Here is a 288,358-nt window from a genome sequence, read left to right on the forward strand (position 1 = left end):
GAGCTCTTTTCCCCTCAATGATAATTACATGTTTGTTTTCATATCATGGTGCAAACTGTACAAATTATTATCAGCTCCTCCTGGAAAATGTTCAGCTGCTTCCTCTAGTACTGCCTGGTCATGATTTGGACAACAATTACAAATGTGTTGCTTTATTTACTACAATGAAATGAAAGCAACTAAAACAGTATACAGTTTACATTTAGTACAGTTTTACATGTAGTGAATATATTGTAAAACACACAACTTATTTCATATTAAAATATACAATTTATTTAGCAGCCATCCAAGTGTGTCACCTGCTGAATGAATTTGTGATTTATTTGTGATAGTAATCTAAAACCATACCAAACATTTTTTTTCTGTCTGATGGACTAGACATGATGCAAAACCACTGACAACCTTCCTCAGTATTGAGGGATCTAACAGGACCTCCATTACTTAGTCTCTTCTGCCCTCTTCTGCTACAACCTGCTCATTACATCAGGCTGCCTCTGGGTTAAGAATCATAGGGTGTTGACTATTCAACAGTAAAATGCTAAAAGAGGCAAAAGTCCGATTTTCTTTTCAGATAAGAAAGGAATGTCACACTGTTCATGAAATAAGTAACAGTTTTTCTAAAATAGACGCGAGGGGGGAATAAATTAGTTAAGGGCACTATAGGCCTCATAATGTCTTAGGTAGAGTCTCATACGTAAAGTAAAGTAAAAAAAAATTCCCCCAAATAAGCACCTATTACTTTATGACTTAATATTATGATCAATGTGGAAGCAAGTTTTGTTCTATCAGGGGCAAAGCCGTCTCAACTTTTTTTTTAGCATAGTGTGGATGGAGGTTTTCAGCTGTGATTGGTGGAGCCAGTAACTTTCTTCCTCTCTCACAGTGTACACAGCTTACACTAAATTCTACAAACAGAGAGGGATTTCATGGACACATTAGAACTAATCTTAATTGCTTCTGTATGTGCAGACTGAACATATGTACTATGATCTTTAGATAATCTCTTTTAAAGCCTTTGGCAGGTGGTCAGGTTGTTTTCTATGCTTCTAAATGAACCTATTGATGCACATGAAGAAGCAGAGCTGCACAGAGAATACACTAAATCTGATAAGCACACATTCAAAGCCACCCTCATGTGAGATGTACACGAACACAGAGGGAGATGATGTAAACCTAAAAGGTCATTCCCTAATTACATATTCATCATATTTTTAGTAACTTGTATGCTACTTTTTTATATACAGTCCTTCCAGAAAAATGCTGAGTTTTTTTGTGATTGCTGCAGGCAAAAATCTTTGATCATGTGGCACGTTTTCTTAAAGAATTAGATGGAATATGCAGGATATTTATGCAATTTTATCCAATGTAATTGCGGGAATTTGCAAAAATTGCGGGAACTTGCAAAAAAAAAAAGTGATTCCCCCAACACTCTCTCTCACCAGGCTACTACCTTAATGTAAAGAGTCATTTCTAATGACTTACTATGATAAGCAAGCATACTACAGAAAGTTCTGTGAACAATTAAGTTCTCATCTTGTTTTATTTCAAACCTTAATAAACACATGGCTCAAACTTACAAAACGTTGATGAGTCAAACAAGTTCCATAGCTTTATAAAAAAGAAAACGCTACAACTTCTGTAAAAATGAATATATTTAATTATAAAATTAAATGTGTGTTTCCTGTTTTACAGACATCCTCTGTTAAAATAAGTGCTTCCAATGCACAAAGTGCAATCTCTTACTATAACGTAAATGTATATAGGGATAATAGGGACAATAATTGTGTGAGACAATGTCCAGGAAACATTTGACAACTTTTTAACCCCCTTTTTTTCAACCAACCCATATTACTGATCATAGTGTCTCCATATTGTCTGTAAATGAATTACCGGTATGTCGCAAAAAGATAATATTTTACTTCACGTTTCGAGGTTTTGTCATCCCACCATCACTTGTTTTTTCTAATGTGGAAACTTCTGAGGCTGTAGGCACACAGAGTCAGTGTGTAAAATTACTAAATTTGACAGCAAAGGAGCATGTAAGGTGGTCAGCTAGTAGACAGTTCAACAATACAGTGATGATCTATTTACTATAGTTGAAAAATTGGTAACCCTTTAATTTACAGGCTGCTAATTATGTGATAATGTCAAGAAAAAGCCAAGAAATAACATTTAATTCCGTAGTAAGTTCAAGAAATAGCCTAGAAATAACGGTCAATTTCATAGTAATGTCATGTTTTTCATAATGGCAAAAGATTTCCCATGCTTTTCATGCTTTGAATTGTTTTGGGAAGGGCCAGAATTTTTCTCCTCCAAGTCCTTGTAATTGACCGTTATTTCTTGGCTATATTGCTCTACATTACTATGACATTGATTATTTCTAGGCTACTTCTAGACATTATGACGCAATTACTTGTTGTTTCTTGGCTATTTCTAGAAATGATCATGTAATTAACGGCCTGTAAATTAAAGGGTTACCAAACATCTCACTTACAAAATTTGCATACACACATTCATAGTTGATGTGTAGGCTTGAACTGGTAATTATGTGCACACGTGTGTGTGTGTGTGTGTGTGTGTGTATGTGTGTGTGTGTGTGTGTGTGTGTGTGTGTGTGTGTGTGTGTGTGTGTGTGTGTGTGTGTGCGCGCGTGTGTGTGAGCGGGAGAGGCCTTTTGTGCTATGTGTGTGTCTTCTGATAAGGCTCTTCAAAAAAACACACACACACGCATGCTCCACAACCTATTGTCACTGCAAAGGCCTCATAACAAATCACTCTGTGACATTTGGACACCAGTGTGGGATGATGATAGCGATAGCAATTAAGACACAATGGACCTGTTCAAACAGTAGAAATGCAGCATGTTTACTTAGAAACATTATCGCTGCACTGCTGATGTATGGATTGATGAAAAAAGTTGACGTACACCTGAGCCACCTCTGTTCTCACTGCAGTCAACATTCATAGAGCATATGTGGATGTAAAGATAATCACGGCGTGTTTGCCTTTGAGGGCCCATTGTTTGTCCAAATGGTTTATGGAATTAAAGGGAACTGATGCTCATTTTTTCTTTGCGTGTGTGTGTTTGTTTGGACTATAAAACATCAGCAGAGGGTCTACATGTGGAACAGGAGTCAGTGGAGTCACGTAGAGTCTGGAGAAATAGTCTTTGTTTTTTTTTAAATCCTAGTGAGTGGGTACATCTGACATTTTGTGGATAATAAGAGCTTTAAATATCAGTCACTGTCACTCACAGATACAGACAAGGTAAGCTTTTCAAAAGCCAAATGCTTTGCATATTTATAAATGTCATGTATTTTACATTTTCATGCAAAGATATGGCATGTAGTTATGAAATCTGAAATAGTCACGTCCGTACACCACTGACAAGAAAGTATACTACTGGAATCCCTGACGTCTTTGACAATGTAGTGATGAATTGTCATATAAAAATTGCATTTAGTGACCTAATTGGAGTCTTACAATGTCACAGAAGTCAGTTGAAAATGTGTTAAAAAAAAAAGTATACTTTTGAAATTTGATTAATTTTAAAAATTTGATTGATAGTTAAAATATCGACTTAAATTCAATGTCACTATAGAAAAATGGCTGGAGAAGGAGTGGCTGGCTCTGCACTGTGGGATCAAATGCACTCACTGACCTGATGAATATGGAGAAATGTTATTATTTGCCCATAGTAGGCTATTAGTCACATTTTGATAACTCTACTGCACCAAAGAAGTTACACTTCAAAGCAATTACTTTAATTCATCTTTTTGTTCATTTGGGATCATTTGTTTGAAAATCGTCTTTGCCCTGCTACATGGTTTCCATCCTTGTTTCTGATTGGCCTGCAGCATGTCTGCATCACCACCAGCTGAATGTCCAAACTTACCCTTCTTTCACAAATAACTTCCAGAAACTGATACATTTTCTGTCTGTCCGTGGAACTGCCCCTACACAAGAGTATTTGAATGAGTTCAAGGTGAGCAGCTTATTTTTTGGGGTCTATTTATAGCAGTTGATGCAGCCAGGTGTTGCTGTTTGATCCCTGGCATGTGGCAGGTCTTCTGTGTGTTCGCAGCCGCTGGCGTCCCTCTATTGTCAGGTTGCAGGGTAATCTGGTAGCGAAGGTTAAGACCTGAATGGGGCTTAAAGGCTTACAGGAAACCTGAGCCCATGCTCCTCATCCTCCTGTCTCACCTTCTCTGTCTGAAAAGACGCTTTCCATCTGTCACTCTGTCTCTCTCACTCTTCAGTCTGTCCATCATTTTCCTCATTATCGTTTATCTCAATCAATCAAAGAAGCTGTTTCCAGGAACGGAGCAGTGTTGCCTGTGCTGTAACTTTGACCCACATAGTGTATTGTGTCATTATTGTTGCAGTCACAGTTATTAGGCATGAAGTGTTGGTCCGTCGGTTCAGAGTGAAATATCTCAACAATGAGATATATTGTTGTGAACTTTGGTGAAAGAGTGTGTGTGCTTGTTTGTGTGTATGACTAAAGTAATCTGTGATATTCTGTGTGTCGTCAAATGTTCTGCATTTGTAGCATGTGAGTGTGGAGGCCATGTGTCACACATTCAACCCTCAGCTAATGTGTTTGTAGCTGTCAGTCCAGTGATACACTCTCCAGATTAAAACAGGTGACCGGTTTTAATAATGTGACTGAATAATTGAAATTACAAATACGTTTCAAAAGGAATGACTAATGATTTTAGAGTGAACTCTTTTACCGTACAGCCACTACAATAAAACCAGTCACCTGTAGTAGAGTTGTAGCTGACTGGTGTATATCCTGCACATGTAATCTCCATTATGAGATATATCTGCCTGTGTGCAGTGTGTGTGTACACACGCTCCGTCATTGAAGGAGCCTGTTGGCTGTGCTCTGCTCAGGTGATCTCCTTTATTAGTCTCGTGTCGCTGAGTGCGTCTGCTGAAAGAGCGTTGTCAGTGATTGGCACGCAGGTGAAGAGACTCTCCCCACTCACTCTCTTGCTCTCCATTGTCCTATATCACTCTCTCTGTATCCCACATCTCTCTTCATCTTCAGTTTCTTCTTATAACCATTTTCGCTTTTCTTTACGTTTCTTCATCCTCGTCCTTTTATCAGTTACTCTCAGTGACTCTCTGTCTTTTCCTCACCCTCTTTGTTCCCACATATTCTCAACCCCACTTTTTTCCCGTTCAACATCTCTTCAGCATTTATCAACTTTGCAGTTCATTCATCTGCAGTTCATTGATGCACCTCTCTCCTTTCCCTCCTTTCCCTTTGCCCAGCTCTCTTTCCTCTCTCGTGCTCCACCTCCTCCGTCTCTGTCATCTGTGCTCCATTCATTACCATTTCACTCAATCAACAGACCACATCAGCCAGACAGCAGATACATATCACACATATCAGATAGATCTCTTTGTTGTGTGTCTCTTTACTTGTCCGATGACCAACAACCTTCACTCTGTGTCCATCTGATGAGCAGGAAGGAACTTTTGAACTTTCCTCGGTGCCCTTATCGTTGCAGTTAGACGATACCAACGGTTGCTGTTGTTGTTATTGCTGTGCAGCCTGCAGACAGTTAGAGTTTTGTCATGGTCTCTGCCCCTGGGGATATGTGATACAGATTTCTGCTCAGATCCTATCGTAGGTCAAGCCTATTAGTCCTTCAAAGTCCAGATAGGGGAAAGAAACTTGGAGGTGTAAATGACATAAGTAATTAAGATCTTTTTCTGTCTTTCTACTACGGTAAATATGTGTTTTCATGTAGATCACTGCCTTTAAATATCCGAGTGTTTATCTTGTAAAAGTCATGTTTGTTTTTCTTTGCCTGTTACTGTCTATCTTCCATCTGCTCTGTGGTGTCTGGCTGTTAACCCCTGATTCTAACCCATATGTATAATATATTGGTTGGGGAGCAGGCCAGGGCAGGGTTGACCCTTTGTGATATATTTAGAGCAGCCAGCGATGAATGTTTTATCCATGCTGCGTAGTCAGAACACTGGGCAGGCCATTAATCATTCATATCTGCCACTGAGATGACCTCCTGGAATAACAGGCCGTCATCAAAGAATCAACATTAAACCATCAGCAATGAGCTAACATCACACCATCCTCAATGAATTTACACCAGCGTTATCATTTATGTAATACTACCACACCTCACACCTGCAACTGTGTCACACCATCCACATGTATGTAAATGTGTGTCTGTTTTCTTTGTAGCGAGGCAAGTATGACCAGCCACAGTGATGATGACAATGACAAGTTATATTACAATGGCTCTTCTAGCAGTCAAATGGCATAATGGTGAAATGTAGATACCTGAAGGCCTTTGAAGGGCCATAAAACAAATAAGGAACAAACAAGCTCAGATTTTCGCTGGAGTTTTTAATTTATTTATTTATTTAACTCCAGGCTCTAATATAGAAATTCCTGGGGTGGCTTCTGGTGAATGTGACAACTTAAATGGATTGTAGCTGTAAATTAATTACCTCAGATAGCTGGTGTGTAACTCTGTGAGTCGTCAAATTACAGTGAGTATTAAATCCTTTCTGTACTTGATTAAACCGTATGAGATCTAGACTGTGGCTTTGAGCAACAAATGTTTTAGCACCGATCACTCTCATCTGTGGTCCATGCTGCTGCTGCTACTGGTGTGTGTGTGTGTGTGTGTGTGTGTGTGTGTGTGTGTGTGTGTGTGTGTGTGTGTGTGTGTGTGTGTGTGTGTGTGCGCGTGTGTGTATTTTGGTTCTGCGTGGCTTCGCCTCTCAGACAGAGTTTAGCAACAGCTCAGCCAGTCTGCATTATTCATACAGGAGCGAGCGTGCAGATAGTGTTACCCCGAGGCAGTATAGCTGGTACATTAAGGTGCCTTTTGCAATTATAACCTGTGATACACTTGCTGTGATGCACATACACACACACACAGACATACAATACATATCCTCATATGTGTGTGTGCATGCACTGAGGATATGTCAAGGCCTCAAGCTGTGGTGGACACGGGAACGGATGAAGTCACAGTAACAGGAGAGAGATGCTGAAGGTTGCAGGAGGTCACGAAGGCAAGCTGACGTGAATGTGGGAGGATACAACCCCAAATGCAGCACACATACACTCACTCTCAGACAAAGAAGAGGACACCCCCGAAGGCCAAGACCCGCACGGACACATGCACGTTGGTTCTCCTTGTTGGGGGGACATCCTGCCAAAGTTGGCGTGGCGGCCAAGACGAGGACTCACTCCCGGACTCACAGGACGCACTAACAATGGGAGGCACACAAAGGACTACACAAGCTCTGTCACTGGGATAGCAGGGTCTTTTATTCATTGTGCGACCCTGGGAAGTGACCTACAAATCTATAAAGAGGAACAAGACAAGGGATTTGCACATTTTGCAGTGGATGGTGGATGTTATGTTTTTAAGGAAATGAAGTGGAAAAAGTCAAATGCAACAAGTGGGTAAAACTGAGGGACACAGTAACCAGTAAGATGATCTTTTTTCATACTTAACATTTAAGATTCAATAAGCACCTGCTTTAAAAAAAAAAAAAAAAAAAAAATCAACTCTGCTGGACAGGTGGCCATCTGTCTTTACTTGTGGAAATACAACAGCTCTTTTGCTGAAGATTGAAGACGTACTGTAATGCGAGCGAGCACTGATGGCTGAGATTCCGACTCCATTACTAGATCGTGTTTTGAAGGACTGTGGTTTGTGTTTGTCTCAGTGTGCATTATAGAACAACTGTCTTGGGACAAACTGTGCCACAGAGTCTTTCTAGAGTGTCACAGGGATGGATCAGATGGAGGAAAAAGGAGAGAAAACGTGAAAAAGAAGTGGGAATGACAGAATGTTGTTACTGCTTGGAATCTTTTATCACTTGTCCTTCCTCGTGTTGTTTAGAATGATCTGAAGTAGGGGACATCATGCCACCTAAAAAAGGTGACCCAAAATCAGCTGCCAAGAAAGGCAAGACAGAGGAGCCAAAGAAGGGAGGAAAGAAAGCAGAGGAGCCACCAGCTAAGGGGAAAGGGAAGGATGATGGAAAGAAAGGAAAAGGAAAGAAACCTGTCAGTGAGTCAGAGGGCACAGAGGAAGAAGAAGAGGAAGTGAGGAGTGAGGAGGAGGAGACGGAGGAAGAAGTAGTAGTTACAAAGAAGGGCGCTAAAGGTAAAGGGAAAGCTGCTCTGAAAGGTGCATCTAAGGCCATGGCTGTGAAAGGTTTTAAGGCTCCCTCTAAACAGTCTAATGAGGAAGGGAAGACACAGATGAAGAAAGGGATGGGTGCAGTAAATCTGAAAAAGATGAGTGATGTCCATATTAAAGGGGCATCCAAGGCAATGATGGGCTTTGCTGCAGAAGGACAGAAAAAGAATGTGGGTGCAGCACCGAAGACTGTAGATGTCAAGTCCCAACTTAAAGGAGCCTCCAAAGCCCTGTCAGGGATCACAGGAAAATCATCTCCTTTTAGCTTTCCCTCAAAACAACAGCAACCAGAAAAGGCAAAACCAAAGAGAAACCTTAAAAGCACCTCCCGCCTCTTCCTACGGCTCTCCAAGAAAAAGAAGCCCCCTGCTGATGGTAAACCACTTCTAGGCAACAGTAAGCTTTTTGCTGGTTTTGGGGCTAAGTCAAATACTGCTGACAAAAAGCCAGGTCTATCTGGCTTCGGTATGTTTAATAAAAAAAATGATACTGAAAAAGAAACCGCAGCTTCAAAAAAGACAATCAATCTATCCAGTTTAGAGGGGAAGGGGAAAATGGCTGCAGAGGCAAAGGGATTGGGAGGGAGGTTCAAAGGAATGTTTGGGAAAAAGAAAGCAGAACCAGATTTTAAGAGTAGAGGTTGGATGTTAGGAAGGATTGCTGCAGCAACTAACTGGTTGACAGGGAGGTTCCTAAGTACTAAGGGTCAAGGCCGACTGGGGGCACGAGCAGGAGGACGGGGGCGAAAGCATCTGTCATTTGCAAACAGGGACACTAGAGGAAGACAGACACATTATTACAATGAGGCCTATGAGTATGATGATGACGAGTATGGGTATGAGGAAGATTACCAAGACAGGCTGAGACCGAGAGGCTTCCTGAGACAACCAATAGGCTATGACCCTTACAGCCCATATGAAGAGGAAATGGATTACTATGATGATGAAGAGTGGGAAGATGAATATGGTTACTATGATGATGAGGGTAACTTTTATTATGATGATGAGTTTTACTATGAAGATGAGTTTGGTTACCCGTATGGCTATTATGAGGATGAGTATGAAGATTACTATGGGGATGAAGGGATGGAATATTACTATGGTGATGATGGAATGCTGTATGCAAAGGAACCATATGGTTACTATGGTGATGCCATGTATGGCTTCTATGACTCATATGACCCTGAACTGTATGGAGATTACTTTGACCACAGCATGGGTAATGACTATGGGATGTTAGGCCAATACAGCATGATGAGTGGTGGTTATGATGTTGTGCCAGGCCAATATAATGACCCGATGCTGGGATATACAGACGCTGCTGCTATTTACAACCCCTATCAACAACCTTTGTATCAGCAACCTTTGTATATGGATGTTGGGCTGGATCCAGCTGAGATAGGACAGTTTTATGGACAGGAGCAGCTGTCTTACCCTCTGGCTGAGCCATTTTCAGCAGAGCAGTTCAGGGTCCCCAGGCCCCAAGTTAGGCTATTTGGAAAAGACAGGCTGGAGGTGGAAACCCTGCCACCTCCTCCTGTTCAGTCTTATCCTTCCTACTCAATGTTTCCCCCTGCTTCCCCGGCGCTTGCCCTCAACAATCTACAAATGATGTCAGATATCCAACATGAGCAGCCCTTCCCCACACACCTTCCTACACAACCCCATTACCCTGGTGTCATGAATCAAGAACAAATCTCCATTCCTCCAATACAAGCCCCATCTCCAACGGCTATGATCTTTCAACAGGAACATGTCCCCGTCCCTCAGCCTACTCATTCTTCTTTCATAGGTTCTTCCAACTTGTCACCACAGCTGGGCTCCCAAGTGTACCAACCATTTCTCCCTCAAGACCCCCAAATGTTCCATATGGGGCAAATGTCACCCATGGTCACCCCAACACAACCTCCAATGTTTCAACAGGTCCCTCAACCCATGCCTCCACTGATGCATTCACCTCTGCACTCACCAATGGCCTCACCCAGACCAATGCGACGACTGAGCCCCCCTCCATCCCCACAACTCTCATTTAGGCCAGGATCAGTAAGGTCAATTGCACCTCCTTCACCCCACCTTCCACAACATCATATGGCCTTCCAAACAGGCATCCTACCAGACCCCCATCTTTCCCCTCGCTTACATAGGAAAGGATACACACACCGGGCTTCAATGGCAGGCCAAAGGTCAAGTTCCCGACTTGATCGACGTAGATCACCCAGTCCACCTGCTTCTCCAACACACCATAGGAGAGGGATGCCAATTAGGGCTCAGCCATCCCTGGGAAGGGGACGGGGGGTGACTGGATTGCGCAGGGGTCCATCAACTGTCCGAACCCAATCCCCACTTTCTAGCCCCCTAGCTTCACCCCATGGATCATTAAGGAAAAGAGTAAGCCCGCCACCTTCCCCAAGACTTTCCTTTAGACAGCATCCCCCTCCTGATGCAGTGGCTATGCCTTCCTCCAGACCACACTTATTCAAAGGTAGAAAACAAACATCCAGGATGAGACATTCCCCCTCTCCTCCCCTACCATCCGCACATAGTCGAAGCCCATCTCTACTGGAGAGATCTCAGTCACCCCCACAAACCTTCCGTCCCACCTCTCCCCATCGACCTCCTTCTCCTTCTTCATCACGTATCACCAGTCGCAACCTTCCTTCCCGATCCTCTACTCGCAGGCTAAGAGGAAGTGTAGGAGGTCGTAGTCACGTGCCCATGGGAGCTGTGAAACCCTCCCCAGCTAACCCCTATTTACAGAGACGTAGTAGACATGGACCACCTGTCACTCAGCATGTTGCTCCATTCAGGTCCTCTATCCATAGTGGTCCAGCTTCTCCTTCAGGACAGATAGGTGGCATATCTGGAACGTCCATGTTAGCCAGAACTGGGTCCCGGCCAACAGGGTTAAGGGAGTCAAAGCGAATTGGTGCTGCCCAAGGAGGCTTTCACAGGCCTGTGGGTAGGGGGCAGCCGCTAGTCCGTATGCCCAGAAACCAGCCTTCCCTTCAGTCTAGACAGTCATTCAGGGCATATCCTCCAGTGCCTCCTGTCTCACCACAGCCTTCTTTGAAACAGAGTGGTCCTATTTCTCCCCAGCCATCAGTTCGTAGATTGCAGAGTAGACCTCCATCTCCACAACCACTGCATCGTCACTCTCCTTTGCCCTCTCGTTCACCCTCTCCTATGCACTATCTGTCTCATCCACCCTCCCCTTTGCCCCATAGGGCTATGAGTCCACAGAATCTAGTACCAACATCTTTTCAACCTCCAGTACCTCATCCTAGTCCTCTTCCTGGCACTCTCCAATCATCTCACGGTATCACTCAGTATGATTATACAATGATGGAACCAGGCCCATCCCCAATGCTTACCAATGCATTACCAAACCATCAAGTGTTTGGTCCTCCATTTCATCCCTCTCCTGTTCCTTCCGCCATCCCTTACTCCAACACTACTTATCCTTTACAGAGACCTACCTCTCCCCAAACAATGTATGGAGCCTTCCCTCACAACCTCCCTCAAGCAGTACCTTCATCAGCTTATCTAGGACGCACACTCCAGAACCCGTATCTGCCGAATGCCAGCAATGTCACAACACCTTTGCAGAGAAGTGTTTCCCCCATACCTGGTGGGCAGGGAGAAATATTAACTGACATACAGGTGAGCCAGGAGGTGAGCCCAAACACTCTTGGTTTATCCAGTGCTTTGATGCAGAACTCCCGTTTGCGCAGTGCTTCCTACTCATCTCCCTTACAGCGAAATGCCAACCTCTATACAACGGTTCTCTCACCCCCAGAGACTGAAGTCCCTCTCACCTCCTCTCTACCCTCCTCTCCACATTTGTCTTCTGCCATGCTTACCTCCCAGCTACGTAATGCTTCCTTTACTTCACCCCTTCAGCGACACCTTTCTCCCATGTCTTCTGCTTCACCTGCTCCTCCTACCACCACAGCTCAACAAGGTACTATCAGAGGTACATCCCCACTCTTTTCTGGTGGTCTCCGGACTTCCCAAATCCAGGGATCCATGTTCAGGCTTCCAGGTGGCACTTTGACAATGCCTCGGAGCTCTGTTGAGCCTCCAGTTGCTACTGAAGGGGGAGCTGGTGTAAGTGGTGGTGGGAGGCTGTCACCCATGATGCTTTCCAGTGCTCTGCAGAACCCAAGCCTACGTCAGGCCACATATCGCCTGCCTGATGGCTCACTGGTCACCAGAACTGAACCTGCTGAACCATCCTCAGGACCATCACCACTCTCCTCCCCTCTGCTGTCCTCTGCCATGCTTAATCCAAGTTTGAGACAGGCCACATATCGTTTGCCCGATGGTACTCTTGTAACCAGGACAGAGCCCACACCTGCACCCTCCCCTTCTTCACCTATGCTTTCCTCTGCACTTTTGAACCCCAATGTACGTAAAGCCACATACCGTCTGCCGGATGGCACTTTGATTACGAGAAATGAGCCAGCACCTGAGCCTGTCACCCCTTCTTCTTCCATGCTCTCCTCTGCTCTTCTCAATACAAATGTTCGTAAGGCCTCTTATCGATTGCCAGACGGTTCAATTATGACACTTCCAGGACAGGAAACTCAGGATGCTGAGCCTGCAGTATCATCACCAGGGCTATCTGGCGCCCTTATGAATGTTAACATGCGTAAGGCAAAATTCCAACTACCACAAGGCTCATCACTGTTTTCACGGAACCAACCTCAAGTCTCTGCCCCTTCTGGTCCTGCCCTTTCTGGTGCCTTGTTAAATACCAACCTCCGCGGTGCCTCCTACAAACTCCCAAACACATCGTTTTTGAGGCAGCCTGGCTCCACTGATACCGCTGAACCACGCTCCCTTGACCTTTCCAATGCTCTTCGTAACCAGAACATGCGCTCCGCCACCTACCGCTTGCCAGATGGAACTCTGATGCGTTCTCAGCAATCTTCAGCACCCCAAACACTTGATCTGTCTAATGCTTTATCAAAGAACCCAAACCTACGTGGGGCAAAGTATCGTCTCCCAGATGGTAATATCATGACACGGCTTGGTGCCCCAAGGACTCCAGAACCTCGCTCTCTCAACCTATCTGGTGCCCTGCAGAACCCTAACCTCAGAGGGGCCTCTTTCCGCCTACCCTCCTCATATGCTGTAGTGTCACCCCAGGTCCAGGGATCTGGCCCTGAGCAGCACTGGGCACAAGGCTCTGGAGTTGAAGGACTGGATCTGCAGCAAGATGTGTGGGATGCAGAGAGGGTTCTACCTCATGGGACAGTGCAGAACCTCAATAAGTGGTCCATGTATAGGGATGGGGAGCTGCTGGAACCCCACAGCTTGATGGGACAGGGACAAGTGGGGCATGAACCGGGAGAGTGGAATCTCAGCAGGGAGGGGGAACCACAGGGGAACTGGTTTGACAAGGTAAAAGTTTCTAATGACTAATGTTGTAAGTGGGCACTTTCCTGTAAACCAGTGTAACCATGCAGTTGCAATTGTGATATTACGATGAAAACATAGGTATGGTGTAGATTGAGCAGAGCAAGGCTAATTTATTTGGGTAATTTATATGGGATGAATATTGGTATGCATCAACATTAGAATGTACACATTTATTTATACATGTACCAACTGACTTATGTACATGTATTTCTAACTGTTTGCATATGTATTTTAGATGTACTCCATCAGAAGCCTGCCCACGCTGGCTCACCATGAGCAAAGAGAAGAAGATGGGGTGGAGGATATGACCCAGCTAGAGTACGTAAAAAAGTATAATTGTCTGAGAGAGATCTACAAATACAAAAGTAAAACTACACTCTGTGTATTTCAGTCATATCAGATTCTAGACTGAAACAAATGTGTATTGTCTAGAGATGAGACATGACTAAAGAATGATCCAAAAGTGGTCAGGGTGCTGGTGTGATTTGCACTCTTCTGCAACATGTAATAACTATTCTTTAATGCGTCTGACCAGGGAGTTGCATGAAGGGACGGTTCTGCTAAACATGAGGAAAAGGTTTGAGCGAGAACTCATTTATGTAAGTATCTGAACAGCACTAACATCAAACACCCATATAGCCAGCTATTTAACCTTAGATTAGACTGAGTCTGTATTTGATTTTACAAATCCATCTCTTTTTTTCTTTTTTGGCTTCAGACTTACATAGGTAGTATTCTGGTGTCTGTAAACCCCTATAAGATGTACAACATCTATGGCACGGACATGGTGCTGCTGTACAAGGGTTGTTCTCTGGGAGAAAACCCCCCGTAAGTAATGTTCAATCTCAAATTTCAGAGACAGTAAACTGAAAACAAAGTGATCATTATTATTGTTATTTTTCAAAACAGAACTGAATACATCATCTTGTGTAGTTTCATGTCCTATTTTGAAGCTTCTCTTCTTTTTGCTCTTTTGTCATCAAAGAATTGAGGAAAGAAAGGGCACTTACCTATAAAGAGAGGAAAAAGAATATAATTTTAAGGTCATTTCTATGATCTCTTTAAATGTCTCAGCACTTGTTACAACTACTCAGTCTTCTTCCTTTTCTACAGGCATTTGTTTGCCATAGCAAACACTGCTTACTCCAAAATGATGGATGCCAAACACAACCAGGTGATGATAATCAGGTAAGAGGCTGAATTCACTCATGTCATCTGCCATTTTACTGATTTGATATCAAAGTTCACTAAAGTAAAATTCTGGTAACAACTATGACTACAATCTCTGTTGCATGAATTTGGTACCAATAAAATGCGTACTGGTTACTGGTAATTAAATGTAGGTAGGCTATAGTGAAGAAAACAAAACTAAGCAGAATATGAAGGAAAGCAGTGGGTTTTTAAGGTGAAGCAATTTACACAAGTAATTCACTTTTTGTAAATACTGCTATGTATGTTAACAATTTATTGACAGAAAGCTTACAATAAATTCATATATGCGCAGTGTTTTGAGTGTGCGGTTGCTATTTTGGATGAGCGGTGGCCTTTTTCACTGTTCAATCAGTTATTTAAAATAAAGACAATTATATTTTTGAAAATGCATTTTTGTGCATACAGTACATATTGTTAGCAATATATAAGTCGTGATGAGTTAAAAAAGTAGTAGGATTTTTTTTTGTATACCACTTCCTACTCCTTTGTCAAACTTGTGTGTATACTATGATTTGAGGCCACTTTTATTTATTTATTTTTACTTTTTTTTTTGAAAGAAAGAAATTCATTCAGTCATATAGAGGTAGGTGAAACAAATGAGGCTAATCCTCACTAAACTACAGATGATATAATAAATATGCTAATTCTTTTGATTATAGAGGCGTCAACTGTTGTTGTCTTACAATAGCTTCTCAGACAGTCAGGTTTCCATCTCCAGAGGGATTAGTGTTTGTAAATTCATGAGTGTCTGTCTGTGGTTTACTGGCCAGCAAACTTAAGACAGAGCCATCCCTCACTCTCGAACCTCATCTGTCTCTCTCAGTGTCATGTCAAAATTCCAATACACACTAACTTACATGTAATATATTTACATCCAACACTGATGTAAGAATGAACTCACATATACTGAGTGTTTGGACACTTGCACATAGATACTTGGTTTTTTGAAATGACTATAAATAATCATACACAATACACAAATACATCTACATTCACACACTCGCACACACCTGGAACACTCAAGCTGTGTTCGGAAGGAGACACCTGTAAGGAAAGCCCAGCCAGGTCTGGGCCAGGAACAGGTTATGTTTCAGGTCTGTGGGTGTGTGTTTGTGTGTGTGTGTCTTTCTGAGTGAAGGTGTGTGGAACCTGCAGTTGTGTGTGTGTGTGTGTGTGTGTCACTGAGTGCGTGTTATGGGGTAACCGAGGTCTGGTGTTCAGTGACCAGTAATGGCCCGGTTTTTAGCTAACCAGCCTGTGAGCTGAAACCTTATGCTGGAATGTGGTCAAGGTGCTGGTGTCCCTAAACACATGCACACACAGACACAGGCACACGCGCACACACACACACACATATCTTCACCCCCTCATTTGGCAAAGCTTACATAATGGTGGTATTTAGCATTAAGCTGTTGGCAGCTTAGCATGTGTGTGTGTGTGTGTGTGTGTGTGTGTGTGTGTGTGTGTGTGTGTGCTCTCGCATTTATTACTTGGTGGGGCCATACCACCTGTAGCCCACCAACAGTATGGGGCCATGAATTCTCGTGGGGCCATTTTGCTGGGCCCCACACCGTTTAGTGCTTTAACGTGGCTCAGGAGCCTTCCCTGATGCTCCTCATGCTTTTTTCTCACTTGGCCCACAAGGTGACAAAAAGTGGAAACGTGTGTGTGAAGTGTGTGTGCTCACTGGCCCCCTGGAGCTTGGGGGATGCAACTGCAGCCACACACACACTTCCGGAAGTGTGTGTCATTTTGCTGGGCCCCACTCCGGAAGTGTGTGTGATATTAGCCAATATTAGCTAATGTTCAAGACCATTAAGCGTCATAGTCTCGCGGGATTTTACGGGATTTGTTTGAGAGCTAATACTGTAATGATAACACATACCGATGCTGTAAAATGAAAAATAAAAAATGAAATGATCTGACTAATGTAGCGTAACAATTGTTTTAATCCTTGATGATTTAATGTATGTTTTTATTTACATTTTCTCTTCCCTTCTATATTTGATATGTGTTTGTTTTGATTTTTACTCACTTATCTTAATTTTTGTTTATTTAATGTTATTCTTTATAATTATCTCTGAAACATGATGTCTGCTCTTGTTTAATTTTGGACAGATATAATATTTGCCTGACTAATTTGTAAATGCATTTGTTTAAATAAATAAAATAAAAATCTAAAATTAAAAAAAAAGACCGATGCTGTAACAACTGAACCTCAAATTATTAAGGTATGTTTATTTTCAGTTTTATTTTATTTTTAATTAAGATTTTTTGTCTATAAAAAGTTTTGTGGGACTACAAGAAACAAACTTACAACATTAGTATTAATACAAACTGTGCCATTTGATGCTGAAATAGCTGTAGGTAGAAAGCATTGTTCCCCAGATAACAATATAAAAGATCGTTTCTGTTATCTTAGGCTAATTAGCTGCTAACCATTAACTTTGTAGAGCTAGCGCTTTTAGCGGAAGCTGGCCCGTAGCCAAGGGGGATCGGAGGGTTCGTTCGAACCCCCCCACACACACACCCCCACCACCACCACCCCACCGCTGCCGCAAATGTGGTGCTTGTCGTGTATTAGGCTCTCTAATAACTCTCTGATTGGTGTGGGATGCGTGTCCCCGTGTTAACTGGACTGCTGCTGAAGCAAACAGCCCAAAGCCTGTGAGTTCTAGCCAATCATAGCGCAGTAGGGCGCCGCGCGAGTTGACGCTCTGCAACCTGCGGTGCAGTGGTGCGGTGCGTCAGCAGCACTGACATGCTGCTCTAAAGTCCTGCACCTGGCATCAACCTGAACGGGCCTGAAAGTTAAAAGCCGAACCCGGTCTGACAACCGGTGTTGAAACCCGGACCTTGAATTAAGTTGGTCCGAACCCGGCCAAAAGAAAAGAGAGAGAGAGAGAGAAGCCGAGTAGGAGCGCGACCTGACCGAATTAATTTCTACATATTTTCGGACTGAACTGACGCGTCCGGTCCGTGAGAACTCAAATCTAAGTCCAAAAGGCCCATGCACACTTGGTAGCCCAAAAGAACAGCCAGGCAGCCCAGTCCAGAGAGCAGAGGAGAGGGAGACAGCAACAGGTGTGTGCGTGCGTGTGTGTGTGCGTGCGTGCGTTACTGTGTGTGCATGTGCATGTGTGCGTGTGTTATACCTGCAACCTCCAAATGGGAATGGGAGCCTCCTTTCATTTATTAATATCTGACAGTAGCTACAGCCATCATACAGATGAGAACAGGGCAGAAGCAGAGGAAACGGAGCCTTGAAAGGCTGGTCCAGGTCAAAAGATTGAAAAAAAAAAAAGTTTTGTTTTTTCTCACCAGCCACAGCTCCCCACTAGACCAGTGTCATACAGTCCAGCCATTCTTGCCATTACAAAGATAGAAACCTCAGTCAGTAGCCTACCAAATGTGTTTTTTTTTTTTTTTTTTTATCTGAAGCGAATGTTGTCTTCCCATTATATTCTTCTCAGAGTACACCAGAATGCTTCATTTACCTCTTAAAATCATAAAAACTTTCTGGGGTTTACTTTATCATCATTTCCAGTTTATCATCATTTCCAGTTTGCAGGTACCTATGTGTGTGTGTCTGTGTGTGTGTGTGTGTGAGTATGAGAGAGAGAGAGAGAGAGAGAGAGAGAGAGAGATACATTTTACTACATTAAACATTATTATGATTATTGTTATGAAAAAGCTAAGCCTTTTTTATATATATATATATATATAGAAAAAATGAATTACATGGTGAAAATTTTGTTGTAAATGAGAGCAACAGTAAAGGATAGTGGAGGAAGAGAAACACGTGATGTCAAAGTGAAGTTATAATGGGGAAAAAAAGAAGTGTGTGCCTTTATTATTATTATTTATTTACTTTTTTTGGGGGGGGGGGGGCGGGGGGGAGCCCCCCCTCCACAAGGCTGGCTACGGGCCTGGGAAGTAGCCTCGCATCACCGGGCTCTTTTTTTTTTTTTTTTTTTTTTCATCACCGGGCTCTTTAAGCGGAAGTATCATCCGTCCGATGACGCAATCCGGTGGAACACATGGCTAATTAACCTGGCGAATATTCATGAGACGGCGGAGCTCTGAAGTGAGGAGTTTCAACGTCTGATAAGGTATTTGATAAATGTGTTGTTGCCGCTTTCAACGGAAATGCTCGTCTCGTACTTATTTTATGGAAGCTACGATACGAAGTACGGTAGAAACTGTTTTGCTAAGGGCGAACATCCGGGTGACTTACAGCTAAGTGCTAACAGTGTTGAACGCAGGCTTTATGGGGGTATACGAGCACACGCAACGTCATGTTATAGTAGTCAAAAATGTCACATAATCATTGTAAAACAAACGTAATTGTTCGGTTACGTTATATGCCTCGCGGTAGGCACGGGCCCGGTCAGTAAAGCTAACGTTACCTGTGGTCCTAGGCCCAGGCTAAGCTAACTATGCTCTGGGTCTCAGGCCTATCGCTCTGGGCCAGGTACGCTCACTGTGGCCCGGGGCTCAGGCCTGGTCAGGGAGAGAGTTGCGGTAGGCATGGCTAGATCAGTTAAGCGTTGTGGGGTCCGGGCCACCCCCTCAAATGCAGTCGTGTTGAGAAATAGTTAAGCTAACCGATGTTATTAGTCAGGGGTTAATGATCTGTGTGAGTCACAATAATTGAAGCATGAATCCAAAACAGCTATATTCGTAGCACATGCCATATTCTCATAATTGAGAAAATAAATAATAACTTGCTAAGCTACAGTTCAGCTGATTATGATATTTTTTAAATTACAGAATGAATGAATGAATGAGCAGTCTGTTTTCTCATGCTGCACAGCTGTTTAATGTTATAAAAATATTTTCACAGAGCAATGACATCCAAAAGGAAGGCCTGGATAAAGCCTGTTGAAGATGCAATCTCATATATTCTGTCAGCTGGAGACAAGCCATGGTTTGCAGTGAGATTTATCAATAATATCAAAGGTATGATCTCTAGTGCTTTCAGTAGCTGCAAATTACAGCAGCACATTTTTAGATACTATTCATTATTAACATTCTTCATTCAGAAGATATCTTATAGAAATAAGTGGCTTCATTCGTCTGTCTTGTTTAAATCCAATGTGTTTAGGTATATAGTAGGTGTGTATAAATGAGCCTGATTTCCATAAGATAAGTTTCAGGTACACACTGGTATAATCAAATATACAAATGTAAAGTTATTTATTTTATTTCTGCTGTATGTAAAGTGTCCAGCACATTCAAGTACTATTAAAGCAGATATCATCGGCACGGCCGTTTCGGCTAATGCTGTGTTCAAGGCAGGCTTTTGAAACCGTAAGTTACAGCTTCAAGTCACAACTACGACTTGGTAGCGTTCCAGGTAACCCGTAGCTCGTGTTTTTACCGTCCTGTTGTCTGTGAAAGTTCCCTATAACGGCCACTCGTAACTTCCGACCCGTGAAGTCATACCAGTTCGATCTGGTACGAGTTCACGGGAAGGAAAAACACAAAGTACGAGTTTCCTTGAACGCACCATGAGTTAGCAGCCCCCGCCCTTGTCAGGCATCAATTGGTCCTCGTGCTACGTCACCACATTCACGCGCATCCCTTGGCTGCACACACAGCCCTTCATGCCGTTCTCTCCCCTCATTGGATAACACTTGTATCCCACAAGGAAAATTTTCTCCTCGGGTTACAGCAGAGCAGAGTGACGGAGAGACTCGTGTTTAGGCTGAAATACTTCATGTAAGTGATTGCTGACGGAAAATAGGACTATTTAGGACTTATATTAACAAAAACATTCCACTGATATCTGCTTTAAGGTAAGTGCTGGGCCAATAGAAGACTGTAAAGAAAATGTGAAACTGTTTTGCATATTCAACAGTAACATTTTAAATTAATGCATAGAAGTAGTTACACAAGCTGACTGTCTTCTTCTTTTATGTCTAAACACCAGGTGACATCCAAGCAGGCTCCAGCAGCAGAAGAAGAGATGGCTGTGCCTCCTGTTGATCTGTCCTCCAAGGTTTATGGTGAAGATGATGCTGCTGCTGCTGAATGTGATGCTCCAAAGGTAATGGAAAGAATGAATGTGATTGAGTTCTTTATAAAGTGCACTGATAACTTGACACACTAGTTTCTATTTGATCTCCATTTAGCTAACTGGTTTCACACACACAAGGTTCAGGTCATGTCTTAATGGGGCCCTGATAGATACTCTTCCTTCAAAAGGGTTTTCCAACTTTTCTCTTCCACACACACACACACCAAGTTTCAAGTTCATGTCCTTACTGGGGCCCTCCGTATGGACCCTTCTATAAGTGATTGTTAACCTACAGGACAACACTTCTCTGCATCCAAACTAAAGTATTTACAACAACAATAATGCACTTTCTGAGCTGCTGCATGATGAAGAAAATATTTTGAAGTGAGATCACTTTTTAGGCCTCTGTTGTGGTGTTAAGATAGGGAGACTTCTAACACTGACCCTCGTGGGGCCCATTGTGTGGATCCTGTGTTTTCTTTTCTCAATGGGTGACACCTTTCACTTCCAAAGTAACAAGTAACCTTTGGATTACCAGTAAAGTAACTTATTTTACACACTTTCTTAACTGCTGCATGATGAAGAAAACTTTTTAGAAAAATAACTGTTCAGCCTCTTTTCTGATGTTGGAGGTTTATGAGACTCCTCATAAAAATAGTTGTACTTGGCCAAAAGTTTTGTGCTTATCAGTAGTGCTGCACAATAAATCGCAAATTTATCGTCATTGCAATATCAACATATGCAATATCCATATCGCAAACGACTGCTTAAACCGTAATATATTGTAATATCTGTGTGATGCATTCACCCATAGGCGTCATTTACGCTGGGGACGCTGGGGACATGTCCCCACCACTTTTTGTCAAGAACTATTTTGTCTCCACCACAAAATTAACTTAAAGGTTCATGAGGCAAGAAATGCACATGCGTTTTAAGTTTTTTACTGCTAATGGGCGATGAAGCGTTCAAAACCAAAAAGAATGAGCCCACTCGCGTATCTCTCCGTTGCCTTGAACAGGCTGTGTGCTGCATAATGCGCTGCAATTCTGGGTCCGAATTTCCCGCGCTGTCCGCGGATGTGATGTCAAATGACGCTGCATGCGCGTCCTCGACAGCTTCGGCTTTCCTCCGCTTGCGACTAGCGGTCGGCGGATCTTCCAGCCTAAACAGTCATGTGAGCAGCGAGTAGAGAAATAACGTCACTTTTTAAAATTTTAATATTTTTTCATGCGAGAAAGTGACAGTTTAGATTCCCAATCTGTTGTCAGTTTATCCAAATAACGTCTGACTAATGGTACAGACACACCAACTCCGGCGGCGACGGATCCCGACGCAACGAATCGCCGAGCGCACCGGCGAGTGGGCGGGTCTGTGTGACGTGGTGTGGAGCTTGAGCTTCGCTCTGCCGTTTCCAACATGGCGGCCGGGTCACAAACGATCTCATTTTACAGTTAAACAACACACTAAAGTATGTTTCTGAAAACATTTGAGGCGGGAAATGTGTAGTGCAGTAACAGAATCTGGATTCATATTTGATCAACACCGCCTAGTTTGATAGTTTGAACGAAGTTTCTGAGCCGGCCGCATTGCGTTGGACGGACGTCATTTGCATAAAGTTCAATTTTTCCAACTTTATGCAAATTCACATACGGTGACGGGGCCGTCAACTCGACGTGCTGTGTCCATCATGCACCGCGCGGCCGGAGCTGCTGCTCTACATAGACAATGAATGGGATCCGTTGACTTGACGTCCGTTGCCGGAGTTGGTGTGTCTGTACCATAAGTAGATTTGCTCCGACATTTTTCGGAGGAGTGCAGAGCCACACACGCAGCGGCAGCAGCGGCTCGTCACAGAGGCTGCAGCCGGGGAGCTGAGCTCATCGGCCGGGCAAACTTTGTCCTCCTTACAGGGAAGAAAACGAGCCGAGTAACTTCCCCACAGGTTTTTAGACGTTTTCTGCCGGCTGGTTGAATTGTTTTTAGGAGATAAATGCATTGGTGCATTAGTTCATTTGAATGAAAAGTGGAGCTTCAGGTGTGTGTGAGCAGCGCAGCCTTGGGGCTCGATCTGCATCTGTACCTACAAAAATCACCATATTTAGGCTACTTCAATAAATAAATAAATAGTTTTACAATGAGCCGATTGATTCATCCGTGGTCAGTTTATCCAAACAACGCCTGTAAGGAAATTCTCCGACGTGTTGGGAGGAGAGCAGAGTCATGAGCAGCTGAGCGGCACCAGCAGCTCACAGAGGCGGCGGCGGCGGCCGGTGTGCTGCTGACCTGATGCCTGGGCGGTCAACCTCCCGGTGTCGCGGTAAATTGAGCACTGTACAATGAGCGCGGCACGGCGCATTTACTGTTTATTAACAGCCAAGCGCGACGTGTGTGTGCGCGTGCGTGCGTGTGTCGTGAGACAGCAGGGAGAGGGGCTGACTGGCAGAGATGAGAGATAGGCTAGTGAAAGCTGTTCTTTTTTTCTGTGAGAGACTGCTGCGGCTGACCCAAACCAAACTGTGGCGGCTGATTAATGGAAAACACTGGTATAGTAACGTTGTGCCGTTTCCAATTCAGCCACAGTGTCACTGTCACATCATCAGCTGCTGCTGTGGAGAGTTGATGCGCGCTCCCGCACCAGCTTGGCTGATGGCTGCAGTAACCCTGACGGCCGCTACGGCCGTTGTATCGCTAGTGAGTTTTATTCCTTGATCTTGCCTCAAGCTCCTTTAACATTATCCTAATGAAGAATGACGGAAAAACGTTGATAAACTATGACAGAATAGGCAGCTGAAACAGTGTGCACCGCGCAAAGCTTCTGCCTGAGCCAATAACTCGCAACAATGTAGCTTCGATGTTACAGTAGTTACAGTAATTCTCGGGCTCTTTCTGTCATCTCCCGCTTTGGAGAAAGAGGAGTTTTCAAGTCGCACCGTGGGGAGGGAGCAGGTCAGTTGTACCGGACAGCACCCAATATATGCTTAATGTTTGGGTGTAACAAAGTCACTGTTAACAAAATCAACATCTAATCTGTCCCTTCACGTGTCTGTTTGGAGCAGCTGCTGACAGATGTGCAGCTGCAGTGACAGTTTCCTCATCACTAAACCTGAGCCACCATCAGATCCTCCCTCGTTCACGTCGTGACGACGGGACTAAGTCTTTTGGACATATAGGCCTATTGTATATTATGTGTTTTTCCTCTCTTTAACCATCTCATTTCAGTTTTTGCCGGTTGGCAATCATCTGGTGCACCCGCTGTTTCTCTCGCGCTTACTCACTCACTCTCGATGGGCATATAGCCTAAATGTTATTAAAAAAATAAAAAGGAAAAAACACAGATGCGCAAATTGAATCATTGAGTGATGACAGTACAGAGGGCCCTTCAGCTCAGTCCAAGTCTGAGATGGCTTTACAAAGGGTGAGTGGAGACTGTTAGCATCCTGAAAGCCTGTCAGTAAAAGAGGTATTCAGTTTAGAAGATGTTAACCTTTTAAGAGATAATACAGAGCAATAACAAACTACTCTGTCAGACATGCATATAACTGGTCAGATGTTCAAACTTAACTTTTTTGCTCACTGGCCAACTGGCTAGTGAGCTTTAAAAATCTACTGGCCAGAAAGATTTTTTACTGGCCAAAAATTATGTATAGCTGTTTTGTATATTTTTCATTGTGTTGAACTGTTATAATACACTCATAAGCATTTTTAACACATATCATAGCTATTAGCATATTTTTGTGTGGAATAAAGGAGTCAAATTTGCCTTTTTTCCCCTAAAAGGTTTATTTTAGGGATGCACATGGTTAACCATTTAACCATTAACCTATAACAAGAACTTGACCGAATAATACTATCAGTTATTTATATATATTTATTTATTAGCTCCTTATGTTGTCAACTCATGGGGGCGTGTCGACATGTGCAGACTTCCACTGCCTTCAGTCATATTATTTAGTAACCAAAAGTTTCACAGGAGGACTGACACTGTGCACCATGAAGGAAGATCAGACAATAAATGTAGCTACACGGACATAGATGTGCATCACCTGTAATAACGGCGCTGCAATAAAAAAATATATATATATGTTGCAGTTCTCCTGCAGCTCCACAGAGGAGCTGTCAGAGGAGCTGCTGTTCCTCTCTCTTCAGTCTGGTGTTTGGCTGCAAAACATTGCTCCAATTTCTTATTTTTTATTTGCCGTTAAATAAACATGTGCGCTGCGATATCTGATCAATGCCACATCCATTGTGCTCTGTCTCAGCTGATCACGCTCATATGGAACTTCTCTTATTGAAAGTGCAGCCAAACACCAGACTGAAGAGAGAGGAATACACTCGTGCGCCGCGAGCGTTGTAATTGGTCACAAATCATTGCTATACGGCATGTTATGAGCTTTAGGATCTGCATGACACCGGCTCACAACCCAAGCGTCACAGCCGGGTCGGGAGGAACAGTAACAACAACGAAGTAGTTGGATTTTTTTCACTCGCCAGAGTGGCCGGTCAGCCGGCTTCCTTTACTCGCCAAAGCATCAAAGTTAGTCGCCACTGGCGACTGGCGACTGGCGACTGGCGACCGCTAATTTTGAACCCTGCTTATCACACAAAATTTAAAGCTTTCAAATATTCTGTGACGTTATAGACTCACAAATTTTGAAAAATTGTATCTGCTATGATTTAATCTGTCAAATTAGAACAGTATGCGCAACTTTTTCTGTCACCTTAGATCAGCGGTACTCAATAGGCGGCCCGCGGGCCGCATCCGGCCTGCCGAACCTTCCAATCAGACCGAGTTCTACTAGTTTACATATTACTGTATACTGTATTTCTCGGGCTCCGTGCGCCTGTAAGTCAAAGCGCTGGGACATGGAAACACGTGCGTAGCGTTTGTGTGTGCCTGTGAGGCGCTGCACTGGGATACAGAAACGCTGACGAACCCAAATCACCATGCGCGAGTGTTTGGGGAGCGGGCTGGACTGCAGGGTTTTCCCTGCCTGTCTGCAGAGACCGTGGGTGATTTTCACCGCCGTCTTGGTTCAACTGTGTGTGCATCATGCATGGGGGGCCGTTCAGATGAAGCGTCTTTTGCGCGCGCTCAAACCCATTCAATGTAGCCGCACGTCATGCTCACAACTCAAAGCCGTAGCCGCGCGCATTTGATGAGACGCAATTGTTTTTTCGTGCACGTCTGCGGCGCACAGCTGCACGACCTGCTTCTCCCCCGCTGTTGTGCCCCGGTGCCCTCGGCCTGTGTCTCTCCTACTGTTTCCCACTGAGCTCTGCCTCGTTTGAAAGGTGAAGGAAGCCCATGTGTGGAAAGACGTCGCCTCCGAGATGTAGAATGTGTATTATAGAAGAGAAACACACATTTCAGGACCAATGACTTGTATCCTCAGAACAGAGTCAGACGTCCTGTGATGGTCAGGTCATATTTAAGCTGAAAATCACAGGGCATGTCTGAGGATACAAGTCAGCAGTGTAAAGCTCCAGCATATGTAAATGATGAAATGTCAAGACATTTACAAAACACCGTGAAGTGTATAAATAAAAATGTGCTTACAAGTAAAATAAAAATATTTAAATTATTAGACGAAAAAAGGTGAATTTAATTTCAATCTCGGCCTATTTGAATGTGCGGCCCCCAAGGTGTCTGTTAAGAAAAATTCTGGCCCTTTGACAAATGTATTTGAGTACCCCTGCCTTAGATAGATTCACATTATATACTAAATTATCAGAAAGAAAAGGATCAAATGCAGTCAGTTTCTGGAATGCTAGGACTATCTTGTTTATTTATTCAAACTATTTTCTTTTTTCAGATGCAAGTATGGCAGAAGATCAGGGTTCAGAAGATGAGACAATCATCACATCATCACAAGAAAGCCCCTTTGCCAAAAACCAGAGGAGGAAGTTTGCTAAAAAGAGAGGTAAGCTTCTTAAATTAATTTATGAGAAACATGAGGAACTTGATTCATACAGTGTACAGACAAACACAAACCAATTATGACTAGGGTCATCTATGGAGTATGTTGTGTGTGTGTGTGTGTGTGTGTGTAAAATTCTTAAAGGACCTCTTCATTTATACATTTTAAATAAAATGCACATTTCTATGACAGCCCTCTTGGCAATAATGGTGCAAAAGTAGGTGCAGAGGTTATTGTGTTATTAGCAGGGGGGGTTAAGGGTGGAGGGAAATAACCAGTATAGACCGTTTCAGAGAGTATAAACAAATACAGGTGTTACCAAGGATACTAATTAAGGCTCCATTCAATTTAGTGTACCAGAGCGTTTTCTAATGAGCCACACCTGTCTTTGTTTATACTCTCTGAAAGGGTCTATAGTCTGAGTGACAAGTAACTACTGTATACAGTAGACACAACTTACGACTTTGTAGCGTTCCAGGCAACCCACTTGTGTTTTTCCGACCTGTTTTACCTGTGAAAGTCACTATAACGGCCACTCGTAACTTCTGACCAGTGAACTCGTACCAGATCGAACTGGTACGACTTCACAGGTCGGAAAAACACGTGTTACGGGCTGCCTTGAACGCACCATAACAGTCCTCGTCCCTACGTCACCACATTCACGGCGTTCCTTGGCTGCACACACAGCCCTGCATGCGGTTCTCTCTCCTCATTGGATAAAAACTGTAGGATACGATAAATGTTTTCTCCTGGGCTCAGAGCAGAGCAGAGTGACTGACAGACCCGTGTTTCAGACCAAACACTCTATGTAAGTGATTGCTGTCTGAAGATACAACTATTTAAGACTTATATTAACACAAATATATCACTTACTTCTGCTTTAACTGTGTTTCCTTTCCCTCGTGGCGCAGTTAACACTTGCGCTGTCTGTCCCTCTCAAACATGGCCGCCTGTCGTCTCACGTAACGATCCACGAAGCAATCACGATGTGTAAAAATGTAAACCACTACATACCCGTGAAATAATCCCAACAGACTGAGAGAGCTTCGCTGTCATTCCTCCCCCAAGCAATAACACTATACAATACCTCACCTCTGTTTGACAGACAGCACTCCAAACTCTCTGCAGTGGGTTCTTTATAGTTCTTATAGTTCTGATTAGGGATGTTCCTGCCGACTAATTTCCCTGTCGATTAAACGCAAAATTTAATTTATACTAGTCGACTAGTCTAACACTTAAGAAAACAGTCAGAAAGCAGTTAAAATTGAGTAGAATTTATTCATTTATAATGTTAAACACTGTCGGAAAGAAATACTGTGCGTATTAAGAGCCATTTGAAGCCATTAATCACAGTCAACAATCGCCAAATCGGACTTTAAATGCAGCTGAAATGTGCACTATGCATGCTAAATATGCAATACAAACCAAACACATTAATGTACAAAATATGTAGATGTGTGGGCATGCATGCAAGCGTGCGTGCGAGCATGCGTGCGAGCATGCATGCATGCATGCATGCGTGTGTGTATGCTCACTAAATGAGAGGGCTGCGAGCAGAGATGGGGACTCGAGTCACTGTGACTTGGACTCGAGTCGACTCGAATCGCTATTTTGATGCGACTTGACTCGGACTTGGAGGTTAAAGACTCGGGACTTGACTTGACTTGAGACACAATGACTTGAATGACCAGCCGCCACCGCTGAATTTCTCACCGGCACGGCACCAGCTCAGTCGGTGTTTTTTTTTTCTTCCCCGGACTTGTTATGCATTTATTTTGAAAGGACCGCTGGAGAGAGAGAGGGAGGGGGAGAGAGATTGAGAGGGGGGCGGGGGGGGGTTTGACACGGAGCAAAGGGGCCGTCAGGGTCGCTGCAGCGGGGGTGCTACATCATGGATCTATTAGACTATAATATAATACATCCATGGCGCGCTATCACGCTCGCAGCTCAGTGTTTTTAATCAGAGATTTAATCCAGAGTTTCAGTGACGGTGAGCGGCCTGACGGTGCTTCATTAACGCTGCGTCGCCGCCGCTGTTCAGAGTTGGTTCAGACGCACAGCAACCAATAGACATATGGTAACAGTCACCTGTTACTAGCGTTACCATAGCGAGAAGCTAATGTGTCCTTTTTTTTATTTTTTTTTTTAAATCTCCTCTCCTTCAGCCTCACGTTCTCACTGCTGCAGAATCTGCAGTGACTACACAGCTGTTTGCCTGTCAGTCATAGCATCCAGGAATGTTTCAATGTTACACATTCTTTGACTTTTGAATATAAAATATCAATTAATATCTACTGTAAAACTACTTGGTATGAGTGCAGGCTGAGAATGGTGTTGTCATGATAGAATAGAATAGATTTCCTATTCTATTCTATTTGTTGACCTTTTGTGATCTATGAAGAGGCTCATTAATGCATTAAGACATGATAAGACATAAGACATAATAGATTTTCTATTCTATTCTATTCTAATATTGTCTTCACTTTATTTAGATTAGATTCTGCGGGTGAAATTGCAATAATAAGGTGACTTGACTTGGACTTGACTTGACCTATGCAGGACTTGACATAACCTGTGACTTGACTTGACTTGACTTGCCCAAAGAAAAATGACTTGGGACTTACTTGAGACTTGAAGGTTAAGACTTGAGACTTACTTGAGACTTGCACATGTGTGACTTGGTCCCATCTCTGGCTGCGAGAGAGACACTGTCTGACAGTGCCGCTGCCGCAGCCCCGACTAGTGGCGGCGGCTGCATGAAATCTTAGAGGCGACAGATAACTGACATTGTGCATGGATGAAATATTGATAAATAATTTAAATGACTAGTAATTCTGGTGCCGACTAGTGAGGGAGGGGACGTTTAATCGTATAGTTGACTAATCGCGCACATCCCTACTTCTGGTCCAACCATTTTCCCTATTGCCCTGCTGGTCATGGCTAATTGCGCATTTGTTAGCTATTTTGCACATCTGTCTCAATAACACTCTACCTCATTTCTCACCACTTGGTGTATATAATTTATGTCTACTTATATTGATATTTTGCACAGTGTTACACTACTGCGACTGGCATAGTGTCTTTCTGTACATTTCAGTATAGTACTTTGTATATTTTTTAAATTTATAATCTTTATAGATACATTTTATGCTGTGTTTTACAGAAATAAGCAAACATCTTATAATATTCAAACTGCATAACAACAAACAGGGACTTACTGGTCTTGAAAATGATCAGCCCAGCTGTAGCTACTCCTCACTTCACCACGTTTCTGATGCTGTTTTCTGACGTCTTTTCCTCAGCCTGTCCATCAATACATTTGGAGACAGAAACTCTAAAGCTTCTTGTGTGTTGTAGGCAGCCCTGTTTTACTTTGGTTGCTAACTTTGTTTGGGTTTGTGGCGTGTCTGAAACATATTGTTGATCATGTAATGCAAAGAGCTCTAACAGGCATATGAACACATTGTGAAGGTCTTCAATCACGTCCCTATTTCACCACCCCATTTTTCTTTCTTTTTTTATGTCCAAGTAAATCAGTTTTGTGAGGGAAGAAAACTAACATATTATCAACCAGGCTTTTAGATTTTGACCAATCATGACACAGGTGTGACAGAGACTCTAGAAACATTGCCTGGTGGGGGAGAGAGGCAGAAATCACACAAATCTTCTTAGCTGATCCGTGCAATAAATCACGTGATGTTTCAAATGAGACATTCATGTTCATTTTGAGCATTTATTAGCACATAGTGGGCTGGATAATATCCCAAATCTGGGCTTGATTAAGCCATTGATATGCAATCTAAAAGCCCTCCATCACCCGGCCTTAAATAGATTTTAGTTATGTGGCACCTAGGGGGTTGTGTGTAAAAGTGACTGGTTGGTAAAACTATGTATTTTTCCTGACTATGGGACAGTCCTGTATGGTCTCAACCAAGTCAGTACTTCATTGGATGACCAATGGAATCAATCTGAGTTTTTCAGTTGTAGTTACAAGTTAAAGTTCTTATAACTCTGTAACTTGTCCTTTTTATGCCCATTTAGGTAAACAAACTGTTTAACCTGCAGTTAAAAGAACCTGGACAACAGAAGAATGTGCAGCAGTAGAACGTCATTTAAAGAAAAAAATTCTGATGAACCAAGTCCCAGGGAAGGAGGACCATCAGCGCTGCATCACTGCAGAACCTCAAGCCCTGAAGAATCGAGACTGGAGGGCAGTGAAATACTGTTAAAAATCGAAGTACTTCTCTGCAAAGACAATTAGAGTGAAAGTGTTTCACTTTACAAGGTAATAGACAGGCTTGTATGAGGAGGTGCTATAATATTTGTCATGTTATATGTTATTATGCTATTATGTTGTGTTCTTATCAACACAAGGAGCTGCTTTCCTGATATCAAAGCTCACTGTAATAATCAGCAGTTGATTCATTTTAAGCAGGTGATTGTTTTTTGATTATCACTGCTCTGTCTACCTAATGTGAGGAGAGGAGATGCAGGATGTAAACCTCTGATGCAGCCTTGCAGTTTTTTTTGTTAATAAAAAAACTATAGAAACAACTAATAACTCTTTGGTCCCCGCTAAGGTAGAAAGACTTGACATATCTGTGTGTGTGTGTAAGTGGACCCCCCCAAGTAACAAATGCTAGAAACGTGTCCCATAAGTGACCAAAAAAACTAGCATAGAGAAAAAACTTTAGAAAATGGCTAATCTAAAGTGACTGAAAATTTTGTTAATTTTTTTTAAGCTTGCCTGATTTTTTACAGAGGTCTGGGACCATTGGAAAGGGTGGGCCCCACAATTGGGTTAAAAACGCGTGACCCCATGAAGGGACAAATGCGAGTATGTGTGTGTGTGTGTGTGTGAGTGTGTGTGCATGTGTGTGCAATAGAGCGTTTCAGGTGGTTTAACGCAAAAGTGGAATCGAGGCCTTACCTAATGCAAGATTAGCCTGGTCTCACATCACTTAGTCAATTAAAGCAAACACTCCACAAGCGGCAGTGAGAAGGATCATGCACGCTCTAAGTGATTAATAAAAGCCGAGTGTAGTGCTGCTCAAAGTGCGGATAATGTTCACACTTATGCTTTTAGTGAGCTGCGACTTTGCCATTGAAATAGCTTCATTTTACCTATTAGCAAATGGGTTCTCACACTTCTGCTGCCCAGTATGCAAATTGATCCTCACCCTGGGCGTGCACACCATTAAACAACACTAAATACTGACACTAGATTTGGTAGAGGGAATCCAAAAATAGTATGTGTAGATAGATATTAGAGGTCTGCCATTGTTATTTCTTAAAAAACTGTCTGAATAAAGCAAAAACAGAAAGTTGTCAAGATCGCCTGAAGCTGTTTTGTTTGTCTGCTCCACAATCAATTTAGTAACCACACATACAGTGAAAGGCTTTTATTCACCCTACATTCAGTGGTTACTTTAATAGATAATAAATTTAATAATTTGTTTATTGCTACAGTAGAAGTTAGAGGTTTAGGAACTATGTACCCGATTTGAAAACATATAATTTTATTAACTCTTATCATATTTTATGCATCATAAAATTAATAATTGTGGCTGAATAGTTGTATTTGAATGCACTAGATTCTACAGATTTACTTAATAAAATGACATTTGAGTATTTTTTGGATTTTATCATTGTTGTGTGAATCAGAAATGTCATGAAACTTCTTAATTTTCCTCAGAATTCAAACTTTAAGTTTAACTTTAATTATGTGATTTTGATGTTTTCAGACAGACTGACAGAGACAGACAGACAGACAAGAGAAATTATTACGCTTGAAAAAAATATGAAAACTAGCTTGATTAGTGGAAAAATGCAGTGTCACGAGGACAGTTTCTTTTTGATGGATTTTCCATTGCTTCTAATTTTACGTCTTCTTTGCTGTCTGACATGCAAAGAAAAGAGTTGTCACCGTTTGAGCAGAGCCCATGGACAATTTTTTTTTTACTATACTGTATAAAGTCACTGAGTCATATGGCTGTTACTGTGTTTCAGTGGGGAGAGCGGTTCGGGGAAAACCGAGGCCACCAAGCTAGTCCTTCGCTACTTAGCGGCAATACACCACAAATCCAATCTTGTGCAACAGGTACACACACTGCCAGCAGATTTGTAGACAAACACACATACATACAGTACACACATGCAAACATGCATTCCTACTGTACCTTGAGGCATGACTAATACATGTTTGTTTGTTTTTGCAATGTGTCTGTTTTCTCTAATTCTTTCCCTGGGAGCAGATTGAGGTAGTGGGGTTCCCTGCATGACTTGTGCTTTACATTTCACTGTTCATCTTCACTTATGGTCATATAGAAGTTTGCTGTGTTTTGCTGTGGTGTGTGACAATATTCATTAGAGATCTTTTGTTTGTTTTGTGCATTTTCTTTGACCTATAAAATCTGTCAACATAATTAGTCCTTGAGTTGAGTTTTTCTTCTGTACTCCTTTTAGCAAAAGCTAGGCCCGTGTGCTCTGAATAAACAGCTGTTTCTGTTGTAGTAGACATTTTTCTTGGCCTTCCTGGTTGCTGATTTACTGTTTGCTTGAATACCTGGTAGATACTTGAGGCAGCTCCTCTGCTGGAATCTTTTGGAAATGCCAAAACTGTGCGGAACGATAATTCAAGTCGCTTTGGGAAATATATAGAGGTCTTTCTGGAGGAGTGAGTATGGAATAAGAACACATAAATAAACACACACTATAAAAAATCTTCTTTAATGTAATCCTGCTGTTGTTTTTGTCTTTTTTCTTTTCCATGTTCCACACGTTCTCTATCCAGTGGTGTGATCAGTGGTGCCATAACCTCTCAGTATCTGTTGGAAAAGTCCCGTATTGTCTTCCAGGTGAATCAGGCTGACACATAAACACAAGATGACACGTTATATGTTACTTGTCTTTCTGTACATTGAGCTGAAGTGTTAGTGCGGTTGTGTGTGTGTTTTCACTTCAGGCCAAAGATGAGAGAAACTATCACATCTTCTACGAGATGCTGGCAGGTCTACCTTCTCAGCAGAAGCAGGCTTTCTATCTGCAAGAGGCTGAGACCTACTATTACCTCAACCAGGTGGAAATCTTTGTTTTCTGTGTCATGTTGAGCCACTCAGATCCGCACGTTCATCGTGTTTACGTTTTGTAACTAAATCTCATTTCCAACTCTCTCAGGGAGGCAATTGTGGGATAACAGGAAAGAGCGATGGGGAAGACTTCCTGCGTCTACTTGCTGCCATGGAGATCCTTCATTTTACTCCTGATGACCAGTCGGCCATCTTTAGAGTTCTTTCTTCGATATTACACCTGGGCAATGTCTACTTTCAGAGACATGAGGTAGTATTTTATTCAGGATTTTTCCTTCATACAGTGAGAAACAATATGAAACATAAAACTAAAGGAAGAAAGAGACATTGTGGTGAAGAACAATAAAGACAAAATAAGGAAATAAATAAATGAATAATAAAATGTTTTAAAAGAGCTGAGTCTTAGCAAATATCAAGTATTCAGAAAACTTGTTCCATGGATGGGGAGCACTGAATCTAAAAGTTCAGACCTGTTGAATCTGGATACTTGATTGATTGATTTATTCGTCCATTCCACAAAACAACAAACAAGTCAACATTTCATAAGAAGCAAAGCTTATTAATGCCTACCCTATTTACAGGAAGAAAAATTACAATAACTAAACAAAACTAAATTTGTACTTCATGTCATACAAGTAATGGCTGTTTAAGTTTAAGTCTGTAGGTCTTTAATGTCACCAAGACTTGTGGCTTGGTTTGTATTTTAGTTTTGAGGCTTTTTGCATTTCTTTATCATGCATTACTTTATTAGACAAGAAATCAAGTCATTTCTCTGTTTTAGTCTCTTTCATTTTCTGCACTACAGGCTGATGGTCAGGAGGTGGCATCAGTGGTTAGCGCTCAGGAGATCAGAGTGGTGGCAGAGCTGCTGCAGATCTCACCAGAAGGACTTCAGAAAGCCATCACCTACAAAGTCACGGTCAGTATTAAACTGTATTTTATGTGCACACATATAAAATATTTTGGTGTTTGAATGGATACATTAAGACTGTGTCCATCCATGTAATTCCTGGACTGGGTGGGTTCTTGTTGTCTTGTCACTCTCTGTGAATTCACAGTCAAGCTTGATCTAACAGTTGACAGGCAGGTAACATGACAGTACACCTGTGTCACTCCCTCTTACTTACACAAATGCACACGCATACAGTATGTAGTGACGTTAAAGGCATTGTATGGCCCTCAGTGTCGTTTACTCAGGCACAATGGAGACACACTTGTTGATCCCACACACAGAGCAAAAGAAAGAAAGAGGAACTGCTGTCACTGATCTCCTTGTGTGCTTGTCTTGTTCTGCTGACTTCCTCTGGTAGATTATCCTCTATTCAAGCTGGCTACTTATATACACTGAAGGTTTGTGGGATATCGATCTATTCGCTGCTTTCCTTTTTATAAGGAACCCGCGATATATCCCAGATTGATTATTCTCTGTTGCACTTCATACTCCTGCCTTGTCCACTGGAGACTGATACTCAGAGCAAGAGAGATAGCGAAGTCCATAGATGCTTTGTTTCTGCACAGAATTGGAAGGTGGTGAATTGGTGCCTTAGCCTAGCTAACATTAGTTTTAGGATATAGTTTGGAAGAGAAAAATAGGGCAATGGGAGCGGCTGGAATGACTGAAATGCCATGTGACTGAGTTGGAGTTTCTCTGTAGGCCATTTCTTTTTCAAAATAAAGAGGCAAAAACTGTTTCTAACAGCAGGTTTACAGCCTTCAGTGCTGACAACTTAGTACAGTTGTAGTCATATTTAGAGACTGCATATAAACCTAGTCATGATATCATGATCATGTACAGTATAGATGTCTGTTGCTACATCAGTCACTTTGCCACCCTGTCTCCTGACCGGTCCGGAGCTACAGGGAAATGGAGAAGCACCTCAAATTCACTGAGCTTCTCCCCTATTGCAGCAAATAAACTATGTTTATTACAAGCATCATTACTACTAAAGAAGGGAGAGTAATAGCAAAACATAAGACACACTGAGCAGCTTCACAGATTTTCAATGAAAGGCTTATTTTGGGTTCTTATTTCTTTAATCTGAAACTGTGGATAGTGAGTGTTAGCTGCATGCGCTCTCATTAATACTGATATATTAACAGCTGTCATTCTACATTACACATCACTCTGTCTTTGTGTCTCAGATTTCAGTTTCCTGTATGTGCCAGATGTCTTAACTCTGATCTTCTGCTCATCAAATCTTAAATCAAACCTGACCTCATGTAGAGCAGAGAGTCTGTGATCCATGGCCTAGTTCAGGTTTCCGTGTGGTAATAGAATCATTTATGCTCATACTCACACATCTACAGCATGAATGCACACAGGTACAATCCTGTATAGCTACAGTGCATAAATAGACACTCACACATTTACTATAGACTATTCTGTTGCTTTATGCTTCTGGCCATGTTGACTCCTTTTGTTTGCACTCTGTCAAGTGGACAGTAGCCACGCTTCACAGTAGTGAGTGCACTTTGCCTATGGGCATGGGTGGTGGTGGTTCAGTGGTGCTTACAATGAAAAGGAATCAAGGTTACAGGAGACATCATTATTTCCACATGAAGAGCAGTTTTAATCCGTGTAGCTGAAGTGTGGGACTTTCTTACATAAATGAACGTAATTTGAATCCAAATGCTCGACAAAGCACCTCTGTATTTTTCAGATTACAGAAGTTTTAAATTAGAGCTGTTGTCCGTGGCGACATTACGTCACTGGAGAACCTGTAGTAATGCATCTTATGCAAACTAGCAGTAATTGTTGTGAAGAGAGGAGCAACCATAGCAACGAGAGTGAGCAAGAGCAACTGTATGGTGTAAAAATCTGGGGAAAATGTCTGATGCTCCAGACAAAAACCAACAAAATACTTCATGAATGTGTTGAAAGGAATGATTACAGACTAAAAAAGAAAGTGACAAACAGAAAAGACAAACACAAATTACCGCTGGTGTGGCTTTTCCGTCTTAGGGGATGTTTATGTAATTAGTCTCACTGCCAAAATATAGAGACAGAAATTCCACACTGCAGTGGGGGTGGGGACTGAGGGGACATGTTTCTTTATATAACAACACACTGAAAAACAACACTGACTTAAAGTCTCAACAAGTAGTACAGTTGTTAAATAAAGTGAAAAGTCTATCAGATACAACATTTGACCTCCACAGGGGTGAGACAGAGAGCTGACATGAACAACACCAGCTAAATGGAATTCAGCCATTCATTCATTTTATTATTTACTATTCACAAATGTTTTCTGTCCAGAATGTTTGTATCAGTGATAATGGTCCTGAGAAAAGGTCTGATTAGGCGAACACACAGCAAGGATGAAGGGATGAAGGATGAAGGGTCTGTCTGGTACTTCAGTGACTGCTGTGTGATTAAATCTTCCTCTCCACAGGAGACGATGAGAGACAAGATCTACACCCCACTGACTGTGGAAAATGCTGTTGATGCCAGGTGAGAGACACCGCCCGTACAACACAAACACACAACATGGTTGTAATAACATTATTTCCACTGTATGTTCCAATGTATTTCACGTGTTATACAATTTTAGAAAGGGAAATACCACTAAATCAGTTTTTTAAGCTGAAGCTTCAGCTAACACCTTTTCAGTCAAGGTACATTTGGGAGTGGTTGTTTATTTATGTTTAAATGACACAATGTGTATATATTGCTGTTTATCTACGTGTGCACTTGATTCTACAAGTTAAAAAAAGACTGAAATAAACTCACTAATCAATATTTTCTTGTCACTCCAGAGATGCTGTTGCCAAGATCCTGTACTCGCTGCTCTTCCACTGGTTAACAGACAGGATCAATGCTCAGGTGTACCCTCGCCAACACACCCTCTCCATCTCCATACTGGACATATATGGATTTGAGGTGAGTGACATTTTGTCATGAGTGAACATCTCAGGACACAGATAGACAGATCAATCACCCTTTACACATAATGATAGAATATGATCAATCACCAGCTACATGTGTTTATGTTTGTTTGTGTGTGTGTGTGTTTGTGTGTGTGGTACAACAGGATCTGGCCTTCAACAGCTTTGAGCAGCTTTGCATCAATTATGCAAACGAGTACCTGCAGTTCTTCTTCAACAGGATCATATTCAGGGAGGAGCAGGTGAGTCCACATCACACCTGTTTATTATTGATTGACAGAAATAATGATAAGACACACAAAGTCTTTATTCAGTCAATGGAGCAGTGCTTTGTACATGACACTGTGTTGTATGTGATCAATCATGCAGGAGGAGTACAGCAGGGAACAGATCCCCTGGCAGGACATCCCCTTCAGTGACAACCAGCCCTGCATCGACCTCATCGCCGCTAAGCCTCATGGGATACTGAGGATTCTGGACGACCAGAGTTGTTTCCCACAAGTGAGCAAAGGGGCAACACATTTAGACATCTGTCACAGACTCATAGTAAATTATCACACCTGACACTTTGATTCTTGTGACCTGTTGCCAGGCGACGGACCACACGTTCCTCCAAAAGTGTCACTATCACCACGGCAACGATCCCTTGTATTTGAAGCCAAAGATGCCACTCCCAGAGTTTACCATCAAACACTTTGCTGGTCGGGTGACCTACCAGGTAAAAAGCTCCTCGATGGATCATCTCCAGTGATAAAACCTGCTATTGGCTGGCCAGTCGGCAGTCGATGCATTTGATTGGCTGACAGCTGTTGTGCCACTGACAAGACTTTATCCAGGTGCCCCTGTTTTAGCCATGTTACGTAGCAGCATTGACACTGAAATATCTCAATTGAATGCATTAATATCAAATACACACTCCCACCTCCCTAGGGAAGAATTGTAATAACTTTAATGACCCATCCCACTTTGTTTATGACCAAATATTTGCAAAACACTCTACCTTACTATGTTATTTTACTTGTGCCAGTATTTACAGCAATTTTACACAGCATTAAAGATTAACCTTCCAAATATACTATATACAAAAATTGTATGTAATACATAAAGAACAATTAGATAAATAAAAACAGAGGGGATAGGGGTACATAAAAACAAAGATAGAGAATCCTTCTCCGTACCTCGACAGATGCTCCTTTAATCTGTGATGCAGGTTTACAAGTTCCTCGATAAGAACTACGACCAGGTCCGTCAGGATGTGCTGGATCTGTTCATCCAGAGCAAGAACAAGGTGAGTGGAGAGAAGCACCAAAGGTCAATTTATCTTTCAGTTCATATTCACATTAACAACTGCAGGAAAATCTGGTAACTCTGTGTGCAATCATGTGTGTGTGTGTTTGCGTGCGCACACAGATGGTATCAAACCTGTTCGTGGCTCACGCTGAGGTCTTGGGTCAGCAGAGAGGAGGCCACATGAGGAAGAGCAGCACAGTCACCAGGAAATACCAAGCTCCCACCGTCAGCAACAAGTTCCAACAGTCCCTGCTCGAACTAGTGGAGAAGATGGAGAGGTGAACAAGACAGTGTTATGTTTTGTCTAATGAGCAGTTATTTTTATTATTTGGGTTCATCATTAGTAATTCAAGACAAAAAAATGATTATGTTGTTATTGATGTAATTTAATCCTTCCATTTCAGGTGCAATCCTTTTTTTGTTCGCTGCATTAAGCCAAACAATATGAAGGTACAGTAGATCATCAGATATTTTGTATTTCTGCTGAACATTTACATATGTAGGTTGCAAACATGTGTTTTTTTTATAGTCTGTCTCCACATGTATGTATACCTCTGTGTTCAGCAACCAGGTGTGTTTGAAGACGACCTGGTGAGCAGCCAGCTGCGACACTCTGGTGTCCTAGAGACCATCAGGATCCGTAGGGAGGGATATCCTGTCAGAATGCCATTTTACGTCTTCCTGTTCAGGTAACACGGCTATCACCGACACCTGCTGCTCCTCTTGTCCCTTACCCTGGATCACCCTGATGAAGGTTTAAGACACACCAGTAAAAGAGAGTTTCCACAGGGCGAGCTGTGTGATTCGTGGTTTTCTGCACAAGATAATCATCATTAAAATTACTTTACATGAAATTAACCATCAAAATAAATGTTGGAATATCTAGCGATGAAACTGTTCAGGAGCTTGCAGTGATCTCCACATTTGATGAAAAATCTGTTGTTCAGCATTTAAGCGCGGAAGCACCACCTTCGCCCGAAAATATATACCAAAAATTTAAAATGAAATAATAATGTAGATTTCCAGGACAGCTTGTTCTAACCTAAACATCAAGATAGGCTTTTTCTAAGCCCATGTTATCTTTTATAGGTGTGTGTGTTACCGTTTACCAGTATGTGAATGTGTGTCATCCCCAGATATAAATCCCTGGTGGGGATTAGAGAGCTCCCACCTGCAAATGGAGAGAACTGTGTGATAATGCTCAGTAAACTGTGTCCACTCAGACCAGGAGCCTACCATGTTGGAGTCACGAAGGTGAGAGTCTCCACCAGGTTGTTCATTCTGGACGTTTTACAAGACAGAACCTGTACTGGTGTCATAGTGCTGAGTAAAAAATAGAAACTGTGACTTTCAGCTTTTAATGAACATCATAGTTTGATTTATGCTTTGTATACTTCATAATTGTGCATGTTTTAATCATGCACGTGTGTGTGAATGGCAGATATTTTTCAAGGAGGACATCTACCAGTTGCTGGAGTGTAAACGGGAGCGCTCCCGTCAGCTGGCTGCTCTCACCCTGCAGCGTTACACCCGCATGTTCTTTGTGAGGAAGCGCTTTGTGGCCTTTCGCAAAAAGATCATCGGGCTGCAGGCGCGGTGCCGAGGTTTCCTCATGAGGTCAGTGTGACACTCCTTTCCACTGTCACTTTAATAACCGTCAAGTAACCTGATGGAATGGAGGTTAACAAGTTGTGTGGTGTTTACAATAAAACTCACTTTTGCTGTCTTTATTATATGCTGTAGTGGTGAGAAAGTCTAAATAAGGGTGACATGAATATACTGAAAATTTGCATTATTAGAATTATATTAGCAGTGCACATATTCGTACATTATGGTACTGTTAGAGACAGTATGTGATTTCAAGCTGTGGTACACAAACAATCTTTCTGTCCATATTTCCTCAAACAACACCTTCAAATGTTGTGTGTGTTTGTGTGTCCCAGCCACAGTGCTGTGGTTGAGATCCAATCAAAATCAACAGTCAGCAAAGACAAAGTACTCCCGTTTTCATTCTGTCCCCCAGGAAGAACTACGTGAAGATGAGGGAGTGTCTGGTCAGATTTCGCTCCCTCGTCCACATGTACGTCAACCGCAAGCAATTCATCAAGGTACATGTGGTGTGCCTTAAAATCACATCATGTTTTCTTTCATATTTAGAGGACGAAGCAACCTGAGCTTACCTACATGCTCATTTATGTGTGCGCTAGGAAATATGTAAATAGATATGGTTTAGAAAACTTTACTTTCACACTGACTGTTGTGATTTGTCTCCAGATGAAGTTTGAAGCCCAGAGGAAGGCTGAGGAGGAAAGGAGGAAGAGAGAGATGGTAAGATGGAAGTATGAGATGATTTACACAGGACGAATGTTAGAAACTTAATTAGAGAAGTAGCATGTTCTAGTCTGGAGGGGTTTTGGCAGAGGAGGAGAGCCACAGATGGTTTCTCTAACGGGTCTCTTATGGCCACTTTCCAGAATTATTCAAAACAATAACTCTTCCAGGAGCTGACCAAGAGGGAGGTGGTGAACGTCACACACCTAGTGATCCCTGCAGAGCTGGGCGCTTTACTACAGACAGCAGGAAGTGAGTAGATGTCTGTCTATCTGTCTGTCTGTCTGTCTGTCTGTCTGTCTGTCTGTCTGTCTGTCTGTCTGTCTGTCTGTCTGTCTGTCTGTCTGTCTGTCTGTCTGTCTGTCTGTCTGTCTGTCTGTCTGTCTGTCTGTCTCTGTCTGTCTGTCTGTGATCATTTTTCAAACACTTTCCTTTTAAAGGTTTTACAACAGATTTATGTCCTGATATTTGATAATGTCACGCCAGCTTCAGCAGCAATAACAAAGAGCCATGTAACATAATGTCATGTAACATTTAATGTAATGTGCAAAATACATGTAATAGTATACTCTGGATACAGAGCGGTTTCAGCGATGATAAATCCACTGCATCTGGATAAAAATAACATCAATTACACGATGTGGTAGTTTATAGTTTCACAGATTTTTTTTATTCCGTAGAACTTTGAGATTTGTTTTTAGTGAAAATTATTATTTTTATTATTAAAAGACTCTGTGCTCCAGTATGTGACCTGCTGTTCTCACCTCTGTCTGTAGTCAGGAGGGAGCTGCACTCAGACTGTTTGGCTCTGCTTCAGGCTCCTCACATCCAGGAAGAGGCTCAACTCACTCTGCCTCTGGACATCAACAATTACCCATTCTACCGCTATGTACAGATCTACTTCAGGGTGAGAAGAGCGTCAGTGGAATGAGAACATTACATTCACCTTCAGGACTGCAGATAAGCTTTAAGTTTAGACTATAAGATTGTGTGATATTTATTGTCTAAAAGTCCTGTAAAAAAGGGATCATGATGCAAGGGACGTATATTGTAAAATCACAGAATATTTGCCAGAAACAGCAACGTCAAAGGACAAAGGACACCAAGGATCTGATTGTTTCTGCTTTCTACTCTCTGTTTCTGTAGGATCCAAAGTTTGGGATGTTGATGGCACCTCTGGAGTCACCCCTGACCCGTGTAGAGGACGATCTCAGAGGGGAAGCTCTGGAGCTCTTCATCATGGTACGCTGACCTCAGTTTTTGGCACTTCCGTCTTTGCTCCTTTTTCAGTCCTAGTAGTTGCCACTTGATATTGCAAATCAGATCAGGAACTGATTAGCTGGAACTGTGCCTGTAATTTGTTTCCTTCAGGTGTTGCGTTTCATGGGGGACCCTCACCTGAACGGCGCACAGGAAAACATGTTTGGGAATTACATCATCCAAAGGGCCCTAACGTCTCCTGGTTTACGGGATGAGATCCTCTCTCAGGTTGTCAACCAGGTTTGGAGGAACGTAAACGCTGAAAATGCAGAGAGAGGCTGGCTCCTGCTGCTGGCGTGTGTCTGCACCTTCACTCCGTCGCTCAAGATGGACAAATATCTGCTGAAGTAAGAAAAGAAAAAAAAAGTTTATATAAATATATATGTGTGTGTTTGTGTGTGTCGACAGCTCCTATCTATGGAGTACTTTTGAATGAATACTTAAAAAGGCTCTGTGGAGGAATTTGGGGAAAGTTCCTCAATATTTTAATTTTACTTTCTCACAGTTTAAAAAAAAAGGTGAAAATGAATGATACTGGAAATGACAGTTTTTCTTCCAACATGTAAAATAAGTTGACCTTTCATGTCCAGGTTTGTATCAGACCACGCCCCCGTTGGTTGCCAGGCCCTGCTGCAACACAGACTCATCCAAGCCAATCAGAAGACACAATTAGGCTCAGGATCCTCCCCCGAGACTGCACGGACCTATCCGTTGTCACTGCTGGAGTGGACGGCTAACAGGAAGAAGGCTAATATGGTCTTGCATGTTCACTGTTTTGATGGTGAGCTACATCTTTCCTATGAATAAACAGAATTGTGTGGCTAAGGCTGGTGGCATTGCTGAGTGGGATCAGTTACAGTTATTATTAATTCATTGTCAGTTAGTGCCAGATGATGGATCTCTAGGTCTTTCTGTCATTGATTTTCAGACATTTCTTGTGTTCTGCTTAACAATCTGTTAATGGAAGGAAACAGCTGCAGATGTAGTTTCAGTTTGGTTTCATTATTCCGTCATTTCCCTCTGCAGGAGGGTCGTTCCTGTGTCCAGTCCATTCATGGACTAGTGGAGAAGATTTAGCAGGAGACATCCTGCGCCACAGGTGCTAATATTAGTCACTCATTCATTCATTATCTGTCCTGCTCATACCTACATGTCTGATCTAATTTCAAATTGCAAAATGTCCAAACATGTAACACTGTGAAGTACAAACTGCTATGATTGCAGCATTAACAGGGATTTTGTTATGTTGCAGGGGAGTGTCTGACTGGTGGAGGGGGAGTTCAATTCTTATGAAGGAGCGTGGCCAGTGGGTGGAGTTAGCAGGTCACGACTATGTTATGGACCTGGTTGCAGACCTGGAGCTTCCACCTGACTTCCCAAAGCAGAAGAGCTACTTCGTCATCAGCACTGACGACCCAGCCCGAGTCAGAGCTAACGCCAGCCTGTCAGTGCACAAAACTCACACAAAAACACATACACATACAAAGAAATTAATCTATGTCCAATTAACCTCTCCTCTCCTCTCCTCTCCTCTCCTCTCCTCTCCTCTCCTCTCCTCTCCTCTCCTCTCCTCTCCTCTCCTCTCCTCTCCTCTCCTCTCCTCTCCTCTTAGTGCTTTGGTTGGCAGTGGCTTTGACTCAGATGAGGAGCTTGTTCCATCCTTTCCTCTGAACAGCAGCAGCAGACCAGCCTACAGTCTGCCTGACTCTGATGGCTACTACAGTCATGGTACACACCAAATATTACCAAGACCTTACTGCTGTGGACATATATTCATATATATACAGTATATACGTATATATCTACAGACATATCAAATGTCTGGTGTTTAAAGTTACCTGTTGATGTAAAGCTAGTAAACAATAATCACACCTTAGTCATGATTATAGTCTGTGATTACCAAGGACACTGATTGTTCAGTGTAAACTATATGTTTAAAGTCACTGCTCTCTGTGTGTATCCAGTAGAGTCAGATGCGTTCAGTGACGGTCAGACTCAGAGAGGAATGGATCGCTATCTGGACAGTCTGTTTGACCCTGTACTATCAGACAGCAGCATAGTGAGTACTCACACACAAAACATAACATTAGTTTAAAAGTCAGTTCTGGAGTCGTGAAAATTTAAAACCAGCTGAAGTGATTGTAACGTATCATATCATTTAGTCTGGTATGGTACTGTATGGTATGGTACTATGGTATGGTATGGTATGGTTCGGTAAGGTACGGTACGGTATGGTACGGTATGGTATGGTACGGTACAGTACGGTACAGTATGGTATGATATGGTACGGTGGTATGGTATGGTTCGGTACGGTACGGTATAGTATGGTATGATATGGTATGGTATGGTATGGTATGGTATGGTATGGTATGGTATGGTTATGATATGATATGATATGGTATGGTATGGTATGGTATGGTATGGTATGGTATGGTATGGTTATGGTATGGTATGGTATGGTATGGTATGGTATGGTTATGGTATGGTATGGTATGGTATGGTATGGTTATGGTATGGTATGGTATGGTATGGTATGGTATGGTATGGTTATGGTATGGTATGGTATGGTATGGTATGGTTATGATATGATATGATATGGTATGGTATGGTATGGTATGGTATGGTTATGGTATGGTATGGTATGGTATGGTATGGTTATGATATGATATGATATGGTATGGTATGGTATGGTATGGTATGGTATGGTATGGTGTGGTATGGTTATGGTATGGTATGGTACGGTACGGTACGGTACGGTACGGTACGGTACGGTACGATACGGTATGGGTATGGTATGGTATGGTTATGGTTATGGTATGGTATGGTATGGTTATGGTATGGTATGGTATGGTATGGTTATGGTATGGTACTGTATGGTACTGTATGGCATGGTATGATATGATATGGTACCAACATTTGGTTCATTTTTATAGACTAATCAAGTAATTAATAACACTGGAAAAAGATCAATAATGAAGGGTCCAAAAAAACAAAAACTGTCACATCATACTCTCCCTCCACCTGATCCGGCCTCTGAGTGAGTGTGAATGGGAGTGGGGTGTTGATGGATGGATGGAACATGTGATCCACTGCCTCTGTTTGTGTATCAATGGAGCAGACAGGAGGGCTGATTAGGTTACTGAGAGTGCTACCGTATTTGCCTGTAACAGCAGGCAGCAGACATGCAGAGCTCTCAGGGCGTCTCAGGGGCCGACCGTCTAACCAGCAACTTCACGGTTTGCTTGTTGGTAAAATAAGGGGGAAGAAGTCCTGTCCTTGGGAGGAAACAGGGAGATAGTCGATGCAGGTACTGTGTGTGTAGGGTGTTAACCAGGAGGTCTCAAAGACACTATTTCAAATTAAAACAACATACTGTAAATATTTAAACTAGTGCATAAATATTGTTGTCAAATGTGGTGTTATCAGACCACTTCACTTGGATTTTCTGCTGATGTATGCGAAAAAGAGCTGAAAATGAAAATCGCTTAATTCATTGTGCAGTATCTGGGGTTTTTATGTTGCAGATGTTGCCTTCAGACTTTTTTGCCCATGCATATATTAAATGGAGCCTCTCTAACAAAGTATACGGTACTTCCTGGGGCATATTCAGTTCCCCCAGCTCTGCTGACTCATGCAGCGGGGGTCTGAATCAACCAATTCAATACACTCCATCTCTCCTGTTCCCTTAGTCTCTCTCCCTCTCTCTCCCTCTAACAGAGAAACTTTTTTGTCATACTCTTCATGTCTCTAAAATACCACTTCCTCTCCATCTGCATTCATCTTTTCCCTGCTGTTGAATTTCTGTTACCTGTTTCGCTCTGCCCCCTAGGACATGGAAAAGACTGGAAGTTTGTCAGCAAGGATGAAGGGAGGAGGAGGTATTGGCATCACGGGAGGAGGAAGAGAAGAGGGGGAGAGTCACACAGCCCCCAACCGGCCTTATCCACCAGGAATACATCCTGGAGGTAAGACACGATACTGTTTGTGTAAATGGGCGATTAGTTTTTCTTTGGAAAAGGAATTTGTGACATCTAGTTTTTTTTTGTCACTTTTTCATTTCTAGTCTAGCTCAGTTTCTTTCCATTCGTTTGTGCCACCATTCATCCTTTTTCCTAACTCTTCTCTCTCTGCCTTGTTTCAAACATGTGAATTTATTTTGCTTAAACCTGCACTTCCAAAGCAGTTATTATCGCTAGGTCAACAGTAAAAAAGTGAAGCAATAAGCAAATGGGAAATAACACGATCAAACGGCTTATTATGTGAGGCAGATCATTAGTAATGTTTTTATTATTGTAATTGCTGTCATAATGTTTCAGAGTGAGCGTTGAAGCAGTTCAATGACACTGAACTGCCTCAAGTGTAAAGGTTCAGGTGTTCAGTTCACCTTAATCTGTCGTTTAGAGGCTGTAATGAGCAGCCCGGGCTCATAGATAATGCATGAACAGCCATTCACTGTAACCACAGATGACTCCTCTACTCCCCGTCCATAGGTATCTATGTATGGTGCATGTGCACACCCGCCACCCAGTTTCACACTATGCATGACAAAGTATATAATTTAAAATATTCTTAAATAATCTGTAGAATAACGTCATTTGCACATTGCCCAGACTCACACATATGTTAAAGCAGAAGTAAGTGATATATTTGTGTTAATATAAGTCTTAAATAGTTATATCTTCCGACAGCAATCACTTACATAGAGTGTTTGGACCGAAACACGGGTCTGTCAGTCACTCTGCTCTGCTCTGAGCCGAGGAGAAAACATTTATCGTATCCTACAGTTTTTATCCAATGAGGAGAGAGAACGGCATGCAGGGCTGTGTGTGCAGCCAAGGGATGCCGTGAATGTGGCGACGTAGGGACGAGGACTGTTATGGTGCGTTCAAGGAAACTCGTAACTCGTGTTTTTCCGACCTATGAAGTCATACCAGTTCAATCTGGTACGAGTTCACGGGTCGGAAGTTACGAGTGGCCGTTATAGTGACTTTCACAGGTAAAACAGGTCGGAAAAACACGAGTGGGTTGCCTGGAACGCTACAAAGTCATAAGTCGGGACTTGAAGCTGTAACTTAAGGTTTCAAAAGGCTGCCTGGAACGCAGCATTAGCCAAAACAACCGGATCGCTTACTTCTGCTTTAAGTTACGTAACTATTCGGTTGTGTATTTTGAGTAGCTTTAAAAAAAAGGAAAAAAAGTACCTAAAATTTCTCTTATTATTTTCTATTTTTATTTGCTTGATTGTGTGCTGTTTGTTAACACTCGAGGGTCTGTGAGAAACAGCATCTCAACTGATTTTTCAGGTGACAGGATTTTGACAGTAAAGTTGACTTTGAACTTACGTAATGTAAAATAAATGTATATACAATAAAAAAAATATATGTGCGTACACACAGAATGTTCAGATCAGAATTGATCATTAAATGTATTTACAACACATCTTCTCAAAGTTACTGTTGGTAATGATTTCTAACCAATACTCTATTGGTATAGCCACTGGTTACTGTGAAATCCAGGTTTGGCCTTTAAGCTCATGTAAAACAGAGGCAGACACTGGGGGGAGACGCAGTTTCTAACTCTCACCCTGTCCCGTGCTCGCCGCTCCTCAAGCTGTGCCAGTGCTTCCAGTAGCAGGAGGAATGATGCCGCCCATCCCCGCTATGCCAATCCCCTCCCACCACCATCACCACGAACAGCACCAGCAACAGCAGCAGCAGCAGCAGCAACAACAGCAACAGTATCACCAATACAACCGTCCCCAACATCCCTACCACCAGCAGACCTCTCCTACCACCGCCACTCCTGCCACACCTTCAGCACCCACCCCCTCACCCTCTCGTGCACCCGCTGCTGCCCCCCCTACTGACAGAGATGCTGATGTAGCATCCCATATCACTGGGGTCCCCGGTCTGGCAGGGGTGCCCTCGCTCCCCGCCTCACCTGTAGTCTCAGGTCTGCCTGGGATGACAGGTGTGCTAGGTACAATGAACCAGTGTGCGTTAAGTTTTCCAGCATGTTTGGCCTGAAGCGTGTGGGCATGGTTACAATTAATTACTATATCAATATCTATTATGTTATTGGATGCAAGTGTGCTTTGTTTGCAATGGAGGAGTACACAAGGTATTTTGCAGTTTTGTTTGTGTATTAGACTTGACTTTTCATCCTTACTACATCAAATGTATTTTAATGTCTCTCTAGGGACGGAGCAGGCGGTGCTGACTCAACAGCAGCAGGCCATCATTAACCAACAGGCTATCATTCTGGTTCGTTCCTTTCTCCCCACATCCCGGACAATAAAGCTGTTGACTTTGTTTTTTTTGTCAGTTTCATGACAATATTCAGTAACACTTAACTTGGCCTGTGTGTATGTGTTTGTATGTGTGTGTGTGTGTGTGTGTGTGTGTGTGTGTGTCATAGGCCCAGCAGATGACCATGCAGGCCATTGCCATCCAGCAGCAGATGTTGTCCTCCTTCCCCCCTGTGGCTCCGGCCCCTCAGTCACCTCCCGCACAGCATCACACACACTTACAGCAACGCTCCCACACACCCAGTCTCGTGAGTAAACACACAGAGACACTAGTACTTTCCAAAATTAGTTTTAGGATTTCATCATGTTTGTATGAACACACACACGTGGCTTCAACTGCAAATGAATACATATCCTGCTCTATCTGACTGTTTTTCTGCAGAGCAAAGAGAGTGAGCAGTCCCCATACAAGACGTCACCCCCTGCTGTGGAACGGAAAATGAGTATGTTTAGCATTAAAGTTAAATGTATAAAAGAGATTAGCAGATACTAGTGTCTGATAACAAATTTGAATTTCAGTCACCCTGTACATTTCATTTTTTGAGCAGAACAACTGTATTCAAACTGAATGAATTAAAAGGCATTTCCAGTTGTAATCAATGTTAACCTCAGATATCAGGTCACCTATGATCAGTTTATATTTGTTTTTGTTCAAGAATCTATCGTTTTTTTTAAAGTTCATTAATGGGCTCTGGACTCATTTTAAAATTGTTCCGTGGTCACAAGTAACGTCCTTTTGACCATCATTTAAAATTTTAAAATTCGCTTTACAATTAAATCAAAATTCGGACTTACCGCGGCTTCCACATTGTTCCTTTCCGGGTCAGAGAACAAAACAGTAGAGGGACCCTCAGATATCTATGAGGGACTCTCAGGCGTTATAATATAAACGTCCACACGCTGCAGTTGGGAGTATGGATGGTATGAAATGAACTGATCATAGGTGACCTGATATCTGATGTAAACATTGATTACTATTGGAAATGCCTTTGAATGTGTTGAATTTAACTGTTGCACGGCTGCACTTGATCCTAATAGGGAGTTGTGTTGCAGGCCCCACACGTGGCCCCCCTCCCGACGATGTGGTCCGAGCTAGTGTGAACAACACTGAGCGCATGGAGCCCAGCCACGATATCAAAGACATCATCAAACAGCACCAACCTGCCGGCACAACAACTTCTACTGGACCTGCCACCCAAAAGTAACACACACATACACACACATACATACAGTACACATGAGATTGTTATCACACTGCTGCTGTGGTGTTTAATCTGCTACTCTGCCTGTGTAGAAAAGGTGATGGAAAGATGTTTACAAAGAAGTCAGACCCTCACGATGAAGCTATGGAGATCCTTAAAGACCAGATGGCAAACCCACCACAACCGGTACCTTCCCTTATATATACACAAATACACACACATACACACTACGGTACTATCTGACAGTCTCTATTGTCTCAGACCCAGAGGAAGCCCCAGTCTTCTCTACGCAAAGAAGAGGGAGGTGTAAAGGTTACCAAGGCAGCCAAGTCTCGTCCTGCAGGGCCGACCAGCTCCAGCACAGGCCCCGCCCCTCCTCCAGGTTAACTTTACACATACTACGAAGTAGCAGAATGATAGAGATGATTTGTGATGTGTGAGCATTTTTGTTCTCAAAAATCATTGTGCGTCCATGTTTGTGTGTGTTTTCAGTCTCTAGAGAGTTGCCGGTGGAGGAGGAGATCATTCAGACTCAACTCCACAGCAGAACCAGTGATGAACATTTCACATACTCCAACGTTCCCTGGAAGCTCTACATGAGGAAAGAGGTGTGTTTTATGAGCACAGTAGGAGAAATATATTTTATAAATATATATAATTTATTTTACATTCAAGATGTATCTTCATTCACAGGATGTGAAGTCAGGGTCTTGAAGTTTGGTGGATGAGCCCTAAAAGCCTATTGAAATTTCTGACAACTTCTTGTTTTGTAATTCATTGATAATCTATTGGATATTATTCCACTAATCTTTAACATCATCGCCATGTTCTTGCAGACTTTAATTTCATCCTGAAATTTAACAGCATTACAACAAAGTGCAGTGAAGCTACCACTCACATACTGTAAAATGTGTCTAGTCTTCACAGAAATGCTTCCATTGAACGCCTGACAACATCATTATTAGTAAATGTCAGCATATTTACTTCAATAATTAGCCTACCTCCAATATTCATCTTTTTCTGTGTGCAGGTTTTCTATCCTAGAGAGACCTTCAACAATCCACTCATTCTGGACCTGATCTTCAAACAGGTTGATTTACATATTCTATATTTATTTACATTTACTTAGCCTATTTCTCTGTTTATTTCATTTCCTAAGTTTTTTTTTTCATTTATAATTTCATCAAAAGGCATAAGCCCGGTGAGGTTTAGATGGGAATTATTAATCGACATTCAGAGTGATGTTTTAATCTAGAAGTTAACACTATGACAATTTTGACATTTGATTTTATACTAATATTAATTGTCAACATTTATAATGCAAATTCTTATTTCCTTTGAATTTACATCTGCTCTGCAGGTTGTACATGACACTTTCTCTGAAGCTTGCATCCGAATCACTCAGGAGGAGAGACAGAAGATGAAAGCTCTCTTAGGTATGAAAAACTACTTCCTTTGCTCATAGACCCCCAGACAGTCCACTTTCTCACTCTTAATGCTAAAACCTTTCTGTAACACAAGGTATCCAGCTTCATAGGGTGCCACTTCACCTGTTAGATCATTTAAACTCTTCCTTCGTTAAACAGCGGAGAACAAGGTGGATCAGGTTTCAGGAACACCTGATGAGAACGTGAAAAAGAAGGTGGTCACCATGGCAAGAGACTTATGGGAGATCTACTTTTCCCGCCTTTTCCCAGCCTCTGTGAGTTCTTGTCTCTTACATTATGACAGCTGGCGATCAGTGCTTGTACTCAGTTTCATGTGTCTGTGTGTGTGTGTCTGTGTGTGTGTTCCAGGGCAGTGTGGGGACAGGGGTGCAGGTGTTGTCTGTGTCCCATAAAGGCATCAAACTGCTGAAGATGGTGAGGAGCAGCTCTAATGCATCAGACTACTTCAGAGTGCTGAGGCCTTACAGGTGAAAAACACAGAGACTTCTCATCTCATTATTAATAAAATGCAGAAACACGGTTAGTTTTTATGCAACACTCTCTGACGTTCTGTGTCAAATGACCATGAAGTGTTGTGACCCGAGTTCCCCCCTCTGTGTGACTTCACATTGACATCATGTCCTTTGCGTGTGACTTTCCTGTGCAGCTACTCGGACATCCTGTTTGTGTCGATTCCATCTAAGAACATGCTGGAGTTCAACCTGACCAATGAGAAGCTGATCCTGTTCTCCGCCAAGGCTCCGCAAGTCAAACACATGATTGACCACTTCCTCACAGAGCTCAAGAAGGTGTGTGAGTGTTTTGTTGGTTTGTTTGAGGATGGTTTTTGAGTATAACTTTAAAATAAAATAACAACAAGACGAATAGCAGAACCAATACAGTCACATTCACATATTAATAGGTCGTCCATTGTTTTGAACCTTGTGCAGGAAGTTCTGTAACATCCAGTCTTTGACATCAGCTGTGCAGGTGTGCGGTGTGGCCATCTTGTTGAATTTGGATGATTTGATGGAAATCTTTTGTAAAGGAGCACTCCGGTGATTTAACATGGTAGTTTCATAAAACTGAGCGACTCACAAAAGTGTCAGATTTCAGATTCTCAACAATTAGTCAAAACTGAAGTGACACAGTTCGGGATGTCGCATGAGTAAAGTCCAAACGACCTATATAGAAATTGGATGGTATATTTCCCATAATGCAACTCAACGAATACCCCACATGTGACAACTTTGTAGTCTCACACCTCCACTCACTGTCAGTCAGTCAGTCAGTCATTGTTTACAGTAGATGTCAGCATCAGCATGTCGTGTCTGTGTCAGGACTCGGAGTACGTGGTGGCGGTGAGGAACTACATCACAGAGGACAGGAGTCTCCTCAGCTTCCACAAAGGAGACATCATCAGACTGCAGCACATGGACGGACTGGAGGCTGGTGAGACACAAAAACACACAGGAACCCACACGTTTCTTTCTGCCTCTGTGAACCTTGTACTGTATATCTCTTGTTTGTGATTCACACTCACATGTGTCCGTGTGTGTGTGCTTATGTGCAGGCAAACATTACGGCTGCATAGTAAGGAAGAAGGTGATGCTTCTGGAGGAGCTAAAAAGAGACACCGCTGAGTTTGGTGGGTTCGGCGGAGCTGCTTTTCTGCTCTGTGTGTGTGTATGTGTGTGTGTGTGTGCATTTGGTTTGTTGGTTGTTTCTGTTTCTTTTAAAACGTTATTAAATGTCACCGTTCTCACTGAGGTTTCATTTGCTTGTGATGATTTGGGGTTTTCTGTGTGGTGAATGCGATCGATTTAGTTTTGTGGGTTACACTTGATGCATTTCTGTTTACACTTGGACCTCTCAGTGACAGTAAATTATTGTGTTGTGTGTGTGTGTGTGTGTGTATCTATAGGCTGGCGGTTTGGGGCTGTGTATGGAAAGTCTGGAGTGTTTCCCAGTGAGTTTGTCCGTCCTGTGGCTGCTCCAGACTTTTTGGTCCTACCCGCCGAGCGCTTGGAGCCTCGAGACAGACAGGGACGAGTCGCCGCCTCTGCTGCTGTTGCCGTAGCGATGGGCTCCGCAGTAGCTGCCCATGAGCTCGACCTTTCCACAGAGGTGCACATTACGTTGTTATGTTGTTGTTTACTCCCTCTTTCAGCAGCACTTCTCAAACTGGAGTAAAACAAATCATCATGATTATTACATATACAGTGAAACACTCTGAATAACAGGCTTCAAGCCAGAACAAGTTGAGCGGGAATAATAACCCCACATTATGGTATCAGCTGGTGTTTATACAGCATGCGTTGGAATGTTTTGGTTTTGCAGAAATGGAAATATCTCATAGATAATTACATCTTTGGCGTTGCTTTGAGTGGCACTGTTGCTGAGCTTTTTATTCTGCGGGTGTCTGGTGTGTGCGTGCATCAGGTAGTAAATGAGATGTATGGGGACGGTCTGAGCACCGAACTGGACGACCTACCTCTGCAGGGCAGCCAGTACCACATGGCAGAGTTTGCCAAGAAGTACTTCAGAGAGGCACAGCGGAACAGGAGGTCAGACACACACACACACACACACACACACACACACACACACACATGAAACCCACCCACATGCACACATGCTGTATGATGTGACAGATGTGTTTCGTTTAAAAACTTTACCTAAAGGTCTTACATAGATAGACATGTATACACATACACTGCTGCCTGTGTTTCTCCACAGTGATCAGAAAGCCAAAAAGGGGAAGGAGGGCAGGGACCCTTTTGACATGGTCAAATTCTCCAAGGTAAAATATATGCATTCAATTGTTTGCACAACATTCATATATTTTTCATACTTTTTTGCTGACCTAATTTCTTTTCTTTCTCACTTTGTATTTGTGTCTTCAGTCTCCGATGCAGGAGTCTCTCATCGACTTCTCAGACAGTGGGATGAACAGAGTCGCCACTGACATCTTCTTAGGTGAAAGAAGAGTAAATGTGTGAAGAATGGATAGAAATAGGAGGCAAAGAAGAGAAGAGCTACAGATATTTTTATATCAGACTTTATATTAGGCAGCTGTAGAAATGCAATACAGGTCTAAAGATCAGATCAAGCCTTTGAGAGAGGAAAGGGTGAAAGGAAGCAAGTAAAGGTGCTTCAGATGACGTGTTTTTTTAATGTTAAATTGATTTGTGTGCTTGTTGCCCATGCTCTCTGACTCTCTGATCTTTTTTCCAGCCATAATGAAGTTCATGGGAGACTTCCCTTTGAAAGGCCAGACTGAACAGGACCTGGTCACCAACATACTGAAGGTACACACACAGTCACACGCTCTTTCTTACATACATAACATATTAGGGCAGTGTTTTTCAACCTTGGGTTCAGGGCCCCATTTGGGGTCGTCTGGAATTCAAATGGGGTCGCCTGAAATGTCTAGTAATTGAAAAAAAAAAGAAATTACTGAAAAATATTTTTTTAACTAATTATTCTTTTTAAAATTATGATTAAAAACACCACACACAATCTTAAACAACTGTATTCTATACTTTCACTTTCTCGAATATAAATCGAGTTCAAATAAAATGCAGCATATAAAAATATCTGAGCTTACGCATCTTGATTGACGGCCGTGTATGTGATCACGTGACTACACGTCGCCAGAAATTTGTGATGTCAAAATGGGGTCACGAGCCAAAAAAGGTTAGAAACCACTGTATTTAAGGGTGATAAAGAGAGAAGATTGACCTGTACATTTGTATGTGTGTGTTCATAAGATTTATTTGAACACAAACATGTGTTCTTATGTGTAGATGTGTATCCTCGCATGTCTCATCCTTCCTGTGCTCATGAATCGATCCTCTAGTTAAGTGGTGACCACGGCCTGATGAAGGATGAAGCCTTCTGCCAGGTGATGAAACAAGTCACTGCCAACACCAGCTCCAAATCGTAAGACTCTTCTACATGTTATGTCAAATGCAGACCTTCACTACAGATGTGTAAATCAGCACTATCTCCCCATGGAAAAACTGTAAATTGTGTGTGTGTGTGTGTGTTTTCTGTAGGGATAGTTGTCAGAGAGGCTGGAGGCTGCTGTACATCCTGACAGCTTTCCACCGCTGCTCTGATGTCATGAAGCCGTTTTTATTGAGGTTTCTGCAGGATGCGTGTGACAGCCCCGGGATGCAGTACCAAGGTGAAAAAAAACAACACTAACAAAAAAATCTATCCATCATCTGTCAGCCCACCGACAACCAAACAGATACATGATTTGATTAGTACTGACCAGCTGCTGTTCTGACTTGACAGGTATTGCCAAGGCATGTGAGCAGAATCTGAGGAGGACTTTTCAGTACGGTGGACGCATACAGTATCCCAACAGCATGGAGCTCAAAGCAATGCTGGTTGGTCTTTTATTAAGCTTATTATGCCACTTGTTTATAGTGGTTAAAAATAACTCTATATGATGGAATAACATGATAAATGTATTGCTATATGTCAAAAATGATCAATTAAATTGGATGTTACGCTGTGAAGCTTATTCCATACTTTTTAGGCTTCATTTAGCATAATGTATTAACACTCGTGATCTTCCCAGTCTGTGTTAGTTAGTACTGTATGTGTGATGGGTAAATGAGGTGTGACAGTGTAGACTGGGGTTAGTTTGTAGACTTGATTAGCTACTAGTACGTTTCTACTCCAGTCATCTGTCACATTTAAATGGGACTTTGTTCAGCAGCTGCCTCCCCAGCACAGATGATGGCTCAAGTGACGTCTCCCTCTGATTTGCCGTTTGTGTGCAGGCGGGACGGAGCTCCAAGAGACAGCTGTTCCTGCTGCCAGGTGGCATCGAAAGGCACTTGAAAATCAAGACGTGCTCTGTGAGCGGCACACACACACACACACACACACACACACACACACAGTGAACAGATAGTGTTTTGATTCAGAAGATAAGCATTTTACTGTCGCAAAGTGTTCTGATATCAAACATAGCTGAGCTGGAGATGGACAGACCGTGACTGTTACACATAAGAACTACACCATTGCTTATTGTGCATTGATTTTCTTTTCATGTCAGGTAGCTTTGGATGTCATCGAGGAGCTTTGCTATGAGATGGGACTACAGAGGGTGGAGGCACTGGATGAATATGCCATCTTTTTGGTCACACATAGAGGTAATTTCGCTAGAAGCAATCTACAGTATAATCAAGATCTGAATGCCTTTGATAAAGTCCAGGATTCTACTGTATATAAAGTAATATATGCATAAATAGAGATTTAGTGACTCGCATTTCTGTTCAGGTCAGAATGTGCGTCCTCTAAACAAGCGTGAGTACATCCTGGACATTGCTACAGAGGCAGAGCCAGTGGACGCCAACTACAGTCTGTGGTTCAGAAGAGTCATATGGAGTCTGGCTCTCAAGCTAGACAATGAACTTTATGTCACCATGCACTATAACCAGGTAGGGGAGAGCAGTTAATGCACATTGTTCTGACAGGGCAATGCTATTTCCTCTATATTGCCTATTGCAAGATTGCCATCCCATTTTCATTCATTTTCAAGCGTTTCACCTCTAACCTTTGTTGAATCATGCCATTTAAATGTCTCTGTGTGGTTTTAATTGACTAATTTATACATTTTTGCATATACGATACATTATATTATACAAGATAGCCTTCTCTATATCTCTCTACAAGGTGTTGCCAGACTACCTGAAGGCTTTGCTGAGTGTGGTTCCTCAGGGTAAGGCCAGTGATCAGCATCTGCAGCAGATCGCCAGGCTGGCTGCCCTCCAGCACCGTGCCAAGGACACCATCTACCTGCCCACCTTGTAAATATACACCAGCATAAATGTCCAGCATCCGTTCAGCAACCACTGTTTGTTGGTTATACGTATATATGACCATGGGTCCTTACTCTCTGTCCTTTGTAGTAGTATTAGTGTCAAACAGCAGCACATACAGAGACAGACAAGTGAACACATACTATACACATACACACATACACATACACATTCTTAATCAGTAAACACCAGCTAGCATCAATCTGCTGTCTCTGATGTTTTCCTGGTTTGCTCTTTGTGTGTGTGTGTGTGTGTTATTAGTCGTGAGGTGCAGGAGTGTGTCCCTCCACAGTTCTACAGCAAACAAGGTTCACAACATTGGCTGAACATGACAACTCAACACATGCAGCAGGTCCAGCCCTTAAACCCGCACCAGGCTCGTGCACAGTTCCTTGGTAAGTCTATCTGTCTGTCTGTCTCTGAAAGCAACTTTTGACATAAACGTGACAGCAGCCTCCAAAGACGCTTTTATTATTCATCAGATTCACATAATTAATAGAAGATCTTCTTGCATATTCCCTGTCAAATCTAGTGGGCTAAACAGATTTTAGAACATCTGCTCATCAAAACATCTCAGAAATAGTAGACAGACAAAAAAATATGCATGTTTAAAGTACTGCTTAGTAAACTATACTAGAAAGTGAAGAAGACATGAAATGTATGATGTTTCACCGACTTCAATTTCTTTAAAATAACCGACGGAAATTACTTGTGATGTCTTTGTGTCTTTTGTTTTTTTGGTCCAGGTCTGGTCAGTGCGTTCTCTATGTTTGGCTCCTCCTTCTTCTACATTCAGAGTTCGAGCTCTGTGTCCATCCACGCCCCGTGTATCCTGGCCGTAAATCTGAATGGACTGCACTTTCTTAACAAGGATACTCATGTATGTTACAGATAAACATTCACACTAGTCACACTATCAGATTATCCAATCAAATGCAAATCCAGTCTGTGTAATGTTGCATGCTTCATATTTCAGGACCAGTTGGTGAGATATGGTAGTGGGCAACTGGATGTGTGAAATAGTATGAATTTGACATAGGACATGTGTTCACTTGACTTGGCATTGACCCATTTAGGTTAAAAAGCAGCTGCTACATAATAATATAGTCATTTCAAAACAAAGTATTTGTCGCCCTCTGCTGGTTATGCTATTCTACCTGCCTTTGTCCATCCTTTTGTTTGTCTTCTCACTAACCAACAAACCAAACACAGGATAAAAAAAAAACATTATCTAGATACCAAATCATGTGACTCTAAATACCTGTGCATGTTTTACATACATTTGGTTCTTTGTGTGTGTAATCAGGAGACCATGGTGCGTTTCCCTCTGAAGGAGGTCCAGTCAACTCGCACCCAGAGACCAACTTCGGGCTCTAGTTACCCGTATGTGGAGATCATGATAGGAGACCTGCTCAACCAGCGTATCATGCAGCTACAGCTGGAGCAGGTGTGTAGGGGCAAAGAAAGAAGGAGAGATATATACAAATATATGTAATTCATCTGTACCTTAAGAGCCATGTTGTTTCTATATCTGTGTGTGTGTGTGTTCCAGGGCCTGGAGCTGTGCCGAGTCATTGCCATGCACATGGAGAACATGTTGTCTGTCAGAGAAAAGAGACTCACGCTGCCACCGAGCGAAATCACACTGCTATAACACACACACACACACACACATGGTATCTACCTCTATATAATATTTTGATATTCAAGGATAATGTTTCAATATCACAATGAATGTACAGTGACATTGGGGAGTGGTGTATTCCAGAAAGGTGGCCTCTAACTTATTTTCTGACTAATATTTTCTCAACTAATTCCTTGGTTTGATAACTTGTCAGCTTGTTTTGTCCAACAAGCAGTCCAAAAACCAAAACACAGTCAGTTCACATTGGACAAGCTAGAGCCCGGAAAAAATGACAGAATGATAAATCAATCATCAGGTATTGCTGATTTATTTTTTGATGGTTCATTAATCATTCAAACAGCTTTCGTATAGTTCACTTACATTTCTGTGCACAACACATCAGCTCAGTATCCTGTACCTTGCGAACACTTTAACATGCACACCACCAATGAGTAAAACACATATATTGCAATTCAGTTTAAGGTGTAGAAACAGAGAGCCAGACTCTCTTTCAACCAGAACTTCTTGAGATCTTTTCTACCATGCCTGATTTAAGGGGCTGTGACTACAATGGACAAGGCCCCTTTAATCAACTTTACTTCCCCACTTCAGAAGAATAGTATGATTTGATTAGCCTTGATCTTTGGGCAACACTGAATTAAAATAGTTGTGGTATTGCACTAAATGAGGGTAAAACCCCCACTGCAGTCAGCTCTGCACAAAGAGAAATTGAAATGAACATTTCGCAAACTTAGGTTTAACTGCATCTTCCCCTTAACATGACTGGATACCTGGGATTTGATATAATACATCATTTATTAGGTTTGGGCCCATGTCACAGTAAATTCTTTATAAACCTCAAAAAAGATTTTTTTTAATCTAATTTATTTTGGCACATAGTGTTATAGGCCACATGATAGACCAGTGAACACTTTGCACTAAGAGAAATTATTTATATAAAAGCCTATATATACAATGTATATATTTTTTGTAAATAGCTGATGTACATAACTGATGCAATTGTGAATGTTGTAAAATAAAGTTTTTAGCGTAAATGTCAGTGTGACTTTGGTTCTTGTTTTTTTTTTTTTTTAACATGAACATGAACATTTACATTATACTTTAAAAAATGAGCTGTAAGACCAATATGGAACAGGAAGTAAAGAAATGCCTTTCCTTAGTAAAGATCAATAACATTATAGACTACAAAGAAAAGAAACACACAAATAACTGTGTTTTTCCAAGAAGAGAGGGAGACATATTAAAATATGTAAGCACAAAAATAGTAACACAAAAATATGAATTAAATGAAAGACAAAATAAAGAAGAGACTGGAAAAATTGTGCACAGTATAAAGGGAAAGAGAGAGGAGCTGCAGTGCAGACAATATAAATTACAAAAATAGATCAATCATAATACCATAACATGGTTTTGAGGGGGACAAATCGTCTTACATGTGACAAACATCCAGTAATTGACATAATCCCAAACATACTGTTGTAAAAAATTAACAATTAGTCAACAATTTGAGGTGAACAAGTTCACTTGCTTTGCTCTTATTAACTCTTAGTGGCTGTTTATCGCATGATAGTTTCATTTACTCCAACAGACCCTCCGTCCATCGCCCTGTACGGATGCCTGTAGTGGGGCGGTGGTCCCCGGCGCGTCCCGTGCTACAAACCCAGCGCCCCCTCGCCGGAGCGCTGCGCTGTGTGGGCGTCGCTGTGTAATTGCTCGCAGATTTCTTCGCCCTCATTGGTTCACAATAACGGGGTCCGTGTGAACTGGGAACGGGAACGGAGGGCGGGGGGAGGAGGAGAGGGGAGGGGGCTGTGGTCAAACCCACCGCGACCTAAACAGCTCCAGGAGGGAGGAGAGGAGAGGAGCAGAGCCGCCGCCGCCGCAGCAGCAGGAGCAGCAGCGTCGCAGCCCCGCGTTCAGCCTGCATGGGCCAGTCGGTTAGCTAGCTTTAGCATCGTCCTCCGCTGTCGCCGAGAGCCCGAGAGGGTCGTTCCCCCCCGTGCGCCCCTCTCACCGGGTCCTGCCTGAGCCCCCCGCCCGGCTTCAAGATGATGAAGTTTAGGTTTCGTCGGCAGGGCACCGACCCGCAGAGGGAGAAGATAAAACAGGAGCTTTTCGCCTTCAACAAGGTAAAGTAACGGGACAAGAGGAGTGGGAGGGGGACGGGGGAGTCCTCCTCTCCTCCTCTGCTGCTCTGCTGCTCCCCGAAACTAAAAACAGGCTTGTTTCTGTAAACGGAACTGGATTTGAAGTTAAGCACCGCACAGCATTTACCCCGGCGGCTCACCTCCAGCTAGAAACACACATGAGCTGATAAGTGCAGGAGTTGAACGTGCAGAGGGATGCGCGTGTGTGTGCGTGTGTGAACGGTTTAGTTGTTAATTGGCGTGTTAATTGGCTCTCACCCAAGCGAGGCCAGCGTTCAAAGTGAACCGGGCAAACTTGTCTCCGCAGACCTGACATTACTGTAATTAATCAGCAGCAGCTGATGGTGTGAGTCGCAGGGATTAGCGGGTTTTAGATGAACAAGATCACTTTGAGCTGTGTCGCTGCAGTCTGATGCTTCATGCTGGCACTGTGACCAATACTACAGATATTGATCAAGATGGCTGTCAGTGTGGTGGTGACAGTTTTAACTCCTGTACCACTTTCACAGCTCTGTGTGTTATCAGCCTGCTGGGATGTTTTCTTCACTGCTGCTGCTGCTGAGGGCTCAGACCTCTTCTTCTTGTTCACTTTTTGAGGGTCTGTGGGTGAAAACCACCAGTGTCAGGTTTCATACAGCTCAACTCTGGCATCATGTCCACATTGATATAAACCAGTTCATGTACAGTAAATTTCAGCTTCCTGAAGCTTGACTTCACATTATGTCTACACATACACATCATTCCCATCTGGACAGTGCTGTTATCTATTTGAGGAGTTACTGGTTTGAACAACTTCCATATCTTTTCCAGGAAGCTGCATGTTGTCAAGGGTTGTTAAATAATATTTATTTATTGACAACAGTGCTATCATTGATTCTGCCTATTGGGATAATTCTTTATTGTAATGATCCCTGATCATTTGTCTCAATGGTGGAAAGATTAGGCCTACACAGGTTTTCAGCATCAATGCAACTGTTGTATCATCTCTGTGTCTGAACACAGGCTGCAGCATCGTCATCTAAAATGGATGACATGAGGGAATATTTGTACAGCGTCGGTTTTAATTTTGGTTTTCCTCGTCAGAGACAAAATCTGCTCAGCCTGCCTGCTTGGCGATAATGTTATTATCACATGGGATATTTATCGTAGGTAACAGTAACAGACGTGCTGCTCTGTTGGTAAGCAGTGGCACTCATGCGAAGTGTGTCAAATACATGGCAGCCGTGGTGTTTCCAGCCTGGCTTGAAGTGACCATTTTACAGATGGTTCAACCAAGCACGCTTGTCTTTCCCCATAAAATAAAACCACCATTTCAACCGTTTTTCCACCAAGTTTCCAGTGTATGAGTGTGATGTCATTGTTTTTGAAAAGAAAAGCACCAATGTCCGACATGCACGGCAGCATCAATAAAAGGAGTGATAAGCTTTTAGGCAAACAATTGCAACGGTTTGGCCAATTTGGACTCGACTCAAGCTGCATCCTGATTCCAATTCGTGATGATGTCAATGCTGTTGAACAGGTGTCAACCTAAAAGTAGGTTGCAGCACTTTTTATCTCACATATCAGGGACAATAGGCATTGTTACATCTAATCAAAGTGTAACAGATGCGGTGTATATGGACTTACCTATAGTCATGGCTGAAAACTGATAGCAGATTGTTGACACAAACAATTATCTGCCTCAGGGATGTGTTGATAATGGTGCACATCGGTCATTGATCGCATGTCATTTCTCGATGGAGCTGACAAGAGGGTCTTCACTCGTATACAATGTACGCACGTCGCACTTGAGCTGTTCAGAGAGCACCGCTGCCTGTCTGCACACCGTGTCACTCAAAAAGTAGAGCAGAGTGTTCCAGGGAGAGGAGCTGTCCAAACTTTTTGATGTTGAAAGCCACAGTTTATCATGCAGAGTGGGTGACACAAGAAAATGAACTCTGCTCAGACACGATCATCTAGAGGAGCAGTGCAAAAAAACCTGGAAGAGTATGAAGGAAAATAAACAGCAGCATGGTTTTGACTGTAATATTTTTTCTCATTTCGGTCGGAGGCAAATAGATAAAGAGTTGTAATGCACAGTTTTCATTGTCACGCTTTGATCCATGACCTGACTCTTCATAAAACATTCAGTTGTGTTGCAGCCTTTTGCTAAATTCATTATTTCATGCAGATATACATATTTTTATAGACTTCGCTCTGGTGACTCCCATTTCTCTTAATCACCTTTGAGATATTGCTTCACTGCAGTACTTGTGTCTGTGAATGTCTATGAAAAAGTGACAGACAAAGACACAGACAAACGCTTCAAAGACATTTCATGCACAGTTATATTTGACAGAGGAAGGAACTGGTGCATTACGAACACCAGTGTTGATAATGTCATCTTTTGACAGCAGTAAGAGTGTGTAGGTGGACACATTGCTTTTGCTTTGCTACTAAAACGGAGTACATTGATGTTGTCAAAATGGTGTATAATGTCTCATAAAGTCCATTAACTATTTATTGGACCGTGACAACAAACAGACGAACGCAATTTTTTAAGGTTGGGCACCAGCTGCCACAACTATCACAGGGGTGGTCTCTCAACAGGAGTGTTACTTTGATGTGACTGTGTTTGTCTTGGTTTTTGTGTGGTAGGGTCGGTACTTATAGGAAAGACAGAGTTAATGTTTGACTTCATATCTAACTTGGCAAGTGTATTTCCAGGTTTGTTTGACACAGAACCCGGTCAGTGGTCCTTGGCCACAAAACTTTGAAGTCCACGCAACCTCTTTTTTTTTTTTTTTTAAGAGATTTAGGTGTCCCTCTACATGTTTTCTGTTTGTTTTTTTGTCTCTATAGAGCTAAATGCTTTCCCAGCTGTCTCGCCTTTTTCCTCACATGGGCAGAGTGAAAAGCTGTGAATTGATGTTAATCTCATTTAACAAGGTCTACAGAGTGTTAGAATAAAGCAATGCTGCTGCCATCAGTGCTTTTTAAGAACTTTCCTCCAACTTTATTAAGGGAGTCCTCCCTCTTAGACGCCTCGCTGCCTCCTCAGTCTGCCGGGCAGAGGCACGCACAGACATGGGAGGGTGAATTAGGGAAAATGTCAGAAAAATTAATGCGAGTGTTTTCTTGTGTCAGCTGTTAATGTGTCTCTTGTCTGTTTGTCTTTCCCACTCTTTCTCTCGGCCTCTCTTTTCTCCTGCAGACTGTGGAACATGGGTTTCCACATCAGCCCAGCGCTTTGGCCTTTGACCCCAAACTGCAGCTTATGGCCATCGGCACAAAGTCAGGAGCCATCAAAGTGTATCCTTTATCAGCACCAACTACTTTGTACCTTTTTTAATTGTCTTAATCCTGTATAATTATGACCAAGAGCTGCTGTGAGAGCGCGTGACATACGACTGGACTGTGTGAACCCAAAATCCAAACTCACAGGTCAGAAACTGTCTAAGCAGTGCTCTGCACAGAGGCTGGTAGAGAACACCCAGTGAGGTGCTGCTCTGTTTTTCTGTACATCAGCTCCGTGGTGCAGCTGCTGTGCCGTCTTCTGCTTCAGGTTTGTCACCGTCTCATGCATCTGTCATGCTTGTTTGATTTCACATTCTTCGTCTCCTGGGCACGTTGAAGGATGAGACCCACTGTTGTCATTGTGATTCAGAAAACACAACAGTTCCCCGCTTTTGTTCTGTTTAAAGGCTAATTGAGCTATAAGTCGGGTTCTGTTTCCCTCACAGGGCTGTCGAGCTTCCCTGCTCAAAGCGTTCTGTGGATGTTGAGGAAAAACTGATCGGCTGTATCTGCAGCAGAGCTGTTTATATAACAGTAGAGCAGAGCAGAGCAGCGTGTTGCTGTGTGTGCTGTCTGTCTCTGGGGGGAGTTGCACTGTCTGCACCACTAAAGCGAAGAAGACTGATCTGTCATTCCCCACTAAACTGACAATATTCAAAGACCGGCTATTTATTAATTTTCCTGGGTGATATTTTCATAGTTGTGGCCGAATCCAATGGTTTATAGCAACATGTTCCTAATTTAACTAAGTGCCTGTTATCTAAGAATATGGTGACATTGTTGGAAAGGATTTTACTATGGCGGGCAGCCTGTAAACAAACCATCAGTTACACAAAGAGAGAGTAAAACATGAAGTGTGACAGTACTGGATGGATGGACATGGAAAGAACAACCTCTTGTCTTATACATAATAAAACCTGGCTAGTACTTGGTGAAGTAGTGCGAGCTCTTAATTTCTATATGACACCAGCATTTCAGGTGCACTCAGCTTCAGAGTAATTTCTGGCGAAGCTCTTTAGCTAATATGGGCAAATTGGAGGTTTGTTTACCACTTACATGATCATCCGACTGCGTGTGTTTGTGCTGTGCCTCGCTTTACTCAGCTGTAACACTCAACACCACAATTGCAGATTGCTGCAATTAAAGTGGTGAGTATAATGTTATCATAGCTGATTGATCTGTTGAGCCATGATTCTGAAAATGAGACTAAGGAGACCGAGAGGAACCACAACTGCATTTTCTTTTTAGTTTGCGGCCGGCGTGAATGGAACCCCGGCAGTGACGAGGCTCTTAACGACCGAGCAAAACAGGATGAGCTGGAACTGGCTGAACTGTTATATATTAGCATTGGTTTGGACTGTGATCTGCATTGCTGCAAAAGCCAGACTTTGGCTCAGGGTTTTGGTTGTGTCAAAAATTCCAGCAACTCAGAGGCTCATGAACTGTCCACATAACACAACTCTGTGACATCTTGTTGATCTCGCTTATCTCCCCATGGCCTCCAACTCTGTCATGGTTTTACAATGATGTGCTCTGTAGTTAGTTGCAGGCTAACATCAGGCCGTTGACAGTATTTGGTTTTCCTCTTCAGCCTCAGCTCGTCGTCATCCTTAGAAAGTGTAAAGGCATGTGTCTTGAAGCGAACAGCAAGTATGTTTTGCATGTCTGCCTCACATGTTCCACGTTTGTCTCGCATGTTTCATGTGCGAGCGTGCGAGCTGCAGTGGAGAGCAAGGAAGAAGATTGCTTAACAAGAAAGAAATGCCAGTGTTTGTATGTTCATTCAAACTGTGCGTAGTTATTTAGTTGGTATATGTACAGATTTATTTATCAGTGCGTGAAGGGAGGCTGGTTTTGTGTACGTGCAGATGCATCAGAGTGGAGAATCAGCTCTCTGAGATGCAGTGTTCGGAGAGCGAGGGAGGGGGAGAGAGAGAGAGAGAGAGAGAGAGAGAGACTGGTAGTACCAGGCACTTGCACCCCGGAGAGAGATGGATGGACGGAGAGATGGAGGAGGGGAGAGATGGAGATAAACAGAGACAGCGAAGACAAGGGAGTGTGAAAGAGACAGAGGGGGAGGCCAAATAGCTAGAATGTATGGTATACCTACAAAATGACTGGTGCTGCAGCAAAGTCCTGCTACTTCTTTAACAAGGACCCAGCTGCTGTCGGAATTTCTGGAAAGTCGGCGTGCATGCCCCTGAGGGAATATCTGCAAAGTTTAGAGTAAAAGTTTGTAACTGAATGCAGCATTTTGTTTCAGACTAGAACTGCAGAAATAAATCAATTGAAATAAAATGAATGAAGCAGTTTTGAGGGAGTCATCTTCAAACAAACACACCAAACAAACCATGTCCTTAAATTCTCAACTGTGAAGTGAAAACTGTTGTCACTCCTCCAGGCAAATGTCACCTGTGTCCTAGAACAATGTGATGAGCTTTTTCCAGCGTTATGAGCCCCTGAGATGAACAGCAAATCTTCACATTTGAGAAGTTGGAAGTAGAAAATGTTTGTTTGGCCAGAAATCATCCAGATTCCTAAAATGACTAATTGATCAACCAATCAGCTGTAATGTTGGGGTCTCAGTGGGTGATTGGCAGCTTTTGTTCTGAAAGTCTGGTTGAGATGAAGCGACAGCCTTCATTTTTAAACGTGTGTGTGTGTGTCCACATTCCCCGATAATCTCACAGACCGACTGACATGGGTTTGACCTAGAAGAGCTTGGCAGCATACCTGCTCATACTGTAACACACACACACACACACGCTCGCAGCCTGTAGTGCCAGATGTGGTTCGACTCACACACTGACTCCTGAGCTGGGCTGTACGGTCGGTGTGTGTGTGTGTGTGTTGAGCACATAGTTGTTATTGGTTTATTGACTCAATTACAACGAAGAAGTGGAAAATTGCTAAATGTGGAGTTTTTTTGGTTGGTGTCTGAACTACTGTTTTGAGTGCTGGCATGGTTTCTCCTCCTCCTCCTCCTCCTCCTCTTGTTCACATGCGCGGCGCTCCAGTTTCTCACTTGTTCTTTCCTTTTCTCCTTCTTTCGCTCTCTGCGTGTTTATAAAGGCAGAGTCATATTACGTCCTGAGAGTTTCTGCTTCGACCACAGACTGGGGCTCGGCAGAGGGAAGGGGACAATGTGGTGTGGAGTTTTTTTGTGTGCGTATGTCGACAGAGATCATGTGTGGGGGTGGTGGGGCGATCTTGAGGAGTCTGTCTCCTGTCATGGAATGCATGTTGCGTTGCCCTGGGTTAACCCTCCCTCTGTGTGTGTGCGTGCGTGCGTGCGTGTGTGTGTGTATGCGCAGATTGGGTGAGTAAGAGCTTTGTTGCTGAGTCTAGTCTTAATAAAGGGAGCTTTTGAATTGGTTTCCAAGACAACCAGCACAGTTGCCTGGGATGAGAAGTGCTTGCAGACTGCAGGATTTTTAAAGTCTGCAGCTCAGCACACTAGTGTGTTGGTAGAAAGGTGTCATTTATGGTTTAAAAGGTGTAAAAAAACTCAGACTGTATCTGTATATAACACACTCAAACACACACATCTGATGTCTAAAAGAGTACGACTGTAGGCTGTGCTTGCATCTGCCTCATCCAGTATGTGCTGGATCGCATTGAAACTTTGACCATGAAGCTTCAGTATTGACGATCCAACAGTCAGAGGGACGAGCTAATATTTACACACACACACAGACGCACCGTAGCGCTTTGATCAGTGTGTTTGTGGGTGTGCTCCAGCTGTCAGCTCTCCCTCTGTCTGTCTGACATCCTGTTGGACACACACACACACACACACACACACACACCACACCACACTGCTTGATCACCCTGCGTTGTAACAATTCATTGGATCTAATCTCTGCACCAGTTAGTTGCGAGTGCTGGAATGTGTTGGTCCATAACATCCGATGCTTTGTTTTTTTTTTCTTCTTTGCATTTCTTCAGGTTTTGGGAACACTTGGCCACTTTCATAGTGTGGTGAACATGTGTTTGCTGACATTGCGTAGTCGCTGTTGATTTTGGACTGGCCTGAAATTCACACGGTCACAATGTGAATCATGCTCTTTTTGCGGTGCAACAGTGCCAGACACATTCTGACTTAAACAGTGAATGGAGTAAGTTTCTTCCTTTTAGTTTCTTGACCTGTGCCCTGAGCTGACTGTGACAGCTGCTTTAACTTATTGTGAATGTGAAGGAATCCTGAATTGTTTATCCGTCCTTGGAAGTCAACACTTTTATTTTGTAGTTTGTGGAGAAAACAGTGAATTCCCCATGTGCTTTTTGAGACCACTCATTTCCGTTTTCAATTGTGCTGCAGCTTTTCCCTCCCAGTTCCAGCTTTTTGTTTGTCACATTAATTTGTTTTCATACTCAACTGCACAGACTGTGGTTTTGTATTACAGGCTCATTTGTGGGCTACTACGGAATATCATGTTATATAAGCTACATTCCTTTTTTTGTTTTGTGTTGAATAAAAACTGTAAGTCAGTATTTAAAGGCACGGTTACGAGAAAATCATTGCGATTCATTCCTCCCACCCTTCACCTCTTCCCTCTTACTTCTCCTCTCACCCACTCACTGCCTACTCTCCACTTATTTTGCCATATAAAGTATTTTGTCTATCACTGCACTGCCCACTCCTCCTGCTCCTTTATTCCTTTTCCTCATTCTTCCCATTATGTTTTTGTTTTGTCTCTCTCTCCTCCATCTCTCTTTTGGTTTTTCTCTGTTTGTCACTTCGTCCCCTGGCTATAGCTCGTCCCTCATTGATATTCTTGAAGAATCGCAGGACCTTTAAACCCCCTCCCCACCCTCCTATTCTGTTCTGTCTTACACAGCCTCTTCACCCTCCCCTCTTTGGTCGGTGCCGGCCTCCTCTTCAGCCCCCACACCCCCCCACACCTATACACACTTACAGATGAATGGACACACACACTTGCCTGCCCAGTTGGCAGCAAGTTGAAGGGGACTGTCTGTCGGGATAAGGGTGGGGGGTCTCACCGACTTGGACAGACTGGATAGGTTTTTGAATGAGAGTGTTTAGGAACCGAAAAGAAAACATTTATCTGATCTGGCAAGTCACAGTTGTGTGAAAACAATGAATCCCAGTGAAGAGTTAAAAGAGGAGAGACGGGCGAGTGGATTTCACAAGAGAAAGCGAGGAAAAAATGCAGAGTAATGGTCGCGCTAACTTGGCACTTGGCACCGAACTCAATGCTTACATTGAAATGCTAATATGCTCACAGTGAGTGTGCCTGAAATCTCTCCATATACAGTGCATTTACGGAGTAACCTTGTATTGACTGACTAAATAGTAAGTGCAAATGTATCCAAATCAGGAAATCTATCTATACAGAAAACGATCAACACTGGAACAAAAACGGTGTGCTACTAATCCCAGAATGCATCTTTTTGTTTGCTAGTTTGTCAGCAAGCTATCTATTGCTAATTAGCATCATTACTATCAATAGGCTAACGCTTCACGTCCCTCAAATTCACACTGATCTTGAAAGAAGTGCTTTTAGCATCTAAAAATAATCCTGTGGTCATGTCAGACTTTACATCTCTGACGTTTTATTCCTGTTTATTCCTGTTTGTTTAATTTGATATCCTTGGTTTAACTGTTATTTTGTCAGTCCACTCAACGCCATTGCAAATGGTGTAAATAAAAATGTTGTAGTATATTACAGATACTGTATGATGGCAGCACAGTTAGTGATATTTTTCCTATAGAAGTAATGAAACAGTGGCCTCGGTTTCCCTGTGTTCGCCGGTGTTACAGTTGAACACTGTCAATTTGTTTCAGTCATCAGAATCATTACAACTCGTCCTGCGGGGACTGTGAGTGTTTGCAGTGTGACAGTGAAGGTGTTTTGTTGCTGACTTGACAGTCATGAACATCCAGTCTGAGTGCCGCGGTGTCAGGGGGAGCGTGCACTGAGTGAGTGGGACAGAAATGGGAGTGTGGGAGGTGGAGAGGTACGAGCGGAGGGAGAGGATGCAAATGAGACGGGATTGTTTCTCTAGTGTGTGGGTGGAGTTGTTTGGCTTGTCATGTTGTAGACAGCCTTTTGCCAAACGTCTTCAAGACTTTGTAAATGTGTGCGTGTTGCTATGTGTGTAGGGAGGAAAGGGAGTTGGAGAAATGCTCACAGATGATTCCTCTGAAGTTTGGAGTATAAACTCTAAAGCACCTTCCTAAACTTTTTTCACCCTTTCCTCGGTCTAGATTGTTTCATTCTCTCTGTGTGTGGACTTTCACATTTGTCTACATTCATCCTTGGGTTTAATGATCCATCCTTCCTTCCTGTCCATCCCTATCTTGTGTGTGTGTGTGTGTGTGTGTGTGTGTGTGTGTTAGAGGGTGTGCTGGCTGTTGCCTGTGTGTCCGCATAGAGGACAATGCCTTCTGTTTGTCTGTATTCAGACCGTGAAATCGCTTTATCCTTGCTAACGCTTGCTCTTTGCATCACCGGGCAATTGCACTTGTGTGTGTGTGTGTGTGTGTGTGTGTGTGTGTGTGGGGGGCGGGAGTGAGTGTGTGTGTGTGTCTGTGAGTGAGTGATTATGAGTTACTGTAGGCCTCCATTGTGTGCATTTCAGGGCTGTCTGGTGAGCAATGTAGCAAATCTTTGTGAGTTACACACTCAGAACATGCAGATGAATGACTGGTTTCCTTGCACAGATCAGCACTGTCAGTGTCATTCAACAGGTTGTTCAAAGATTTGTCTCCTGTTTTTATTTCTGAATCTTTATTGCAACTTTTTAAGAAACCACCTGAACATTTATTTCACAACTTTAAGTTTGTGTATGTACGTACATGCACTTGCTGCTTGTCTCACTTAATTTTACTGCTTTCATTCTAAATTGGATGGAGGCAGCCTTTGAGTTACTGCTTTGAGTCAGTTTGACTCAGTGTTTCTAGCTCTGTATTCAGTACTGACGTGACTGCCTTCAGCCTCTGGTGTGAAGGCCTTGTGTGTTGGTGTGTCTCCGTGTTTGAACAGTGGAAGAAGCCTCTGATGTTTCTTGCAAGGCATCCTGAGTGTTTGGACCAGTTCCTTTCATCTGTCCCTCCTTTTTTTTTTCTTTTTTTAGAATCCACATCCTGAAGTTAAGTTTATTCTTTTGTGGCATGTTCTGAGATGGCAAATTCATCATCTAATCAAAATGACTAAGAAAGGGAACTGGCAGTCAAGTTAAAGACAGAGAGGCAAGGAACTATTTGCTTTAATTCAGTACACACTGTCGAGCGTACTTACTACTGATTTCAAAAACTTTTAATTTCTCCAATAATTAACATTATGACCAAATGCATACAAAAGTAATGATAGTCCCATCAGCCTAGTGGTAATTGGCTAATGCTGGCATGCTATTCAGCATTTTATTCATTGGTTCAGTGGCATCCATTACAACAGCAGCCAGAAGAAGAGAGACCTTCGATTTTAACAATGTAAATGAATGTTGTTTTCAGATTGAAATATTCTGTAATTTGTGTTTGCTGCAAACTGGCAAACCTGCTCATGCGCTAAACTAATGTCAGCTTAAACATGTTGGCAACTTGGCATAGTTAATGCCCATATCTCGTCTTTCAGTCTAGGGTTCATAGGGTTAAACAGGTTAACAAGAGCTGCAGCTTCATGTGTATTCATTTGAGTTTGACTATCTGATGCAAACTATAATAGCAAGTTCATGTTTCTGTTTTTAAAGTAACTGCCTGGCAGAGGGAGGCGGTTGGGGGGTGGGGGCAGGGTGACACATTTATTATCTGCCCACTGGTACAGAGAACCTGTAATAATGGCCAATCAGCAGATAGAGGAGGGAGCTTATTTCAGAACACACACACGAACACACACACACACACACACACACACACACACACACACACACACACACACACACACACACACACACACACACACACACACACACACACACACACACACACACACACACACACACACACACACACACAGCCAGCCATCCCCAGTGAGGAGGTGATGACATCATGACCGGGAATCCTCCACCAGCTGTCCTCTGACATCACCAGGACCAGGAAATGAGTGTGTGTGTGTGCGTGTCATCTGGGAACCATGTGCCACATTTCAGCTGTTAGCTTTTTCACTTGTCCTCATCGTGCACATTTTAATTTATCTTCTCTGTTGATTTTTAATAAAAACCTCTGCCGTACATCTGTTCTCCTGACTGTCAGACGTATTTATCTGGGGCTCTTTGGAATGACAAAGCCTGAAATTGGAGATGGTTAGTGGCCTGGTTCTTGTCAGAGGTGCTACAGACCAGCCAAGTGTCAAGGCTCTGACACAGTCTTAAATAGTCATTTGTGGTCTTATATTTTTTTCCCTGCATGTGCTGACAACTTTCCTTGCGCTCTTTTTTGGCACAGCCATCCTAAAATTGAGGGAACTGCAGTATAGATTTGAGATGAATGAGCTGCGGTTAACATTAAATAGCTGGGACACATCATTACATAGTCGGGATACAGGCGCAAACCACCGCTGTCCATCTGTTTCCAGTCCCTCCGATCTTTGATCCTCTGCTCTGGAACTTTGATTTGTTTTTGTTTTTTTCTCTCTTTACTTACTTTCCTGTCAATTTTCTCACTGTCATGTCCGCAGCAGCAGTACAACTGTTTTAATGCATGACATGTTTGCCTGTCTGTCTGTTAGTGTCCAACATCTTCCCTGGACCAGAGTATACAACATTTTGCAGTTGCTGTTTCCTTCTCTTCTTTGATGTAGGGTGGTGTGATATGACCTAAATATCATATCCAAGTATAAATCATTCAATGAATAAGTAGTATGTATCAGAGGATCACATAGAAAGCCCAGTTATTACACATTGAATCATATATTGCAAATGTCTTGCCTCAGTTGGTGCCACATGATAGAATGTAAGGTGGCGCCCAAATGATGAAAACATTTCTGTGTGCAATCTGTGACAAAATAAGATAAATGATGAAGCATTGTATGAACCTCTAAACATCTTTCTATGTATTTCGTCATATCATACAGTCCAACCTGGAAATATACTTTATTCTCAGCATTAGATGAGAAGATCGATACCTAACGCTGATTACTGAGCGATAAGAAGTGATGCCAGCAGCCAGTTAGCTTTGCTTTAAGCAGAGACTAGTCTGCATGAATCTCTTTCCATGGGTCAGAGGTTCAAATCTGTCCATCAGCACAAAAGCTGTAGTGTTAAAACAACAACCACCACTAACAACATCTTGTTATAGTCCACTGTAAAACATCTAAACTTGATATGACATGTTAATTGCTGACTATACATGTGCCGGTTGATGTAACCTTGCTCCCTTTTAGATGGAGTATGGCTTACCCATATTTCCTGTAACCCAAGCTGACCAGCTATTGGCTGTAGTTGTGGTTTCAGTCCTCATCTAATTCTCAGCAAGAAAAAAACCTGTATATTTCCCACAATGTCAAACTATTGCTTCAGCGTGTAGTGTACAGGATATATTTATATAACTGTGCTTTGTTTTGGTTCCTCTGTCACTTATCTGTCTTGCTATTATCTGGACTTGTGGTTTATGATCCAGGAGTGAATGTTCCTCTCACACCTCCACCTCCAGCTGTCTGAGGCATGTGTTATTGCAGCGAATAAAACCCAGGGACAGGAAGTGACAACACTGAAGGAATGCTGTTATAACCCTCAGTCGGATCTCCAGGGGATCAGGACAGGGAGGGAACGAGCAAAGTGGGATTTAAGTTGAGCAGAAGAGAGGCGAAATTGAAAGCGAACGGGGAACGGTGCTGAAGGAATATCACCGACTTCCCGCAGAACGAAGGGACAAAGCCGAGGGAAGAGAGGATGGTAGAATTCAGAACAAGTGGATGTAGAGACAATTCTCCCTGGGCGTGCTGAGAGCAGGAAAGAAACTAGTGCTGATAAAGTGAAAACATGAACACAAGTGAAGAGAGGAGGACATTTATCTTGGTACAATATTATATTTTTTCTCAGATAAAGCAGAGAATAATGAAGACAATAGCGGCACGAATAGAGAAACCAGCTCTGTACACAGTCATATACAAACATGAGAACTCTTCAGATTTCCTCTTTTCTGCATTTTTAATCCACATTCCTACAGGCTTATGTAAGCAGTGTGCTCAAGTGTGTCGGTGTTGCTCACAAGTCTGTGTGTCTGTGTGTATATATGTGTGTTCAGCTGCTAGCGGGTGTGTGCTAATTCGCAGTTTAGCCCAATTTAGCCTAGTTGTGTGCATGGCGTCACAGTTCTTGAGAGTAGTCTTTTCCTTTTATCAGCTCGGCTTCATTTACTGGGCTAACAAAGGAAGAGCTCTGTGAAGAATGCCGCTGATTATACCCACTCACACGTACAGGGTGCTGGTTTTCAGCATCTGCGTCATCTGGTGGTGTTGGTAATTGCTATGCAGGTTGTTTGTAATGTTGTGATTTCTCCCCTGCTATTACACCTCACCGGCGTGTTTGTTCTGCTCAGAATTACCAGACGTGAGCTCTGTCACTCCCAGTCACACATTTTAACTCGACGTTAAAAGAAAACGTTATGAGGAATGAAAGATGCTTTTAAGTGCACGGATTGTGTTGTGCAGTTTGTGTCTGTCTGGAGGAGACAGAGGAACATGGTGGGTTCATGCTTGTGCCTGTTGTGATCTGCCGTGACCTCCCACACTGCCAGAAATAACATTTGCCATTTGGCTCACACTTTTTGCCCCAAATCTCCTTACCCCACCAGTGATGCATTTTTTAACTGCAGTGTTGATGCCATGCTTGACACATGCTGTGCTAAACTGCAGCTCTGAGTGCGGATGGTTGAACTGGTCCCCTGCCTTATCTGTATTGGTTTGTCCATGGTGATGTAATGACACTTTATTTTCTTTATGTGTAAAATGATCAGGCGCATTACATTACCTCCTTTAGGTATCACTCACGTCCCCCTGATATTTTCTCATTAGGGACTAGGGAGGTCACGATTATAGATTTTCTTGGTACAATTATTGTCAGAGAAATAATCACGGTACTACGATTATCACGATTATTATGCACTAATTAATTTCACAGCACATTGAATGTGTAAAATCAAATATAGTCAAAATATAATAACATTACTCATTGTATACACAAAATATTTCAAGTATCTATTAATATGACCAATTCTTAATCCCCAGGGGAAATGTTTGAAATATTCAGGTCATAAATTGTTATCTATACCAAATGTTTGCGTTTATTGTAATCGTTTTTTGTTTTGTTTTGCTTTTTTTTTAACATTTAAATTCCTACCAATTCAACGTTACGTTCATAGACTGTAAAAAGAATGGACGTAGCACCCGTGACGTCACCCATTGGTTTTGGGGAGTCTGTTTTGTGCCGCTACTACGGGGGTTTGAGCCGCGCCATGTTGGATTCTACTTGCCATATTTGGAGCGGTGCGGCCGTTGGCCGGCCGAGAGCCCGCCCACTGGCCTCGAAGCAGCGGTCTCCGGACCTGTCACTCAGCGGTTCCGCGCCCTGATTGGCCAGAACTTTAAACCTAATAATAGTAAAACGGTAGAGTTTAAAAAAAATTCACCCCCCTCAGAGTGTGTGCGGGGGTAGAAACTATCGATTGAGACCAAAAAAATGAAATGTACCAGGCTGTAAATATGTTTTTTTAAGCTGTAAAATCGGCTATTTTAACATGGGGGTCAATTGGAGTTGCTCCCTTCTGGAGCCAGCCCCCAGCGACAGCCGAGGGGATTGCAGCTTTTTGAACGCGGAAGTGAGCTTCACTTCTCAGACCGACAACTGCCCCCTTGGTTACGTTAGATAAATGGACCAGTATCTGTGCATTTACCTTTATTTTGGTGCACATCTGCCAATAAGGCTCCAACATCAAATTTTTGTAAAAGTAACGGTATTTAGGAATCTTTACGATCAATTAATTGTGGCGTTTAATACCACGATTAATTGTCAAGTAATCGTGACATCCCTATTAGGGACCAACAGTCACACATCGTATCATATGAACAGCTCTGAGCTATTTAGTCAAAAATAACGAGTGCTGCATAAAAGCAACATTATACAGGTGTGTCAGTGTCTCTGCAAGCTTTATAAAGGATGCATTCCTGTTGTGAAATAAGTGACAAAGATACATTTATTAGACTGCACAGGCAACTCTTCTCAGAGCTGCTCTCGTCACTGTGAACGTTTGCCATGCTGTGTATTTCCTTGACGGGATCCTCACAGTTACGGGGCCCCTGGTGTGGAGTTCACAGGACTACACAGAGACACCACCGCAGTTACACAGATCCACTTCCTGCCCGGACAGGTGAGCCAGCTCCATGCCAAGTGTAAAAATAAAACAAATCTCTGTGCAACCTGAGTGGAAATATGACAGTTGCGGCCAAACGGATGTGTGACATTAACGTCCGACCTGCTGTGTCGTAGGGCCGCCTGCTGTCGCTGCTGGATGACAACACCATTCACCTGTGGGAGCTTGTGGCGAGCGCTCCTAGAGAGGTGGGAGGGGTCAAGAGAGAGGGTGTGGTCTCCCTCCAGGAAGTGGGAAACTATTGCCTCCCAGGAAGACCTGGCATTGAGAGCTGCAGGTATTCAAGAGCCTCTTTTGTCCTTTTTTGATTGTTTATGTTTGTATTAGCCCCCCTCCCGTCACTCTGTCTGCCCATTGGACGATCTTGCACGCATGCACGTCCAAGTCATTAACATGCTCACTTATCCTCTTCTTCCCAGCACCACCCGAGTGACCGTCCTCCTCTTGCTGAAGTCATGTGACCTGCTCTGCATTGGAACGGAGGGAGGGGGCGTGTACTTCCTGCAGCTGCCCTGCCTCTTGCTGAAAGACAGCCAGACGCTGCTCCAGGATCAGGTCATGCAGAGGTGAGACTGTGGCATCAACCACTTTACAGACAGCAAAACGTTGGTTGACCAGTAGAAAAACGTTACATCAGTTTGATCTTTTTGAAATCAGTGGCTGCTCATGTTGCAGTGACTCGGGTTACCTTGCAGTTTAATTGAAGTATTTTGTATTCAGGTCGGTCTTTTAGTCAGTGTTGGCCCAGAAAATCCCTGGTAACATCATGTATACTACAACACAACCGCTAACGACAGTATTATTTTGTAAAGCGCTTTCCATGTTAATTCTCTGTGTCGTCTCCGTCTTGACCTAAAATTCTCTCACTGACTCACATTTTGGCCGCCTTCTCTCCTCTCCGTTGCTGCCAGAGTACAACTTCCCTTGAAACACTCCAGTTTCCTCCCCTCACAGCTCCAGCTGAGCAGGTCGGACACACACACACATGCAGCCAGAGACAAATATCCCAGTTGACCCTCGCAGCAGCAGAAAGGGCGGGGTCATGTGGTTCAGGGACCATGAGAACAGTCAGATCTCCTGTATGATGTTATGAGAAAAGGAAAAAGGGAGCAGGAGACATCACGTATTGTAAAACCGGTGAAAAATATTCTCAGTGCCAGTTGTCAAGTCGTTGTTGAATAATACATGTTTTCTGGATGTGAAGTGAGTCAGATGCAGATCGTGAACTACCACAGAACGGAGCTGTAGCAGCACCTGTTCTGGGACAGTGGTGCATTGGACGTTTACAGAGGTGGGCTGGAATTTGAGCAGATGTGGTTTGGGACTAGAAATTTAGGGGGGAATAAATGAGCTACAGTGTATTGAATGTCAGTGAAGCTGAGCTCAGGTAAATCTGAGAACATTTACTCAGTAGGCTCTTAATTATCACTGATGAGGTTGAACACAAACATACAGTTTCCCCCAACAAACTGTTGAAGTTCTCATGGGAAATGTTTGCGTGTTCTTCACACTGATCTGAGGTGGGTTGGGTTGAGTGGGAAAAAGGTAATCTCACATCCTGTACTTTAGTTTACAGATCAGGCTTTACCAACGCTTCATTTAAAGTGTGTTTATTGTTGGAGGGCTGTTTGCTTCTGTTGATGCTGTCATCCTAATCTGATCTGGGTTGTTTAATAACTTGTTAGAAATAGTTTAGAAACGTTCTCTTGTCATACAACAAAGAAAAAGTAAAGGGTCCAAACCAAGTTTTTACCTGACACAAAAGGCTGCACGATCTGCTGACTCATCTGTTTACAGCAGATGCATCAGCTTACATAAACTTGCATAATGAGGCAAAGGGGAATGGCTGACAGTTGATACCATGGCCAAACGCTGGGAAACTGCGTAAACAAAGACAAACTGTGGTCACAAACAGACCCCTACCCCTAGAAGTCAAAGGCATTTAATAGTGTTTTCTACAGGGCTTCAGATTGAAGTGTTTGTTGTTTTGTCCACCCCCCCCCCACCAACATCCATGTGGTTGTGTGCAGCCATGTATGAAAGCTGAGCAGAAGTGAACTGGAGAAAACCACAGCGGGACGGTGGTTTTAGAGTTTTAGAGCACAGACGCAGATCCCATGGATAAACTAGCAATGTGCACGCTGTTGTTGATATTTTGATTTTATTCTTTTTGTACACACTAGAAACTTTTTTCCCCCCAATGCTTTAATGCTACAGACATCTTTGCTGCATTCCTGTGTTGATACCCTGGCAGTGTATCACAGGGCTTCTCTTGTGTTTCTTTTTTATTCTGCTATGCGACTGTCTCACTGGTTGGCCAAACCCCTCATTAACTAAGCTTGTTTAGGGAAGTGGGCAGAACTGAGGCCTAACGAGGGCCCTGATAAGACGTGTGTGTGTATGTGTGTGTCTGTGTCTGTGTGTGTGTGTGTGTGTGTGTGTGTGTGTGTGTGTGTGTGTGTGTGCAAAGGAGGGTAGTTTTTAGACAGTGAGGCTTTGTACCGGCTGCCAAAACGCGGTGTTCCGGTTGGGGAAGTGTTTCAGCTGTTTCTCCGATGTGCGCACACACACATACACATACACACAGAGGCTCATCACCGGGACTCTGTAGCAGGATGCTGGATTCCCTAAAAATACTTGTGAACGGAGAGACGGAGACAATGGAATGCTTTGTTGGGAATGTTTCTGCCTCTGTGCTTCCGGAGAGAGGAGCTTCCTCGGTGAAGCAAGGCAGTCGGAAGTCTGTGTGTGTCTGTGTGTTTCTCTCCGTCCTCCTATCTCTTTCTGCGATTGGTTCTGCCTCCTTCACAGGCTAAAATGCTGCAGTGCTTTATAAACTCTCTTCCACCTTTTGTTTGTTTTTCATGTGTCGTTTCTGTGTCTCTGCTCCTTCTCCTGCTCTCCTCCTCCTCCTGTCTTCTCCCGCTCTGTTCCCTGTCCGTCGCTGAGGGAATCCTCTGACATCTCGCGGGTGTGTCCTGCTCCACATTCCTCCGCTGCCTCAGAGGAATGTCTGGTTCAGAAGCTTCAGCTTGATGTTGTTGTTGTTATTGGAAGGGCAGTGTTGCAGTGCTATAGTTAATACACAAGGTTTGCCCTTTGTTGATTATGCTATTCAAAAGTTTTAACACTTTCTCTTTGGGTTGTTTGGTGTTAAAAGATAGGAGGTGTGGGAGTTTTTTTCTGTCCAGTCCCACATCCTACTCACCAACTGGATTATCATAATGCACAGATCTTTCCTTCACTCACTGTATAATCTCCCTGTGGTTGTACATAACATCACGTCTGTCAGGATATGGGACTCCTCTCTAATGACATGTCCTTGGAAAATGGACAGTTTTTCCTTCAAGCCACAGTCAGTGACATACATTCAAATGTCCCTGGTTAATGGCAAATTTAGAAGGAATTCAGTCTCGAGCTTTGGAAACAATATGTGAAACTTTCCTGGCCTTGTTGTAATCACATGACCAAATATTGCACCTCAGTTCACTGACTATTCATCACTTACACATCACATCACTCCTGCACTTTCTGCATAGACCCTGTTACTAGTTTTAGTCTGGTGTTCTCAGACCGCCGACCTCTGGTTCTGGTGCTCACCTCGTCATTTACACATAAAGTTCATAACTCGTCCATCAGTGATTCAAGTTTCTTCACAGGATAATATGAGTTGTAGTCAGTCAGTAGTGATTTATAGCACGCAGCATTAGAATAACACATATGTGAGATAATGGGTGATGTTTTGTTTTTGGTGCAGCCTGCCAGACGACTACCGATGTGGGAAATCCTTAGGGCCGGTGGAGTCGCTTCAGGAACATCCTCAGCAGCCAGGGAAGATTCTGATTGGCTACAGCCGAGGCCTGGTGGTCCTATGGGATCTGAGCACTCGTCATGCCGACCAGCTGTTCCTGGGCAAACAGGTACTTGGTTTACAGAGTGAAGTTTCCTCAGCAAGTTCACATTATTAATGGGCTATCTATGAATATACATATCTTTAAATTGTAATTTTACTGCTATGCAGCCTGGTCTGATGGGTGTGTGTGTGTGTGTGTGTGTGTGTGTGTGTGTGTGTGTGTGTGTGTGTGTGTGTGTGTGTGTGTGTGTGTGTGTGTGTGTGTGTGTGTGTGTGTGTGTGTGTGTGTGTGTGTGTGTGTGTGTGTGGTGTGTGTGTGTGTGTGTGTGTGTGTGTGTGTGTGTGTGTGTGTGTGTGTGTGTGTGTGTGTGTGTGTGTGTGTACCCCCCCCTGCAGCAGCTGGAGAGCCTGGTGTGGGAACGCTGTGGAAACTTGTTTGTCAGTTCCCATAACGATGGGGGCTACTCTGTGTGGTCAGTTACCAGTGGCAACACCTACAATCACCAGCCAGTGTCCTCCACCATCCCATATGGTGAGAAACACACGCACACAGCAGTTAATGCATGCTTAAGCACACTGTCATACACGTCCGGTGGAGTTGATGGTCTGTTTGACGATGACAAAATGAACCATGTCTGATGACATACCGTGACTCATAGGAGCTCGTTGTTATGGTGACAATTAGGGTTAAAGGGGATTTTGTTCAGTCAGATTCCTGGTGGGAGTGACCACAAGAGGATTCTTATTCTAGATGTGTATGTAAAGTTAAAGCTTTTAACAATGCTGCTTGAATTTTTCTTTCTTGTTTGTGTTAGCAGTTTTTGTAAATGTTTTGTAACTTCACCTTATTGTCTGTACCAGGTCCATTTCCCTGCAAGGCCATCAGCAAGATCCTGTATAGGACAACTCAGACAGGGTGAGTGCTGCAGCCTTGTGTTGTGACATTTTTCCTGTATGAGGACATTTGATTCCTGCAGTCAGACTGGGCGTCTTGGATCCTAGTGCCAAAACATTTTTACTCCGCCTTTCTTCATATCCTCTTTTTTTTTTTTTTTTTTAAACCTCTTTCCACTGCTTTTGTCCTTTTAAATCCAAAAGTTGTTGCCTCCTGCTCCAAGAATACTATTTTCTTTAGTTTGAAATAACATGGTGATTACTCAAATCCCTTCAAGAAGTTCAAAGAAAATGTCTTTTTATGATGGTATTTTTATAATCTGCATTTCACCCAGATCTTTGTAGCATAGATCTTTTTCATCTTGTTGCAAATTCTTTCTTTTAAAATTAAAGCTCATTTTTGGATGTAGAAAGAATAGAGATTCCCCACTCAGAGACTCTTGCTCAGATGTTGGATGGATGAAACGCTCTTGTGTTTTCCTCGCTCCAGTTCTCCGGTGCTGTTATACAGTGGAGGGATGCCCAGAGCGAGCTACGGTGACCGCCACTGTCTGACAATTCAGCAGGACAAAGACCACGTCACTCTTGACTTCACATCGCGAGTCATTGACTTCTTCACTGTCCACAGCACAGAGCAGGAGAAAGGTGACCAACTGGCCAACACCAGTGATGTGTGTCCTTGGATGCTCGACAGCGTCAACGCTTCATTTCCCGTCTTGTCCCTCATTCCTACAGAGTTTGATGACCCGTCGGCGTTGGTGGTGTTGCTAGAAGAGGAGCTGGTTGTTATCGATCTCCAAACCCCCGGGTGGCCTTCTCTGCCCACTCCCTACCTGGCTCCTCTCCACTCCTCAGCCATCACCTGCTCCTGCCACATCTCCAGCGTCCCTCCTAAGCTGTGGGAGAGGGTGGTCAACGCAGGGAAAGCACAGCAGGGCTTGCAACACACGCACAGGGTGAGAGGCAGAGTTCAGTTAAACAGGAAACAAGCACTCGCACGCATGGGCAATGACTTCTTTTAAATGCTGAAATTGCTTATTGTGTGGAGGTCAGGACTCCTTAATGTGGCTGGAGCAATGTAAATGTTTTGAATACTCTAATTTATTCTCTTTCACCATTTGCACGAGTCACTTCTTCTTCTGTTGACTTACAATTCTTAGAATATCCCAAGAGACCGTTATTAGTGCTTGTGAAATCTTTATTAGATACAATACATGCGACAAAAAACAATTTTCAGACTCTCTCATCTATTTTTTAATACGTTAGGGCTTTGATGCAAAGACTGCTTTGTGCTTCACTTGCCTCTTTTTCGCTACATTGGCTGGAAAACATTTGTCAATAAAGCAAAATTGTGTAGAAGAATGTTCAGTATTGAGGAAAGGGGGGAGAAATGCATTTTTTTATTTTGTTGCTTTTGATCTTGTGTTTCTCGACCATTCTTTTGGCATCATGAAAAAGTTCCCTCTCTAGGTATTAGAATTGATTTCTACTCAGTCAAACGTAGCTGGCAGCGTCAGCGTTGATAGCGTGTTACTAGTGGAGCGCTGTGGCTGTTGGCAGGACGCTGCAGAGCAGGATTATTCTGTAAATTGGTTTATTCATGGCAGGAGGGATATTCATTTACAGCAAATCAAGGATGCATGTAAGCAGCTTAACCTGAGTACACCTTAAACAGAGTATGGCCAGCCAAACTACTCATGCTTTAAATATAGCCATCGACACTAATCGGCGACTGAGTACATACAAACCAGCATGCTCACAAGCTGCAGGATTTTATTTGGCTCCCTTCCAAATGGTTGGTTGTCATCTCCAGACTCAGCTGCTGCCTCGAAGTCGAGAGAAGTCGAACTTGATAGAAAGCAAAGTGAAGCCGATCCAAGTGAGGATATTGCGGTTAAATGGATGTTATTACTCACGGCGCTTGTTGATCTGAGCTCAGAGGCTGGCAGCTCGTCAGCTCCCAGGAAGCCCAACAGGACCGTGACCATCATCCCGCTGGTGGTGTGTGAACTTTAAGAGCAGGTGTCGGCAGTTAAAGGCTTTGCAGAGTCTTTGTAGCTCAGATCAGCTGTTTGATCAGTGGCAGATTAAACTAACACACACAGACACACACAGACACACACAGACACACACACACACACAGACACACAGCTGGTATGCTCGTAAGTCAAGGCTGTGTCTGTCTGTGTGAGGCCAAACCAGAGAGACTGGCACCATAACAGAGGAGGCAACAGAAGCAGTTCGCTGTGCGTTTCTGGGCCCATGTGGGTATGCCTGTGTGTCAGGGTTAGTCAATTCTGAGATTGGGGTCATGGTGAAAATTGAAAGGGTTAGGAAATATGCTGTTTTCCTGTCAAATTCAATACTTAAGTTTTTTGTCTTCCAGCTTTTTTCCCCCCAATATGACAAAGTCCTAACTTCTCTCCAATCTGTGTCTGTACAGAGTTGGCCCATATGTGGAGGGAAAAACCTGGCACCTCCACCCAAACAACAGGAGCTGCTGTTGACAGGGTATCCACACACACACACACGCACGCACTCACACTGACACTTAACTACTCACAGGCTACGTCCACACTAGGACTGGATTACTTTTTTCTTTTTTTTTTAGAAATTGTGACACAACTTTGGCACAAATCTGCTGCTTTCTAGTTTAGAGTAAATTATTTAAAAGTTGCATGTAGATGTGTTTTTTTTTTTATTTCTGATCAGAACCACATGAAGTTACTGGATAAATCCGGATTTGCATGTGACCGGAATTTTTCAGCAGTGCCATGACAATAAGAAAATCCTGGGACATTTGGAAGAATTTTGCTCCGGATATTTGGCAGAAGTAAAACTGGTTGAGAGCACAATAAGAATCAACTGCAGAAAGCAAGTGCAATGTATTGATTGATTGGAAACTGGGGAGAAATCAGTTAAAACACAACTGTTAAATCAGAGCCACACATATTTAGTTCTAAAATGCATCACCATCATCGTATTTTTGTTGTAATCGTTCTTTGAACTTGTGCTCGTGTTTCAGACACGAAGACGGCACCGTTCGCTTCTGGGATGCATCGGGCGTCGCTCTCACGCCGCTGTACAAACTCGGCACAGCCAACGTCTTCCACACCGACTGCGACCCCAGCGACGACCCTCAGGACCCCGGCGACGACCCCGACATGCAGCAGGAGGAGGAATGGCCTCCCTTCAGGAAGGTGAGAGCCGAGGAGGCGTGCATGAGAAGAGGTTTAATGGAGGCGTTTGAGTTAAAGATCAGGCGCAGGGTTGTGTTTTACAGGCTGGTGGAATACAAACTGTGTGTTTTATACACACACTCCATGCCGTAACGCTACATCTGTGGCCTAATTTTCCCATCTGAATGCTTTCATGTGTTTGATTTTCAGACAGACCCACCCTTATTGTTCCTGTTAAAAGTTGACCCTTGAGGAACCACAGTCGGATTCTGTTTTCTGTGCAGAATTACATTTAAATGAAGTGATTCAGCACCGGGAAGCAGGACTTGATGTGGAGGGAGGGGCTCTGGCTGAGAAATCTGGTTCTTTATATGCTGACAGGAAATGGAAGATGGGTCATGAAGCAAATTAATATTTAAATGAAGTGGTTCTGAGTGCTCGGGTGGATGTGCAAGATAAGCATACAGTATCATGGGATCATAAATGGATTAAAGAAAGATTAGATGTCGTTCTGAGTGTACACACACACACACACACACACCTCTGCAGGCTTGTTTTCCCATTCCCTTTACTCCCTTCTTTTCTTCCTATTCACTCTGTCACCCCCCACCCACCTTTCCACATGTATCCTGTGGTAACAGAGCTGCATGTTCAGGAATGTGGCCCTCATATGGGATGAAGAGTCTTTCCTTTTTTTCTCCCCTGTAATGAAAACCAGACCAATCAGCCCACTCTTTCTGTCTCTCTCCCTCTGCTTGTGTGTGTGTGTGTGTGTGTGTTAGTGACCAACTTCTCCTACTCCTTGTTTTGCCAAGACACATTTCCCATGCAAGAGGAGATTCTGTTGGAATTCCTACTGTGTTTGTGTGTGTGTGTGAGGGAGACAGGCAGATTAATGCACATGTTTTGCTGAGTATGTATGAGGGGAAACGGGGGGATTGTCCTGGCATTTGGCAGAGATTAAGTGGAGAGGGGCTGCTGTAGAGGGAGGGTGAGGGGAGCTTCAGATGGGCATGTTGACATTGATCTGCCTGAACTGAATTTGCTTACGCCCTGTTCAGATCAGTTATTCAGAGTGAGGCAACACTTGTGCAGTGGATGAGATGAGAAAATAATCTGCATCTTTGACCGTTTTTCTCTGGCCTCCATGTACAGGCTGTTTTCCCATTGAAACAACGTTGCCTGGCTGCAGGTCACGTGACTCACTTATTGGCATCTTAGGTGTCCCTCATATAACAACAAGTGGCTTGGCTTTCTTGTCTTGTTTTGTATACAGTATTTAGAAAGTGTAACCATGCCATGTTACAATCAGCTGAAAGGAAGTGACATTGAAATGTGGATTTAAAAAGTTGATGCGCACAAACCACAGCCGTCTGTGTATAGTTTTCATAAATCCAACTAACTTCCAGTCCCGGTGTGTTTTTGTGTGTAGGTGGGCTGTTTCGACCCGTACAGTGATGACCCCAGGCTGGGCATCCAGAAGATCAGTTTGTGCAAATACAGCAACAAGCTGGTGGTGGCTGGAACTGCTGGACAGGTGAAGATGCACACACACATACACACATACACACACACTCACACACACACAGAAGTAAATCTAATCATACTGAACTCTCTCTTAAAATATTCCCTGCTTTTAAACCCCATTACAATAACTTGAAAGGGTCAAAAACATTCAAATGCACCTCTGTGTCTACACACAACACACTGTATTGTTATTGTTGAGTTGATTTCTTAATATTAGCTCTGAAGTTAAATGGCTCCATGTTGTGTTTTCTCTGGATGAGATGAAGCCAGTTGAGGAGATTGGCAGACGGAGATCTGCAGCTGTAATCAAAAAGAGATCCAGCACTTAATAGGCGTTTTGTGTTTGTCCTTGATGGCAACATCCTTAAAAAAATCCTTAGGGTCAAAATGAAAGAGGCTTATCCTTCAGGGAGTCTCAGTGTGCTCAGCAAATTTAATGCCACTGAGGCGTGAGGTATCTCTTGTGTGCCAAGTTGACATTTTGGCTGAGCGAGATGCTCAAAGGAAGTCCAAAATGAAAAGTGTTCATCCCGCTGGGTACGCGCTGAATACATTTCCTGACCCCCCCCTCCCCAAGATTTAGATATTACAGTGAACAAGAGGAAATTGTGGACTGATAGTGGTGCAGAAAGAAAGGTCAGGGAATCTGAAAACATTAGCTTTCATCTTGTGAAGAGCATGAATATGGATGGAAACTGTTCCACATTTAGAAAATCATTTGGCTACTCTCTGCTGCACTGAAAGGTGCATGTTGCAAAAACTGACAGATAAATAAATGTAAAAATATCTCTTTTTAATCAGCTGTTATAAACTATTTGCAATTCCTTTTTTGGAATCCTTTTTGATGTTGGTGGATTTGCAGGAGATGAGCTCATTAATGTGCAACCAGACGCCCCATGACGAGTCAGTTTTCTGTATCTGTGTCACGTGGGCTTCGCCGCTACACCTCCCCTTTAGGAGACTAGCAGCAGGTCTGGAGTCTATTGACTCCAATGGGAGAATTGAACGTGAGCACAGATTATGGTTGATTTCTTTCACCCAATAGTCACTGAAGTAAATATTGGACTCATTTTTCACAACCCACATCTCATCTGAACATTTTGACAAGAAAATGGCAAATTTCAGACGGACAAATCAGGAGAAAATGAACTTTGTTCAAGACCTGTCTCTGTCGCAACAACACACTCTCACGAGATTAGGTATAGATCTCCTAGGTAACGTCTACTAACATTCATGAACGTTCGTGCTAACTACGATATTTAATGTTATAATAAGGAAAAATAAATAGCTCACTTTCTTCTACCAACAACGTTTATAAATCCACACACATGAGGTGGGGTCTCGGGTGACCACGCCCACTTAGGAGATGGAAGTGTACCATTTCATATCATTAGCACAGCTTGTAAAGAGCCATCTTGTCATAGCAGAGCATCTTTGGTGCAACTGCATCAATGTCTACTCCAGACGTCTCCTGCATCTGGCACTGAAATGTGTTGGAACTGAATGAGCCACCTCTCTGATGTCTCCAGGTGATAGTGTTGGGTTTGAGCGACGAGCGCTCGGACCACTCGGTGGACGTGTCGGTGGTGGATCTGCTGCAGGACAGGGAGGGCTTCACCTGGAAGGGCCACGACCGGCTGGAGCCACGCCTTAAACCCGCCCCCTTCCCCCCGGGCTTCCAGCCGCAGGTGCTGGTGCAGTGCCTGCCCCCGGCCTCCGTCACAGCGGTGGCGCTGCACGCCGAGTGGAACCTGATCTCCTTCGGGACGAGTCACGGATTTGGCCTGTTTGACTACCACAGACGAAACGCTGTGCTGGCCAGGTTGGAGTCAGAGCCCAGTGCTTGGTTCTCCTGCAGACAGGAAAAAGGCTGTTGATAAATGAACAGACTCGATCCAAAACACGCTGCTTATTTCTCTTGATGTGCTCGTAGGTGTACCCTGCACCCTAACGACTCGCTGGCGATGGAAGGCCCCCTGTCCAGAGTCAAGTCCTTGAAGAAGTCCTTAAGGCAGAGCTTCAGACGCATCCGCAAGAGCAGGGTGTCGGGGAAGAAACGCACCATCACCACACCCACCAGCAAGGTAGATGAGCTGCACCAAACATGTAGACATGTAAATAATTTTATTTGTTTGTTTATTTATTTATTTACTTATGATACGTGCAGGTCCAAGAGGCCAACGCCGCTTTGGCCGAGCAGGAGGAAGTGGCTCCGATACAGCGACGGATTGAACCTCGGTCAGCAGACGACTCGCTGTCTGGAGTGGTCCGATGTCTGTGCTTCGCTGACACCTTCCTACGTGACGGTGCGTTCACTTGCTGGTTCAGATTATGGACTCAGCATCTTTGATTAGTTAGTTACGACTTTGCCATTATTTATTAACTTCCTCAGGTACACACCACGGCCCCACACTATGGGCGGGCACCAACTCGGGCAGTGTGTACGCCTACGCTCTGGAGGTTCCCGGCGTCGGGTCAGGACGCGTGTGTGAGCGGGGCGGAGCGAGCGAGAGCAGCGCGTGTGTGGAAGCGGTGTTGGGTAAAGAGATTCAGCTGATGCACAGGGCTCCCGTGGTGTCGATCTGCGTGTTGGACGGCCGGGGGAAGCCGTTACCAGACCCGTATGAAGCCTCCCAGGACCTCGCCATCGCCCCGGACATGACCAACACTCACTCTGTCCTCATTGCATCGGAGGAACAGCTCAAGGTGGAGACCGAAAAACCATTTTTGTATTTAAGAGAGCGTCAAAGACTAAAGACGTTACAACAATCCTCTTCTCTCCCTCTGCAGGTGTTCTCTCTCCCCAAGGTGAGCGCAAAGACCAAGTTCAAGCTGACGGCGCATGAAGGCTGTCGGGTGAGGAAGGTGGCTCTGGTGGTCTTCAGCTCCACTGCTCAGGAAGACTACAGTGAACACACACTGGTGTGTCTGACCAACCTGGGAGACATGCACCTGTTCAACATCCCAGCTCTCCGGCCACAGGTGAGAGGATCTGGTGGATTTAGTGGATCTGGTAACGGTGTACTGGAACAAAATATCAGTATGGGAATATGTTTTATTGCTTCCTCTTGCAATCTTTATTGATACACTGGCAGCAAGCACACTCTAAACAGATTGTCCTGCCAATTAGAGTCACTACTTCATTTGGTGGCACTTATCAAATGAATGAGGATAAACTTGTAGTGAAGAACAAGGACCTGTCAGAGGAAACGCAGCACACAGTGTGAGCAGTAAGAGAAACCAATCAGAGGTGTTCTATCAAGTCTAAAGTCTGGGCCACTTCTGCTTTCACAACACCCACAGGACAAACAATCGATAGACACACTCCCCACAAACAGCCAGGCTTTATTTTAGTCTGTCACTCACACCTGGTAATAAACACACAGATCCTTCATGATGAGCAACTTGTTGGCAATCAGCTGATAATGAGACAATACACAATATAAATACACACTAGGGAGGACACAGCTTATTGGGGGTCCATAGGAAGAGAACACTGACAAAGAGAAAAGACACAGTTTAGACATAAGTTTTTGTTTTTAGTTTTCAGTAAACTAAATTTACACTAATTGAAAATAATGTAGTGAGGCACAGTTGCATCTTTAACATTTAACTGCAGAATTCTGCTACTTTCTGGCAGTTTATGGCTACGACTAAATGGAAATGAGTGCATAGGTTACCATGAGAAAATTAATTCTTGCTTCTTTCTTTAATAATTGCTTTGCGGTGTATGGAGTATCACAGAATTTGCTGACACCTTTGTGATAGCTTTGTCATTATCTGCAGTGTGTAGAGTTGTTGTGTGATTCCCTCCGCTACCTATAACTGTTGCCTTCTTTTCGTGCCTTCAGGTGCGCTATGACTGCATCCGCAAAGAGGATATAAGCGGCATTGCATCCTGCGTTTTCACCAAGAACGGGCAGGGTGAGGAAGAAAACGACTTTGAAAACAGTCAAAATACTGTTCTATTTTATTTAAACACCAGGAGTTGCAGTTTAATGTTCAGATGACGACTCTAACATTGTAATACTGTGAAACATGGTGACACATGGAGTCCTAATGAAGGGAGAGATGAGGAGAGCTTGGGCCAGGTGAAGTGTCAGTACTGGGTTAGGGTTAGTGTTTTTCCACACTACTGTAGTATCAAATCACACAGATAGTTTTGATTTTATTTTTCCAAGGAGACCTCTTCCACCCTGTGCAGTAAAGATGAAACATTATATATATTTAAAATATGAACAGCACGTTTACACCATTTACTGTTTGGAGTCACCGTCTAATTGTTGTTTATGTGCTACTCTCCACAGGCTTTTACCTGATCTCCCCCTCGGAGTATGAACGGTTCTCACTCTCTGCCAAGGTCCTCACTGAGCCGCTCTTCTCTGTTCAGTTGGATCGACCTCTTGAACCAACACCTGCCAGGTAACACACAGGCACACATACACACACACACACACACACACAGAGCTTAGTGTACGAGAACATTAGCAAGATCCCTGTTTGGAGAAAATTGGTCGTAAGGCAACTTAGAATTTGCAATGCTAATTTAAACAACATGGCAAATCTCTTAATTTGAAGAGAAAAGTTAGTGTAAAATTAAACTAATGATGGGAAATCTGGATTCAATGTGCTAGTATATGGCACTATATTGATCAATATAGTGTTGTCAAATATTTTCAGGAAAATCATCCAAACTGTTCTACACCTAGAAATGTCAATGGGCTGGATGCCTCCATATAGAGTATTGTAAAATAGTCTTATATATTTTTAAAGGTGCCATTGTAAGCCTGTTATGGGCCCTGGTGGTTCCTGGACCCCACATCTGCTGCCACCCACCCACATACAATAATATCATACCCCCACTGAACTCGACTACCTCTGACCACCGTCTCAGCTATTATGTATATTGTGTTTTTACGAGTGTCCTGATTTTATTCTTTTATATCTAGTATATTTTTTATGACCTGGAGTAGCACCTTGAATTTCGCCATGTAGTCGCTCTGTGTGTTAATATGATGACAATAAAGCTTCCAACATTGGGAAACACAAATCGTGTTGTTGGTAATGCTCTCTGATGGGCTCCTACCAGCTCGAGGCACTCGGCTGCATGTGAAACCAAAGAAATGATTCTCTGACTGTTTTTACTTGTCTGCTGCCAAAGTAAACGGTGTGTGTGCTCATGTGTCTCCTCAGCGATGGTACGACAACGCAGCCGCAGGCCAACGGAACCCACAAGAACCAGATGGGTCAGGCTGAGGGTACGTCTGAACACACACACACACTTTCCTCTTTCATTTTTCTCTCCCCTCTCTGTTCTCCCACTTCATCTCTCTCTCTCTCGTCTCTCTGAACCTCTTAAACCCCGACTAGGCCTCGCAGGGGTTCCCATCTTGTCTCTATGGTAACCATTCAGTATGCCCCAGTTGCCTCTCCTGCCCAGCACCTCCCTCCCTGGCAGGAAGTGATGGTTGTTGTGGCGACCAGAGTGGAGTTTGTTTATGTCCTAGAGGCCCTGTCACAGAAACCTCAGACTTTAATAACTACTCATGCAGGCGACACACAGTGTTTTACTGTATTTTCCCATTTTTGAAAATTGTTAGAATTAATGCTCCATGACAAGAGTTTATAGGAGAAAATGCAGATTTAACAGACCTAACAGCGTTTTGATGGTACCACTTAGAGGGTGACCCAGCCACTTCTGACTTGCCTCTGGTTGTACTGCACAAAGGGGAATTTAGGAATTTATAACCAACCTCCTTTTGAGAAAATGAATGATTTTTTTTCAAAGCAGATTTTCACAGTAGAGGAAGGATTTGTGGCAGCGTTTGAAGAAGTAGACTATGGAGTCATTTTTGAGAGGCCTATTCTCTAATGTACATCAGCTCACAGAACTGTCGTGTCCAAATAACTTTAATGTGAATTAATAGAAATATGTTTTGACCTCTGGAATGAGAGCAAATTCAGCATATTGACAAATGATCATCTTTTTATAACACTGATGGTGTGAATGTGTCGTCAAGCAGTTGATTATTTACACATCCGTCCACAACATTAACGTTCATTTAGAGTCCTGCCAGCCGGATCAACAAGTTTTCACTCCTTTGAGCTGCTTTTGGTCTCCTCAGGGAGGTAATCAGCTGCTTCATTGCTACATGCTCCACTACGTTCGTTCACCAGCCAGTTGTTAACTGCCAGCTGTGTCTGTCCTCTGTTTGCAGCAAAAAAACAAAACAAAACAAAAAAAAGCTCTACCTTTCCTGCACCAATTAGACTGAACCAAAAGAGTAAAATTTCCAGAAAATCAAAGTAATAAGCGAAAAGAAGCAGTAAAACGAGGTGAAGCTGTGGGACTCTCTGTGGTGTAGTCCTCATGATCAACTCCTCTCACAGTGCGAATGCTAACCGAACCTTACTTCAGATAAAAATACTGATTAGAGCACCTTTACTTATTTAATACTAATTCTAAACTAAAATTGAGAGAGAAGATCTTTTGATGTCAAACCACTGCAGATTTCATCATTTGATCCATCCACCATTTTTCATCCTGTGACCTGTAAAGTATATTTGCTCTCAAAGTGCTGCTGCTTCCTGTGTCTGTTCAGCTTTAATCCATTACAGCCCACAGTGCAGAAACATTGTTTGGCCCCTGACTCTCTGGGTGTCATCCTCACAGGGCAAACAGAGGGGCCACCGAGCTCCCTGTCCTCTCCCGTCCTGGACACCCCACTGGACTCCCCCCTCAGCTGTGCTGACCTCACCCTCGACTCCACTGGAGAACTCACTGTGGAGGACGTCAGGGATTTCCTAACGTAGGCGACACACATTAACATTACACATGCACTCACAGGCAGTGTTGTGTGTCTTATAATCAAGCATTGTTTCATTGTGTGTGTGTGTGTGTGTGTCACAGCACTGTGGACGAAGCAGAGAACAACCTGAAGAACATTAAAGAGGAGGAGGGACGCTCACCTGGCATCCTCATCAACTGAACAGGTGAGAGACAAAGACGCATCACGTCCTCGTCACAGTTCCTTCACTGTCGACTCGTGGTAGTCTCATAAAATCAACAGTGCAAGAAGAATCACACTTGCTTATACACAACAGTGTGTATTTGAAAGCGGTAGACACACACACAAGACACACAAGCAGACACCTGTTTCTAATGGAGCTGGTCCAGAGTGTGCAAACTTCAAAGAGTTGTTCTGTCTGAGCGCTGCATTCCAATAACAAGCCGTCCACTCTGTTTCCCCACTCTGTGTCTTTGAAAAGCCAGTGGAGCAGAAATCATTTCCACTGAGGGCAAACCAACACACTTCTGCACTTTTCACTGTCTCACACTCTGGTTGTTCTCTGCTTGGAGCTGCACCAGGCTTTATTGTCTGCATGCAGCCTCTGTACCAGTTTTCACAGATTCACAGTCTTCACATTTATCTCTATTGTATTCATCGTTTTGAGCTGGTTGTGTGTAACTCCACTCCACTCCACAGTACAGAGCAGTCTTTACCTTTTCACTGTGAGGCTCTCTACAGCTGTGATACACCTGTTACAAACATGTAAGCTCCTTCCAGGTCAGTGAGTGTTTTTTTCTACAGGAGATGATCATCACAGCTCAAACACAGGAGGCACTTACTGCTGACATTTTGTCAAAGAGACAGAGAAGCGGTCACGGTGTGAAGTGACGAGAGCACAGCGCTCATCAGTCCACTCACATTACTCTGCTCTGCTCTCACAGGAGCCATGAATCACAGGGTGATGGTTGTTTACATCTTTTTCCCTCAGCCTGGTCTATGCTTCAGTTTTTATAACTCTGCTGCCCCCTGGTGGTGATGTAAGGAAATAACACACAGAACAACTTGATGAAAATAATGGTGTAATTAATTAATTATTCAACATATATATCTATTCAGAGCCTAAAGTGGTGTCTTTTTCATTTTATTTTGTCTGAAAACCCACAAACCTTACATCAGTTGATTTACTGACTGTTGCAGCAAGAAATGAAATTGAACTTGATATTCTGTTGGTCTTTTTGGATCAAAACTAATTCCAATATATGATCTAACATGTCTTGCATATTTTTTGTTACTGGCCTCCAGTGTTCTCTTTTTCTATTGGCCATATGGTTTAAAGATCTATACAAACCCCCACCACACATGCAAATAACATGACTTGCTGTGGTTGATATTGCTTTTACTGTATTTTACGTAGTTCATGTTTAATATGTTGTTGATATTTAATTATTTACTGACACATTGCACTTTATATATTTTTATTTTTAATTTTTAACTTTTTAAATGGTCTTTGCTGCTACAGGAGAGAAACTGCCAAAGAAAATTTCATGTATATATCATGCAATGACAATAAACATAAACTTAAAGGGACAACGAGGAGTTTGTATTTGGTTATAAAAAAGTCTTGCATTAAAGTGAAATTCCGGCGTAAGTGTAAACCATGGTCAAACACACCGTAACACCGAGTTAGACCCCCCCTCGAGAGATCAATTTGCCCGACCGCTACATTCACGAGATCCACCAACTTCAGCAAATACCGCAATATCGCCACACACGGCGCTCTCCGGATCCACTGTCTGACCGCAACCAAAACGCCACCATTTGCCCAAAATAATGCTCAGAACTGCACCAAATGTCATCAATAGTACACACAGGGTCCCAGCACGTAGTACGAGTTGTCAAACATCTGCTAGCTTTGCCTGTTTTCTTTAGCAAGGAGATGCAACTCAACTCACCTACTTCTCCTCCGGGAGCCGCTCGTTGGTGAGGAAGCCCTGACGAGTCGATCACCGAGTGCACCGGAGTTCCGCAGCTCTTAAAAATGCTCATTTGCGCCTATATCGTGGCCAGCACTCGATAATAATAGTTATAAAGTGATATGCAAGATAAAAATAAAAAAAACTCTGATTGTATTTCCATGAGGTAATTGTTGATTGAGCTGCGGAACTCCGGTGCACTCGGTGATCGACTAAAAAATTGATCTCTCGAGGGGGGGTCTAACTCAGTGTTACGGTGTGTTTGACCATGGTTTACACTTACGCCGGAATTCCACTTTAATGTGGATGAATCTACGTTACCCACACTTGGTAATGGGTCCATTTTCGATAAATATATCGTTTTGTCTCTATCGTTATTTTGTTATTATTAGTGGTGGTGGAAATGCTGGGCGAGCCGACCAGCGTTTCCTTTCGGTTTCGTGGACGCTGCCCGGCGGGTCATGGGTATAACGCCGCCGAATCGCCGTTTATGGTCGGAACTACGACGGTATCTGATCGTCTTCGAACCTCTGACTTTCATTCTTGATGAATGAAAACATTCTTGGCAAGACGTCCGTCTTGCGCCGGTAAATGTGTCATGGTAAATGTAGTATGAAAACACTTCGCTTTCCAAAACTCCTTGTTGTCCCTTTAAACCTAATATAAAGCACACCTGCTTCTACCCAGTGTCATTGAACTCAGCACAGACGAGGCCTCATGTTGCCTTTGGTAGATTTCCAGCTAAATGATGTGAACAGTGTTTGGAACAAAGCTGTGTCTCAGTGTAAAGTTGGGATGTCTTTGCTCATGTTCTCCTCTGATGTTGCTGTTGAAGTATTACAGGGAAGGGCTCGAGTGGTCTGGATGGACTGGATGTCAGTGCTGCACCACAAACATCTCCCATCAGCCACTGCGAAGCCCCCAGCCAGCACTCTGCACTCGCCTGGCACAAACTGGGAGGAAAGCCTCGCTATGGACAAAGAATACATTGAAGACTCTTGTTGTGGCTTCTTCTACTGGAAGAACTAAATCAACCTCTTCTCCTGTAACCACTTTGGAAACATGACATCACGTCCCGCATGGAGACACCAAGTCCAGCTGAGGACAGCCTGGTTCTGCATGGACGCGGACCTGATGATTCTGATTTCAAGAACAAACGGTTGAAATTTCCATCATCCATATCGACGCCCGGTGCGATCAGTCAGCCTTTTCCCCCCGGGGGCGACTCGGTGGTTCCAGGGCATTTCCCAGCCAGCGGAGGCGGTCGAGCTTAATGACTGTGGCTCAGCCTTCGAAGAAAGGGCTGTTACACTCTGCATGGGAGACTTAGCGGTGACGTTTCTGTTTTTATTTTTCTACCCACAGTTCTGTGGCGTGCCTGTATCGGTCCAAGTCCCCCCCCCCCCACAGTTGGAACTGGAAGCGGCGCTCCGTTGCCAAACGCGCCTGTCGATTCCTTGTGCACACTAGATGTGATGAATTGTCGTGCACGCTGCTTAACAACACCACAGCCCTGTGTGAACGACCCTGTGTATGAACTGAGGATGTCCAGCTGAGACTGGAGGAGGGAGCGTTGTAGTGTTTGAAGAGATCAAAACTAGAAAATGAAGTATTTTGAATATTTGAGTATTACAAGTTGTAGCATTTCTATTCCTCCCCTCTAAGGTGCCAGTCGGGGCAGTTGATTGCCTTTTACCCAGTGTCGTTTGCGGGTTGAGGTGGTGCACAGATCAACTATCAGCCCGAGCTGTTCCACAGAAGCACATTTTCACCAAGGTTTTAATAAGCTCTCCGTCTACTCTCCTGGTACTGAAGGAAAGAGCCGAGAAACTGAAGGTGCTTTGTATCGCAGAGATTGACGTGTCTGTTACATATGTTTCTAACGGCTTTTGGAGAAAGTAAAGATATTTTAAAGACAAAGAGAGTGGAAGGACGCAGGAGGAATGAGCTGACAGTAATTTCAAAGGGAACCAGCTGGTGAGGAGGAAAGTGAAGGTGGTGCTACGATTTAAAAGACTAGAGCATATTTTGGTGAAATAATATTTTTGACACTTTTTGAAATAACTTTATCACTAAATGCAAGGTTTAAGTTGTGAATGCATACTTGGTTTATCTCAACTGCAGTCTAAATTAGTTAAATTCTGGTTTTTATCAGACAAACGTGGGGTTACGGTACGACACAGCTGCAGTGTGTATTCTCAGCAGCCTGATGCAGCTGCGCCTCCAGCTCTCATCTCTGTGACAGCAGCTCTGTCCTCAGTGAAGACTTTGATCATTGGGACCATTAGATAAGAGGTTAGTCTGTATTGTGTGATTCCTCAGGTTGAAGTATGAGATGAACACACAAGTTCATTGTTTGAGAATAAAGTTTCAGTTTTTATCCTCAATTTCCCTTGGTGAAACCAGGGCTGATGAGATATTTTTGAAATCAAAGACATGAAGGTAAAGAATGTGGTAAGATAAGGAGCCTGGAGTTGAATCCTCCCCCCTCTGTTAACATTTCATCATCTCACACAGAAATCTTCTTGACAGGACTCAGGGAAGTTGTGACGAAGGAAACAAAGTCAGTCTGAATGCTAAATGTAACGTATGGTGATGCACCCAGGAGATCTCGGCTTTGGGTTTTTCTGCGAATTGGTGCACTCTGGGTAATATTGGCGAGATGCAGAGCTTTGATCACCAGTACTTTTTAAGTTTTTAAAGTCTCACCGTGTTAAAAAAAAAAAAGAAAAACACAAATTTATACAATATCTATATCTAGGTCCTGAAAAGACAGGTTTATAAGGGTAAGCCAACGATAGAGTTAAATGTTAGAACCTGTCGTAGCCGGAAGACGGCGCAGTATTCCTAGTGTCTCCATCACCTTGTGTAAAAGAACATAAAAAGTAAAAAAAGGGATCTCACTACTAACTAATGTAGCTCAACAGCTAGGACTCATGTTCATGCTTTTTTTTTTACTCAAGTACGCTTTTTTTGGTTATTTGGTTGACACACGAATAATTAACCCTTTCATGCTACAGCTGGCACAGATCACCTTTTTAACTCCACAGTTAAGATGAATTTGTTTCTACTTTGTGATTCAGTTTCGTGTGTAGGATTTTAATCGGGTCATTTAGCATTTTTGGCTGATGAAGAATTGTGAATGTTAATAAAATTATTTACTCTCTCCATGGGACTCGGTCTGCTGTCGTGCTTGTCAGAAAAAAACACTTTGTTGTTAACTGTTAATGACTCTGTACACTGCAAAAACTCAAAATCTTACCAAGAATATTTGTCTCATTTCTAGTCAAAACAAATCTAATTCTACTTAAAATAAGACTCATGACATTAAAAAGTAGCTTGTTTTTAGACAGTTTTTACTTCTTTCAAGCATATTTTCACTTGAAATAGAAAAATCTGATAGTGGAGCAAGTTTTTCTTTCTTATCACAAGCACTTAAACTTGCTTTCACTGCTAGATTTTTCTACTTATTTCAATTGAAAATGTACTAAAAACAAGTAAATTTTTAGGTGATGAGTCGTATTTTAAGTGGAAAGAGATTAGTTTAGACTAGAAATGAGACATTTTGACAAGAAATAAGACAAATATTCTTGGAAAGATTTTGAATTTTTGCAGTATAACACTTTTTTTTCCCATATCCATTCAATAGACTTAAATAGGTTAGCTTAAAGACACGCAACAGGGAAACGTCTGGCCTGGCTCTGCACTAAACACAAGCATCTCACCATCACCTCCAAATGTTCAACAAATAATGTTGTGGATTTTATCTTAATTTTAGACTTATACCAGAATAAACGATCAACTAAACTCTGGGGGGTTTATGTGTCAAAGTCTATTTGCAGAAAACCTTCTAGAGTATCTTCACTGTTTCTTGGTCAGGACAGTTACTTTATACACATATACCTATGTTACATATTGATCTTACCGAGCTCAGCAAGAAAGGAAAGATTGGTAAATGCATTTCTAAAAATAAAGATTTTTTTCCCCTATGACTAAAGGAGGATAATGTACCACTTTTTTGCTGTCATAAAAATGGGTTTGGTGACTTCACAACTCTCGGCCTCAACCTGCAAATGTTCCAGTTTAGCAGTTTGATGTTAGATGCTCTGTTGGCAGTATGGAACTGACCTTACATACAAACACGTTAAGTATTATTATAGATGGCAGTCAGGGAAGCCAGGTGACAACATGTGCGATGTGAGATTTTATTTTTATATAAAATACATAAATAAAGCATCTGCAGGTGGCATCAGGAGCATGTGCACATATTCATACACACATACATGTGTGTAGGACCCAACACACTGACAGGCATACAGTTCATCCCCCAAAACTATAGTGTAAAGAAAACAAAATAAATGTTGCAGCCATTTGGGAATACACAGATATCTTGTTTGGACCAATGCCTGCACATTACACAGGTCACATGGTCTCAAACACTGCAACAGTGTTTAAGAAGTGGATGCTGGCACCACTGGTCATCAGTTGACTGGAAAACATGAACTTCTGATCCAAGGTCAGTGGAAGCAGTCACTACATTGAGATATGTCTCTGATATGGTGCACGGGATCTCCCATCAAAATTTGTGAATTAATTAAAAGTCAAGTTTTGATCCAAAACAAGCAACAGGTTTAAAATAAAAGCAACATTTTCAGATCAATGTAACTTTAAACATCATGCATTTACTTTTAAATTATTACTCTTAGTTTTGGACAGAAACTTTCTCTTATCTTCCCCATTCCAGAAAAGCAAGAAAATAAAGATCAAGTTGAATGCAGCCTGTAACGTAGAAGAACACAGTATTGTTATGAAATTTCAGGATCTCCTGAGCTCTACTGATTGCACATTAACATAAAACAAAACTCTGTCTCACAGTCCAACACTCACAAACTGCCCTCTAAATTTCTTTGGCCAAATAAACATAACTGTCCGAAGCATCTTTACATAGTTCAAACAGATCTCAGACACAAAGTTTCAGATCAACCGTCAAGAACGAGAAAGTGAGAGCAGAGATTAAACAAGACTGATGTAAAGAAAGGCGCATGGGGTAAACACACACATACCATGTATAGTCCACACAACAGAAAAATATATATATTTATATAAACCAACATTCCTCAGGAAAACAATTATAGTGCTGTTTTCGGTTCAGTCCCTCAATGATAGGAGGAAAAACAACAAAAAACTAAACTGTAAAATAAACTTATCTGGCCTAAACTGCTTCAGATGAGCTGCGTAAAGTGGCACTAAAGCACAGAGAAGTGACTGTTGTCGTAATGAGCTCCTCCACTGAACACTACTGACCGTGCAGCACAAGCCAAGTGGAAGCAGCAAAAAAACAGACTGATATGTTCGGGGGATCCACCTCCCTTTGGGTTTTTATAAAGCCTCTGTACACCTTAGATCTATTTCATCTCAAAACATAATTCTCTTCTCTTAGTCCACCTCAGCATTTAGACGTGTGGCTAAAAATAAGATTGTAGAAAAACTGATATTCAACAGAAGCTGCCCCGTCACCAGACCGATGCTCTCTGACTGGGGGTGTTGTGCTGAAGGTAAATCTGTGTGTCTGCACGCTCGGACAGTGACGAGCAGGATGGAGGGTGGGGACCAGAGCTCAGGTAAAGCTGGGTTACAGGCATAGACATCATCATCATCAACTGGTAGAAAAAAAAAAAACATGGCAGCGTATGATGTGTAAGTAGGTGTGAGCGTTTTTGAGCGCGCGTGTATGGCTCAGAGAGCGTCTGTCTATGACAGCTGGGTTTTGAAAGCTCCCCAGGCGTGAAAGCAGCGCGTGAAGCAGTGAGGCTCGTTTCCCTTCCGCACCAGTCGGAGCTTCCTCTGCTGTTCGATCTCCTTGGAGCGCATGTGCTGGATGTAAACCTGGCGAGGAAGAGGAGGAAAGGGATTAGGAGGAGATGTGGAAGGAGAAAAAATCAGGAATGTGACGACAAAGAGCTGGAGATTTCTGGCTCACCTGGCAGGCTTTGAGACTGAGTTTAATCTCCACCTGGCTGGTCTGAGTGCCGACCCACATGTACACCTGAGAGACAACAAGGAAACATCAACCACACTGTAAGAGGATGAAGAGATGACATCCAGCTGTGAGGGTCAAACATCAGCTAATCGTTACCTCTTTGCCGTTGTCCAGCAACATGATGTCGTCGTCGGCCAGGTCGTCCTGACAGAAGTCTGAGCATTTCTCTGACACAGAGAAATAACCCTTCTCGTTGGAACACCTGAGGCAGCGAGAGAGGGAGGAAGAAACGGTGAGGAAGACAAAAACTGAGGAAAGATGAAAGTGTTGAGGAAGCAAGGGAAGATAAGACAGAGAGAGAAAGGAAAATAGGTAAAACGAGTGACGGTCGCTCACCTGAAGAGTCGAGCATGTTTCATGTAATCCGCATCCTCGTCGTACTGCTTCTGAGAACCAATCCCCACCCAGAAGAAGTTCTCCGGCTCCTCCCCCTCATTTATCACCTGGGAGACAAGGCAGGCTCATCAGTTGAGACAGAACATCGCTTCAAGCTCTCATACAAACTGTTATTGGGTTCGCAACTGACAATACAACATGTGACATAGTCAGACTAACAACATGAGATTTAGTGGAAGTTGAAGTGAAAAGTTGAGGAGTTGGATGAAAACTGAAATCATGTGTAACTTTAACAGCTGCTGTGTTACGTTGTTCACATGGTTGTGCACTTTGTGTGCGTCTGGTAGATTTCAGGGTGCAGATGACACACACATCAAAAAACAAGTACAGAAACCATGGCAACATTGGGAAATGTTGTACTTCTGATTTTAAGGTCCAGACAACGTAAAGAACAGCAGTGTCACCTGCCTGTTTGTCAGGTGAACTCTTTAAGTTTCTAATTAAAACTTTGCATCAATGGGATGGCCCTATGGCTGTTTAGAAGAGAATTATGTATATTATATAATTATAAGATGAAATATTAGATGAAAGCAGTGGAAGTTTCCATCAAGTAAAAGCAGCACAAGTCAGTAGAAGTTGGGAACTTCTGTTTGTTTGTTTGAATATTTCAAATTTGAAATTCACATTTATACAGGAACATTACTCTCTTACACACAAAACTGACCTGTTTGCTGTACGTGTCATCGAACATGCTGTTCATGATGTCCTCGGCCAGTTTGGCTTCGTCGGGGTCGGCAGCTCGGCCCACCCAGGTGTAAACTATGCCCTGATTGTCTGTGCTCTCAAATGGTACCTGCAGAAAAAGAAACCAGAAGAAGAAGCAGAGGGCTGTTTTAGAGGGAGAAGAAATCTCTGCTGGGACACAAAGACATCTAATGTAAAAATAAAACAAACAAAAAAAACCTCTATATTATATTTAAAAACATCAATATTCCAACCTTGAGAATGAAGCAGAACTCTGAGTTGAGATTACTTGAATCTGTCCCAATCTGGATGGTCCTAAGGGAGAGATGAAAAAATAAACAATAACTATCAGTGCTTATGAGTTTGCTGCAGTGGCTGAATGATGGTGTTACAACAGGATGCATATGAACCTAGTGCAAAGCGCGCTGCCGTTAGTGCGTATGTGGTAGAGGGAGGGCTGGGCCGAGTCCGTCTTCTGTTTCCTCTTCCCTTTGTGAATAATGAACTTCCTCTTGAAATGCGACAGGAACTTGAGGTTCTCCTGCTGCTGAGTCATCCGCACCACCTAAAACATAGAAACAGGCAGCGGGTTTATTTCAGCGTGAAGCTGTTGCCACAGAAATTAAAGTACATACACACAACGACAAAGGAATGTTCTTTTTGGGAAATCTTTCTTCACACCTTCAGTTTTCCAGGGAAGAGACTCTCAAACTTCTTCTGCAGTGAGAAGGTGAAGGTGAGCCAGCCCATGTTGGAAGCCTGTCTGCCCTGCCAGAAGTAAACCACACACTGGAAGTCCTCCTCTGGCTGCTTGTCCTCCTCCTCTTCTTCTCCTCCTTTACCGCCTCTTCCTTCACCAGCTTCGCCCTCCTTCTTCTCCTTCTCGTCCTCCTCATACTCCACAGGCACCCAGTACCTGAGAGGGCACAGTGACGTTAGAGGATTTTCATGGAGCACACACACTTCAAGACACAAATTTCCACCACTGGCGCATCAACACACACACACACCTGCAGAGGAAGACGTAGCAGTCCTGTGTGAAGAAATGTCCAAACTCCTCCTCTGGCAGACGGGCAAACTTCTTTCCCTCCAGCACAAATCCTTCCATACCGTCCAGGTCCTCGTTCCACTCCTCCATCAGCTGCTCAGCCTGGACAGAAAACACACAACGAGGAGTTTGTTTTTGTTACCTCTGCCAAATCAAATGAGGGAGATGAGAAACTGTGTGTGTGTGTGTGTGTGTGGTTACCTCAGTGAGTGGCATGGCTGGCTGCCTGGGGAGGAAGAGAGCTGTGAGATCAGCTTTCATCTGGTCTTTCTGCTCAGTGTCCTTCTTCACCTGTCAGAGGAAACACAGACAGTATTTAATGAGACACGAAGCAGCTTCAGCAGATGAGTCATATTTGACTAGTAGCCTGATATTCAAAGTATCAACCGTTAGATTTTTGGGACACACACACACACAAACATCACCCACCTTGCCCTGCAGGTTGTCTTTCTGTTGGACAGTCTCAGCTGCTCTGGTGTAGTCCACCTTCAACACGTCATCCCAGTTTTTAAACTTGGATTTAAACACCTGGTGAAGACACAAAGAGAGACACAAAGGTCAGTTTAGCTTTGTGTAAAATACACAAAGTGTCACAAGACCAGATGCAGGTCACTGGTGTATTTGTTACCTGACACTCGGTGCCCTCCAGGTTACGGGTGACACAGGCGTGTTTGGGCCGGTGCAGCATGGAGCAGATCTCTTGACCAAGTTTTAAGGCGGCGGCTCGCACCAGACGCGGAGACTTCCTCCCGATCCAGATGAACACGTCGGACCAGCAGTCCAGGATGTACACGCACTTAGTGTCCAGCAGAGACTGCACCTGAGGAGAGGGAAAGAAGAAAGAAAATCAAGACTGTGTACAACAAGAAGAAGTTAAGTAGGTCATGCAACAAGGCCAGGAGATAAACACACCAGTCTGAGCTCCGGCAGGGTGTCCAGTTTGATCTTGTGGTCTTTGTGTTCCACTGACAGCTTGTAGTTCACCTGAGGCAGCTCCAGGTAGCCCAGACCCAGGCCCACCTACAGGACAGTCACAAACAAAACATCAGTAAACATCACACTCCTTCCTGCCTTTTGGAACAGTTTCCCGTATCATCTTACTGAGACATTTGTTGACCTGTTGCCTGAAAGATCTGATGTTAAAAGATGGCGGTGTAAGGCCATTTTGCTGTTAACTGACATCCAAACTTATTTGAGCCCCCACACGGTAAATCATCATGATGCAGTTACATAAATATAGTTACATGTGACCATAGGCCTGTGATCAAGCAGAGAGCTCAACAGTCAACTTCCTACTCACACTCCTGGACAATTTCATTACACCAACACTGCCATAACCTGTAGGGGGCGGAGCCTATTTTGACCGTTTTTTAATATTTTTGGCTTTATATAGCCTACCACATAAAAAATGTTTAACATGCCCATGCTTGGTATCTTTTTTTTCAGCATATCTTCATCTATATGATCTGATAATAAAGTAGGTAAAGTAGTATCTGAATTGAAAACACACACACACACGTCCGATGTCTCTGGTATATTCAGCATGTATAGTATCAGCTGATTCAACCACTTTTTACCAAATGTATGGAAAGAAATGCAACAATACTTACAATATTTTTTGTACTATCAAATTAGAACTATCATATCTCATGGTCTGTCAAAGCAAATAAAAACTGTTTTTAAATGTTTTAAATCAGCACTTTAGAGGGAAGTTGATGGCAGCGCTCCATGTGACCTAGTTTTGTTTTTAACAGCGCTTTGAAGACGTCATGTGATCTGATCATGCCGGCGTGATCATAGGTCCCAGAGGGTTAAATCCACATGTGAACTCCTGCTAGCATCCACGACTAACACCTGCATGAAGGATTTACCTTGTATAGTTTGGGTCTGATGGGAGAGAAGTCATCTGGTACGTGTTTCTTGATCTCCTCTGGTTGTCCTCCCAGCACCTCCCAGAAGCCTGGTGGCTCCTGGTTCTGCATGAGCGTTGTGATCTCCGCCTTCCCTTTACGTTCATTCTTGTTTATCTTTTCAGCAAATAGCCTGGAGGAACGACAATAAAGCACAGGCGCCGCTTTGGATCGCTGCAGTAATGTGCTGTGTAATTGCTTCCCTAGCATGGAAAACTGACTGTAAAGTTTGCATTGGCATTGGATTTGTGCCTCACCTGGCCTTTGTCGTGCCGCTGAGTGTAGCATTGGCTCCTCTCCAGATAAAGATTTCCAGCCCGGGGTCCAACAGGAAGACAAAGCTGCCAGAGAGGAGAGAAAGGCAGGATGTTATGGACACGGTGCTTCACTTGAGCGAGACAGTTTACGTACAGGATCGAAGAGCAGTGGGATAAAATGAGCTACAGATCAACTGAAGTCGACAGTAAATGCGCTGATGACGTCAGACAGAGATAAGAGGGATGCCATAGGCATGAGGAATGGGGAGTGTGTGTGTGTGTGCATGTGAAAGGTATGTAGGAGGGTGAGGCAAAATATGCAAGTGTATACAGTATGATGGGGTATATTTGGGTGTGTGAGAGTCACCGTGGGTCGAGGGAGGACGCCTTCACAGGAACAGACTCCAGTCTGATGTTTTTCTTGCCGTAAACTCTGTAGAACCTGGTTAAGACACAAAAAGGGTTCAAATGTTTCCAGAGCAGACCCTGACACACACATCACAGGATACAGTTCATCACAGCTGAATGTGTAACAAGCCGTCACCGTTAATTCAGACGTTTCAAAACAAAGCTACAAATCTCATCTGAAACTGTTTGGACAATAAAAGTCATAGTTTAACAACAAAAGAAAATTTGTGTTGACTTCCAAAGGAATAAAGATGATGAATGAAATCAGCACAAGATATATATTTTCTTCTAGGCTACCTGGCGGGATAGTTAGTGTCCTCCACAGTGTAGAATCCACTGGCTGTTCCTCCCTCGATGTAGGAGATCTCATTGTTAAACACCTACACACGAGACAAAAGGCTCATTTACAACGGCAGGAAGCAGCTGAAGGTCTAAAAGCTTCTCTACCAAAATCAACGAAAAACAAAATGCATTTTAAAGAGCTGTTAATGTGTGTTAATGACTATGTTAATACGTACGGCGCTGAACTCCTCGCTCTCGTCTCCCATCTCTTCCCTTATCGTCCTGCACTCGGCTCCGAGGAAATTCCGGAGGTTGACGGCGTGGATGGCAGAGCCGGCTTTCTTGTCCAGTGTGGCCTCCTGACCGATCCAGTAGTAGATCTGCCAGGTCAGCGCTCCGTTATCATCCAGGAGGGTCTGCGTTGCACAGAGAAGAATGGGAGACAGGGAGTGTGAACTCACAGATGATCCAGTTTGTTAATCTGTCTCTTGATTGATGCAGATACAAATCATGACAGCCTTTACTTTCTAGAGAAAAAATATCTACTGTAACTGTGGCGGATTTAAAGATATCCGTTACCTTGAGGATGATGTAGCAGTCTGCCTCGTAGAACTTGCCATGGAAAGCTTCATCCACTTGGATGGGAATAAAGTTCTCTATCTGCCACACTGATACACCTGGAACCTGGAGGGAGGGACAGGAAGATATGAATACAGACTGTTGTCAATCTTAGAAAGAAAAAGACACAGAGTGGACATCTGGGAGCTGCAGACCACCGACACACACACACACACATATATATTACCTGTCCTATGTCCTCCATGAAGAACTCAGAGTAGTCCAGATGAGGTTTCTCTAGACTCTTGTCCCAGCGTCGGACCTTTAGATCAGCATACTTCAACTCTCCGTTTTCCTGCACAATAAGCAGATGAGTTGTGTTTTTATTCTTCCTTCACTTGTTCCTCAACCTTCAAGTTATTGGAGGTTTCTAAACCAATCGATCTCTTCGCAGAGTAATTAAACCAGCTGCTGTTAATGCAATGTATTCTGATAAACATCAAACAAACTAATACCAACAGATCATTTTACTCTTGCCATATTTTGCCCCTTACCTCTAAGTTCTTCTTCTCCTGTGCGACGTCACTCATGCCCTTCAGCACCTGCTTGGCCTGATCGTCCTGAGAACAGTCCTTCCTCCTCCGTAGCCTCATCTTCCTCGCTAGGTGATCCCTGGGGCTGGCTCCTGAACAGGTGTAGAAACAGATGCTGGTTTAAACACTGATTTATACAACATAGTCATGAACAATCGCTATGCATAATAGACACACAAACACACACACCTCCTCCAGCAGCAGCTACAGTAGCAGGCGAGGCTCCGGCCAGCCGGAGCTGGTTCTGTAGGGAGAAGTCGATGTTGTACCACTCTGCTCCTCTGTCCACTGGTTTCGGAGGCATCACCAGGTTGGGGTTCTCACGCACATCCAGCATCTGAAGAGAAGTTAATGAAAACAGATTTACTGACAGAGATTTTTGTTAAAAGAATAAATAAAATATAAATTAGGTTATGGTTGTAACAATTTAACTGTTACCACAAGTTTTCAAATCAGGGGGAAAAAAGTATGTACTGTATAATCTTCCTTAAAGAATGTGAATATCCCGAACAGTATGCTGAATCTTGTGTTTATTGCAACACTATATAATTATTATTAAATCCTTTTGCGCTTGCTCTAAAAACATATCACATTCATTTTCATTATCATATCCTGTGTGTATAATCACAAATGAACATGGTGGATTAATGAGTTGTCAAGCCTCATTTGTTCATCATTTCCCAATCTCAATGCGAAGGTTATTATTGTACCTCTAAATCAGTCAAGAAGTGGATGGCCTCGGGCAGCGTCACCAGCCTGTTTTTATTCAGCACCAGCTTCTTCAACTTGCCACACCTACAAAACATCACAAACCCACAATTATTCAATTATTCACATAATGTGTGTTGATAAAAGGCAAAGAGTGATTTCCTAACTGTAATACATTTCTACATTTGGCTGTGTAAAGTTCACATTGATTTGACTTGGAGGGAGACAAGAGCCAAACAAACATTTTTTTTTCTTGTGTCAGCTTATTTGCTGATTGGATAAACACTTGAAATCAGTTTGTAAGTCTGACTCATGTTAAACCTTCAAAATCTGGCTCTTCTCTTAGAAATAAAATTATGGGGCGGTGCGTGGCGCAGTGGTTAAAGCGGCCGCCCCATGTAGAGGCTACAGTCCTCAACGCAGGCGTCCCCGGTTCGAATCCCGTGTCGGGCAGACCTTTCCTGCATGTCATTCCCCCTCTCTCTGCCTCCCCCTTTCCTGTCTATCTCACTATGTACTATCAAGTAAAGGCAAAAAAGCCCCCCCCAAAAAAAGAAATAAAATTATTTTGAATAAATCACTCTCAACCAAAGCCCACCTGCAGAGACCCTCAGGGATGAGTTCCAGGTTGTTATTAGCGGCCATGAACTCGGTGAGGCTGGCGAGTTTGCCCACACCCGGGGGAACCCCGTCAAAGTCCAGTTTGTTGGAGTTTACGTACAGCTTCTTCAGTTTGGACAGCTTACAGATGGCAGACTGGAAAGAGACACGAGCAAAATTGTAACATCTTACACTAATTATACAGCGGAGAGCATCACAATAACTATCTGATCATCACCACAGTTTACTAACAAGGAAGGAACTGTTTTTAGATGAAGAAATTACACAGTAAACAACCGTTGTCAAAAAGATGGTTCACAAAAATTTGAATTTCTCCTTTAATAATTAAGACAGTTTTGTCAACTACCTACACTCTGTAAGCAAGTGGTTTATAAGGACAGCTGTGTCATGACTATGGGACTTACGGGCAGTGAGGTGAGCTGGTTGCGGCTCAGGTTCAGTGTCTCCAGCTGAGTCCACTGATCGATGCAGAGGGAGAGTTCAGAGATTTGATTACTGCTCAGGTTGAGTCTCTTTAGACTGCCCAGTGAATAGAGGCACTCCGGCACCCGGGTCAGGTCGTTACTGGACAAGTCAACATCTGGGGAGGGACAGTTGTGAAAATTGTAGATGTCAAGACAGAGAGAAACAAAGTGTATGTGAAAATGGTGTGTGTGTGTGTGTATGCGCATTACCTGCCAAGTGTGTCAGTCCTTCCAGGCTAGTGGGCATGTTGCTCTGGGTCCTTTGGGTGTTCCTCAGGTGCAGAGTCTGTAAAGCCACCATGGCTGGCAGCTGACTGCTCACACACACACACAAATAGTCAGAGCAGCACGAGACAAATCCCAATTTCTGTTTTCTAACCATGTTCCTCACATTTATAGACACTCCAACTCTACATCATATTTTTAGATTTTCTGGGTTTTTGGGTGAGCGTGTGAATCGAGGGATACATGGCAAAGAATAATGGCAGCATTAGGGGAAACAAGGTCAAGTATTTTTTTTACCGCAGCTGGGCATGCATCAGTGGGTTGTTGTTCAGGATAAGTGTCTGCAGGTGCACCAGGCGCCTCATCTGTGGTGGCAGGCTGTCGAGCTTGTTGTCGCTCAGGTCCAGGTACAGCAGGTCTGTCAGGTTGATGAATAGCTGGTTGGGAATGGAGTCAATACTGTTGTGGCTTAGATTCAGCACAAGCATGTTCCTGCTGTTCTCCAGGTCCCGGGGGATCTCTGTCAGCTGGTTGTAGCTCAGGTCCTAAAGCACAAGAAATGAAGGGGAAAGTGTTGGGAAAACTTGATCGTTTTTGTTGTAAATCAGGTAAAGCAATAAAAAAAAACAGGGAGATAAAAGGTGTAAAGTTTAGGAAGGAAAGAAAAGGTAAAAAAACAAACAAACAAGAAAATGCGTTGATGGAAGAAGTGCGAGTGAACTGGAAAAATATATAGAAGGGTGTAGTAAACAGAAGAGAGGTGATGGCAGGAAAGTGTTATACCAGCACGGAGAGATCATCTAGTTGAAAGATGTCATCTGGGACTCCAGAGTTTTTCAGGTTGTTTGCCCTTGCTACCACCGCCTGCACACATAATGAAACAGTCTTAGTGCAATACAGTTTGATTAGAATATGGGACAATAACCAGTGTGAATATGTCAAAGCATTACACAGTTATCTGCATGACTAACAAACAACTGATAACTGCTGCGCTCAAGGTGATAATGTGTTAAACAAAATCATCTACATGTGCTTCATATGTATTTTCTCGTGTGTGTCAGTTACCCGTAGGTTCGGTAAGCTGGACAGTTCTCCATGTAAAGTGGTCAGGCTGTTGTGACTCACTGAAAGATGCTCCTGAAGAAGGAAATGCAGAGGTTTCGGTAACAGATTAACAATGCAACGAACAAACATTACATAATGATCTCAAACAGTATGAATAAACCCTACAAGGTGCCCTGGTGGTCACTGCTGTGCAAAGTAATGTCTGGCTGCGACTAAAGAGAATTATTTAACTACAAACAAGATCAAACCAAAGCTGAAGTTTAGTTAAACACACCCCAGAGGGAACAACTGTGATCCATGATAACACACTAATCTTGTTTACCTTCACCTGGCAAGATCAAGCATGCTAGCATGGATCATCTCTTCAGAGTGGATTAGATTATCCTATCAGAGATATGGAGGCTTAAAGCATGGCTGTGTGTGTTCTTGGTCAGGTAAGAGTAACTATATAAATTTACTATTATTATTCATTCATTCATTACTATTACTATTACTATTATTATTCATTCATTCATTACTACAATACCACTTCTATAATAGCCCTTTTCACTTATCTCTGACTTCAAAGTTATTATTTGTGGAGCAGGTAGCACACATGAAAAACATTTTGACTCGGTCATCAACAGACATCTGAAGCAAAGTTAAGAATGAGCAAATACTGTAGGTCTGTAGTGTCTCACCAGCTTCTGCAGAGAGGCCAGCTCCTCTGGGAGGTAACACAGTCCTGTCCTGTTCAGTTTCAGCCATCGCAGACTGCTCATACACTTGACATGCTCTGGGAAGTACCCACCCTGTGAGGAAATCGAGATAAATCTAAATGATGACAATTGAGACAAAAGAGACCTAGATGGCTGAGCACAAACATTATGTTTGTGAACGCACGTGTTAATACTCTTAAAGCTGTGTTAGGAAACCTCTGATGTATGGATTTATGTGTAGACTTGACACCTCAAAGAACAAACTCATTTTAAGTTTGATTAGCATTAAGTACAGCACTGTCCGATAGACAGTCACCGTGCTGGAGACATTGGTACAGATGATTTTTATCCTTTTAGAAATGTCTGTTTTATTATTGTTAATAAATATGAACTTTTAGCTTTCATCATCTTTAATTATATGTATTGTGTTGTCTGTTTTTGTAATGTGTATCTTGTATACAGCCCTGAGTCCGTAAGTTTAACACTAAGAGTATAGAGTAAGAATAATACCATTCTCTACTGACTGTAGTCACCAATGCTATGTTTTTCATTTAAGTAGTGTGATAAAAGGCAGGAGGTTGTAAAAAAAAAAAAAAAAAGCAATGTTAAATTATCTATAAAATATTCTTTGTTTTAACGTTGATTTACCCAAATAAAACCATTTGAATCTGCAATATGAAGCTCCTGTTAGTCTGGTAGTGTAATGGGGAGCGTCACAGCACAAATCTGGACAAATCAGCTAGATGAGTGAATGTAGCAGACATCTGGTCAGCTGTGATGTCCAGTGTACACAGATTATCTTCAACACAGTCTGGACACATATCGAAAAGCTTGTAGAGGCTTTTTGTTCTGGGGAACCATTTCGGCAGAGGAAATGATGTCAGCCCAGACTGGCTGAAAATAGACTTTAATCGTCAGCCATTCAATGACTAACAGATAAACACGTTATTTTAGTTTAGTTTATTTCTTCTGTTCACATACTGACATGGCAGGCAGCGTTAAGTACTCAAATAGTTGTCGGCTCATGCCAGATGATCTCAGCTGTCACTGCTGCCTGCCTGTCGGGCAGCCTCTCCAGTCCCCCAGACTAAGCTCGCAAAGTGGGTCAAAATTTACAAGCATGACGACACTGTGCGTCTGAAGCCAACCCAACCAACCTCCAAAACAAACTCAAGTTGTTTTTGGCAACAGCATTATCTTGGTTAAACGCAGATAAAGCTTGACGTGATTTGACGCGAAGCTTGTGCTTTTTGACCCAGACAGTTAGCCAACACTGAGGCTACACTGGCTAGCTAACGTGACGTTGGAAATAAAGAGCTGCGTTATCTCGACCTATAAAAACTATGATTAAACAGCTAATAAAGTAAAACAAAGTAAACCAACCCGCTAAACATGAACGTATTAACATTTAGCCGGGACGCTTGTGGCTGAAACGAGTCGCTCTCAAACTTTGTCCATGTCAAACATCTGACAACTGGCTAACGCCCAATCCTACCGTTAAGCTAGGCTAATGTGTGTCGGCGAGCTCAGCCCTCAGCCGCCCGTTTCTCTACAGAGTCCGTAGCTAAACCAACCAGCCACGGCTGAACACGGTGAACACAAAGTCAGATATTATTCAGTAAAATCCTTACTTTGAAGTCGTTTCCACTGAGGTCTACCCCCCTAATGAAGGGAAGAACTCCGGTGGCAGCCATTTCTGGTCGATGTCAGCTGCTCAGCCCTCAACTGTCTATTTTGGTCCGCAGAAGCCAGCGAGGGCTCAGGGCTCAGGGCTGTGGCGGCTTCTGCTGCTGCTGCTGCTGCTGCTGCTGCCGAGAACCACGGCTTCTTCTCCTTCTAGATAACAGAGGCTGCAGTTTGTGTGGTTTTACCGCCACCTTCGGGTCTGGAGGATGGGCCACAGCGCGTAGGCTACTCCATGTGTTATGATGACAACTAATAACGATACTGACAGTGTCCTAGTTTTGACGAAAAAAACACGTTTTCATTTCCTTAGGCACAAACATTTAAAAAGTTCACATTTCTTTCATCCAACATCTTCAGTCGTGATACGTACGCTACAAAAAAAAAATACCGCTGTCAACACAAATAAATTGTCAAGTCATTCAGTGATGAGATGGTAAAAACCGGAACAAAGATAACGTTCCTTCAAAATAAAACCACACCTCGCGAAGGCTTCATTATGTATTATTTAAATCCGTCCAACGGTTTTTATTTTATTTTGAAAGCGCTGGAATCGGAAGTGAGCTTTAGACGTAATGACATCATTGGTGTAGAGCCCCCCCGCTCCACTAGTCAGCTGTGCTATTAGGTCCCTAGCTGAGCTGAGCTCGCTAACAGAAAAATAACATTAAAGACATATTTTAAAGGGTAACGACATGGATAAAAATGCTACGCGATACAACGTGCAACTGTATATTTATGACTTATCGAGAGGAATGGCTCGCAGCCTCAGCCCTATCATGTTAGGTGAGTAGCCTACAGATGAAAAATCCGATGCAGCCATGGCCTTGGGGACAAATAAGTGATGATAACAAATGCCGGGTGGAGATGCCCTTTCTGTTGTGCTTTGTATCGATCTCATAAAAAGATTTTTATTGAATTTAATTTTGCTAATAAAAAGTAAAGCGGTATCTATGTCAGTGAATCAGTGATCGTTGACATCTGTGGGCTGACATCAAACTGCCCCACTTGTTAGTTTCATTTCGTAATATAGCTTGTTTGTAGAAGATCGTCTTCAACCTGCTTCCCCTCACTTCCGTCATTCTCCTTCTCTTGCAGGAAAACAACTGGACGGTATATGGTATGATTCTCCTCTTTGATATTTTCATAGGTTGCCTCCTGACCTAATGAAAACACTGGTTAATGTGTGGCTCAGTCAGGTGTATGCTTATTTATGATTTAAAAAAATATATAATAATAGGCTACAACACAGCACATTTTCAACCAGCTGTTAGAAGTGTCTCTATTTTTGTCCTAACTGTGTTAGCCTATTTTGTGTTGTTTGATAAAGCTTGAGGTGTATAGGCTATTTATTCAGATGATGCTGCAAATATTGCTCCAACTTTGATATGATGCCAGTGTCTTAAATTAGTACTTTTTCTTCCAGGCACACAGCTATCGTGGCATACGGTGATGAGTTCTTTTTTGGAGGGGAGGGCATCTCCAGCTGTTCACCGGTAAGTCTGTAACAAGGGGACTGACTCCTGTTTCACAAGTCTCATCAAACGAGCTCATGAAGGAGATGTAGGCCATCTATCTCAGACTGCTGCACACACACACACACACACACACACACACTGAAGATAACAGACCACACAAGTATATTTAGTGCTAAGCCTGTAGGGCCATGTCCACTAGACATGAAATCCTAAGGAAGTTTCTTGGTGAGTGAAAAATCCACATCATACCTGCAAACCAAGAGGTGCAGCAGAGAGACCTATTAATACACTAGAAGTGCTTGGTTTGATTCCTGTCATTCAGATTATGTGTTCCAGCTGTCAGTGCACAGTCCTGCTAAAACTAAATCCTTAAAAAATCCATATGGGCTGTGTGCGTTTACAAAATCCACGTATTAATTAAAAACCACCTCTGTCATGTGCAAAACAAAACACAAAGTTACTGCAATACCCTCAGGCAAATCACTAAATTAATGATTCAAATCCTCCTCCATGCCCACAGGTGTAATTTGGTAAATTCCTGTATTTCCAGAGTCATTTTTAAAATGTAAAAGGCTAAATACAACTATGCATTTGTTGGGGTCTTAATACACATGTGGTGGCGGTGCTGTTGTTGTTGGTGTTAATGGCAGCAGCATGTGACGATTAGAGTGACACAAAATGAATTACAGTATCCACCAAGTTCCACCATGTGCCTTTTTATGCGTGTGTAATGATTTTTGGATTATAGTGCTGGTCTGTAGCCCAGAAAAAAATGAGATTAGACTGTGGTTACACAGGAAACGTTTGTTGGTGGAATAAACGCTTTGATGGTTTTAATCATTTCAAGGACAATCGGAAAATATATTGAGCATAAAATAAGTAAAATAGAAAAATATAAAAACAAACAATCTAAAAAAAAAAGAGAGAGACCTGCTTCTTATGAGTTTCGCTTCTTCCTTCAGGACTGTGAACCACAGAACCACAGCTCCAGTAATAGGCTGCACCCGTATTCTGGAGAGGCACTGATGAAATCTGATGTTTTAAATAGTTAAATACTTTTCTGCTCTTAAACACCAAGCCAACCAGTTGCAAGTGTCATTGCTCCATGTGATGTAATCTTGCTTTTAGCAAATACAAAAAAATTGGCCTATTGCTTCTTTTAAATCGTTCATATGTGATGGGGGATTTTCCTCCTGCCTGAAGCGACTAGATTGGCTTCAGGCTGCTGTGTGGTTAAAGTGATACAAATATATCTATGAGGATGAAGGTCATATGATCCTCAGACATATGAATTTTCGTTCTCAGACACAGTAACTCTTGTATCACTCCCACATCAGTGGTTTTCTTCAACGGGTCTCACAGCATGTGTCAAATATGTTGTGACATATTTCCCCTGTGTGTGTTGTGTGCTTATCTGTCAGGGCGGGACCATGCTGGGACCTCCAGACACAGTAGTGGAGCTGGGTGAGACGGAGGTGTCTGAGGAAATCTTCATGGAGTACCTCTCTTCCCTGGGAGAAAGCACATACAGGTTGAATGGCTACTCATCTCTCAAATGGAAAAGCAACTAGTTGTTTATCAATTAAACTGACTCATTAGGATTTTATGCTTGTCGGCGTGCATTAAAGCAGTTATTTGAGTAACCCTCTTCCCTTCCTTCACGGTTTAGAGGTGACAGGTATCGTCTCTTTGAGCACAACTGCAACACCTTCACCAACGAGGTGGCTCAGTTTCTGACAGGCAGGACCATCCCTTCTTACATCACTGACCTTCCATCTGAAGTCCTCTCCACGTGAGTGTAAACCTCGCACACATACACAAATTACTTAAAATGACCAACTAACTTAATTTTTTTTTTTAAAGTCTGTTTCAAAATACCGTCTTCTTGACTGGACACTTTTAAACATAAAGTTTCAAACCCTGCAAGTGAACCAAAACGTTAATGTGACGTGGTCCTCTGAGGAGTTTTATTTGGACTAGTTTTTACAGGCTCGCTTTGATCTCTTTTTAGCCGTCACGTGGCCGGTCATAGGGGAGACACAAGTGCTGCTGCAAACTCAGTGTGACTCTGCCACAATTTAGAGAGAACAGGCAGCACTAGTTGCTGAGATGTTGCATAAAGGGCAACACAAACCTGAGCTACACCCGAATTAAGCCTTAATATTCTTCAAGCTTCCTTAAGAAGGAAGAAAGTGCATTCGCTCAAGTATTGCACCCAGTACTATATTTAAAAAACTTTTATAAGTCTTTTTTTTTTCATTTATTTTGCTGCTTGATGCTGTTAATCATCCACATGTCAGAGGGAAATATGCTTATTCTTCCACAAATAACATTTAGCTGGCTGCTGGACTTACTAGTTGACTGTCAGACTAATATTAACAATGGCAATGTATGATCATTTTCTAATATATACGTAATTGATTTTATATAGGACGAAATCCTCTATAACCCTATACAAATAAACTTCAATAGTAATATATACATATGTAAATAATATTATAATATTTTTTTGTCATTCCAGTGAACCAATATGTAAAAATAAACTGTGCTTTAATGATTCATCTTTAAAATGATAGCCTCACATGTGCTAACTTTCCATACAGATGCTCTAGTGCATGGGTTATAGGTGGAAATGTAGTTGTTTCCTCAAATGTATAATTTGCAACACCTTGAAAGAATAGTCAGAAAATTGTAACTGGAAGTACAGCATCTTACATTTCTGAAGTGGGAACAACTAATGTGCAAACACTGTGGTGAAAGCAAAAACAAAGGCAGTCTGTGTATAATGTGCAGTCACATTAGTTTTAAATTTATGAGTTCTAAAAACTGCAGCAGTTGTGCTGTAATCGAGTTTAAAATATCAAATCAAATCTCGTCCTCCCTTCCATCCACCTCCAGACCGTTTGGCCAGATACTGCGGCCCATCCTGGACTCCATCCACATCGCCCCTCCAGGAGGAAACGTCATCAACGGGGGAAGAAACATCTAAACTGAGAGAGCAGCAGAGTCACTGTGTTCTCCAGGTCACTTCCATTGTAGTCAGTCAGTAAGTCTTTCTTTCTTTCTTTCTTTCTTTCTTTCTTTCTTTCTTTCTTTCTTTCTTTCTTTCTTTCTTTCTTTCTTTCTTTCTTTCTTTCTTTCTTTCATCTATAAAGTTAATTGCTGTAACTGACAGATTAGCACTTAATCTTTGGAATTCATTATATAAGCATAATTTCCTCCTTAAAGTCCATTCGGCTGATGAAAACCACTTAGTGGCAACTCACTTCCCTCCTCATGAAGCTTGAGGGTGCCTTGGTCACTTAACATCGAGTTGACATAAAATGCAATGTACTTACAAGCAGTTGGACGAAAGACAGAGTCTTGCATTATACCAGCACAGCCTGCTACTGACATTTACTTCCCCCACACTGAAAGTTGAGTGTGATGAATGTTGCCTCTTCACAAACACAACTGTGGAGAGTTTCTTTTAGAAGTGAATGGTAACAAAGCCTGTTTCGTCGTGTCTTTTCCTGAACAGATGTGAGGCACTGCAATGTAGATTTTTACATTTTGCAAGACTATATATCAACTAAAGTCCAAAATATGGAAATATTGCATATCTAATAGCTGTAATTAAAGCTTATACAACATTTAAATACCTCTTTGCACATTAGTGCATCAAGCTAATATATTATGAAGTAATTCTTAGTTTTATTTCATTCACATTTTGGTATTACCACACGTTTTTTAAGTAAAGATCTTAGTTCACGACATATCTGTTTTCTGTAGCTGACTACAATGGAACTGATCTGAGTGTACCCATTTGCATCAATATGATTATTATATTCTATTCAATGGAATGAAGAAAAGGATGGTGGAATCTCTAAATGTCAATCAGATTTTAATTTTTGCACTTTTTATGCTTTGTTTTACTTTTTGTTAATTGGTAGCCTGTATTTAATTACCTGTCAGCAACCCACCTACCTGAACCTATAGTATTTATTTCTCTTTCTGTTGAATCCAGCTCCTTTGTGGCCGCCTACTCTCTGTTCCTTTACATTATCATTCCAGTCGTCACACAGTTTGTGATATGACATACAGCAGGTGATTGATGCCTACCTAGCTCAGAGGTTATAAGCTTATACATGAGATTATATGAACTTTTGTCGAGTGTGTATCTGTATAACAGGACTGGGATCAGTTCACTATATATTCAGTTATTTCTATGTACACAAAGAAAAAACTCTGGATGTCATTTGTTAATTGCAGAGTTTATAAGAAACATGTGTCAAACAGGACAACTTCCCCTGTCCTGGGAAGTCGCCTGACAGGCAATCCTGGTACATTTTTTTGGAAAATGAAACCAGCTGTGTGCTTTTAGGTATTATATCTACTCTGTAATCTGATTAATAACGTGAACTGCATCGCAGCCCAGTTATATCACATAAGTTGTGCCTCTCGGCCTGAGTTTCCAGCTCCAGAGGGAGACGCTGATCACAGATAACGTTTGTTCTATAATTATTTAGAATACATGTGCTCCAGTTGCCATGTGGGTAATTTTAAACAATTGCACATCCACAGATATTTTTAACCTTGAGGTGACCGTATGCAGGGCCATGTCCTGCACTGTTGACTTATTAACAACCTGCTCGAGTCCTTTAACAGCCACCAGGGTGTGTTTACAACACACTTCTGTGCCTTCATTTCCCTCCGCTTGATTCCTGTCATACTGTCCTGGCTTGGCATGGTTATAGTATAGCACAGATGGTGTAATCCTATGCATTCTGCATTAGAGATCTGATAGATTCTTGTATGATTGTCTGGAGAAAAGCTTAAAATACACAAATTAGGTTTTAAAGTCAAACCTTAAACTCACTAATATTTATCATGCAATTCAATAATTAGCAGCTGAAAATATTTCAGGTCTAACAACATCTGGATCCAGTACTGTAACTCACAGCCTATAATCTGAGTGCATTATCCACTGCACTCTGCCACCAGAGAGAACATATAGCTATCAAGATAATACACACAGCAGATCACATGCGTTAGGGTTTATCTGATTAAGATGATGTTAAACACATGAACCACACTGAACCTCATGAGCCTTTCCCTGCTTAAACAAACAGAGTGAAGCAAGAAAGAAGCACAGGAAAACAACAAGTCTCAAAGAGTGATTAAACCAGCATTAACTTTCATCATGTTCTCCTGCAATAAACAAACCTAACACACACTTTACCTTCCGATCAGTCACTAACTGAAAGTGTAACCTGACAAATCTTAAGTATTTGGCTACTTTTAGAGTTTAGCATATTTTACTTAATTCCCCTTTAAGAGGCTAAAAAGCTCAGGTGACTCTGGGTTCTGTTATTTTTGCCTTCTGCTAACCAACTAACTGACATGCTAACCAGACCACTGAAATGTATTACTGCACAAGTCACCCTTTGTTGCTGTAATGTGTGTTGTTGCTGGCTGCTACCTGTAATGTGAAATGCAAAAGATATATTTATGGATAGTATTCCCTATTTGAGTAAACTGACTATGGTAGATATGCCTATGCATATTGTTTGTATTGTTTGTGAAATTGTTTTTGTAACTCAACCTATACATAAAGCCATTGACTGCATAGCTGTGACTCTGGTGTACATGACTGTTTTTAAATAGCTTCTCTCTATCTGAGAGAAGGAAAAGGGTATAATGTAATTTACATGAAGCGCATATCACATTCACGTGTCAAAATATTCTTTTTTACAAGGGACACTAATTAAAAAAAAACATTTATATGACATAGAAGGATAATTCACATGCGCAACCGTACTGTATACAAACTTTCAGTCACAAAACATATACAATAAGAATATGACTGAAGTAACAAGGTGAGTGCTGTGGGTTAAAAAGACACTGCAGGACGACAAGAATCAAATATGATATAATTTTATAATTACCATAAACTGTTTGTATGAAAAGACTAGGCCAGATATCATTAGTATTCTTTAGGCCTATATTCCATTTCATTTAACCTTTATTTCATTATCAGGGAGTCATTTGGGTCAATCCAAAATTTTCAATGATGTTGACAGCACAGAAGAAAAAGTACACAAAGCACAGTGAGAAAGACATAGACACAACAAAACATAATAGCATTAAACTGTTACATTCAAAAGAAGATTTTGAGACTTTTTAATCATAGTTTTAAACTGTCCCAATGGTCGAAAAAAGTGTGTTCACTTCAAGTGTATGTTATAAAATGTTCCAGTTTAAATTAGCTGGTTAGCTAATTCCGTGTTTGTGCGGGGAACATGGAACATTAAAGCAGAAGTAAGCGATCCGGTCGTTTCGGCTAATGCTGCGTTCCAGGCAGGCTTGTGAAACCGTAAATTACAGCTTTAAGTCACAACTTACGACTTTGTAGCGTTCCAGGCAACCCACTAGTGTTTTTCCGACCTGTTTTACCTGTGAAAGTGCACTATAACGGCCACTCGTAACTTCCAACCCGTGAACTCGTACCAGATCGAACTGGTACGACTTCACAGGTCGGAAAAACACGAGTTACGAGTTGCCTTGAACGCACCATAACAGTCCTCGTCCCTACGTCACCACATTCAGGCGCATCCCTTGGCTGCACACACAGCCCTGCATGCCGTTCTCTCTCCTCATTGGATAAAAACTGTAGGATACGATAAATGTTTTCTCCTCGACTCAGAGCAGAGCAGAGTGACTGACAGACCCGTGTTTCAGACCAAACACTCTATGTAAGTGATTGCTGTCGGAAGATATAACTATTTAAGACTTATATTAACACAAATATTCCGCTTACTTCTGCTTTAAATAATCACTTAAATGTGTTGAGTTATTGCCGTGTGTGCTTAGGTACAGTGGCATGTTGCCTTTCAAGACTTTATAAATAAAAAGGTACAAACAACAGATATCTCCCGCGGCAGATAAAGGAGCTCATCCCACCTTTTAATATAAAATTCACTGATGGTTGGAGTAACTGCCACCAGTAATAAATCTGATCGCAGAGTGATAAACTCAGTCAAGTGGAATGAGAGTGGAAGCAGAGGCTTGTCTATAGATTAGATCACCACAGTCCAGAACTGATACAAAATACAGCCTCAGTGATACATTTCTACAGAGCAGAGGGAAGTTTGTGTTGTTTCGGTATAAGTATACTATCCAATTTTTTGTTTTAATTTACTTGCAAGGTTGTTGGTGAGAAATTTTAATGTCAGACAGACGCCCAAATGTTTGTATATATACCAAAATGTACATGATATAGACCCTATGGGAGGAGGTCAGGAAAAAAAAACAGAAAAAGAAGGAAATTACTCATAGAATATGCCAGCAAGAAAAGGCTTAAAGGGATAGTTCACCCAAAATTCAAATTTCACTCATTATCTACTCACCCTCATGTCGACTAAGGGCTGGGAGAATTTTCAGAGTCCTCCGTGCCTTCTCGGAGTTACGGGGGGGTCTGCGCAGCAGTATTTGTCTATATGATGGTTGTGAATGGGGCTCACTTTTCTTCGTCCAAAAAGACACACCAAAAAACATCCAAATACCTCCATACTCCGCCGGTCAGTGCACTGACACAGGAAGAGCAGTGAACTGAGACACTGGGAGCTTCCGCTACAAACAAGCTTAAAATATAGACTTATTTAATTTTTTTCGGAACAATTTCTCATGTTGGGGCTTCAATACAAGAGGGACATTACAGACGAGCAGTATGGAGGTATTTGGATGTTTTTTGGTGTGTCTTTTTGGACGAAGAAAAGTGAGCCCCATTCACAACCATCATATGGACAAATACTGCTGTGCAAACCCCCCAGTAACTGAGAGAAGCCACGGAGGACTCTGAAAATTCTCCCAGCCCTTAGTCGACATGAGGGTGAGTAGATAATGAGTGAAATTTTAATTTTGGGTGAACTATCCCTTTAATATTAAACTCCTCATGAAAGGGGACAAGGTATAAAGAAGTAAGTTTTCGACTGCAGGAACATTTTTGCTGTGATCACCCCTCTAGCTGCTGCATCACATTTTAAATACCGGTATGCATGTTGTGTTGACATTGTGACCGGTCAACATGAAATGAGCATGTCACTTGTTCAGAGGTGGTGTCCAGTCACCTACAGCCTCACTGCAGTTCTCTGAGCGTCCACAGAGAGGCAGTGTTGCTCTGTCTCAGGCTACACAGACGCATCTTGAAGACAGAGACGGACCTCAGGACAAACCACCACATTCTAAACCACATGGGTCTTACATTTATAAATGGCCATCAAGACCCAATACACAGACCACAAACCAGCAAAAAATGATGTTGCAACACCATTAATTGTGAATGTGTGTGTTTCCAGGGTGGTGAATGCTAAGTGCTCCTAGGGAGAAGCAAAAGGCTGATAAGGAAATGAAATGCACTGAAAGAAAAAATGGTTCTGTACGGACAACAACCCAATTACAGAGTGAGTGAAGTGAAGGTTAATTTGAGTGCCGAGGTCTCTGAATCTCCCGTTTTCCCCCTTTGGCACAATTTAAAACCAACTGCTCCTGGCATTGATTAATAGATTCCATAAACGAAGTTCACTACAGTTATTAAACTCATTTGACTTTCATCACATAAAATATTCCCAGTAATGTCTGTGCTATCATTTTGTCAACTACACCCTGTACGTATCAATCATGATGCCAATGCAGGCATCACTTTTCCAGATGGCTGATTTCTCCGTGTGGAGCAAAACTGTTGTGCAAACAGATGTGAAGCAAACTCGGTCCATGGCCTCCAGATCAGCAGCCGTCCTATGAGAGAGAGTGGATTATAAATGCACACAGGCCTACCCTGTCCTTGCTGCCCGCGGGTGGGATGGCTGAATCAGCTCGGCTAGCAGCACAATTATTATGAGCGTTCATGTGACATTTGACAAACGTTCACCTTCCCTCCCAACTTCAAGGGCACTGTCAGCCCGGGCCAAAGTTGTTAGCACTGCAGTACCTCTGTGACAAAACTAAGTGAGTCACAGCGGCCCTCCTGCTGCGGTGACAAATCCTTCCATGACACACAGGGGTGACTTGGCTTCTCCTCCTAGAGTCTGATTTAGCCACGGCGCAAAGTTTTATTTTACCAGTGGCCTGCCATCAAGACAGGCACGACCATCAGTGCTTGACCAGTTAAAGATAAAAATAGACCTACACTCACCAATACAGGAGCAGAAATTGATGTTTATTTCTTCAGCTTTATTTCTCTGCCACTGCATATATAGAAGAATGTATAGTAATTTGAAAATTGCTATGATGCATTTAGGATTATTATCCCTACAACATTTTAGACTGGTATAAATACAGCACAGGTATAAATAGAAGTGTGATTGTTACAAATTGTTGATCGGTCATGTGCATTACCTTATGTTCCTATTGAAATGTTGATATGATTATTTTATAAACCTCATTCTGTGGATCCGTAAGCAAACACTCGCCAATTAACAGAGATACAGAGGTGGTTTAGCGTTAGCATTCATTTCATTTCATTGCTACAAATCCAATATTCAGTGACCATGTGTAGCTCTTGTTTTTGATCCACATCCACTTTATTATTCCATTTACATTAGACAATATATACATACATACAACAGCTGTTTATTCCACCATAACATATAGTCTAGTAATTATAACCGTATACATCAGTATCAAAGTATACCAGAAGGACTAAGTTACTTTAAAAAGTGCATTATTTATTTATTTTTTGTCATGATACTCCGTCACCATGTTCTTAGCGGACACAGATAAAGTTCCATTAACTTTTCCACCTCTCAGCAGTTTCTGCTGAAAAATCAGCTGTCAGTGGCTGCTCTGAGTCTTTACTCTTCAGCACGATCACCCACAAGTGTGAGTTGCATGTGTAGGCGAGACCTGACAAACTGACAGCCCTGATGGGCAGCATTTTCATCTAAGCCTGAATCGAGGCCATTTTCAGCATCCATTATAGTTTTTTCTGTCTCCGGGAGGGCAGCTACTCCAGGCTGAAAAAATGAAATCAGCGGAAAGAATTCAAGTCACTTCACTCTGTTGGTTCTTGCCAGATCATTGTAAATTGCTCTGTGCTGCAATGCATTCACCTTTTCACTAGATTGTGTTCGTAAGTATCTTCAGACATATTGCTTGTACCACCAAAAGAAATTCTATGAAAACCATCCAAGGTCAGACACGTAAAAAAATTCTGCAACACAGGAATAAAAAAAAAATCTCTGCCACAGTTTCAGAAGCACTGTAGAAGTCACAGAAAACAAAACCATTACTAAAAAGTTTTTTTTTCCAATATATGTTAAACTATGTAGTAGCCTATGGCTACAGGAAAACAGACACCAGAGAAAGTTTACTCCCTCATGTCAGACACAATTTCTCTTTGGGCACCATGTACAAAAATTTGTATGATAGAGTGATGCAGTGGTGTGATTTTCTGTGGGGAAAGTTGCAGGTTAGACCTGAGGTTGGATTCATGGTACATGTTGTGTTTGGCAAGATAATCCTCACAAAAGAGCACCTCTTTCTGATTTTTGCAGACACAAAAGGCAAAATAATGTTACACTGTAAATGGACTAAATGAACTACACCACAGTCGACTCGTATGACGTGCCACCAGCAACAACTTGGATTTGACTTGTGCTCTTATACAGAGGCCTTTGTGTAGTTTGCAAGAGTGCTGGTTTAAACACATTAAGCCATTTATTCATTTAGCTACTAGCAACTGTGTTTTTAAAGAGAATCAATATTCTTTGTTACAGAATCATGGTAGAATAAAACATGAACTTGTATGGAGCATGTGATAACCGCAGGCTTTATTTCAGACATGTCGCCAAAAGCCCATTTTTAAAAAGCCCATAGACTTTGGTCTGAGAGAGCCCGTAGTGCAAAAATGCTAACTTATTTCTCCTCATTTCTGGCACTGATTTAATTTTGTTAGTGTGTCAAAGAGTTGTCTCTTCACTGAAGCCACTCATGTGCCCAAGGCAAATCAGACATCCACTCCCTTATTAGCCACCATAAAACTCAAAGTAGAAGTCCTTCACGTCCAACAAAGTTTATAGATCTAAAAAGAAAAAGCAGCTCTGGAACTGCTCTGAGTACACCGAGCATGTTCAACAGACACATTCATACAGTAAATGGACACAATGTGCTCTTGTCGTGTTTCTATTTTGGCTGCTTTTCTGCTTTTGAGTAGAAGTGAAAAAAGTGATTAGGTCCCACTACCTCCAATGAAAGTGTTTTACACTGAAAACATTTTCACTTTAAGAGTGAAAGTGAATGTGGAGGGCGTAGAAACCAACACAGTCAACTGAGAGCTGCTAAAATACCCCAGGACCAGAGAGTCAGATGATAATTGTATGTGGGTTGGTCACCAAAGAGTGACGCTTTTATATCACACATAGTCATCTGACACATGACAGATGTAACAAGAAGTCACACATGCTCACAGCTCTGTGAGCTGCAGCTGAGTTTTGGGTTGAAATGCTAATGCCAACATTTAGCAGGTGAAATATTTAGCACATTCACCTCTTCAATGTTGCATGTTAATGTGCTAACAATGTTATTGTAGCACAAAACACAATGCACAGCTGAGTGTGACTGTAAATGTCATTGATTTTGCAGAGATTTGTCTACTTATACAGGAGTGTTGCTAGTCATTAAGATCTATTGGGGCACAACACAATCTGAAATTGACTTTACTTATTCTCTTAGCATTAACGTGTCCCGCCGATATGACATGAATAATGGGGCACAGCTCATTCACAGTAAAAGGGGTCTGGGGACGCCCCTGTTTACCTGTTGAAACACAAAGTGGTGGACCGAACAACCAGCAAACCAGATTCCGATTCCGATTAATAATTTATTGTCCCCGAGGGGAAATTCATTTCCACAGTTTGTTAAAGACAAGCACCAACATACATACACCATCAAAAATTGTATACAAATGAACAAAACGTAACCAGGCAACATACAGAATAGGTAAGACAGAAGAAAGAGCAGGCCAGTTATTGTAAAATGTTGCTACCGCCTGTTATTTAGAGCCATTCACCGACTTAATGAATGACAGTGAAAATAACAGTGGGATAATTAACAATAGAGCATAATAAAGCACAGTCCATTGAGAGGAAGTCCTGATTTACTACATAACAATGTAGGCTACTATGTGTGTGTGGACGTCTGAGCGTGTGTGAAGGTGAGAGACTGAGAAAAGAGGAACGCTGTTAAAAGGCAAATGTTTAAAAGCTGCATCTTCGTGCGCTCTACTGAAGGTTTTGCCAGGACCACATCCCCGCTGCTTAATGTTTCATTTAGCACTGATATGCATAATTAAGGGATTCATGTACCATTTTTGAAGGTTACCCTGCCACTTTGAGCGAGGAATAATTGATGTATGCAGTGCACAGTAGCCCAGTGTCAAGTTCCTAGTTTTGAGCAACTGAAAATCTAGTTTGTCACATTTCCTGCACTCCCTGGTTTTTCACAGGGAGACAATTTCCCAAATCTCATGTATGAATCTGCGGGCCGCCTGCACAGTAGAATGGACAGTCTTGATTCTCAAATCGCTTTTGACACAAACACAAAGTCCAAGCAACAGAATCAGTCAAACTATATCAAGCAGTTGAACTGAAATAGTTTTTCTGTACGTTTCTCAGCCAGGGCGGGAGAATAAATTTGGCTCAAATAATCTCCTGAAATATGTATTGCTTAAAAATCATAGATACTTTCATGTGATGTCATAACAGTTGTCTCCCCATTTAATCAAGTTTGGTCTCACAGGAATCTGGCTAAATGTTGTAAGCTACATCAGTAAGCGTGATGTTTGCTCTTGTCCAGTCATGCTTGCTTGGACGTGGTTTCGTCTCTGCTGTAGGTGTCACTTTGAATGACTGTCAATACGTCACAGCAGCCTCTTTGAGCATGCACGTAAAGAGGATATCCTCCTTTGCACCCTTTTACTGTCTTGCCTCTTTTCTTGCCTCCTCTTCACTTCTTTCTACCACAAATTTCCATATATTTTCAGCCTTCCCACCTCAATTACTCAGTCATCTACTTATTTGTCCTCACTTTACCTCTTATTTGCAGGCCTCTGCTACCAATAAACATCTATCATCGTCACCTATCTTCTCTTTCTCTAGTCATTTATTCCTGTTTCTCCTGTGACCGCCATCATCTCCCCCTTTTCTTTCTGTTCTCCTCCCGCACCCCTATTTCCTTCCTTTTCATTGCTCCTTCCTTATTTTCTGTTTCTCAAAATCCTTAATTACCCGTGGAGTTCTTGCTTGGCTGCACCTCCTCTTCTTTCTAGGCCTCCTCTCATTTCTCTCCTCCTCCCCGTCCTCCTCCTCCCCCGACTTCCTTGACCTTCTTCCTTAACCTCTATCATTTTCCATCATCCATTTTGCTTGCCAGCCCCTAATGGGTTTAGACTTTGCAGCTATTACAAAGTACTCCATTGAGTTTTTAAGACGCGGCCATGCGAAGTAAAAAGCATATAAACAACCAGCGTTTCTGCGTGTCACTATGTTTTTGTCTGTCACAGTTTTTCATTCTGTCAAATGCACACAGCCAGAATGATTACTTCTGAGTAATGTATGAGTAGCCCTACTTTATTTTTATATAAGGTGCACACATTGGACTCTGGTGTTAGCCTATGCTTAACTGAAATAAGATCTTCAGTATTTAAAGGGATAGTTCAACATTTTGGCAAATTGACCCATTGTCATAATCCCTATAGTTTTAGGAGTAGGTTTGTTACCTTTAATTGTCGGTGCAAGCTATTTTTAGAACGGCGGAGCAGAGCTGCTCAGAGCTACACTACGGAGGCTAATGGGATTTCTTGGTTTCCCTCATCAAACTCATCAAATACACAATCCAAAAAACTCAAACGCTCTGGTGGACAAGTTGTGACCTGCACATTCACCACGCTATGAGATAATAACGGAACGTTACCAGACAGAGTTGTTTTCGAGGCAAATGCAGAGACTGCTTGCCGAATAACTGCCCTTGACAGGCACGCGCATCAGCGGTTTTGCATGAATTTACCTCAACAAAACAACCCTGTCTCATAACGTTCCTTTATTATCTCATAGCGTGGTGAATGTGCAGGTCACAACTTGTCCACCAGAGTGTTTTGGAGTTGTTGGATTGTGTATTTGATGAGTTTGATGAGGGAAACCAAGAAATCCCATAGCCTCCGTAGTGTAGCTATGAGCAGCTCGCGGCTCTGCTCCGCCGTTCTGAAAATAGCTCGCACCGACAATTAAAGGTAACGAACCTACTGCAATAGGGATTATGTCAATGGGCCAATTTGCCAAAAATTTTGAACTATCCCTTTAAGAAAATTCAGGTGTGTCATTGTTACTGTCTGTCTATCTGTTCCTTCAGACCACCTTTACCTTGCTGCCTTTATTTCACCCCCTCTAACTTGTCAGCTCCCACCATAGGCAACCAGCTGGGGAGCGGCCAACCAGCTGGCCAGGTCACCGTTTTGGAATCATTTGGGTCAACAGCTGCTGTGTGCTCCTTGTCCACGTCAAAGCCAAGGCCAGGATAACTGCCATGCCCTTGCATAAATACATACAAGCATAAGTATATATAGAGACTTGAACTGTCCTCGAGACCTTCTGCTGCATCAGTCACCATTTACAGCTGTTTCCTGAGATGCCCTTGGGTTGTCCCATCTGGACATTGTATGTGTGTTTGGTGAGTACATCTGTGTATCTGCCTGTGTGTGCACATGATGACTTATCTGAGCCTGTTCTCTACTATTAAGAACTTTACCTCACCCTGACTTTTAATCATCATAATATTACTCGAGGGGATATAGTGACATTTTGCCTCTTTGTTTCTTACCAACAGTAAAGCCACAGTCAGCACCTTGTTAGCAATAAGTGGACTGGAGACAGGGAAACAGCGAGTCTGGCTCTGTTTTTACCTTGTTTTTTGAGGTTTGATAATACAAACTCCAGAGCTGCTGGTAGATGGTTTCTTTACCAGGCTAACTGAGCTTCTTAATGGTACTCCAAGTTAACTGCCTGCAGGGTGTAGCCTCAGAAGCTTCATTTTTGGAAATGCAGGATAGTAGAGTTGGTGTCCTCACCACTGCACACATACAATTCCTGGTCCAGGAAATTGCTTTTGTGTATTTATGTTCCCGATGCAAGACATACACACTCCCATGGCTGAATCGATCTGCGGTCGTATCCACTGTGGAGCCAGTGTTACAGTTGAATCAGGGCAGCAAACCCATTTTGTCCCTCATTAGGAGAGGAGTCGTTGCAGAGCTGTGGTGGCGTAGTCCACAGAGACCTGATCTGCTGCTTGTGGACTCTGCCTGAGGACAGCAGGGAGGGTGAAAGACAGACAAAGGGAGAGAGAGAGAGCAATGAGGGATTGAGAGGACAAAAAGAGGTCAAGACTGAGAGAAAGGAGCTGGCGATAACAGCGGGTGTAACACTAATTACACCTGGGGTTGAAGTGGGTGTTAATGACATATCGGCTGTTGCAACAATGAGACCTGTTTTTTTATTGATCACATATAATCTCTTTCTACTCACTTGGCCATCAGTAACTGTCTTACATAAAACTCTTTGCACATTTTTGGTAAAGAAACTCCTAGACATCATATTGAGACTGTTTCCGTCATGTTGCCATAGTAGAGGCTGTTTTGATTCAGACTGTGATATAGCTTACTAAAATTAGCACAAGCCTTGAAGCTTTAACTTCCTCAGTAGCAGCAATATGAGTTTTTCATTACTGCATTACTCACATTTTCCACTTGATGGCACCAACTCAGAGCTGGACGGCCACACAGAATATACATTTTGCCTACTGAGTTAGTATCCAGCTGTTATGGTGTTAATTTCAGTTTGAACACAGATGTGTTTATATAGAAGGAACAATATGTTCCAGGGGGTTTACATTTCTTCTGGACATCAAAATCAAAACCATTGTCTTTCATAATGCTAGGGACACATGGCACTCTAGACTGAAGTGTATTTAAAAACAAAAAAACAAAAAACCTGATTTTAAACACTTATTGTTTAAAATGCCGTAATATTACTTGGACTGGACTATCTCTTACAGTGTATGTTTTGTACAGTGCTCAATTGCAGATGTCCACTGTTTGGATGAGGTTGACTATAAGGTGTGTATTTGACTGTCAGCAGCCACACACCGAATCAAATTTGCTCAAAACAAGGATTCATTTGTAAATGGATTTCAATTGCTTAGTAACACACAGTGATTACATCAAGGCAAATATAGCCTATCAGTTATCCTTTAATTGAGGGAGATAGATAAAATATAATCATGTGTTCAAATCATTAATCACTGTGTAGCATGACGCTACCTTTTTAAGGAATGCTGAGATATTTAGGGAGATTTTGATTGAAAAATGAGCAGCTTAAAGCAGAAGTAAGCGATCCGGTCGTTTTGGCTAATGCTGCGTTCCAGGTAGGCTTTTGAAACCGTAAATTACAGCTTCAAGTCACAATTTACGACTTTGTAGCGTTTCAGGCAACCCACTTGTGTTTTTCCGACCTGTTTTACCTGTGAAAGTCACTATAACGGCCACTCGTAACTTCCGACCCGTGAACTCGTACCAGATCGAACTGGTACGACTTCACAGGTCGGAAAAACACGAGTTACGAGTTTCCTTGAACGCACCATAACAGTCCTCGTCCCTACGTCGCCACATTCACGGCGTCCCTTGGCTGCACACACAGCCCTGCATGCCGTTCTCTCTCCTCATTGGATAAAAACTGTAGGATACGATAAATGTTTTCTCCTCGGCTCAGAGCAGAGCAGAGGGACTGAGAGACCCGTGTTTCGGTCCAAACACTCTATGTAAGTGATTGCTGTCGGAAGATATAACTATTTAAGACTTATATTAACACAAATATATCACTTACTTCTGCTTTAATTAGCGAACTAGAGGTGCTACCGGTGTTACTGGTCTAAGCTAATTGGTAACTGGTGGTGTGGACATGACAGTAGTATCAATCTTCTCAACAAACTCTGATCAAGAAAGTGGAAATGCCTTTATCCCAAAATGTCAAAAGTCTCCTTTGGGAGAAAACACTACAATAAAAGTAACAGAAGCCAATGACACTGAATCGCTGATGTAACTGGGTTCATTAGAAGCAACACACATATGGTATATCCTTACAAGTCAATCATTTTGACCTTCTACCTTTTCTTCAGATCCTAAATGGAAACTGCACAAGCTGACTGAAACACAACATGCACCCCATGTGTTGACTGATGCAGAGGCTGTGAGAGAAATCTCTTTGCGCTCATGAAACCTGTAACTAGGGGTGTCACTACAAATTTTAGGCCATGTGAAAAGATGTGACACTGGAGCCTCCACTTCAATGCATCAGATGAGTGCACACTGGAGTGTTAGCCTGTTAAAAGACAAAGTGCAGTGCCAGAGGATGACAGGAAGCCCAGGGGGAAAAGACACAACAGAGAGGACCATTATGATAGCACTTTTGCTACAAACTGTATCTGTATTATTATTTACAGTAAGCTACCTGAATTAATGTAGGCTACATACACTTTTTTAATGCAATGCAGCAAAGTGTCCCTGCAATTAATGTTGGCTTTAAGCTTATACAGCTTTGTGTTATCACCGTCAGTCTGTCAGCCAGGTGATCTACCATTATTTATCAGGTGGACTGCTAAAATTTTGTAAACAGATTCCTAATTAATCCTAAAATGAATTAAGTTATGTCTCATCTATAAACATATGGTAAATACCAAGGCTGCCGGTCTGAGTTGTATTTTATATTTAATGCTAATTGGCAAAAAATGGTATGCATCCTAATCATTTGGCTATCAAGACTGTCTTGGTAAGTTATAATATTTTGACATTTCTGAAACAGTTTGACAAGTAAGTGAAATATTGCTGCCAGATAACAAATTATTGTTGCTATTTGATTTAGCTTTGTTTTCCTGTGTATTTTTATGTATTTTCTTTTCATACTTTTTCTGCATGTCATGACTTTTGTTTTTATGTTGTACCTTTTGTTTTATTCACGTTATTGCTTGTGCATTGTGCTGCTCAAACTGGGCCACCATACAACACACTAGTGTGGCTGGTTATTTTTTTAAGGCTACTTCTCAGGCAACAAAATTATTCTGCCTGGCAAATACTTGGCTCACGTATTTGTGTTTCTCTTGGCTCAATACAGGCCCTGAGTCTCGTCCGTATTCAACATGGCTCTTAAATGCTACCTCCACATCTGAACCTACCCTGGCACACACACACAAAAGGAAATCTTGTGAGTTGACATTGAAGGATAACAGCCAGAATCATGCAAATTTGGAGCCAGAAGCTTTCACTAGAGAGAAAATGTGGGTTACAAGTAATGATGTATAACATGCATTTTGTTCGCTCCCATTTCTAAATGTTATACATACATCATCTTTTATTTATCTCTGAATGTTCATCCAGTAAATGCCACAGGGAAAGTAATAGGACACAAAAACTTAACACTTTAGGGTCAGTCATAAATACACATCAGACAGCCAACATATGACTGGGTGACATACATATTTCCTGAGCTGAGATACATGGGCTAAGTGGGCAGCTGGTAGAAGACCGATCTTTGACAGGAAGGTGGAAGTGGAAGAGAGAGTGGACAGATTCTGGGGCATTTTAGAGAAATCTGAGAAGTTCAGCCAGCTGGCAGTCCTCATGAAGGCAATTCCCTGCTTCCAACACTGTAATGTCCCCTCTGAGAAACGCTTCACAATGGTTATAAAATTGTCACTGAAAATAGAATGAGTATGGACAATGATACCCTGTTTTCTCCTTTGTCCTGCAAGATCAACTACAGAAACACTGGCTATGAATACAGTCCAAGCTGCCAAGTCTGAGTGCTACCTGTAATTACAACAGTTTGATGGGTGAAAGGCACTGGCAGGAAAACTGTAAAGCAGAGAAACACACACTTTTGGATGCCTTTTCCACAGAATAAAGTCTGATTTCTACGTTTTCTTGTTCCGCCCCTCTTGCTTTATTTTTTTGTCCTTTTAAAATAATCATTACAAACATGCACTTACACATTAAGTGAATAAAAATTGCAGCTTCCCTATGAAGATGACGATCAAGGTGAACTTTATTGTCCCACCAGGTGGGAAATTTGTCTTGGGCTAACCATCCTTGCTGCAGCCATTAAAGATAGAGAGACAACAACATGGAGCAATACAAAAGATAATAAATATATAATAGTAAATAATCAGTGCCAGATAGCACTACTGTCATATCTTTCTATCACATCTGAGAGACACTTTTATATTCACATGCACTACATCTTCACTTCATGTCCTTGTCATCATGAATAGAAAAAAAATGGAAAAGCAGCAGCAGGAAAAACAACAACAACAAAAAAAACGCCATACACTGAGGCTTTTCAAATTTTCTCATTGAAATTTAGTTTTAGCTGCCGTCTCTGTAACAATTCAAAACAAACAATAAACCAGACGTCAGATTTTATGTGCATAATTCAAACATACACACATAGCCTACCAGTGGTACCACGTAACACGCTCTTGTGAATGGGGTGTGTAGCCTTACAGTAATTATAAAATATATTTTCTTTGGTTGTATCAAACGTTTTATGTCCTTCAGTGATTGCTGAAAGGGTTTTTGCATGTCTTTCCTTGCACAACACAACACAAACCATTGATCTTACTGTAATTAACTCTCTTGGGTTGGTGCTTGAACATCAGTGAACTCCAGTGCTCTGACACTTTCTCTGGTTGAGATTCACTGATGACAAACTTTAACTTGACAATGACCAAGAAGACACTCATGAGCATATGGAACGAATTAATGACAACATTTATTTCATATAACCCAGATGTGCTAATAAAACAATTTCTCTACTAATAACAATTGTTGATAGGACTGAGTGAATGTAACCAATAGCTAAAACAAAGAAAAATGACTGATCCCATCATTTAAATAGGCTACTATTCACACTGATTCTGATCCGGTAAACTAGATGGTGCATTTCTGATCATAGCCCACTTTTTTCTGCCTTAAATCCTCAAGTCGTAATCAATTACAAAAGATTTACATTTTAATTGCATTATTGGAACGTCACATTTACAAAGGCTAAATATTCATTCTTTGGTGCCCGAGGGAAAAGAAAAGAAAGATTTGCAAATCTGGACCAACCTGTTTCACAATGTCCAGCCCTCACTGGTGTCAGAAATCCTCAGATTCTTATTTACATAAGCTGCATTTCCACCGAAAGTTCCTGGAACCTTTAGTACCCGGAACTAAATGGTTCATTATTCAAATATTTTTATTGGCTTTTTATACTGCAAATACATACAACACAGTCAACCAGGCTGCAAACCGCAGTCACAATATACATGAAAAATAGAGCAACAATAAACAAAACGTACACGTATAAAATGAAAAATGTATTAAAAAAAATAAAATAATAAATAAAATACTTTTTTTTTTTTAAATGACATCGATGACAGAAAGTAAACATAAAGCGTACAGATTTAAACCTGTTACAGAGATTGTGAGTCAATTAAGTAGTAGTCTCAGTGTCCCTAGCTGGGAACTCCAGATTAAAGTAGTTCAAAAACGGCTGCCAGACATTGTAAAATCTTTGGGTTGATCCCCTGATTGAGTGTTTCAATTTCTCAAGTTTCAAATGCGCCATTACATCCCCCACCCAGCGCCTGTGCGTGGGAGGCCTAACTGATTTCCAGTTACACAAAATAAGGCGCCTAGCTAGTAGGGATGAGAAGGCGATGGCATCCGACTGTACCCTAGATATCGCCACCTCAGCAGGGGCCACACCAAACAATGCAATTTCAGGGGCAGGGCCTATGTCTTTGTTGCAAATATAAGAGAATGTGTCAAAAATTGAGGACCAAAACTGTGACAATTTTGGACATGTCCAAAACATGTGGTAGAGGGTGGCCGGAGCCTGGCAGCATCGGGAGCATGTTGGATCCACATCTGGGTATATCCTGGCCAATTTAGTTTTAGATAGATGTAGCCTGTGGAGCACTTTGAACTGGAGCAAACCATGTCTGATACAGATTGAGCTTGAGTGTACTCTCCTAATTGCACTTTGCCAGGAATCATCCGAAACTTCAAATCCCAGTTCCTCCTCCCACGCTGCCCTAATATTATTAAGTGAAGGAGAGGTGATCAATTGAATACTCTCATACAGTCTGCTCATTCCCCCTCTTTGGTCCGGATCCCCACTCAAACATTCATCTATCCAGTCATTCGGTGAGAGTGACGGAAAGGAAGGAAAATGCTTCCGAACAAAAGCACGCACCTGAAAATATCTTATTGAATGTGATCTGGGAATATTATGTTCACTCACAAGCTGCTCAAAAGACATGAACACACCGTCCTTAAAAAGATCCTTCACCCGTTTCAGACCATTCCTGAACCATAACTTAAATGCTGTGTCCATGAGTGAGGGCGGGAAGAGTGCATTAGCCGAGATTGGGAGAGAGGACATAGCCTGTCTATGTTTGAAGTGGGTCCTGAATTGAGACCATATTCGTAGTGAGCCACTCACAATAGGGTTGTTTGTAAGACGCTGTTTACTGAGTGGTAGTGGCGCACATACTAAAGAAGGTAGGGACACAGGGTAGGTGGAATGTTGTTCCATTTCAATCCATACAGGTCCGTCCCCTTCATAAAATGCAGAGACCCAGTTTGACAGTTTATAGATATTAGCCGCCCAATAGTATTGTAGAAAATTCGGTAGTGCTAAACCTCCAGCCTCTTTCTGTTTCTCAAGATGCGCCCTCCTTATCCGTGGGATGGTTTTATTCCATACAAAGACGGATATGGATTTATCTATCTCTTTAAAAAAGGACTTTGGGATAAAAACCGGTACTGTATGAAACAAGAATAGGAACCTGGGCATAATTGTCATTTTAACAGAATTAACTCTGCCGGCAAGTGATATGGGCAGTGATGACCAACGGACAAGGTCCTGTTTGGCCTTCTCTAGGGCTGGTTTAAAATTCTGATTGAATAGATCACTATATTTACGGGTTACTGATACGCCTAAATATGTAAAAGTGTCACGAGTTTCCTTTAGTGGATATATGTTGAAGGACATCTGTTGAGCGTGGTCATTTATAGGGAAGAGGAGACTCTTAGTAAGGTTGATTTTGTAGCCTGATATTTCCCCAAAGCTAGAGATAATTTTTAATGCCTTCGGAATAGAAATAGAAGGGTTGGACAGATAGAGTATCAGATCGTCCGCGTATAAAGACAGCTTGTGAGTTTGCCCCCCCCTATCAATACCCCTGATCTCCCCAGTACTCCTTAGTGCAACTGCTAGCGGTTCAATGGCCAGGTCGAATAATAGCGGGCTCAGGGGGCAGCCCTGTCTGGTCCCCCTACATACAGAAAAATACTTGGAAATTATCTTATTAGTGCGGACCGAGGCCAGCGGCGCAGTGTACAGGACCCTTATCCAGGAACAAAAGACTGGTCCAAAACCGAACCTCTCCAATGTTGCAAATAGATATTCATACTCAATACGATCAAACGCTTTGTGTGCGTCGAGGGAGAGCAAGACCTCTGCTGATTGTGACTTATCCGGAGAATAGAGAATATTAAAAAGCCTACGTACATTGCTAAAGAGCTGCCGCCCTTTAATAAAACCAGTCTGATCTGGGTGCACCACTGTATGTATGACAGACTCCAATCTACTAGCCAGAACTTTTGTTAAGATCTTGTAATCGCAGCAAAGTAGGCTTACAGGACGATATGATTCACATTTCAGGGGGTCCTTTCCTTTCTTAAGAAGGACGGAAATGGTGGCCTGGGTCATTGTAGGGGGGAGCGTCTCACGCTCGAGTGCTTCGGCATAAACATTTTTTAGAACAGGGATTAGTTTGTCTGAGAATCTTTTAAAAAATTCAATCGGGAAGCCGTCCGGCCCAGGGGCTTTACCGCTCCTCATCCGTTTAATTGCCCGATCGATTTCCGCCGCTGAGATGTTGCTATCCAAATCTGTCCTATCCTGTTGACCCACTGTTGGGATTCCGAGATTATTGAGAAATTGAGCTAATTTAGCCTTATCGCAATTTTCAGTGGCATAAAGGTCCTCGTAAAATTTTCTGAATTGCTCATTTATGCCTCTTTGATCTGTAGTTATCCCATCTGGAGTGTTAATCTCTGCAATAAGTCCAGCCTCTGCAGATTGTCTTAGCTGATGGCAAAGTAGCTTGCTGGCTCGTTCCCCATGCTCATAAAACTCTTGACGAGATCTGAGATGGAGCTCCTCAGCCGCTCCAGACGAGAGGGTGTCAAATTCTGTTAGCAAACCTATTCTCTCCCTACTAAGGTCAGCAGATGGAGCTTCTGAATTTTTACGATCAACCTCATTTATCAAAGAGATGAGCTCGTTAAGGCGTGCTGAGCGTCTTCTGTTCATACTTACATTATAGGATATTATCTGGCCGCGTAAATAAGCTTTCATCGATTCCCAGAGAATGCTGTGTCTTGTCTCTGGCGACTGATTTGTTTCTAGAAAAAAATCAATTTGCGCTGATAGAAAGTTAACAAAATCTTCATCAGACAGAAGACGTGGATTGAGTCTCCAAGTACGTTGTGGAGGCTCATTATTTGGAAAGCAAAGCGCCATTGTTACTGGGCTATGGTCGGAAATAACGATGCCTTCATATTCACTAGATCTCAATAAAGGGAGGAGTTTTTTGTCCAGCAAAAAATAATCTATCCTGGAATATGAGTGGTGCGCTGGAGAGAAAAATGAATACTGTCTCGAAACTGGATTTCTGTATCTCCATGCATCAATCACCCCATACGTTTGGAGAAAAGAATTTATGGTCTCTGCTGATTTACTTAATGTTCCAGGTGTAGTTCTCGAACGGTCTAGCGTGGGATCTAGCACACAGTTCAAATCTCCCCCGATAATCAATTGGTGACTGTTTAACTCTGGAAGAAGAGAGAAAAATTCACTGAAAAATTTTGCATTGTCCCAGTTGGGAGCATAAACATAAGCAAGAACCACTGGCACATTGAACAGATGTCCCTGGACAATAATAAAACGGCCATCCTTATCAGGAATTATATTTGTATGCACAAATTGCACATCCCTCTGAATTAAAATAGCTGTGCCGCGGCATTTAGCGTTAAATTTGGAGTGGAAAATCTGAGAAAATCCCCCTCTCTTAAGTCTGTTGTGATCCCCATTAAGCAAGTGTGTTTCAGTTAAGAATGCTATATCTGTTCGTAATTTTGATAAGTGAGAGAACACCTTACTACGTTTCAGTGGGTGATTAAGCCCTTTGGTGTTCCAGTTTGTAAATTTCGTATTTACCCGCCCTAAACCACTAATAGTAGGATCTGCCATGTTCCAGTATCTGAAATGCTTTGACAAGTGACAAATCTCTGTAAGAGCATCGTAGAATAAAACTCAAAAGACAAAGACATAAGAACAACAAAAAAATAAAACACAGTATCGAACCCATCATTCACAAAACCCCATTGCCGGCCTCTCCCCAAACGAGAGGCTGCATGTATCCCGGGTCGTAGGACTATCGCACAACAAAACAATGCTTACCTCATGAGATCGAGTCTCACCAAAACCATATGAATAACAGAATAAAATGTTGCAGCTAAACTAAATTGTTATTAAATGTAATACACACTCATTCAATTTCCAAAATAGCACCAGGTTATCTCTAACCTTAACCCCACACCAGTGTAAAATGTAAGTAAATGTATGGTGAATTTTGCTGGTAAACAGTGGGCACTGTAAAGCAACATTAGACTTCAGTGGAGTCTCTAAGATATCCGGATATGTTAATAACCAAAGTTGAGTGCCTTTACCTTTGGCTGGTGATCAGTGAGAATTATAAAACTGTATTCTTATTTTTAATCCCAACCAAACCAATCCGCCCTGCTCACACAGAAAAAAAATAAATAGAATAAAAAATAAACCCAGCACAAATTCACGTTTTGCTGGCTATTACTGGACATGGAGTCTCTAATTCGTCCAAATTATGTTGACAAAGCCCAGTTAGGCTAAAATGAGCAGTGAAATGTCTTCAAACGTTGCTGTTCACCAGGAACAGTAGAACATTATAAAACAAATTTTTAAATCCCCCAGTACTGTATTGTCCATGGCCAGGGCCAAAAAGATAAATGTTTTTTACCTTTTGCTGGTTGTCACTGGAGATTTTAAAACCTCCTGGCTTAAGACAAGTCTTTAACGGGGTGGCAATTCAGATATCATGAATCAAACATACCGCTGTATGGAACGTAGAACATCTCACCGCTTCAAGTTTTTCATTATGAAGTCCTTGGCTTGTTTTGGATCTTTAAAGCTTGTGCGCACGCCATCCGACGTCGTTATCCTCAGCTCCGCTGGATACCACAGGCCATAACGGATTCCCTCGCAGGTCCTCAACAAGCCCTCACCTCATTAAACTCTGCCCGCTGCTTGGCGACTGCCTGCGTGTAGTCTGGCTGGATGCGGATGTTATCGCCGTCCCCCGTGGTTAGATGTTTCATCTGCCCGGCTTTTTTCAGAATTTCCTCCTTCTCTCTGTAATAATGGCATCTGATGATGAAGGCTCTCGGTGGGTCAGTATCACCTGGTCTCACCCGCAATGAGCGATGTGCGCGGTCCAATAAAGGGATCTTATCGAGGCCGAGCGTCTCCTTCAGGCACTGGGATATGAACTCCGACGGGCGCTTCCCGTCCTCTCGTCTCTCCTTTATCCCGGTAATGCGTAGATTATTGCGGCGTGACCGGGCCTCCAAGTCCTCCTGTCGTGCTTTCTGAGTGGCGAGCTCCCTCCGCACATTAGCCATGTCCCGCTCCAGAGAGGTAATCTGGTCGGAGTGGCTGTCGGCTGCAGACTCCAGGTCGACCACCCGTTTATCCAGGGCTTCACTTTTAGCATTAGCATCGTCGGTAGCAAGTTTAATTTCTGCTCTCAGCTGGTCTACCTGGTTCCGGATTTCAATAGCTCGTGTCTCCGCTTTGGCGAGCAGTTCAGCCCTCAGCTCGGCGATTGCTTGGAGGATAGCTTCATGTCCGCTGCTCAGGTCAGGTGCAGCAGCAGATGTAGCATCGTCATCCTCTGGGCTAGCTTTGGAGCTAGCTCTTGTGTCAGGCGCTTTTCGGAGGTTTTTTGACATTTTTAGCTGGCGTAGAGTTCAAATCCCAAACCCAGTGCAAGGTCTCGGCTGCGGTTAAGAGTGTGCCTTGAGGTCTTTACATTAAATAGCTGCTTCTTGATGAGGAGCTCGGTGAAAACACGTCCTCACATGGCACCGCTCAGACCGGAAGTCACTAAATGGTTCATGTGGCCTGCTGTTGTCTGCGTTTCCACCGAGGCCCAATTCCCGGGGAGATTATGCAAATCACTAAGGTCGTTTTCACACCTGACCAAGAGGACTCGTTCAATTGGGAAGCTGAAAGTTGCAACATTGTTGCATTTATCACTTGTTTCGGTTCTGCTGTCACGCTGCCATTTCAGAAGCGTACAGTACCAAACTTTCTGAATAAAGTCACACAGTTGAAAAGGGCGCTTGTCGATTGGAAACATTTGCAGGTCTCCAGACCTGCAAAAACAAACAGCAAACATGGATCACCATGTTAAATTAACTGTTTTATTTCATACAGCCACACGCCACCATATGTGGCGTGTTGACCGTCATTCACAGAACCAACCACAGTTACTTCAATATATTTTTTAAATAATCGTGGCTCAGCAAGTCATTTAATATGACCATCAGGTTAGGCAGCAAGGCAGGGAGCATTTCACTGTGAGAAACAATGAGAAAATGAAAGGAAAACGGCACCGCAGGAAAATACGATTGATTATGGACCACAAGGTGTTTGTGTTGCTAACGTTACAGACGCACTAGATGTACTGTATAAAGATGCACTGTATATTGCTTTCTACATTTGGTCCTGTGTTTGGTCCAGTGAGTGTTCACACTGCATATGAACCGCACCACGGTTCACTTGCAAGCGAACTGAGACCCACGTTTTCAGGCGGACCAGGGTTCGCTTGTTAGGTCCGCTCTATAGTTCAGATGAGCTTTCACACCTGCCTAAACGGATTACGTTCTTTATATCTGGTGGAAAACAATCGAACAAAACTGTGGGCTTGCAGCTGGAATTGATAATACCGCCGGGTAAAATGCGGAAATGAATACTCATCCAATCGGAGATGTTCAGTGCACAGACCACGCCCACACGAAAGTCCCTACCCCAGACCAGGGACGATTTTGGGGGAACTTTGCTACCCTGGAACTACATTTAGGTTCCTGGGGCCGTATTCACAAAGAATCTTAAGGTTAAAAGTAGCTCCTAAGGGCCGAATTTAGGAGCAACTCCTAAAAAAAGTGGGCGTGTCAGTCTTAAATTTAGGACTCCTAGTTTTTTAAAATAAGAGTAATTCACAAAGTATTTTATGCCTAAAAGTAGCTCCTAAGTCTGGGAGAGCTTAAAAGTCCTCGTGAGGACTCCTAACTCAGTAAGACCTATTCACAAAGAATCGCAAATGGCTGCAGCCAGGCAAATGTATGGAGGACTGCAAATTGCTGCAGAGGGGGGTGCTGGAGCACCTGCCCCTTTGCTCATTGATGCCCAACGTGCCTTTTTGTTGGTGTGTTTTTTTTTTTTTTTTTTGGGTCATCTACAACATTTTCGCTATAAAACGGGAGTAGTGACGGTGACGAACTGTCCAATATCGGCGTCACAACGGTCGGACCGAGGTAACTGCGACCGCTGCGATGCAGTCATGCTGATGTGAGCCAAAAATATTTTTAAAGTTGGTGGGTGAGCTAGACATGCATCTGTTAGTAGTAATAGCTCACGTGATAAGGCTGCTCCCCCAGTCATCTAAACTTATTGTCAGTGTGGGTTCGAATCCTGCTATAGGCCACAAATGTGGGTAATGCATTTTCTTTTCTCATCATTATTATGATCACCATATAGGGCTGTCAACGAATGTGAAAATTAATATTAAAATGTGGGAAGAAAAAAAACCAGCGGCTGCTTTGCGAGTGTGCGCACTGACCCTCATTGCATTTGCACAGCGTCACACTGCAGAAAGTGAGACGCGACAAAAACTGTAGCAGAAAGATGCAGATGGCAGAGAGAAAGACAGAAAGTTCAGAGCCCAACTCGGCAGCAGAGACAGTGGTTTGGACTCGAAGCAATCTAAAAAGCCCCGTCGGACCTGACGGCAAAAAAAAAAAAAAAAGTGGAGCGGCGGCGGCGAGGAGGAGGAGAAGGAGGAGGGAGGTGAGGGGGGGCGCCGCCGGCACTCAACAACCAATCACCGTGTTGAGCGCCTCGAATTCGTGCACGAGAATTGACGTAATCCATAGCAACGGGGCGTCACCAGGGGCGTGACTCTTAGTTTGCTCTTAGTGATTTATCCTTAGTAAGAGTAGGTCTCAGCGGCTTTGTGAATAGCTTTTAAGAAAAAACTCCTACGTAAAAACTTTTAGTGCGAGTTAGGAGCACTCCTAGCGGTAAGATAAAAGGCTTTGTGAATACGGCCCCTGGTGTCTAAATGCGAATTACTAATCCCTGCGGTGTAAACGCAGCTATACAAGTAGGAATACCAGAGTGGAAGAATACTCAAAGTCCTATATTCAACAAATGTAGGCCTATGTAGTATCAGGATTCCTTCAGTGTTAAATTGTGGAGCCTCAGAGGTCCTGAAAGACTGCATTAAGTCTTCACCCTAATGTATAAGGTCTATATGTGCTCACTCTTGTTTTTTTTTTTACTTATTAGGCTACTTTAGTACATTGTGACCCCATGCAAATCCCAGTGTCATTGCCCAACTCCAAATTGAGCAGGTTTCTATACTTAATATGATGTGTGAATATGAATACAAAAAAAAGTTATTTGATCATTTTTTTTATTGTAGGCCTATGTAAAATCAAAACATGAATATTGATTAAAGTTGTCAGATATATGTTGTGGGGTAAAAAACGCAATGATTCCCTCTGACTTGGTGTTGTACAGACTGAAACAGCACAGACTGAAACACAGTAAATCTAATTAGTTACTAGCCCTCACCCCACAATTAATTATCTACAGTATTCTCTCCAACTTTTCCCGCAATCCATTTAAAGTCTTAAAGGGCTAGTTCAATGTTTTTAAATCCACTCTGTTGCTAAGAGACAGATGAGCTCTCTATCGACTGGAGCTGCACTATGGTGTGCATGTTGTGTGTTATCGATCTTCCCATCTAAGTAAATTGAATGAACTTATTTCCCAAAGGAACTTCACTATTGTCGTCACTCTTTAGGTGTAAAAACCTAAACTCAAATTCAAGTGTCGTGGTAAATCGTGATAAAGGTGGAAGCATCAACACCGGCTGAGACAAGGGCACTGAACAGACACTCTCTGCCAAATACATAGACACACCCACACACGAACACACAGACACACACACACACACACAGATTTAGTTCCGGGCAGGTTGAGTTAGGACCAAAGGTAATGATCTACACGGGCAGGTGGTCAGCGGAGCGTTTTGGAGCCTGTCCATCAGACAGAGGGCACGACACACAACAGCATCCTGACAGACATGGTTTCACCAGGTCAGAAGAAAAAGGACTACTGTTGACCCGGTTCAGCCTCAAGCCAAGGTGAGATGCTGATAAGGCAGTGCAGTGTCATCTTCACAGCAATGAAGACTAAAGGTGTGCTATTTGGCTACCCAGTGTTTTTTCAGCCTCTGAGAAAATGTTCTTGGAGTCACTTTAGCTGTCAAGTTGAAAAGGTTAAAGAGTCTGTGGAACAAATATCTCCAAAGGACAGAGAAGAAAAGATAATGTATGAGGAGGGACAATGACAGACAACTGTTTCTACAAGGCAGTAAAGATGTGCATGAAGACGGATCAAGTTTTAACAGGTTCAATGCCTTCAGAGGTTGACAGCTGTAAAAAAGGAGTGTCCCCAGATGACAAGAAGTGGAAAATCAAAAGAAAAGAGTAAAACTGAAAGAAAAGTTCTAATAGTTGGAGGAAATGGAAGCAGCATAGGATGTAGCATACAGAAAAATTGAAATGTCAAGAATATCTGTCCCATTTGGATGGGACTACCGTCTGGCATGCTGAATTTCTCAGAGTAAACTGAGGACATTTCCCCTCTAAAAGTATGGTTACATGAAAAAGTCTTAACTACTGCCAAAATTACTGTGTTACCAAGTAATCATCTTGCCATTGCAAACCACATGATCATTTATTTAAGAGTCAGAGTCAGACTTCCAGAGACCATGAATGAATGATCTCACAGTCATATTGATGAAAACAAAAAGTCAGTTTTTGCAGATGGTTTTGCAGACATTAACTAATTATAATAATACAAACTCACGCTGCTACACTACTAATGCTACCTGAGAGTTGGTTGATTTCATTTTCAATTTAATATAGGCTAGTACACTGTATTTAGAGGTTGACACTTAATGTATGAATTAGGAGTTTGTAACTAGCCTATACTGCTTGTAAAAATGTAGATACTTTGTGCTAACATTCTTCCAATGCAATGCACTGCATTTTATAGATGATAAAATTACTGTTGCGTTGCTCTATAGTTGATAGTGCTGGTACAAAATTAATACAAAGACAATTACTAGGGAGCCTTGGATGTTGTGGTTATGTAGCGTGCACCTTAATGGGGCTGTTTCTAAGATTTGCTATTTCTATTAGCCGTCATTACCACTAACATCTGTTTACTTACAGTCTAAAAGAAACATTGTGAGTTCAGCATCACACTTTGTTTCTTTACTCAGCAGGATCTTTACTCTCCAGCAGTGGAGGGCAACAACAACAGGGACTTAAAGCATCAAACTCCCTTTTTGTTTATTCCTGAGTCTCTTCTTCCACTGAAGTTAGTTACAAATCAGCCAGCTCCGCCCTGTCTTGTCACTTTTGGAGGGCTACTAGCAGGGGTGTCACTATGTTTTAAGGACAGTGGGGGCTTAGCCCCCACGAGATGCACAGAATGTGAGAATGTGAGCGAACGTAGCGCACGAGCACAAAACTTCTCAAACAGCTAACAAAGACTGAGAAATTGCTTTATAACTTTTTATGGACAGTCTTTTTTTTTTTTTTTTTTTTTTTAAAGAGAGAATATTTTCGGTAGGCTTCATCCCCCCTAAAATAGGCCTAAAGATACCACTGGCTACTAGCAACAATGGCTGAAGCTCTTGTCATGTGAGAACCATCCCCAGGTCAGAAACCACATTAGGCAATAGAGAAAACGTACAAATCAGGCCTCTGTAATCATCGGGCCCCCACAGCGGCTCTTTTCATTTTTTCTAACAAAAATAAAAAAAGACATGACGCTTCCACACTGCATTTCACTGTTAGTCTTAGTTTCTCTTGCTGAGCTTTGATTGGACTTCATTGCTCTTCAGGCAACGGGTGTGGCAAAGAGTCACTTCAGACAGCTACACATGACAAAATTCAGAGTAAACTGTGGTGTAGTTCCTCTGGATGGATAAAAATAGCAGCTGGGTCCATAGATGGTTTTGATGTTCCCTCAGATGTGAGCAAAGTGCCAAAAAACCGAGCCCTGCGCTGTATAGTAGACTTTACTGATGAGCTGAAACAAGTAGCCCTGAGCAAATAAGTGACAGCGCAGCGAGTGAAAAGATAGGGAGGCACACAGAAGATACAGAGCTGAGTCAAGAGAATGAGAGGAGGGGGACACAAACAGAATTAGATAGAGGAACACAAAGAAACAGACCTGAGGGGGAGGAACACACACACACACACACACACACACACACACACGCACACACTCAACACAGATTCAAATATTTATGCTCAAATGTATCTCCATCTGCGTGCACTAACTGCACATATTTTGGGGTATGTTTTTAATTATTCTACATTTCTTTGTCCTTTGCTGCATCCGCTACTATTTGTCACATCTTCCTGAGGCCTTATTCTACATTGTTGTGAACTTCACACATTGCTGTCTAACAGTGTGTTTCTTTGATCCAAATTTGCTCAATTCTTATTTTAACAATCTTTTCTTTTGCTGTAGTCTTTTGTTATAAATTTGCTGCTGCGATTGTGGCATTTTCCTCCCAAAGCACATCATGAAAGATTGATCTTATATCGAGGCAGACGGAGGCTAAAGAAAGAAAAACTGAGGGGGAATTGTATCGGTGGGAGTATATGAGGCTCTGAGCTGTAGTTTCTCAGGCTTTCTGTAGTCTGCTGCTGTCAAGTGTTGTAGTTTTAATTGGAGCCAAACTCAGCACAACACAGCAGTCGGATCCTCTCAACCTGACCCCAAAACAACAGATATTCACCAAACACACCCACCAACACCCACTCACATGGGGAGACAGAGGACAGGAAAGCAGAGGAGCTGAGAAAGAGAGACACACCCTATTAACTCCCTGTTTTTAATACCTGATAATTATCTAGGATTACCTTGATGATAGCGTGTTTTCATTAGTTGTGAACACTGGAGTGTTTAAATGTCAAAATACTCTGCGTGGTTACAATCTTTAATTTCTACTTCCCCCACTACACGAGGGGAGGGGATTCATTAAGTCTCTGAAACAATGCTGATTATGCGCTCGAGTACGTCAGTGTTACTGCTCTTCATTCAGCAATCACAAAGACTGTTGGACTGAACTGATTTAAACTCAAGTGAATGGGATCGAATCGTTCATCGTGGCAGTGTAATAAATTAATTCATCCGGGGCCAGATGTCTTTAAGTAAGTGTGGCTGATTAAAAGGTGGGAGCTGCATGAGGAATCAGAACAATGACGCCGTGTGAATCTAAATGTAAATCTAATTTGTGTTGTTAAATAAGACAGACCACGTCAAATGGAGAGTGTGTGGAAGAAATGCGGAGGCTGGTCGATCACGGGCACCATGTGCTACAGCAATTTGAATTTGTTTTCCAATGTTTGGTAAATGTGCTGCAGCCATGGGATTCTGTTACACTGTTAGACTCCTGTTTACAATGTGCAACACTTGACAAGTTATTTTTTGACAAAGTGTTGGTTTTGACTGTCTCCACTCATCTATTCAGCTAAAGCTGCTGTGTATTTCCATCTCTGTTACTCATTTCCTACATTTCCCACAATGTCATTTGACATGCTTTGTGCTTATCCAGTGTAAGCGGAGAAGGCAAAAATGAAAGCAACCGTATCTTTGTCAGAGTGAAAGCGATAATGCTGCAATTCCAAATCCAAAATTGAAGACTAATCTACAATAAGACAAACCATGTCTCTGTGAATGACACATTGTTATTTGTACCTAGAGTACCTGTTTTCCCACAAAAAAGTATAAAAGAACTATGTACTATAGTGTGATGCATATCGAGTCCAGTTTATATTAACTCATATGATACCAAATATTCGCACAAGCCAAAACCAGTTTTCAGACCATTCATGTTTCCAACTTAATTCATAAAGTGGTTACAAAAGAAAACCCAAACTCTGGTTGAATCATCACTCTGGTATTTTCCCCTCTGGGTTTAGGAACAAAATTGGTAAATGTACACACGTTAAATTTAAACTGCTGCTATTGAGCATATTGTTTACCCTGCCTCCGTCCTGCTTTTAACTTTCATTGCAAGAAATCCCATTACAGCTCGCGGCTCTGCTCCGCCATTCTAAAAATAGCTTGCACTGACAAGTACAGGTAACGAACCTACTCCTAAAACTATAGGGATTATGGCAATGGGCCAATTTGGCAAAATGTTGAACTATTCCTTTAAAATGTCTCTATTCTTCAGTTGAAGCTTCTTTGCTTTTTTGTTGGATTCATTGAAAGAGAGAGAGAGAGAGAGAGAGAGAGATGTTTTTTAGTCGATTTATTTTCACCTTGAGCACAACTTGTATGAGGACTGAAAATACATTCCATCAAGAATAAGCAAAATCATCATCTGTGGATGTGTGTTTTTTTCAGTAATGTCAAAACCTGAATCAAAACAACAGATAATTCTCTACAAACCCTCTCTGTTTTTTTTTTTGTTTTTTTGATAACATGTATTTATTTCTTTTATCTATTGTTCAGCTCTTTTGTCTGAGACTGCTGCTTGACTGAATCACTGTGGGGCAAAGGTTAGTTATTGTGCAGAGGGAACACAACAGCTTCAGATGAGGCAGATAAATAGCGGTAATTGAGTGGAAAAATTGCATCTTGTGCGATGGTGAGAGACTGTAGTGGTGCAGTGGTAGATTAGTTCAAAGTGACATTAAGAGAGTCGTGATTGAGAGTGACAGGATGTTATGATAATCACTGAGTGATGGCGCCCTAATGATTCATATCGTGCTGTACTATATTATATTTATAGCTCTGTACGTCAGAGAAAAATGAGAACATTGGATATTTGTTCAAATAAAAGTAAGGGGGAACTGTTTTGCAGATGACTAAATTTGAATGAATTTGATCTAATGTTTCCTATTCAAATTTTGTGAATGTGAATAATGTATATGACTGCTGAAGCATCTGTCAAGGCAAGCAGTGGTGGCATTATCTAAGGAATTTTCTGTTTAGTTTAGATAATTATCTTCCTGTTTTATTTTGAAGTCAGTTTCCTGTCTTGTATGCTCCCTGCCCTGATTACCTAATGTGTCTCACCTCTGTTGATTTCCCCACCTGTGGCTTGTTTCTCCTCATGTATATTAACCTCTGTGTTTTCCAATTGTCTTTGTTGGATTGTGTGTGTTTGTTGCGTTGATACTCTGTGTTTCATGGCCGTGTGACTGTGTGTTCCCGTTTTCCTGCCTGGCGTTGTCTGTTTTTTGCTCTTTCCCCTGTAAGTTTATTAATGTACAGTTAGTGTCAGTTTAGTGTGTTATCAAGCATGCTAACATTCAGTAAATAGCAATAAAGACAAAGTGCAGCGGAAGCTGATGGAAGTCATTAGTGTGTATGTGGTGGCCACACATGGTGACCACCTTTAAGTTGAGTTTGTTTTGCCTTTTCTTTGAAATAATGACACACATTTAGTTCTTTTCAAAATCTTTTCAAAGTCAAGTGTTGATTAATTTGAGTGCACGCATTTTGATTGACATTCTGTTGATTTACATTCTCTTTGTTTGAGTTCGCTCACCTCACCATGTGTGTGTCTTGTTGCAGCTCCCCAGACCTGAAAGGAGGCGGCGCCATCCAAGGTGGCCTCTTATGGAAGTGGGGACAGTGATTGGAAGAGGCCAACTTGGAGGTGCCAGCGGGGAGGCTGCCTTTTCTTTGAGATTTAGTTAAATTATCACATAAACTTAAGAACTCTAAATCTTCTCAATTGAGTGTTTATATTTAGTATGTTTAGGTTACTACTTTGTAGTCTTTGTTTATATTATGTTTTGATGGTATTATGAGTGTGATAGGTTGTTTGTCTTCCCCCACCTATTGTCTGTCGGCTAGCCATTGTCTATATAAGCCCTACCTAGTGTGTCATTTGTCAGGTCAGTTATGTTGAGTTAAGTTGCTGTTTGTTTAAGTTGACCTCAGTTTAAGTTATTAGGGCCCTCATTTAGAGTGATTATTTTTGTATTTTCATTATTATACTTTTGATGTTCTTTTGAATTGAGTTTGTTAATAAATTAACATCTGTTTGGACATTTACACCTTGAGTTCTCTGGTCTTTGCTGTTTGGTCCCTGACAGTGTAGTTACAAATCAATTTATTGGAAATATTATAGTGGTGCTCCGTAAAACATATCAGAATTTACGATGTAAACATGGACATCTGTGCCAAATTTCATAGTAATTTTGAGATATTTAACTTAAGAAGTAAAATGTCACAGTGGTTACCAAAAGAAAAATCTGTGAACTCCATATCAGAAGGATTTCATCCTCCATGAACCATCAGTGCCCTGAACATCATGACAGTCTATTCAGTAGTTTCTGAGTAGTTTCTAGATGCTGAACAGAATGGTGGACTGATGACGTGCCAACTAGTAGATAGGTGCCATCCCAGCCTGCTACCATGGTCAAAAGTTCAAAGTCAAAAAGGTCAACTGGAATAAAACAACATGAGGTTCACCAGGTTTGTGACTTGATGTTTGTAGATTCAGTCTCTTCCGTCTCTGGGTGTGTGTGTGGTCAGTGTGTCAGAGCTCTCAGCTGGTCAGTGGACATCAGCTGCATGCTCAGAAAAGCTCTAGTGGAGAAAGGTTCCCAGCAGACACTCGCTGATTAATTGTGGTTGATTTCCAGTTCAGGTCAGAGTGACTGACTACCAGACAGACTGAGCGGTCTGCTGACTGGTTTACTGGCTCAGAGAGAGTGAGCCGGCACACAAACACTCTACATACCGCTACACACAACCCTGTGCACGCCTGCACTATTAAACACACACACACAAACACACATCAAACCTTAGTAATTTGGATGTGTCCAATCACCATGAATTTCCTTAAGTTTAATTAATTTTGTGCAATAGGTCTTGGCTCTGTCTATCCATCAGGTTTTATGTGCTGTCTGCCACCCACCCCTCCATCTCCTATCATTTCCCCTTTAAAGCAGATGTATTGATCGGGTCTTATCGGCGTTTTATGAAGTAGTCCGGAGAGCTTGTCTCTATTTTTCTTTCTTTTATATCCCTGTTGTTCTGGCGCTGAAGGCAAATGGAATTTGAGTTGTTACTGCAGTAATAAAAATCCTGGTCCTTTGATCTTTTGTCTTGATTTAATTTTATGTTCTTTTTGTGCCTTTGTGTTTGTTGTTGTTTCCGTGGTCCCTCCATATGAGTTGTGTGTCCTTAACAAAGACGGAATAAATGAATGAATAAAAATGTCAAATTTAGCTTTAAATGACAAGACATTCAATTCGGACAGAATCCAGGAAAAGAAATGAATCATTCAGGAATAAGATTAAGTGTTGAAAAGCCTGGACCTGTTTATTAAGCCTGAGGTCAACAAAAGGTGTCGAGCAGGTGATTTATGAACAGCTGTGAATTTCCTTTGTTTTATTGCCCCTGACAATTGAGGTAGGTTGTGCTGTTGGAAAGGTAAAGAATTAGTGCCACAAACTGGAAGAATTCCCACCAGGTCAGAGGAGGAGGGATGGAGTGAGAGATTTAGATAGATAGATGGTGAAAGAGAGTATTCCTCCTCAGGAGGCCTCCAGTTTAATTGAGTTTATGAAGCAGTGGACGGAGCAGACTGATGGAGGACATCCATCTAATGGCACAGTGATCTCTGTGGAGCACTGTCTTCTTCTTGCTCTCCATCTTTCACCTGGTCTCTCTTTTTCGCTTCTATTCTTCCTCTCTTCTCCCCCTTTTCCTCCTCCCATTGATCTCACTCACTGTTCTGCCTCTTTCTCTCTCCTCTTCTCTTCCTTCCTCTGTTCGCTCCTCATTTTCTTTCTTTGACTTTCTTCTACTCTCCCAAACTCTTTACTGGTCATGCTCCTTCACAGCCTTGATGAAGGTCTCAGTTGTCTCCCCATTTTCATCTCACTTTCCTCATGACATATCTCTTTCTCTATTCCCATCCACTGGAGAAAATTGTCACTTGTGTGTTGCCTCCATGTTTTCCTTCACATCCATTTCCCATATTTACATGGAGAGACGCAGGAGCATGCAAAGGCAAAGATTAAAATAACAATGCAGTGTTATCAATGCATACCAATATATACTGCATACATACACACTTGAGATGATGGACTGAAAATAAATATTTCTGCACCAATTAAATGCTGTCCTGACTGTGTGTTGACAGCTGACCAGAGTGATGGAGCTGTTTGTGTGTGTTAGAGGTGTATGTGTGTGTCAGTGTGTTTGTGTGGGTTTGTCTGAGGGAGAATATACAGAGTGGGCATTCGAGAGCAAGAAAGAGGGAGAGATGCCTTTCGGATGCTAATGACCGCACACTGTATGAATAAAAGAGCACAGAGTGAATATGTGTGAGTCTGGTTAAAAGCCTGCGTTAGTGTGCACCACTTGCATTGACAGTCTCCCTCCGTCCCTGATGATATTTAGTTGATTTGTCGCCCGACACAGCATTATGTTCAGCAGCTTATTACAAGAACTAATTATGGCGGTCAACATATATTCAGGTTTATAACCGCAACCAAATACGATAACAACCATAAATGTGCCTGATCTGACAAGGCAGCAAAGACCAAGTTATTACCAAAAAAGTAAAATACAGATTGACGGTCTGAGTAATGGAACAGCTTGGTGGACTGGCCACTGGTCGGTAATGAAAACACATCAAAGCCCCACTGCTTTAGCTCTTCATGTCACTTTGCCCATGGAACCACGAGGCTCAGCACTTCCTCAGCTCTCCGTGGCCCTGTTTCCAGCTGTGAACTCCCCAGTCGACCAGAGCATTAGCTGGATTAACCTCCACACGCCTGCTGCTCACTCTGGTTGTCTGTCTCTCTCCTGCAGCACCAGACTTCAAGCTGTCCTCTTGGTTCTTCCTGCCTCTGCCAATCTAGCGCTCTTTCTCTTCCCCACAGCTTATGTGCTATTCTCTTTAGTTCTGCGGCAAACGTGCCTCACGCCTCTCGCCTACTTTCTCCCCGTGCAGCTGGAAATGTCACCTCCCTTTTCTCTAAGATCTTTTTTGTCCTTCCTTTCTTCTCCTGGTATTATCTGGTGCAGTCTCATTCTCTTTTTGACAATATTCCTTCAGAAAGGGGATATTTCCTCCCTCTCTCACCCTCCTCTCCTCCTCCTCTGGCTTTTGGGTGTGTGTTCTTTTTTTTTTTCGCTCATTCATTTGGTTCTCTGTCCTGTCATTATTGGCTGCACAGAGTGGGTTTGTGTGGTAGCTCCAGCCTTATCTGGTCCTGTCAGGTGCTGGTTAAAATCCATTCATCGGTAGGATGCACAAAGGTGGGCTGGTGAAATGCCAGCGCTGCCTCCACGTTGCAGTGGGAGGAATATTTTGGGCCGGACACACTAAATGTTTCTTGACGTCCTCTAGCCTCTCCTCTAGTCTTATCTTCATCGAACTGTCAATCAACAACTTTAGTGCTTTTACTTTTTCTATTACTTGAAGAGATCTTAACTTTACTGATGGATGTTTCATCTACATATTAATCTACAATGTGCTGAGAACTCAGATACAGAGAACAACCACAGCCGAAGTCCGGTCCAAAATCCAAACTGTTTTTCATCCTGAAAGCAGGCAGGGGAAAAAACACAGCAAGGTAGTCCGAGACAGGAAAGCAAATCAGGCAGAGGCAAGAATTCAAACACACAAACACACAGGCATGGCTAACAAAGAATGCGAGAGAGCAAAGGACTCAAGGAAACAATGACAATGTGGCAAAAACATGAGGTAAATGCTGGACTCTATACTGTATGCACAGGTTGACTAAGGGAGAACAGCAGGGGAAGTTGACATGAGACACACTAGGGGGCCACACTAACTGATAACTCCACACAGAAAGACTCTGGGGTGCAAGATATATAATATTAAATAAATAAATAAATCTAAATCATAATAGAAATATATGAAACTAGAGCAATTTCATATGGTAACCTTAATGTCAGGACTATATAAATATGTATGTTTGTGTAGCCTATATGATATATACTAACATGTCATGTAATTATACACAATACATATGTATTTTTCAGAGATGCTTAATAGATAAAAACACATGCATGGAGTCTATTAGTCATATTTATGTGATGTCATAATACCCCTACACTTCTATGTACATACTGTACATGAAACGTACATTTCCATACATTTAAAATCATCAAGAAAAACATATACAAGCAAAATCAACATGTTAAACAAATCTTGTTAACATTATGATTGCAGCATATAGTGCTAGCTATATAAAAAGGTAGATGATTCACACACATGTACCTTTATAAAATTTTCAGTGGGTATATCACAGATGTTTTGTTTTGGTCTCCACCAGCTCCTGAGTGAGTTACTGGCTCAAGGTCATAACTTACTGAGCCATTGTTAATGTTATTAGTGAACACATGTGCTTGTATGGAAAGATTTCTTAAGTTAACACTGCTGTTAACAGAGGCCAGTTGATTGGATAGAGAAAATTGTTTTCTGGAATAAATTGTTAAATGGCAATTAAATCAATATAAAATTCTTAACAAGGTTTTGTTTTTGCTGCTAAAATGCAGCAGGGTTCCTGCATTGGTATTAGCAGGATGGCTGAATAAGTCATGGTAATATGGTAATGCAGTATTCCAGCATCCTCTGACCTGAATAAGAACATTTATACACTGGTAGTGTGCCCCAGGATGCCCGCCATGGGCGGAAGAGAGGGAGAGAGAGAGAGAGAGAGAGAGAGAGAGAGAGAGAGAGAGAGAGAGAGAGAGAGAGAGATGGTTTGTGGCATTTGGCTTTTTGCTCTCTGTGATGGATTTGGTCCAAACCCTTGAGACACACAAATGAACTGTGACATCAATGACAGCTGGAGATGATGCCCGCTGCCCTGTACACACACACACACACACACACACACACACACACACACACACACACACACACACACACATACACACAACAGATCGTTTTATCCTTGGACAGCTGTTTCCAGTTGCTAAAACAAATTCAAAATGTCGGCCTTGAGGCTGGAGGCTTCCTCTCTCTGATGAACACCTTAATAGCTCCTATCTTACATTCATCAACAAATCATATTACGAACAACTAGACTTTCATATCAACATCTGGCACATTTGTCATGTTTGTTGTTATTTTCTTATAGAAGTGAAGACTTATGGGAAGCCGAGTGGTGCAGTGGGTTAAGCAGGCGCCCCATGTGTTGAGGCTATAGTCCTCGTGCAAACGGCCCCGGTTCCCGCATCGGACGGCTCCTTCCTGCGTGTCATTCCCCCTCTCTCTGCCTCCCCATTTCCTGTCTCTCTCGACTGTACTGTCAAATAAAGGCATGAAAAATATACTTTAAAAAAAGAAAGAAGTGAAGATTTGTTCCAAAGGGTTAAATTACTTGAATGAAAATGAATATGGGACAAGGCTTTTCCATGTAGTCAAGTCCAAGGTTACAGAGATTTATTCTGTGCCACTGCATTTTATTTCACTATTTAAAATGCAGTTTACAGAATGACTGTGAATTTGTCTTCTAAGCCTCTGGGGGGACCAACAGGGAAGTGTATCATCATGAAGTTTGCCAGTCAAAAAAAGAAAAAAAGGAAAAAAAAAAAGAAAAAATCAAGAGTGGCTTTTTCCATAGGGCCCGGTGTGCCTCTGGTCTCATATACCCTTGTTTTACCTCCTGGCTCAGTTGTTGACTGCTTGTGCAGGAATTGACCCTGTTTGTGTGCACGCCCAACACACATGACACTGTTTCCTACATTGTTCTGCTGCAATGCGTCCTCATGTGTACACATCTGCGCTTATTTGACTCACATCCTTTTACACATTGCTTACTTTTTGCACATTAGATATGCTTATTTTGCTCCATTTCTTAGGGGTGTGCGCATGAAAGACAACATTAGCTATTCTAATGTTAGCATGTACACAGGGCCAACATAAAGACAACACTCCCAGAGGTCAAATCATTTCCTCTCTGTGTTTCTCTTCCTCCTCTCTCTGTGTATTGTAACATTTCTCCAGGTCAAAAATGATTAGAGGTCTAATACACAATAGTGTCTTTATTGTGGGAGATATGGGTAATCACATTATCACTGTCAAAACCAATCACCTCCTTCATTTAAAATGTGTTTAATGTAAGCTGCAGGTTGACAATTAATTGAGTCAGACATCCTTAACTGGATCTGAGTATTGATCGAGCCGTGAAGATGCTGCCGCAGTAAGTACAAAACAATTAGTTAGAGCGGGTCAGTTAAATACAGTGGCCAGACTTATTATGATTTAGCTAGAAGATAAACGACTGAAATTGACTCCTGTGATAAATGCGTGCCGTCTCCTTTGCAACTTAATTAAACCGGCTTTTTACTGTTCTTAATGCATTAACATTGAGCTTTAACCTCTATCTGTGTGTGTGTGCGGTGCCGGTGTGTACGTGCGCGTCTGTGAGTGTGTGTGTTTTTGCGGTGAGGGGGATTGGTCTTTTGACAGGCTGCAGGAAACAAGGCGACGTGAAAGGTTTTACGTGCTGACGGATGACATCACACACTTAAGGGCTCTAAAACACACACTGCCAGCTCACTCATAACCCACAGGAAACACATCCAGTCAAATCCCACATGATGTCAGAACAAATTAAGCGACAACACGCTTCTTTGGGAGACTCAGACTTTGGGCTGTGTATGACAAAGAGATGAGGCGAGGAAAGAAAGAAAGAAAGAAAGAAAGAAAGAAAGAAAGAAAGAAAGAAAGAAAGAAAGAAAGAAAGAAAGAAAGAAAGAACACTCTTACCTTCAGCTGAACACAGGTTACGTGAGGGGATGACCCTGTCTGTTGTTGCTGTTTGGTTGTGTGTCACTTTCCAGTCAACCTGGAAGCTTGTTGTGCTTGGGAACTTCCAAACTGGGTCAACTGAAGGCTTGAAGCTGATCCGTTGGGCCGCTGCTTGTAGGAGGTGGTAGTTTTCTTGCTGGCGCTGCCACGAGTGTCGTCTCCACGGCCGTGTCATTAGGGGACATTATGGGGAGAACCTTGATTCTTGGATAATTCGGTACTTGTTTATATCATCAGTCCGTGGCAGTCGTTGCTTGTAGGGTTATTTTGTGATGAAGCGTTGTAATTTACCCTGGTGTTGAACCCACATTCTCCCCTCTACTGCTTTTCTTTCAATCTTTTTTTTTTTTTTTTGAGGGTGGGGGGTTCTTTGGACAATTTTTGACAAGCCTCGACTTGATAAATGTCAGCTGACGTTTTTATATTAAGAGGTTGTATTCAGGTCAGAGTGCTGTTGGTGTCTTCTGGATTTATTTTTGTAACTGCTCTTCATCAGTGGAATAGCGAACCTTACATGACACCAACACTGATGTTTGATATTGATGTTTTAACAGGTTGTATGTGATCACACTTTCCTGTAAATGTGTCAAAGTGCTGTAAGATTGTGATATTAGAGGGAAGTTATAATATCCATTCAAGTAGTTGTTATTATAATGAGTTTAAATAAACATAATAGTATTATGAGAATATACTGCGTATTTTAGAGTGGAGTCTCTTCTTCGACATTTGTGGTATTTCATATATTCTGTCTGGGAGTTAGATGAGGAGATCAGTGCCAGTGATGCTACTGGTCAGTTCATTTTAGCATAAAGACTGGAAACAGTGGGAAACAGTGAACATGGCTCTCCACAGAAAACACACACAGCCGGACTAAACCATGTCTGCACAGGACCAATAATGTAGTGAAATATGTGGAGCAACACGTTTGCAACAGTTTCATCGTTTCAGGCTTTGTTTCCACACAAGTAACTGGAGCTGTAAGTCGGAGTGTGGACAACTGGAGTTTGTTGTAGAAATGCACACGTTTCTTTAGACTAGAGTTAGATCGATGACTGAAAAATGTGATTGCAGCTTCCAATTACCACACATACTGTATATTCTTCGTTTAACTTGTTGAAAAGACATAGTGTAAAAGTGACAGGCTGTGGTTTCAGTGTTCGTTATGAGCTATTTCTTTACTGTGCCCTGTGACTTCCAGGAGTATCTGATGACTGGCAATGTCATGTGATTTGGGACATTTTATTTCAATGTTTGAGACCTCTGGGATGTCTGGAGATGATGGAGATGGAGAATGATACACAACAGAAGTAAATGGTCAGACTTGAAGCTCAGATATTGTGGTTCACTGGAAATGACTGTGCCTCACCAAAGGAACGGTCTGAAGGTTCATGTTTCAATAAGATAACTAATCGCCGGATGTAGTTTCTTATTTTTCTCACACTGACATGGGAGTGGCATCAATCTCCTATCTTACTGCTATAGAGAATGAAAAAGCAGACCTAAACGTACAGCAGATTCCTCTTAGTAGTGATTGCTGTTAGTTGAACTTTTTTTCTTGTGATTCTTCAGATGGAGTCTCTACTGAACAGAAACAACCAGTACACACAGGTACGATGAACAAATGAATGCTGTATTTCTTGAAAGATTTATTCAAACAGGACACATGGGCCAACGTCGTATAAGTGCCTATGGACATTTCAGTCTGTCAGTCAAAACTTTATTTATATAGCATTTTATATGCATGAAAATTCATTTCATATCCCTTCAACCCTTAAAAAAAACCTAGAGAAATTTGTCTGGAGTTACAGAGAGTGACGTCAGATTGCCCAGTCTGCTTTTATATCTATAAAAAGCCCTTATATAAGCTGAGTAGTCAACAAATTTCACAGCAGACAAGTGGTACAGCATACATATATACACAAGTAGTACATAGCAATCCAAGGCAGCCTATTGCTGCCTGTTACAAATTATCATGAAACAACGCATGATTTTTTTTTCAGTATTTTTTTTTTTTTTTTTTGCAGATGCAAAAGCTGTACAAGAAATCACTCAGTCTTCCTTTCGTCTTTCAGCTAATGTGTTGGCAAAGCACTTGGATACAATGCAATATCTTTTAACATCAAATACATGTATGCATGTATGCCATACAATGTAACTCAAAAGATCACAAGCTTCAAAATGACATCCTCTGGTGGTAATGGGGAGGTGAGTGGCATAGGGAGGGGGAGGGGGCGGGGGCACTGAAGGGTGCGCAGGTGCCATGAGTTTAAAATCTGGAAGCACTTACAACTTTCCATTGGTCAAATTAACTTTTTTTTGTTGTTGTTGTCTTTGACAGGATCTCAAAAAACACAGTACAAAAAACAAACAAACTGACAGGAAACAAAGAAACAACTGAACCATACACCATAATCTATATATTGCTAGGGATCATGGAGCCCAAGTATGTCTACCAGGTTGCATTCAGATAACCTGCGGTAGAATACTTGCATTGTTTCTTTTATATAGAGGAAGTTTTACAAACAACAGTCAGTTAGCTCTGAGATGAGCCAGTGACGCCATAGTCTGTTACTAATCAGGAGAGATTGAGTAAATGCACTCTAAGATGATGATCCAAAACAGTCTCTGCATTCTTGGTGTTTTGGATGTTTCAACATCAGTTAGGTGTACTCAGTTTCTCCTGATTCAAGGCTTTTGGTCCTGTTTCGTACCACAAAGTTGTGGACATTGTATGGAAGATATAATTAGTGTTACACCTCTGTGCACACCTCCTTGTTTTGTGTGTGTGTGCATGTGTGTGTTTGTGCATGTGTTCAAGTATTTACATCGTCCATGACAAGAGGCAAAACTGTGGCTCTTCAGTCTGATTTATTCTGCTTCACCGGTTGTTTTTCCCAGGCATTGCTTTTCCCCCGAAGGGAGTCGTCGAAGTCCATCCAGCACTGAGGCGCAAAAGGAAACTCCTGGATGAAAGATGTTTAAACGCAAGGGAAATTAACATGAAAAAGGTACCACTGTTCTCCAGCACCTCAGAACGATTGCTTGGAGTGATTGCGGCACCTCTGATGTGGATCTCCCAAAGAGCAAAAGGATAGTCAAGGATCAGCCATTCACCATGCTTGCTTAAACTCAGTCGGCCAATCACTCTGAGCCGTGTCAGCCTGCAGGATGTGAGGGAAGTTGAGCGGAGGTTGTCAGTCTTTAACTTTTGCTGGTAGCTTGTTCTTCAGGCTCTGCTGGTCCTGAAGGACTCCACTCCTGGTGCCAGTGTTAGGATTGTGTAAAACCCTCCAGTGCTATTTGTTTGCAGTATATAGCATTACAACCCCTAGATGTTGTGTACAAAAGGATCCCATTCAACTTTCCCACTCAGCAGCAGTCTGCATTTGAGAGCTGGTTGTTTGAGAGATGAAACCCAGAATTAGACCAATCTGAATGGAAAACAACCATGGCCATTAGTCAGTGGTGTCCATTTCTCTTCTCTGTCTCATCTCCTTCATCAGCTCTCCCATTGGTTTTCCACACCCCGCACCCTCATTACCACCCACAGAGGAGGGCTCCGGATTGACGGACAGACCGAAAGATAAGGATAGGGTGACGACGGTTGGGCGCTTATTGCTTTACTGACGCATATTGCTTGTTTACTCGCTGTCATTCCTCATTTGTTCTCAACCGCTAATGCAATCCGAGTGATTAAGGACAGACCCCACAGAAAATATTGGTTGAGCTTTTTTAGAGGCCAGAAAGCTTTTCATACCAAGTGACCCATTAGTAGTGTGGCACCTTGTGGGAATTAAAGTCAAAAAGAGACCGGGAAGCCAAGGAGAAGACACCCTCCTGCAGCATGGTACATAACATACTGTGCCGCGCTGGCGAGAGCATAAGCGCAGATGTGTTTGATGCATATTCACACCGTGCATATCCCATTGATGCTTTTGTATTCATGATCCCCATTCTCTGCTGATCCCTTATTACAAAAGCATGCCAGCAGCTCCGAGCACCACTCCAACAGCTTGCCTAACAGGTTTTTCACATCTTGGAGTGGTAAAGTGGAGAAGCCATTGCAGCACTACAAACCCTGCATTATATTGCTAATTTATTCTCTCTCATTAAAGTTTTACTCCATTGCTCATTTAATGTGCTTGTGTACATGAACAGCTCCATAAAATTGGGATGCAAATAGGGGAATTTGGCTGATTGACATTTCTGCTTGCAGGTACAAAAAAAAAAAAAAGAAAATCAATGAATTCCAAAATTAAAGTGTCTGCTACATAAAATCCACTTGCTTCATTTTTAAGGTAGCCTGCTGGCAATTTGAAAACCTCTACATGTGAATAATGTATCGCAAAGCATCTGGTCATCCATGTCCCAGCCGGTGTTTGTGGATGCTGGTTTGGGTGTGTTTTCTTTTCAGTGTGTATGGAGTGTAATCATGCTGAAGTTTGTGTGAGTGATTGCACGTGTGTCTAAGTGCGATGGTGTACCAGGGAGGAAATCTGGAGCCTGCCATACTGTGACTGACTCTGTCATTAATTATACTTCTCTCCCCCATACACACACACTTATAAACACATACTGAGAAGAGAAGCAGTGAGAAGAATATCATGGTTTACAACAGCTTGGTGCAATGGGTACCCAAAATCAGACAAGTGCTCATTGCCCATCGCTCAACTCTTCACGGACATGGATGCACAGAGGGAGGTCGAAGTGTGTGTGTGTGACAGAGCCAAAGGGAGAGAGACGGAGACAGAGATCGCAAGAAAAAGCGCTAAACAGTGTGTGACTCTGGTGAGCGGCGCGGTTTGATTAGGTTCCACCACCTGTCTAATGTGCCATAGCATGTGCCAGGCATATGCACTGCGGCATAGCTGGTGTCCTCATGATAAAAATGAAGGTGAATTCAATCAGAGAGAGAGACTGTGCCCAGAGTGGAGGTGAGTCTATGTGCTGTGGAAGTGAAGGATTGATAAGGCCGAGAGCTATATTGAATTTTTACACTGAAGCCATCAATAACAAATGTTGGACAAGTTACTGTACTTGACGAATGTAATGCATTACTCGTTGAAAAAGCAATTACTAATTACTTGTCAGCAAAAGGAATTGCTTACATAACTCATTCCATTGCTTTTGTAACTTGCTCCTTCAAAGCTCTTTTAAACGTGCCTTTAAAGAGAAAAATTTCAGTATATTTCACCCTGGTGTATTTACCGTGAATGTGTTTATTATGACTCTAGGGGTTGTGCAAACTATACACTGGCTGCCTCTGTTAATGGGGATTTGGGGATAGTGACAAATCATGCAAAACAACACATAGCAGGGTTCAGTGTGTGAGGCTCCCACAGTTTCCAGAAAACACTGGTTAGCTACCTGGAACGGCTATTACAGCTGACTGCAGGGGACCACATGACCTAATACCCCTGCATATTCTTCCACAGTTCATTTATGTGTGTGAATCTTACTTTAACTCCACTTCAAAAAACTGCATGCACTGGTGGATATAGTCCCAGGAGAAAACGAACGTCACTGCTGAACTGGGAAATACGCCGGCTTGAAATACTCCTGAATTTTCCTTTAAACAAATCCAAAGTCTCTACAGCCATATACACACTGGGCATATTGTGTTTCATTTTCTACATATTTTACATACTGTATTTGATTTTGGTTTGATCAAATAGTAAGCCTATTCTATTGTTTGGAGGTACTAACCATTTACAGCTAGCGTTACGTTAGCTCCATGACTGCATGCAACAATAAATAAAACCTGGTGGTTACTGAATACAGGCAAACCACTCACTGGCTCACAAAGGAGACACGAGATGTAGGTAAGACAGCTCAGGGAGGTGCATCTCAACACTGAGTCTGTCCACATCTCTCTGTCAAACTCCTTGAGAAACAGAGAACAAGACCATCCATCAAGTGACGTGTGATACTGTAGGGGATGTAGCGGAAAAGCACATATTGGAAGAAAAAGCTGAAGATGGTGTTACAGTAAAACTTGTAAGGTGTCTGTATCATGTGCATTTCTTTTTTTGTTCTCTTCTCTTTGGGTTGGTATTATGGAAATAAATAGAACCAGTCACCAGCCAATCAAGAGGCTCCACTGACTGTGTTGTTTCAGATTTTGAAAGTGAATGTGGATGATTTGCAGGAGTGCACTCGCCTGACACAAACTGTAGCCTAAACCCTTCACACTATTCATTACTGAAAAACATCACATTATTGTATTCTCTCTCTCTGTCAACAAATTATATCATATCCACCTTTAAAATGATAAACTTGACCATTTCCATTCCAGACACAGGATGTGTGTTTGAATGGATTCAGTTCATTCATTGCGTATATTAAAGCAATGTGAAGTACATTGCAGAGCACTGACAAGTGGCCTCAGCCTCTCAGATCATGTTGGCCTTGCGGCTGTAAGCACATACCTCAAACAGCTGTGTTTAGGCAGAACTGTACTGGGAAAAGGCGTTCTCATAACGCATCACTGCCTCCTCTTCCTACATCCAGACCCACAACATGGAGTTGATGATTAGTGTCTGATTATGAAATCGTTCCTTTGCGAACAAAGGATACGGAGAAGTGGATCTTGGAGGAGTGTAGTCTATAGTGGTCATCACAGCACTGGCTGATATTTCTCACAAAATCTCATTTGTAAAACTCATTGTGAGGAAAGAGAATCCAATGACTTTGTAATGACCTTTCTGGATACAACCCTCCTCCCACCCTTTTTTTTTAGGCATCGTAACACATCCTTGGGTTTGTTTCAGAGGTAAACATCTGCAACAACACAACAGACGATAGCTGGAAGTAGCTGGTACGAGTACGAAACAAGAAAGCCTCCTTATTCATTTGCCCAGTTTGTGGGGATCAAGACGACAAGAGTGTGTGTCTGCTTGTGTGTCAGTGGTCTCGCTGACACTGCTGGGGAACCTTCTGTAGCTGTTGACAACTGAGTAGTGTGTGTGTGTGTGTGTGTGTGTGCGTGCGCATGGTTCAGATCATTCTCATCTCATTTGCCCCTGGAATGAGATGAACAGCCCCTCCGACCCCCCCGCAAACCTCCCCACCCTCCTCCTCCTCCTCCTCCTCCTCCTGGTATAAATTGCCAGGCTGATATCTCCCTCTCCGGAGGGCTGGAGGGCAACGGGAGCTGACAACACAATGGCATTGTCTCTGCTGACGGGAAGCCAAAGTCTTAGAGGAAGCTCTCCCCTGTACCAGCCTTCGGAGTCTGGGTTATAGCTTGTGTTGTAAATAGTGTCTTCTTCAGTGTAGGGATTTCAACATTTTGCGCATGGTGTCATTGAGGTGTGGAGGGAGTAGGGGAGGGGGCAGGGGGGGTTCATAGGAGAAGGAGGACAGACCTGTGCCAACACACTGAGAGGCCACTCAATTATTTAGAAGAGCCGTCGGGTTCAAAGAGTCACAGCCAGCGCCTGCTGATCCGCCACCTTCACAGCTTAACTGCTGCTGCTGCTGCTGCTGCTGCTGCTGTCACAATCCAGTGGTTAAAAGTACACAGATATCACTCGCATTATCGTTAGTATTCTCAACAGTGATGCGGAAAATGCAGTTTTTAAAAAATTTCCAGATACGATATTTCTCGCCCCCGCGTCTCGCCGCTACGGCTGTGGATATAAAAGATATCTGAACGTTTCCCTCACAACTTTGCTGGATTTCTTTTTGTCTCCTCTCCTGTTTTATTCTCCCCGTTCAACCCCATGTTCAGACAGTGACTTCGGTCTTGCTGTTGGTGGGCAGTCCCTTGTGCTTGGGGTGCACGTGCGGCGAGTGGCCGTAGCCCAGCGGCTGCGAGAACAGCTCGGGCAGCGTCTCGATGCTGAACTGCCTCTTGTTGGAGTAGGCCTGGCGACGGCTGTTCTGCTGGTGCAGCGGCTGATGCTGCTGCTGCTGGATGGGGTGATGCTGCGGCCCCTGCAGGGTCATGTGGGCGCTTATCGGGTGAGGGGCGTGGCTCTTACTGGGGTCCCATACTTTGAAGGCTGAGCTGGAGGTGAGCGGATGCGTGTTGGTCTTGGAGATCTTAGGCTTGGGGATCTGGGAGGCGTTGATGGTGATGGCCAGTGGCGCGTGGATGTCTGGTGGCGGGAGGAAGGGCTTGTCCTTGGGATGGAAGTTGATCGGCTGGAAAGTGGGAGGAGACTGGCGATGGGTGTAATCTACCATCGGGTAACTCTTGTAGTAGTCCCTTGCAGCCGTGTCTGGAGGATGGGTGGGGGCAGAAAGACAAGGAAGGGGCAGAAAGCAAGACAGAGACATGGTTAATACACAACCATAAGAAGTTGAGACTAGTGATAAAAACAAAATCAAAGTGGTCTATGAAACTGTACGGTTAAGTAATCAGAGACCGTTTTATTATTCAATGCAATGTAGCAGGTTAATTTCCACAACTGATGGTGAGGAAAACGTACACCTCACACCGACCCACCTTTATCTTATTAAGGTTATATTTAACACTCTGTTGCAATGGCAAAATATTATTTGCCATGCAAAATGAAGCTGCTTTTGAGCAACTAGGGATTCTTGAGACCTCAGAAGGTTTAAGACATTTAATAGAAGCAGTGTATTGTGCAGTCTGATATGGGTCTTGGGCTTGGGGTATTGAACAAGGACTTTATAGTTCCTATGAAAAACTTTAAAAACAGTATAGCTGTTGGTAACTGTTGTTTTACCTACAGTAGAGGTGCAAAACTTGTTAGGCTACAGTATGTAACAAAATAAACTTACTCGGTACTGTGACCTAAACACATGAGAAAGTTGGAATTGAATGTAATGTCAGATTTGGATGAAATCTACACATGAAAGCTTTTAGGCACTAACCAACTTAAACCTGATCAGAGTTTGTAAAACACTTTCAGTATTTGCAACTTTAACATACTGTATTACTGTAATATTGTGTCACTATGTGGCCCAAATAGTGTATAAGATTAAAGATATCCAAGTAGTTCCGAGTTTCTTTGTTAATGTGACAAACTAATGAAATCGAATAAAGTGTTATAACCTTTGTGACATTAATGTTTAATTTTGTTTAGACTGTTAATTGAACATACTGCTGTACAGTTTGTGGTGACATTGAACTTTATGTATTATACTGAGGGTTTGCAGACACTCCCACTGGAATAAATGTGGGGCAGCAACACAGGAGCAGCAAACCAAGATAGCGGACATGTTTTGTTTTTGCCATAGTTAAGTTTTCAACAGCAAGATTTATTATTATGCTGTGGAGAGTCTTTACAACCCAAAACACATCGATAAAATGAGAATACGCTGTGAATAACACATAGCACATTGTGTTGTGTGAGGTTTTTCTTTCTTTAGTTTTCACAATGGCAATGCATCAAGGTTAAATGCTGCCTATGTTCTCCATACATCAGTTCTAGCCTGCTGCTTCATTAAAACGTTTTGTGTTAATTTTGCAGGAGGCCTAATTAGTCACGAGCAGCAGTATTGGACAAATAGAACAAACTGATGTGAATTTTTATGGACAAATGTGAGCAACAAACTCAATCTAAAGTCACAAGCAAGAGTCTTTGAAGGTGAATTGCATCATGTTACACATTAAAGTCAAGTTACTTGTGATGATGATGAGAACTACTCTGTGCCTGTGAAATGTTGTGAAATGTGTCTTTGGCTCTGGAGGAGCATTGACATGTCAGAAAATAAGACTGACAGCTTGGCAAGTACAATTTCTTTTAAGACAGTTTATTTTATAAACTAAAGGTGCGTGGGATTGCATTATGGGAAATGCAGATAGGATCCAGTGCTTTTGGAGCTGGGTTACCATCAACATGTACAGTAAGACACCTCCAACATGTTATGCTACGTTACTTGGAGCATTTTTCAAAAGTGCCCTTCAGTGGCTCAAGCATTTCACATATTTCCTTTTTTGGAAATCAACATCAACTGTTTTGGAAGCTGACGAGTCACAGAATTAGAGAATGTGTGTCACAATGGACAAAACTGTTCCAGGTTCCACCAGTGTTCTAACCACTGACTATTTATCTGACTATTCTATCTGGTGGCATCAGTTGACCTTACAGTAGACGACACAGACACTGACCGAGTCAATCTGCACAACTGAACGAGACCATGATGTCAAGACTGCAAAGTCACTTCCAGGCTGAAATGGAGCTTCTAAAAAGTATCAGGAAAATGACCCCTGAAGAGAGGAATAAACATTTCAGGCAAGAAATGTATAGAGAGTTGAAGGAAATGGAGATGCAGCGCAGAGCAAGAGCTGCTCTGGAGGAGCGTGAAAGACGCAGGAGAGAAATGGAAGAGAGAGATAAAGAAACTGAACGACTGAGATTTCAGAAAGAGCAAGTGGAGGAGGAAAGACAGAGGCAGGAGGCCAAATGGAGAGAAGAGGAGGAGAAGAGGGTAAATGATCAAAAAGAGTTGGTAAAACTAAAACAGGAGCTGCTTCAGTGGGAACTGGTGAAGGTAGATGAGAAGCCCTTCGCTAGACCCAGATCCACACTCAGTGATGTGAAAAGGGAGCAGCAGAGGAGGTGCAGGGAGGATGAGGCAGCGGAGACCAGCTCCACGGTGAGGAGCCAGGAGCAGAGAGTAGGAAAACCTCTGATTAACAATTGGGTTGGAAAGCAGGAAACTGCTCAAGAGAGGCTCCACCCAACCGACTACACCCACCGCCCCCCGGCTGGGAGAAAGAGCCTCAAGTCTAAATGTATGTAGCTCATTTGTATCAAATTGTTTAAGCTGCATTTCAATGCTGCACGTTTTAATATTCTCATCATCCCTCTTCCCTATGGTTATAGCATTGAGAGTGAAATCCTCCCAGGCCCTGCAGTGGCTGCAGAGAGGGGTGAAGTCTGGACAGTTCACAAAGAAACAAGATAAACTGGCGATGGAGAGAGAGACCTGCAGACTCAAAGACCTGTACGGCAGCAACAGGGGCTATTTGTCTGAGCAGGCCAGAGATTACCGCCTGTCCAGGAACCACATCCTCAAGAAGTCCCTCTTCTGAATCCCTTCTTCTCCCCCCTCGCTCTCTCAGTACCTACCCCACCTCTTTCCCATCCAAGACTAGACTGCTCTTGGCTGGAGCTATTAAGATGATGTATTGCACACATTTTTAACTGTACTTGTTTTTTTTTCTTGCTATGTTTTATTGTTACTTTTCATTATTAAATTGCAAAGATGTGGTTAACCACACAAAAGCGATGGTCTTGTCCTGTATCATAGATACTGTAACTTAGATTGTGTGTTGATTAAATGGTATCAATGACGACGACTGCAAAACATTAGAAAAAACATAAACTAGACTGGGGAAAGAGAGTGAATTCTGAAATGACCTGCACCTCTGAGCTAAGTACACGTTTCCTCCATCCTGACTCATAACTGTGTAGCTTTACTTTGATGTACTGTACTGTACTGTATGACTATAACATGTTTAGTACACACCAAGCTATATTTTTTTCCCCGTGTGAATCATGTATCAGTGGGTATTGCTACAAAAATAACATGTTTCCATAACTGAGCACATGGCCTCTATAATCTTTTGCCTATCTAAAAAAAAATCTATAATCTGTTTGAGGTGCGCCCTGGATAAATAAGGGTGCACTTCAAACGGGTGCAGACACAGAGCTGGGTGGGCTGGGATGGATGAGTGTAAAATTAGCAACTATCCACACTGAGCTGTTAATGCCACATCCCTCCCTCCACAGGTTACATTGTTTTATCCATCTCAGTGCGTTAGTATCAAAAGCTTGAGCAGAGGCAGACACGTTTTGAGGTGGAGGTCATTCTCAACAAGCACAAAATTCCACCAGACCAGACTAAAGTCACATCACTGCTTAGACGTTGTAATAAATCTGACATACATACAGTAGCCATTTATTGGTTATTTATTAGTCAGCTGCTGTCTGAACATCTGGGTTTATATAACAGATTGGACTCCCTCCTGTGCAGGAAGGTACAGTATCTCACGGTTGAATCACACATTTTCAAGCTTAAATGGCTAAAATTGTGACACTAGAGGTCCAAGTAACAAATACTCAATATGGGATCTGAGAGAAAGAGATCTGACTAATAGCATGATCTATAAACATTAAGGGATTCACCTACTGTACATATGAAGAAAAATCAGGATAGTTCCTGGTCGAGTTTCAACTAAACACAGCAAACACAAGTCATCCAGATTTTTTGGGATTATTTAAGAATTTATAAAAAAAAAAAAACACACTTTTGCTATGGCCTGTTTTCCTGCAGCAGAGTTGTCTCTAATCATGTCTGGTATAGCTGAGACACTTTGAGCACCTTCTAATATTTGTATTTCCAGAAAACACCTGGAGGAGTCGTCTCACATTCACACACGTCAGAGAGCTGTCCATTGCTATCACTGTCTGGTAATTGCTTATTGAACACTTCACATGTGGGTCCATTGTGTAACTACAGGGCACTTCACAAGCAGCTGTTGAGGAAGGAGACAGACGCAGTCCCTTTGGAGAAACTCTCCACGTCGGTCCAAGGATTTAAATACAGACCTGGTTTTCGCAATGCAACATCAAATACGACTAGAGCCACTGATAAACTGTTTGCAACCTATCACTCCATATTTTCAACTACTTGTGGTCAGTATTTCTGCAATCGCCATTGAATCAGAACCAGAAAATATATTGATCCCCATGGGGAAAGGTGGCTGTTAAATTAATAAATCTATATTCAGTATTCTCTCTCTAAGTAGTTTGTATGGTGGGTTCACTCTAAAGGCAGCAGCAATGGGGAGTGAGTAGTGTTTGACACAAGGTCAAATATGATCAGTTACCAAACTGCGTCTTAAGATCAAGACAAGGTCATTGCACTGTGGACTTGTGGAAAAGGTCATAAGAGACATGAGGAGAAACTGACAAAGAATAATTAAATTAATCGCTTTACTCGCTCAAATAGCAGAGCAATTAAAGTGACCTATTTCATGAGGCATATTTTTCTTTCTAAAAAAGGGGAAAAAAATGACTTGGTGTCTCCATATTGGTGAGTAGGAATGAGGGAATGAATAAAGAAACTGATTTGCTTTAATTTAAATTTTGCAAGATAGGACTGAGTTGAGGATTAGTGTGTATATGTGTCTGCATTTGTGTGTTTGTGTGTGTCTGTCTGTGGGTTCACACATTTACACACGTGTGTGCAACACAGGCATTGTGCGGCAAAGAGCACATTTGCATACATTCTTTTCTCATTGAAAGGGGGAATAAGCTGCTTGATATGTAGCCGTGTGTATGTATGTGACACTCAGTGGATGTCAGCAGTATTTCTACTGCAGACGGCTGTGAGCCCTGGGTTTTAATCACATGTCACTGTTTCTGAGTAATGTTTGTATGTACTGTCGATGTGTTTTGTACAGTTTCAGTGTTTTGCAGTTTGTTGCAGGAATCGTTGTGGACGGTATCCCGCCTCCTGCTGTGACGCTCCCCGGCTGAATCTACAGTACAGCGTCAGAATTTGAAGTTGAATTCTTCCAAATCTCTGGACAGGGTGGGAAAATCTAGGGCGGCACAGAAACAATGAATTAAACACACTGTTTCTTCCCACAACAACTGCTGTTGCTGTCCATTTGAGTGTTTCCACACATGTTGCCAGCAGGAGCACCTGACAGTGGAGTCCTCTGTGACAGTGTTATGTGCCTTGCTCTCCATCTCAGACTCTCCATCTGCTTCTTCTTCTTTTTTTTCTCTCTCTCTCTTGTCTCCTCCATTCTTTCCTTCTCTATTTCATTTATTTCATACTGTTCAGCAACATCAGCTTTTGCTCTCCATCCAACAGCTGCCTAAAGCGAGGCCTGTGGGCCTTATCTGGGCCACTGCATTATAACTGCATAAGTTGGACCCACTGAAGGATTTCACAGTTTGACAACATGCTGTATTCTATTTGGTCTATTTTTAATGCCAGTTAATTATGTTTGAGCAGTTATCCAGGGGAAACCTGTTCACTATAAAGTGTTTTAACATCACAAAGGAACCAGAACTAAAACACATTTTTTCCCCAGGTGGTCTTTCTGCTTCCTGGTGGTCTCTAACATGTGGTCTGTCTTAACGCTGTGTTATATTCCAGTCTGTCCATTCTGTGATGCAACATGATTTTACAACAATATTTATTTTTATGCAATTCATGGGTATTTTAAACCCCAATGTGTAGACAAAACCCTGGCTTCCCTTATGGCCACATATCATATGTTGATCTGCACCATTAACCTCTTAAACACTTGATTTTACCCGTGTATTTCCTCCTCTCTATGACAGTGTGTTCTGCAGCTGCTGGTTTAACACTCCATTGCAGCTATATGACATCTTACAGTGAATGAAATATTTAAACCCCAGATGCCATGTTCTTATTGCATCAGATTCAAATATTCTCGGCCTGGGTTTGCACCACTTTATCGCATTTTGATGTAATTCGGACTGATGTATTTTGTACTTCTGGAAACTTCAGGATGTCTGCAGGAATTTAAAATCATGTCGAGCAATGCATGGGAGCACATTACGCATCTGTTAATAATGGGACAGGAAAGAGCTGCAGATTTGAAAGAGAACATCACATCCCGCGTGAGAATTTACAAACCCACACCTTCCGAATGTTCCCTTTCATTTCCACCTCAGTATAGTGAAAAATCAGGAAGCACATTGTTTTGCCTCATTGGTAGTTGCCACAGGTAACTTTGAACCAGAGAGAGGTGGAGCAGTGCCTTCATCTTGAAAGTCATCTTTTGGAGAATTTGAGATCACTTAAATTCGTGTGGTCTTAAAAATCTACCAAAACTTATTTTCATTCTAAGTGCTTCCATCTGACCTGAAGCACTTATTTTGCTTCAAGTAATTCATTCTGCCTATTACTGTATGAAGTTATTTCCTTAATACAAACATTTTATTTGGCTCCTATGGAAAGATACGTGATCCTGCATAAACAAACATCGGATATTATTTAACTTCACAGCCATTTTTCTATATTATCTCCAATATTGCTCAGACTGTTGGATCGTTAGACTTTAATTAAAGACTTCAGGCTGTCTTGGCCCAGAACTTAGAGTCCTAGCTGCCTGGCACAGAGCCTTTCACACCCTTTTCAAGAAAATCCCTCCGCCTTCTGTCTTATGTTGTTTTTTTTTTTCCCTCTTTCCCGTAGACCTGACACTCACTGGAGACGTGCACGTGTTGAGCGCTATAAATCACACATGAAGCATTTGTTTGTATTTTCAAACTGCTTCTTCAGTGAAAACACAGCTTCATGACACCCAAATGAACATGAGGTTAATAAATAAAGGCCAACATGAAGGATTTATGAGTGTGTCTCCATGGTTATTGTGGAGCAGCCAGGATTAAACCATTTAAGTTTATTTCTTCCTCCACTTGTTCTCAGATTGTGTTTGTTCATCACGTCTCATCCTCTCACTTGCTGACTAACCTTTAGCATCTTCACCACATCTCCCAGTTCACCTGTGCTCCTTTCATTACTTTATCTAAGATAGATACATCACAGCTGCATGGGGCTGAATCCTGCTGTTCCACCTGGCACACGTTTGCTGCCACACAGTCTCCTAACCTCTTTGATCTGTTTTGTCCTTCCTCTCTTCTTTTTTTCAAATTTATTTTGTACTTATCACTTCTTCTTTTTTTTTTCATTTTCGACTCTGTCTTGTGTCTTGTTTTGCGAGAGAGAATTTAATAAACAAACATAAGCTGTTAACCGCTGCAATGTTTTTAAGAAGGAAGCATCTTGGTCCAGATTCCTGCTGTTTTGCTTGGCAAATGGTCAGCAGTCCAGGCCAAGCTGTTGTGTGTCCTAGCCATGACTTTGTCCACACAGCCAGGATCTCTGGACCCGGGGTCTTGTTTATTGCCCAGCAAGAAAACTGATAAGCATGTGTGAAAAGATGATTGGACTGGGCGTAAAATTATGTTGTACTGCTACAGTAGTAGGGATGAAAGCAATGTACGATCCTATTCTTAATTATGTGTTGAACTGAAGCATGCTTCACTAATAATTGAATACTTGATCATAAATAATAAAAAAGGGAGGAATTATGGTGGAAATTTTTACGTTTTTTACATTCTCTTTAATTTTTTAGACGAGATACAGGCAAAAACACTGTTTTTTTATGCACTGATCAATTTTGAGATTTTGGGCTATTTCTTCCTTAACATGTAAAAGTAGAAAAGTCTAAATCCACATTAAGGTGGTTATTTTACTTCATTTTGTCTCTTTTGTCAATAGATTTCTCCTAAATTCACCAAAAGTTACCATGCCATACTGTGCTGTGCCTGTTGTCTGACCCATGTCATGTCTGGTAAAGCTCTCTCTCCTGAGCAATTATGCAGGCTCCAAAAATGGTCATTTCCTCTATATCTGCAACCAAAAGTACGATCTATGGAATTTAACAGTACAAGTCTTTAAAGGCCGTTTTCTCAAAATGAGTTTTTCCTCAGACTCTGAGCTAGAAATCTCCACTAACAGACAACAAGCCTTCCATTTTTCTGAAGGATTTTACACAGGGGATTGTTGATATATCATTCAAAGCCTGATTTATGCAGCATTTTGTTCCTAAAAACATGGCGAAATTAAATTTTTTAAAGGGCTGGTGACAGTATTTTCTCATTTACGGAGTGATAAAAAGAGATATCCAAAATCCCCTCTGTAAACACTCCTGACTCTAATATGTCAACAAAATAAAACAAGGATTTTGAAAGGGGCTTTATCCATTGTTCAGATTTTGGTTCTGGAAATGTATGCAAATTAGCGCATATTTCATTAGATATTGCCACATTTACATATTTAAACATAAAATTTGACAAAACTTGTAATACAAAAAATATTTACACTTGGGAAGTTTAATGGTGATGTCTGTTAGTTAAATTGTTTTACCCTATTCACCTGTAGTGTCCCCCCTTAAACTGCTGAGGAACTATGATCTGATAACCACATAGTTTAGGTGTGGACAGCATGTCCAAGTCAGTGTAAGAATGGGCTGCAGCCACTGGTCAAGGGACACAACTCTGAGCTATTAGACTGCCATGTTATTCTGTGTTGTGTGTTTCTATATAGAGAAATAAATCTTTGCGCATGGTATTTCTTTAGTCTTGTTTTTTGACTCCCAACAGGCAGATATAAAACTTTTTGCAACATAACATTATTTGTTGATTCACGAGGAATTATTTGACATTTTAAGAGATGCGCTTACTCAAGGTTCAAGTTTTTATTCCCCTCTAGAGGCATAAATCAATTCTCATGAAGCTGTGAGGAGAGGGTGCGATGCTGTCAGTGTCTCTAGTGTGGACAGGTGGAGGGAGGTTCACCTTGTTCACCTCACAGAGACACTCTTCTTGGTGTTGTCATGTTTGAGGTCCAGGAGAGATCCTCTGTGACCTATACACTCCCAGGAATGTGCAGCCTACTGCTGAGGCAGGAGGGTCCAAGACCCAGCTGCAAAGCGGGGTGGGGGTGTTTAGGCCTAACTGGCGCAACTTCACAGACAGGTGTCGAGGGTTGATTGTGTTGATGTGAGAGCAAATATTAATGAATAGCATCCCTGCATACATGTGAGCACTGCAGGGTGGTAGTAATCTCTGGGAGAGCTGTCAGGCACCTGGTTGATGGATGTTGATCTGAAGTGTGCCAGGATGATGGCTTTGTTGCTGTGACGATTGATACCACTCTATATATGAAGCTACAGCCAGCATCTGGTTAGCTTAGCTTAATATACTGAAGTGAAACAGAGGGAAGCAGTTTGTCTGGTTAAAGGTAACAAAATTCACCTAACAGCATTTTTAAAGCTAAACTAAGCTGTTATTTTTGACAGACACTGAAACTGGTATCAAGCTCAACTAACTTGCCAAAAAAAAAGAAAATTCTCAAAATGTTGAACAATTCCTTTAAATTCATGCAACTTACTGAGTGGGGAAATGAATTATCCAAAGAAATTAAAAATAGATCTGAATCTTCTGTCACAGCTTTGAATCTATGTACGTTATGATGAAATATTTCACAGTAGATTTTTCGTCCCAGGATTCAGTCCATATATGGGCGCTGCTGACTTTCAAGTTTCTCACTGGTTATCGGTCATGGTCAAGAAGAAAGAACGAGTAATTATTCACATCATAAAGCACTTTCAAAGTGAATACTTCATATCAGCATGCAATTCCATTTATATAATAATTAACATCATTATTATTATTTTCATTTTACTGCTACTGTAATTATTTGGAATCTAACAGTAAATGTAAGAGATGGCATCTAATTGTGTCAAAGGAGGGAAGAAGAGTGTCTCATAATTTATTCTTGATCATTGCAATGAAAAGACTTACTGTGCGCGCGTTTGTGTGTGCGTGTGTTGTACCTGTATTGTTTTGGGTTGTTAGTTGTGTGAGAGCATTTGTCCCCGATGACTGAGGAATGAGATACCAGAACTGTACTGGGACTGAGGTGTGTGTTTGTGTGTGTTTGTACCTTTTTTGCATAGGGACAAAAACAGAGCAGACACCAAACAAAGGTGCACAAAGAGGAGCAGTTCAATGTCTGTGTATCATCAGAGACAGAACTGAACGCGTTGATGTCGAGAGCGGACAGACGAGAGCGTAGCACCTCGCTGTGTGAGGGATTTGTTATTTTGAAATATTTTTCAGTGAGATGTGGCTGATGCTCGTCGTTCAGTTGGGGGGGGATGCTGCTGCTGCTGCTGCTGCTGCTGCTGTTGCAATCGGCCTTTGTTTCTCACTCACTGAGCAGAATAATGAGATGAGCTTCTCTCTTCCCTCCTCTTCTTTCTCTCAGTCACTTTGCTTAGCTCATTTTGCTGGCCTCAGTTTTTCTCTTTATTGTCTTATCTGAAATGATTTTCCGTCCTACTCTATTTTAATGCTGATGAGAACATGTTTCCTAAAATAAAATAAAATAAATAGCGAAAGGGCCAGTTTGCTGTGGCCTCTGAGTCATCAATTAAGTTTCTTAATGGCTGCAATTGCTACCCAGGATTTTCAGACAATAGATTTAGCAGTAAACTAAAATATTTGAAGCAGGACAGAATTGGCTTTGCTAAACAACACTATTTTTGGATTTATCCATTTGATAAAGCATTCTACATTTATTTTTTTTTGCCCGTGACCTTCCAAAATCATAAATACAACAGTAACAGCATAAGAAAACACACCTCATGTGAGCTGCAAACGTTAGCATATATGCATAACTACTAGTTTAGCCGTAGAGCCAGTAGGAGAAGTGACTAGTGGTAGTTAGTTGTAAGGCGACATTATAGGTAATATCAGAGAAAAAGAAAATGAACTGTGTAACGTTTCTTTTCTCTTGAAACGTGAACTTAAAATACAGTAACAGCCTCTTCATACATCGTTTCCTCATCATACTTGTTTTAAGGAAACATTTGGAGACTGTTTTCAAGCAGCTAGTCCTTAGGAAATGAGAGTTACAAAGGAGACACCTGCTTTTTTCTGACACTACTTGACATCAGGTTGAAATATTAAGAATTTTGAGCCACTTTTATTACTTTAACTGCATGATTTGCAAACAACGTAAACAAGAGCAGCTTCGTCCTTCAAAACTTTCCCTCATGCGCGTTACTTTCTGTCCATTACTCCTCAGCTATAATGGGCTGCACTGTCTCTGTTTGCATATTGTGCCAATGAACACTACATGTACATGTGTCAAGCTGTCGCTCCTCATCATCGTCACTGTGTCCTTATCTGTCTGCACTGATCAGATGATAGATTGTGTGTGTGTGTGTTTGTGTTTGTGAGTAAATATGTGTCTATGTACAAGTTTGTCTGTACATTAGGGAGTGGTGTGTATGTGTTTAGATGACAGTGTGTATGCTATGTTTGTGTTTTCTGTGTGTGTGTGTGTGTGTGTGTGTGTGTGTGTGTGTGTGTGCCAGTGTGGCCAGAGGAAAAATTTGAGGTCTGAACTTGCTGCTGTCCAGACTACTGTCACTCACCGCCCACTGATGTCCAACTAATTGTGCACATGTTGGAGTGTCAAACCTATGTTATTATTATTTTTGGGGGGTGATTTGAAAAGAAGCTAAACTCTGTAGGAATTAATAGAACAAAGGCATGTATATATATTCTTTGTTTTATATTGTGAACCACTTGTCTTTCCTTTCCTGTACAAGTTGTGTCATCAATGCCATCATCATACCTACCCACCCCCACAGCCAAGTTGTGATTACTATATACAGAAAGCCAAGCTGTCATTAACTGTCAGCATTACATGGCTGACAGAGACTGGGTTTTCGTCATGGTTGTGCAGCAGCAGTGATGCTAATGTCCTACTGCTTTGGTCAATACAGGACTTTCCCAGTTTCATAAAGCAAATGCACCATTCATGTAACATCATAATAGTGGCTCTAATCATGATCAAAACACACTGAACACAACATAAAGAGAATTAGACTACTAAGTTTTGGGGTCAGTTTTACATTATGGTTCACACTCATCAAGACATTCATGCCCTCTATGAATCAATCTATATCAGTTACATTCCCATGCTCATTAAGTCATACTGTATAACAATTTATCCATTGTGTTTACAAACTATAATTATGTATGAGTTATATGAAGCATTATAATACAGCAATATAATACAATACCAAAATTAAACCACTCTAATACAGTACAGTATTAATATCCACTGGTTTTCATAAGATTAAGAGCAAATGGCACTATTGCTTTTTGTTTAATTTACCCTTTTGTTTTCCAGGTTCTATGAGGGATTTAAGTTGTTGTTGTTTTTTGTGTTTTTTTTTATAAAACCAACTCAAGCTGTGTTGCACATGTAGGTGCTAATCTCTTGCTAAGCAGCGACAGCTTTTAAGTAAAGTTTGTATTCAGCTGCGGGAGGCAGAATAAAAGTTTACACTGTTGTGATACTCTGCTACATGATCTGCCCGTTTCCACTCTGTGTATTTATGCCGCTCATTTCACTCAGGAGAGCTCTGCAAACAGGTTTTCACTCTCTTCTGCAGCACTGTTTTCATAAAAAAAACACTGATTCTCAGGCATAAATTCACACTTACACATGTACTGTACATTTAGTGACATAACTTACATAACATTGATGTTGAAAGCGCTGTAATGTAGCTTTGCTGAGGTGAAGGAAATCAGGAATAAGTTGTAGCTTTCAAACAGGGAGTTGGACTCATAAAAATCTATTATCCTAATGGATTCTTCCTCTCCCTTAACCACTTTCCCACAGCGTGCATCAGTATGTGGACACGTTTTGTTTTCCATCATCCTAACTCATGTTTGTTTACACTGTATTTCATTGACCTTTGTACAGTGAGCTTGTGTTTAATTCATTATTACACGGGCCACTGTGAGAGAAATGCAAAAGTATTCAGACATTCAGACACCTGGTTGTACAGGCTCGTCTATGTGTATGTGTGTGTGTGTTTGCGTGTTTAATTCTACTCACCCACAGCCTTGAGCGAGGTGTACTTGTTGAAGCCTATTCCCAGGTTGTTATGAGGGTGAGACAAGGCCATGGCTGGTCCCAGGGGAGACAAGGCTGCGTTGTTCAGGTGGTTATGATCTAAGGCAGCGAGAGAAATAGACAAAGACAGAAAGTAATGAAATACCTGAAAAGTCAACCATGTGCTGTGAAAATATTCTCAAGAGGGAGCAACAACAAAATACAATTGAAAGAGCAGCAGTAAGTCCTCTGTAACTCAGTGACATCATGGTCTTTGAGGGCGGAGAATGACCTCGCCATTAGTTTTTTTTTTTTCTTCATGAATAAGGTTTGTGAGTTTGAACACTGTACCCAAATGTGACATAAGATAAGCCCTGTTTGGGAGAATGGACGTAACGATTAGCTGAGGCTCGATAACCATTTGTGCATTTCTATCCGTCCTCATTACATAATCTTTCTGCTTAAAATAACAAAGATATTCATAAAGCCTTTAGATGTGCAGGTTACCCGGGACAGGGGCAAACAGTACTTAAAATAGCACCACAGTTAGAATACATACAAGAACAGCTGACAAGCAAAATAACACACAAACAAAATGTTGGATGAAATATGTCAACAGATAATGCGTATATGTCTCTTTCCTACAGATTACATTAAACACTAAAGGTGACAGATCCGATTATATTACTGCTGCGGTAAATATACTGTACGTACGTAGCCACAGCTCAGAATGTGTCACAGAGATGTGTTTGTGAAAAATGAGCAGTATTACATTGTGGCATTAAACAAGAAGTGAGGTGAGGAGGAAAAACAAGGTAATTTGATGTATTAAGCTTCCAACTGGATCATATTGCTTTCATCTGTACTTTATGTCATGTCTTAAACTGATTCTGATGGTTTTATCTTCACCGCATTGCACACACATGGATTTACATTTCTGCTGAGTTGGTCCAGGTGCATTAGCGTAAACCGCATTAGCTGATTGGTATCAGTTGGGTCATTCATGCTTTACAATCACTGGCTGATTGATCAGCTGTTTGGCAAACGGCTGACTCTTAGCATCTCTTATATTCAGGTGCATCCTCTCACCTCAACACCACAACCTTCTCCTTATGCTCTATAACTTATTATTGACTTAGATCAATTTATTTTTAAGTGGGATCAGTCCTTCCAGAAGAATCCTCATTGGTATGAGCGGTTCGTTCTTTGACATCAGCATCATCTGAATTATTGTCTGAATGTCAGCACCGTATTTATAATAATGCCCGTGATTGGTGCTAATATTCATACGCTTTGGTGCATTTGGGAGTCAATATCCTGGTAATTCTAATAATTTTGCCATTGATTAAGTGTGTCTGTATACATGTATGTCACCTGGTGATGTATAGATATGTCAAATTAATGGAAATGAAGAAGCTGGATGCAAAATGTGTTGTTTACAACTTGTTCCGTATTGATGTGACTGCCAGCAGACCTGTGGAAAATATTCTTATTTTGCAGGTGGATTAGAATAAATTCATGTGTGGAAAAGAGAGATATTTATTCTTCCAAGTTGAGTTTAAAGCTTCACTAAACAATGTTTTTACAATAGCAATGCCTTAAATTATTATGTGTGATTTAAAAGCTGTCACAAATCCACAGAAGAAATAGTTACATTTACTCATTTGGTAGATGCTTTTATTCAAAACAACTTATGAGTGCTTCAGTGCAGTAGGAGACCTTGAAGAACGTACTAAGTAAAAAAAAAAGAAAAAGCTGTTCAATAAGGCGGAGTGCCAGGATATCAGATAAAAAAGTGCTAGAAAGTGCATAGTAAGTGCTAGTTAGGCATGTTGAGGTATAAGAGAGAGGAGGTGCTCTTGGAAGAGATGAGTATTCAACAGATTCTTGAAGATAACGAGGGCTGCTCCTGCTCTGATAGCATTTGGTAGCTCATTTAATGTCATGCTGACGTGGGAGACGGCTCCATGGTCACCTGCAGTCCACCTCCCTCTCCTCCCCACAACCGTACAGAGCGTTTTCTTGTCTTTGGTTTGATTTGGTGATTTTCATCAGCAGATGAAAAGTGAAGAATTTAAAAATTAAAGAGCCATTTTTCTTAGAAGCCCAAAACAGAGCTGAATGATAGTAGTGATCTACTGTAGCTCGAGCTGTGCTAGATGAATAGTCACCTGTTTGCTACATTGATAATGCAGGCTTAGTAAATGTGTCACGTTTTACACAAAAATTAAAGTTCTCATTTTTGAAAAAAAAAAAAAACTGCCAGAGGACACAGTCTCTGTGGTCTTATTTTGTTGGAGAAACAAGGGATAAAAGTTAATTTAAGAATGATACGCCAATGTCTGTTCCAAATAACATATTTAACTGTAAAACCCTCCGAGCTCTGAAGAAACAAGGTCAGGCCAGGATTACCTTACTTCTCCAGAAGTCTAAAACTTAAACCGTTCCCCACAGGAGAATAGAAGTACACACACACACACACACAAGAATAAACAAACACACAAACCTGACAACCGCGTCCACCAGCCCCATGATGACTGAGACGCATCAGTGAGAATCAGACGAGGGAGAAACGGGGAGCGAGGCGGAGGGAACGGGGCGAGGCAGGGAGAGAGCCAGAGAGCGAGGGATGTGACACCAGCGCTGACTGATTGAATTAGAAATAGATCCTCACTTCTCCGTGTAATTGATATGCAGTGATGACACGCTGTGTGTGGTGTGGTGCGCAGGGACGCACAACGGTGTGTTGTCATTTTAAGTGCCTGTAACTGTTGTGTGTGTTGGTTGTTATTGTCTAATGTGAAGCGCTGGTACCACCTGCTCCCCTCACTCACTCACTCACTCAACACCACAATCAAAAAGGTGCATGACCTTCAGTCAACCATCTAAACCAGTCCAAACAAAAACAGATTGAAATTTGCCTGGGAGCGCTTCTTCAGTACGGTTTTCAGGATCTTTTGAGTGATTATCTAATAACCATATTTAAAGAAATAGCTTTTTTGCTCTTTAAGTGCCCTACATTCAGATGTTGTGTTCTCAAGCGTTATGTGGCCAACAACAGTGGAAATAATGAGACAGACAGAAAGGGAGACACAGAGCGAAGAACTGAAAGATAGAGGGAGAGAGAGGTAGAGAGGGAGAGTTGACGGCAGAGATAGACAGGGGAAAAAAATCAACTAATTGACGGAAAGATCCCTGGCCGGTCTCCAGTTTGACCACAGGGCTGTTCCCGGCCACCAGAGAGCACAGAGAGAGAGAGACAGAGAGACAGAGAGACAGAGAGAGAGGTTTTGTTGTGTTATTACAGTATACTATGTAGTGATGTAAGAACCATTTATTGTCTGTTTTATATCCAATCATGCTGACAAGGCATCGGAAGGTACATTGAATATGGAAAACGTGCTTTGGCTTATTTGCTAATTTTGTCAGATGGAAACCACTGAATGTCTCAAAGAGTTTCATGATCCAGAGTGAATAAAATCACAAGTCACACTTAAACGTAACGATCGTCAGCTAGAAGTGTGAGTTTTAACATGCAGAGACACTTCTGTTCTCACTGGAGAGAAAAGTCTGGTTGCGCTGAATGTGTCTGAGGAAAGGTAAGTGACAGGTGTAATGTAAAACCATCATCTTGGTCATCTTGGCATGGTGAAGTAGCCTAATTTATCATGAACTTGTGACCGTAATAATGACATTAAATAAACTCCACCAAGACAGAGGTCAGTGAGAGTAAGGCTATGGGTTGGAAAATAAAGATGAGCTGAAAGATGCAAAAAAAAAAAAAAAAAAGCTGTTAAGTAATAATTCCCTGCTGTTCTGTCAGCATATATAATATTTCAGTCATTGTCTGCTGTACAAATACTTAGGAAAAACTCTCACTCAGCAAGAGATTCTCACCAGTCAAGTGTATTTCTATGCACAATCTGAAACTGAGTTTGGGAATGCAGGGTTTGAAATCAGGCTTGTTCTCATTTCTTCCTTTTGTGAGTGTATATCTCTGTTTTAAGACACCATGTTCGTTTTATGAAATGTCAGGTCACCAGCCAGTTTTTTATGTGTAATTCAAAAGACTTCCTGCCTCGCTCACTTTGGCTCTATTCATACCAGTGTGCTGTAAGAATGGGAGAGTGCAGATTGAAAGGGAATAAATTCTTCCCTGTATTCTGTATTCGTGCATAAATTCTCACTGAATGTCCTACATTTTTCCCTGTATGCATGCATGTGTGTGCGTCTGTGTGTGTGTGTATTTTTTGTTTTGATGTACTATAGTATAGAAGCCTCAGAGGAGAGGCACTCATAAGAATTCAAATTTATGTTTATTAAAGAGAAGCGCAGAAGGAAATGAGGACTTACAGTATATGAGCATAATCCACAATGTGTGTGTGGGGACAGAAACTGTGAGATTGAGAGGAGGAAATGTTTGTGGACTTGTTACTTGGTGCATATTGTTTACGTGCGTATGCCCACTGAGAAGCAGCATGTATACTTTGTTTTGCATGTGCATGCTTTCCTGCCAGCATGCATTTGTTTTTGTTTGTATGTGTGCGCTTGCGAGTGTACTGTGTGTGTATGTGTGTGTGTGTGTGTGTGCAGGCAGGCAGCAGAGCACCGCTGGGTGATGGCCTAATTCAGCAGGGCTCAACATCAAAGAGGCTGACTGCTGCAAGGGCTTCAGCCAGCCTTACTCTGACATGACTACTGTCTCACACACACACTCACACATAGAGAAAGACGGAGAGAGAGAGAGAGAGAGAAAGGAAAAAGGAAGACAGGAAAATAGGTGCAAGGAGGAGAAAGTGGCGTGGGTTACAGGGAGGAAAGAAAGAGAGGAGAGCCCTGTGTTGTTAAATACATAGAGCATTAAACAACTCCCCTTTAACTAAAAAGTCGCATCTCTTCTAGTTGTTTAATGCATAGAGCACCAAACAACTCTAAGGGATACGAGTTTGAGTCCCGCTAGCCGCCCAGGCTAACATGAGTGCACTTATGGAACTGTAGGGCACACTGGATGAACAGCCAAGTGGCGTATATGTCACATCGTTTCATGTAAGTGTGCCAGAGAAGGAGAGGGAAGGAAAAAAACAAGGACGGAGAGGGCAGGACAGGTCAGAGGAGAAGTTTACTTTGTGACACATGTTGGAAAATTAAAACGGATAGCACGTTTTATATACAGAGGATGCAACAAGGAATACATGTTGCTAAATAGCGCAACAGCTGCTTATGAAGAAGACGTGTAGTTAAAACTATAATCTGCAGGCAATTCTGATTTAGTCATTTTTAATTTAAAGATAGATCAATATCAGTAAGGCAGCTTCTTCTTAGTGTTAGATTAAGAGGTCACTTTGATTTAATGTCACTTCACTTCGGCTTAGGTTGGATTAATTTAGCTCTTCTTAGCTTAACTTAACATAACGCCTGCAAGGGAGAAACAGCTCCGGCTCTGTCCAAATGGTACAGGAATATGTCGACCACGACCAGCATCTCTGAAGCTTACTAATTACCACACTCGAATCTGGGCCCTGGTTTCCAGACAATGATTGATCTTGAAAGTTAAGAACGTAGTTAAATTTCAACACATGTTTCCCAGAGCAGCTCCGAAGAGAGAGCAGCCCGGCATGTAAGACGAGCTATAAGACAGAAGTACATGTACGTCTAAGTGCAAGTGCTATTTGTGGCACAGAAATGTCTCACCCTTTACATTACTGTGAATGTCATTATGGCATCATTAGAGAATGATGTTAGTACTTTTTATATGCAAAGCTTCACTAACAAGTTGTTGTTGTTGTACAGATGTGAGAGTGGAACTGATCTCACCCAGCTCTCAGCAGAAAACCAATAAACCTAGATCTTAAACATTCAATTGTTCATTTGAATAATTTGATTTGCAGACTCATTTTAACACAGATTATTGATGATTGTTAAGATGCATTTTGCATTCAGTGATAAGCAACAGGAGACTGTACATCTATAAAAATATGACTGCACAGCTCAAATAGTTCCACTATTATTCAAATGTCCCATGAACTCACTCGGTGTGACTGTTGTATTAGCTACACCTGCTTTATAAAAACCGATGACAACACTTCCATCAGTAGTAACACAGCACCTTCACCACGAGCCTGTGATTTTATTATTTCATTGTCATACTTGGCTGCTGCCACTACAAAAGGTGAATGTAATAGGTCCCTAAGCAGGAATATGCGAGGTGAGTGCAAACCCTTTGCATGTTAAAGCGTCAGTGAGGGGGCATGTGTGTGGCATATGGGCCTCCCCTCATTAATAGATGTCTGTGTGTGCTACAGTGGGAGAACGCACGCAAACATTTGTTTGAGGTGTTGTGGAGTATAACGTGCTGTGGTCCCTCTAAATCACGCAAACAACACATCCACAGAGTGTGTGAGCAGATGCTGCTCTCTTCCTGTCCCCTCGCTTCCCTCCTCCTATTCTCTCTCCATGCGCCGTTTTCTCTTCATCTCAGTCTCTGTCGCTCTCTGTTGAATTTCTTGTCATATGCCTCCTCCTGCTATCTTTGTTCCTTTCCCCCCTCTCTCTACCCTCCTTCCTTTCTCAGTCACCTACTTCTTCCTATAACTCTTCTTCTGTACTGGTTTGTTCTCTCTCAGTGAGAATGAGGCAGGCCATCTGTTGAAGCAATGAAAGCAACGTGTGGGAAGCTCTCATCCACCTTTAATTTTTGAAAGTCTTTCTTTTTCCCTACACCTAGGCTTTATGAAAGTGGTTTTCAATGAGCGTGAAATATGTTCAGCATATTTTTAAATTACAGTGCTAAGAGCATCTTTGTGTGTGTGAAAACTTGTATTTCATGTTGATAAAGTTTTGCATGTGCTTTTGTCAAGTGACAGCTGCTGACCTACTGTTGTGTCAATTCAGAGGATGTAGTCTATAAGATGTGGCCCTTATACCTGTCTTAGACTGTGAAGCCTCTAACACTGGAAGATATTATGGTCTTTTTTTGCTATCACCAGCTCTGCCTTGCAGTTGCTGTCGCCCAGCAACCTTGACAACACATAACTTTTTTTCACAAAAAACTTCTAAGACGCTTGTACCATAAGATGTGAGCTGAACTGGGCTGAAACCCAATGTCATGATAGCTTCATATGTTGTCACTATGGTAACCATTCCACATTTAGGGGAGGACCATCTGCAGGTGTTTCAATCTTCTACTTTTGCAATGAATCTTTTCTCATCATCTTCTTCTACACCAATTGGGGAATATTGCTGTAAATTAGAAAAAGAAGAATCACCTGTAGCTTTACTGTAGTTCCTTTTATAGCTGTAGTTAGTTAGTTCTACTCACTTTACTTTACTTTTGTCCTGATAACTGCTCAGTGTTGCCACTAAGTTTACTGATACATTTTTAACAATGCTTGAAAGACAGAGTTTGTATTTGTTTAGAAGGTTTCATGGGAATATTTTCTGGATTATGACATAAAACGAGCAGTGACTGTATTTAACTTTGACGTGTGGAACAAAGACTGGTATAATGACAACAAAGAGACACTGCACACTTTCCAGCCCGCTCATTCCACACTTAAACACTTTCTTTGTCTAGTCTCTCTGCTGTTTGTGTGTGTGTGTTAAATGGAGTCATTTCAGTACACTGATTCCAATGTGGAAGTCCTTCCCTCACTTCTTTTTCCCTCTCACACACTCTATTTGCAGGGTAAACGAGGGCTTATCCCAGGATGACACCATTATTTTATGCCTTTAGCCTGCACACAGAATGCATTGAACTCTGGCGGCCTGTCTGCTCAGCACTTTACATAATGCATTGTACCGCTATACATCTACACACACATGCAGAGACAGACAGACACAAACACACACACAGGCTGGTAATAAACATGGGGAAGGACACAGCCTTTCTGCTTTTAAAACTTTCCCATTTGAGAGATGGTTGGTGAGGACATGTAGAGGAGAGTGGGACAGATACAGACTATTGAACAGAGGTAGAGAAGTGAATGAAACAAAAGAAATGAATACATTCATGATGACCTGGATCTAAACCATGTAATATACGCAAACTGAATTGAGATAATTATTCCAGTGCATTCTGTGAATAACTTTAAAGCACTCCTAAAAACAACAACAACAAAAAGTTGTTTATATCTTATCTGTATCTTTATCTTATCTATTTATCTATGTCATTGTTTGAATGACCCATATTGCAGAAAGTGCCATTTCAATCTCTTTTTTGATTAGATGCCAAAATGCTCAGCAGAGCAGAAGGAGTCTGGTGATAATTCTCTGCCGTTGTGTCACTAGGACTGTTGACTTTTATGTGACACATAGCCATTGCTAATACAGTATAAATAAAACATTGATTAGTTCAGCTTTAAAAACATTCATCACTCTCCGAGGAAAAACAAAAACTCTGTAGAAAAATAGGATTACTGTACGCCCTGTGAACAAAAAGTTAATTCAATGTCACTAAAATGGGAACAGAGGAAAAAGCTGATAGAATGAAGTGACAGTGGAGATAAAGAGTGAGAGATGAACAGACGGAAATCAGATAGAGGAAAGAGAAAAAGATCACACGACAGCTGAGGAAGTCTCTTGTGGTTTGCATCTCTCTCTCTGAATGTAGCAAATTTGTTTTCAGCACCACGGACAGAGCCATCATGGGTCCCACTGAGATCGTGTCTGTCTTCAGCACCATGGACAGAGACATCAGCCACGGGACAGGAGGGAGATTTTTGATTTCATGGTTTGCACACTCATCTTACATCCTATTCCTTCACTGTACTCTTAGATCTTCACACACTCATATATCCAGTCTGGCTGCTAACCTGTCAGTAAAATCTAAAATTTGTGCAACTGGTCATAACGTTGCATACAAACACACAAACATGTAGACTTTCTGTAGCTGCAGTTGTAACGTCTGCTGGAATGTTTAGTGGCGCTTGTCAGTGCAGTGTGTGTGTGTGCATGAGGGCGTGTGCATTTCTTTGTGCCTGCATGTGTGTGTTATGTAACAGTGGAGCAAACAGTGTGAGCGGATCTCTTTATTCCATTACTTCTTTTTCATTATCTACAAAGAACTGCTTTAACTCTGACAGACTTCTGAAGTCCCATTGGCCCCTCTCAAAGTCACCATGAATCATCCTCTCACTCCCCCTCCCCCCTTTTCTCTCTCTAATTGTTCTTCAAGGAACAACAAAGCAAACCCCTGGCCAGCGCTTCTTTCACTTCTGAGGATTCAATTATTCAAAGGAGGTAATTGTACAGCGCAGTCATCTAAAACTCCCTGGCTAACCCACAGACATTCACTGATGTTTTTCTGGGTCTGTATTTGTTTTTGTTTTGTTTTTAACTCTCCCTTTATATTTGTGTTTTGGAAAAATCCTGTGACTTTGTGTGTTTTTCACATCTATTTCCTGTGTGTATGTGTATGTTTGTATGTGTGCACCTCAGAACATGGTGCACTTTGTGTGTCTGTGTGTGTTGCGTAATCATCTCCAGGTCCCTCTGACAGCTGCAGAAATTTGGAGAGGTAAAGAAACCGCCATTATACAACAGGACCCAATTTTGGGTGTAATACATACATTTAGTACATCCGACCAACTTGAATTAACTTTTTTCAACTTTTCCTAAAACAAACATTTTGTTGATCTATCCATCCACTCAGATGGGACTTCCGTCCTTCCTTCCTTCCTTCCTTCCTGCAGCCACTATCAGTTGTTTTCAGGCATTTTGCTGAATTGGCTGCTGCGATTGTTAAGTTGAATACATTTAACCTCAAACATGATTTAGTCTCTTTTTTTGACACATTTTGTTGCTAATTGGACCATTGTGAAAATTCAGAAACATCTTTAAGAGACCAAAGACCAAAAGACCAAATATTAAGACCTTATCTTGGACTTCCTTTCTCTACATGTTCAGACACCACATGAGGGGGAGATGAAGATAATATTTTCTCTCCTCAAAATCCCTAAAAAAAAATCCTGAAAAAGCTGGTTTTTAATAGATTGTGGGAAACCTTTCTTCCCTTATCGCTTCTTACCATTTCATGTTCTTAGAGACAGTGCACCTCTCTACAGCTCAGTGAAGAGATATTTTAGTCATGCTTCCCGACTCCTCCTGCATAAAAAATCAATTAATAATAGCTAATAATAACCATCTGTAGATATGTGTGTCTGTATTTTTATTCGTATAAGTATGCGTGTGTGGGTGTCACACTAAATACAGGTATGCTCTTTCCTCCTGCACTTAGAGAAATAGTGAATTATTGAGCTAATTTGAGTGTTGTACTTGTTGCCCTTACATCACAGAGGCCAAGCAGCCCCCAGGGCTTCACTTTACACTCACAAATCCCCGAAACTCAATTCAGAGGCTCAAACCCCCACAGCCCTTCACCATTCAAACCACACTGGATTTACTCTGCAGTTTTTACATGACTGCTGCGTTGCTGCCATGTTGCATTGAGCCAGTATGTGCACAATCTCCCCACTGCAATCTGTGTAAACAGTGACCTCCATTTGTCCCGTTCCCAGAATCCAGATGTGAGAAGATGTGATTGAAGATGTTGATACATGCATCTGAGTGTGAGTGGCCTTCAGTTATCACTGTGTACTCAGAGCGATCAGCTTAATGAGCCACACTGAGCAGTGCAGAAAAGTGCTGTGGAGAGTTTTTCCCCCCTGGGATTTGCTTCTCAGGGTACATACAGTCTGCTTTACCAAGTTGCTGGAAGTTTTTTGTGGCTGTATGCAGCCTAAAAGGAGAGCACGACTCATCATCAGCTATCTGGTTTTATGACAATTCTATGTTGTTCATTGTGACTTTACCATGTCCACTTCTGTTGGCTGCCTCTCTTACCCCACCACCATGTTCTCCTCTCGTTACTGCGGCCTTTCCACTGCTCTTCGCGTTATGGTCCTAATCAATTTTTGTCCTAGCTCTGATGTGTTTTAATGTCTTTTTGTTACATGCATAATATATATTGCATATATATTGTGTAGTAACCTCCCATTTGAATCATACACAGCACTGGCTTCATATGGAATGGACCCCAGGATACTTGTATTTTGTAAAATTACTGCTTTTCTTTTTTTGAAACAGACACAAACACGCACTCACTCACTCACACTACCAGAGTCAATTTCTCGTTAAATGCATACGACTTCTTTTGTCCACTACCTTTGATCTTATCTATTTTCAGACGTATACAAATAATGACACCAGTAATGACTTTGCTGAGGTAATTATATTGGTGGTTTAAAAAGTGTTTAATCATAATTCTAAGGTGAAAGTTCTAAATAAGTTGTGGCCTCGAGTTGCTGTTGTACCTTTAAAAGAGGTGGGGGAAAATGAATTGGTACACGTTCATTAAATGTGATGTTTCTGTCACTGAGGGACACACATCTCATTTCACTGTTTAACTCTAATCACAGGTTTTTGATGTTTTATAGTAAAGATAACAACCAACATACCTACATATATACATATATAGTCATTTTGGTATGCCATATCCTAGCACACACACAGCACTTGCGGATTAGAGTTAAAGGTTCAAGGTCAGTGAGAAAACACACACACTCACCAATCACTGCCAGGTTGTGTGAAAGAAGAGCACCAAGCATGGACTTTATTTTAATTATTTATGTATGCATCCAGACAGGAAGAAAGGGCACGGGGTATGCATATTAGTTTCTCTATGAAATATTACTGAAAAGACCTTTGATGCAGCCAAAGAAATGCAATAAAGGATGAAAGAGAGAGAAGACGAGAAGAGATATAGAAGAAGAGAGGGAGCGAGTGGGGCTAAGATGATTTAGAGGGAGGGTGCTGGAGGTGGAGAAAAGAGAGAACTTGGAGAAAAGAGACAGAAAGAAAGATATAATGAAGTGTCTTAATAAGTTTGCTGCTCAACTTAGAGAAGGACAAAATTAGGATACTCAAAGAAACAGAGGCAGTGAAAACAGTTGGCTACAAGCTGGACAGTGAAGTGGAAGTAATACAAAAGAAAGAGAAGAGTATACACATGTGTGTGTGTGTGTGTGTGTGTGTGTGTGTGTGTAGATGTTGTACATGTAAGAAGCCCATTATTACACAAGAGCTGCCGTTGCTCTGTGTCACTTTAATGGTTTTGTCTCCTGCAGTGAGCGCCGTCTCCTCTGATATAATTTGATGTGTAACTGTTGATGACAGTGATACTCAATGATGTGTGTGTGTGTGTGTGTGTGTGTGTGTGTGTGTGTGTGTGTGTGTGTGTGTGTGTGTGTGTGGTGTGTAGGTTTATCCAGAGTTTAGTGACCCTGTACTTGTTAGTGGGATGCTCTTCATTCACTGGACAACCATCAACAGTCCTACAGAACAAATAGGTTCACACAGCAAAACACACAATTTTCTCAGATTGCACAACTCTACTCAGTCATGTACGCACACATTCAACACAAACACACACTCACACACAAAATTACACTAACTAGTTGGGAAAAGAAATACAGATCCATTTGAACTGAATGGACAACTGGCAATAATGAAGATCACATTTAAGAGTGAAGATTAAGATTTAAACCAATATGTTGAATTTATCGAAGCTGCTTATGTCACTGTAAATTCAATTTTTTCCCTGTTGCTCAGTGTTGGTCTGTGCCGGTGCAGCGGTGCTCCCTGACTCATTGTAGCAGCCTGGGATGTGTTTGTAGAGGTGATATGCCTTGCTACTCTCACTAGCCACACAGGCAGATACTTCATCATGGCAATTCCCCTGTGAATGTGAGTGTGTGTGTGCGTGTCAAGCTTTCCTCTGTGGGGGTGTATGCACAACCATTAATAAACAGGTGCTTCTCAGCCCTTTTGTTTTGCGTGGCTGTGGCTTTGTGTGTAATGTCTGTGCGGGAATGATCTCATCCATATTCTCCCGGCAGTGGCAGCGCTGGAATCGCTCAGCTGAATGACTTCGTGCTGCACCATAAAAACTCAGCAGCCAACCAGAGCTGTCCTTCACTCAACAGCTCCCATTACAACACTTGGCAAGGGGCGGCTGATCAGGAATATTAACTATAAACCTCGGATGGAGGGAAATGCTCAAACAGCCTCTAAGAATTATCCCCATGAAGGCAACAAAAGACAAGATGTGTGGATGGTTTTCATCTCCTAATGCATGACCCAACTACCCACCTTCATCCTGCATCTGTACGTTTGGAGATGCAGGGAAAAATAAAGCTATTGTGTGGTTAGTCTGTTTACACTTGACTTGACTTATGCAAAGGTGCCCAAAAGATCTGTGTCACGTTGGTCGTGGTAGTAAGCCTAAAAGTCTTTTCACTTTTGTAATTTTGTATCAGGCGATGGTGACATGGACTGATTGAACAGAGGGTGGATAATGACATGAGCGCGGATTTTGTCATCTTTAACTGTCAGGGTGACACTGTGTTACCCTGGGTCCTTTTTTAAATCCAGCAGTGAAAGAAACTTTAATTTCAAGGCCTTCAACATTTAAAACTCACAACAGCAGACTGAATTTAGTCGGACCGATATTTAAGTTGATATCAATGCAGACTGCTCTTGATATTTTCAGTGTGTTGCTTCATATTGATGTTTTGGCAAAGTTTTTTTTTTTTTTTTTGCTTTTGTGTTGAAAGTTGGATGAGAAGATTGATAAAACTCCAATATCTGGTAAATATGTAAGCAGCATAACAAAGTAGAAAGGCAGCATTCACTTGTTAGTCACTGTTTAGGATGTAAATATAAATGTAAACACTCATTCAGGCATAAAACATAACAAAATCTTCCAACAAACATCACTGAAGCTCCCAGCTTGTTCGTTTGGAGTCGTAACTTTCTGAAGTCTCTGCTTGTTGCTTGGCAACTTCAGCTATTCCAACCCAGAACATCTAGTGGTACCATGACTCCTTTACATTATCATTTCTACACTATATAAAGTGCTTTATGAGGAGCTCTCACAGGTGCTGGTAGGAGTTTTTTTTTTTTTTACCTGTGGACAGAGCCAGGCTAACAGTTTTCCCTGTTTACAGTCTTTACACTAAGCTAAGCTAACTGGCTGTACCTTTATATTTAGCCTACAGTAGGTCCTACAGATATTAGTGTATTGAATATTTCCGAAAACATCCAATCACTCCTTTCAAGCTCTCTGCATGGCCACTACCTGTGTTTGTGGTTTCACTCAACAAATCTTTTCAATTACACACCTAAGTAGCTTTGATCACAGCTTCGACAACATCTCATATCTGAGGCTTAGACACACCGAGCTGTCATTTTATCTTCACCTCAAATCGCAACCTCTCGGTTTAACTTGCTAAATTTACTATATTTGGAAAACCATGAAATAGTAATGTGAATCTAAATTATAAATCAATTCGGGCTGTATAGTGTCCATTAGTATTAACATTTATAATACTGTACCTGTGTGGTTGAGCAGGTAGGTTAGAGGGAAGTGTCAAAGGAAGAATGTAGAATAAGAGCACTGCAGCTTTCCTTTCTTTCTTCTCTACTTTACTATGAATAATATTAGGAGAAGATTTGAAAGCAATATCTCAAAGCAAAAACAGCCACTGTTGTGAGAAACAGTTTGTGCGTGAATGAGCTTGTTTTTTTTATGTGGTGGGTTTTACTCCTCTGCCACATAATTTAGACGCAATACACATAAACACCTTGGTCACGTGGACTGCCTGTGAGGACTGCATGCAGAGACACACAAAACTTGCACTCAAGCAGTATAGTGCATGGTGTGACACACAGACATACACACACACACACCAACACACACTCCTCTCCTCTGTCCCTTTGTCTTGTCGGATCAGGAGCTCCTCTCTGTGTTTCCTAAAGCGTGAATCCCTAGCTAGTCTGCCCACCCACCACGTCTAACGGTGATTGATGCTCCACAGACGCACTCTCAGACAGACTTCCATGTGTGTGTGTGTGAGTGTGTGTGGATGTGTCCACTCCTGTGTTTGACCTTCAAATCACCCTCCACCCAAACAGCCTCCATTACCACCACAACCACCACCTCACAATCTATTTGTGCCTCCATCTTGGCGTATTCTCACCGATACCCGATTAACATGGTGGATTGGGTCAGCGCTGCAAAGGCCACCTGGGAGGGAGGCGGGTTGTGGAGTTGGGGGGGCTGTTAGCATGTTCTGCACAGACTGCTAATTGGCTGCTATATACCCTGCGGAGAGGGTGGAACAAAAGGAAGAGAGGATGGAGAAAGAGGTGGGAGAAAATGATGGAGAACAGCAAGGAGAAGAAAGCGAGGAGAGAGCAAGGGAGGGGAAGATGGTGGTGATTAATGCCGGGATGGAGGTGTGATGGCACGAGGGAGTCAGAGAGATAAAGAGACACGGAGGGAGAAGCAGCGCATGAGGAGGAACGGAGGGAGCAGATGGCTCCGGACGACATGCGGGTGACAAAGGAAGAGAAATCTACGTCGCTGCATCCAGCTGCTGTCTTGTGTCACAGGGAAACAGCCCCTCCCCACCCCACTTTTCATGTTGTACCCGTGTTTTCAGTTTTGTCATCTTCACTCATCCACTCACTCATCCACTCATCACATCGGAAAGTTAGAATCCAATCCACACATCACTTCTTTCCTAAGTACCTCCAAATACCTCCACTTTTAAAAACACTATATACGTTGGCCAACGCTTTTTTTGCCCTACCACCTCCTCCTCCCCCTACCTCCCCCAGGGCAGTGATTTGTGGATTCTGTCGTGCTCTGGCAGCTGGATGATCTGTCTGAGGCAAGAAGGAGAAGGAGATCGAGACTGAGAGAGAGGGAGAGAGGATATAAGGGTCTACCACCTCCGAATAATTACACGTCCCCTCTCTCCATGCGCTGTCATCCTTTAGGTAGTGTGAAATGTAGGGCAGCACACTAAAAATAAGCCTGACTGCTGAGATGGTTTGCTCTCACTTTTATGAATGACTTCTCCATTCTTAAAAAGCCCAGGTCCAGGTTCAACAATGAAAGCCTTCAAGGAACACATTGATTTATGATTCCACAATATTTCCGGTGTTTCTGCTGCAGATGACCTACTGTACTGTGAGTCGGGCTGTTAGATAGAGTGCGGTCCAGAGGAGGAGGAGGGGGGGGGGGGTTGATTTGGCTGCAGCTGTAACACTGATGGAAATCTGGATTAACATGTGTGGGAGGGAAATCTTGCAGGACCAGATGGGCTCAGCTCCTCCATCACACGATTTGTAGTCTCGGTTAAAACACAAACAGTCCCTCTGGGGTCAGTGTGAAGTTACTGTAGGTTTATTGCAAATAAAGTCAAACAGCGCAACAAACCAATTTAGTAAACTGCAGTGTCTCTAGTGAGCATCAATTCTTGCTCACTGCACTTATTGTGGACTCAAACGTGGGCGCCCACCCACCTTCACACCCGCAGCACTTGGACGCCGTTACTTCTTCTAATTCTAGGTATTGTTTCCACCTTGGTTAATTATAATCGTACCTCACATCTCCAGGCATCAACCACACTCTTCCCATTGAGTCTGCTTTCAACATAATAAAGATACAGCTTATTGCTCAATCAAATCCATCCGAAGTTGCACACACACCTTCCAAACATTCAAAACAATGCTCAAAACCCACCGTTTTGCCACTGGAAGAGTCGGACTAAACCAGAATTTACTGACTGGGTTAAGCTGATGACGGATAATGCTTCAAATGAATTGATGATAGCAAGGTTGAATGATAACAAAGGGAAATTCTACCAGGTTTGGGGTCATTTTCTGAATCATATAAGAGGGGAATAGGTGCCTATAATGTGGGAGGGGAGGTCAACTCATGTATTATCATATAATCTTTTTGTGTACACAAGGTTTAGTGTTGGGAGATATGCTTCGCTGTTTGTGGGCTGGGATTTGTATATGTATGTATATTTAAATGCATATGCACATTTTGTTGTTATTATGTGTATTTTTGTTTTAATATTTGTTTGTGTTGAAGTTGGATAATTTAATAAAAACTTAAATAACAAAAAAAAAAACACCTTTTTAAAGGGACAACGAGGAGTTTTGGAAAAGCGAAGCATTTTCACACTACATTTATGAGCCTCTGCGCGCACTGTAAAATTCTTTGACCGGCGCAAGACAGACTCATGTTTTCATTCATCAATAATTAAAGTCAGAGGTTCAAAGAGGTTCACATACCGTCGTAGTTCTGACCATAAACGGCGATTCTGCGGCGTTATTCTCATGACTCGCCACGAAGGAAACGCTGGTCGGCTCGACCAGCATTTCCGCCACCACTAATAATAACAAAATAACGATAGAGACCAAACGATATATTTATCGAAAATGGGCCCATTAACAAGTGTGGGTAGCGTAGATTCATCCACATTAACGTGAGACTTTTTTATAACCGAATAGAAACTCCTCGTTGTCCTTGAGCTTAACATTTAGGTTTGTGTCTATAATACTGTTTGGATTAAAAAATATCTCTCACACATTTCATCAAAAATTTCCAGAATAAATGTGTTTAAATATGTATATCCATGACATTATTAATTATTCAGCTTTTTGGTGTTAATTAGAAAGAGGTGGGCGTAATGGAGGGAGGTGATGAAGAGCAACAGTCAAATGTAGAAAATGTGACGGAAGCGTTTTATTTGTGTGTGTTTATTCACCGTCTCCTCATGGCGCCACACACAGATCTGATGTTTCCATCTGTCGTTTTTCATCTCTTCAGTCGGGCTGAAGCCTGGGTGACAAATAAGTCGCATGCATCATCTAAGTCATGATGTGTTCTGTCTGTTTCCGTTGCACTTTGTCACCTCTTGTTTTGTAGATAGAACGACATTTCAATATTTTTGCAATGTTTTCCAGCATTTCCATTCAGTTCTTTTAAAGTGCGAATTGAAAATGTTGCATGAAAACAGGCGAATGGAAAAGCACTTACTGGCTTATTAGGGCAATAAAACAGGGCAGTGGCACTGTTGACGTTACCAGTAAGAGCTGTGCTTTTCCGACCATGTTGAGTCAAAGCGTTTCCTATGAAAACATCCTTTTGTAAACCTGCCATCCTGAAAAAAATAAGCATAACATGTCGATATAATGTTGAAGCTGACATCTAAGTTGTCACCTGGAAAAGCACATGCATTAGTTTCTCTGGCATGTCGGCAAACTGCAGACGGCAGACAACATAAACTGAGCTCAGTGACGCGCTCTCTGTATTTTTGTGACCTTTTACCTGCTGAGGGAGGGTTATCACCATCTTATCCTGCATTCTACTCATTTTCATTCATAAGGTTTGGTACAGTCTCTCCTGAGAGCCGCCCAGCACAAACAGCGTGGACACTGGGCCTGAGATCAGCTCCAGTGGGACAAGTAGAGGTTAACCGAGTCGAGTTTCTCAACTCCAGTCGTATTTTCACTGCCCTGACTTTCTGCACTGGTCTGAAGGTTGCTGCGTCACCTTCTTAAAGCGCATATTAAAAAAAAAAACTCTACTTTTTGCCTGACCCACCTTCCAAAATATCCCTGCGTGTCGATAGGAAAGAGAAGTGACTTCATATGCCAAGGTCAGGACTGTGACATTTTGTAACATGTGATTCAGCCTGTTATTGATGGAGACGGGCTGGGTGAAGTGTACCACCTCGGGGTGCGTGCTATAGCACACACACCCAGCTCAGCCATACACACATGCAAACACAAAAATGACACGTGCGTAAAAGTAAAGTACGTACCTACGGGAACTATTGCCTCATCTAAAAAACCTATTCGTTTATGCTAACTGCCTCTGCTACTCAGTGCCAAGCCTATACTCTACTCTAGGTTCAAACTAACCTCCTCCTCTGTAGCTCATATTAAAACTCTGCACAGTATCAAAGTACACAATTAAAGGATAAAAGATAAAACATCATATGAGATGTAATTCCACTTTATTTCACCTACATGCTGCATGTTAACATGGCCCGAGTCCTGGCTGCTGCAGCTGACTTATGCGCTGACACTCACGTTGTAGCTAAGACAGATCAGCGCTTTTACCATGCTTGACATTTCTCTCACTCTGCAGCCGGCACATGTAAGCTGTCCAGTGACATTTCACACATTGCACAGAGGGACACGCAGGGACAGAAGTCAAAATAAAGGCAGAAATAGACGGGAGCAATGGGCGGAGAAAAAGAAGGAGAGAAATGGGTGTGTTGGAGGGAGGGGAGGGAGTTTGAACAGGTTTTATTCCCACACATTAACACTAATGCACTTTTCTTTGTCGGAGGCAACCGCACTCTTTATCTGCCTCTCATCTTTCTCACTTTCTCTGAGGAGTTTCATTCCCCGAGTCCCACCGTGTTTCTCACTTCATCCTCACCCTATTGCCTCCAACTTTCGCACACACACGCATGCTTACGTGCACACGCAGACACACGCTGTGTGCCGCAGCGTTGCACTTTCTCCCCAATATCTCCTCATTTTTTGGCATCTCAGCCATCACTCCTTTACTTCTCCTCACGTGTTCTAATTCTCTATCTCTCTCTTTCTCTTTCCCCTCTCATGTTTTTGCCCTTGCCACCTCTAATCCCTCCCCCCAGCCCCCTCCACCTCCTGTGCCATGGGTGAACGATTGAGATGCCACAGCGAATGACAGGCTGTGATTGAAAATCCTGTTTAGGAGCACGTGTTTCCTCCTCCTGTTTCTCCTCTCCCCGCTCCTTCTCGCCTCCTCCCCCTCAGGCGTCAGCTCCTGCACGGTGGCCAATGTTGGCCCCTCTTTGATCCCCCATAATGCACTGTGATGGCTGTGTCAGCGCTCGCCCTGATCTCAGAGAATTCTCTCTCAGCAACAGGCTAAGATCAATAGCAGCCGTGTCACCAGGGAACTGTTTCCTCTGTCGGCCGTTCTCCTCTCTCTGTCTCTCTGATTATCTCATTCCCTCACTACCGCTCATCATCTCTTTTCTTTTTTGTTCCACCTCTGTGTTTTCCCTCTGTCACTCTCTGCAACCTTTTCCGCCCTGCACTGTGCCTTCTCTCGCTATCTCGTCATCTGTCTTTCTGTGATTTTTTCATTGTCTTTTTCTTTCAGCTTCCCACTCCTTCCCTGCCACACACGCACAAGCAGGAACGCCTCGATGCACATTAAATATGGTTGTGTTATAAAAAGTTAACAAATCCTCCGTCTCGGTGTTCGGCAGCAACAGTGCTGCTTTCTGCTGCAGCAGGTCAGTGCAACAATTACAGAGTTCATTCTGACTCTGTCAGCGTGTGTTCACAGGTAGGTTTCTATTTGTTCAGCGGCTGCAGTGACCTATTTCACAGAGAGAAAGTGCCAGCACAACAATTGGCTGTTGCAGTTAAGTGAATAGTTGTAGTTAGACACTGGAATCGGTGTAGAAACAACAGAACAACAGGCTGGATTAAGGTGCATCACCTCATCTTTGGGCGTCCAAACAATGAAAGCTGCTGGACCTCTGTTGTTTTTGTTTCATTTTGAACAGCTTGTTGTTGTGAAGGGTGAATGCAAACATGTGAATTCACAATAAAACTATATTAACCTGTGGCATTCACAACCTAATTTGCTCAATGTACTTGAGTATAATTTCCAATCTGTGTTGTGTTGTTAGTGAATGAAAAGCAAAGGATGAGAATCCAATACTTCATACACATTTACTGTACCAGAGCTTTTTTTCAGTGACACTTTGGAGAGGGTCTGCTTACATTCAGAACCACTGGCCTAATTCACCTTACTGTTTAAATTCGTTAGAACTAGCTGCACTGATATCACAGTGAACTGCATACTCTGCATTGCTGCAACAGTATCACATGTTAAATAAATATAATATCAGTTGTGACACTTTAGGCAGGATAGTAACTTTTACTTTTGAGAGTATTTTTTTTTTTTTTTTTTTTGTGATACTTTTACTGAAGCAAAACCATATAGTTCACCACTCCCTACTGCACAACTAAACATCCAGTCCAGATGTGTGAAGTGAGAGCTGAACACATGTGCATGATCCACTCCTGCACAACACAAAAAATGTAAAATGCATGGATCACCATAACGTTTGTAACATACTAATAACTTTAATATCAAAGACAGAAGATATCAACAAGTGATTGTTTTTAACCAGATTTGTTTCTTGTTCAAAATCTGTATTATCAACGTCTACAGAATGTCACTGACACCAGTGGAAACGTCCTGTTTGCAGCCTCTAGTCTGAACACAATGGAGCAGTTGTTGGCCCTTGGGGCATCAAGAAGCCTTCTGATTGACAGCAGGATGTGTGGTGCCGGTGACAGGTGGACAATGGTACAGAGAAAGACCATTACCCAGTGTGTCAGAGCAGATGGCAAAGCAGCAATAGGTGAAGAGAGGGATGACAGTTTGTAGTGATTCACCTGCCTCCTCTTCTCCAAGTTGTCTGGATTCAAGATTATGTAATACGGCTCCATGTCAGTACATGTGCAAAACATTTGCAGGTGTGTTTACATGCGTTCAAATTGTTAATTACCCAGATAGCATCCAGATGCAGATCGGTTTAACATGAGGCAGAACGTATGTGCTGATTGGTTCTGGTGTTGCAGATCTGTAATTGGCAGGCTGGGATTGCCGCAATGTGTTTCGACATATGGCGAGAGTGTTGAGATGAGGATGAGCGCCGCGCAAAAGTGACAGTCAGACGGTGGGCGAGGGGTAGGGGGGATTGAATGACATCCAACATGGGATTATGTTAATGTTTGTGGATTAATGATTCAATTAAGAGCGAAATTTGTTTTTAATAATGACAAAATTGTGCGTGTGCAAGTGTGTGACAGTGATGGAGAGAGTGAGAGCACGTCTCTCCTCCTACTGCTGGTAGATAAATGATATCTGTCACGTACACAGCAGTATACTGGCAGTGGTATATGGCTTCACTTTGCTATATGACGATCTCACCTTGTCTCTCTCTTCCTCACACACACACACACACACACACACGGAGGTCTGTCTCTGTTAGTTCCTGTGATTGATGTAACTATTGTAGTATCTATGACACTACTGAACCCAGCTCAGTATTGATTTATAAAGGCAGAGAAACACAGAAACAGTGAAGTTCAGGGGCTTAAAGTCTCTCGGCCAAACTGCATGATATAGATATATGACTCCTAAAACATTAATTTTATCCCTTTTAATACACCGGATCAGTCATTGTCACTTAAAAGGCTAAAAATGTGTTCAGCTGCACTCAGCGTTTAAGAAAACTCAGCGGTGCAGTATCTGCAGACAAAATGTTCTTTTTACTCATCCGACATTCTTCTTGAATTCATCGAATAAATTCATCTTTATTGAAATACATTTAAATGTGACTCTGACGGGGTTGTTTATTTTCAGTGATAAACCTCACAGTTCACTGCCCGCACCCAATCAGACAGAAATAGTAGCTGGCGAGCATAGCCAGATTCATTCATTCATCAGTGGGTAGAGACCAAAACCAGAGACAGGTATGTGATGACCTCTGCACCTGGAGGAGATATATATGTCTCCATGTAATTCAGCGCATCCAGGATTTGGATTGGTAGAGTAAGACCTCCGAAGGTCTATTTTTAGATTCGATGCCAGACTTTGTGCCTCTGTCAGAATCTGTTTGTTTGATATTTCCAGAGACGATCGCATTCATTCTCAAAATGACTCCTACTCCCACTCATGCAGGCTCTGAACTCAATACTGTTATCTCCCCACAGGTAAACACTGAATCACCCAAACCACTGAAAACTATAAACAAAACATTTCCCCTGTGAGGTCTAATGCGATCGGACGTTGGGGCTGCAGCCCTCGTGTGCGTCTGCTCACAGGTTAGTGGTATGGAAATGAACCATGCAATTAGTCACTCAGTCTGCCTCGCAGTCTCGTCTGTTTGGCTTCCTTCCTGTCTTTCCACATGTCCGCCTCTCCTGCACAGGTCTGTGTCATGTGTGTTCGAAGCAACAGTGTGTGTCTGTGAGTGTGTGTGTGTGTGTGTGAGTGTGTGTGTGTGTATTAAAAGCAGACTGCTGGTCGGTGCTCTCTAAACCCCTGTGGCCGTCACACGGCACATCGGCTGTCATAACAGACCTGACTCCCCCTCTGAGGCTCACGCATGGATGAGTGTGATTAGGTTAAACACGCTCTCTGAAATGACGTGATGTGATGTGGCATTATGTGTGTGTGTGTGTGTGTATGTTGGACAGACAGGGTAACCGGAGGAAGAAAGAGAGAGAGAGAAAGTGTGTGCGTCATTTACATTTGTTGTCATTTTTAGGTGCTGTGCTCAAGAATCGGTATATTTGTGACTCTTAAAGGTGTGCGCTGCTTGTTGTGATTCCTTGTTCTTCTTCTGTGTGTTTAAGTGTGTGTGTGTGTGTGTATTTGTGTGTGCCAAGGACTCTCATGCTGCTTTCCAAGAGGACTGGCTTTCTGTTGTGAGAATGATTTCAATCAGATATGTTACACCATCGTTTGGCTTAGAGAGAGAGACACAAACAGAGATACACACATCCATGCGCGCACACACAGCTGCCATGCGGCGCTCCGCCTCAGCCACTGTTTCTTTAGCGATAACTACCATCAATTTGAGCTCACAGTGGGAGCAACCTTTGCAGACAGAAGGAGACGTCGTTATCAAAGGCACGTCCTCCTCTGTTGCTCTATACTGGTTTCACTTGCAAAGTTGTGCTTATGAATCAGTCATGTCCTGTGAAAACCTGCCACCTTTAATCTTCCCTTAACTGCTTATTTTCCAGTCATTGATCAAACGCTTCACAGCTGCAGGACTGAGTCGAATTATATCTGATGTGTTTGTTTGTCGGACCAAAGAAACTGAGAATGAAAAAAAAAACAATCAGTGTTTTGTCACTTTAGCTCCTTTGTGGAGATACAAGGTTTTGCTTTCATCTGATATCATCTTTAAGCTTGTAATTGTGAGACTGAGCTTGTACAAGATTGCTGGGTTGATTGTGGGGAAGTCGACAGGGAACATGACAGGACACATGTACAGATTCTCAGAGTGGTGTGGAACAAGGAAAATGAAGCGACTGGTAGATCAGCCTGATCAGATTGATAAATACCACAAGGCTTTGCTATATATACTGTATATATGTACATATATATGTATTTTACTCCACTGTATATCATTCATATTGCACATTTAAAATCTTTCAGATTGGTTCAAAACTGACCCAACTTGAGTGAATATAGTTTCAGAAACATTTGTTAGCCATACAGATGGGCAGAAAAAGATCTGTGTGCTGTGCATTGTCAAGTATGTATATTATAGATAAACCACCCCCTGGCTGTCAATCTATACATCATGAAACTGATGAATAAAAAAGCTACTGTAAACTGAAGGAGCCAGATAAAAGCACAGGCAGGCTGATGCAAAGAAGCTGCTTTCAATGAATGAAACAAAGTAGGTGGGCAGCTGGATAATCAGGTGAGACAGGCAGAGCTGTAAAGGTGACAGGAATCCAAAAACAGGTGATCCAGATAGGAAACTAAGGAACAATAATGTGGGGCCAAAACACTTGTCACATGTCTCCACCCCTAACTCTCAGCATATATTTATGAATGGCCATCTTTTGAATGTCAAGCCCAAATGAGTACTATGAGAGAGTGAGAGTGTGTTTGTGTGTGTGGAAGAGAGAGAGGGCGGGAGAGGGAGAGGGAGAGAGAGAGAGAGAGAGGTGCATGTTGGGAAGAATCTATGAGCTGCTCAGAGTTTTACATGTTTTAATTCCTGTCTCTTTAGGAATTTCAAGGTCTGTAGTTTTCTACTCGTTAAATTAGTTGTTTTGACCCAAGGTGCACACTGTGTTTTGGTGAGTAACCACATATTTAATGTTACTACATTGTATAGCTTCTGTTTGTTTATGAGAAAACTCCACAGGGCACCTTTAGGGTAAAAGTTGGACTTGCTGTGTTTAACTCAAGGCCAATTCATACTGGGTAAATAACCCAATAGTAACATTATAAAGTAACACTTACACTGTAACAGGCTCGGGTGGTTCTCTACCTGCACACTCTGGGTAAAGTTAACCCTTTATGTGTGATATATCCACTCATATCCACTCATATTTCAGTGATTTTAGTATGTCTACTAAATTTTAGACAGAAACAACAGTTAAGTAAAGCATTATTAACACTATTAACATAACTTTAAAGTAAATTACTGTAACTTATCAGGCAGGCAAACGCTGTATTATATTTATGAGGAAAAGTCTGTTTTCTCATTGTAAATGTACCTTTTCCTGGCATTTTTTTTTCTGACCCTCAAGCTCTCTGTCTCTCCTTCTCTGAAACACATTCCCCCTTTCACCATCCCCCTCCCTGGTAGTCAGCACAAGTGCTACCCTTTGCCTGATACATTAACCAGGAAACCTCGGAGTCCTCTATGAGAGGGGTTATGTCTCATTATGACAGAATAACAGAGCCAAAATGGAGCCGGATCCCTCCCAGTTGCTCCATAACAGTAATACTATCAGGGAGCCTGCAGCAGTTGGGGCTAATCCGGGCCATTTAATGTATAGCCACGGACTGCACCTCACTCAGGGGCTCAGCAGCGGCTCATATCAGCATCCAACAGACACATGCATAAACGCTCACGTATACACACATTTCACACGCTCCTCACATCCATGGAAATCCACATTCTCCCTTTGAACTGCCTCGCTTGCTCATTGCTCCACACACATAAAAATGCCAGCCTCTGCCTGCTCGTAAAGTAGCGCTAAGTGCCTTTGCTATGCATGCACACTGAAAGACTCACTGTTCTCACCACCTATCTAACCCCAAGGTAAAGATTTCTCTCATCTGACGTCTAATACCCTAAAAGGAATCATACACATCTTTTGGATAGAGACAAAAAGAACTCAACCGAAGGCATGCGTCACGTGCAGCACACATTTCCACTCACCCTCTTACTGACACAACTGTATTTTTAAGGTCGAATGTGCAAAAATGTGTCAATCCATAATGGTTGACCCTCAGGGTGGCTGGAGGCAGAGGAGGTGACAGACACAATCAAGCCTCCCACAGCCTCCCCTGACATCTCCAATACACAAATATCAACAAACACACACACACACACACACACAAATGTCTGTTACAGTTTTCCCGCTCGTTAAGAAAGTACACAATAACAATGTCTTGCCAATGTGCACTGTCATTTGTCTCTATTGAGCTGCAATTTATAAATCGTCTGTCAACACTTTCCATGATGACTATCTCTCACTTTCTGTGTGTGTGTGTGTGTGTGTGTGTGTGTGTGTGTGTGTGTGGGTGGACATGCACAAGGGGGTGGCTTGGTGTTTGTGGGGCTGCAGAGTGGGGGTCTGGTGTCCTTCAAATGACTGAGAGAAAATATCCCCTGCATGGCACTGGATCAATGCACCCACACAATACACACACACACACACACACACACACACTCAGATGCAGCATGTACTGTATATGTCTGCTCTCACTTATGTATGCTGTACACACGCGTCGACACACACGTCCTCTGCAGCACCTGCAGGGGTCTATACTGTGAGTGTATTAACTTCACCCTAACAAGAGCACACAGACACACAGGAGATGATCCTGAACATCCTTTAGATTCATTCAGAAAAAATAATGCAGGTTGTCTGTCTTGGACTGTAAATTGAGATATTTTCATAAATTAAACACACCCACCATGCATAATAACTCTGTGTATTTCACTGTATTTTACAGGAATCGTCATGGTTGCTCAAAAGGTCTGTTTTTGTCAGTTAGGAATAGTAGATCTAGAACAGTGGTTCTCAAAGTGGTGTCTGTCTGGGGACCCTCAGGGGCCCTTGACAGGAGTCCTTAAAAAAATGCAAATAGGACTTCCGGTTAAGGCGGCATAGCGGAATGCAGCAGTAGACTGTAGCTCCATACCAGTCGGTTGCAAAACTAAATAATACTCGAGATATTAACACTTCAGAGGCTGTGTTTCGTCACCATGAAAGGAGCGAAGACAAACAGAGGACAAAAAAGTGCACAGAAAACAGGGAATATAACGCAACCGTCGTTACAACCCCTACCTGACTCGGAGGACTCCGAGGAGGAAGAAAATGGCGACAGGACGAAGCTAATTGAGAAAACTCAAGCTGGTGACATACTGCAAGAATTAACGTCTGTTACCAAAAACCTGAGGGAATTCAAACGCGAGATGCAAAATACTCTTAAAGATTTCCAGGCCGACCTCAGAAGAGACGTAAGAGAAGAGCTAACTACATTCAAACAGGATATTAGCCAGAAGCTAACCGAAACCGCCACTACTCTACAGGCCCAAGGTGAAGCTATCAGCGTAGCTGAAACACGCATATCAGATCTGGAAGCAAGCGGCCCGGTGGCTAAAGACGCGCTCCTGTTGCTTCTTAATCAACACAGTAAGATGCAAGAAAAACTGACCGACTTAGAGAATAGATCCAGGAGAAACAACATACGGCTCTACGGGTTACCAGAAAATATTTTGTCAACAATCTGCTCACCACCGAACTCGCCCTGCCTGATGGAGTCAAATTAGAGATCCAGAGAGCACACAGAGCACTAGTCGCTAAACCCGACTCAAACTCACCACCCAGGTCTGTTATTGTGAACTTTTTACGATTCGAAATCAAAGAGATGGTGCTAAAATCAGCATGGAAAAAGAAAGTGTGTGTGGGTGAAAAACAGATTTTTTTTGACCACGACTACTCAAACTAATATATAGTTTTAAGATGCAAGGTTTGCATTTTTTTCTTATTTATCCTCTAAAATATAGCCCTCTCTAGCCTTACAAAACTGCTTGGTCACTACTAAATGCACAGGAAAATGCATCCGACTGGCTGGATTACATTTAGACTAATTTAATGATAACGGAGAGGATATGCACAGGAAAAATTAATGTACACAAGTAATGGAAAAATTTGGCAAAAAAATGCAAATAATTTATTTTTACCACAGTTCAATCCATGAATAACACAATGATGGAGCACATGAATATTTTGGTCACGGCTTTCAAACATTCTGTAATAAAACTAAAGATTTAAAAGAATACAAAATGTCTTTTATCAAATGGTGTGAAAAGGTTTGAGAATCACTGGTCTAGAGAACAAGCAGGATGAAGCCGGGAAGTCAGAAATACGGAGGTACAGTATGAGACTGAAAGATTAAATGAGAAGACATTATACATATTAAACATTACAATGTTAATATTTCCATTGTGACCAAGTTATAGCTGACATTAGTGTTTCGTTTTAGTATAACCTCTTGTGTTTTTAATAGAGTGACAAACGCAGACGATGTGACCTTCAGTGGTTTGAAGGTTAAAAGGTAAAGAAATGGAAAAAATTGTTAAAATCTAAAATAAATGAATCTGTAAAGTAACTGAATGCATAAAAGGCCACTAAAATTAGAAATAACAAGTGGTTTTATAAAAAATGAAATATGTTAACTCTTACAAAGTGTTTTAAAAGCTCTTTGTATGAAATTGATTCCAACAAACAATATTCACTCCTGTCGTTCTTGTTTTCCTGCTGGCTACTCCGTCAACATGTCCGTCAATGCTCTCATTGTACATTGACTTTGAAGTTCACATTATGTTTATGAGCATCAAATGTTCCTGTCAGGTCACTGACCTGCTGCCTGTAGTTTCTATCTGTCTGCCTGTTTTGTTAGTGTCACTCATTGTTTTGGCGACTTGCTAAAGCTGTAATCTGCTGCTGCCCTGGCTTATTAATAAGCCTCTTTTGGATCTATCCCCTCTGTGAGCTGGTTGACTTTCAGCAGTGGCGACAGATCTTCACAGAGCTGTGATGAATAGAGTGGGAGCATCCAAGTCCACGCACACACTAGTCCAGTCATTTGATGCCATGCATTTCTGTTTTGAATTCTGTATTTAGAGGTTTATTTCTGCTTTGTTTTTGTGTAAAATGTTGGATTTTGCGCTCTCTCTTTTTTTTTAAGCTATGAAGTTTCTTTTATACTGTATTTATACGGAATGAGGTCAAACACAAGTTTATTTGTTCTTCTAACTCACTATTTTCTTACTTTTTTTGTTTTTCCGTTTCTCTCCCTCTTCTTCCATCATGCTGCCTCCAGGTTTGGTCCCTGTAACCCCAAAAAGTTTGCTTTCAACTTAGCTCAACTCAACTCTTGAACTCCTAACAACACCAAAAGGAACATCAGGTCTATTTACTGTGGCTCTGTGATCATCTCTGGGTGACTTTAGAGTTCAGTCGGAAAATGAGGGATCAGACAGCTCCGTCCGCAGACACTCAGGCTATGATTTAAAGAGTCAAAGAAAGACGGAGGGGGGAGAGAGAGATGACAGGGGGAAAAAAGTGGAGAGGGTGATAGAGGGACCTCGAGGGAAGTGGGGTTGTGAGCAGAAAGAGGGCAGAGGATGAGAGAAGATTGCCGGCTAATGAGAGGGAGCTGGAAAGGGGGAAGCCGGAGATGGGGGAAGAGACGGTGCACTGTAAGATTATATGCCAGATTTACACCTGACTTCTCCACCCTAACAATCAGCGGGGATATCTTGATGATATCATATATCTGGCACATCTGGTGAAACTGAAGCATTATCACCCTTCAAGAGTCACAGACAGAAAAGTATAGCTTTGGAAACGGAACACTCCAGATGGGTATCACAAATAGGAGAGATAACGACAGTCAAAGAGACTTTTCAGTGATGTGAAAATCATCAAAAGGAATTCATGAAAATCTCTGCAACTCAGAGAGAAATACAAAAAAAAAAAAAAAAACTACTGCATTATGGCCTTTTCGGATGTTGGATGGTTTTAGCTGTCGGTGAGGTGAGAGGAGAGAGATAGGGGAGTCATGAGGTTGATATAGAGGAGGGAAATGCAGACTCACATTTCTCCTCTGGATGTCAGACAATAATAGATTACTGAAGGTCAAGAGAGAGAAACACAGACCGGGAGGAAAAACTCAGGACAAACAGAGAAAGCAGGAGAGATTATACAAAGGTCTACAGCACTCGTAATTACATATAAAGGGGGTGAAATGGAAGGAAAAGGAAAAATGGAGATTTGGAGAAGAAGATTAGGGAAATAGGATATTAAAGAAGGAACTGTGCTGGGTTGAATGAAAAAGGTTAATGTGTAAGAGTCCATTTAATATGAGACTAACATAGCAAAACAGAAATATGCAGTGTGTATCCTGCAATATTTATTTTCTTGTATAAAACGTCAGCTGGAGAAGTAAACAACTCTCCTGCAATATTTTCCTGTTTTTAACCTAAAAAAATAAAATGAAACCCACATTTGTGTATGGAATAAACACTGAAAGGGAATTGGCTGTGAACAGAAAATGGGCCAAAGTTGTGTCTTAGCAAAAATAAAGAGTTAAATACAATATGTCATCCATGCTAAGATTTCTAATTGCAATAATCTGCTCAAACACATGGAGGAAAAGCCACTAAATGTTTCAACAGCCACAGTATTTGCTCCTTTGCGCTGGCTTCAGCACTGGTACTTCTGTGTGGTTGCTGCTTGTTTAACATTATATAGGCTACACATACATGCACTGGCACAGTATCACACGCTGGCAGCTCCACTGGTGTGTTACAGCTGCCAGGTCTGGCTCAACACATCCCCGTGATCCCATGAAATGTGTTACTCTGCAACATTAAATCTGGCGAGGGTCAGTCAGAGGCCACAGTAGATATCCAGCAGGTCGGGATCAGTCGTTTCTGGTTCCCATACACTTCCTGTCACACGCCAATTCAAATCAAAACTCCCATGAAACAATGCACAGAGCTGTCAGTCATTCAGATGCAAACGGATCAGAAGACAAGTCGGCCACCTGATGTACAGACTGTACAGTGCGTTCACGGGTGACTGACTGTCTTCATGCTTGTATGAACATACGCTCAGACAGTACACACACATATATGAACATTTCTTAAGACATGTTTGCTCTGTTTCACACCCTCCCTCTCTTTCTCCCTCTCTCTCTCTCTCTGGTGTAGTGTCTTTGACGAGCTCAATGCGGATATAATTGGCACTGGCCCCATGTGGCACTGTAGTGACGATCCACAGAAATCAAGGGCGCGCAGATGTAAACAAACACACACACACTCACACACACCCACACACACCCCCCGCCCGCCTATAGTACGTCTTTTCACTTAACACCCGTCCTGCAGGCTCCCATGATACTCATTTCCTTGTTTTGATTTCAATGTCACACCGATCCTATCTCCCTCCTCCGCTCTCTCTCTCTGTCTCTCTGTCTTTCTGGCTGCCTCTCTCTACATCAAACACACATTTCTTCTCTCTCTGTCTCTCTCTCTCCCTCTCCATCTCTCCTTTTCCTCCTGCTCTCTTCCATTTCCCTCCATCTCAGCCCCCTCTTCCTCGTCCTCCCCCTCTCACTCTGATGTTTTTTATTTCTCTCTGCCTCCTTTTCCTCTCTTGCAGGCCAGCAACATGCAAATGATGCCCCACAAATGCAAATCCTTTCCTATATCAGAAGAGACCGCCAGTGGAGTCCACGCAGCTCAGACACACAAACACACACACACACACACACACAACACACACACACCCCTTCAATCCCTTCCCATCTGTAACACAGGGGCATTGCTTGTTTGAAGGTTACTTATGGGAAGAACGGAAGAAAGTAGTACATGAGTGCATGTGCAAGACAGTCCATGGTCTCAGTGTTCAATGTGTTTTAAATAGAGGTTGCAGTAGTAAGTAGGGCACAGCTTCCATTGTTTTGTTGTGTGAGCCTAGTTGTACTTATTGCATTGTTGTTGTTGTTTTTAGCAGCAGTGTAATAGCTGTAATAGCTAGATGTTTCTTATATGTAGCCATTAAAAAGAATCAGCTTATGCTTATGTTCCAGTGGCTCAGTGACATTTCTACATGGCCAGACTTAAAGTGGAACGAAATGAAATTCATATGGTCCTGATTTGTAAAGAGATATTAAATGCACTGTAATGACAGATGCTGACAACATTTTTAGTTTATAAAAATAGGATTAAACCTTACCTTTTATTTGTAGCCTTGAAATGTTGTTTTCTCCTCCTATTTTTCAGCAAGCACTTAACATGTTGATTATGCATTTGGCTTCTCAGCATGAGATGAAGAGAGCTAGCTTACAGTAACCTGCTATAAGTTATCACTGGCTCCCACTAAACCTCACTTGCTCTTAATGCTATTTGAAGACCTGCTTCGTCATCATCAGCGCCTTATTTTAGAATATGCATTATGCACATACCTTTTTCCCCACTGTGACATGTAAAAACGTATTGTGTGAGTAGAGTGAACATGTAGATTTCACTTTTAATGATCACATTTGATAATGCAAGGCTTCCTCCGAGGATTTTTCTTTCATAGTTAACTTTTTCTGAGTCTAGTGTAACACAGGGAAATCCTTGCAGAAACTGCTGAGGAAAAGCCCAGTGGAGCCCGTGCTGCTTTCAGCCGTGTTGAAATCACCTGACTGTAATTTGACAAAACAAAGAAAGATGAATTTCTGTGCTGCCGTTGGTGCTGCGATTAGATGCAGTGTTCACATGGCTGACTTCAGCTATCAGTGATCTGGGAGCGCATTCCCAGCTTTCCAGCACTGTTCCCTCCTTCCCGCTCTTCTCCACCACCACCATCTGTTCTTTTCTCAGTCATCCTCTCCTGCCACATTTTTTTTTTTTTTTTACATCCCATTGCCTGATAGCCTCTCCATCTTCTCATTCTCACTTATAACAGCTCATTGTCTCACTTACACGCACCTTATGTTTTTTTCATACCCTAGTCTGTGGAGATTTCTCCCTTTATTCCTTTTTTTTTTCTTCTCACATTTTCTTCCATTGTTTTTTTCATTTTTATGCTTTTAACCTCATCGGTAATTTCTTCACTCTCTGCCACACTTTCCCCCAAATGTCCTCTAATCTCTCTCTATACGTCTATACAGTCCACCCAGTCTGTGTTGTCCTCAGGTGACAGGGGCAATTTCTATGCGTGCAACTATTCAGTATGTTTGTGTGGAGATGTGTATACATGTATGAGCAGGTTTGTGTGTGTGTGTGTGTGCAGAGCAGGGTGACTGTCCTTAGGGCAGCTCTCCACACCAGAACAGGGCCGAGCAGCATCTGACCAGCTGTCCCCCTCGCAGCTAACAGCATGTCGTCCTGTCTTCTTTTACTCTCTCCAGCTTTCTCTCACTCTTTTATTCATCTGCTCATTCCCTCACTTGCACTCCAGCTCTCTCACACATTAGCTCTCTCTCTCTCTCTCCCTCCTCTCTCTTTCCCTTACTGTTTACTAGCCTTCTTCCTCCCATCGCTCTCTCTGCTCTGAGGCTTTGTTCTGGCGAGGACACACCCACCACTTATTGTCATCGCCACCTTTCATCTCCTGTTCCTTCTCTGCCTTCACCGCTTCCCCCTTTGTCTCCATCACTTACCGATTCTCCCGTTCTTAGTAATGTCACTCTTGAGGTATGACTTTTTTAACCTTATCTTATTTTCATCTCTCCCCTCCCGTCTCTTTCTGCTCCCCATTACCTTGTTCTTTGACTTTGTTCAGTAACTCCTCTCTGTCAACTCTTCTTCTCTTTTCTCTCCACAGAATCAGCTGTCTTTTGTAACCACACAGAAACTCTTGTCTTCCTCTTTCACTGATTCAGTCATTCTAACCGTGGCATGACCTCAATACTTTTACTCCCTGCATTTTCTTCTTTCACGCTCTTTCCTCCCTTCCTATCAAATGTTCCAGCCTTAGACTTTACATCGTACCGTTTTTATCCCTTAGTTGATCTCTTACATGGTATTTAAAATATATCTGCCTTGAAAGTAGTACTTGAAAGAGTGCAGGAGAGAATAGGAGAGGAGTGGAAGCCAGATCATTCTTCTCTCACAGGGGAAACATGAGGATTTGGCTGCTGTATTCATTAAGGAAAGAGCTCAGAATGTGTTCAGTGTATTTCCTTCCTAATCAGCTGCACTCATTCTCTGCACTGCTCTCAAACTTCTGCAACTACAGCCGATTGCAGGCCACGGTGCACTGATGTACATACTGTATACAGAGAGCAACGGTCAATCTTGCAGTGAGTAAGAAATTTATTGCTGCCTTATAAATATTAAAGTTGGTAGACCTATTCTACAAATTAGTTTAGAGAAGTTGCTTTGAAGGGCGATAAAATGAACATGATTTGGTGTCAAAATTTTGCATTCTGTGCATTTATTTATGCACTGGAGCACATTCAACATAGGGGCAAATAGCAGGAAAAACTAATAACCATTAGAATATGAATCCACAAGTTTAGAATAAATAACTATACTTCGAATCTACCTAACAAATCTAAAAATTGAAAATGTGGTGGTTACATCCTAACATGGTCATACAAACAATCAGCACGGAGGACTAAATGTGTAACAGCTGAGGGCGGTAATACACTGTTTTTTTGGTAATGTAGCACAAGGTTTTTGAAATGTAGCACAGAGTGCTTTATAAAAAAGAGACTGACATGCACCAAGTTCAACAAATGAAGTAAAATGAACATGCTGAAGGATGATGGTGATGAAGGTGCCATGACGGCTGTAGTATGGACATACTGAAATGTAAAACCTGATTATCAAAGTTATTACAGTTCATCACTGAGGTGAACATTACATTTCAGTATCAACATTTCATGGAAACCATCCAGTACTTTTAAACTAATGTCTTAAGCTAATTTTGTACACATCTATACAAATGTCAGTACAGCAATACATCCAGTACTGAACAGACATTATACACTACCAGGCTGCATAACTGTTGTCTGAAACAAACACAAAGTAGCATCTATTTCTAGGTAACGTTCAAAGTGATTTTACTTTAGTTCAATACAGTTTAAATGGGAGTCTGGGACTTTCCTGGATAAGCCCCAAAATTCAAATCATCAACAGGAAGAAGAGTTTTGGCAACCACCAGCCACCTCTGAAACGTTTTTTACTCTAAGCTGTGAAGAGATAAACATTTTATCTACATTTGCACCCATCTGTCTTCCATGCTGTCTGTCTGTCTGTCTGTCTGTCTGTCTGTCTGTCTGTCTGTCTGTCTGTCTGTCTGTCTGTCTGTCTGTCTGTCTGTTTCACTCCCTCTCATCCCTGTTTTTCCTCTCTGCCTCTCCTCTCTATCTCTGTCTAAGTGGCCTGGAGGATTAAAAGTGTTTAATTAAGAGGTGATTATGTGTCGACGGCTGGATCAGGATAGCTTCATCCCATCTCCCTGACTGTCATCACCCAGTACCCCCATTCATTTCCCACACACGCACACACTCCTCCATATGTCCGCCTTGTTTATCCCTTATTTAACACCTCTCTCACTGATCCTTCTGTTATTTCCTTGCTTGTTTTATTTTTTCATTTTTCATCCAACTTAACATTTCTGTACATGTTCATCATTGATTTTTGGCATTAGATTGATGACATTGAATTATGCATTTAATTGTCACAGATGCAATAAGTGTCAAATCTACTGTATGAAATGCATGCCTGGTGCAGAAAGGTTGATCAGATAATGATGTTGAAGAGTAGAAAATACCGAGACAAAGCAGCGTGAAAAAGCCGAGGTGGTAAAAGGGGGGTTTAACAGCAAGAGAAGAAATGGAATAAGGGAGGGAAAGTTAGGCATAAGACAACAGAGTGATAATAAGCACAGTACAGGGTGAAAAAGAGGCCAAAAACTTGTTTGTTGCAGTGGTGGGAAGATGAAAGTAAAGGGATACGCCTCAGCAATTTCCTTTTGTCTGTATATGTGGATAAATGCTGCACGTACGAGGGTGTGTGTGTGTGTGTGTGTGTGTTTGACAGTGTGAAATAATAATAAAAAAACTTTTATGCTTCAATAATTTATTCATGAAGTACAGCATGTGGAGGATGTGGTATCTCTCTGTTGGTATATGTGCTTTTGAGTCATGTTAATTGATTTCAAATAGCTTTCTGGGTATCTCTCGTGAGTAACTCGATCTTGAGCGGTCTAGATTAAAGATTTCTTTCTACTACAGAATAACCCAGGAAGTCTACCTGGTTACAGTACAGCCGGCTCAAATTATTTTCTGCTGTGACGAAGACAAAACTGTGAGGCAACAGGGACCTTTGTCCTTTAAAACACGCCATTACTCTTGTCACAAATGAGCCCTCAGGAAATATGTCCACTAATTTGTGTCTCAATGCACTGAAGAAGCAGGGTTATATTCAGCATGTGTGTGTGTGTGTGTGTGTGTTGTGTGTGTGTGTGTGTACTCTGTGTGTGTGTGGTCAGAGCTTCTTGAAAGAGGGAGACAGATGGGTCACACAGCGTTCCCTCTGTGGTTGTGGAGCTGGAACACGGCTAATTACATCTTAATTAAATCTGACCTGTCTGTCCCGGCGCCTCCTTGTCCATGGATGACACATGTGTTTGTGGGCGTGTCAGTGTAAGTGGGTATAAGAGGAAGGGCACCGGTGGGGGAATTTAACATGTAGGCCCATGTGCACTTTTGAGATTTATGGTGTTTGTCTGTGCGTAACTGAGAAAAAAGTCTGGAGTTCCTTGTTCCTTGAACTCAGCAATTGCGCTGTGTGGGGGGTTTAGGGAATTGTTTTAGCGACGATGGTTTCTCACAGTGGATATTAAGGCTCTGTGCCAGTCCTCTCAATTTATCGACCTCCTTATCTCTGAATCACTCTTGATTTGAAAGATCGCTTGAATCCCAGATAGGGCACACTTGCTCTCGAGGGGATACCTCTGTAGCTACCAGAAATATTGAAGAAATATGTTTTCATATAAAAAAAATGTAAAAAAGAGAGGGGGAGAGACTGTTGTAAGGATAACCAAATGAACTGAAGTTAGTTATGAATGGCTGTAAATTAAGAACATAATTACTTGAGACGTCATAAAACTATATCAATAATAATATAAATAGTATAATATATAAAAGTGAAATTTATGATGGTGCTGCCAAAATCATCACTTTTAGATGCATCTGATGATTTAACTGACCCTGAGTAAATGCAGTGTACAATGAACTATGTTTTCGATTGGACCTTGATGCTTGCAATATTTCTGATTTCCTGATTTGCGCCAAAACTGCAAAACCTCTGTCCTTTTACGTCAGCTGAGTTTGTTTAAACTCATATGACACAGACTCACATAGTGAGGACTGACCATTGTTGGAGCGCAGAGCCCTGGCGGAGATGCCATTGGTCCCTATCGGATGATGAACCCCAGTTCCGTCCACTGCTCCTGCCTCCCCCGGCTGCTTCAGAAGCTCCGTCAGAGTCCTGGAGGGAGTGAAGAGAAACACACCGTTACAGCCTGCACATGCACAAAAAAAAATTGAAATGTAGACAACGCTTCAAACCGTGTTAGCTCTCACTCATGCAAAATCACACATAAGGAATGAGAAGAGTGTGTTGTCAGGCAAATGAGTGAAAATTACTGCTTAAACAAAGAGGACAGAGGGAAGAGGGTTAGAAATATTGTGATGGGAAAGAGTTGGGACAGAGTGAGAAAGATGATACAAGACACACATATTAATGTGGATATAATGTGAAAACCCATTATTAAAAGCATCCATCCAGCCTTCATCCTAATTGCGCTACCTGAGGATAAAGACGAGTTTGAAACAAGATTGTTCGTGTCTATGAAAACAAACCCAGACAGAAAACACACTGAATTAAATTCTAGGCAGTGGAATCGACGATGAAAGGCATGAGTCTCTGGGTGTTTGCCAACTGGGCACGTCAGTCATTTATATAAAAAAATAAAAGTTCTCTTCTTCCCATCTTTTACTGTTTGATGCCTTTGAACAAGTTCTGATGCCTCCTCAAAACTGGAACACAGGCAGGAAACGGCCTTCCAGCGTGTAGACTTAACTCTTCAGGAGCACATACAACCTGCAGCTGTAAACCGGGACTGGGACTCCGTCTTGTATCAGATAGAAGGAAGCTGGTTGATGTTATTCTGTAAAAATGTGTTAAAATATTTAGCTTGGTGCTTCCTAAGTAGGGGATTGTTACAGCTGTGTGGCTGTCAGGGCGTACACAGAAAGACTGTGGGGAAGCTCAGTTTGAGGGCATGTATAATAGCAAACAAACAGAAAAAACTAGCCACATTAGCAAAAAGAATCACCAGTGGTTCTGGCTCAGCCTTTTTGTCGTACCATGAATACCCCAACTTAGTGTTGATGATTCTCCAAAAGTGGTCATATAAAACGTAACACAACTGATTATGAAATTAAAATATTCAAGTGAAACCACATAGTGTTCACTGAACTGCCTGTGGTTAAGTTTTGCCTCTTTCTTCTGTTTGTCGGCAGGCTCTCCTGAGTCCAGAGCAACGCTACCTGGACATTTGAGCCATTTATCCTTGTTTGCTTGTTGCTAGCCTATATTTGGCTGTTTGGCATTACTTGGCATGTGTCTTCACAGAGTTGTGCCACAGATTATTGTCTTTCGTGGGAAACTTGCTGTGGTGGTGGCGCAGTACCATTTTAGCAATGGGTTTATGAAATGGCTGGGAATTTAAATAAATTAATAAAAGTTTCCAAGTACCCCCTGCAATGTGTATCCCTGGTTGGGAATCACTAACTTGATGACATAGCCAATTTGCTAAAGCTAATGGATAAATAGTAAAAACATGGCAGAAATAAACTCGTGTTGGCTAAAAGTAATGGCAGCCTAACTAACAAACTAACTAAAGACAAGGGTAAACAGCTCACACAAAATGATATGTTTGAAAGTAATGAAACAGCAGCTGATTGACTAGAATTCAAGAGACCTGATAATAAATAATTGTTTAGAAATGTAACTGGCATCATAGACAATGGGATAGAGTACTTGGTTAGTTGTGGGTGCAGCTTATAAAAATGCATCTCAAACCTCCTGATAAACTGATTGCATGACATACTTTCACCTGAAGGCTTTTTATTTTTACTATAGGCTTACTGTAACGTGCTTCCTCTCAAATTGAATGTTTTAAACATCAGTGTGATATCCAAGGTTGGAATGACTAATAGAATTGGCCGTGTACCATTCATACTTTAAATTCTCTGTTTTTTTCACAGATTGTAAATGTGATGTTTCAGTTCAAGTGGATCGACTCTCTTGTGTATTCTGGGCAGGAAGGTAGTAGCCATGGAAATGTGATTTGTCATAGAAAAGGTGCATATTGTATGTGATCTCACTTTAATTGCTATAGTAAGCATCCCCGTTAGGACATTTCTTGCCCTTTTAGAGTGTCAGCTATAAATCCCCTGGACTCTGTTTCTATGCCACAGTTCCTAAAATATCAACACATGCTGTACATCTACTCATATGAATGTTTTTTTTTCTTTGTTTTCATTTCCACTGCTGATTTCAAAAGTCCCTAATTGCTTTTCCAAACTTTCAGTTTTTTGCATGTATTAACAAGCACTAAAAGTAAAAGCTCACCAACTACATGCCGCCATTGACAGGGAAATTAGAGCAACATCGTCAACAAATCAGCTGTGACCTGAGAGCTGCTTTCAAGAGACCCATGAATATTTCCTCACTGTTAATCTCACTGTTGAAACCTTGGCATAGGCTTCCACAATGCAATGGAGCACTTGTCTTTTTATTAGCCCGCTGTGAAATGATTGCCTGTGGCCATGAGAGCAGTAAGCAGAACAACATGAGCTCCGGCACAATATAAAACAATCCAACACACTGGAACTGGAATAGGCACAAAGTACAGTATTACGTCGGCCTGTGTGAAGGATGTTATTGTTTTTCCCTTCTTTTTTTTTTTTGGGGGGGGGGGTCCTTTGCTCCCAAATGAAGGGATGGAGGGATAGGATGAACACTATAATGTTGACATTGCGCAGATGACTTTTGGCACTTGGCCTCATTCCCATGACTCCATCATAGCAATGTCAATAAATCATGGCATAACAAGTAATTACTTAGCGGGGCACGGGTTTTACACATCAAATTCTTCATATGGTTTACATCTAAACCTGTGAAAACGGTTGTAGGATGTGGGAACAAGTGCAAAGTATAGCACCAAGTTAAAAGCATCAGGCAGGAAAAATATGAAATTAAACTGGTATATTCTTCTCTCCCCTGACATGCCTCTCACTGTGAAGGTGCCATTAAGCAATCTTCAGCCGCTCCAGTGGAGCTGCAGAGCGACATGCCACTCGTCTGTGGTTGTACTGGGCAGCTCCCTGGTGTAAAGTGTAAAGCCTTGTGTTGCGGGGGAAACTCTCAGCTCAGCAAAACCTCTCTTTGATAAATTAACATCAGGAAAAAAAAGTTAATTTGAGATAGAATCCTGCTGGGATTACTGTAGCATGTCACCTCTGGTGGCAAAAGAAAAAAAGTGCAAATATGTACAGTACAAGGTCAGAAATTGAATTTATTCTCACATTAAAACGACAAAGGTTGACATTTGACCAATTTAATGGAACTTTAATGATTTCCACAGGGAAATTAGGGCAATGACAGTTTAAACAGGACATGCAGAAACAATAAATACACATAATTGTTTCCCTTAAGCTGGATAATATGGATAGCATGAAACACACACGATGTAGGTATGCATCTTAATTGCCCTTTGCAATTTCTGCTTGCTAGCCAGTCCATTTTCTCTCTCTCTTCTCATTAATATCTGTCCACTTCGGTTCCACTACTTCATTTGTCTTCTATCTGCTGATAATGAAGTGAGCTGAAGCTGTATCTCTGTCACTCTTTAGTCTCAGCCTCCCACCCGCCCCGTGCCTCCTGCGTTACGATTGCTATTGTTGAGTACGTGTTGTTCTCTACATCCTCCATCTCCCTGGAAACATCTCCTTTTTCTTTCTCTCCTCCTCTAATCCCGTCTGTCTTATCTTCTCAACTTTCCGCGTCTGACTCGACCCCTCCTCCCCTCCCCCCTCCGTTATCTCTCCCCCTGCGTCACTTTCGTTGCTATGAGTCTTTTATCTTTGCCTCTATCGCCTCCTCAGCCCTCCGTCTCTGACTGTTCTCCTCTCAGTCCTCTAATTCTGCCTCTTGCACTCTTTCATCGTTGTGTCTGGTCTGTCTTTTAGCCTCTAACCCTTCGGCCCAATCTTCTTTCTTTCTTTCTTTCTTTCTTTCTTTCTTTCTTTCTTTCTTTCTTTCTTTCTTTCTTTCTCTCTGAGAAAACTGCTACAAAAACCTATTCCAACTTATAATATTAGCGCCCTTGAGATACACACACGCACACACACAGAAATTTGAAGTTTTACCTTGCAAAGATATTCTTATTATTACTATTATTATTTCCACAAAGTTGGTAACCAAGCATCATATTTTACCACAGCAAGTTGCATGAGGCAAAGGCACAGCTAAATGTCTAAAATGTATGAAAAAATGCAAATCTGTAGCACTTAAGTTGCAGAGAAATTCAAAGACTGTGCAAAACCCAGATCAGAACAGCAGCCATCATATATGCCGAGGGAAATCTGGCCCTTTCATGATAAAGAGGGAGGGGGCAGTAAGTGTTGACAGGCACTTCAAACAACACAAACTAGTGCAGATGTGAAGACAGCATATGAAGATGTGTTCTACACTATAGAACGTTGTCAATGTATACAGTACAGTATCTATTCTTGCTGATTCGGTTCAGTTGTTGTCATATTCCAAAACCTGCACATTGTACAAATTGAGATGTGTTAAAGGTCTTTTCTTTGAAATGTGTACAGTGCATCTACTAGGCTTTAAATTTAGCTGTTAGCGGGGACTTCCGGGTGCACCTCCAACATGGCAGCAGCATAAAGAGTGTGCTCCCCGACTTTAAATTTGGGACGCCCTGGATAAGTACCAGTAGGTAGATATAGTACGTGACAAATATCGAACAGAAAGGGCAAAGAGAATGACGAGAGGAAGAGTGGGCAAAAAGGCTCAAAAACCCGAGTTAAACGTCGACGGAGACGACGAACAGTATATGTTAGCATCCGAGCTAGCGGGAGAGGACCACGAGCTAACAGCAGCTGCAGGGTCGAGGGAGACGAGCCCAAGCAGTGGAAAAGAAGTGGAACAGTCCGCTCAAGAAATGGCAAATTTGGAAACAATACTGCGAGAACTACGTGATTTCCGCCGTGAAAACACAGACACTCTCAAGGAAATTAAGGAAGAGCTCAGGGAAACAAATAACAGGATCGACAACGCTGAGACGCGGATAGTGGAGGCCGAGGAGCGTCTGCAGCACATTGAGGACGCCACGTTTGAACTACTGGAGCTACAGAAACAGTTCGAAAACAGGTTGGTGGATCAGGAGGGACGATCGAGGAGGGAAAACATCAGGATTCATGGGGTGAAGGAGGGAGCGGAAGACAACGCCAGCTCTATGATTGATTTCACTGAAACGCTTCTACGGGAAAAGCTGGCGCTGCCACCGTCTCTTCAACTTCGGATTGAGAGAGCTCACCGGGCTCTAGCATCACGTCCCCCCCCGGATTCCCCGCCGAGATCCATAGTGGTGAGGTTCATGAGCTTCAGAAACAAAGAAGAGATCATAAAGATCGCGTGGCAGAAAAGAGGTTTTGAGTACGAGGGGAGAAAGGTGTTTCTCGACCATGATTACGCTCCGGACGTACTGAAAAAACGCAAAGAATATACAGAGGCAAAAAAAGTTTTGAGAGAGAAGAAAATACGCTTCCAAACACCATTCCCAGCGAAGCTAAGGGTGTTCTACGAGGGAGAGATCCGCGTTTACAACACGGCTGAAGAGGCGACTACGGACATGGCGAGGAGAGGGCTTCAGGTGACGGTGGTGAAACCTATGGAGAGCGGCCTGGAGAGGATCAAGCGCCTCACCTGGCAGGGCAGCCGAGCAGAGAAGAGCCAAACACCCAGGGAGATAGATCCAGGATTTAAACAGAAACTGAAAGCCTTTAGGAGGAACTAAGACAAGATGTGATGGTCAAGTGATCTGAAAAGGAGGACTGAGCAGCTTTTTCCACACCTGGACTGTTTAATTAGAAGCATTAAGGTGAGAAACGGGCCCCCTCTTCCTGTTTTGATTTATTTAGCTTGGGTTATTCTGACAGACTATATCTACCTCTCTATACATATTATTATTTAAAAAAAAAAAAAAAAGTCGGGGCTACTTTTGAGTTGCATTTATTTATTTTTTTCTTTACTTTTATTTGGAACTTGCTGGTCACAGTATGGACAAAGCTGACTGCAACACAGAGGGCCCCCTTCTCTTGGAAGGAAGAGGTTATCCCTCAGAGCGAACTTTCCATCAGGACTCATTCAGGGTCAAAACGCAGACCCCACACATGGAAGTAGTTTTTGGCATCACCAGTTTGTTGGTGAAGGTTTTTGGTTGTGGTTTTGTGTCGTTCAAGGCAGTTTACCATTGTTGTAGCATAAGGGGTATGTATGGAGTGAAAGAAGGGTAATAGTGAATATGGCGACCCAGAAGAAATTACTCAAAATAGCTTCATATAATGTGAATGGGATACTTAACCCAATTAAAAGGTCCAAGATTCTAGGTAAAATGAGAAGGGAAGGGGTTGGAATTGCTCTATTGCAAGAGACACACCTGTCAGAGAAAGAACATGAAAAACTAAAAAGAAATGGGTTTAACCAAGTATTTTTTTCATCTTATAGCACAGGTCATAGAAGAGGAGTGGCCATTATGATATCAGGAAAAATTACTTTTGAAAAACTTTCGGAAATATCAGATAAACAAGGAAGATATGTACTGATTAAGGGGAGACTAGAGGGTGAATTGGTCACTATTCTGAATGTGTATGCCCCCCCAGGCTCAGACTGGGTATTTTACAGGCAACTGTTTGATAAGGTGGTTTCAGAGGGGGAGGGCATTATGATTTGGGGAGGGGACCTAAATATCAGACTAAACCCAAAACTTGACTGCTCAGCCAGTGGTACACAGAAACCAGGGATTAATAAGAAGTTTGTAAATTTAATGACAGAATTGGGTGTTATTGACGTTTGGAGAGAATTAAATCCTAAGGGGAAAGACTATACATTTTTCTCAGCACCACATCAAATTTACTCCAGGATAGATTATTTTTTCATGTTCAGCAAGGACAGTTATAGGATTGAAAAGTGTGAAATTGGAATCAGAGACATATCAGACCATAGTCCAGTATATATGACTCTAGCTATGTCAAAAGAAATAAAATCAACACTTTGGAGGCTAAATGTAAATGTATTAAAAGGACAAATGAAGGAAGAGTTTACCAAAGAAATCCAGATGTATGTAAGGGAGAATGATAATGGTGAGGTGTCTCCCTCAGTACTGTGGGACGCGTGTAAAGCTGTGATTAGAGGAAAACTAATTGCTAAATCAACGTACTTGAAAAGGCAAAAACAGGAAAAACTCAATAAATTAGAATCAGAGCTTAAAAAACTGGAAAAAGAACATAAAAAAAATGTGGACGAGAGAATAAATCAAGATATCAAAAGGATTAAAACAGAGATAAATGACATCTCGTCACAAGAGATTCAAAAAAAACTTATGTACATGAAGCAGAGATACTACGAAGCAGGAAGTAAATCTACAAAACTTTAGCTGTTAGCGAACCTAGTATGACAGACAAGTCTGTTAGTTATCAGTTTCTGGTGTCATAGATAGACTACTTGACATTTTAATTTCCATAAAAAGATATTGTGCAGAGGGTGCAAGAATACAAGTAATGTTTTTCCATTAAAAAATATATTTAAACCGAATTAAATAATTTAATACATTTTGACGGGTTCGACAATGACCTGTTTACATCTTACCAGCTGGTAGCCGTCTCTGCTGTTTTGCTAACCCTCCTTCCGTCGTGTGCATTTGTTTTCAATTAAGCCTTAATCAGTGGATCGATGGATTATGATATACTGTACATGTTACGATGTGTGTATTTTAAGATATTCCTCCATATTCAACCTTTAAGGTACTCCCAAACCAAATTCTGCTAAGTTGAATGGTGTCTGGGTGGGCGGGGCTTGGGGCATGGCTATGAGTAGTAACTGCAATGTTGTGACATCACAAAGTTACAGAAGTTCTGATGACTTGTTGTAAAGCTCAGGGCTGTGTTCGAAATCACCCCCTATCACGGATGTAGTGCACTATATAGTGTGTTTGCCATTTTGTAGTGTTGTTCGAATTCTCCGCGATTAATTTCATCCACTATGTAGTGGATCCCCCAGAAAATTTGAGTTAACACCGCGCCGTGCCGTATTAAAGTTTCGCTTTCAACAAGCGTGATGCGTGCGCGCTTATCTGTGGTGTGTATGTGTGCAATGCGGTCGTGTTTTGCCAGAGAAGAAGAGGAAGCTAATTAGCATGTTAGCTACGATTTATTTAGGCAATTTACCAAAAAAAAACTCCTCCGACGTATTTGCCTTCGCTCCATTTGCCTCGCCCGAGGAGCAGGAGTTGGGCAGCAGCATCCGAACATTAACAGGCAGCATTAAATCAATCTAATTAAGAAACTGTAGTAGAATATGCAGTAAATACGATCTGGCGAGCTAAGCTAATAGCCACAGAGCATAGCCACAGAGCCGTTAACGGCTCACGGTCGGGACACACAACAGTAGTTTACCAAACCAAACTTCCGATATTTCAACAGTTTATTGTCCGAGTAACACAAACACACAGAATCACATCCTAAAATGTTCCCGCAAGTGTCTGGTTTTTATTATTTTATTTTTATGTGTCCGGTTTGTTTCATACATCCATGGTTTGTTTACATGATTCTCGGCACGTCTGCTTCCGTCACAGCAACACCTGGCGCATCTGCTGACGCAACCATGTCCAGAAAATTACCGTCTAGTGTCCGAATTCTCCTCCCGTCATTCCCTACATCGTGTACATGATGTAGTCCACTATATCATATACATGATGTAGTGGATAGGGAGTGAGTGAGTGAGTGGATGATTTCGAACACAGCCCAGTTCTCTGAATATAGGCTGTGTTCATTTCTTTATAGACTGAGCGCTTCCACAGCATGAATATAGCAGCTATATCTGCTTTAAGATAAAACATAAACACATCAATAAAAATACATGAAAATCTCACTGTAAGACTGTGTAATAAAATTTGTACATATCTTGGAAAACTGCCAGTGCTTTAGTCCTGGCTGACCACAGTAATCTGCTCCCATCTGATTGGTGATGCATCATGTCTATGCAGGACCAAAGAGTAATTTGTCTCTGCTACTGATGTTTTTTTGTTTGTTTGTTTGTTTTTAAATAGTCCCTTGTAACCCCTTATTTCTTGTGTAAATTTGTTGTTTTTTGAGCATGGAATTTCCCCACAGGGATAATGAAGATTACCTTGACTTAATTTCTAACAGAAAGTATGTTACAAACTGAGGACATGGAGTTTGAAATTTGACCACTTACAAGCCATGGAGGGTCCAAGAGAAAAATACTCCACGGCTGAATTATGGGGACTTAAGTATAATGTCTCTAGGGCATGATTTATACTAGGGACTTAAAGTCAGGATATCTCTGCCTTGCCTTGATTCTTGTTTCTATTCTCTTTTTTATCTGCCTCTTGTGAGGCCCTGCATTTTTATGGAAGTGCAATTGCTGGGGTACAATTTACCCTTTAAAGTGTTCATTCAGAAACAATTCTGCTGCAATGATGTACCATAACACATCATTATTATAATGTGTTAAACAAGGCTGACAAGAGTCATGGATAGCTCTTTAGGTATGAGCCCCCTGCACTGAGAGAAAACTCCCCATAGTAAAATCTTATGGAGTGTTGTTTTGTAAATTGTGTATATAGCAGGTAATGAATTTCATGAGGTTTGCATTCGCACAAGGCCACGGATGAGTCTCATTTCCAGTTGAATTACTAAAAAATGGATTTCGCTGTAATGGGAGGCAGGATATGAATTAAATAATGAATGAAAGCCGATGTTCAGAGACTGCACTTTTCCAAACTCTCAAACAAAAATTATTCAGCAGCAGGCAGTAAATATCCACCACAGAGGGTTTTATTCCTGTGTGGATTGGTGGAACTTCTGGAAAACTCGAAAGAAACATCTCCAGGCGATTTGACAAACTTAAAGCAGCTGCTTAAAGCGGCACATGCTCAGCTTTATCCTGATGGAGACTTGCTAAAAATTGTTAGATATTGCAGCAAAAAAAAGAAAGATGGAAACACTCATGGTATCCCCCAAAATTTGATATGAAGCAGTTTAATATGTGTGGTAATTGCTTCAAAAGGAGTCAGCCACCATTGTGTAATTTTTCTGTTGAGCACAATTAGTGATCATTCAGATGTTTTTTATAGTAAATTGATTATCCTCTGAAAACACTGATGTTCACGCAGCATGAACCTTCTCAACATGTAGTGTTTAATTAGACTGTGACAATTTAACAATGTCTTGACTATATCTTTAATTGTAGAGACAGACTATAGGAGTAGAGGAGCCTGCTCAAATAATAAATAAATACATCTTTAAAAATGCAGCATTTTGACTGAAGAAAGATACATTTTAGAGTATGAAAGTATCAGGGGATGTTGAGCATTCATTCAGATCATCCATGCCTGCAAGTGTGTTTGTGCATGTGAGCCTTATTTCTGTACCAGAAGCCAAACAAATACATGATTTGAGTCTAAGTTTATGGGATGATAAGACATAATTATGTGCAATAATTGAAAGTAGGCAGTTACTGGCTGATGAGATTTTTGCATTAAAATTCCATATTCATTGAAAAAGCACTTATTATAAATAACTTGCAACATAAATAATTTACACAAGGTTATCAGCTTATTAGGTGCACCGCTGCAGTCTAATACAATTTTGGATTATAACATCATAATTGAGTGTATAATGTACTAATGTATTCAGTAAATGGCTGACTTGGAGTAAAAGTAAGTTAAAGGGGGAACTATGCATTTCCTGTCGCTCTTTTGCTGTTTCGGACGCTACTTCCTCTACAAATCTCCCCCTATAGTTTTGGAGTGCATATTTTCACTGTTATAAAAACTCACCACCAACCCTCCTCCCCTGGCCATGTGCATTTGTTTGTCAATGAAGCTGGTGAGAAGGCAATCTGTGGAGCGATTATCTACTTAAGTGGGTAACATTAACAAGAGATTACGGATTATGAGGCGTGTTTGTGTTGTTGTGCCGCAAAGCAGTCCATGTTTCTTGCAAGACGAGATCTGGGACACAGGGTCAGAGGTGCTGATCTTGCAAGGTTGGTTTTCGGCCAAGAGACGCTAGGGGGGAGGCAGAAAGCCTCCATTTTACCCATAACAAATCATTTAACTAGGAGTGTAACTAGGGCCGGGCGATAAAACGATAAAGATATATATTGCAATATAATTTTCGTCAATAGCGATATGCAACATGATCGATAGACTTTTCGATAGACGGCATTTGTTCATGTTTTGACAGTCATGTCAAATAGCCATGAGACTTACTCCGCGCTGAACCAATCATGTGGCTGGAATAGAGCCATGCCAAGTTAGCACACAACATAGTAGCAGGCTAGCAGCTAGGTCGCTCCCGGTCGCAACAGCAGTGAGACAACGCTGAAAAAAAGAAAATGAGTGTTCCCTCCGATGAAACTACAGAAGAACCTGCCCAAGGCTCAACAAATGACAGCGACAAGAAGGGCCCGAAAACTTCGGTGGTGTAGAGGAATTTTGGTTTTTTGAGGTTGAACAAGAAACAAAGTACTGTGCACTGCAAATTATGAGTACATGTTCCCACAAAGACGGGGAATACCACAAATATTTTTTACCATCTGAAGCAGTGCCACGCGTTAGAGCAGGTGTAATGCAATTAAGTTTACAAACCCCAAGCGGAGCAAGCGCTAATCAACCCACAACACCTGTGCAGCTACTACGAGCGCATCAGACCCTATCCCATCTGCCCTCTTTAAGGTTCTGTCCTTGGCCCTCTTTTGTTTCGTACTTATCTGCTCCATCTACAGTAGGAGGGATCATCTCAGAATGTGACATCAAATATCAATGCTATGCAGATGACATCCACCTTTACATGCTGCTACAGCCAGATGTGTGTAAATTAAACTCTAGATGAGTCAGAACTTTCTCATGTTGAATGCTGCTAAGACTGACCTAGTGGTGATCAAGCTCTCTAAGCAGTTGTCTGCACAGTTTTGTTGCAATATTGATGGATGTATGATCACAGAGTTTGGGCATAAGAAACTTAGAAGTCACCTTTGACCACACTTTATCTTTTTTCAACCTCATATCAGGGAGATTACCAAATCAACCTTTTTCCATCTCAGTAACAATTCCCCCGTTTCTGTCGCATTGCAATGCTGAAATCATTCTCTATGCTCTGGTGTCCTCTAGATTAGACTATTGTAATGCTCTTTTCTCTGGCCTCCCTGCATCAGCCACCCGTAGTCTTCAATTTGTGCAGAATGCTGCAGCTAGAATCTTGACCAGAACCAGTAAATACAGTCACATAACTCTGGTTTTAGCCTCTCTACACTGGTTGCCTGTCCAGGCCAGAGCTGATTTTAACATCCTTCTTTTAACTTATAAGGCATTAATGGTCTTGCCCCATCCTACCTATCCAAACTACTAACACCCTATATTCCACCTCGTCCTCTGCGCTCTCTGATCTCTCACCTCCTGGTCATTTCTTCAGTGAATAAAAAATCAATTGGTTGCAGGGCCTCCTCATAACGTGCACCATACCTATGGAATAGCCTCCTGCTATTATATTAAAGAATCAAGCTGTCAAGCTGTCTGACAGCAGAAAGCACCACAATCGTTGTGTTGCTAATGTTTGGGACAAGCATCATTGTAATTACAAATGCTGTGAACATCATCATTAGCACAAAAGTGATAAACTGGATAAACTGTACAAGCGTCAACCCCTGCTTAGCGATACATATGGATACTGAAGTAAGCTAAATGCTTTCCTGGACTGATAAAGTTGGAGTGTCCCTGGGACATCTGTCTCTACTGAGCAGGTGTTTCCAGCAGCTGTACAAACATCAGCTCCAGTGAACGGCTCAAAAACCACTCCCATCATGTAGATAAGGGATGTAAATTATCTATCTATTATTATCAATCTGATGAAGACAAATTTGATGAAATTGTGTTTTAATATCAGACATGTCCAACTTGTTTAGTTTTCCAGGTTTTGCTGGAAGTTGTGTAGCATAGTTTCCTTTGTTTTAATACTTTTGCCCACTGTATAGCAACTACAACTTTAAAAAACTAAATTACTTTGTGTTTTTAATTTACAATTCAAGTACTGGAATCACAATTTACGCTGATGTTGTTGTGAAAAAAGGTCAGATTGGATTTTAATTTTAATCAGGTCTTTAATGACTGACATTTATTTGTTCAGTAGAGTTCTTTTCCTGCAATAATAAATCTGACACATTAATATTAAACTGTCTGAAAATAGGATTTAATGTTCTGAAACTGCAACAATACAGAGAAATCAAGAGGGGATTAAGAGACTTTCTCACTTGTTACTTGCCAACTTGTTTGCTCACTCACTCAGCGGCAAGAAAATCTGCATTTGAAATGTCCACTGAACAAGTGGATGGAGATGAATGAGTTTTTTTGGTCTGCAATTCCCAATAAGAGGGAGGATATTTCTCTGGGTCAAACAGTGGAACCAATAAATCCCTAATTCCATACTTTGTGTTAGTTTATGTACCACAACCTTGCAGTGGCTCGGTCCTGGTTGTGTAACTAAATGTGCACTTTTGTTTTCAATTGTCAAAGAGTGTTTTGAGCTAAAAATAAAGCGAGAAAAACACCCAACGGTCACGTAATAAATTCAGTATTGTTCTTCACACACACACACACACACATGAACAAAGGCACACATACACACACAAACACATTCACTCCCCTGGGTCTGTAACAGTATTTTGTAGCTGAATCACTCTTCACTGTCACAGCAGGTTAGTTTACATTACAAGGCACCCCGCAGATGATTCTAGGGGCCTTGTAACCTAGCATGGACCTGAGCAGAGATACAACCTCGCTGTTTTCAAGCAGTGATTGTGTATAGATTTCTCTGATCCTGCTCGCCACCTACAGCTGTGCCACCTGACCAACCTACACAGACACAAAAATACAGATCCTCACACGCATGCCAAACAGAAGCAGCTTGCTTAGACAGACACACACAGCTGCCTGTCTCCTACCTACAGTTGTGCCTGGAGGGAGTTAATTGATGCCACACAGAAAGTGACTCACCTTCTAATTCTCATGGGTGGTAATTTAGAGAGGTTACGGTGGGTGGGAATTGCAGGGGTATGCGCCTGTGTGTGCTTAACAGTGACTTCACCAAAAATCCTCGGAGGCAGGGAAAGTGAATTTAAAAATGAGCAAGTGTGCAAGGGAGGAGGATGTATGAGAGTTTATGACCATGCAGGGGCTGTTTTCTCTCCATTCCTCTTTTGAATGTATTACTGTTAATTAAAAGAGAACAAAAACAACATTAAAATAAACTGGCCTTATGACCAAATGATCTTATTCCACTCATTGAAAATGTAATGCAGTGCTTCACTGTTTTGTTTTTATACTTTATATTAATTTTATATTTTTACACTTCACTAACATCATGATTAAGCAGGATTCCCATAATCCTTGTTGGTTATGAAGAACAGTTCTACAGCTTTTTAGAAGTGTGTAATTGTTATGTAAATTTAATTAAAATGAAGTCCATAGTTATTGTTCCAAAACTGTTGCCTCTCTATTGGCTGTTTGAACCAGAATGTGAAATTAGGCCTTCGTAAGTTAGCAGAGAAGGCCTACAGAGCTATTCAGATGTGCCTAGTATGGTGTGTGCGTGTGTGTTGTTAGTTTATCTGTCTCTTCGTCTCTCCCTCCCTCTCTTTGTCTTGCGGTGCTACGAAATGACAGAGCCAACACTTGAAGTCTCTCTTGATCAGTAATTCACTGCACTTTATCCCACCACTGCTGTCAGAGGGAGGCAACACACACACACATACAGACAAATGCACATACACATTCTTGCACGCACACACACAAGGCCAGATGCCCACACATGGATAGTAGGCTAAATGGACACTGTGGCACAAGTGGTAGCATGCATTGTCTCAGAGGGGGTCTGATACACCAGTCCGTCTGACACATAAATATCCACGCGCACGCTCATGCAAACAAGCAAACACACACACACTCTGTAGACATGCAGATCTGCTGTAGCTGCCAGATAGTGCACCCTTGTAGGCTTGGTACAGAGCCTGGATCTGTCTCCCACCCTGCCATCCTCCAATCAGAGCTGACAGCTGCCAAATAATGTCCCTTGGCATGGCTGCCTGCCTGCAATGCCAGGGCCTGTTTGTGTTCATGCATCTAGTGTGTGTTTAAGAGTATAACCTAAGATTGGAAGACTGTCATTCTTAAACATTGTATCTCTTTCGGATTAAAATGATGTCTCATTATTTGCAAATATGTGCTGAGGTCACTGACAACATTTAAGATGATTCACATATCAACAATTCTGTTAAAGTCAGCCTTAGTAGGGGTCAAATACAAATACGGTACTTGGGTCGGTCAGTTCCACTTTGGCAGAATCCCACCTAATAATAGTGGGAAACATGTCGCCTTGGACATTGATGGACTCTCCATTGTCTCCAGAAGATAGTGTTCAACCACGGTGTTAAAGGGATAGTTCACCCTAGAATGATATTTCGCTCATTATCTACTCACCCTCATGTGGACTAAGGGCTGGAAGAAGTTTCAGATTCCTCCGTGGCTTCTCTGAGTTACAGGGGGTCTCGGCATAGCAGTGCATGTCCATATAACGGTTGCAAAGGGACACCGGAGCTCTTTGTAAAAAAACACACACAAAAAAACATCCAAATACCTCCATGATGCTCGTATGTAATGTCCGTCTTGTGCTGAAGCCCCAAATTGCGTAATTGTCCCGAAAAAAATTAAATAAGTCTATATTTTAAGCTTGTTTGTAGCGGAAGCTTCTCGAAGCTCCTCTTCCTGGTCCGTCCAAATCTCGCGTGATTTGCGCCGGCGTCAGTATGTGTCAGTGCGGTTACTGCGAATCACGCGAGATTTGGACGGACCAGGAAGAGGAGCTTCGAGAAGCTTCCGCTACAAACAAGCTTAAAATATAGACTTATTTAATTTTTTTCGGGACAATTACGCAATTTGGGGCTTCAGCACAAGACGGACATTACATACGAGCATCATGGAGGTATTTGGATGTTTTTTGGTTTGTGTTTTTTTACGAAGAGCTCCGGTGTCCCTTTGCAACCGTTATATGGACATGCACTGCTATGCCGAGACCCCCTGTAACTCAGAGAAGGGACGGTGGACTCTGAAACTTCTTCCAGCCCTTAGTCAACATGAGGGTGAGTAGATAATGAGCGAAATATCATTCTAGGGTGAACTATCCCTTTAATGTTGGATTGTCAGTTTTAAAAAGTTAAATGTTTGGACAGTGACTCTGTAATCCAGCATCAGAGAGGTGGTGTCTACTGGACCATCCAACAAGCACATCTGAAGGTCTATACTGGCGAGTCAAAGCTGTTTAACAAAACATATCCCATATCTGATGTGTTCGGTTTAAATCATATTTCATTATACCTAATTACTGCTTTTACATATTTTAGATATCTTTTTTCTTATGCTGTTCTATACTTTCTATGATGCTAACTTGAGATGAAAAGTAAAATCAGAAAACAAGAAAATCTAAAGTTGTCAAGACAAACACTATACAGTATAAATAAAGTATTTGTTGGTGTTGATTTCATATGACAAAATGACTTTTGTGACCGAGTTTTGATTTTCTTGCGAGTCTAGGAGTTTAGCTTTGAAGGCATTTTGTTGACGTTTTCTTGTCCCAATTTGTTTTTTGTTTTTTTGCACTTTGAGTATTTGGATTTAATCAATTCTTCTTCTTTTTTTTTATCTTTTCCCCCCAGAAACTAATACTCTTTATGTCACCAGTTATTTGCATTTGAATAACTCTGAGTGTGACGGTGAAGATTATAATTGGATTTGAATCACTTGTAGCTATATTTATTTAATGTAGTCTATCAGTAAGGTTTATTTTCACTCTTTAATAATCTATTTATTATTCCCACCATCCATTGTTTTGTAAAAACAATGGAAACAAACAACAACTTGATTGTGAACATAGTAACATTTGTGTTGCTTGGTTTCATCTCTAATCCAGTGTAAAGAAAATCATACATAGCGGAGCTTTAATAAGGAAACTAAGAAAAAGAAATCAAAGGCAGTATGCTGGAAGAAGCGTGAACCAGTGGCTGGCAGGATCTCAGTGCTGAGGCTGTGGTGCTGCTGAAGATGATGTCACAGAAAAATACCATATGTCAACCTCTGAGTCACTGCCTGCACTCATTATTTTGGGCCATCTTTATTTTAGAAACAACAGAACACACAGACACGCACACATGCACACACACACAGATTCATTCTCCTCAAGGGATTTGTTCTCAAACATTCATCAGTGTGACGCACACATAACCCTGCATGAATACACCTACACACACACATACACAAGTGTTTGTCAACAGAATATCTATCACCCTGTCAGGCCTTGACATTATTGATGGCATACAGGTGCTCAGTATGCTATAATCACACCATCATCCATCATTACACAGAGATGGACAGAAAGTTATTGATCCACTTTATCGGATATCTACTGCTGTCTAAACAGGCTGAATAGCTCATTGAGAAAAACATAAAAGACATTTATACTGTAGGTCTTCGTCAAATTGAACAGAATATAGTAGATTTCATGCAGGTGTTAAATATTCTACCATCATTTAACTCAGCATGTGGTTATCCACCCACTTATGCCCAATACACAACATGTACATGTAGCCAACTGTAAATTTGTCAGCCAAAATATGACATTGCTGAAAAAAATGCACCATGTCAAAAACCTAAATTATCAGGAAAATGAGAGAACACACAACTTAGAATATTATGCAATTTTGATTACTGTAAGTAATACATTGAAAAATGCTAATGCAAGGCACTGGAGAATCTGAAAAGAAGACATAAAACAGAACTTAATTATGGTATCGTAAAGTGTTCATAATTTCTATCCAAGACTGGCAGATCTTGTTTTCATCTTTCCACCTTCAAATGTTTGCAGTGCATATTTTAACCAACCATTTTTTACTTTTTCAGCAGGAATTCAAGTTGGTCATTGATTCTAAATCAATGGATCCTTTCGCACTTAACCAGCTTGTTCCTGCCACACAAACCAAATCCCATTGATAATATTCTGACAATTATTATTGATGTTGATATAATGATCATACAGACATGTATTCCTATTAATATCCAGAGATGTGAATGGTAAAAAAATAAAAATAAAATAAAAAAGGTCTCTTGTCACACTATAAATCAAACTCATTTGACCTATAATTGAGGCATGGTGTGATATGATTATGTTATCAATCATATTGGCTCACCTGTCACTTTCTGAAGTCTGTTGGTGAGATGCTTTGCCCAGTAGGACGTGTTGCTTTAAAACACCTTTTACAGACAGATTTTGTAGTGTCTGTGAAAATGCACATCTAATTTATAATTTCTAGTTTTCAAATAAAACCTAATTTGTTCCCTTCCACTGCTATTCTGTTTTCCTAGTGTTCAGAAAACGTATAAAAACAGGTACATAAGTGATGATTGGCCAATGGCCATTGCTTTACTCTCATTTAATTGGTAGCAGAAATACAGAAGTTTACTGTAGTACCTCCTGGGCAGCATGGAGTAACTCAGTGCCAGCAAGAGCGAGGCTTCACAAACAGCACTGGAAAATCATGCAAAAAACAAGAGGAACCACACACACACACAAAAATAAAAATCTACCCACTGCAATGACCAAACAGGCTACACCAGAGGAAGACAGGATAATAGTAGTGGCAACCCTGCTGCTTTGTTGACAAGCCATGTGCTGTCAGCAAGAGCACTCGTATTTGCTGCCATGCCTCTTGTTGTCACCAAGGCAGTTGAAGCTTGCACATGAGCAAACAAACAAACAAACACACAAACAACACAGTTTCCATGCCTACAGTGGGTGAAAGGAGTCGAAACACTACACACACACAGACACACAAACTGCCCCACTGTTGCACATCACCATAACTCATACAGTACCATGTTAAATATCCGGGTATTGTGATGCCTTTCTAGGATCAATATAATGTGCAAATCTAGTCAGGACAGCATTGATGAATTTAAAATCACATGTGCACTGTGACAGGCTCTAGTAAATGTTATCCATGAGTGAACTACAGAATTAACCTTGGATTACAGCTAGCACCAAGACATGGGAGCCATACTGGGATGGCTACAGTGATGGTCTTTCACCTAGGGAGGTGGTTGGAATTCAGGAATTCGGAAACATAACAAGATGACTGGTGATTGGTTAATTTTAACTGGCAGCTACTACTTGTGGCTGAGGTGATACAGTTGGTCAGCCAGAGATGTGAACTGTCAGTGGACCTACACTGCTACTGTAACTGCACACCTCCCGTTGGCTGGACTCCGAGTTTCCAGAATGAGCTCGAGGGAACAAGTTTATTTTAGCTCTTCACAGTCCAGGGAATTTTTAAACGTTACATCTGCGGTTATACAAATCCACTCTGATCATTCTCCATTTCACTGTAATAGAAGATGTGGAGTGTGAGACAATGATACCATGGTCCTCACTGTTCAGGAACTTTCCAAACAGTACGAGATAAAGATGTAATCTATGAGCAGGTCACACCAGAGCTCACAAATGCCCAAGCAATGAAAACTCTAGTGGAACTTCACATACAGGTGCCACTGGTTAGTGTACCATCGGCGTAACAGCTAAGTCACTCCCTCTTTTCATCTCAGCCTCTCTTTTAGCCAATTCCCATCCAGGTCTCCACTCCTGTCACACAGAGCTATAGTAGCTTGTCTGAACCTTCTCCATGGCTGTCACTGTGTCCCAACAGTCTCATCTGATCTCTCACTTCTCATTGGTGACATTTTTCTTCTCGTGGCTGAGAATGCATTTGGGTATCTTCTTTACATTTGTTTTCATACTATTACCCAGGGTTCTTTGTTTGGGCTATATCCTCCCTTTGATGTGTTTCCCAATCCCTAGACTCAGATTTTCCTCCTTGATCTTCCTTGGTGTTTCCAGGCTTTCTTCAGTGTGGTTTTCAATTAACTAGAGTCGGGAATATCCAACATAATATCATGGTAATGGAGCTGTGGACCCTGTTTTTGAGCGACTCCCACCTTTTCTTTGTTGAGTTTATTCTTGTTGCTTCATGTTGTTATCTGCAATATCCGATGCTTTTCATTCTCTTTCATTTCCTTCAAGTGTGTTGTATGCCGGACCTCTGGCCACACGTTCCCCTCATTGCTGGTCTCATCCGTCAGGGACAGGTGCTGCTCTGTCGGTGTTGTCGTCACATGGATCAGAGAGGTGTAGCTCATATTCTGAGTTGTCGCTACCCTGTTTAGAATTTCTGATCAGTGTGTTGTTTTGGGTTGAGGACAGTTTCAAAGTCTTTCCCTCCTGGGGCTCCTGGCTCTTTGAAGGCATCACCTTCAACATAATGTTTTTGAGTCTTTTATATTTTTCAGTATTCTCTCAGTCATGGTGAATTCACTTCTTGTGATCCCTATTGCGTCACTTCTCAATCGCATCATTCTTTCCCTGTTTTAATGTGCTCCGTTTTCCATAAAAAATGTTTTGGCATCTGCAGTTTTTCTCTCAGTCCTCTTGAGGGACTCTTCAATGGAGTAACTTTTTCTCTCACTGATTTGTTGATGATGAGTGTCTTTGAAATGTTGCTCTTTGCTGCAATAAATGACCAGCATCTGTGAACTTGTCATCATTTTGTAATCTCTTGTAACTTGGAGATTGAGTTCTGTTTTCTGGTGACAGTATAACCCAATCATCTTTATGTGAACCAATGGGCCATTAGATTTTAGGGACACTGACATAGCCTACGCAAAACACTCCGTTCCATTTTCAGAAATATTTACTTTTGCCACACTTTCAGTCATGTCAGTGTGCTGGACCTTTGTTGACTGTGACACACAAGCTCATCAGAGCCCGATGAACTGCACTGAAGGAAGAATAACAGGACTATGTGCACTGGAGGAGCTGTGCAACCATTGGGGGGGGGGGGGGGGGGGGCATGGCAGAAAGTTGAATATTTATGTGAGCAGTGTGCACAGATCATGTGCTCAGCATTTGGAGGGAAACATGGAGGAACTTATTAATGGTAGACAGACCCAAATTCTAACCAACCCATCTTCAATATGTCTTTGATGCCTCCCAATTATCACTTGTTGACTGTTGTGCCCTTCAGAGTGCGTATGGTTTAATATGCAGACGCTGAATTCTTCATCATCATTAGTAGGTCCATGAAGATCTGTCATCAAAACATGTGTTGGTCCAAACAGTCTGTATATTACCTATTAATATTTCAAACCGCACCCAATTACTTACTCAATCACCAAATTATTGAGGATCTGAGGCTAAATCACATACTGCATCAGGATCACATTCTGGCATCCCTTCTAAATTGCTAAAGTTAACTTCTTTTCAATGAAAGTAATTCTTTGATGCTACTTTATTCTAACAGTTTTAGACCAGACACTATGAGCAATGGAACATTGACTGTATGACAACAATAGCACAACTTACTGTAACTCCAGCTATACATCATACACTATTACCTAAATGTATTATTTTTCTCTATAGCGTTACATTTAATCTCCACAGATAAAATCAAAATAATCACAAGTCTCATCACAGCAACAGTTACATTGCTCATACAAATAAAAAAAAACAACAACTCCGCACTACTCTGTTTGAGTCAGTACAATAAATTTGATGCAATGCAATGTAATGCAACAGAGAGCAACGCTGCAACAGGCTTTGCAACGCAGCGCAACAGAAGTGGGAGCCAGGAGTCAACCTGTGTTTAGCTCATGACGCATACTCACACATGCACAGATATTCCCTTCACCCTGCATTCAGCTCAAGGTTCAGCCTCGTACACACAGACATCAAAGCTTTGCGCAATATGTATCATGTCAGAGGGTTGATACACACTTACGCATGCACATCTAAAAGAGAGAAGAGAGCGCTGGGCCGCTGACAATGCACTATGATATATTAATGCTGAAGCGAGTCTCTCAGTCAATTCCTGTTCCTCGTTTGTCAAGAAATCAAATACACACATGCACTCTCACACGTGGATAATAAAGCCTGAGCTTGACTTTTCCCTTCACATGAGTGAGTGCGCACCTACAGGGGTGGGTCACATCAATGACTCTAATCTATCAACCTGTCTGACTTGACTACTTTTAATTCCATCCACACACACACACCTCTCTTCCTTTCTCTTTCCCTCTGTCTCAGCACCACCCACCTGTTCACTCTCACACCCTGTGTCTTCTTCCACATCATCTTTTATATATCCATTTTCCCTCTGAAGTGTTGAGCTAGTCAATTTCACTATAGTGACGTATCACTTTTGATCTCTCTCTATACATTCATCCCCCGAACTATTCTTTCTTTCTTTACACTTGGTAGGTTTCCTTTGTCTCTTTTTCCCCACCTTATATTAGGAAAGGTGAGATACAGATTTTAACAGTTTAACAAAATACTAACTTTCAAAGATGTTATTCCATAGGGCATAAAAAACATTTTATAGCCAGATTTATTTAGCTGGTGTTCTCTTTAGGATTGTTGTCAACATTTTTCCTCATCTGCCTATTTGCAGCACATCTTTTCTCTGCTTCTGTCCATCTGCATCTGCCCTCTATCTCATCCACTTTTGCTTTTTATGCCTTCAGCTGACGATTAACCATGGTTCGTTTTCAAATTAAGTGTTTCTTAAATGTTAAATTAATCCACACCAACATTCAATCAGTTCCCACACATGTGCAGAATGGTGCACACTGACAAACAACAGCGGGAGTGGAGAAAAAGGGAAAAGCGAGACACATAAAGAGGCGGAGGGATAGGTTAATGGAGTGATGGTACAAAAAATTAACTTGCTCAGTTCTCTCTTTTGATAAAATGCCAATTACTCAATCTCTTTCACGAGTTAATCTAAATTCCTGCCTTTCCCAAGCTTTCCTTTTTGCTCAAATTCACACTCTCTCTCTCTTTCCATCATTCCTCCTGCTTGTTTAACCGTCTAGTTGGCCTGTTTCTCTTTTTAATGGCTCTAACTCTGACGACTATCTCCCCATCCCTCCATTTCTCACCCTTACTTCATGTCCATCCCTCTCTCCTCATCTGCCATTATTTTTTTCTATTCATCTCTCCTTATCTCTGCTGCCTCTCTCTTCCCCTCTCTTTCTCTCTCTCTCTCATCCTCCCTGTTACGTGTGCTGTTTAGCTGCGCTTAGCTTCACCTGTCAGCTTGGATCAAGGCTGTGGAGCAGCAACATGACAAACTGCCCTCTGATTCACTTACGCACACACACACACACACATACACAGACACACACATACAAGCACACACACACTTGTAGCATTTTCTCAGAACCCCTCCCTCCCTCTCTCCCTCCCTCTCTCCCTGCTCTCACAGGCTTATTGCTTTGTGTTAATGCACAGGCGCAGCTTTAGCTCGCAGTTACCTGCAGGCTTGTCTGTTTTTAAAAGAATACTGTGTTTCTTTCCCCAACCAGTCCATTGCCTGACTGGTTTATGGTGTGAAAACAGACACCAAAATCATCCATATGTCCAAGGATTAATTACACTACAGCATTAAACACAACATAAATGATGGTGCGACACAAAATGCAACAGATTGATTGTTGAACAGTGAATTATATCAGATGTGGCTGGTTGTAGGAGAAATCTTATATTCATGTAAAAACATTTTAATAACACAAGGTCTTGTAACTGCACCACCAGTTTTACCTATGAAAACAGTATTCTTTTCTAATGAGGACATTATTCATTGTCTGAAAACAGGTGTATTGTGTTGTGTGATCACTTCTTTTTTTTTTTAAATTAGTCCCTTGACTTTTTGTAAGTGCAGTGCCAATTTAAATTTTACTATACTGTGACATATCAGAAATTGTCTCAAACTAAATATGGCTACAAACATGCTGACAATGGGCAATGGCCAAGTATGGTGTGTGAATGTGTGTGTTTACGTTTGAGATGGGGGGTGGGGGTATGTATGCATGTATGGCATTGTTTGTATGTATTATACTAACATGTGCATGGTGGCCTAAGGCCTCACATGAACAGAGGTCATTTTTTGCCACTGGCTGATCTGTGAATCTTAAAGGTCCATACATCATCAGCAGTATGGCCCTGTTAACATACTGTTTGGCTTCATGTGAAATGGCCATTGCAGTGATAAAATATTCTTATTTAAATTTTCTATTTTCTATTTAACAGTTTTACTTTAAAAACCAAGATATTTTTGTCTGGAATGATGAAATGGCCATTATAAAATGATGCATGAGCGTGCTGTGCTCACTCCTCCACATGTTTGTTGTTACTTGCCCCTCCCTCTCGTGAAAACAGGTCAAGCAGACGTATGTGAGGAGAAGGAGCATTGATTGGTGGTCTGTGGAAGGTTCCTATAGCTCTCAGAGAAAAGAAGGCGCATAAATCCACTTAATGACTGAAGATATTAGCATGAGCTAAACTGGTGGGATGCTCATCACTTGAGATGGATGGAGGGAGACAGACACATAAACACACAGACAGTGGGGATGTTGTGAACCATGGAAAGTGGTTTATTGTGTTGAGTGCGTATATTTAAATCCGCGTCTGTACACATACAGATTACAGTACAGTAAACACACATATGCAGAAGGCTGTGGTCTCCAGACGCAGAGGCTGAATTATTTTGTCGAATGGCGTCCCACCACCAAAATTTAAAACACATGCAAAATCAGATGGGTGGTGTATTGAAGGGCAGACGCACTATGGCACTGTAAATTGTGGTAGAAAACTATATATTCCTGTGCCATCATGCTGGAACAGTTTCTTCCTGCTGACACTGTGAAGGGTTTCATGTGTGTGATGCAGGATGCTGCTTTGTTTTTTCATCACTCAAGCCTTGTGGGGCTGTCAAAAGGGCAAAAGTGCCTCTAGAGCTATCTTCTTTTTTTAAGCTTCTTCCATAGCCATTGATAGAATAAAGAAGAATGACGGGACAAGACTGTGAGCAAGACAGACAGGGAGGAGCCATCTGCATTCCTATGTATACATACATCCTAATATTCCCCTATTCTCATAGTTATAATCAAAATGTGATATAAGTCATGTGGATATTCTGAATTGAACATTTCCTGAAATGCCTATATTTGTTCAGATGGGATGAAGCATGTTGTCTACCTTTGCCCAGTAATTTCAGTGTCAGAAATGGAAAGCAGTCTGTCTGCAAAACAAGATGTTGGACTGTGAGTGTGAGTATCAACTCTTGTACAGAGACTCCAAGTAAGATCATTTGGTCTTCAAACATATTTGGCGGTTCTACACAGTAGCTAATTAGCATAATGCTTAAATTACACAACTTTCAATATCGCAGCCTGTGAGCAGATCATTTTGGTTGATTGTACTGAAGAGAAAGTCAACAAAGTCAACAAGACTTTATCTCTACCCTGAACATCTGCAGTAGAGGTCATTTGTATCCATCAGTAGCTCTACAGTCTTCAGGCAACAGCCTACTCTATTGTATTGCATTGTTTAATCGTGATGCCGTATACGGCTGATCAACACATAACGTCATATGCTCCACCAATGGGACTCCTCCATGGTCAAACACGGTTCACTGAACAATAAATGTCAATGCCTCCTCGTTGCTTCATCCAAGTTTACACAGTCACACATGTCAACCTGCTGATGGTGCAACAGAGGATCATAAAATCATATGGCAATTCAATAACTGTCATGGATTGAACAACAAAAATGAACATGCCATTAGCACGGGTAAAACATTACCCACCAACAAAATCCACCAACCAAGATGTACTATCAGTGACAAAGACATTATTGCTGAGAATGAAAATGCATGTAGACCTACTTGCATGTGATTTCCACAATCTATCTTTGACCTCTGTTGTCACATCATTTCTCTCTTTCTCTTTACTTTCACACCATTAGAGTGCATACCTCCACCAAGGCCAAAAAACAAACAATGCTGCTGATGAATGAACAAATAGACAAACAGACCAACAAACAGACATGGGAGAAAACAACCTCCTTGGTGGAGGAGTAAAAAAAATAAATAAAAATGCTGCAACGTGATTAGAGTTTCTAGTTTCTATTCTTGTCATGCCAGGACAAAATGCTAACATTTTGTGAGTGCGAAATGTGGCCATTTGTGCCATCGTTTACAGTTTCTAAACAGTGAACATCTGGTTTGCCATCTTCTGCTTTCCTGCCACAATATGTATGCAGCACATATGGTGACTGTCCTCTCTTAAGATTTATCACATTCATTTGTACAAAAGTATGGAGAAGGAAACATGCGTCTAGAATGTAAATGTCTGTACGTGCTGAGCCGATAAACAAACCAAATGGGAAGAAAGAGGAACAAGCTGCATGCTGAATGAGTGACCAAGGGAACGAATGGACAACGTATGAAAGAAGTGAGAGGAGGGTGATGAAAGAGGAAATGAGAGGAGAGGCAAAAGTAAGAAGACACAGAGAGGCCAGAGTAGTGTTGAGGTTACAGGAGAGGACACTTGTTCCCAAACACAGTGCCCATGTCACTGTGCTGCGTAGTAATATCACACCCTGGCTCTCCTCAGTAAATCCACTTATCATTTTCCAAACTCTGCCTGTTGGAACAAAACTACTTCCTCACTGTTGTTCCTGCTCACCATAGCGTTAGTGCAGCCAGTAATTCAAAAGCTGCACTCACTCACTAAAACACTGTTATACCAGTCTGGGAACAAGGGTTTAAAAAAAACAACCTTCTTTAGGACTTGTGATATAAGTGTGTTTATGTTTAACGAAAATGCAATATATGTGGGCAGCATAGATTTGTATGTGGGTCGTCTTTGAGAGAAAAGTGTCAGATTAGTAAATACTTATGCGGGTCATTTTAAGAGGAATGTAATTTGTTGTTTCGACAATGTAACTGAACACTAAAAACTCCTGGGTTATTTCGTTAACCCAATTATTGGGTTACTTGTGTTGCCTTAAAATTATGGGTTATTTTTCAGAGAGTAACATATTTTCTGGGTTATAGAGCTACTAATTTTAACCCAATTCTTGGGTTGTTTGGTTATATACCATTTCTGGGTTATAAACAAATTCATGATATGAACAATCACACGTCCAGTGTCTGCCTGTCTGCTTTTTTATTTGCCTGTATTCTTGGACATGGTTTTTGTGTTTTTCAGTTATCTTCGCTAACTGTTTCCTTGGTTCTTTCTTCTGTTCCTGAATCTGAGGTTCATTCAAGAGTGTTACAGGAGGTAGGGCTATGGCCGATTAATTACATTTCAATTACAATTTCGATTTTGGATCCATACAATCATAAATCTTAAAAAAAAGATTATTTTGTCATTTTCCTAGACTATTGGTGTTTTATTCTGAAAGACACACACATGTGCGATTCAGCCCCCAAAGCCTGCACTGCACTCACTTAGTCAACGAGTCCACTCATGGTGACGGCCGGCGTTAAAAAAATCAGCGCGAGTGAAGATGGCAGAGGGAGAGCAGCACCGTTTGGTTGACCACTGCTCAGGCCAAATGAACGGGCAATTAAAAAGAAAAAATAGAAAGAAACTCCGCTCGTCTCCTCTAAGCGGCCGCACAACAACAACTTTTCCTCTGTTTTGCTCACCATCCTCCCCAGTCATGTGCATTTGTTTACAACGAAGCCAGCGAGAAAGCAATCTACAGAGCGGTACATATATCATATACAATGTTATGACGTTTATTTGTGTAGTTTAATCTGTCATAAACAAGAGATTACAGGTTACGGGGACGTTTGTGTCGAGTCACCGCAGAGATGAGGGCTGGGACATCGTGTCGGAGGCTCTGATCAGTCAAGAGATGCAATAGGGGCCATGCATGTGGAAGGCAGAGAGCCTCCATTCTCCTTAGTAACAAGTTACAATTTATTAAACCTTCACAATTACTCGAAAGCTGTTTAATTAAGGTAAAAACGTAGCAAGCTACAAATCCTTAGTTGTTGCTGGTCATGTACATAATTGTGTAAATAATCGTGATTTCAATAATGACGAAGCTTCGTAATCGATCATGAAGTCAGGCAGCACTAACAGCAACTGATGATAAATAAAATCTAAGACAAAGTTTTGTTTACTGAAATAAGGTCAAGTGAGTAACCCATGATCATCATTGGAGTGGCAGTGGCTCATGTGCAGAGCGTGTTCATCAGTAACCAGAGGATTGAAGGATTGAATCCCGCTGTGGGTACACTACAAATGTTGGGTTAAAATAACCCAACATTGTCGTCAATATAACCTAACCTTTGGGTCAAGTACTTAACCCAAAAGTTGGGTCAAAGAGAATAACCCAATTTTCTGTGTCTAAATAACCCAGGAAGTAGTTGGTCCCTTTTTTAACACATGGGTTATTTTTGACCCAGGAGTTTTTAGTGTGTGAATGAATCATAACCTGTATAATTAACTCATTGAGTGCCGCGCTCCTTTCCAAAGTTTTAGTCAAGTGTACCGGCAAATTAGACCATATTTGACTTTTTATTTTAGAGCCATAGTGTATTCTATATTATTGCCACCAACACATACTGTAGCTCATTTGAAAGGTTTAACTTTATCCTTCAAATGGCCACAAACCGTTTGTTTCTACGTGCCTCCGTTCCTGAGAAAAGTCAAGCTAAACATGGCTGGGTTTCACCAAAATCCCTCCTTTTTTTCTAGAAAAGGAGATAGAGCGTCTTTTATGAAAGGTGCGCTGTTTGTGTCTGTCGCTCTTCTGACACTCGCATTTCTGGATCAAAGGGCTCGTATCAGATAAATATACACAACAATTGTTGTTCTATTCACAAAACCACCATCGGGGGCGGGGGGGGCGCCACTAAACAGCAATAACACAGACGCACCGTGCCGTGTCACAGCCTCTCGCCGCGGAACGTGAGGCTCTGCCGGCCACAGCGGCTCGCGAACACCGGTCCCGCCGGTGGTCGCGGTCCGTCTGTGGTACGGGTCGGTGGTGCCGGTCTGCTTTGGTCCAGAGACCATCAGATTTTACCGCGGGAGGACTTTGGGGAGGACACGGTGTTGCTCCAGATGAAGACCGGGCGGGACAGTGGGCTGAGAGCTTCCTGGTTCAGCTCCCAGCTGCTGCAGCCTCGCGGGTGAGAGCGGAGCAGCAGCGGAGCAGCTGCTGCATCCACATGCAGAACTCCGTTTGCAGAAGCTGAGTTATGATAAAAACTTCCAGATCATGAGCTGTCATGTGACTTTGATCGTCATCTATTTCAGTTCTCCTCGTCGTAGAGTCCCCAAATTTACATATAATGTGTATTAAAGTGTCTATTTTCATAATTTAAAAAAAAAGCAAAAAACGAAAAATTTCGTTTTTGGCACTCAACGCATGGGAACGAAAAACGAGAAATTACGTGGTTGGCACTCAATGAGTTAAGAACAAAAAAACTCAACTAACTAAACAATGTTAATCTTAGATTTAGACTACAAATCTAGACACTACAAAGCATTGTCACTGTGTGTCTTATAAAGACTAAATCAACAAGCAATGTTCTTGCAACTGCAATGTGTGTCTATGCTGATGCACACCTATCACCGTCTGTTGTCACAGTGCAGCTTTCCTGCTCTCTCCTTTGTGTCAGTGAGCTCATCTCGCTCTGTCACTTTTACTAACCAACTCTCTCTTTGTCACATTTTTCCCACCTATCTCTTTGCTTTATCTTTGTGCTCTCTGTCTCCCTCTGAAGCTCTCTGTTTCTGTTTTCCCCAAACTCCCTCATTCTCACTCGCTCATCTCTTGTCCTGTGTTATGTAACCGTGTTTCTGTGCCTTCATGCTCCACTTTCGTGAGGAGTGTAGGGACCCTGCTTGGTTAAACAAGCAAGCTGAGCAGTGGGAAGCAGGGCTTAGTTTATGGGTAATGGGGACTGGTGGTAACCATGGTTTTATTCCGTCACTGACGACAAAGGAAGAGAGAACAGTGTACACGAAGTGACTTTGTTCCCTGGAGCAGTGGCTGAACTCCACAGTACCTGTTTCACAACAGCCCCTGTGAAACCTGACTGAACACCCCTAACATTAGTGGTTCTTCTAATACTAGTGAGACCATAAAATAATTTGTGCAGCAGGTTTTAATGACCCATAGTTACATTTAGTTGCTATCTAGTGGCTGTCAGGAGCAGAGGGAGAAGTTTGGTGGCGTAGAATAGAGTATATAAGGAAACGACTGGGGTGGATGGATGGTTCCGTAAAACACATAAGACTTAGGGGAGTGGTGTTTGATTCCCATGTGAAAGCAGCAGTGTTTGGAGTGAACTGTGTTATTATCATCCATCCATCAACCATGACAACAAAGATTGCAAAAGTTTGAAGTACTTAGGTCTATTTTAATAGAACATTGTATTTTGTGATTTACTTGCAGGACCGGTATAAAAATGTGTTACGCAAAAGTTACGAAATAGAATTGTGTATTGGCTAATTTGTCCAAACACCCTTTGCCTCTGATTTTTCCAGTTAGCCTCAAAACTTCACTTCAAAAGTTAAACCTCAGAAATTCACTGATGTTGTCTGGACATCCATGGCTTTGTCATAGAAAAGAACTACTAATTGCTAATGCCACAATGTAGGTTAAGTAGAAGTTAGAGCCAACAGCAGAACTCAGTGAATCCACAAACCTCGTGTAAAAAGTGTTTAGAGGAAATTTGACAGATTATCTCCCAAACCGAATAATAATCAGTTAATATTAAATTGCCTCTGTCATGAGGCATTATCAATAATTTTCAAAGTAGATAAAGTTCTTTAAAAACCTCTGCTGTAAGGCATCAACCAATCGATATTTCTCTACAGTATTTCCAGTTATTCAAATGAATTAGTCTTAAGCTGTATCTCAATTCGAATATGAGTACACTGCCATGTAGTATACACTATGTACGTACTTCTGTAGTGGACAAATTGCAACAGTTAGTGCCCCCCTCCCCCAGTCAGAGAAGCATTTCCCTCTCGACTTGCCAATTCTTTTCAAATGGCTTAACACACTGCAGACTGAGTATGTCCCAGACATGCTTTTTTTAGATGTTGTTTCCTTGAACAGCCATTCAGTGCTGGCCTTCTGGATGTTTTCAGGCCAGGACGTGCATTTAATATTTCTGTTTGCAACCCTTAGAGCAGCCTGCCGTCAAGCCTGAAGGCAACAGTCTGTCGATGATCAGTTGGAGGGATGCTTTCTCTAATCAGCAGAGTCAACCATAGCTGTACACAAAGGGTCCAAGTGTTTCATTCTGGCATGCAGACAATATGTGTTGAAAACCAGACGGTCACTGACTTACAGCCACAGGGCGTCCGCAGTTACAACTGCATATAAATATCACTGGATCAAATCACAGCTCTTCAGTGTTGACATATTAACAAGTAATGGTGGGTTAGACACCAGTATGGAGCAGCAGGGCTGGAGGAAGATAACAGGAGGGAAAGGGAAACGTGTAAAAATGGGGGTGAAGGTGATGGATTGAAAAACAGATGAGTGGAGAGAGGGGGGAGTGGATGGGTAAGGGGAGTTGCATTCTGACCATCATGGCTGTCATGTAGAGATGAGAAATCTCAGTTCCCCTGTCATTTTCCATTGACTCTGTGTTATTTCACAGTCGCCCATGGGGAGTATTATATTGTTTTCACTCCAGCTCAAGGGCAAGATATCAAAATCTCTTTTCCGCTCTCATTCTTCACTTGCTCCCTTGTCCATCTATTTGCCTATTTTTCTTTCTTTCTTTCTTTCTTGCTTTCGCTCCTCACAGTGACAGGCTTCACTTGGCCACCGTCAGTGTTGCGTCACGCTGACATTGAAACGTTGATACAACATCAGTATAATTAGAACACACATATCGACTGCTTCACTGCTGCCAAATGTGAGTGTGCGCATGTTGGAGCGTGCGTGCGTGTGTGTGCGCGTATGTGTGTGTGCGTGCACAACAACTCACACTCAGACTAATGGCAAGTTTTGACCCTGAGCACAATCTTGTTGCAAAAGTTTTGAGCACATCTGACTTTTAAAACTGTGTTTCAGTCACTCAGTGGAAGATTCAATTTGCTGCAGCCTTTGCATCCACACAGGACATCAAAGTGTCTCTCCAATGAGAAAAAAAAAAAAAAAAAAAGAGGTTTCTGGGTGACTGTTATTTTTTTACGCTAATATTTGCTGTTATTACATAACTGCTGTAATGATTACACAACAAAAGTGCATGAGTCACTTGTACAAATGCAAACGTTGAGGGTACCTGACACTGCGTTGGCATCGTTGTGACCAGGAGGAAAAAAATTTTAAAGTAAAAAGTGGACACAAGCAGTTGACAGTCAGAGTATTAGAAAACGGGGCACGTCTCCATTGATGACGGGAGGCTTCCAAAGTACTTATAAAGATTCAGGTAACATATTGAATTTAATACGTGCTGCTGGCTCAACAGACAGAGCAGCGTCAACGCAGCTCCTGCAGTTCAGTGGCTCTTCTGTACTATGATAGTGTCATCATGCGTTGTAACTGCAGGGCTGAATCCTGATTGATTTTCATTATAGCTCAAACACTGTGTTATTAATCCTGAGTGCAAAGAACAAATACAATCCTGTTCAGCACACAGATCGTAGAGATACAGTAAAGGCATTCAGGATTTTTTTTTGTTTACATGTGTAAAACACTTAAAGCTGAAAAGAGTCCGGCGTCCTGGTTGACAACGATGCTAAGTAAACTGAGTGGCGTGTTTTCAGCCAATCACGCGGTGACATCGGTGTAGTAGGATGAGTTTGGAGGATGGCACGCTGCAGAGGCCAACAACACAATAAGTTACAAATGTTAGCTGAACTTAATGTTGCCGCACTGTGTTTGTGTACAAAGAGAGATATAGGATAAGATGACGCACAGAGAGAAAAGCAAAAGCACAAACAAAAACATATTTAAAGCATAATAAAAGAGCGGATATGTTTTCTCTCTCTGTTGTGTGTGTGTACGCAGGGGAGGCAAGAGAGGGTGAGTGTTTATTAATCAGATGCATGTTTGTTATTTCACAATTTCTATTCCCTGAAAACATCTTGTGTTCTCCCATTCTGTTTTGAACTAACTGCTGCCTTTTGTAAAAACAGAAAAGTTTTATTTTGACATTGCAAATGTGCAAATTGTGAGCACAGCTCTGTGCTGCTGTTGTTGTTGTTACTGTCAATCCTGCTTTGTGGATCTGAATGAGTGTAAGTATGTGTGCGTGTGTGTGTGCGTGTGTGTAAGAATTGGGTGGAAAAGTGGAGGGAAGTCAAAGGGAGTTGAGGAAAAGACAAAAATATAGTGGTGCAGGCTCGTCAATCATGTGTCATTACACCATTACATACAGAATAAACCCTCATTTAGCTTCTGAGGAACACTACAAACATACTGAATGAAAAATGTATGTATGCATGCATAACATTCAAATGAACGAGATTTAAATGCAACAGAAGTGAGCCACTATGATATATCTACTGTCACTGTCATATGAAGGCTAAAATGCCTATTGAACACTATGAAAGTGTAATCAATCAGGACCTATTGTAGAAAAATGTCTCTGCCACTTTAATTGGATTATGTTAACGTGGAAACATGATTTTACTGTGGCAATACTTCAATGCTTATACTGTATATATGCTGTATATAATATCTGATTATTTTCATTATAGAATATTCTGCTGATTAGTTCAATGATCAATCACTTCATTGGAAGTGAGAGACCTTACATCCTAAAGTGACACTGCCAAAATGACCTAAAATATTACAAGTCAATAACCAAAGCTGTCAGAAGACTGTGGCACAGAAATGTTGTGGTGCAGAATAAAATAAAAATATAAAGCAGGGACGGGAACAGATTCAGCCTCCTCCGTGTATCACAGTGAGTGTCAGTGTTTACAACTTTAATGAGAGGACGACATGGAGCTATCTGTCAGGTTAAGAGAAGAGAAAATAAACATTGAATTGTGGGAGCAGCAGTCAAGTAAACCTTCTCTCTTTTCTTGAAGTTTGAAGTCAGCAAATACAGGCTCATGTTAAGGGAAATATAAATACAATGTAAATATTGTCTCAGTGCATGTGCTTATTGAAACTCCATGGGACCAGTCCAGATGATATGTAACAGATCATTTTAAAAGGAGATATTTCAGAGTTTGACAATGACCACCCATTCCTGGTGTATGTTTACTGTATAATATGGCATAGCCAAAGCTAAATATTATGTGATTTTGAACAATCTTAAACAACAGAATGATAAATGATAAAATCTTATGAAGAGAGTGCTTTAGTATATGCTAAAATACTTAGTTACATTCCATCACTGCAAAGAAGTCACTCAGTGGGGAAAAAAACAAAACAAATCCATGAAAACCTAGAAAAAAAATCCTTGTGGAACATGGCTTTATAGCTGCTGCAAGATCACAAAACAACGCAAGTCTTTGAGAAGAAGTAAATATTAGGTTGATAGCATTAACTACATGAGAACCCTGCAACACTTGCTCTCTCTCTTCTCTTTCTCTTCTGTAAGGAAGATAAACAACACAGCTTTTTAGACAAAGTAGTGAGAAAGTTGTAGGGGGATTGGTCTCAACATATTTGCAAAGTAAGTGCACTTTGCAGCCTGTCACAAAAGGTTTTATGTGTAGAAAAAAGAAAGAAAGAAAGAAAGAAAGAAAGAAAGAAAGAAAGAAAGAAAGAAAGAAAGAAAGAAAGAAAGAAAGAAAGAAAGAAAGAAAGAAAGAAAGAAAGAAAGAAAGAATAGACTTTTGTGTAGCTGTTGTCAGCTCACAATTGGATCATTAGATGGCTACTACATCTTTGATTTGGCATCAACAAATGTTCCCCCATCAGTCCAAAAAAAAGTTGGTGAAAAGTAATGGAACTGAGAGGGAGAGAGCAGCAAGACAGAGGAAAGGATCAACGTAAAGAATAAGACAAAGAAAGAGACCAACGGGGAATGAGACAAGCACAAATATGAATATGAAAAGCAAACAGGAGATGAACGGGGATAACGGTAAGGGATGAAAGTAGAGAACAGAGTAAAGAAGTGGGTTCCTCCTCGCTGTGCCATCGTGTTCCCTCTTCTGAATTTCCCCTTATCGACACTCATCTTCTTTTGTTTCATCTCTGTTCCTGCACAGTACTGAACACGTACAATGGTTTGGGCGATACGAGGGAGCAGGTAATTATTTGCTGGAGTACAGAGAAAAAGAACGGGGACAAGATGGAAGGATAGGGAGGGATGGTGGAGGCTGAGAGAGGGGGAGAAGGAAGAGAGATGGATGGCAAAGGGGATGGGCGTGTTCCTCTTATTTAATCTGCGTGTGGAGTTAAAGCTCTTGCAGATGTGATGCTGTTCAGAGATAAGAGCTGGGAGCTGATTACTAAAATGTGAAAGTGCCACGACGGACAGAGGAAGAAGGGAAAAAGGGATGGGAAAGAAAGTAAGAAAGGGAAAACAGACTTGCAACACAACATATTGGTTTAAGCTGCACAAGATAAAATGGAAAAGCGATGAAAGATTGATCGCTTTGCGTTATCAAGGATAATCTATAAGAAATCGCTGTGTACGCTGTGCTGAGTAGGAGCTGTTGTGTGTCCCTATTGTTTCTCATTAGCAACAGTGCTGTCATGATCAGCAGATACACTGATGACAACAGTGATAAAAGTGGTGGATGAACAGTCAGTGACGGACGATATGGGCAGATGTTATCCAGTGCAGTCACACCTCTGATGCTGAAATCAGCAAAATCAGTTTTCAATGGATTCAGTGAATTTTGACGACCTTTGACTTTTTACACACATTCGTCCTGTTGACCAATGGCTGTGCAGACAGTGGCGGTAAATAAAGGGATGCAGAGGAATGGAGGAAGCTAACATGGCTGTATTTATACTGTAAGAGCTGGATACCAGACAAGAAAAAAGAATTTTACTTTCTGTGTTTGGTTTTGCATCAAATCTGCATCCCTTGACTCCTCTGCTACACCTGTCCGCATGTTTACAATGAAAATAAAGTTGACTTCTCTAGAATTGCATTATAATAATTAAAAAAAAAACATATTATTCAGTATCTCTCAATAGATCCAAGGTTAAAAATCACTCATTAGTCAAATAGTCACTACCCCCTGATATTAGACACTTGTCACGTCATCATCTATGTTTCATCACTGACAGTGTAGACATTCACAATGGCAACTTCACATCTACTGTAAAGCTCTGTATTGAAAGGGGTTGTTAGAAGAGAGTAGTACACACCATAGACACTGCACTCAAATTAAAGCAGATATCAGTGGCAAGGCCGTTTCGGCTAATGCTGTGTTCAAGGCAGGCTTTTGAAACCGTAAGTTACAGCTTCAAGTCACAACTACGACTTGGTAGCGTTCCAGGTAACCCGTAGCTCGTGTTTTTACCGTCCTGTTGTCTGTGAAAGTTCCCTATAACGGCCACTCGTAACTTCCGACCCGTGAACTCGTACCAGATCGAACTGGTAGCCTATGACTTCACAGGAAGGAAAAACACAAAGTACGAGTTTCCTTGAACGCACCATGAGTTAGCAGCCCCCGCCCTTGTCAGGCATCAATTGGTCCTCGTGCTACGTCACCACATTCACGCGCATCCCTTGGCTGCACACACAGCCCTTCATGCCGTTCTCTCCCCTCATTGGATAACACTTGTATCCCACAAGGAAAATTTTCTCCTCGGGTTACAGCAGAGCAGAGTGACGGAGAGACTCGTGTTTAGGCTGAAATACTTCATGTAAGTGATTGCTGACGGAAAATAGGACTATTTAGGACTTATATTAACAAAAACATTCCACTGATATCTGCTTTAAATGACAGTGTACGGTGCGTGTGTGTGTACACAGTCAACATTATTTGCTGTGTTTTTTAATCTCTGTCAGAGTTTGTCAGAGTAGCTTCACAAAACATGGTTTGCAGATTTGAGACAAATCTTGCTGCTAAATTTTTGGGGGGCTTTTGAACAAACTTTACACAGTTTTTGTCCTGTTGACGACAGAGCCAATGAGCTTGCTTCCATTTAACACATTTCTTAGCGTCAGACTGATGTAGATGAAAATACTGTATGTGGCCGGACAGACATGTGCAGGAATGATTTACAGAAGGTTCAGTAACTATATTGCAATATTGTTTACAGTTGTGCACAGCTCTAAAAGGGTGTTTCTTATGTGTGTTGTAAATAGATGACTGTAGTGTATTTTTCTTTTGCACAATGCTGTGAACAAATCAGAATGGCAAAGAGCAGTAAAAATGTGAAACATACGTATTCAGTGTCTTATTATAGCTTTCAAGAGTATAGTGCTGTCTTGGGCATTTTCAGTTAGTGTCACCAAGATCTCTTTTTTGCATTGGAAAACACTTGAATAAACTGTCATAATGAAAACATGACAAAGCCATTAGACTATCTAGTTCATAAACAATGGTGTCAGGACTTATCATTTTGATGACACTGACAGTTTCATTGACATGAATACTTGCTTTTGAGGAATGAACTATCCATTTTGAGCGAGTGATACACTTTTGCAGGTTATCCACTAGGTTTTGCAGTAATTGTTTTGAGAAATGCACGAACTGTTGTGCAAATGTTAATGGTGATGTGAGAAATGCACCAAAGCGACTGAGAAAAACTGTAAATATGTTATTATAGTAGTATAGTTATTATAGATTTGTTATTCTACTTCAATACTATACTTGCTTCAGGTTACAGGTGCTTTATGTGGCTGAAATGTTTCATTATTGTTCCCTCCACTGAAACATATAAAAGGAAGCAGGAGGTTGAAGGGCAGACGGCAAAGAAATAAGCTGCGTTACAGCAAAGAACATAGACAGACAGACGAACAGATAGACAGATATACAGACAGACAGATAAGGAGAAAGAGAAAGAGAGATGACCAGCTACAGTACACACAGCGGTGATGCTTGCTACTATGCGCGCTCCAGCAAACAGCTACATGTAAGCGGTTGATTTTCTGTCAAGGCGACTTGGAGCCACCGTCAATCTACACTGGGACAAGACCATTACCAGGATCACTGGAGTGAAAATGGAGACCACGTTGGACGGCGTGTTCCCAAACTCCACGTAGTCTACAAACATAAACACACAACCAAGCCTACACACTCACAGTAACACACAGTCTACAGCCACACTCTACTGTATATGGTGTCAGCAAAGCTTTGTTAGAGTGAATATAGAGAGTAGATTCACACACTTTAACAGTGGTGCCTCCCACAGAGCTCCCACTGTGCCTCTAATTTACAAAGTCAAAAGTGACATAGATCCTTGTTGACAGCCCACAGCTCTGCTCAAAAATAAGCCCCTTATTATTAGGTAATCACACTTTATTAATCTATAGTTTTTTTTCTTGAGAAGTGGTGTTTTAGCCTCCCTAGGCCAGACATGCTGTAAATATCAAGTGATGCAGGTGTATGGGCACAAACATCGTTCAGAGGAGGAAACGGGAGGATGAGGATGACGAAGCATGACTTTGGTTTGGCATGAAACTAAATTAAAGCAGGGAGGAGGTGAGATGAGAGGAGGGGACTGCAACCACAAGATAGGCTGTTGTGTTCTGGAGTTTTATCTAAATAACTGGAGAGAGAGAAAAGATGTGGGAAAGGTTAGGAAAGAATACTTTATGCTTGTGGTGTGGAAAAAATAATAATAATACATAATAAGAGAAAAGGACCTCGGGGACAGAATACTTGAACTTTGTGCAGTTGAAATGACACTTTCACTTTTTCTATACAGGATTTTTCTCTACAAACGGGAATCATGCAACCTATAGTAAAATGACTTGACAGCACTCTAAGTAGTAGTAGTACTATATATAAGCATAAGCTGTAGAAACGGAATTTTAACAAATGTGAATGTATATTTTTGTTGAGGGATTTTATAGTTTTTCCAACAGGGATCATACAGATACTCCATAAATACCCAGAATATCAGGCCATTGTGTTCTTAAATCTGACCATCTGTCAGGCACACTTTTCAGTCTGATTTTTGGCACCTGCAGTGCTCTCGTTAACAGAAGACAACAGCAGACAGCATGAAGAAAGAACAGGATAAAGTGAAGAAATAAGAGAAGAAATAATGGGAAATATGACAAAGGGGGACAGAAGGAAGCGGGAGGAAGAGATCGATACCATGCACAGGAGTAGGGTGAGGAAAGGAGAAAATATGGAGATCAGCTGATGTGGTTTGGAGCCACTGCAGCAACAGTTGAGCGGAGGAACTTCTGCCTCTGCAGCAATCTGTCTCTCTGAGCTCTGCTGCACTGAGGTGTGGTGTGGAGTTACAATCATAACACAACTGAAACCGCTACACTCTGTGGAACACGCATGTAAACAGACGCCTGGATACGCCTGTACATCTAGCAGTGGAGAAGTTAAGTTCCTCATCAGACATGTTTTAAACTGTGCAAAAAAATACCCTATCATAAATATTCAGTTTAACGTGGTTTTAGGTGAAAAATAACAGAGAAGTGGGGCTTGATGCACATCCACATTTACTTCCTCACTCAGAAATTCTGTATCACGCCTTGTACCTGCTCACCACCTCGAGCTTTGAGCCTCAAACAGCCGCGGTCTCAGCAACAAGGATGAGTTTGTTTTGCAACAAAATTGGCAACTAGAAGACGAATCAGCCACACATAGCTCTGCTGGTCTGCTGCTGCTCCTGGTCAGCTCCGCAAACTGGGTGCACAGCAAACAGAATTTACTGGAGGGAATTTCAATTTACCAACTACGACTACTTCACACACCCTCACATCAACAAGCCCAAGCTGTCCGTTCAGTTTTAAGGTGGAAACATGCAGTCATGGTGTTGACTGATAAAAACCTGATTTTCATGAGCAAGCAAAACCAAACCACTACAAGAACATAGTTTTTATATATATATATATATATATATATATTTTTTTTTTTCACAAAAACTACTAGCAGTAGTACAATAGCGCTGCGCTGTAGAAGATAGTAAAGTATCAGCTGAATGGTGTCTGGAATAATGGACTATGTTACATAATTGTATTATTTCGTTGTTGTTTTTTTAAAGGATCCAAGAATAGAAGCTGAAGTGTGTCAAACTTTGACTATTTGTGCATAAACACAATCTGTATGTCAACATACAGTAGTTACATATTTCCTCCACAGCATCATAAAAATGTGATTACATCTGGTGTGCTTTTCTGGCATAAGAACTGGTTTGGTCTGAGTTTCATGAAGGATAAAACACACTGAGCTGACGTCCTACAGTGCAGCGCTGCTTCTTCGAGTTGTTTATCCCAACTGTGCTGGTTAAAACCTCTTAAACCCAGTATTTAGATGTGTGTGCTCCAACAACTAAGATGTGTGAAAGAAAACTTCTACCAACACTCAGCTGAAGTAACAGCACTGTGTGTTTTAGACCTGAAAATGTGTGTTTTAAAGTCAAACTGCCAGAGACCATTTTGGCCTTGGGAGAGTGTTTTTACTGGCAAAGTGAAGTCGGTAATGAAATGTTCAACTCAACAGCGACGGCACGGAAACAAGCCCCAAGATGAAAATACCCACAATTATGAACCCTTTTCCCTGAATGTGCACAGTGACTAATAAAAGGCGTAAACAATGATAATTATTATTATTTGCTGATCTGCGTTAACGCTGCACTTTGGGGGGGTCAGAGTCTATTTATTTTCGCTCTGTTGCAGCATCAAAGAGTTTATTTTGGGTTCAGATTGAACATGGGAGGAAGCTAGTTTAACAAGGCAAATGAGGCTGACTGTGCTTTGCTGAAGATCTTGTTAATTAAAGGTGAGAATAGCAACAGCTCTAACAATAGAGGTGAAATCAGTGATGAAGCCTGAGGACGCATTATACATCACTGACACGTTTCTATGTGAAAGTCAATTTAAGGAATCGTTTGATGTGTTTTTTAGTTTTCTTCACCTTCTATTTGACAGCTTTAATCAGCAGGTCTTTGTGCTGTGTTACAACTTTTGTTCTAGATAGAAGTAGTCCCCCACACACACACACACACACACACACACAACAATAAAGCATAAGCATAATTTGGACCACACAGTTCACTATAAAATCTTCATCTGGCCACAGTTGTAACCGTTTCAGAAAATGTGGAGCTGTGTGCACATGTTTATCTCTTGGCTCTAAACACCTGTCACAGGCGATGATGAAAAGCGCCACTGTGGCTGAACAATAACGGAAATAAAGAGCACTGTTGATGAAACACAATACAGTAAAGGAACAGAACGGCCAATGGAAATGGCTGTTTAGATCCCCAGTGGGTCGTTCAATTGCCTGTGCCCTTGAACACATGGCTCTTCAGCAGAATAACTTATGATAAGTGGCACAATGCTGTTAAAGGGAATGAGGGACGTTATGCTGTGTGTGTGTGTTAGATATATGAAATATTCATTTTTCACGTGTTCCATCAAAACAAAACACCAAGGCACAAGGTACATTGCCAAAAGTGTCACAATGATCACTGATATTCCAAACATTATCCTGTTAATGACAACAAATACAATGCTCTTTTATTATCACATAACATGAGTTTCCTTGATATTGTTCATCACATGGTATCCATGTGATACATCAAATAACGTTATTAAGATGTGTGATTGTCAATTCAAACACACAAAGTTATCTTTCTTTTATCGATCCTGAGCTCACCTGATGCTTACATGGCTAACGCTGGCATTAATACTGGGCCACAGAGAGCTGGTGTCCATCCCAGCTGACACAGGGAGGGGTGCACGCTGAACAGGTCACAAGTTTATCACAGGGCTGACATATAGAGACAAGCAATGCACACACACACACACACACTCATATTCACTCCCACGGGCAAGTCACCAGTCCACCTAGTGTGGACTTGTCACAGGCATGCGCACACACACCCCAGAAAGGCCCCATACAGGCCTTTGGGATCAAACTCAAAACTTCTTGCTGAGAGGCAACGGTGCTTACCACAGTACCACTGTGTTGCCCTGGCATAAACACATTGCCTGGAATTTTGATTATTTATACTTTTGGCTGTTAAGCACTGTTTTATTGTCTTTAACTTGCTGTGTTTTCAGTAATGCCCTACAAATATATTTTTATGGTTGTATTTTATAATGGTTTATGTGCCGGCTATTTGTTGGCCAACATTTTAATAGCTCTGGCTCTGATTATTCCAGCTGCAGTGTGCATGGTGGTCAGACAAAGGGCATCCCTTGATCACGCTGGCGCTGCACCAAGTGTCTATATGTTAGGGACAATTGTCAGCTTGAAACTTTTGTGTCCTGTTTATTGCACTGTGCTTGAGGATTGCACTGTGGCCCTCCTTTACGTCCTTGTGAGCCCGGCTGTCGTTAATTGATCGATACTGTACATTAATTCCCACAGCTGAATCACGTATCAAAGGATATGATTCATTTTTAATTTTGCTTTGCAGCAGTTTCCACACAACAGACGCAGCGGCAGACAGACTGAGAGCAAAACAAAAACACGGAGCCGCTTGGGAGGTGAGAGGCAGTGTAATGGAGGGGACACAGGAGGGGCTCTGCATGACTATAATCATGAGAGGTTTGTGTGTGTGCGTGCTATGTTTCATTGCGCCACTGCCTGTTGTGATTGCCTGACCCAAGGTTTCTGCGCATTACCACCTTAACAGCTTTATGGCAGGAATTATTTGTTGAGTGCACACACGGGGCACAAACACACACATGACTGCACAAAGACTCACAGCTGGGTGGAAGCGTCTTGCTGTCAATGTATGTAGAGAATACGAATGTGAGAATATGAATTTTAAAATGTAATGCCTGTGCATGAATATTATAAACTATTTCATCCGCACGAAACAGCCTCCGTTTTTGTCTCTTAAATGCAAAGTCAGGCGCATCCACTGAGCACATTAGTTTTTTCATCATACGTATATAGATATTTTAAACAACTAAATGAGGCAACTTAGGCATTAAGTTGGTGTACTTACAGCCAGGTGGTAACCTTCGAGGCTGGAAAATGTAGCCAACAATGTAAGTCACCCATCTGTCACTCAAAGGTGACAAGTATGACTGCCATGCACTGAAGTCTCGGTTCCACACACCACACCCAATTTGCCTATTTTTGCATTTGGTGCAGTCAGATACTGGCAACATGGCAGTGGTAGAGCAGTTCACTCCAAGCTTTAAAAAACACTCTTCAAAAAACTATGGATGAATTAATGGATGCTATGTCCATCTTTATCTACATATGTTTAGCCAGTGCAACACAACAAGCAACATGTGCTTTTGGACAAAACTCAAAAATATGTTTTTTTTAATGGCCACACTATAGTGAAACTGAGAATTAAATACCTGAGAGAGGACTTGTTTGGAGAATCATTATGCATGCTGCCTGGTCACCCACAGCTCTCAACGGCAATTCAGCAGAATTATAACAGCCCAGCTCTTCACTCATCTGCACCCACAGGTCACTCTCACTCTAACTTTTTACCTTTGTGTTGTATTTCTCACAACTTTCTGCTTAAGTGGACTGTCCATCCATCGGCTCCTTTATCACCAGGCTGTGGTCACATCACTATAGGTTAGATGCTGTGTCATTGTCTCTCTCACACATCTTTTTGAACAGGTGTTAACAAAAGCAGAAGGGAAAAATATATATCAACATAAATCAACATATCTCAAATGTAACACTGGTGTTCCACAAGGATCGATACTGGGCCCTATTTTGTTTAGCTTGTATATTAACGACCTACCATTGATATGTCCATCTGTCAACATACAAATGTATGCTGACAACACAGTTCTATATGTGCATGACACAAGATAAACAACAAGCTGCAAACAAATTAACAGCTGCTTTGGTCCATGTTTCCAATTGGCTGAGCAACTCTTGTCTACACCTGAATGTAAATAAGACTGTATGTTTTTTTTCACAGAAATCCACAGATACTCCCCAACCTGATGTCTTTGTCAAAGGAGAAAAGCTCAATGTTGTGTCTGATTTTAAATATTTGGGAATCACTCTGGATTCAAACTTGTCATTTAAAAAACATGTCAAAAAAGGTGACCAGTACAATCAAATTCAACCTGGCAAATTTTAAACACATACGGCCATACAGTACAACAACAGTGGCAGCCAAATTGTTCATGCATGCTATGATTTTTCACACTTAGCATAAGCATACCGTTTAACAAGCTGGTCTCTAGATCATTTCAAAAACTTTGCAGATGCTTGCCTCATTTTTAAGATCTTAAATGGGCTTGCAAATCCCCCTTTGAGTCAATTTGTTTTCCAGAAAGATAACAGCAGCAGGACAACAAGGTCAACTACCAGAATGACGAATGACTTGTCAAGTATACTGTATTTTGGGGCTTTTTATGACTTTGGATAGTAGAGAAACAGGAAATGGGAAAGCAGGAAAGGGCCGCCCGATGCGGGATTCAAACCAGGGCCGCCTGCAGTGAGGACTGTAGCCTCTACACATGGGGTGCCTGCTCAACCTACTGTGCCACTCGGCGCCCCTACTTAACTTTTAGGAATAAAGACATGGCTCAAAGCAAACCAGACATGTAACCATCTCATCTTTGGCGCTGCCTCCACACACAAGCACACAAGCACACACACACACACAGTTTTATATACCGGTACATGTAATTTCTGTAATGTACTATACAGGTTATTGAACTGCATTTTATTGTATTAACTGTTGTAGTAGTACTTTGATTATTTGATAATACGATGTTAACTTTTACCAACCTGCCCCAGGGGACAACAGATGAAAATTAGCCACTATGGCTAACTCTGGCACATTTACATAGATGGTAAAACTGACATGTTGATCAATGTGCGCTGTCCATGCTCAATAAATAAATAAATGAAAACAAGAGCATCTCAGTATTCACTTTCCCCTGAGTAGCCGTCTTTCATCCCCCTGTTCTCTGTCTTTGTATTTCACACACTCAGTTCTCTTCCTATTTTTTCATTCTGTCTCAGACCTTTTTGGCGTCCTATGAGTTTTACAAAAGAGACTCCCCTAGGGTTCCTCTTTTCTCTCTGTGTTTTGAAGCAGATTCATAAAACCCTAGGATACACATGAATTTTTTGCTCATGCTAAAACATGACAACTAAACAAATTGCATCCGTCTTACCCTGAACACACATAGGCAACAAATCCTCATTTGAAGATGCAGTGATAAAGTATTCAGATGATCCAGCCATCACCATTATAGTTAATAAACCAAGTTTTAGCATGAGAGAGGAGAACGTATCTCTCTCTCCTGTGTTAGATCTGATAAACCCAGTCTCTGTGAGATTATTGATATTAATGTCAGATTACTCAGCACACAAAGGGACATTTTGATCATATATTTGGTATATATTCATTCAGTTTAGGTAACTATTATCACGCAACAGATTATTCAATTTGAGTGACTAAAAGCTAAAGTAAATAAATATAAATCTCTATGTTTGCAAATATTCACATATGCACACTATAATAATAAATAATTAACTTTTTAAAATCAGGATTACTTTTTACTGTTGTGTTATATATTGTTGTGTAAGTATTTTACTGAGGATTTTTTTATAGTGTGCATTTATGATCACTTTGCATTTGCCATATCCCCTCAAATAACTTTTTTGATTTTGAGATTTAGAACTTGCATTGGCTGCAAGATTTTAAAGTTGACCAAAAGTAGTACTTTGAATTCCCTTTATGTTATCGATTTCATTGTTTACTGAAAGCTGTTTTTAATCCTGGGAAGTCAAAGTGAACGGTCAAGTGACTAGAGTTTCAGTGTCTTGCTCCAAGACACTTCAGCAGGACAGATGCTTGCCAACATCTGTCCTGCTGATGGGAGGCATACACATGTCACCTCTAGGAAACCTCAAGACAAACGCTGAATATTTCTTTTGACAGTATGACTTGCATCTCCAGCCAACAACAAATCAGAAATATCACCAAAGCAATCACATTAATTCAGGTATTAATTCAGGGTATAATGTGTTGAGAGATCCCAGCTTTCAATGTGTTATTGGTAAATCTGTGCAGTATATCATCGACGAGTGCTGATGTCCACTGCTATACTCCTTGTCTGCTTCTCATCTTCCCTATGGAAGCTTGAGAGAAAATCCGGTAATGACAGGATTTTAAGGACCCCCATTGCCCAACTCTTAACACCCAATAAGCTGGCCTGTCACACACTTTCCTCCTCCCTCACACACACACACACACACACACCCACACCGTTCTCTGTACTAGAATTAGCTGTTGGCTACACTCCAGTCACATCCGCTCAATATCCCACCCTTCCAAAAACCACCCTCTCCCTTCTCATTGTTCACTGGAGGCTGCACATTGCCACAGTCATAGATGTGTCACAGCAATCAATCAGCCATCAATGTGAAATGGCTACACCAATACAGAGAAAACATACACAACACAACCTCACTCAAAATCCTCCCCCACCCAACTCCTCCCTTACTATCACCTGACATATGTCCTTTTGAATCTCCACCCTGAGACGCCTGACCTCCATCCGGTCCCTGCTCCCTTTCTTCCTCACTGTCACTACGTCCATCGTTCCCTCATGGTTTCAAACAGACATCACACCTATTGTCACCTCACTGTGACTCAGACACTTGTTTCATTACTCAGCTTGTGAACTTTTCACACGTTATGCAGAAAAACTCACACATTCACTTACACACGTGCATGTGCGCCACAAGCTGAAAATTCAGACCTAATTTCAAATGCACTGCTGTGTGCAGTCACCGACTTACATTAAACTACATAGTGAGGATCAGTGAACACATCTCCAAAACCTACTGAATGCTTCTTAAACCATAATGTCTCATCTTCTTCTTCGATATTATGTCAGGGATTAGTGTCTTTCCAGCAGTTCAAAGGGGCCGCTTGTAAGTTTTTTCAGAGGTGATTGGTGATTGTTCTTGGACAATAGTTTGGGTCATTGTTCAGTTTACCAGACAAGGACAGCAAGCTACACTGAGTCAAGAAAGGCTGGGGCTCGCTGGTTAGCATGCTAACTGCAATAGACGAAAAGACTTGATAGAGACAAGAGTTTACATTAGTGTTGATGTCCACTGTTGATAGCTGTGAGTAAAGAAATGAAATTTGATGCTTAACTCACAAAATTTCCTTTGCAATAGCAAAATTTAGCAATAGCTACTTTCGATATAGCTCAGCTGAGTATCAGCATTTTCATGACAGATTCCATTTTGTCACAAGTAATTAAATTGCTGACCATCCCGGCAGGGGAGTTTCTAAACACTCTGGAGGCCCCAGGCAAGACGCACCTTTGAGGCCCCCCACCCACCACAACTGCAGCCACAAATATGAACAGTTAGTTCATCCAAAAATCCAAATTTTGATTTTGAATGTAGAGAATAACAAAAGATGAATTTCTTATTTTCAGGATAGCAATGATAGCTCAAATCAGTAGCCAGTTAGCTTAGCTTAGCATTAAAACTGGAAACAGAGGGCAACAGCGAGCCGGATCCAAAATTACAAATGTCCATGTTGTAAGGTTTCTGGAACATATGGTAATTGTTCGTGAAACCTTTGGCAAACCAAAAACTACAAGTGTATGACTGAGATTTAGAAATGCTAGCTAGCAAGTTTTGTTAACTATGCCAGAGCCTGTTGTTTCAGCTTTATAGCTGTCCATAAGCTAACTGGTTGCTTACGGTGGCTTTGTAGGCTACGTGAGAGTGATGTGCATCTTCTCATTCAGTTCTAAAAAACACTTAGCCTAACCTCAGATCAGACAGTAGCTAAGCTACATCCAGACATCCTATCATCCATCCAGGAATTCAGAGCAATTCAGAACTTTGGAAAAAAAAATCCATCAAGTGACATCATAATTTTTTTCATTGTTAATCACAATCACATCAATTATCTACCCATTAATCATCACACTCCCATTCCTCCCCAAAATCACCATCATCCATTCTCCTCTCAGTTTCCTACCTGGAGTTGGTCATGTCGGTCTGTCCTCCTTGACTCTTCTCCAGCCCAAGCTTGGTGAAAATTCCCACCAACACCATGATGGCCACCACTCCACAGATAATATACACGATCATGTGGGTCCGATCCCGGTCTGGTTCCTCCTGGACCTCTGTCACAGGTGCCACTGGTTTTCCGGTGTTGGCCCACACAGGCGTGTCATAGTTGTTACAGGATGTCTGGTCCAAACTGTGAACTTTGAACTGGCAGCAGAAGCGGTAGAAGCAGGAGCCACAACAGAACATGTAGATACCTGCGTTACAGTTGAAGGGTGGGTCCCACTGGCCCATGACATCATAGTAACCCAAACATCGTTGGCCGCTGTTTGGAGCTGTTTGGTCCTCAGTGTCTGGTGTGGGCGTAGCCAGGGCGGCCTCTGGCAACACAGAGGGCTCTGTTGTCTCGTTGGTGGGGACCTGGGCCAAAGCTTGACCCGACAGCCCAGAGTTCAGTCCACCCATAGAGGTCAAGCCCAGGAGAATGGCCAGCAAGAAGCTCATCAAGATTGGATGCATGGTAGTGGCCATCTTGAACTTATTCCAAAGTCTTGTGATGGCTCAGTGCTGATGTGTAATTGTTAATGACAGGTCCAAGTTAAAGCTCCTAGGTTTAAAAACAACAACAAAGAAACAGGAAGTTAAATATGTTGAGTGACAGCAAATCATTCTCTAAACTTTTAGCTAATAAAAAAAACAAAAACAACTGATAACACTTGTGACAACTAGAGGGAGTTACCCTTACAGTATTTTTATACCTGGAAGAAAAAGAAAACAGTAGTCTTATTACCACAGACAGAACAGAAGACCAAACTATCATCAAAGGGCAGAGGAACAAGCAAGTGAAAGAAATCAATCTCCCATCTTAACATGCTTCTAACAGCAATGAATGAGTCCCTTGTGAGCAGCTGCTCACATGCACAGACACATCACAGTCCCTGGCAGTCTACTGTATATGAGTGGCTGTGTGTGAGAGTATGTATGTACTGTATGTATGTGTGTTTATCAAAGAGAGAAAATATTCTAAAATTCAGGAAGTGTCACCTTTCACAAAGCCATATGTCATGAGCAGACAGCAGAGGCGGTTGCAGACAAATCCAAATCTGGTGGCTTGGAGGATATCCAGTTTAGGAGGGCGTGTTACCTATGAATGAACTTGCCTCTGGCATTTCTAGCATTTCAAGCTCCCCTGCTGAGTGGATGAATAATCCGTGGAAAGTGAGAACACTTGGTTCCTGATGGCGCAAGCAAAAAAGAAAAAAAAAAAAGATGGCAGATTCCTCTCAAACTCAGAGATAGTCTCGGGCTCCCACATGAAAGGCTTTTCACTCCACAGCCGGACTCATATTCCTGAGTGAATAACAACTCTAATACTCAAGTCTGGAGTCGGATCAGCTCTGAGGTCCAGGAAAAACTCTAAACAAGTGCGGTGTTTTCCACTTGTTCCTCTCGGAGCTTAACTTGCATCTATCATCCTCCTACTCTCAGTGTCACTGTTCAAAGGAAGCTTTTTTATTTTTGTGGTGGGCATCTTTTCACTGCCACCTTGCTCCACTTTGGTGAACGTTACTCCCTCCTTGAGAAGTGCAGCTCCAGTCTTTATGAGTGATATTAAATATTCAGCTTTTATTTTGGAAAGATTATGTAGGGTAGTTCCTTCCTATTTCCAGCCAAAGACCCAACAGGTAAAAGCAGCTGCTCAGTACTCTTTAAAACATCACTCCAGGCTCTTGTCAAGCTGAAATCCTATGGTGATTACAGAGTCCAGAAGCGTCCCTCTTGCACCTGAGGCGTGTTTTCTCTCTCGCACGCACACACTAACTCTGTCTCACATGCGCGCACACACACACACACACACACACACATTCACAAACAGCTCAAATCCCCCTGGTGACAGTGCTGTCAGTGTCACTCTGTAGCTTTTAAGCGACACACAAAGAGTCCAATGGCTTTTTTTGCTCCTGTTGCTGCGGCTCCGTGCACACACACACTGCACTGAACCCCCTCCTCTCCCCCCGTGGATCCCGGGGTCTCTATCAGACCCAGGACACCAGCTGGGTACTCTGTCTATCAGCCCGCTCAGTCCTGCCCTACAAGTGCTTAGACTAATGGGTAGAGGAGAGAGGAGGAGAAAGAGAGAGAGAGAGAAAGAGAGAGAGAGGGGAGGGCTGATGTTGTGATACTGAATCTGTGATCTTAATGTCTATAGTGCTGCTGCATCCAATGGGAGCTTTTTTTAAAAAAAAGAGACAGAAACGTGCTGGAATTACTTGACCAGAGCGAAGTGTCCAACATAACGGAGGGTTCTTTGTTGGCTGCTTTCAGCTCAGTTCTTGATTATGTCTCTCTGGTTACACTGATCTTAATCTCTATCCTCCTTTTTGATATTTCTGCCTCTTTCTCTCTCTCTTCCACAACTTACCTCGCCCTCTCCTCTCAAGCCCTGAGGAAATATCAGCTTGGGGGTCAGAGAGCCTGTGGACTGCCCTCTGCACTTTCAGCGGCGCTGGAATAATACTCCCCCAGCCCGCTCGGACGACAGACAAGTGGAGATGCGACAGCCAAACAGCAGTGTGGCACCAAGGGCAGATCAAGAAATATCCTGTTTTCAAAAGAAGCCCCCCTTTGGAAATTTTGGACTGTCTGCAGCAGCAGCTCTTTGTTGTTGTTGTTGATGTTGTTGCTTCAACAACTCAGTTGCCAGTTTTTCCAATTTTCCAATGGCATCAATGTATTTTTTTGTCTTTTTTTCCTCCCACTGAGCAAAAAAATTGACAAAAAAATCTCAAAGCATTGATATGCAACAGTTTTTAAGCAATTGCTGCATATTATCTCCCAATTTGGATTCACTTTGTTGTCAATTCAGTCCTTGTCCAGCTGCAGCTTCTTTGAAAACAGGCATAATTTGATATATATGTATAGGAATTTTATATATATATCATATGTATGTGTTTTCACTGGTGCTCTGCTTGTGGGATGCTCCAAACAGAAGTGGGAAGAGCAAAGAAAAGCAACGGCATGCTTTTTTTTTTATTCCATCCTCCCCCTTTGTTGCTGTTGCTCCCTCTTCATCAGTGTGTATTCCCTTATTTCCTTGTTCCCTCCGTCTGCTCAGTGCGTCTGAATCCCGTCCGCTGGTGATGCTCGCGCTGCTGCTGCTGCTGTTCTCTAGCAGGACTGTATGACAATGTCTCACACATGCACACACACACTCTCTCTCTCTCCCTCTCTTTTTCTCTCACTCCTCCCTCTCCCAACTCACTCCTCCCTCTCCCGCTCACTCCTCCCCTCTCTCTCTCTCTCACACACGCTCACATACACACACACTTGTCTTTTGTGAGCAAATGAGCCCTCGCTGACTCTCCCGTTCACTCTCTTCTTCTCTCTTCCTCCTCATCACTGACACTCTCACTTTTCTTGTTGGCTCCCGACTATCGCTCCTTGTCCTTTTCCGTCATGTTCCCTCACTCCCCATCCTCTTTCTTTTTTTATCAGTTCATCTCCATTTACTCCCTTTTCGTCTAACCTTTTCAGTTTGCTTTGGCCGCCTCCCCTGCCCTATACTTTCTTTTTTCTCCACTCCTCCATTATTTTTGTACCTTTTATTCCCTTCTTTTCATCTCTGACTGCTTCTGTTTCTTCTGTGCCACTTCCCTTTTCCCAAAATGCCTGCCTGTCCAACAAATGAGAGCATCAGTGCTGACTGAGCGGCAGGTTGTGATACAGTGCGGGCATGTTATTCATATTTGTATGTGTGTGTGTGTGTGTGTGTGTGTGTGTGTGTGTGTGTGTGTGTGTGTGTGTGTGTGGCTTTTTTGTGGTTGTGCTTAATTACTGAGCTAATACCTCCATGCATCCTCGCCTTTGTGTGAGCATGTCTGGAACATGTGTGGTGCTGCAGTCTATTGGGGCTGAGTTACAGAGAGAGCGAAGGAGAGAGAGAGAGAGCAAAGGGATGGATGAAGGGAAGAAGGCAGTGAGATAAACAGAGAGGAAGAGGAAGGCAGGAAGAAAAGGAGGGGGGAAAGAGGAGGAGGACACTGAAACGACTTCCAAAGAGAGGGGGAGAACGGGAAGGGGCTTGACAGAGAGGAGCAGAGGGGGAGGGAAAGAGGAGAGGAATTATGGCAGGGAAGGGAGGGGGATTAAGAAACGTGGGGATAGCAAGTGGAATAGGAACTGACAGAGGGAAAGTGGGAGGGAGTGGGGAAAAGATATAGATAGGAAGGAAGTGCAGACAGGTTGGAGGAAATCTCATGGGAAAAGTGACATATTAGACCCAGAGAGAAAGAGACAGGGAATATTATTCAGAGAAAAATGCACGAGAGAAATAAAATTCCCGGGAAATAGACCAGAGAGATAAAGAAAACCTTATGAATTTTGAATCATCTCAGATAAAATGTTGAATGTGAGCTAAATTTGAAATAATAATTTGAAGAAGAAGCAGTGCCTTTGGGTCAGACCCTCATCAGAAAACAGAAAAGAAAAGTAGCAGAAGAAATACGGCTTAATATTTTATTCTGTTTTTAAGTACTACACATTATATAAATCTTAAATACTCATTTTTTCAAACTTTAATTTCCCTGTCACATATCCCCTTTTTAAATCTCTCTTTTCTCCTCGCCAGATTTTCTTCTTCACTCCCACACTCTGTACAAACTGGGATGTATTTAAACCACACTTCTTCTTTTTTGTTGTTGTTGTTGTTGTTGTTTTCCTTCAGCTCTTCTCTGCTAACTGTTCATATTCTGTCCAAGCCTCTTGGCCTAAAGTCGCTTAAAATCTTAAGCAAAGTGCATCAGGAGTTATGTCAAGAAAGCACATGCGTGTGCAAAATGCACACTAACATGTGTGCCAATACACACTACAGTTATGTGATGCGCCACAAATCAGCTAATCCCCCTTCTGCCCCCTCCAATCTGACATGAAAGAGCCCTCAGCACATTTCCTCTAATGGAAAACAGGTCATTAATTTAGCAAAAGTCATCAGAGTTGCCGTGAATGAAGACAGATCAACCATCAAATACACAAGACGCTGCATCTCGGAGGGGCAGTGAGACATGGGGGCGAAGGGTGTTGGCTCAAAAGCAAAAGGGGAAGTAAAGAGGGATGAAAGGGATAGAGAGGCAGAAAGATGGACTGAGAGGAGGAATCCAGTGGGAGAAATAGAGGGCAGAGAGTACAGACTGGATGGAAGATCTGCCTTACATCATTTCTCTCTCTCTTCCTCTGCTTGGCTGTGATCTAATAGCGCACACCCTCTCCTCTCTTGTCATTTTCCATTTGCTCTCTTTCTCCTGATCATCTCATGGAAGTTTTCATATGTTAATGTGGCAAAGCTACAATCTGTCTGTCACAACAATATCTGTGATCAGATTTTAACTGGAAGTGGACAGGCTCCATATCTGATTGTCTTTAATGTTTTCAGGCACCATAATTAGAGTATAAAGCAATATAACATGATCTCTAGGCACCAACATTTAGACCCCCCCCCCCCATTCAATTTCTACAGTTGTCAATTTTTCAATTCTCAACCTTGGTGAGGTTCCATGTAACTTTGTGTCACTGACTGTGACTATGTCCAGTAAAGGGACAGAGAGTAGAGTCTATACTGTGACTCATTAGCTGTGGCTACACGATTCACCTTTATTTAAGGCAGACCTTGTTTGTGCTGAGGTGTCTGTAGCCAACAATGGTGTTTGCACATGAGATGGAAAGCCAATATCCACATCTGGGTTTTAGTAGGGTGACCATATTTTGATTTCCAAAAAAGAGGACACATGACTCCACCACGAGATATCTAAATGATACTTGAAGTTCACACAAAGATGCCTTATACTGTATATGATAAGTATGCCTCGTCTGTATGGATAGAAAATTCAGCTATACAACAAAATAATATCTCTCAATAACCAGAGACACAAATTCAGACAGGCTTCATAGGGGCTATTAATGATACAAAAATAAAAAATATAAGCCCTCTGGAATGAAATAGAAACACTACTGTATTAGAAAATCAACCTGGATGGACTGCTGGAGTCTCCTGGAGTAGTAATGTGACGCGCAAATACACAGCATGGAGCTGCCAAACCACAGACACCACAGCTACATTCTGGGATGCAGAAGTGCAGCCTCGGAATAAGTTTTCAAAAAAATATAGGCTCAAGCGTCTCACTCGGAGGATCCATCACCCACAGGATCTCCAACAGATCCATTTTACCAGCCTGCACTGCAGCTACAGCAGCTTGTTCTCTCTCCCATGCATCTCTGTGTGCGTGTGCATGTGATGACATTGTTCCCTGCAGTTGTGCCTGTTTCCTCTGAGGCAAACTCATGTGAGAGTGTAAAAAGGCGTCAACTGCATTTATTCAGGCAAACCCCACTATCCTGGGGAAAGGTGCTGTGCTTCACCCAGCCAAACAGGAGATGACTTAGTGACCTACCTAGATTTAGCTTGACCACAGATCAGCCCTTTTTTTAAAAAAAAAAGAACTTTCCTTCACATCGTGAGATAGATCCTTTTTACTGTACTCCATCTAAAAACAGGTGGCTGTATCTGGGGGATTATTGTGAGAGCTGTACGGTAAATCAATAAAGGGATGTTTTCTCTCCTGCTCACTCACTCTATCGTTTCTCGCCACTTCAGTCCTCTCCTCCATGGAATCTCTCCATCTTTTCCTGGCACTGCTCTCCCTCCTTTTGTTCCGTGTCCTTCCTTTCTCCTCTGCTTTCTTCTCATCTTCCACCTCTGTTCCTCACTTTCTCCCTTCACCTCTCCCCTCCTTTCCCACTCTCCCCTCATTAAACTTTACTAGAAAACTTCAGGAGGGTAAACACATTTCCTCAGAGCCAGACGCCTTCACCTGCCATCTCCGCTGCCACTTCAAACCACGTCTGCTCTTTACGTTCCCCTCCATCCTTTCCTTGCCCTGTCTCCGTTTCTCCCCTCATCTTCCAATCCTCTCATCAAACTGTCTTCTGTGTCTCTCAGATTGCAGCGTATGTGCCACACCACGCCACGCCTGTCACTCCCACTCTGTTTTGCCGCGTGGGAGTGCAGGCTTTTTCTCACTCTGTGTCACTTCCTTTTGCTCGCTATAGCTGCTCATCATTCCTGTGCTCTCTGACTGTCACTCACTATAGATTAGCTCAGGGTAGAGAAGAGCAAGAGGGGAAAAAGGTTGGACGTAAGAGTGCCTGAGAGGGCCAGTGCAAGGGAGAGGGTAATTAGGGAATGCAAAAGGAACAAAAGCTTAAGTAATTAAGTAAATGTAGTAGCTACGAAAGCACTGAAATACACACATGACAAAAGAAAATAAAGGAGAAAGATAAAAGAAAAATAAAGCAGATCAAGTGATAAAGGTGCAGTGGAATAACACTCTGGGACCTAGCTCCTGGTGAATGTGAGTGTTTTCCTGTTTTGTTTTATACAGTGCCCTGTTCAGCACCATCATGAGCCAGTGCTCTCCTACAACTTTGTCCTTGACAGCAAGACATTATATATCTGCCATTGATTGGGAGCAGACACACACACTCACTTAAATTAACACACACACACACATACACACATATCTTATTCCTTCGTGGCTGATCAAGACAAAGTGTAGCACGATGGACTGCAATTGACCCTTTGTCAAGTCCTGCCTTCCACAGTTACTGTTGCTAGGTTGGACAAACAATGGTCAGGAAAGGGTTAACTCCCATTGGAAACCATTGAAAATTAGGCAGATTTAAATCGCTTGTAAGGAAAATTTATCGGAAAAATGGTATCCGTGATAGAAGACAGACGTGGCTAAAGAGCGATTGAACAGGCATTACATGACATTTCCGAAAAGTGGTGAAAAATCTTTGTTTTGGTCACTCACAATAACTAGTAGCTAACGACGCTAGCTATCTCCGCCGATCTCCCGTTTCTCCTCGTAAAACTTCACAAAGTTCAAAAGACATTAGCAACGGTAATGTTACGTTTGCTAGATAACTTTGAAGGTTAACGTAACATGTATGTATATCTACAAATGTAAGTATGTTTGTTGATGGAGGATGGATGGAACTGCCAATGTGGTCTCCCACAGAGCCGTATCCAAATGAGACATTTCTCATCATTTGTCTTGGGTTTGGGGAATGGGATAAAAATGACTCCAGGAATACGTTCAGGATATCGTGAGTCGCTATTGCAGGTTTCATCCCAGGGTTGTCTAACCTTACAATGTTGTGCAACTCGTGACATGGGGAGAAGCGCTCTGATTGGTGGATCAGCAGACCAATCAGAAGGCCAACAAAGGGTCAATTATAAGACAAATCTCATTTATTTCATTGCTCTGACACTGAAATACAATTTCTCACTGCAATATGCTGATGACTCTCTTTTTTATGTAGGCTATCATACTTAACTCATGTTTAAAAGAGCTAATTCAAAGGAATAGTGCAGAATTTCAGGAATTATAGTGAGATATCTGTCTGCTTGGCTACAACCAGCTAAAGCGTAGCTTAGCAAGACTGGAAACAGCTTGCTAGCTGGGTGTTAGTTCACGTGGATACCAGTGAGTGACTGAGCCACCACACAAAATATTCCACCTTCATACATGGTTATAATACATTTAGGCTATGTTGTTACATTCAGATAAAGTAAAACTTTATCTAGGCGGTTTATTTACTGTACTAGAGTGACAGTGGAATCTGTGTTCCTATTAGAAAACCTGCTTCAAAATGCCACTGAAACTAATTTTTCAACAATCCCCACATATGCTGAGATAAAACAGAGCAGAGTACATTTCCAGCCAGTGTAAGTACAGATGTCTGTGTTATGCCAGAGATAAAAATAAAAAAGTCCTTGAAAATGACACTGTCTCACTGGAAGTTTAAAGATGTTCCCCGGCTCTCATCATTGCAGCTCACTTTAAATAAAAGTTTAATTTGCGGATGAAGCCCTCCACAGCCACCACCACCTCAACAGAGGCCGGGTCAAATTCCCAGTTGTGGCACTTTTTGTACTGCGATCCCTCTTTGTCCGTAACCCTCTCAGCTTTCCCTCTTCTTCAATCAAAAGAAGACACACAAAGAGCTCACCCTGTCTATTCCTCATGTCAACCCAAAAGGAAAATGGGCCTGTTGTGAAAAGAGAGCCCTGCGCTAACCTCCGTGTAAGACAATGTGGGTCAGTTTGATAAAGACAGAACAATATGCCACAGGGTGTCTTGAATTTCCTGTTGTAGATATGTATAGTTTGTGTATCAGTGTGGTGCATATCATTGCTTTTCCTTTGCTTGTTTCTGTTTTACCCTGTAAATGAAACCATCCCCAGATCAATAACTGCTGCCAATGTACTTAAGTATTGATGATCCTTTTCAGCCATTTGTTAACCAGCCTATCCAGTATTGCCACTCAGCTCTCCAAACAGCCATTTAGTTTGATGATGGGCATTTGCCAAAATTTTAACTTAACCCATTAGCCATTGAGGCAACCTCTCAACAAACCTAATGACATGCTTCACTTCCAAGCTCACTTGTCATGTAGAAAATTACAGAAAATCCTGACACTTGACAACCAACCAAAATGGCTAATGTCATCCTGTGACTATGACATTTGTAGGTTTCGTGATCAAGGCCACCAGTGTATAGCTGTGTGACCCAATTAACTGCAGATCTATACACATGAACAATATAGATCTATAGATTCTGCTGTCTACATAATAAGGAGAAGAGCCCAACAGGCTATAATGCATGTTAACTGTAAGTGCAGACGCCAGAAGTCTAGTTCAGATAACCAATTCCTAGATGAGCACACTCCTCATTTGAGGCATGATTTGTTGTATCATAACTACAGAAACACTGGTTGCATCTCCAGAGAGAGAGCAGCCAATCAGTTGAGCAGAGCACGGGGCCATCAGCCAGCTAACTAGTCAAGCATTCAGTCAGTTGACGTCGATAGAGGATTATCCCACTGCGTCTCTGTGGGAGGTCTGTTTTTATTAACTGTCTGTCTCAGTTTCATCCTGATGCAGTCTCTGTCTCCTGCAAAGCCCAAAGCCTGCTGCTGTGTGCATCAGTGTGTCCGTACTTATGTGTCAACGGGGCCAGCCACAGTAACTCAATCAGCTCGTCAGAGATGAGATCTGTCCACAGTTGTGCCTCAGAAAGTGAGACAAAGATGTAGGGGAAGTATGCGTGTGATAGAGAAGACAAAGGTCACCCAGAAGTGAACGAAGAAAAGTGGTGGCATTGTGGGTGATACAGGAAGATAGTAGAGGGGGAAACATACAGTATGTGGAGGTGCAGAAATATGAGACAAATAGGTAACACAGGTATGAATTTAATTGTTTTAGTGCCTGTGTGTATTTGCAGTGATTTTACGTCTAATTACAACTTTTTTGTGGTCATCTTGCAGGTCTGTCATGGCTGTTTTGCTCCTTGTAGCTTCTTTACCCTCTTCATTGTTTTTCTCGTCATGTGTCTGTCTTTGTAGTCATTGTGTATAATTGAATATTCTGTGCATGCATTTGTTTCCAGTCCCTGAAATTATGGTAAATGGACTTGCACTTATATAGCGCTTTTTTAGTCTCTAGGACCACTCAAAGCACTTTACACTGTATGTCGCATTCACCCTTTCACACACACACATTCACACACAGAGCTGGAGACAGCACTTGGAATCTACACATTCATACACATTCACAAACCCAATGCACAGATCGGGGGGCAAATGTGGGTTCAATGTGTCTTACTCAAGGACACTTTGACATGCCGACAGAGGAGCCGGGAATTGAACCACCGACCTTCTGGTTAGTGAACGACCCGCTCTACCTCTCATCCTTTGAAGGACAAAAAAACAGTGGCAGAGTGCTCACTACACATGCAGACAAGACAAAAACAAATTCATAAAACAGCAGAGACACATAAATTGGAGATCCCTAACCAGAGCTGCTCACATTTAAAAACATGGCTCTCTGCTGTATACCCCCCTCCCCCTCTCTTAGCTGCTGTGTACATAAAGTATTTTGAATTGAATATTACATCTCCTCTGTAAATGTTCTCTTTGTAGTTATTCTGTGCAGCTAATACTGTAAGATCTATGACTCTCATTTTGCATATTGCCTGCATGTCTTTGTGATCAGTTTTTAGTTTTTTTGTTGTTGAGTGTATTTTCTGTGCATCTGTGGTGCATTTCTGTGTGATCATTTTGATTGTCTTTGTACTCATGTACTCTAATTGTGTGTCCCTTTGTAGTCGTTTCATTGACTTAACATGAAACGTTGACACTCACTTCAGACAGAGGCTCTAGGCCTCCGCAACTAGTTGGGCTGTTCACTAATCCACCTCGTGATTCAGGACATGCTGGAGAGAAGTGGAGAGAATGATATGACAAAAAAAAAAAAAGACAAGCAGGATAGAGCTGCAGTGAGGGGACCTGATGCAGAGCCGGTCCCTAGCTTGCTCTCGTCTGCTCCCTCTCATTCCTTCTGCTAAAGTTTTGTGACACAAAGCGGATTTGTAAAATCCAGAAGACTTTTATTGCAGCTTAGTGATCTGTGCATGCACAAGTGCATGGAGGTGTAAAGTCCTTAAATTAGCATGTTGGATAAGCTATACCGTGTAAGGTCTATAATTCATACACATTAGCACATGTGGTACTTTGGGTGATCTGTGCACCTTATTTAAATATGTATCTCTACTTGTGTTTGTGTGCGCACAGATGAATTTGTGGATTTCAGTGGATTAGCCTAGTTAAGGGCTGATGTTTTTCATCACTAAGGCTCTGAAATTTGTGGATGACTCATATTTGGTCCAGGACTGCTGATGACATCACCATACATCTCACAGTGCTTCTCCCCGAAGCTGTTTATCCCACTCTATATTTATCATCTTATCACACTTACAGAAACACATTTTAACTTGTGCAGTCGATTACCTACATGCCATGAAGAGCCCAGGAGCACCTCGGAGCTTTCGTGAAGGGCTGTAAACGAGAGAAAATCCCATATATTTCATAGCGTGTAAATACGTGACATATATTGGAAAGCAAATTGCTCCCGGGAGGATATTTTTCCTGATCTAATCTAAAATGTTCACGCTGTGATGGCAGTATCAAAGTCAGAGCTTCCTCTTTAATTTGATTATTTAAACTCCTTCAAAGGGAAAGGCGAGCTAAGGAGGCTGATGGCGACGGCGGGTTACTGAATCAGTTTTTTTCTTCTTGAAGCAGGAAATATGAGAATCAATGGTTGACTTTATAATTTGAACACTGAAATATTCAAAATTAGCCAAAATAATTCATTGTATCCATGCAAATGTTCGGTCGGTGAAGTCCAACATTCATAATTCAGTGAGACAGGCCTGATTTAGTCACCATATGTGCGTAATTAGCAGTTTTGCTCTACATACTTTACATGCATCTAGAGTCAGAGAGCAGTGGCATGCCTGTTTCTTATTGTTCAGAAATGATAAAGCCTGCTTGTAGCTTCTGTGCTTCTTCCACTCTCACACACCCAGCTACTTAACCAAGAGATTTTGCCTTTTTATTCCCTTAAAGTGAGCACTTACCCCGGATACTTCAAAAGATAACAGTCCAGGGTGGCTGCACCCTGTGGGCATCAGAGACTAACTGGAACCACAAGTGATTTAATGGTCCGGGTAAATCCCTGATGTTGACAACACAGAGATTCTTTCTTTCTCTTATTTTCCCCACAGAGTGCGAGTTTGAAAAGAGGAGTCTTTTTCAAACCCACCTTGGGTCTAACTGAATTAAGACCTACAAAGTGCAGCCTCTTTTATATTCCAAACTCGTCAACCCTCAGTTGCTCAATTTGTACCAAAGTTACAGGCATTAGCAACAGGATTTTTTTTTTACCCCGACCATCCTCAAAGTGCGTCACGATGACCTCATTATCCTTTTCAAATTCAAAAGCTCCTCTGAAGCGAGTTCATCACAAGATCTGTCTCTACCAATCACACACAATCTCAATCAAAACGAGAATATTCCTGTTGTAGCTACGTGAGGAAAGACAGGTTTTCACTGCTATCAGGTTTAATTTACAGTCAGTTACAGAGCACACAGCAGTATCCATCTGAATAAGTGCTGAGATAGTTTATAAAAGGTTGCCACAAGGATTCTGGTCCTTTCTAAGGCTAACGATGAGCCTGGAAGCGTTTTCCAGAATCCAGAGCATCGCCATGACACCAAAGCTTCACTGAGTGGTTGTAATTGACCTCCTCTACAGTACACCTGCACCTCGACATTTCAATCTGACCCCCCGTTACCTCACACACGGGGTTGTATAAGGTTACAATGCACGAGTCGATTTACCCTCCACCCGGAGAAAGACATATCAGGGTCCATTACTGTAGCGGCGGCTGCTGAGGCATCAAAGCTCCTCAACAGAATGGCGCGCACGCTTTCATTCAGGTGGAGTGGAGTGTCGCCACACACAAGGGATAAAGTCCTGTCCTGTCACCCAGGATGTTTCAGTCAACAAAAGGAAAAATAAATGTTGTCTATGTTGTCAAACCTCATGTCATTTCAAATGGCCAAAGCTATAAGTTCATGCAGGGTTCTATAGTGAGATGAAAATGGGGCAAATACGCACCTACGGCAAACTGTGAAGGACAGCTGGATTCATGATCAATGCAAGGGATTAACAGTGTGATGTAGATACTGGACCGATAGTGTAGGTGTTGATTAATAGTTTACCATCTGATTTCACAGCTACTGTAAGACAGATATTGGGGAGGTCACCCTTGATATATCAAAAGGTAGTTCAGGCAGGCATTGAAACCATTTCTTAGTCACATGTTCCATACCATGACCTCTCACTAACAGCAGGCGGTCCACATAAAAGTGTGGTGCTCATTCAGTATCTGTACAACAACAACAACACTAAGCTCTGGATCCTCAGTGCTACACTGCCTCCTGCTTTCAGAGATGCAGCCCCATGCCCTATATTACCAGGTGGAGGTATATCCATCAGCTGGATGCTGACGCCGGGGACGGCTGAGAGCTGAAACACGTCCGACTGTTTTTTTAGCCATAATAAATATTATTTATATCTCTTACACGTGAGTGTCGGTCTCCAATATTTTTGTAACCTGTTTTACCATGCACCCAGAGCTGTCAACACAGAGTTGTGCAGATGTTCTCCACACATAACCAATTAATTACAACCTCAACCCGACAGAGACTTGCATCACCACACTGTACTCCTGACTTAATTACTATGAGTGACAACAAAAATATGGGTCATACTAACATGTGAGCAGCTGTATGCACATACATCCCTTGATAAAGACACTACAAAAAGAATATCTATCTGTGACAGTGGAAAAAGTTAGTGCTGCAAGAGGCAAATATTATTTCCATCAGACCAGTCAGCAGAAATTCATTGTTTTCCAGATGACATGGAAAAAAGGTGCATTTTTAGCAAACTAAGATGATTCATCTTTGAATCCGTCTTTAAAGACTTTAAAAGAAAAGGCATCTGCTGCTGTAGTGGCTGGATTTCTCCCATTTTCACCAATTTCAAATGTGCTGCTGAGAATTTGTTTCACGAATTAAAGTACACCTTCAAATAACCTGGATTATCAAATCAAGATGCAACTCAAAATAAATTAGACAAATGAGTCGGAATTTGAAAAAACACAACACAACAGATCTGCAAAAGCTTTATAATAAGATTGTACCTGGTTTGATAAGATGTACTCGACACATCTTTAAATATCAGATCTTATTATCTGTTCACACATTCCTTCTGCCAGTTTTCACGCTCACACACACACAGACAAAAGTCACACCATATGTGGAGGTGCTTTGATGCTGTGACTGTTTACTTGTGCTGTTTGTCTGTTTCTACTGGCTATCACTCACAGGGAATTCAATGGCAAATGTCTGTGGTGAACTCATTAACAAACAAGCACATGCAGTACAGAGACACACAGTCTCTCACACACTTGGTCTCTTTTTGCATCCAGTTAACCCCTCGAGGCACATCATCATTAATGACCCTTACAAGGTCATTGTAATGAGTTTAATGGCACTTCACACACAGACACAGTCTGACTGACACACTGCGCGCGCACACACACAAATACACACTTCCTCTCTTGCGGACACAGTACAGCCTAAAATTTTACTCCACCACCGTAAAGGTTAACTCTCTTGTAATCAATAGTTAATGACTCTCATTGTCTTTGTCATTGGTAATATAACCACATGAAAGTCTGAGAGAATTGTAGCACGTCCTTTATCATCAGTATTATTATCTGATGTAGGTGGACAGATATTTAGAGTCACTACATTCATACTCCAGAACATATTTGACTTTGAAGATCTGCTGCAACTGTAATGCTGTTCAAATTACACGGGTGAACGAATCATGGCAGTGTTACGCCCCATGTGATTTCTTTGGGTCAAAGAGATGCTAAATGCGTCTGGGTCATTAAAGGTAGAGTCTGTAGGATTTTGCTTCAAGAATATAGACTCATACAAAAGAAATTCTGCTTAATAATTAGCCTACCTACGGGCTTCTACTCATATGTAGTGGCGAGCCATGTGCATTTGTTTACAATGACGCCTGTGAGAAATCAATCAATGTACATAACGTTACATATCATAGGTCCTATACAATGTTACTTACTATGTATATTTGTGTAGTCTTATCGGTCATAAACAGAAAATTACGGGTTAGAGGGCACGTAACTGTCATGAGAAAATAACATTCATTAGTGTATTTGATGCATTTATTTAAGAATGAAAAATGGATTGGTCCATTGGATCCTCTTTGTGAAGCCATTCATGTCAGTGTGTGGACTTATCACACTAATCATTTTATTATGACTTTATTAGTAGCTTTTGTTGCAGTTGGTCACTTTGTTTACTACTACTGCATGTGGATTAAGTAGCATAAAGCCTTCTATGGCTGCAGAGGGAGTTGCACAGTCAGTCTGATACACAGACTCAGTAACAAGAGGACAAGTCTAAAAAAAGACATAATCTGGGAGTTAGAAAGAAGTGAAGTAACAAGAGCTCTATAGCTATATAACATGAGCTGCTACAACCGTAACCTGACCTTAGGCATTTGAATGAAATTGCCGGTGATGTAGGCACCAGGTATTGACAAGGAAAAAGAATATAGGGGATGAAAAAAGATCACACACACACACACACACACACACACACAGTAGCCTACTGTTTTAGGGGACAGGAAGGAGAGGTGTTGGAGGCAACCGTTTCAGAAACAGGTAAACAAACCTGGTGGGGTCAGGGTGAAGGCTAATCAGAGCAGGGAAGTCTGCAGGTCAGTAACCAAAGTGAAAACTTCATACAGCCACAGGAAACAAAACCAAAACACAGGCAGGTAAGACTCAGGCTGAGGGAGAGGTGGTGGGTTTACCTGCGATGGGACAGGCAGGGCGGAGACAGGTGAGGTGAAGACGAGAACAACCAGTTGTGAAGTCTTGCATCTGCGACGGGAAAGAACAATCAGGGCAAGGGTGGGTGAACTGGCTAATTGGTAAAAGGCACAGGTGAGCGGAGTTAGCTGATGAGCTACAGCTCTACTCGGACCCATGACTCGGACTCGGTTTAGGTCCTTTTCCGTTACAGCTGAGTTCTTCAGAGTAGCTAGCTTACCTCCTCGACGTGGGCGGGGTCGTCATAGCACTCCACTGCCACTACGGTCGCGTCGTCTCGCTCGGTTTTTTCGATCCTCTGGTCAGCTCCAAACTCACTCGTCTGCACCTCCATTACGGACCACAGCGCGGTTTTCCACACAGCAGACTAGTCGTTCAACTCACGTGAAAGGATAACAACAGTCTCACGGATCAACGGCCGCTGCTGCTGGTGTGTTTTTAAAATTGGCGGGTTTGATTCTCGTGTGGGACGTCGCGCTCGCGACTCTCTTCCAGGGACGACCTCTGACCAATCAGTGGGAGGCAGTCGGTTTACGTCACGTTTTAGTATCGCCTCGGCTCGCCAGGTACCAGGTGCTAGTAGAAAGGGGCCATAAGTGAGCAATGGAGTAGATCTGTGACAGTATGTTAAATCTACAATAGTTACTCAAATACTGGTACCCAGAGCGATAGATATAACAGCTGTCGCCACTCTGTTATAGCCTATCTATCGCTCTGTTAGTACCTATTTGATTTAATGCACCCACTGTGTTAAAATGTGTCTTGTGTGCCCAGCAGCAGAGTGAGTCAAATGGTTTTATGAGTGGGAATGAGGAAAATATACCCACTGAAAAAAATGTAGCCTAAAATTTAATTAGGCTATGTTACCCATCCATCCATTTTCTATGATGCTTATCTTTCACCCAGCCAATAGGGCAGGGTTAACCCTGGACAGGTAGCGACCTGTCTATCACAGGGCCAAAGTATAGAAATTATAACTCAACTCACACACTTTCACATTCACAGCATTACAGATGATGCAGTGCAGATCTTTGCAGTAAGACATTGTGAATCAACTGTGCACATTTTTTGGACTGTGGGAAGAAGCAAATGAACCCAGAGAGAACCGAGAAAAGCCCCAGGCCCAGGAATTTAACCTAGAACCTTCTGGCCAGGAGGACTGACCACCACAGTACCCTTTAAATTTCAACAGTTGTCATTATTCACATCAGAAAATGAATATATTGAAGAAAAAATAATCACTTTGTTGTGTGAAATGCAGAGATAGTTGGCGAGAAACAAAGCAAAAACAAAAACGTCCATAGTCCATGATTTGTGTGACCGGAGATGGCAGTTATCCATGAGTTAATGTGTGTGTGCAAACATGTCAAGCCAGCCATTAACCCAGAGCTATGATAACCCTGCCTGTGACAAGCTCTATTGCTGCTAATGTCATGTCAGTAACTCCTAATGGGTCATTATGAAAACTGTGTTGCTGTGTAGAACTTAATTCAGTTCTGGAGGGGGGGAAAAAAAATCTGATTTGAGATGCTGCTCATTCACTTGGTGTGAGTTCAGATGAGTTCACATGAGATTGAGCTGTCATGCACATTCGTTCCCGTGTGGGCATGGGGGGGATGTGGGGCCTTGGTCAAACTGACATGCAATACATTTCCATGGCAGAGTTATGGTGGAGGGGTCATGAGGCCAGTGTGTGCACACGGGGAACTAAACTCATACACAGCTCATCCATGCAAGGAGAGAATCACACAGCAGCCCCCATACATCAGCCATCTGACTCATCAGTCAACGTATGGCTCCATCGCAAATCAGCAGCTGAATTTCAAGGTTCCCCTGCAGGGCCAAGGCTCCCTTTCTTTTTTCTTTTCCTTTCTTTTCTTTTTTTTCTTTCCTTTTCTTTTCTTTGCTTTTCTTCATTTCTTACTGGTTTTTTTAACCCTGCAGTTCAACCACAGTGCAGTGCTTCAGATGCATTTTCAAAGAAAGATATATCCGGTGATGGTGCCGGACACAATAATTACAGGCATGAAATTAAAGCACATTATGGTTTGTCATGAAAGCCATGAGTCATCGGAAGACGTTTCCTTCTAAAACAGATGTGTTTTTTAAGAACAGAGATTAGAGGTATTCGTCATCATTAAGGCAAAAGTATTGCATAATTATACAAACGCATAATTGTGGGAGCTATTTTCTGCAAACAAACTGATTGTGTGGAGACATGGGGTGAATCCTATCAACTGAGTGTGGTGTTGGGGTTTCGAGAGTGATTATATTTGACATCCTGCTAACAATCCCCCTGCTGGTGAAACCATTTAAAGGTACAAATAGCAAGATGTTTCACTTTTAGCTGGGGGCATATAACACAATAATAGCATCAGCTGTCAGCCGTGAAGTCACTGTGGGGAGAGCGAGCGTTCGACTTGTTGGATGAGCTGCTGAATCAAGGGAGGCCAAAACACAACGATGGAGAGACTGTGGAGAAGAGGGGAGCTCAGGGACGGAGAGGACTGGGTGAAAAGAAGGTGCCTTTCAGTTTAATTAGCGGTGGCAAATTAATTAGCAGCAGGATGTGAATTAATTAGTGTTCCAAAGGCAGTTTAAAGGCAGTGCCATAAGGAGCCACTGTAGAGGTCCCATAAGGCTTTACAGTTTGTTGCAGCCCAAACATTATCCTATTAATTAGCAATTAAATGCTTCTTGGATTCCCCATTCTATCAATCTCTCTTCTTCTATATCTGGTCCTTTTGTCTCTATTGTCTCTACCACACTGTCAAGAGACAGAAATTAACCCCCACCCCCCAACCCCTGCTGATATTTACAGTGGAAATCCTCCTTAGACTTCCAGCTGTATTACACATTTGTGCGACTCACTAATTTCATTCTTTGTTGTTTGCTCTTTTCTGTTTATCCACGCAGCACTGAATACCGTTACCCTACGGCTCTTTCTTCTTCTTTTCTCCAACCAATAAAAAAAAACCTGCCACAGTTTTAAGAGTTTAGCCTTTCAAGGGTTATTCAATATGTCTTTCTTTGAATTGGAAATTCTCATTGATTTTTAAAAGCCATCTCATTTCCCATGCGCTTCCCTGCCGCACTTTCTCCTGTCTGCTTTACAACCAGCATAACTGGGCTGGTGAGAGTGAATGGGTCAGTGAAAAGGAGATTGGCTGGTTCAGAACGTGCTCTGTGCTTCAGTTCTCTCTTTCTCAAAGACACACACACAACAAAGATTAAGGATCTCACTGTTGAATGTATTGATACCACACACTTGATTTATGTGGTTGAGAACAGTGTGCTGAATGAGCATCTTGGGGCTTCTCCATGCTGATGGTTATGCCTCATACAGACACTTTTATAAAGAATATGTGGCTTCTTTAATACACGTCAGCCTCCTCTTGCCTTTCCTCGTGACAATATAGATTGTGCAATATGAAACAAAATGAGATTGAGATGTCAAATTGACATGTATGATCATATTTATTCAAACAGGAAAGGATGCCAATAAAATACTACGTTTTCCTAAAATAAATGGATAGAGCAACAGGTTGGATATTGATGAATAATAAAAAAAGACGGATGTTAGTGCAAATTAAAAATACGGTATAATGTGGGTGTCAATAGGTGGGATTTATGGCGGTTGTCTTACATACATATTATGTGAAACTCACTGTGGTCCTGTGGGGAATGTCAGGTGATCACCAAAGTTAGTGCAAAACAATGACTGGGGATGACAAGTGCATGTTGACATATTTCAGTTCGGTACACCCAACTAGAGTTGTGGCTGACAGCATACAAAGACCAATCATCTAATACGCCTACACACAATGATAATTGAATTGTGATCGTAGAGATAGACATTTGTCAAACAGACATTTTCCATTGTGAAAAAAAGTTAAAGCTTAGTCAAACATCTTTTTCCTTTCCTAAACTTTTACCATTCAAAATGGTTTAATTCAGTATATTGTAGAGCAACATCTGATTTTACTGTCCACCTGAACATCAAGTAAAAAGGAATTCCATTCACACCGTATAACTGAACATTTTATTGAGAGAGTGAAAAAAACACGTGCATGTGCTGGAGGTTAAGCAATAATATAATGAGGCTTCTACTATTTATAATGAGTGAATTGCTGGCTTATGTCTTTTGAAAGACTGAGAGAAGTGTTTGTCGTCAGATGACCTCAGTCTAACAAAGATTCAAAACGGACGTACTGAACTTCACACTCTGTGGTGGAGATTGATTTTCTGTCATAAATCAGGAGAAAATATTGAAGGAAGATGCCAGAGATACATATAGAAATCACAGCAGTGAGTTACATCCCAGAGTGACACAGCGCTTTCTGCTCTCTTGTACAGTTAGAATGACTCTTGAGTCACAACAGCCACTCACATTTATGTATTAGTCATGTTCATTATTTGTATTCCAGTATTTGTCGGTCACTTAAAGGTCCAGTACTGAAGATTCATCCCCCTTCACTCTTTTGCCTTTAGCTCCATTAGCCATCTTACCAACTATTTTTTCTTTTGTTGATTATTTTGTTTGGTTTCAGTTCAGTTGGCCCCTGCAGAGAGGGAAAAAAAGCTGTGAAGCATCATCTATGTGATCGACATCATGCTCTGTTTTCTTTTTTTCTTCCTGGTTTTATGTGGGGAACCTATGCATCCTCTACCCTTCGTGTGCTGAGAGATAGAATAGAGGTGAAAGAACAAGAACCATGAAACTACAGTCCTCTTTTGCTTTTACTTTTGTATTTCCCTTCAACGTTTTCTCCTCTTTTCGTGATTTGTGTAAATATTAAAAACCCTTTAAAAGATGATCAGACAACTTCAGTGAAAAGAAGAAGCACAAAACACTTGTTGAACACAAAGTAACTCTGTCCTTTCTTGTGTGCTTCTGCTTCTCATCAATGAAAACAACAATATGAGATTGTGGTTGACATCGTGTGGGATTATTGGAGCTGTTGTCAGTGAGAGTGTCAGACAGCCGTTAAGTCACTTTTTTTCACAGATGTCTCCTGCTTTTCTAAAACAAGGGTGGCGCTAAACATTTGTCCATATGAACCAGACATTCAGAAGGTTTACAACCACAGCCAAATAATCCATGTGTAATATTGTCCATTACTAATGCATCAGAGGACTGAATACAGTACAAACATAAAATAAGGTACTGTTGTGTAAGAATGGGTGATTCACTGATGCGTTCAGGGACATCTCAGACTGTAGGGTAAATAACATTCCTTTTTTTCTGACAACTTGGGATTGCTACCCCAATTTTACTATCCTGTATTTCTTTCTCTCAGTTTGATAAATGCAGGAAATAATGTACAAACAAAAAAAACTCTGAAGACATTTTTATGAAAATGTAAATATTATACCTATATACATATCCATATCATGCCTTTAATCACCAGCAGCTTCTCTCCATACAGCTGACACTGGCATCAGGTTGTTTACTTGTCGACAGCTCATCCAGATGAGAGTGATGGGTTGTGAACTAACTGAAATTAGTGTAACAATACATTTACTGCCTCAAGGCATAAAGTTACGTTATTGTAGCTTTATTTTTTTCCTCTGGAAACTCTGCTGAAGAAAGGGAGATATGGGCAGTTTTTGTGCATTTTCTTCCTGTCTGTGTCAGAGTTAAAAAAACAAAAAAAAAACATTATAAAAATAAAACAGACTTCCTCTCACACATTCTTCAAGCTTGTCAGTAAAGCAGTTTCATGGCTCACAAAGCTAATTTTCTCTCCTTGTTTGTCAGACTTTCAACAGGAAATAGAGTTAATGGGCCTGAGCTGTCACTCAGTCCCTGATCAGCCAACTTAACTGATGCTACTTGTAACACACGGCATAAATAAAGTAAAACAAAAACCCGAGGACTTCCTTTGAGTCACTGACTGCAGCTGACCAGTGGAGTCCCTCATCCTCACACAGCTGCCTCCCAGGCAGCCAGCCTCTGATCAATGCTAATGACACCGCATGTGCCACATCGCTGCAACTTACACACAACTTAGACATTTTGCTCATTTGGCACTAACACACATCAGGGGAATCAAGGTGTTAACTGATACAGGGATGTTGTTAAGCTGAGCAGCTACAGTACTTCAGCTCACTGTTCTCAGTACCAGGGCCGTTGCTAGGAATTCTGGGGCCCCTGAAAGAATACTAAAGTGGGCCCCTGACTTTTCCACTTTTTTTCTTAGACTACGTATGCATTATCATTTTTTATTTAGCCCACTTTGTTTTGATGCTAATGCAGCATTACTATGAGTATTAGTCAGGGTCTAATGCAGAACATTTCAGTGATACAAACATTAGACTACTGGGGTTTTTTGTAGGCCCTACTGGGCCCCTAAAATTATCATCACCTTTCTCCCCTATACGGCCCTGATCAGTACAGTATCAGCTTGGTCTTTATTCAGTGGCAAAGTCCTGCACTGTCAGTAAAACAAACAGAGCAGGTTGTCCATCGAACAACAACCCAAGATTACATTTTTAGATAACAGTCATAAAACAACAAAAAATGTTTTCTTCCTCTCCTGCAAATGATGACAGAATGTTTCCCTGTTCCCAGAAGCCGTGGGCATCTGTCAGTCGCAATCAGAAAGTTAAGAAAAAAATGTCAACGATGAGGAAAATCATCATTTCAGTCACAATCACTTGTGTGTGTGCGAGAGAGAGATATCATATAATGACACACACTTTCAGTTATATGCTTCCTCTATGGTGTTGTTTATGTGCAGTCTCAGAAGCCTCATTAAATAAGGCTGAAGAGATTCAGAGGTGCCAGGCCACAAAATCTGCAAGATTGGAGGGGATGATAATAATACTGTACTGGAGTCAGCAATAAATCACAGCCTGATAAGGTCAGCTCCTGAATAATGATCATAATAATGTGATGAGTCCCGGCCATGAGGCAGAGCCGGCGGACATTCCTTGGGCATAAAATGGCCATGGGGAAACTCACACACTGCGGAACATTTTTAGTCCTATAAATATATCCATACACACTTTGTGCATGTTAGTGTGTGTGGAGGGTGTGATGCATCTGTAGACCGATTGAGCACTTTGGATATAGGTTTAAGGTCTGTCTGGCAAGTCATCCCAGCCAACCCCCCTTTCACCTCCCACCTCACCCCAAGCCAGAAAACAATACCTCCTCTGCTAATTATAGACTGTCTGCACCTCAGCCTTCTTCATCACTCTGTCCCACCTATCTCCATCACACACTCTCCTATCTTCTTACATATTACATAATCCCCACTCTTTGCAGCCTTTCTTATATTTAGTTGCACTATAGGGACATGAGTCATGACTCAGGAGAGCGTGAGTCTGTGAATGCAACACTTTGATCTTCAGCCTTTTGTTTGCCGTGAAATTTGGGTCAACTTCTATGATCACAACAGGATCCTGATGACTCCGGTGATTCACTGACTTATTGTTTTACGTTCAGTTCATCACAGAATGCCTTAAATAATATCACTAAGCAAACAAATGATGTCAGCCGTAGTGCTGGAGGTTCATCATCAACAAGTATTTATGATCGATGGATCTCTAAAGTTTGTTTTCAAGGTCAAATTCCTAACATTGATACAAAAAAATAGCTGATAAATCATCTCACATCACTTAACTTCTCATGCAGCTTAAATCACGCACTGCGTATTAGCTGGATGAGCTACTTGACTGTCATGCCTGGACCTCGACAAACACACCGCAGCTATGCTAACATGTTGATATTATTAGCACACACTCTTGCTTCTTCCCGCCCCTCTCCACGCAGTTGCGGAGCTGTGATCATTGCAAGCTCAGCTTGTCGTCACAGCAGCCAATGGGGTCACACTGATGCTAATAGCTTTGATGAGTGTTTTCTCGTAGCTCCACACTCAGCCCCGCTCCACCATTACTGCGCTCACCCCCCACCATCACACGCTGTGTCAGCATTTTCTCAGCCTGTATGCGGCATTGGCATATGCAGGAGAAATGTGTGTGTGTGTGTGTGTGTGTCTGTGTCTGTGCACGCATGGGCAGGAATGTGTGTTCAGTTTTACTGCTTTTCGATGTGCACTGATTCAGCCGCATGCCATTTGCATTTTGCTTTGAGTTTGTTGTGTTCTGGTTGCTGGACATGAGACACATAGAAAAATTAAGGACAGGAATAGTTCTAAGTAGGTCACTGTCTCTTATCAGCAACGAAAATGATGCACAAGAATGTGCTGATGGGATGGATCTCCTTTTTCTTTTTCTTGAATTTCTGATGTTTGTTTAGATATTCTCTTGTTCCAGTTGCAGTTTGACAATAAATAAAAAACATGAATTATCAGCAGCAACTAACAGTCCTTTGCCTTTACATCTCAGACTGTCAGTTCGAACCGATCTGTTTTAATGCAGTTTACTACTAGATCCTACTACTTTTTACTATTACTGCTATTACCTGCTATTAATTTTGGCTATTACTACTTTTACTGCTTTTTTACAATCAGTATCACATAGATAAATGTTCAGATTAGTTGAACGGCAGGACGGAGCACAGATACAGACATGTCAAAACTCATTTAGTTTATTAAAGAGGAACTATGCAAGATGTTTATCTTAACTATAGGTATGGTACATTTTTACCTTAAAGCAGAAGTAAGCGATATTTTTGTGTTAATATAAGTCTTAAATAGTTATATCTTCCGACAGCAATCACTTACATAGAGTGTTTGGACCGAAACACGGGTCTCTCAGTCACTCTGCTCTGCTCTGAGCCGAGGAGAAAGCTTTTCTCGTATCCTACAAGTTTTATCCAATGAGGAGAGAGAACGGCATGGATGCATGTGAATGTGGTGACGTAGGGACGAGGACCAATAGATCCATGACGAGGGCGGGGGCTGCTAACTCCATCGGCTGACAAGACGTTAT

At 42.0% G+C, this 288,358-nt stretch overlaps 7 protein-coding genes and 1 long non-coding RNA gene across 10 annotated transcripts; 6 read left to right on the forward strand and 2 right to left on the reverse strand.

Annotated features, from left to right (window-relative positions):
- The first annotated feature begins 7,924 nt into the window (after nt 1-7,924).
- Nucleotides 7,925-13,630, forward strand: LOC146983231 (uncharacterized). The gene has a single exon (XM_085784724.1). It carries the CDS (start codon nt 7,925-7,927, stop codon nt 13,628-13,630), a length of 5,706 nt encoding a protein of 1,901 aa, XP_085640850.1.
- A 201-nt stretch (nt 13,631-13,831) lies between these two features.
- On the forward strand, nt 13,832-60,091 carry LOC146983232 (unconventional myosin-XV-like). 2 transcript variants are annotated; one of them, XM_085784723.1, is made up of 64 exons: nt 13,863-13,945; nt 14,163-14,226; nt 14,346-14,455; nt 14,741-14,815; nt 32,789-32,879; nt 33,352-33,455; nt 33,573-33,636; nt 33,744-33,857; nt 33,956-34,117; nt 34,673-34,786; nt 37,260-37,318; nt 37,624-37,747; nt 37,899-37,994; nt 38,122-38,253; nt 38,345-38,470; nt 38,963-39,040; nt 39,163-39,320; nt 39,447-39,492; nt 39,607-39,731; nt 40,179-40,296; nt 40,484-40,659; nt 41,066-41,150; nt 41,317-41,370; nt 41,544-41,625; nt 42,150-42,280; nt 42,520-42,615; nt 42,745-42,980; nt 43,224-43,414; nt 43,660-43,732; nt 43,886-44,077; nt 44,246-44,361; nt 44,598-44,692; nt 46,463-46,598; nt 48,244-48,612; nt 48,832-48,896; nt 49,051-49,188; nt 49,323-49,383; nt 49,994-50,141; nt 50,235-50,328; nt 50,404-50,524; nt 50,635-50,750; nt 51,173-51,232; nt 51,503-51,578; nt 51,729-51,844; nt 51,939-52,057; nt 52,237-52,378; nt 52,910-53,021; nt 53,143-53,217; nt 53,494-53,696; nt 54,012-54,136; nt 54,309-54,372; nt 54,476-54,548; nt 54,807-54,880; nt 55,432-55,514; nt 55,631-55,761; nt 55,875-55,969; nt 56,369-56,446; nt 56,647-56,743; nt 56,871-57,031; nt 57,267-57,400; nt 57,674-57,807; nt 58,159-58,292; nt 58,719-58,859; nt 58,965-60,086. In XM_085784723.1, the coding sequence occupies exons 1-64, from the start codon at nt 13,863-13,865 to the stop codon at nt 59,064-59,066; spliced, it is 7,347 nt and encodes a 2,448-aa protein (XP_085640849.1). In that variant the 3' UTR covers nt 59,067-60,086. The 2 variants fall into 2 exon arrangements, with proteins under 2 accessions (XP_085640848.1, XP_085640849.1); XM_085784722.1 differs by lacking the exon at nt 48,244-48,612 and having other exon boundaries at nt 13,832-13,945; nt 58,965-60,091.
- On the forward strand, nt 18,861-20,869 carry LOC146983233 (uncharacterized). The gene is made up of 3 exons (XR_015036357.1): nt 18,861-18,951; nt 19,686-19,801; nt 20,775-20,869. It is a non-coding gene; the product is annotated as an uncharacterized LOC146983233 (long non-coding RNA).
- Nucleotides 60,092-60,743: 652 nt separating the features above from the next.
- llgl1 (LLGL scribble cell polarity complex component 1) lies at nt 60,744-98,203 on the forward strand. Its single transcript, XM_085784731.1, has 24 exons — nt 60,744-61,186; nt 64,398-64,495; nt 76,727-76,808; nt 76,928-77,088; nt 77,231-77,377; nt 80,569-80,731; nt 81,061-81,196; nt 81,526-81,580; nt 82,049-82,203; nt 82,294-82,514; nt 84,002-84,069; nt 84,584-84,758; nt 86,170-86,274; nt 87,794-88,086; nt 88,198-88,348; nt 88,432-88,570; nt 88,657-88,970; nt 89,055-89,246; nt 90,116-90,188; nt 90,572-90,686; nt 91,458-91,522; nt 92,938-93,073; nt 93,175-93,257; nt 95,864-98,203. The coding sequence occupies exons 1-23, from the start codon at nt 61,106-61,108 to the stop codon at nt 93,251-93,253; spliced, it is 3,204 nt and encodes a 1,067-aa protein (XP_085640857.1). The 5' UTR covers nt 60,744-61,105; the 3' UTR covers nt 93,254-93,257; nt 95,864-98,203.
- Nucleotides 98,204-99,219: 1,016 nt separating this feature from the next.
- flii (FLII actin remodeling protein) lies at nt 99,220-112,716 on the reverse strand. The gene is made up of 31 exons (XM_085784732.1): nt 112,617-112,716; nt 110,968-111,078; nt 110,288-110,359; nt 110,006-110,086; nt 109,520-109,767; nt 109,208-109,311; nt 108,938-109,113; nt 108,511-108,668; nt 107,915-107,999; nt 107,394-107,541; nt 107,166-107,296; nt 106,859-106,966; nt 106,633-106,737; nt 106,290-106,469; nt 106,069-106,151; nt 105,731-105,805; nt 105,364-105,447; nt 105,068-105,239; nt 104,109-104,216; nt 103,825-104,016; nt 103,626-103,724; nt 103,398-103,487; nt 103,159-103,298; nt 102,830-103,064; nt 102,559-102,713; nt 102,403-102,463; nt 102,129-102,257; nt 101,405-101,511; nt 101,165-101,270; nt 101,009-101,074; nt 99,220-100,914 (listed from the first exon to the last, which is right to left on the reverse strand). Exons 1-31 carry the CDS (start codon nt 112,677-112,679, stop codon nt 100,780-100,782), a joined length of 3,807 nt encoding a protein of 1,268 aa, XP_085640858.1. The 5' UTR covers nt 112,680-112,716; the 3' UTR covers nt 99,220-100,779.
- A 540-nt stretch (nt 112,717-113,256) lies between these two features.
- Nucleotides 113,257-117,340, forward strand: desi1a (desumoylating isopeptidase 1a). The gene is made up of 6 exons (XM_085784733.1): nt 113,257-113,454; nt 113,767-113,788; nt 114,095-114,164; nt 115,568-115,677; nt 115,816-115,938; nt 117,045-117,340. Exons 1-6 carry the CDS (start codon nt 113,364-113,366, stop codon nt 117,133-117,135), a joined length of 507 nt encoding a protein of 168 aa, XP_085640859.1. The 5' UTR covers nt 113,257-113,363; the 3' UTR covers nt 117,136-117,340.
- Nucleotides 117,341-163,625: 46,285 nt separating this feature from the next.
- On the reverse strand, nt 163,626-267,097 carry LOC146983237 (protein shisa-8). Of its 2 annotated transcripts, none has more exons than XM_085784735.1 (5): nt 265,483-267,097; nt 263,029-263,667; nt 215,076-215,191; nt 177,978-178,094; nt 163,626-164,746 (listed from the first exon to the last, which is right to left on the reverse strand). In XM_085784735.1, exons 2-5 carry the CDS (start codon nt 263,589-263,591, stop codon nt 164,250-164,252), a joined length of 1,293 nt encoding a protein of 430 aa, XP_085640861.1. In that variant the 5' UTR covers nt 263,592-263,667; nt 265,483-267,097; the 3' UTR covers nt 163,626-164,249. The 2 variants fall into 2 exon arrangements, with proteins under 2 accessions (XP_085640861.1, XP_085640860.1); XM_085784734.1 differs by having other exon boundaries at nt 264,105-267,096.
- Nucleotides 166,608-167,677, forward strand: LOC146983238 (uncharacterized; the record flags this gene model as incomplete). Its single annotated transcript, XM_085785436.1, has 2 exons — nt 166,608-167,232; nt 167,324-167,677. Coding segments are annotated over 2 exons (834 nt in total), but the record flags the coding sequence as incomplete, so codon positions are not given.
- Nucleotides 267,098-288,358: the final 21,261 nt, after the last annotated feature.

Source organism: Trachurus japonicus, chromosome 8, assembly GCF_045865225.1.
Source record: "Trachurus japonicus isolate A0001 chromosome 8, Traja_1.0".
NCBI lineage: Eukaryota > Metazoa > Chordata > Actinopteri > Carangiformes > Carangidae > Trachurus > Trachurus japonicus.

Bases quoted from the DNA above. Each gene is read 5' to 3' on its own strand.
- flii (XM_085784732.1), bottom strand. From the start codon at position 112,679: ATGGCTGCCACCGGAGTTCTTCCCTTCATTAGGGGGGTAGACCTCAGT. The intron at 110,360-110,967 runs GTGAGACACTAC...TTCCTTCTTCAG, and splicing joins TGGCCTCTCTGCAGAAGCTG to GAGCATCTTTCAGTGAGTCA. The intron at 100,915-101,008 runs GTGAGCCAGAAA...CTTCCTCGCCAG, and splicing joins TCAGTCTCAAAGCCTGCCAG to GTTTACATCCAGCACATGCG.
- LOC146983237 (XM_085784735.1), bottom strand. From the start codon at position 263,591: ATGGCCACTACCATGCATCCAATCTTGATGAGCTTCTTGCTGGCCATT. The intron at 215,192-263,028 runs GTAGGAAACTGA...CACTCCCTCCAG, and splicing joins ACCGACATGACCAACTCCAG to GACTCTGACGGAGCTTCTGA. The intron at 164,747-177,977 runs GTGAGTAGAATT...CCCATCCTCCAG, and splicing joins CACCTCGCTCAAGGCTGTGG to ACACGGCTGCAAGGGACTAC.
- LOC146983231 (XM_085784724.1), top strand. From the start codon at position 7,925: ATGCCACCTAAAAAAGGTGACCCAAAATCAGCTGCCAAGAAAGGCAAG.
- LOC146983232 (XM_085784723.1), top strand. From the start codon at position 13,863: ATGTACTCCATCAGAAGCCTGCCCACGCTGGCTCACCATGAGCAAAGA. The intron at 39,732-40,178 runs GTAACACGGCTA...TGTCATCCCCAG, and splicing joins TTTTACGTCTTCCTGTTCAG to ATATAAATCCCTGGTGGGGA. The intron at 53,218-53,493 runs GTGGGTTCGGCG...GTGTATCTATAG, and splicing joins AAGAGACACCGCTGAGTTTG to GCTGGCGGTTTGGGGCTGTG.
- llgl1 (XM_085784731.1), top strand. From the start codon at position 61,106: ATGATGAAGTTTAGGTTTCGTCGGCAGGGCACCGACCCGCAGAGGGAG. The intron at 81,197-81,525 runs GTGAGAAACACA...TGTCTGTACCAG, and splicing joins GTCCTCCACCATCCCATATG to GTCCATTTCCCTGCAAGGCC. The intron at 84,759-86,169 runs GTGAGAGCCGAG...TTTTGTGTGTAG, and splicing joins AATGGCCTCCCTTCAGGAAG to GTGGGCTGTTTCGACCCGTA.
- desi1a (XM_085784733.1), top strand. From the start codon at position 113,364: ATGGATAAAAATGCTACGCGATACAACGTGCAACTGTATATTTATGAC. The intron at 113,789-114,094 runs GTATGATTCTCC...TTTTTCTTCCAG, and splicing joins AAACAACTGGACGGTATATG to GCACACAGCTATCGTGGCAT. The intron at 115,939-117,044 runs GTGAGTGTAAAC...ATCCACCTCCAG, and splicing joins CCATCTGAAGTCCTCTCCAC to ACCGTTTGGCCAGATACTGC.